Source organism: Sminthopsis crassicaudata, chromosome 1 (genome assembly GCF_048593235.1).
Source record: "Sminthopsis crassicaudata isolate SCR6 chromosome 1, ASM4859323v1, whole genome shotgun sequence".
In the NCBI taxonomy this organism is placed as follows: Eukaryota; Metazoa; Chordata; class Mammalia; order Dasyuromorphia; family Dasyuridae; genus Sminthopsis; species Sminthopsis crassicaudata.
This window is the reverse complement of record NC_133617.1, coordinates 316,762,131-317,050,488: the sequence shown is the minus strand read 5'-3', so window position 1 is coordinate 317,050,488 and position 288,358 is coordinate 316,762,131. Positions and strand designations below refer to the sequence as shown.

Sequence of the window (288,358 nt, the reverse complement as noted above, 5' to 3'; positions counted from 1 at the left end):
GTAGGGTCATCCGCCAAGCATATGCTAATAGAGAATTGTCCAATTGGTAATTAGCCTCAAGTGCTAGGTTATCTTGAGTTAAGTGCATCTGCTCAGAATTTCAGACCTTTACATTTCCCACTTTCTTTTGTTTTAGAGCACAGGTGGTCAAGCCATCCCTGACTTCTTAGGGAGGTGAGAACCTCAAAAAGAGGTGATCACATCCTCCCTGACTTCTCAGGAATGGAGGTGAAAGCACTAAAAAGGAGATAATCACGCCCTCCCTGACTTCTAAGGAAGGGAGATGAAAAGCACCAAAGGGTCAGTGTTGGAGAAATTATCCATGTAAAATAAAAATCTTGAATAAAAAAAATAAATGAAAATATCAAATAAGTCCAAGGAAAAACAACTGACCTGAAAAATAGATCTAGGAGACATAATCTAAGGATTACTGAACTCCCTGAAAGACAAGATGAATAAAAGAACCTAGGCATTATCTCACAGGAAATCATAAGGAAAACTGCACTGATGTCTTAGAATCAGAAGGAGAATGATCATTGTGTGAATCTTCCTCTCTTTAGATTTGGCTAATAGAGAGAATAACAGACATATTTGGTTTCATAAAGAAACTAATCTCACCTTATAGGATACTGGGAGGGGAAAGGAGAAAAAAAGGAGAAAGCTAATAGAAAGGAAAAATAAGAAGTTAAAAGGGAAAGATGTAAGAAAGAAAGAGGTGCTCTAAAAGGGGAGGACTGTTTGAGGGAGGTGGTGGTCAGAAACAATATTGTTAATGAGTGAAAAGGAAAGGAAAAAGAGAAGCATAAAGTGGGGTAAATAAGATGGCAGGAAATACAGAATTAGTTATTTTAACTGTAAATATAAACGTGATGAAATCTCCCATAAAACAGAATCAGAGAGCAATTTGGATTAAATGATGAACCAACAATATTTTTTTTTACAAAAAACCTATTTAAAGCAGAGTGATATATACAAAAATAAGTTAAAAGGCTGGAGCAGAACTTATTATACTTCAGTTGAAACAAAAAAACAAAAAAACAAACAAAAAAAGCTGTGATAATGATCCTAATCTCAGATCAAGTAAAATCAAAGATAGAACTAATTAAAAGATATAAGGAAGGAAACTATATCATGTTAAAGAATACAATAGATAATGATGCAATATCAATAATAGACACAGATGCGCTAAGTGGTGTAGTATCCAAATTCATAATGGAGAAGTTAAGAGAAATGCAAGAAGAAAAAGACAGCAAAATTATGATAATTAGGGATCTCAATCTTGCTCACTTAGAACTACATAGTTCTAATCACAAAATAAACAAGGAGGAAATTAAGGAGGTAAACATAATGTTAGAAAAGTTAGGTATGGTAGATCTTTGGAGAAAATTGAATAGAGACAGAAAGGAATTTACTTTTTTCTCACCAGTTCATGGAGCCTATCAAAAACTGATCATGTATCACAGCATAAAATGCTCAAAATCAAATACAGAAAGTCAGAAACAGTAAATACATTTTTTAGATAATTATACAATAAAAACTAAATGCAATAAAAGGGCAAGGGAAAATAGAGTAAAATTAATTGGAACTCAAATAATCTAATCCTAAAAAATAAATGTGTAAAACAAATATATAAAACAAAACACAATCAATAACTTCATCCAAGAGAATGACAATAATGAGACAACACACCAAAATTTGTGGGATGCAGGCAAAGAAGTTATTAGGGGAAATTTTATACCTCTAGAATTCAGGGGTTCTCAAACTACAGCCCATGGGCCAGATGTAGCCTGCTGAGGACATTTATGCGGCTCGCTGGGTTATGGCAAATGGGCTGAGAGGAGGAGACAGAGTGTGAGTTTTTGATTTTACTATAGTCCAGCCCTCCAACAGTCTGAGGGACAGTGAAATGGCCCCCTATTTAAAAAGTTTGAGGACCACTGCATCTAGATGCTTACATGCATGAGACAGAGAAAGGGAAGCTCAACAAATTGAGCTTTCAAATAAAAAAGCTAGAAAAAGAACAAATTGGAAACTCTCAATTAAATACCAAATTTGAAATTATGAAAATAAAAGGGTAGATTAATAAAACTGAAAGAAAAATATGGAATTAATAAATCAAACTGACTTGATTTTATGAAAAAAAAACAACAACAAAATAGACAAAGCTTTAATTTAATTAGAAAAAAGGAAAGAAGAAAACCAAATTGTTACTCTCTGTCCCGTCCCACGAGACTCAGTCATTCGTGGGGAATCGAGGAGGATCCAGCCTGGGGGAGAATGGGCGAGAAAGAAGAGGGAGACCAAGCAGATCTTGTCAAGGTCTCATTTATTGATGGAAACAGCTCAAGTTATATAGGGTAGAGCTAGGTGCAATACATGAGGACAAAGTTGGGAGGGGAAAAGGGGGAAGGGGAGAGTAAAGGTATGTGCTACCTGCGAGAAAGGGTATGGGGGGGACTGCAGGAAGGAGCAGACATTCCAGGAGGAGGAGGGGAAGAGCATCCTGTGGTTACAATTCTTATCTGAGTCTCTAGGGTCATTAAGCCCTGAGACATCTCTGTGGTTAATACAATACAATGGCTATGTGTTTACAAGTGTGGGGGTCGTTCGCTTCTCTAGCCACCTGGTCGCCATCTAATGCTAGATGCAAAGTTTATGGTCTGGTAATATTCCATGACTATAGTTCCCGTCACCGACATATCCCCCTTTTCTTATATAAAATAAAGGAACCTATACATTAGGTCAGTGGATGGCCTGTCTTAGGCTATATGGGTTACATTATTCAAATCTATGCAGTTTCCATACAGTTTCCATATACATGAGGTAAAGCAAAGTAATTAGGTAAGACAAAAGGTAACACATGAAACTGACACATAACAGCCCATATCTTAACTTGACAATACACAATAGTTCCAGTATACCAAAAAGAAGTACATATAGCATTTTCAGGTCATTCTTTTTTCCATGCTTCTGTTACATTAAACATATAATCCCACATTGCAACAATCTCTGAGCATTTTCTTTTTGTATCAAGGTATACATATTTTGTAAAGAGCATTTAGTCCACTAAAATAATTTACTAATATTTCCAGTAAAATCCAAACTAGTAATAATGCTATCATTAAAAAACTTGTAAGAATTGGCCTTGATATTTTAATGTATTTTGGTGGGGTAGGATCGTGGGCAACTATTGAGCATTTACAGTCAAAGCTTGAGAAACATCTTGCCCAGCACTGCGCAGTCTGCTGGCCAAGGTCTCAAGGTCTATTGAATTAACTATACCCAAACCAGATCCAGCATCACCAAATAGGGTATCATACCAGGTTCTTTTCTTTCTAACACAATTCATCAGAGGAGGAAAAGTTACATTATTGGTACAAGTTTTAGGAACTCTTATGATTGATGGAGGATGTTTTGTAGGAGGGGGAGGTGTCAGTAATAGATATTTTATCTAATAATGAGGCTTCAATACCACTATCAAGATTTTACATGCACAGTTCATCAGTTGCTTTTCAATGTTGGTCTCAGCTTGTTCTCTGCATTCAGTTGGGAATTCCACACCCTCGGAGTCCACCAGTCCTTTAATTCTGGTATGCTGAGTCCACTCTCTTTCCTGTGTAGCACTGCTGTATCTGATGTCAAGCAGATCTGGAACAGTCCTTTCCAGCTTGGGGTCAGTTTGTCCTCCTTCCATGTCCTAACCAGGACGCCATCTCCAATCTAGAACTCATGCACTGTTGAAATCCTAAGGGAGGAGTCTGAGCAATAAGCCTGTTTAGTTGTAAAGTTTTCAGATGTTACAGTAAAGACATAATATATTTCCTTAAAAACAAATCCTTGGTTTCAAATATTGGATACAAGGAAGAATTTTGAATCCCTTTTGGATAAGGGTGACCATACAATAATTCATAAAGTGACAATACCATATCTCTTCAGGGGTTTTGTTTTAATTCTTAATAAGGCAAGGGGAAGGCACTTGGTCCAGGGCAATTGTGTCTCAGCCAATTCAGTCAGTTGCTGTTTAATTTCCTTATCCATCCTTTCCACTTTAAATGATGAGGGAGGATGCTGTAGCTTGGGCCACAGATTGGAGGATCTTAGCTGTGAAACAGGTGCTTTGGCCTAAATCTGCCTGCTCCACCATCCCATACCCTGGAATGATATGCTCAAGAAGTACTTTTACAACTACTTAGGCTGTTGCCCAGGCAAGGGGAATGGCCTCCACCCATAAGGTCAGATGGTCCACTACGACCAACAAGTATTTGAGACGCCCCGCTGATGGCAGCTTGGTAAAGTCCACCTGTATGCTTTGGAAAGGCCTGATACCAGGAGACCTTCTTCCTTTTAGACTTGTCATTGGGCCGCCTTATTGATCCTCTGACAAACAGGACACCCGCTGACCAGTTGCCTTCTATTGTGTATAAGCCAGTGCCACAGACCTAGTCAGCACCACATCACACAGGTCTCCGACATTCCAATGACTGCCCTGATGTAAATGTTGGGGTACATGTCTCATACCTGCTGTGGTCAGTACCTCTCTGCCATTAGGGAGGAGCCAGTGCCCTCTTTATCCCCCTGAGCGCCAAAGCATTAGATTTCCTGCTTCTCTTCTGGGGTAAGGGAAAGTGGAGGCATTAGAGGCAGAAATGCCAGAATTAGCACCATTATCTACTCAGTACTTACAGATTCCTCTTCTCCAGGCCGCATTGCCTCCTCATCTGCAAAGCAGTTTCTCCTTATCTCAAATGAATCTCCTCTTTGGTGCCCCTGCACATGAATCACTACAACGTTCTTAGGTAACATAAGATTAGTCAAAATTTCAGTGACCAATGCACTGTGTGCCAATCCCTTACCTTTACTGTTTCCATTGTTTCCCTCAAGTAATTTACAGGATCTAATTTCTTTTTACTTTCATTTATACAATGACCTAAATATTTTATCTTACATTTCACAAATTGCAATTTGTCTTAAGAAATTCTCAGTCCCTGTGCTCCTAAATAATTTAACAAATTTATAGTGACTTGGACAGGGCCACTTTTTTTTTTTTTTTTCCCCGCCCTGCCACAAGAAAATCATTTACATATTGTAAGACTTTTAACAATAAGAAAATTATCACAGAATGTTCACACAATTCTTATGTACCCAAGTAGATATTTCATAAGTTGAACATTATACCAATTATTTTGCTTTTAAAATACCCAATACACAGAAAAATTCCAAACTACATATTGCCATAACACAAAATTTTCAAAAGGACAAAGGCAAAAACTATTATACTTGGAGTCCCTTTAAATAGATGGCATCAATACAATTAATTAAAACTTCTATTTTCACATAAAAGAATCTGAAATGTTCTCAAAAACATCAATTAAACATTTTTTTATAAATAGCCCATTCAGACTATATATCACATTTTTGATCATATTCTTTAAACACAAAAACCATTATGTATTTTAGAAACAAATGTTCACTCAATTAACATCATGTAAGAGTGGCTTGACCCTTTATCAGTTTTTTTTTTTTTTTTTTTTTTTTTTTTTTTGTTGGAGGCTCTCATTCCATGGGATGGGTCTGCTGTGCTGACAATCAAAGCTGATCTAGGTCCCAGAAGCAAATCAATATCTGAAATTTGACCCAAAATCTAGAACAAAACATAAATCTAACAAATAAAGGTTAGAACAGTCTATGATAGAAAGACTGGTCCAGAGGACTGCTGCAAAAACAGGCCAAAACAGATTGGCCAGCAGCTTCCTATGTGAAAAAAATGATTAAAAACTTCAAAACAAAACATTTGTGTTTTCTAACAGTAGCAGACAGATGACCAGACTAAATGCTTATTTGCCCTAGCATTCAGGATACAATGATTGCATATAAAAAGGTGGAGCTTTACAACTCCCAAAAAGCATTAACTAATTAACTTTAAGCTCAAGAAAATTTTTATCTCCAATAATAAATTCCATTAATCATATTTCTGATAAATTCTAAACAAATATTTATCATAACCTTATATTGATAACAGTAAGGAATTTGTCTCAATAATTTCACAATTTAAACAATTATCATATTCAAATAGATGTTTCATAAATGAGCATTTTGCTTTTAAAATACTCAATACATAGTAAAATATCCCAAATTGCATATTGTCCTTAACAGAAACACTTTCAAAAGACAAGGAAGAAAAAAAAAAACTATTATTTTTGAGGTTCTTTAAATAATCTCATAATGACCCAATATAATCTTTAAACTTTAAATGTTTTAAACTTATACAAAATGTCCAAATACTACATATAAGAATTCAAGAAGCTCTCAAAATAGCAATTAAACTTTTTAGTATGGATCACATTTATGACCATATTGCACAAACATTAAACCCATTTTGTATCAAGAAACAAATATTCAATCAATTAACCTAAACTTGATCCAGTCTCTTTAAATCGCTCTTTTGATGCTACAGCAGCAACTTGAGGAAAAAAAAAAAAAAAACGGCAGGAAACACCTAGGGGGGGAGGGGAGGAAAGTATTCCATGTGCTCACCCTTCCCCTATTCAAAAACACTTTTTTCCTTTCATCCTTCCATTAAAAACTTTTCTCTTTCCTTCTTGCAACATAACTTGCTCATCCTTCTTCCTTCAAAACCTGTAAAATTCACACTGTATAGCCTATAACCCGAATCAAACCCAAACAAATTTTTCCTTTCTGAGGGTTGGCCTAACTGCAATTAGCAAATCTCTCTTTTTTAGCAGTAAATGCATCAATATTCAAACAAATTCCAAGATCTTATACTCAGAATAAACAATCTAATATGCAAAGACAATAGCCAAATTTTATTTCCCATAATCAAATGGTTTTTTTCTGCTGCTAGAGTTTCGATCAGATAAGGGTTTATGGCCTTTACTCTAGCAGGCTCTAAAGACTGCTTTAAAGGAAAAAAACTTTCCTGTCAGTTCAAAATTGCCTAGTTCCACTCACTTACATTAGTACAACAGGTTAAAATTTAAAATCACAAGTAACTAACCAATTTCTTAATCCTAGTTCTTAAAACTCCTATTTCCTCCCATATCCCACAGAGAATGTGAGAGGGTGTGATGATTATTTGGAGGTTTTAATCAGAGAGAATTGAGCTCCTAGTTTTCCTTTATCAGATTAATTCCTAGAGGTTCCATTGCTAGAATAGCAAAAGCAGGGGGATGGGGGTGGGGGGTAGAATCTTTACCTTTGAAGATAAAGACCAATTCCTCCCTCCTCTTCCTTCCCATTCACAAATACCTTTCCGAAACTTTCTTATTCCTTAATGTAAACCTGCATTACTCTTTCTTTTGTCCTTCAAAACCTTTAAGATTCAAACTCCACAAAACTCACACATTTCTAACAGGGATGGATTAGCAAATAAAAAATCAGTCCCAAAGTTTGAGAGAGAAAAGAAATGCTTTTAATAGACGGAGGTTTGGAAGGATTTTTATCAGTGGAAGGAATAGAGGTTAAAGAGGCCTGCTTGGGATAAAAGGCGGAGGCAAAACTCTGGGACTGTTAAGAGCTGCAGTTTATCCGGCTCTCTGGGGGCCGCTTCTACGATGTTACGAATCAAGCCCCAGTAAGAAAAAACTGTCCCGGGAACTACCTCAGGGCCCTCCTTGTAAGGCAGAGAAGGGGAAGCGGCCACTGGGCTTGAAGCCGGGAGGAGGATGGTCCTTGTAAGCGAATTTTGCAGGGAAGAAAGTTCAGTGGAAAGCTAAAAAAAAAGAACCTAACTAAATCTTTTTTCTTTACTGTAACCCCTCTTTCTCTGAGGGATGCTTTAAGGTCCTTTGTAAAAAACCTGCTCTTTAGATAACTTATACCAAATTTTTTTTTTTTTTTTTTTTTTTGCTCTAACTCTTCTTTCTCTGAGGGATGCTTTAAGGTCTGTTATAAAAACCTGCTCTTATGGCCCATTCTTATGAGATGGACGAAACTACTAAGGACGGAAAACTTTCATGAGAGGTGAAAGCGGTCCTGGCAACTTCTCAGGGGTCCCAACGACTTCTTCGGGTGGGGGTCCGTCTGGCAAGGGTCCATACCTTGAAATCCACATTGGGCGCCACTTGTCCCGTCCCGCGAGACTCAGTCATTCCTGGGGAATCGAGGAGGATCCAGCCTGGGGGAGAATGGGCGAGAAAGAAGAGGGAGACCAAGCAGATCTTGTCAAGGTCTCATTTATTGATAGAAACAGCTCAAGTTATATAGGGTAGAGCTAGGTGCAATACATGAGGACAAAGTTGGGAGGGGAAAAGGGGGCAGGAGAGAGTAAAGGTATGTGCTACCTGCGAGAAAGGGTATGGGGGGGACTGCAGGAAGGAGCAGACATTCCAGGAGGAGGAGGGGAAGAGCATCCTGTGGTTACAATTCTTATCTGAGTCTCTAGGGTAGTTAAGCCCTGAGACATCTCTGTGGTTAATACAATACCATGGCTATGTGTTTACAAGTGTGGGGGTCGTTCGCTTCTCTAGCCACCTGGTCGCCATCTAATGCTAGATGCAAAGTTTATGGTCTGGTAATATTCCATGACTATAGCTCCCGTCACCGACAACTCTCAAAAATGAAAAAAAAAAAAAAAGAAAACTTTCCTCCAATGAAGAGGAAATTAGAGCAATAATTAGGAATATTTGCTTAAGCATATTTAAATAAATTTAATAATCTAAGTGAATTGGAGAAATATCTACAAATGTATAGGTTTCCCAGGTTAACAGAAGAAGAGATAAATTATTTAAATAATCCCATTTTAGAAAGAAAATGTTTGTGTTAGCCCTTTTTGTGTGCTTCTAGACACTACCGAAAAGGACTGACACAAACATTTTTGTACATACAGGTCCTTTTCCCTTCTTTAAGATCTTTTTGGAATATAAACCCATTAGTAACACTGCTGGACCAAAAAGTATACAGTTTGATAACTTTTTGAGCATAGTTACAAATTACTCTCCAAAATAGTTGGATGTGTTCACAATTCCACCAACAATGTATCAGTGTCCTAGTTTTCCCACATGCCCTCCAACATTCAGCATTATCTTTTCTTGTCATCCTAGCCAATCTGAGAGGTGTGCAGTGGTGTCTCAGAGTTTTCTTAATTTGGATTTGGTGCACCTTTTTATATTACGAGAAATAGTTTTATTTTCTTCATCCAAGTGGAGAATGGCTTGATTTCTTATAAATTCGAGGCAGTTCTCTACATATTTTTGAAATGATCCCTTTGAATGCAAAAAAAAAAAAAAAGTTTTCCCAATTTATTGCTTTCCTTTTAAGTTTAAATATAATTAAAATTATTTATTTTGTGTTCAATAATGATCTCTAGTTCTTCTTTGGTCACAAATTCCTTTCTCCTCCACAGATATGAGAGGTAAACTATCCTATGTTCTTCTAATTTATTTATAATCTCATTCTTTATGCCTAAATCATGAAACCATTTTAACTTATCTTGGAATACAGTGGGTGTTAAGTGTCAGATAATGCCTGGTTTCTACCATACTAGTTTCCAATTTTCCCAGCAGTTTTTGTCAAATAGTGAATTCTTATCCCACAAACTGGGGAATTTGGGTTGTTCAAATACTAGATTGCTATAGTGATTGACTATTTTGTCCTGTGAACCTAATCTATTTCACTGATCACTGATAGTCTATTGCTTAGCCAATATCAAATGGTTTTGATGACTGGTGCTTTATGATATAGTTTGAGATCTGTTACAGCTTCAGTCACCTTCATTTGCTTTTTTTTTTTTTTTTCCCCTTCATTAGTTCCTTGAATTTCTTGACTATTTGTTCTTTGAGATGAATTTTGCTGTTATTTTGTCTAGGCCAGTAAAATAGTTTCTTGGGAATTTGATTGGTATAGTACTAAATAAATGATTAGTTTAGGTAGTATTGTCATCTTTATTATATTTGCTCAATGTATCCAAGACCATTTGCTATTTTTCCAATTGTTTAGATCTGACTTTATTTGTGTGGAAAGTGTTTTGTTGTTTTGCTCATATAGTTCCTGACTTTCCCTTAGCAGATAAATTCCCAAATATTTTTAAAAGGTGACAGTTATTTTAAATGAAATTTATCTTTCCTTTTTCTAATGAAATTAACTATTTATCTATTTTCTAGGGTTTTGCATAAAAACAACTCTGAGTTTTATTTATTAATTCAATAGTTTTTGTTGTTTCAATTTTATTAATTTCTCATTTTATTTTTAGAATTTCAAGTTTCTTACTTGATTGGGGGGTTTTATTTGCTCTTTTTTTACTTTTTTTTTTTTAATTGCAAGCCAAATTGATTGATCTTCTTTTTCTTTATATTATGCAAGTAAGCATCTAGAGATATAAAATTTTCCCTCATTACTACTTTGGCTGCATCCTATAAATTTTGGTATGTTGTCTTGTTATTATCATTCTCTTGGATGGAATTACTAATTGTGTGTATGATTTGCAGTTTCGCCCATTCATTCTTTAGGATGAGATTGTTTAGTTTCCAATTACTTTTTAGTCTATTTTCCCTGGCTTTTTATTGAATGTAATTTTTTGTCCATCATGATCTGAAAAAAATGCATTTACTATTTCTGCCTTTCTGCATTTGATTTTAAGGTCTTTACATTCTAATATATGGTCATTTTTTGTATAGGTTCCATGAACTGCCAAGAAAAAAGTGATCTCCTTTCTGTCTCCATTCAATTTTCTCTAAAGTTATCTCATACCTAACTTTTCTAGTTTCTATTTGCTTCTTTAATTTTGTTCTTATTTATTTTGTGGTTTCATTTATCTAATTCTGAGAGAGCTTGTTTGACATCTCCCACTATTATAGTTTTGCTGTCTATTTCTTTTTGCATCTCTCTAACTTCTCCTTCAGGAATTTCTATGCTATCCCACTGTATATACATGTGGTACATATATATTTATTATTGATATTGCTGCATTATTTATGTACCCTTTAGCAAGATATAGTTTCCTTCCTTATCTCTTTTAATTAGATCATTTTTTGCTTTTGTTTGATCTGAGATCAGAATGGCTAACTCAGCTCTTTTCACTTCACCTGAAGCATAATATATTCTGCTCTAGCCTTTTACCTTTACTCTGTATTTACCACTGTGCTTTAAATGTGTTTCTTGTGGACAATATATTGTGGGTTTCTTGCTTTTAATCCAGTCTGCTATCTGTTTCAGCTTTATGGGAAAGTTCACTCCATTCACATTTATGGTTAAAATTACTAATTCTCTATTTCCTGAAATGTCATTATCCCCAGATTATACATTTCCTTTTTTTCCCCTCCTTTCTCTCCTCCCCAGTATTTAACTTATGAGCATCAATCAGCACTTCCTCTTTAGAATCTCTCCCAATTTATACTTTTCCCTTAATATTTCTGTTTTCCTTTCTATTTAGCCTACCCCTTCCCTTTTTGCTTTTCCCCTCTCTCTTTTTAATAAGGTGAGATAAGTTTCTCTGTAAATCTAATATGTCTAATATTTTCTTTTTGAGCCAAATCTGATGAGAGTAAGATTAACGCAATGTTCATCCCACTCTCTTCTTTCCCTCAAATGTAATAGTTTTTCTTTGCCTCTTCATGAGATGCAATTTCCCTCATCTTCCCTTCACTTTTTCCTTTTTCTGGTACAATCCCTTTTCTACCCCTAGTTTCTTTTTTATAAAATAACATTAAAATCAAAGTATACTTGCACTCTCTATGTATACTCATAACAGAAATACATTTCTCGAGAGTTCTTTTCACATTTTTATGCTTCTTTTGAGTCCTACATTTGCAAGTCAAATTTTTTTTAGCTCTGGTCTTTTCATCAGAAATACATGGAATTCACTTGTTTCATTGAATGCCCATCTTCTTCTTTAAAAGAAAATGCTCAGTTTAGTGAGGTAGTTTATTCTTGGCTGCATTCCAAGTTCCTTTACCTTTTAGAATATCAGATTCGAGGCCCTTTGATTCTTTAGTGTGGAGCTTGCTAGATCCTTGGTGTTACTAATTGTGGCTCCTTGGTATTTGAATTTTTTTTTATTTTTATTTATTTTTATTTTTTTTTCTGGCTGCTTGTAATATTTTTTCCTTGTTGTGATAGTTCTGAAATTTAGCTAAAATATTCCTTATGAGTTTTTATTTTAGGATCTCTTTCAGGGGATGTTTGGTGAATTCTTTCAATGGCTATTTTGCATTCTGATTCTGACATCAACACAGTTTTCTTTGATGATTTCCTGAAAAATAGTGTATAGTCTCTCTCTCTCTCTCTCTCTCTCTCTCTCTCTCTCTCTCTCTCTCTCTCTCTCTCTCTCTCTCTCTTTTGTCATGGTATTCAGGGAGACCAATAACCCTTAGACTGTCCTCCCAGATCTATTTTCCAGGTTAGGTGTGTTCCCAAGTGGATATTTTATATTTTTTCTATTTTTTAATTTTTTTTGGTTTTGCTTGACTGATTCTTGATGTCTCATTGAGTTATTTATTTTCATTTGTTCTATTCTGATTTTTAGTGAATCATTTTCATTTCCTTTTTTTTTTTAACTTCTTTTTGTAGTTATCCAATTGAATTCTTAAATGAGTTGTTTTGTTCTATTGAATTCTTTTCCATTTCACTAATTGTTTTTTAAGGAGCTATTTTTCCACTTCAAAAATTCTGTTTTCCTGGGAGGTTCTTACCATTTCCAATTCACAAATTCCATTTTCATGGGTATTCTTTATTTTTTCCATTTCACAGATTCTGTTTTTCATGGAATTGTTCTTTTTCCCCAGTTTATAAAATCTACCTTTTAATAAGTCATATGCCTTTCTATAACATCTTGCAGAGTTTTCCTTATGTTTCCCCATTTTCTTCTAGCTCTCTTTTAAGATTCTTTTTAATTTCTTCTAGGAGAGACTTTGGCCATTTATAAATGCAGGAATACTTGTATTCTAAATCTGATTTAGTTCTCTATAAATTTTAGGGATAATGCTTTAGCATAAAGAGTGGCAGTTAAATTTGTTGCCAGATTTCTGCTTCTCTTCTATTTTTGGTTTCTTGGCCTTATTTGTGCAAACACTTTTGTAAAAAATTAATAATCAGAATAATTTGGTTTGTATTTTATAATGTTCTCTATCTTCTATTTGGTCATAAGTTCGTTCCTTCTCCATAGACTTGACAGTTAAACTATTCCTTGCTCTCCTAATTTGCTCATAATATTATACTCTTTAAGTCTAAATGATGTACCTGTTTTGGCTTTATAATAACATACAGTATTAGATATTAGTCAGTGCCTAGTTTTTACCATACTACCTTCTCCTTTTCTCAGTTTTTGTGAGAAAGTTGTGAGTTCTTATCCCAGAAGTTGGAGTTGTTTGATTTATCAAACTGTAGATTCCTGTTGTCATTGACTATGGTCTCTTGTGTACCTAATCTGTTACCATAAACCACCTCTCTAATTCTTAACCAGTTCCAACTAATTTTGATGATTATAACATAGTTTTCTATTTGGCATAGCTTTACTCTTTCTTTGCATTTTTTCATTGCTTCTCTTGATATTCTTGATCTTTTCTTCTTCCAGATGAATTTTATTGTTATTTTTTTCTAGCACTATGCAATTACATTAAGATTTAAGAACCCAAGTTTTGCGATTTGAAAATTATCTTGTTCCTTCTTTTCCTCTACTGTAATGGGCCTTTTATGCCTCTTTCTATTATCTAATTTATCCCATGCCCCTCCCTCCTTCTCCCAGTACAAGCATTTTCCCTTTACTTAATTTTATTTTTTATATCATATTATCAAAGTCAACTTATGCCCACAAATTCTGTCTATACACACACATACACAAACACACAAACACACATACAGACACAAACACACACACATATATACAACCTTCATTACTACTTTAACAAAGATACAGTTCTCAAGAGTTTGAATTATCATCTTCCCCATATAGGGATGTAAACAGTTTAATATTATTGAATGACATTTTCCTGTCTTTCTGTTTATCTTTTTAGGCTTCTCTTGAATCTTATACTTGAAGATGGAATTTTCTGTTTACTTTTGATCTTTTCAACAGAAATGATTAAAAGTCCCCTATGTACATGAATTTCTCTTGAAACATTACACTCTATTTTGCTGGGTGGTTGATTTTTAGTTGGAGTCCAAGCAATTTTGCTTTGTGGAATATCATATCCCAATCATTCCAGTCCTTTAATGTAGAAGCTGCTAAGTCCTGGGTAATCTTCACTCTGGCTCCTCAATATTTTGATTGTTTATTTCTGACTACTTTTAATATTTCTCCTTGACCTGATACTTTTGGAATTTGGTTGTAAATATTCCTTGAAATTTTCATTTGGGGATTTTTTTCAAGAACTGATCATTGGATTTTTTTCAAGGACTATTTTACCCTCTAATTTTAGGATATTGGGAATTGTCATTGATGATTTTTTGAAACATGGTATCCAAGCTATTTATTTGGTCATGGCTTTTAGGTAGTTCAAAATTATTAAATTATTTCATCTAGAACTCTTTTTCAAGTAAGGTTGTTTCCCCCCAATGAGATATTTTATATGTTCATCTATTTTTTTCTTTCTTCTGATTTTGTTTGATTTATTCTTGATGTTTCATGAATTAATAATTCTAGCTTCCATTTTCCCAATTATAATTTTTAAGTTATTATATTCTTCATTTTTTCTTTTCTTTAGGAATTTTTTTTTCCTGTAGAGAAGGAAATTATTTGTGTCAAAAAATAGAAGTAGGATAACTTATGAGAAGTAAAATGAATAATTTTGATTATATTAATTTAAAAAGGTTTGGTACAAACAAATATAAAGCAGATATAAAGGAAGCAATAAACTAAAAAAAATTACATCAAAGAGTTCTGATAAAGGCCTCATTTCTAAAATATATAGAGAATTGACTCAAATTTATAAGAATTCACGCCATTCTCAATTTAACAAGTGGTCAAAGTATATGAACTGACAATTTTCAGATGAACAACTTTGAGGTACCAGTAATAAACCTCTCAGACTGGCTAAAATGATAGGAAAAAATAATGATGAATGTTGGAAGGGATGTGGAAAAACTAAGACACAATACATTGTTGGTGGAGTTGTGAACTGATTCACTATTCTGAAGAACAATATGGAACTGCATACAGAGCTATCAAATTGTGCATACTTTTTGATCCATCAGTGTTTCTATTAGGTTTGTACTCCAAAGAAATCATAATGGAGGAAAAGGGACCCAAATGTACAAAAAATGTTTATAGCATCATTTTTTGTAATGGCAAGAAACTGGAAACTGAGTGGATGGCTATCAATTGGAGAATGGCTGAATAAGTTATGATATATGAATGTTATGGAATATTATTTGTCTCTGACATGATCAACAATATGATTTCAGAGAGCCATAGAGAGACTTACATGAACTGATGCTAAGTGAAGAGAGTAGAACCAGGAAAACATTGTACACAACAATAGCAAGATTATATGATGATCAATTCTGATGGATGTGGTTCTTTTCAAGTGCAAGATACTTCAGGCCACTTCTAATGGTCTTGTAATAAAGATAATCACCTGCATCCAGAAAAAAGGACTATAAAAACAAAATAAGGATTACAACATTTTTACTTTTTTATTGTTACTTGAATTTTGTTTTCTTTCTCAGTTTTTTTTTTTTTTTTTTTGAGATGAGGGTTTTTTTTTTTTTTGTTTGTTTGTTTTGTTTTATGTTTGTTTGTTTGTTTTGTGCAGCATTTCCACCAATTGTGGAAATATGTATAAAATAATTGCATACATTTGACATGTATTGGATTACTTGTTGTCTTGGGAAATGGATGAAAGGAAGGGAGGGAAATAATTTGGAACCCAAGTTTTCCAAAGGTGAAATTTGAAAATTATCTATGCATATGTTTTGAAAATTTTTAAAAAATAATGAAAAGGGAAGTGTTTTCTTTCATTAGTTTTTTGTCCTTTATTTTCTACTTGGAAAAGTTTTGACTTTGTCTTTGATACGTTTCAATTTTTTTTTTTATTTTAATTTTTTATTATTTTTATTTTCTCCAGTTACATTTAAAATAATCTTTTTACATTTGCTTTAAAAATACTTTTGAGTTACAGAATCTTTCTTTTATCTTCACCCCAACTCCCCATTAAAAAACCACATTTGAACTTATGCAAAAACATTTCCACAAAAGTCATATGAAAGAAAACATAGATCTCCCACCCACCTCCCCAAAAATACTATCAAGAAAAATAAATTCTTAAAAAAAAGATTAATAATTCAGTCTTTAATCAGACATAATCAGTTACTTATTTGAGTGTAGATAGGATTTTTTTTTTTTTTAATTCTAGATGCTTGCAATATTTTCTTTTTTACTTCCAAGTTCTGAAATTTGGCTATAATGTTCTTGGGAGTTTTCATTTTATGAGCTCTTTCAGGAGGTTATTGGTGGCTTCTTTTTTACCCTTTGGTTATAGAATATCTGCTGGACGATTTTCCTTGACAATTTCTTGAAAGATGATACCAAGCTTTTTTTTTTTTTTTTTTTTTTTTTTTTCTGATCATGACGTTCAAGTAAATCAATAATTTTAAAATTATGTCTCCTGGATATATTTTCCAGGTTGCTGTATCAGTTAGATATTTCATTTTTATATTTATTTTTTCATTTTGGGGATTTTTCTTTTTTGTATTTTGATTTCTTGTAAATTCCTTAGCTTCCATTTGCCCAATTCTAATTTTTAAGGAATTATTTTTATCAGTGACCTTTTGTAACTCCTTTCTCTACTGGCCAATTTTGTTTTTTTAAGGCATTCTTCTCATTAGTTTTTGAATTTCCTTTTGCATTGGTCTTAATTCTTTTCCTATTTTTTCCATTTTCTGTCTTACTTGATTTTCAAAATCCTTTTTTGAACTCTATTGTGGCCTTAGCCTAACTCTTATTTTTCTTGGAGGCCTTTGGGTTATTCTCATTCTCTCCACCCAGTCTTGTTTTGTTTTTTGTTTAACATCCTTTATAAGCTCTTTTAAGTCGGCTTTTTGGTGTTGAATATAATTCATACTCCCTTTTGAGGTTTCCCACATAGTCGTTTTCTGATTTTATAAGGTTTTTTTTTTTTTTTTTTTTTTTGGGGGGGGGGGGGGGAGAAGGATTTTGTGGCTTTTATACTTGACTTTGCTCCTGGAGCACAAGGAGCACTATTCCATGTTTGTTTTGCTGAAAAATACCAGTAGGGTCATTAGCTTTGAATGCTGAAGCCATATCTATTGTTGCCTCATTTCTGAATCTGGTCATTTGTCTTCTGCACTTGTACTGATGGCTCCATCACTGGCCTACTGTATCACTGGCTGATGACTGAAGGCCAAGAAATCTTACTTGTAGATCTATGCTGTGGCTAAGAGCCTACTGCTATCTTGTTCAGAAACCATCTCTGTTAGGCTATACTCCTCTTTCAGCCTAGTGTGATTGACGCAGTTATTCCATGCCACTTTAAACTGGTAAATTGTTTCATTCCAACTTTTTGTAGCTTGGGTTGCTCCAGAATCTGTTCAGAGGCTTGATTTACTGGTTTTTGTTTTTGTTTTTCTATGAGGAAAATTTGGTAGAGCTAAACCAAATTCCCTGTTTCTCTTTGCCATTTTGGCTCTGCCCACCCCAGTTACTATTTTAATGTAATCCAGGCTATGCTGCTCTAGCCTTAGGAAACAAGGCAACTTTGCTCAAGAATCTACAGTGGCCCTCTTTTTTTTTATCAGTTATAATATATAATCTTTACTTGACATTTAAAGATTTTCACTATCTGAATCTGGTCTATATTCCTCAATTTACTCTCTCTCTCTTTAATGAACATAATTTTCTCATCAAATTGATCCACAAGAACAAACCACAAAGTACAAAATTCTATATCTTATCTCCTTGCCACATGCCAGGAATTTACTATCTCCTCACCTCTAAAAGCTTTCAGTCTCTTTATGGCATAAGATAGATGTCTTTTCCAAGAGGTAGCTTTTCCTGCTGTATCTCATTATTGTCCTCCTCAAAATATATCTTAATTATCTAGTAAAATATTATAATATCTCTTGGAACAAAGGAAATTAACATTTATTAGGATCTTATTTCCTGAAAGAAACTGAGCTAAGTTTTTTACAAACATTATCTTACCCCATAATCACAGCTTTGGGATTTAGGTGTTATGATGGTGCTCATTTCACAGTTGAGGAAACTGAGACAGATAGAGATTAAGTGAATTGCCTAGAATTCCACTGATCATTTCTGAGTTTGGATTTTTACTTAGATCTTCTTGACTCCATGTTAAATGCTCTAGAAAAAATCTATCTAATGTTCTATGTGCCATTCAGTTGTCTGTAGGGCAACTTCTTCTTTTGATAATCCCATCACTTAGCACAGTGTTGTAAACATAATAGATGATTAATAAGTGTTTATCTCATTTTAGAGATTATTATTATTATTATGCCCAGATTAACTCCTTGGAGGTCCTCAGGATCAGTCAGAGTAGGAACAATCAAAGCTTTTGGTCTTTAGGGGAAGAAGTGAAGGAGGCAGGCAAGCTGCCACATGGCTCACCAAAGATGTATCCTGGATACTGGATTCTGGATCTTTAGCCTCTCTCCTCCTCATCTTGCAGCCAAGTTAGCCTGCCTTCTCTCCTTCAGCCCTCCAATCATAGCCTAGGATTACCTTTCCACCAAGCATTCAGTGAACCCCAATCATGAGGAGAGGTATCATCTAAATATATGCTTATAGAGCCATTATTTCACATTGAATAGCCAATTAGCCATAAATGCTCTCTTGTCTGATTCAAGAACACCCTTTTCAGAATTTCAGCCTTCTACAAATTATTATTATTATTATTATTATTATAGTTTTTCAATTCTGGGTATTAATTTCAATTTCTTATCTTTTAAACCCAAATTCAATGTCTTTTCCATTATACAAAAGAGCTAAACCAGCTAACATAGTTCAGGCTCATCATTTACTAAACATTTTTTTATTTCAGTACCTTCTGTTTTGTACATTTTATTGCAATTTCAAGAATTTTGTAAAGCTGATTTCTAAATAGATGTTGTGCATCATAGGTATTTAATTGTTTTGGAAATAAATTTAAATTACTGAATTAATCTGAATTCACTGTTCTGTTACAAGGGCTTACTATGGCTTGAAAATTTCACCCACCAATTCAGCTTTTCCTACTATTTCATTAATACAAGCAAAAATACTTATCTTTTTGTGCTTGACACTCCTCTCCATGGCTAATGAATAGAATGCAGCAAGTTAAAAGGGAATTAAACACACACACACACACAAAACAAACAAACAAACAAAAAAAACAAAACAAAACAAAAAAAAAACCAAACATGATAGGTAAGGATATGAAGAACGAAAGCTGATAAAAGTTACATCTTTTTCAGAAGAATGAAACATGACAGGATTTTTTTTTTCTCTTTTAGAGGAACTACTTTGATACCATTTTAAAGTTTTATATATATATATATAATATATATATGTGTGTGTGTGTGTGTGTGTGTGTGTGTGTGTGTGTGTGTGTGTTTAGATGGTTACAATTTTAAATAGATTTATTACCCATTGCAAGAAATATGCATAGAGATGATAATGCTGTACTATTCATTAACCAAAAAGAAAAAGGGTATGGGGGAATCTTTAGAAATAGAGGTCAAAGAGTTTCTGAGAACTAAAAACTAACCAGGGTAGCTCCAAACTGTTTCAGTAATGTTCACTGTAGAAGATAAGTATTATGAGGAAATACGCTTTTGTGATTTGATTTAATATATAAGTGGGAAATCTTTTAATGATCTCCATACAATAGCATTCTTGAAGCACTTTAACATAATGCCAGACATATAGAATATATAATACAATGCTTATTTATTTATCTGTTCTTTCCTTTCCCCACTATTCAAATTTTTTTTCTGTAAAAAACGAGGTGAGGTTTTTAAGTTCCTTTTTTTTTTCCTTAAGAAGCTTGAAGAAACATGTACATTGCAAATAAAATTAATTCAAAATTTTAAAAAAGAAAACTGCTACACAAATAAGAGCACACAATACAACTATACTTTGGCATTTAAGTAGTAGTACAAATAAAATATAACTAAATTTAATTGAAAATGAATTTGACTAAAATTTTAATTGTAGTTATTGATAAAAATGTTATAGCTGTAATTTCTTTTTGATAAAGTTGTCAATATAATTCTTAATAAACAATTGAAAAATTTTAGGAAGAATACATTGTGGCTGAGCTTGCAGGGTAGAGAATAAAGATCCTATTTTAGACAAAGAACAATTTAATATATATTTTTTAAATTTAATTCCATCATGCCTATCCTTTTGCCCCCATTGCTTTACTCCAAACAACCAATTTAAATGAATTTAGATGATTACTCTTTTATCTATTTATGTGTAGACAACCTGTCTGACCCAGGGATTATGTATAAAGAGAAAATCAGTTTCTAACATAATCAGGTCATTTAATGGCTAATTTAATTCCATATTCATTCACTCTAAAATCTCTATGGTTACTACAATTTGCTATTGGTAGCTTACAGAAGTTGGCTTATGAATTAAAGAGCTTTCATTTAATAAACTATGAAACTTTAGAGAAAAATGTCTCCATGAGTAGGACATTATCCAACACTCATTTAGAGTTTGATAAAGTAAATCTAGTTCTTATTAAAAATATGTATTAGAAATAGATTCAGTCAGCTAAATTTCAAGTAATCTTAAAAAAAAGACAAAATCTGAGAAGGTAGGAAGGAACTTCAAGGAGGCTCAGAATGTGTTCCCAGCAGCCATATCCTTGCATTTTGTATTCCTTAATTCAATCTCCAAATGGTTTCCTATCTTCAAATTGCCAGGTATGGCAATGAATTCTGACATAAAAGTGATGGGCCTATATTACTCTGCTTTTAAAACATTCTAGTTTGAAGTAGTGTGACTAGAGGGGAAAAAATGAAGAAGCTAATCTAGCTCATCCAGGTGCTCAAATAAAGGCCTCAATGTCTACCATTTGCAATTCATCTCTTTGGACTAAATTCTGTTTTCTCAAGACAGGGAATAAGGATAGTTTATGAGTATTTTTATGCAGTTAAAAAGTTTGGGGCAAAATGAAGAAAACTGAGAAACATGTTTTCTTTTAACAGAGAAGGATAAAATAAACTGTAAATAGATATTATAAACTTAAATGATTTTATACAACTGATTTTGCATATGCTTTAGAAGTAAATTTTGTTAATTACATTTGAAAGAATGAAGAACATATAGCCATTTTTTGGACTTAACACAAATTGCTCTTTTTAAAAATCATTATATGTGAAGGTCTGGTGCATTTTTCTTTGGAAATTTTATATTTCACATAATTACAGACTCTAGTTGGAAATTGGAAGATGAGCTATCTATGACTCTTACTAGACTAAATCGCAATAAAAAAGAAGCAAAGCTGACCAATCAAGAAGCATATCATGGCTGAAAATTATATCCTTGGACCAAATAGATATGCTGTGAACCAATTTAGAAATTTTCATTCTCTTAGGACACAGAAAAAGGTAAAATTGGATCTTATATTTAGATAGAAGAAATGAGGACAATTAGTAAATATATTTTAGGATATGTAAAAGGGAAAATTTATTGCAAGTGAGGATTGTTTAATGTGAGATGGCTTGTGAGGAAATCTCCTTTTAAAGACTTTCAATACTTTGATCTGTTTCTCTCTAAGACAAGTTCTCTGAAGGTAGAGAGACAGTAACTTCTTTAACTTCATGTTTATTAATTAAAGATCTGAGATTTCTGTTAGTTTTGTGCCTAATTGAGGTTAAATGTCTTTCCTTGGTCAAAAAACATGCTATTAAGTTACAGGAAATATTTAAATTCTTTTTCTTCTCTACAAGTACAAAATCTATATATTTGCTATACTGTCCCTTAACTTTGCACATAATAGGACCTTGATAAACATTTGAGAATGTGATATGTTAAATTTATATTCCAATTATGACCTCCTTTTATTACTTTCAAAGTTCATTTGAGTCATTTTATTTTCCTTCACATCTCAATTTAGACATAGCACAGGGAATGACTTTTATTTATAAGTTATTTCAGCTTTTCAGAAGGTATACATAAGCTTTCTCCAACTCAAGCTCTCTTCTTTCCCTCACTATGTGACATTCTTTCCTTAGTAATCATCCATGTGCCCCATTCCATTCATCTCTGTGTCTGTCTTTCTCTATCTCCCTCCCCCTTCCTCCTCTTCTTCCTTCCCTCTTTGTCTCTCTGTGTGTGTTTCTCTCTGTCTTTCTTTTTCTCTCACTCTCATTCACTCACATTCACACAAACACATACATACACACACACTCTTTCATGAATAAATCCAATTAGATGGTCAATTCATTTTGATCATTTCTAGCATTCTATGACATGCACAATCCATGCCCATATATGAAAATGTCCATAATTTAAAGTGAGATAACATTTGAGTAAATAATATTAGGCATTGCAGGTTTATCACTAAACCCTGGCATCACTACCACTTCTGGCATTAGAGATAAGAACTGAAATAGAAACATAGGAACAAATTCCCACCTTCTCAATACTGAATCTATCAATCATCTTGTATATCTCATCAAGAGCAGAAATTACAGGACCTCAGAAGGCCTACATATTGATTATACAAAAATGAAAGAACTTTGACAATTTAGCTGTATTAACTCTGAGGGACTTGTTTCCAGACGCCATTCATGACTCCATTTTCTTCTACTTATTGTGCTCTAAAAATCACTATCCTCAAGGCTTTGATGATATTTGTTTGGTGACTGATATCTGGTAATATTCCTTGTCTTGAAAACTTTGATTTTTTACTTGATCTCCCTTTACATTTTTCTTAGGTATTTAATGTTATACTTTTTATTTTACTTTGTATGAATTAAAAGAGAGAGGGATATAGAGCCAAGATGGCAGAGAAAAAGCAGTGACTTGCCTAAACACTCCTCTAAACCACTCCAAAAAACTTGTAAACAATGCAGCAATGTAAGTGTCTGTAGCATGGGTAATGAGGTGAAATGATTTAATAATCAAAGACTACTTAAATCAGTAGGAAAAGTCTATGAAACCTGGGTAAGATTGGAGCACAGTCCAATGCAGGCTGTACCAGCACAGCCTTAGCACTTGTAAACCAGGATCAGGACTTGGGAGCCATTCAGTCAGCAGCAGTAGAAGATGTTTCCAGACCTTACAGAGGACAGACTGAAAGGAAGATGAGAAACTGGTCAGAAAGAAAATATAAGGACATCTTTGCTGATGTTAGGGTGGGCTGTTCCTTTGCCCATATTGTGGCTTGCAGTGCTGGAAATCCCAGGGAGGATAGGAGCAATATCAGGCCAAAGCTTATGGTTCCAGTGGAGCAAAACATACAGTGTAGTGGAGACTCTTCACAGTTCCAAGGCAGAAAAATACTCATGGTCAATCACAGATCATAGCATAGGCCCATATGAATAGTAAAAACACCTGTCTCTTGAAGATAGTACCTTGAAAGATCTGAAAAGTTAAAGAGATATCAGAAAACAAATGCACAAAACTCCTAAAGTTTACAATGGTGAGTTTAACTTTAACAAAGAGTTAAAAATCAAGAAATATCTTAAGGAAGTGGGCAAACAACAGAAAAAATATCCTGACCATGAATAGTTAATATGGGGACAAGAAAAACTTAAAAAAAAAAGAAAAAATAACAATGAAGCTCTTACAAGCTAACAAGAAAAAAGCCTTCAAGAAAAATGTGAATTGGCTGTAGCCCATGGAAGTGCTTAAAGAAATTTTTAAAATAAAGGAAGAGAGGAAAAGTTGGGAGAAAATGAGAATGATGCAAAACCATTTAAAATTAGTTAACAACTTAGTAAAGAAGGACACACAAAAAACAGGAAAATAACACCTAAAAAAAGAAGAGAAGCTATATGGTGCAATGGATAAGGGACATGAGTTCAAATCTCATCTCAGACACGTAACACTTTCTAGCTAGGTGACTCTGGGCAAGTCACTTAACCCCAATTACCTTAGAAAAAAAGAAAGAAAGAAAGAAAGAAAGAAAGAAAGAAAGAAAGAAAGAAAGAAAGAAAGAAAGAAAGAAAGAAAGAAAGAAAGAAAGAAAGAAAACCAAAACAAAACACCAAATGTGGCAAGAAGGTAAAAGAGGCTCAAAGAGACATTGAGAATAAAAAATGCCTTAAAAACCAGAGTTGGTCTTTTGGGAAATGAAGCACAAAAATATATTAAGAAAGAAAAATTATTATATTTAGAATTGGGGGCAGTTAGTAATACAGTAGATAGAGCACTGGCCCTGGAATCTGAATTTGAATCTAGTTTAAGGCATTTGACCTTTACTAGCTGTGTGACTCTGAGTAAGTCTTTTAATGCCAATTACCTTGTCAAAAAATTTTTAAAAAATGAATTGAGAAATGGAAGAAAAAAATTAAAAATAGGAAAAAAAGACAATGTACAGTATCTCATGGAATAGCAACTGATCTAGAAAAATAGATCCAGGAGACATGATTTTACCATTATTAGACTACCTAGAAGACTTTAGACATAATCTTTCAAGAAATTATCAAAGAAAACTGTCCTGACATTCTAGAACCAAAGTATAAACCAAAAACTGAAGGAACTCATGAATCACCTCCTGAAATAAATTACAAAATAAAAACTTCCTGGATTATTTTAACTGAATTTCAAAATTTCTAAGTCACAGAGAAAATATTGCAAGTAGCAAGAAAGTATAATTGAAGTGTAGTGGAAACACAGTCTAGAAAACACAAGATATAGGAGCTTCTGCATTAAATGAAAAAAGTTTGAATGGCATAAAATATAATATGACATCAGAGGGCAAAGGATATAGAACTACCACCCAAATTACCTTCCAGCAAGACTTAATATAATCCTTCAGGGAAAATCATAAATATTAAAAAAAATAGAGAATCTTCAAGCATTTTATTTGTTTCAGAGTAAATTTATTTATTTTTAATACACATTGTTTTATGAATCATATTGCGAGATAAAAATCAGAGCAAAAGGGAAAAATATGGGAGGAATAAAAAAAAAGAAAAGAAGTTAACATAGCATGTAATAATTTACATTTTGTTCTTGTTAGTTCATTTTCTGGAGGCAGATGGCATTTTGTGTGCACAGTCTATTAGGATTACATTCTTAGTGTAATGGTGCACAAAGTATTCCTGATTATCTTTAGTTTTTTGAGCATCAATTCATGTAACTATTTTGAGGCCTTTCTAAAAGAAATCAGCTTGTTTATCATTTTTATAGAACAATAATACTCCATTATCTTCATATGGCACAACATGTTTAACCATTTCCCAGTACTGGACATCTATTCATTTTCCCATTCCTTCCTACCTCCAAAAGAACTGATACAAATATTTTTTGTTAAAATGCGTCCACGCTTGCATTGCTGGTATAAATTCCACTTAGACATAGTATATCATCCTGCTGACAATTTGCTGTAATCTCTTTGCTAATATGTTATTTAAAATATTTTGCATCAATATTCCTTAGGGAGATTGGTCCGTAATTTTCTTTCTCTAATTTAGTTCTTTGTGGTTTAGGTATCAGTAACATATTTGTGTCATAGAAGAAATTTGGCAGTGCTTCTTGATCTATTTTCCCAAATAACTCACATAGTATTGGAAATAATGATTCTTTAAAGGTTTGGTAGAATTCATTTTTGTGAATCCATTTGGCCCTGCAGAATTTTCTTAGAAAGTTCATTAATGTTCAATTTCTTTCTTTCTTTCTTTCTTTCTTTCTTTCTTTCTTTCTTTCTTTCTTTCTTTCTTTCTTTCTTTCTTTCTTTCTTTCTTTCTTTCTTTCTTTCTTTCTTTCTTTCTTTCTTTCTTTGTTTCTTTCTTTCTTTCTTTCTTTCTTTCTTTCTTTTTTTCTAAAATGGGAATATTTAAGTAATTTATTTAGTCTTCTGTAAATCTGGGCAATTTATATTTTTGCAAATATTCATCCATTTCAGTTAGATTGTCAAACTTTCTGCCATACAGTTGGGCAAAATATCTTCTAATTATTGCCTTAATATATCATTGGTTATAAGTGCACCTGTAGAGGGCTGAAGCTCTGAAAAGATGTGCTTGAATCAGACACAGAACACTTAAGGCTAATTACCTATTCAATGTGAGCTAATGGCTCTATATACATATATTTAGATGATATGGTAATGTGATGGTTCTCCTCATGAGTGGGGCTTGCTGAATGTTTGGTGAGGAGATAATCCTAGGCTATAATTGAAGGTTTGAAGGAGAGAGGTCACTCTTACTTGGTGGCAGGACAAGGAGGAATGAGGCTGGAGACTCTGGATTCCAGAATCCAGGATATATTTTTGGCAAGCTTGCCTGCTTCCTTCACTTATCTCCTAAAAACCAAGAATTTTTAATGATTCTGACTCTGACTGATCCTGAGGCCCTCCAGGGAGCTAGCCTGGGCATTATATTTGTCACCCAACATGGATTAAGGACCTTTAGGAAACTCAATTGTAATTTCAGTGAAGACGTCCATATGAGCAGGAAGGAGGGTGAGTATTAAAATAGACAAACAGGAAACTTTTTTTAAGAGCTGAAAGGGGGCAGATAATAGGAAAAGATTCTCCCTACCCTCACCTTCACCTCCACCCCCACCCCAAGAGAGCTTTATAGAAAGCATACTTAAATTAATAAAGAGGCAAGGTTTGCTTGTAACTTGGGAGCGATTAGTAAATTCTTGGAAACATTAGAATGCATGTCCCCTTGGTTCATCAAGGAAGAAGAAATAGAGGCAGATAATTGGAAACGAGTAGGAGAGCAACTAAGTAAATATTACAATTATAATGGTCCTGATTCAATTTCTAAGGAAACATTCTATATATACAACAGAATACAATTTGCTTTAATGATTCCCACAAGTCATAAAAAAAAGTTTTAAGGAGAACAGACAGACAAGGAAGTGTGAAAAGAAAGAGAAAGAGAAGGAATTTACTGAAAAATATCCCCAAGGCATGGGGAGTTGAGTGAATTTAAAGGATGTGGTGATTCTTACTCTCACAGCTCACCTTCACCTCAGCCTACTCCCCAGCAGGCTCTTGACTCTCCCCCATCAACTTAACCTTCCTTTTCCTTGTTGTGATAGTTCAAACATTTAGCTACAATATTCCTTTTAATTTTAGGATCTTTTTTAGGGGATTTTTGGTGAATTCTTTCAATGGCTATTTTACATTCTGATTCTGACATCAACACAGTTTTCTTTGATGATTTATTGAAAAATAGTGTGTAGGCTCTTTTTTTCATCATAGTATTCAGGGAGACCAATAACCCCTAGACTGTCCTCCCAGATCTATTTTCCAGGTTAGGTGTGTTCCCAAGTGGATATTTTACATTTTTTCTATTTTTCATTTTTTTGGTTTTGCTTGACTGATTCTTGATGTCTCATTGAGTCCTTCATTTTCATTTGTTCTATTCTGATTTTTAGTGAATTATTATACTTTTTTTTTACTTCTTTTTGTATTTATCCAATTGAGTTCTTAAATAAGTTGTTTTGTTCTATTGAATTCTTTTCCATTTCACTAATTGTTTTTTAAGGAGCTATTTTTCCACTTTAAAAATTCTGTTTTCCTGGGAGGTTCTTACCATTTCCAATTCACAAATTCCATTTTCATGGGTATTCTTTATTTTTTCCATTTCACAGATTCTGTTTTTCAGGGAGTTGTTCTTTTTCCCCCAGTTTATAAAATCTACCTTTTAATGAGTTATATGCCTTTCTAATAACCTCTTGCAGAGTTTTCCTTATGTTTCCCCATTTTCTTCTAGCTCTCTTTTGAGATTCTTTTTAATTTCTTCTAGGAGAGACTTTGACCATTTATAAATGCAGAAATTATATGACCATATGAAAAATTCAACAATCTTTTTCAAATACTTTTAGGAGAAGATATACATTTTTTGTTCAGCCTTCCAGCCTTTATAATCTTTGTCCCACCTACCACGCCTTGTCAATCTTATTTCAGATTTTCTCTTTCATTGAATTCTTGTTCTGATAAAAGTAACTTTAAAACTTTTCCATTGATTGACATTAAATCTCCTGCTTTCATGAACTTTTATATCATTGTCGTTTTTTATTTTTGGAATACGTTTTCTCTTCACTTCTGCCTCATAAAGTCTCAAGATGTATGTAAAGCCCACTTTAGCTTCTAATTTCTACATCTTTTCTGGAAACTTCTGGGAGTAAATCCAAGACAGCAGAATATAGCCCTGAAGTTGCTCAAAGTCTTCCTGTTTCCCTCAAAAACAACATGAAACCAAGACTCTGAAATAGAGTCTGAAAGAATGGGAATGCTCTCAAGCTCAAGATAGGTTGGAAGAACTTCAAGAAAGTTGAGTCTAAAATAAATTGGAAGAATATGAATGAATATTTACAAAAATATAAATTGCTCAGATTAACAGAATGAATTACTTAAATGGTCCTATTTTAGGGAAAAAAATTGAAAAAGCCATTAATGAACTGTCTAAGACAAGATGAATTTACAAGTGAATTCTACAAAACAATTAAAGAACAATTAATTCCAGTGGAAAATTAGGTAAAGATTGAGTTCTGCCAAATTCTTTCTATGGCACAAATATGAGACTGAAAACTAAACCAGGAAGAACCAAAACAGAAAAAGAAAATTACAGACCAATCTCTACAATGAAGATTGATATAAACATTTTAAATAAAATATTAGCAACAAGATTACATCAACTTATCAGTAAGATAGCACACTATGATCAAGTGAGATTTATACCAGGAAGGCATCATTGGTTAACTATCAGGAAAACTGCCATTATCAACCTCACCAATAACAAAACCAACAGAAATCATATTATAATTTCAATAGATGCAGCAAAAGCATTTGACATTGACTAGAGAACATAGAGATAAAGGGTGTTTTCCATCTTTCTAAAGCCACGAGCAAGCATTATTTGTAATGGAGAGAATCCTAATGAGTTCCCATTAATATCAGGGGTGTAACAAGTATGCCAATCAACCACTATTGTTCAGCATTGTATAGGAAATGTTGACTTTAGCAATAAGTAAAGAAATGGAGATTATGGGAATCAGAAAAGGCAATTAAGAATGATATGATAATATATATTTGGAAATCATAGAAAATCATCCTGGACCCAAATTTAACACCGCATACTAAGATAAGATCAAAATGGTTCCAAGATTTAGGCATAAAGAATGAGATCATAAATAAATTAGAGGAACATAGGATAGTTTACCTCTCAGACTTGTGGGGGAGGAAGGAATTTGTGTCCAAAGGAGAACTAGAGATCATTATTGACCACAAAATAGAAAATTTTGATTACATCAAATTAAACGGTTTTTGCACAAACAAAACTAATGCAAACAAGATTAGAAGGGAAGTAACAAATTGGGAAAATATTTTTACAGTTAAAGGTTCTGATAAAGACCTTATCTCCAAAATATACAGAGAATTGGCTTTAATTTATAAGAAATCAATGTATTCTCCAATTGATAAATGGTCAAAGGATATGAACAGACAATTTTCAGATGATGAAATTGAAACTATTTCCACTCATATGAAAGAGTGTTCCAAATCACTATTGATCAAAGAAATGCAAATTAAGACAACTCTGAGATATCATTACACACCTGTCAGATTGGCTAAGATGACAAAAGCAAATAATGATGAATGTTGGAGGGGCTGTGGGAAAACTGGGACACTAATACATTGTAGGTGGAGTTGTGAAACAATCCATACATTCTGGAGAGCAATCTGGAATTATGCCCAAAAAGTTATCAAAATGTGCATAACCTTTGACCTAACAGTGCTACTACTGGGCTTATATCCCAAGGAAATACTAAAGAAGGGAAAGGGACCTGTATGTGCCAAAATGTTTGTGGCAGCCCTGTTTATAGTGGCTAGAAACTGGAAAATGAATGGATGTCCATCAATTGGAGAATGGTTGGGTAAATTTTGGTATATGAATTTTATGGAATATTATTGTTCTGTAAGAAATGACCAACAGGAGGAATACAGAGAGGCTTGGAGAGACTTATATCAACTGATGCTGAATGAAACTAGCAGAACTAGGAGATCATTATACACTTCAACAATGATAGTGTATGAGGATGTATTCTGATGGAAGTGGATATCTTCAACATAGAGAAGAGCTAATCCAATTCCAATTGATCAATGAAGGACAGAATCAGCTACATCCAGAAAAGGAACACTGGGAAATGAGTGTAAATTGTGAGTATTTTTTTTTGTTTTTCTTCCCAGATTATTTTTACCTTCCGAATACAATTCTTCCTTTGCAACAAAAACAACAAAATTCGATTCTGCACATATATATTGTACCTAGGGTATACTATAAGATATTTAATATGTATGGGAATGCCTGACATCTAGGGGAGGGGGTTGGAGGGAAGGTGGGGAAAAATTCAGAACGGAAGGGAGTACAAGGGATAATGTTTTAAAAAGAAATTACCTATGCATATGTACTGTCAAAAAATGTTATAATTATAAAATTAATAAAAAATAAATAAATTTTAAAAAAAGAAAAGAAAATCATCCAAAATCATACTGGAAACAATTAACAGATTTAGCAAAGTTGCAAAATATAAAATAAACCCACAGAAATCACCAGCATTTCTATATATTACTGACAAAGCAGCAAAAGATAGAAAGGAAAAAATCCATTGAAAATAAACATAGACTAAATAAAATATTGGGTATCTAACTGCTAAGATAAACTCTGGAACTATATAAATACAATAACAAAACCCTTCTCAAGCAAATAAAGAAAGATGTAAACAATTGGAAAAATATCAATTATTTATGGATAGTCTGAGCTAATGTAATAAAATGGAAATTTTGCCAAAATTGATCCACTTTTTCAGTGCCATACTAATCAAAATGCTAAAAATTATAGAAGTTGAAAAAGTAATAATGAAACTTATCTGAAGGAATAAAAGGTCAAAAATATCAAGAGATTTAATGGAAAAAAATTACAAATGATGGTGACTTAACAGTACAAGACAAAACTTTATTATAAATCTTGATGAGCTCAGTGTAATGGGGAGATAACATGTCAACAATTATGAGTTTCCTCGCCTTTAAAATAAGCTTTGAAAGTAAATGCAAAATATCCCAATATCTTTCATAATAAAAATCCCAAAGAAGTCATGAAGAGTCAGACCATAATGAAATGACTGAACAAGAAATAATTCATGGCAAAGAGTAATAAACTTAAGAATTTGTGTTTGCTAAGTCTAACTAGCATATTCTCTAAGAGTCACTCAGAATCCATGACACCAGCTGGGAGTTCTTCAAGTGATCAGCATTCTCTGTCCCCGCATACAATAAATTAGAGTAACTAACAAGCACAAACTAGATTTAAAACCACTGAAGAATAACTTTGGACTACCTCATACTCACTGTATGATGTGTGTGATATTTAAATACAAAATAGGGACAGCTAGGTGGCGAAGTGGATAGAGCACCAGCCCTGATTTCAGGAGGACCAGAGTTCAATCTGGTCTCAGACACTTTACAATTCATACCTGTGTGACCCTGGGAAAGTCACTTAACCCCAGCCTCAGGGAAAAAATACATAAATAAATAAACACAAAATAAATGGCATCTAATACTTACACTTTTTATTCTTGTCAATGTCTTTCCATAAATCACCCACAAACTTTCCATTCAAAAGGTACAGAACTTTTCTTTAGATCTCCTGATATTTTATGCATACTAGATAGCATGTGATCTGACAATGGATTATCCTTGACTTTTCCAAAACTTTTGCATAATTATTGGTTATTGATATATGGCAGATTTGATAGATAGAGAGATATATATAGAGAAGGGTAGATAGATATGAGTATAGAAGTATAGCTAGTAGACGGATACATCTATTTATATAGCTATATAGTCTGCAATATAACATATATGTATACATAAACACATGTATAGATATACTTCAGACAGATATATATAGCCTATACATGCCCTACTATTCCAATTTTCTTGTATTTTAGTCATCTTTATGATTTAGATATTATGGCTTTCTTCCTAATTGTATCACATGAAATTCCATCTCCTACCTCAGTGACTTTTCACTAACTCCCATCCTTGCATTTTATTACCTATTCATCTTTGCCTTAGTTTCCCTGGTATTCTGAAATATTGAAGTCAAGTCTCAACATCTGAGGGAAGCCTTTCCTTGAAGGCACCTATGTTTTTGCTTTTAATGCATCATTATTAATTTTCACATGAGTTCTTACTAAAATTTTATTCAAAATGTACTGCTGCAGTATTTAGAATAACTTCAGTTTTTAAAGAGGGCATTATACATTTTTGAAATAATATTGGTTTATAGTTTTCTGCCAAATCATGCAACTTTAAATCTCTAGTATTAATTAATACATATATGTCTTTATTTCTTTTTGTCATTTTAGGGGCTGAATAAGGATGAAAGAAAACATAAAGAGAAATAGTCTCTTGCTTGAAAATACATTTCCATTTTTGATATTATTATAGTTAGAAAGAACTAAAACTAAAAGTAAAGGGGTTTAAGGATCAGAACAACTAGAAACTTGGCCAAAGCACAATATTTGACCTACTTATTTTTCAGACCCAACCAATTTTAGATTACTGCAAGTCAATTTTTTTTCATTAAAAAAAAAAAAAAAAACTTTACTTTTAAATTTTAATTAGTTTTTTTTAAGTAAAGAATTAGTGCAAGTATAAAGTAGTATTCCTTGGGTAGCTGTCACCCTAATATAAAAAATATAAATATAAAATAAATTTTAAAAAACATCCTAAAGTAACCATCCTACAGTAACAGTCATATTTTATGCTTAAGATATTTATATTTTAGTAATGTCACAAAAGCCTTTTAATATCATTAATATCAAATTTATTGTTGTACTACAGATTATTTATTACATACCATTTCCCCATGCAAAACTTTAATGCCTCATTGAGGCTTGCAAGTAAACTTGGGATTTCTAAGCCTACTATTTGCAGAAGAGCAAAATCTACCAAAAGTGAAAAGTTTTCAGTGTGTGTGTGTTTAGTAATATAGACTGTTTTCCTCACAAAGAAGCTCACTATCAACTGAATTTCAAGGTAATTAATTATTAGTCCTCATAAGCTCTTGAAGGTCAAAATAAAAAGAGAATGAAATATATATATATATATATATATATACATATTTGAGTAGGAGACATCTACATTACCAATTTCATAGATCCTTTAATTTATTTGTCATTATTATAAGGAAATAATCATGATTTTTCAAATAAATATCATACTACATTATTTTGAAAATATAGGATTATAGGATACTTTTCTTATAAAAATACATAAAGCTCAAAAAAATTGTTGTATCAAAACCCATGTTCTTTGGTTGGAAGGTATAGTTCATACAAATGTGGACTGCTAATGGTACCATCTTCTACTACAACAATGATACTAATAACACAACTCACCTTTAACTCCCCTCCTTTGCCAATCTGATATAGTTTTGATGGAGGAAGAACATAACATTTTAACTCCTGCTTCTGACTATGTAATACAATTGGATTCCATATGTGAAAGAATGTATTCAATTTTTAAAAACCTGGTTGCTTACAAACTAAGCCAAAAGCAATTCTTCCTAATTGATCTCAACTACTCTACAATGTGGAGGATTCAAAATGTTAGTTCCAATCTACATTTAAAATAGGAAGTTAAAATGAAAATTTAATATTAGATATTTCTATTCTCTAATTCAGTCATAAGTCCTACTTGTGTTTAATAGAACTAAATATAATTAACCCTGAAATACAATTTCAGGTTAAAGTGAAAAAGATAATAAAAACGTAGTATTAGATATAGTAAATCAAACCTAATGAAGCAACATTAGCACTTTTATGTTGTAGGTTCTAATTAGAAAGTCTGTTAATGAAATTGGGGCATTTACTTAATTGCTGTGAACAATTATTTTCAAATTAAGTCTAGCATTTAATAGCATAATTAAGCTTAGAGTTGTGGATTTTGCTTTGAATATGTTAAATATCTTGCATGCTGTATTATGCAGGGAAGCCTAAACTCTAAGAATCTGTTGATTAACAAATTGAGATTGAATACACTGTTTCCTGATTTTAAATGTCTGTGCCAAATAAAACCCACATGCTGCAAGTGGAGAGGAAGTAGTTTAACATATTTTCAAAATTAGCCTTAAATTTTGATGATGATGGTGTTAGTAGTAGTGCTGATGGTGGTGTGGGTGGGTGGGTGACTGTGTGCACATGTGTGTTATGTGTGTGTTACCTAAGAAATAAACAGCAGAACTGGTTGATTATACTAATTGCAATTAAGCCTTATTAATAAGTTTAAATGCAGGTACTATATGCATTTCAACTGTTTCTCTGAAGTTCTTCCTAAATTTCTAAAGGTCTAAAGGCATTTCTAAATGCTGCCACTCTGTGATTTTTATACTAAAGAACTGATACAATTTTTCACATAATTTAAGCAAACAAAGAAGAGACTATCAACTCATTTACTGCTACTTGTGTCAGTATATTTGTTAATCAGGTTGAAGTCATATAGAAAATGATAAATACAATTTAAAGGTTGAAAGAATATAAAAGGAAATGAATCATTTTTTTATTAATAGCATAACTATTCTTTTTGAAACAAAATTCTGTATTTAATTTTTAGTCTCATATAGGTTTAGTTTTTCTTATCTCATTGTCTTATCTTTTATTAAAGAATAGATGCTTGATCTCAAAACTTAGAGGATAATAATTTTACCATTTCTGAGCTAGCTACCTAAGGGACATATTAAATATACATGGTAAGATTATACTTATGCCAAAGGAAAAGTATTGCTAACAAAGAAAAAGAGGATAATGATTTATTATTGCAGCTATTACCCAGGATTTTCCATTTATAATCTGATGATAATAACAAAGTAAATGTTCATGTGAATAAAGGACACAAAAATGTTTTATCTTTCCATGTCACTTTAGTTATTCTCTAAAAAGCATTATTAAAATCTTTTGACCTATCTTGAAAATTTGTCAGTCTTTATCTAACTGCCAGTGTTTGAGGCAAATACACACATACACATATTATACATACATATATATATATACATATATATATATACACATACATACATATATAGTTTTGATAAAGGATTTCCAAATATAGGTAAGAAGATTTAGGCAAAGGAATGCTAATTAATTCTTTCAGCACAACACAACAGTAATTATTGTGTTCTTGAGTCATTTCTGACTCTTTATGACCCCCCCATTTGGGATTTTCTTGGCAAAGATATTAAAATGGCTTAATATTTTCTTCTCCAACTCATTTTATACATAAGAAACTGAAGCAAATAAGGGTAAATTACTTGCCTAGGGTCACATAGTTAGCAAATATATGAGGCCAGATTTGAATTCAGGATCATATGACTCCAGGGCCACATATAGAAAAGAACACACTGTACCATCTATCTCCCTGGTTAATTACTGTACTCATTGTTATACAATAATCCTCTGACCTTGGGCATTTGTGAACTTCACAAAGTAATCATTTTAACATTAATGTTTCTGTCCTCACATTTTATTTGTTGAGGAGGCACAGCACATAAAGTGATCAATCTGGAGTTCAGATGACCCGAGTTCAAATCTGAATTTAGACACAATCTAGTTGTGTGATTCTGCAAAAAAAAAAAAAAAAAAAAAAAATTGAATCTCTATTTGTTTCCATTTCCTTGTTTCAAAATGACAGGACTTTCTCCCAGGGCTATTATGACAAAGGGATAATCTCTGGTAATACACTGCACATTATAAAGCAACTTATAAATTATTATCATCATTGTATTGTTGTTTCTATTTTGCAATACTTATGTCCCAAGTGTTTGTCAAATTGTTGATACCAGTTGTATGAGTCCACAACCTAGGAAAAAGGGAGAGACAAAGAATGAGGAAAAGTGTATAGTAGAGATATATGTTTCTTGACAATGGATGGAATTTATATATCCTAAATCACTGAAATCCATATTGTAGCTTAAAATATAAGTGAAAGTACCTCAGAAATGCTTCAAATATATCAAGAAGCTAATTTCATCTTGATAACATAACATTCTCATTACATTTTTTTCTCAGGGCTGGTAAGGTCATTTGTCCAATTATATATATAGTTGCCATATTGTGTTTATGTTTTTATATATACACACAAATACACACACTATATATGTTACATGGTTCTCTGTCTTCCATCTCAATTTTTAACTTTATTTCAAGTAAAAACCAAATTCATAAAAGAATATTATATATAACCCCCTTTTTCTGTAAAGAAATGAAAAAATTGCAAGTGTGGAATAGCGTATTCACTGTCAGAAATTGGTACTATAAACAGAGTGACTACTTTTATACAACTATATTTCTTTGTATCCAAGAAGACTTTATGAGGAGTTGGGGAAGTAAATTTAGAAAGGTGTCAATGATATTTTTATTTTTATTTTATTTTTTTATAGTGTCTAAAACCAGATTTGAAATTTGGTCTTCTTTTTTATTATTATTATTATTATAATAATTATTATTATAATAATTATTATTATTTTATAATATTATCCCTTGTATTCATTTTTCCAAATTATCCCCCTTTCCCTCTATTCCCTCCCCCCGATGACAGGCAATCCCAAACATTTTACATGTGTCACAATATAGTCTAGATACAATACATGTGTGTGAAAATCATTTTCTTGTTGCACAATAAACATTAGATTCCGAAGGTACATGTAACCTGGGCAGACAGATATTAGTGCTAACAATTTACATTCACTTCCCAGTGTTCCTTCTCTGGGTGTAGTTATTTTTCTCCATCATTGATCAACTGAAAGTGAGTTGGATCTTCTTAATGTTGAAGATATCCACTTCCATCAGAATACATCTTCATACAGCATTGACGTGTACAGCAATCTTCTGGTTCTGTTCATTTCACTCAGCATCAGTTGATGTAAGTCTCTCCAAGCCTCTCTGTATTCCTCCTGCTGGTCATTTCTTACAGAGCAATAATATTCCATAACCTTCATATACCATAATTTACCCAACCATTCGCCAATTGATGGTCATCCATTCAACTTCCAGTTTCTAGCTACAACAAAAAGAGCTGCCACAAACAGTTTGGCACACACAGGTCCCTTTCCACTCTTTAGTATTTCCTTGGGATATAATCCCAATAACAGCAATGCTGGGTCAAAGGATATGCACAGTTTGATGACTTTTGGGGCATAGTTCCAAATTGCTCTCCAGAATGGCTGGATTCTTTCACAACTCCACCAACAATGTATCAGTGTCCCAGCTTTCCCACATCCCCTCCAACATTCATCATTATTTGTTCCTGTCATCTTAGCCAATATGACAGATGTGTAGTGGTATCTCAGAGTTGTCTTAATTTGCATTTCTCTGATCAGTAGTGATTTGGAACACTCTTTCATATGAGTGGAAATAGTTTCAATTTCATCATCTGAGAATTGTGTGTTCATATCCTTTGACCATTTATCAATTGGAGAATGGTTTGGTTTCTTATAAATTAGGGTCAGTTCTCTATATATTTTGGAAATGAAACCTTTGTCAGAACCTTTACTTTTAAAATATTTTCCCAATTTGTTAATTCCCTTCTAATCTTGTTTGCATTAGTATTGTTTGTACAGAAACTTTTTAGTTTGATGTAATCAAAATCTTCTGTTTTGTGATCAATAATGATCTCTAGTTCTCCTCTGGTCATAAATTCCTTCCTCCTCCACAGGTCTGAGAGGTAGCTATCCTCTGTTCCTCTAATCTATTTATTATCTCATTCTTTATGCCTAAATCATGGACCCATGTTGATCTTATCTTGGTATATGGTGTTAAGTGTGGATCCATATCTAATTTCTGCCATATTAATTTCCAGTTTTCCCAACAGTTTTTTCCAAATAATGAATTTTTGTCCCTAATGTTGGTATCTTTGGGTTTGTCAAAGATTAGATTGCTATAGATGTACCCTTTTTTGTTCTTTGTATCTAATCTGTTCCACTGATCTACTGGTCTATTTCTTAGCCAATACCAAATGGTTTTGGTGACTGCTGCTATATAATATAGCTTTAGATCAGGTACAGTAGACCACCTTCCTCTGACTTTTTTTCATTAGTTCCCTTGCAATTCTCGACCTTTTATTCTTCCATATGAATTTTGTTGTTATTTTTTCTAGGTCATTAAAATAGTTTCTTGGGAGTCTGATTGGTATAGCACTAAATAAATAGATTAGTTTGGGGAGTATTGTCATCTTTATTATATTCGCTCGGCCTATCCAAGAGCACTGAATGGATTTCCAATTATTTAAAACTGACTTTATTTTTGTGCGAAGTGTTTTGTAATTTTTTCTCATATAATTCCTGACTATTCTTTGGTAGATTGGATTCCCAAATACTTTATACTCTCAACATTTGTTTGGAATGGAATTTCTCTTTGTATCTCTTGCTGTTGCATTTTGTTGGTGATATATAAAAATGCTGAGGATTTATATGGATTTATTTTGTATCCTGCCACTTTGCTAAAATTCTGAATTATTTCTAATAGCTTTTTAGCAGAGTCTTTGGGGTTCTCTAAGTATACCATCATGTCATCTGCAAAGAATGATAGTTTGATTTCCTCTCAATGATATTTTTAAATAAAAAGATTAATCATTGAATCTTTTAACGTGACAATTATATGTAGATATATGCTCCAAAAACACTTTGCATAAGTGCTCCCTCATAACAAAGAGAACTAAATGAAACCAAACAATATGAGGGTTTAACAGGACAGAGCATGCAACAATCTGTAGGTATAATCTCCAAGATCCACAACAAAAGGATAAATATTTTCCATCTTTTTACTAGTAATAAGTATGATCATTATAATAAAAAAAAAATCATTGTTCTACTTTGTTTTAGTGTTCTATTCATTTACAATTTTCTACTTATTTTGTATTATTTCATTCTTTTAGTCTTTTGGCTTTACTTATTTTATTCTGCACTGAAGTATGTGAGCATTCTTATATTTCTCTGAATTCCTTTTACTCATAATAACTTGTGGAACAATTCTAGCGAATTAAATTACATGCCACAATTTGATCATATATCCCCTGACCACTATGTATCCACTCTAAATATTTTGATACATAAAGAGATAGGCTTTCTGCCTTATCCTTGTGTATGTGTATAGATAACCAGCTAGCTAACTAGCTAGATAGTTGGATGTATTATCCAATAGCGGCCTATGTCTGTCATATATTGTTAAGTCTGGCCTAGGTCTCTGAAGGGCTCAGAATCAGTCGAAGTCAGGATAAGCAAAAGTCCTTGCCCCACGTTGGGCACCAAAATGTGATGTTCTATTTCTCTCTAAATTGTAATTGTTCTCTTGGAGGAGGTTTCTTTGGGGTGCTTCTGGGGAGGCAGCCTTAGTTTCAGTTTCAGTTCAATAATCCCAAAATGCAGCCAGGACTTAAAGTCCAGATCTTATATTGTGTCCTTCAAAGTCTTGAATCTTTTCCTGTCAAAATGTCTCCAACCAGTTCAGTTTCTAGCTTCCTCTGAATCCAAAGCCTACATCCAGCACAAAGGTAGAAGTAGGAATGAATCAGACTCTGCTTCCAAGAGTGCGGGATTGAAGATTTCCTAGAATTCAATCCTAGATGTGAATCTCCCAGAAATCCATGAGCAAGCTTTTCCTTTAGACTTGTGAATCTGCTGTACTTGCGAATCCACTGAATCCTCTCTTTGAATCTCCTCAAGCTTTCCCAAAGTTCTCCTGGGAAGTCTTCTTCTTGACCCAATCCAGACTGATTGCCCCACTCAATGTTGGCTCCTTATATCCTCCCAGAGAATGGGCTTGTGAGTACTCCATAGGCTTGTGGGAATGCCTTACAGAACCAATGAGCAATCTTCTTTAAAGTTGTGAATTAAGCACATTACCTTGTCTCAAGTTCTGGCCCATAACATCTGCAAGAATCCTAAAAATATATGTTCTAAATATATGTATCAAAAATATTATTTTGGTGATTTTTGTCTCATACTACTAAATTATTGCCTAGAACCACTGGACCTATTTTGCAGTTTCACTGAAAGTGTGTGAGTGAGCTTCTTCATTGTGTTCCCCTAATCTCTCCAATGATATTTTTTTTCTTTTGTTATCTTTCTCAATCTATTCAGTGATAGATGAAAACTTACACTTGTTGAAATGAAGAAGAGAGAAGAAAACAGAACAAAATACAAAGTAAGAGGGAAAAGGAAAGAAATAAAAACAGGAAGATGACTCCCGACTCCCAAAGAAATACTTTATTTCTATAATTAGACCAAGAAGAAATTATAATGGCAATATTCTTGAATCATTTCACACTTCAAAAGGGATACACAATATGTTCAGTTCAGCTGATTGTGATGCATATTCATTTTTCTAAGTGAAATTAATATTTAAAGGAAAGTATATTTGATTAAATGCAGGGATAAAAGCAAAGTGAGTTTTACAGAGAGATAAGTCATTTACTGAAGTAGTTCAGTTTAGAACTAATATTTGGCTGGACACTTCAAATCACAATCCACCTGCCTAAACATTAGGATGAATTATGTCTAGATTTAGTTGTCCACTTAGACTTTATATTGACTAAACTTTAATTTCAACATTAATTACATGAAGTAAGCTAATAGCAGAACTTTTCAAAAATGGTTGTAAATTTGTTATGCAAAGGCAAAGTTTCCCAAAATGAATACATTTGAATTTTTAAATAAAATTTTCCTCCAATAAAGTGTTTGAAGAATCTGCATATATTTGTAACTATATAGAAAACAATAAGAATATATTAACTTTAATGTTCTTATTTCAAAGCAATGACATAAAATTCAAATAAATATATGTACATATTTTGAAAAAATGGATTCACATGCATGAACATTTATATTCATATATGTGAAAGTTTATATTTATATACATAAAAGAAGTCCACTTGGGAATGAGCCCTAATCATTTTGTTGGAATATTCATACAAATTATTATTATCAAGCAATAATTACAAGAAATTGATAAGATATCCCCTTACTCCTTTAGCACCTACTTACTAGGCACATACTGTGTTACACACTGTGTTAGATGACTCTATGATGAGACAAAGATTCATGGGACTGCTTATATCTTAGCAGGAAAAATGTTATATACCAAAAGATTCATAACAAAAGGTAAAATATGGTGTATGATAAGTGAGAAAGTCCTATGAGTGTTCAAAGAAGAATGAGACAAGTTCTGATTGAAGGATAATAGATTCAAAAGAAGGAGAAATAGAAATTTGAATAACTTATTTTTGTAACATTATGTTCATATGCATGTATATTTATCTTTATACATACATATATATATATATATATATATATATATATATATATATATACATACATACATACATACATACATACATACATACATACACACACATACACCTTGATAACAAATATGTATTTTTTGAGGACAATATCTGAGGGAAAATTTTCCTATAGATAGTGAAGTAAAAGAAATGACTATATTTATATATTATGTTGTATTTATGCTCATAAACCTAACTTGCCGGCTATTTACTAATTTATGCAATAAATATTCTAACTTAGATAAGAAAATGAATTTAAGATATATGTGTTGTACTTCATTATCAGTGCAAAGAAGGATATAAGAAATATTTTGCCTATATTGTCACCATTTTAACATATAGTAAATAAAGTAAAATAAAAGTATATTCTTGCAATATAAATAAAGCAATTATTATAGTTATGTGTCTGTGCTTGAAATGTTTTAACAAAAAATAAAGGAATGAATTTCACAATCAACATATTTTGTTCAAATAAAATATTTGCATTTATAATGAAAACATCTGAAATGACAGTTTTTTGAAGTCACTACTCTTTTCTCTATAAATAAAATCTCTATATGTGTGTGTGCGCTAGCATGACTGTAAATATATATATATATATATATATATATATATATATATATATATATATACATACATAGGAAACAAGGTACTGACTGAGTTTATAGCTGCTCTACTTAACACACTGCATAAGCATCTGCTACTCACATAGCCTGGCCAGTTTTAATGAGAAGATAACTCAGGAAAGATAGGATGGCTTAGGAATCAACTTTCTCTAACTGGTAACAAAAATTTTAATTTTTGAAAGTTTCTTCAATCATTTTAGAGAAAGTGAATTTGACCATTCCTGGTTATACTAAGAAGGAATAAATGGCATTTTTCTTCATGATAAAAATTTCATTGTGATAGCATGTATAGACAAAGTTTTAAAAATATACACTAGAGGGGGATGGAGCCAAGATGGCAGAGAAGATACATACGAATTTGTAAGCTCCCTTCTTCCCTCAATATCAACTATTAAAGTCAGCCTCAAAAATAGCGCTGGTATGATAAAAACCACAAGGATTAGAAGCACAACTTACCAGCTGAAGAGAATCTGGAATTTCAACAGAAAAGGTGGGTTCAGAGGGGAGGAAAAAAAGATCAGCACAGACAGGGTTGGAATAGGAGCTACCACACAGTGCCAAATGGGCTGAGGATAATTCTGGGATCAGAGAAGCCACTGAGATAGAAGAATTTGGCACAGGCTAATAGCTCTACTGCTTATAAAACAGCAGATCAGAAGAGAAATCAAAGCCAATTTAAAATATGAAGCCATATCCTAGAACCACCCCAATCCAGAAGTGACCTAACACCAATCTCACCACAGCTCTGCAGCCACCTTCTGCTGTCCAGGGCTTCTCCTTAGGACAGTTAAGAACCTGAACAGCGAGGAACACAACCCAGGGCAGCTTCTAATCCACAATGTGCGGGATTCAGCCTGAGGGAGTGGAATTCTAGCAGTAGCGAAACTTCAGCAGCAGCAGAACTCCCACAGAAAGGGAACCTTTGCAGCAGGGACTGTGCTTTTTGGGAAGACAATTCCAGTTTGAGCACAGGGGCTTTTCCTGTGAACTGGCTGGTGTCTATGATGCTTTCACTGTTCAGCCACAAACCTCAGGTCAGTTGCTAGGTCACACAGCATGGATTCCTCACTGGACGCTCCTCCAGACACAGCCATGCTAACCACCTCTAAGTCATTTTGGGGGAAGGGGAGGAGAACTCTCTTTCAGAGCTCTCTCTTAGCCCAGTCACAGGATAGCTGCATCATATCCCCGGTCTGGGAGGAAATGATAAATTTCCTACCCAAGGGCAGACATCCACCAAATTTTAACAATGACTAAGAAGCTGAAGAGAACTATTGACACCTTCAATAAAGAGAAAGAGCAGGTATCCAACCCCAAGGAGGTTAACAGCAAAGAGTCTCCAGATAACACCCTAAAGAGGAATAATACCTGCCCCCTCAATCACATAACTCTCTCCTATAAGAGACTATTAAAAAGTTAAGAGAGTTTGAAGAAAAATGGGGAAAGGAAAGAGAAGTGATGATAGAGAATAACAACGTCCTGAAATGTGAGTTGGAAAAATAAAGAATTCACGGCAGGTGCAGAGAAACAAAAATTGTGAATTGGAAAAGGTTCAAAAAATCAGAAGAAAGTAGGATTTCTGAATTGGAAAAGATAAAAAATTCCCAAGAAAGTAGCATTTGTGAGTTGGAAAAAGAAAATAACTCACTAAAAAAAAAAAAAAAAAAAAAAAAAAAAAATTAGTGAAGTAGAAAAAATTCAACAGAGCAAAATAATTCATTTAAAAACTCAATTGGACATATACAAAAAGAACTAAAAAAGAAAAGAACTTATTAAAAATCAGGACTGAACAAATAGAAATGAATGATTCATTGAGAAACCAAGAATCAGTCAAAACAAACAAAAAAAAAAAAATGAAAAGCTGGAGAATAACATCAAATATTTACTTGGAAAATCTATAGACCTGGAAAATAGATCTAGGAGACATAATCTGAGGATCATTGGACTTCCTGAAAATTATGATGAAAAAAAGAGCCTAGATTCTATTCCACAGGAAATCATCAAAGAGAACTGTACAGAGATAATAGAAACAGAAGACAAAATAGGCGTTGAAAGAATTTATCGAACACCTTCTGAAAAAGACCCTAAAAAAAGAACTCCATGGGGAAGGTGTTCAGGAGGGTCAAGTGATTAAAAAACAAAAAACAAAAAACAAAAAACAAAACAAACAAAAAAAAAAAAAAAAAACATAATCCGGGGATAATATGATGGCAGGAAATACAGAAGTCGGAATTTTAACTGTAAATGTGAATGGGATGAACTTTCCCATAAAACGGAGGCGGATAGGCGAATGAATCAAAAGTCAGAGAACCCTACAATATGTTGTTTACAGGAAACATACTTAAAGCAGGTTGATACATATAGAGTAAAGATAAAAGGTTAAAGCAGAAACTATTGTGCTTCAGGTGAAGCCAAAAAATCAGGGGTACCCATCCTTATCTTAGATCAAGCAAAAGCAGAAACAGATCTAATTAAAAGAGATAAGGAAGGAAATTATATCCTGCTAAAAGGTAGCATAGACAATTAAGTCATATCAATACTAAACATATATGCACCAAGTGGTATAGCATCTAAATTTCTAAAGGAGAAGTTAAGAGAGTTGCAAAACTTTAATAGTGGGGGATCACAACCTTGTACTTACAGAATTAGATAAATCAAACCACAAAACAAAGAAGAAAGGAATTAAAGAGGTAATTAGAACATTAGAAAAACTATATATGATAGATCTTTGGAGAAAACTGAATGGTGATAGAAAAGAGTATACTTTCTTCTCAGTAGTTCATGGAACTTATACAGAAATTGACAATATATTGGGACATAAGTAACTCAAAATTAAATGCAGGAAGGCAGAAATAGTAAACGCCTTCTTCTCAGATCACAATGCAATAAAAAATATATTCAATAAGAAGTTAGGGAAACTAAATAATCTCATCTTAAAGAATGACTGGGTGAAACAGCAAATTATAGAAACAATTAAAAATTTCAGCCAAGATAATGACAATGATGAGACATCATACCAAAATTTGTGGGATAAAGCTAAAGCGGTAATAAGGGAAAATTTTATATCTTTACAGGCTTACTTGAATAAAATAGAGAAAGAGAAGATTAATGAATTGGGCCTGCAATTTAAAAAGCTAGAAAAAGACCAAATTAAAAACCCCCAACCAAAAACTAAACTTGAAATTCTAAAAATAAAAGGAGAAATCAATAATATTGAAAGTAAAAAAACTATTGAATTAATAAATAAAACCAAGAGTTGGTTTTATGAAAAAGCCAATAAAATAGATAAACCTTTGCTAAATCTGATCAGAAAAAGGAAAGAGGAAAATCAAATTGTTAGTCTTACAAATGAAAAGGGGGATCTTTCCACCAATGAAGAGGAAATTAGAGAAATAATAAGGAGTTACTTTGCCCAACTTTATGCCAATAAATTTGATCACTTAAGTGAAATGGATGACTTCCTCCAAAAATATAGGCTTCCTAGATTAACAGAAGAGGAGGAAAACTGCTTGAATAGTCCCATTTCAGAGAAAGAAATAGAAAAACTATTAATGAACTCCTCAGGAAAAAATCCCCAGGACCAGATGGATTTACATGTGAATTCTACCAAACATATAAAGAACAATTGGCCCCAATGTTATATAAACTATTTGAAAAAAAATAGGGGATGAAGGAGTCCTACCAAACTCCTTTTATGACAGAGACAGATACCTAAACCAGGTAGATCAAAAACTGAGAAAGAAAATTTAAGAAAAATTTCCTTAATGAATATTGATGCTAAAATCTTAAATAAGATACTAGCAAAAACACTTCAGAAAATCATCTCCAGGATAATACACTATGATCAAGTAGGATTTATTCCAGGAATGTAGGGCCCCCGTACACATGAGATATCTGTAACTATAGAGGAGGATCATGAATCAGAAGCAGAAGACTCAGACAATGAGGAGTTGAGCCAGGACACTGAAAATGACCCTAAGACTACTTATAAGACGGCTAAATTCAAAAACATTAAAGATCTTCACTCTGCCGTTAAAAATTATGGCCCTAATGCCCCGTTCACTATTTCGGCCGTAGAGGCTATCGGCCAAGGAGGCTATTTACTTCCTGGAGAATGGATCAGAGTGGCTCAGGCCGCTCTCTCTAGAGCACAATTCCTTACATGGAAAACTGACTTTTTCGATAGATGTGCCGCCCTTGAAAAGGAAAATGTTAGATCCAACAAAGGCACAAAAAATTGGACTTTTGACAAATTGACAGGACAGGGTGCGTATATTTCAGAAGACAAACAAAAGACACTCCCTTGGGGATTCTTGGCCCAAACCTCTGCGGCTGCTATCGGCGCATGGAGGGCGCTGCCAACGGCAGGTTCCTCCTTAGCCCCCCTGAGCAAAGTTGTACAAGGCAATCGAGAGGATTATTCAGAATTTATTAGTAGACTTTTAGAAACTGCAGAAAGAACTATAGGGGCAGAAGTAGCAGAAAACCACCTTGTTAGGAGACTTGCTTATGAAAATGCTAATGGCCCTTGCCGCGATGCCCTATGCGGACATTGGAGAGTCAAAACCCTTGATGAAATGATTAAATTATGTAGGGTTATTGACCCCGCTACTGATAAAGTAACCAGGGCTACAAAAGAAGCGGCCGATGCAACTAGAGAGGCAGCTGACAAAATGTCACAATCAGTCCATCTAGCTATAGGCGCCGCTTTCCAGCAAGCTAAGGGCCCTAAGACATGCTTCAAATGTGGTAAGGAGGGACACTTTGCTAGACAATGTCCCCTTAATAATAATACACCTAACATGCCCACTCAACGCCCACCACCAGCTTCCCTCTGTCCTAGATGTAGGAAAGGCTATCACTGGAGCAATACTTGCCGCTCCACTCATGATGTGGATGGAAAAGTCATAGGCCCCCTACAGGGAAACGGCCGACGGGGTCTGCCCCGGACCCCTCAAGGATCTGTTCAGACAGCCAAGGGGACCCTGCCCACACACAACTCTTCAGAGCCACAGCAGGCAGCGCGGGAGTGGACCTGTGTGCCACCGCCCATACAATATTAAAACCTGAAGATGGCCCTCAAATCCTTTCCACAGGCATTTACGCCCCCCCCCCCCCAAATCCTTTTTTCTTATCATTGGCCGGGCCTCTTCCACCCTTCAGGGGCTGATGATACACCCTACACTGGTTGACAATGATTATTTAGGGGAGATTAAAATCCTAGCCTCAGCCACACAAAATCCTATAGAAATCCAGCCTTATCAAAGCTTAGCCCAAGCCCTACCACTCCCCTTAGATACCACCTACCCCGCAGTTAAAACGCAAAGGGGGAAATCCACACCCGGGTCCTCGGACCTCTATTGGGTCCAGGCCCTATCCCAAGAAAGACCCACTTTAACGCTTAAGCTACAAGGCAAACCCTTTTCAGGCTTAATTGATTCAGGAGCCGATGCCACAGTCATTTCCGCCACCTACTGGCCCACTACCTGGCCCACACAGCCTTCACTCAGGCATCTACAAGGCATAGGACAAACTTGTAACACCATGGAATCCTCCCAGCTGTTACACTGGGAAGACACAGAGGGAAACAAAGGAACAGTCCGTCCTTTTGTAGTTCCAAATCTCCCTGTTAACTTGTGGGGGAGAGATATTCTCTCGCAAATGGGAGTCATTATGTGCAGCCCCAATTCCATTATCGCGGAACAAATGCTAAGCCAGGGATTCCTCCCCAGTCAAGGGCTAGGAAAAAATAATCAAGGTATCACTCAGCCTCTACAGATACAACCACACCCTGATCGCACTGGCCTAGGTTTTCAAAACCATTTTTCATAAGGGCCACTGGTCCCCCCAGCCTACAGGCGGACAAATTCACGTGGAAAACAGACACCCCCGTCTGGATTGACCAGTGGCCCCTTCCAAAAGAAAAACTAGAGGCTGCCATAACTTTAATCCAACAACAATTAACTGCAGGTCACATAGAGCCCTCTAACTCACCATGGAACACTCCAATTTTTGTCATCAAAAAGAAATCAGGTTCATGGAGACTACTCCATGATCTGAGAGCAGTGAATAAAACCATGGTCCCTATGGGAGCCCTACAACCAGGCTTACCCACCCCTATAGCAATCCCTGCAGGTTTTCATAAGATTGTTATAGATCTCAAAGACTGCTTTTTTTCTATTCCTTTGCACCCTGAGGACTCCAAAAGGTTTGCTTTCACTATCCCTATCATTAATTGCATAGGCCCCTCCCCTCGCTTCCAATGGAAGTTCCTCCCACAAGGCATGACTAATAGCCCCACACTCTGTCAGAAATATGTTGCCCAAACAGTAGACCCCTTTAGACTACGCTACCCTCATCTTTACGTTATCCATTACATGGATGATATACTCATTGCCGGACCTTCTGAGCACGAATTGACTAAAATAACACGTCAACTGATAATTGCCTTAAAAAACAGAGGGTTGTTTATTTCTCCAGATAAGGTTCAGTTCACCTCCCCTCAATTTTTCCTTGGGTTTGAACTACATTTCAACCACGTAGTAACCCAGAAAACCCAGATACGTACCACCCACCTTCACACCTTAAATTATTTCCAGAAATTATTGGGAGACGTTAATTGGCTACGCCCCTACTTAAAACTAACTATAGGAGACCTTAAACCTCTCTTTGATATCTTAAAAGGAGATTCAGACCCGACCTCATCACGTACTATGACAGTAGAGGGCGAAACTGCTCTACAAAAAGTTAACCAGGCAATTTCCACTCAAAAAATGGGATATTATGACCCAAAGAGAAAATTATGGCTCCTTATCTTTTCCACAACCTTTTCTCCCACTGGACTATTATGGCAAGACATGCCCCTATACTGGATTCACAGCCCAGCAACACCTAATAAGGTACTCTCTACCTACCCCCTCCTCATAGCAGAGCTCCTACAAGAAGGAAGGACCCTGTCTGTCAAACTCTTTGGAAAAGACCCTGATCATATTGTTTGTCCATATACTAGTACAGAACTATCTCAGCTCCAACAAAAAAAATGATGCCTGGACTATAGCTACTATCTCCTATCAAGGAACTATCGATAATCAATACCCCTCAGATAAGCTTATAAAATTCCTTGTAGAAACCCCTGTTACCTTTCCACGTGTTACTAAAAAAGCTCCTATAAAACAGGCTCACCTGATATTTACTGATGGATCCTCCTCAGGCAAGGCTGTGGTTACAGTTGATGCAGCCCTTACTTCTTTCCATACCCCTTATGCTTCAGCTCAACTTGTAGAATTAGCGGCCATTTTCTGGGTATTTAAAAACGTCTCTGGCCCGATGAACATTTATACTGACAGTGCCTATATTGCCAATTCCATCCCATTGCTTGAGACCGTCCCTTATATTAGACCCTCTACTAATGCCTCTCCCATGTTTTCCCAGATACAAAAGCTTATCCTAGAAAGAGATCATCCCTTCTTTATCTGTCATATCAGAGCATACTCTGCCTCCAGGCAAGCCTTCCTAGCCACATTACTAAACACCTCCCCTGTGGATGCCGCCACTAAAGCACATGAATTACACCACCTTAATGCTCATACCTTGAGCCAACAATATAGGATTACTAGAGAACAAGCCAGACAAATAGTTAAACAATGCCCGGGATGTCTAGTGCTCTTACCCGAGCCACACTTAGGAGTCAACCCCCGCGGTCTTGTCCCTGGGGAAATCTGGCAGATGGATGTTACCCACTTTACACCATTTGGCAAACTTAAATACATTCACGTATCCATTGATACCTTTAGTGGTTTCCTCTTTGCCACCTTACAAACTGGAGAAGCTACCAAACATGTTATCAGCCATATCATGGCCTCTCTGGTCACTGCACCTAAGCCCAAAATTCTTAAAACAGATAATGGCCCCGGATACACCAGCTCTTCTTTTAGACAGTTTTGTGCACATATGGGTATCACGGGTATCCCATATAATCCTCAAGGTCAAGGTATAGTTGAAAGGGCGCACCAGACACTGAAAAGAATGATCTCAAAATTACAATCTGGTCCTGAGATCCTCTACCCAAGAACTGGCAATCATAAGATATTGCTAAATCATGCACTCTTTGTGCTCAATTACTTAAACCTAGATAAGGATGGAAAATCTGCTGCAGATCGCCTCTGGCACCCTTCCACAAAAAAACACTTATGCTCAAGTAAAATGGAAGGACCCTCTCACCAACCAATGGCATGGTCCGGACCCTGTCCTCATTTGAGGAAAAGGACATGCATGTGTCTATGACACCCAAGCCCAAAATGCCAGATGGCTTCCAGACAGACTAATTAAACAAATTAACACCCACCCAGGGATTAACCCTGCTAACATCCACCCAGGGAATAACCCTGAGGAGAAAAAATGATTTCTGTTCTTTTGCAGGCAGAAAATGTTGCTTCCTGTCATTGCTCTTTTGAGTTTGCTGCACCAGGCCCACTCAGCCTACCAAATCCACAACTACACATGGATCATCACGAACTCCTGGGGAGATACAGCATGGAGCACCTCGCAGCTACACAGCTCCATCCCCTGGCCCGACCTGACCCCCGACCTATGCTTCCTGGCTAGAGGAGCATCCGGCTGGGACTCCCAAGATTACCATGGTAACACACCACCCAACCAACGCTTCAATGGGGGATGGGGATGCATGTCCCCATGGCATCGCTCTGTCACCACACAGATGCCACTTTATGTATGCCCCGGGAGCAAACATAGGGACAGATCACTGACACATAAATGCGGAGGCCCTGAGAGTTTCTTCTGTGCATCATGGGGATGTGAGACCACAGGCGACACTTATTGGAAACCATCATCTAGTTGGGACTATGTTACTGTCGAAGCAGATTATGACCACAAAAACATAGATAGGTTCGAAGATGGCACCCCTAAGACAGACCCTAGGTGTGATACCTGGTGTCATCCATTGCAGATCAAATTTACTGAACCAGGGAAACAGTCTCCATTGTGGGAACATGGACTCACGTGGGGTCTGTGCCTCTATAAGGACAATTATGACAATGGACTGCTCTTTACTATTAAGCTTTTGAAAACTGCACCCACACCCAAGACCCAAGTTGGAATTGGACCTAATGTACAGTTACTGCCTAATCATAAGCCTCTTCCACTGCAAAAAGAAACCCCAACACCCCCCTTGTTAGCCCCTACCCCCCACTCTCACCCCGCACCTATGTGGTACCCTACTATCCCCTCTGGTCCTTCCTCCCCTTCGTCTACTATATTAGCTCTTAATAATGCGACGGTCCACGTTATTCACCATCTCAATATTTCCTTTTTAGAAGAATGTTGGGTTTGCTACTCCTCCACCCCCCCCATTCTATGAAGGGATAGCACAAATAGGCACACCTATATCTACCGACGACCCCTCACAACTTAGATGGGCTCCTGACAATGTTCAGGGAATGACACTTACCAAAATAACCGGTATTGGTACTTGCATCCTCGGTCCCTCTATGTTCCCACCCGATACACTAGCCCCCCTATGCAACCATTCCTTTGTCCCTAACCCCACCTCTATATATACCTCTGCCCCCAAAGGCTCCTATTTTGCATGCTCTTCTGGCTTAACTACATTCATTGTCAATACTGACTTTGTATCTGATCATGATTATTGTGTCCTCGTTGCCCTTTTCCCACATGTCACTATACACTCCCCTGATGAATTTCTTACCTTTTTAGATAAACAGACCTCTTCCCACCTTAGACAAAAAAGAGAGCCACTCACAGCCCTAACCCTTACTGCCATCTTGGGCCTTGGTGCCATAGGGACAGGAACAGGCATAGCTTCCCTAGTCCAGTCCACCAACCAATTCCACCAATTAAGCGCAGTCATTGACAAAGATATTTTAGAACTACAGACAGGCTTGCAACACCTTAGGGACTCTGTAGCCTCCCTGGCTGAAGTAGTGTTACAGAATAGAAGAGGTTTGGATCTTCTCTTTTTACAGCAGGGAGGTTTATGTGCCGCCCTTAAAGAAGAATGTTGTTTTTTCACAGACAAATTAGGACTGGTTGACAACAGCTTGCAGAAAGTAAGGGATAGTCTAGAAAAAAGGAAAAGGGAGAGGGAACAGCAGGAATCCTGGTATAAAAATTGGTTTTCTACATCACCATGGCTATCGACTCTCCTCCCCAGCTTGCTTGGCCCCCTTATAGGACTTTTACTCCTGATATCCTTCGGCCCTTGGGCTTTCAATAGACTGACCACCTTTGTCAAAAACCAAATAGACACGGCTGTTTCTAAAAAGGCACACATATTCTATCAGCATTTGCCTGATAGTGGATCAACTGAGGAATTGTCCTCAGAACAAAATTATGTACACCCTTTAAAATTTGATGAATATTTACTTAAAGAGCCTTGGTACAGAAGGTTCGGATCTGTGTTCTGCCCACGTAAATAGGCATTGGCCTTTACTCTCACAAAAATCTTTTTTCCACCTTTGATGAGAGAAGGCAAAATGATATTCATAAGAATTAGTCCCTCAAATTCTAACCTCTAATTGGCTGATAAGCCTTTATAAAAGGCAAGGCTTTCTCATACTCTTGCTAGAGGAGAGAAATACGGAGATGGAGATGCAAAACTCATAATGCACTGGCTGTTCCCTGAAAGGCAGAAAGGTACTGACCTCAGCAACAGACGAGCAGCGGAAGATCATCAGGACTGTATGCTTGATACCCATCTCAAATTGGCCTGCAATACATATGGTCATTAGGAATTCTGCCTACCATAGAATAGACAGGACCACCTATGACTCAACGGCCTAACAAAGACAGACAAATTCAACAAAAATTGGTGTTCCCCATAGCTGTTGGTCACAGTGGACCATCTGACCCTAGGGATAGAAGCCTCTGCTAACTCTCCGCTCTGTTCAGTGCTCTCCTCCCTATGCATAGAATTGAGAAAAACCATAACAACAGGATTATAATAATTAAAATTTCAAATTGGCTAGACGCGATTCTTCTGAGTCAAAATGCCTTCCCTCCTATTTTCTAAATAAAGAAGGGGGACATGCTGGAGCTTCTGCCCAACACCCCAAATACCAAGAACTGATAAGCAATACGCTCAGTGAAGCATGAGAACATCCTGCCTTGAAGGTCATAAAGCCCAGGTGTTAACAATAAAGCATTCTTTCTTAGCCTAAGAACATCCTGCCATAAAATATCACAAGGTCACACATATCAACCACCAGATGTTCCTTAACCACCAAACGTTCCCCTAGTCACGTAGTCACAGAACTGTTTTTTTCAAAATTGCTTAACCTATACTCTGGAAACATATATAAGCCTTGTACTTTCCTCCAATAAATGAGCTATTCTGCTTTGCACAGAGTTGTCTCCGCCTCTTGCTTTCTTCACCCATTCCCAGGTTGTAGCCTTACCAGCTTTGCTTACAGGTTGACACGCGGCTTCAGACTCCCTTAGTTCGAGACCCACAGGTCGGGTCATTCTCCAATTGATAAATGGTCAAAGGATATGAACAGACAATTTTCAGATGATGAAATTGAAAATATATCCACTCATATGAAAATGTGTTCCAAATCACTACTGAGCAGAGAAATGCAAATTAAGACAATTCTGAGATACCACTACACACCTGTTAGATTGGCCAAGATGACAAAAACAAATAATGATGAATTTTGGAGGGGGTGTGGGAAAAATGGGAGACTGATGCATTGTTGGTGAAGTTGTGAAAGAATCCAACCATTCTGGAAAGCAATTTGGAACTATGCCCAAAAAGTTATCAAACTGTGCATATCCTTTGATCCAGCAGTGCTACTACTGGGCTTATATCCCAAAGAAATACTAAAGATGAGAAATGGAATTGTATGTGCCAAAATGTTTGTGGCAGTTCTTTTTGTAGTGTCTAGAAACTGGAAAATGAATGGATGTCCATCAATTGGAGAATGGTTGGGTATATTATGGTACATGAATGTTATAGAATATTATTGTTCTGTAAGAAATCACCAGCAGGATGAAAATAGAGAGGTTTGGAGAGACTTACATGAACTTATGCTGAGTGAAATGAGCAGAACCAGGAGATCACAATACACTTCAACAACAATATTGTATGAAGATATATTCTGATTGAAGTGGGTATCTTCAACATAAAGAAGATACAAATCACTGCCAGTTGATCAATGATGGATAGAAACAGCTACACCCAAAGAACGAACACTGGGAATTAAATGTGAACTGTTTGCACTACTGTGTTTCTCCCTGTTTACTTATACTTTTGGAATCCAATTCTTACCATGCAACAAGAAAATTGAATTTACACACATATATTGTATCTAGATTATACTGTACACATTTAATATGTATGGGATTGCCTGTCATCTAGGGAAGGAAGTAGAGGAAGGGAGGGGAAATTTTGCAAAAATGATTACAAGGTATACTGGTGTAAAAAAAAAAAAAATTACTCACATATATGTACTGTCCAAAAAGTTATAATTACAAAATTAATAAAAAATAAACACTAGTAAATAATCTAGTTGAATTGCAGCTTAATATGCAAGAAGGAAAGGATAAAAAAATATTTGCTAAAACCACAGATCAGTCCTTGACCGTATAAAATTCAAATTTTAAACAAATTATCTCTCTGAAAGCACAAATGCTAGAAAAAATATCAGAGAACTTGTAGCCTGATTTCCTCATTTTATAAATTGAGAATCTGAGGGCAAAGAAGCCTAAGTAATGTGCCTAATATAATAAAAGAAATGTGAGTACATGTGGCATTTGAATAGATTCCTTGACTAAAGACAGTGCATTTTCTATGGTATTATGCTGCCTCTCCTATAGTAGGAGATAAAGGTGAAAAGGCTGAGCCTTATTATCTATACAGGCCTTGAATGATAGGAAATTAGTTTAAATGTAATTGCTTGAAATTCTTTTTAAATTTATGAACAGAGAAGGAAATATCCCTATGCATTGTGATTCAGAAAATGTTTAAGAAGAATGCTTTTAAGTAGTATCAAACCATATTGCAAATAGAACATTACAGTATCAATGAGTAGAAGAATAAATGAGAAAAAATTGAAAGTATTTATATAAGACTGTACAAAGTACAGAATACAACAATAGAAAACACATATGCTAGAATCAAATTCAGTGCATATACAAAGTCCAAGTTTTTCTTAAGCTAAAGAAGTTAAAATTGTAGATAGGCCCAGGAGACCATTGGGTGCTAATATTAGGAGGTAAGATATATCCACAGATTTGAAGACTTTAACAGTAGGAAATTTATAAAAATCTAGTGAGTATACGTAATACAGTAGGGAGGTTATCAGATTCTATTTAAGTTTATTAAAGGAATTGGTTGGGGGGGGGCGATTAGGAAAAATTCAAGTAGATTTGTGATTGCTGGCTTATTAGATTTGTAAAGAGATAGAGCTGATATAATCAAAGATGGCATCCAGAGATAACTAGTAAATAGAGTAAATGATGATTTCACTGACAAAAATAGTGAAATGATGAGGAAAAACAATTTTTAGGAGAATAAATTAAGTCAATTTTTGATCACATTAAAAAAAATGTACAAATCTAAGAGTGTTAAATAAAAGGGGAGTGACTACTGGGGTCACACTTGCATTTATGATGAAAACATCTTAAATGACAGTTTATTGAAGTCCCTACTATTTTCTCTTTAAATAAAAAACTCTGTGTGTTCACATAGAGAGTTCAAAGAAGATGGAAATGGAGGCTCCATTGATATATTGGGGGAAAAAAAACAAAACAAAAAACAAAAAATATCATTAGTGACTTTGGAAACCAGTTTTTTCAGATAGACTAAAAAATATAAAAGCAACTAAAAATTTGAATAGCAGCAACAGCAACAACAATGTTAGAACAAAAACAAAGCAAAACAAGCAACATTCAGTAAGTTGAAGAGTCAATAAGTGCAAACAGATTTCTTAGAAAATTTAGCAGTAAAGGGGAAAGACAAAGTCACCTATTGTTTGTTGGTTAAAAAGATCACACTTATGCTTATAACAATTACCTGATTATTGGGTTTAGTATTGTGTTCTAGGACTACTTTATGCTATGGATACAAAGACAAAACCAGAATCATCTTTATAAAACCAAAATGCTCCCTACAATCAAAGATAATACTATAAGTACTGTATACTGTAAATACAAATAAAGAAAGTATCATAAAGGGATTTATTATCAGTAGATTTGCAAGATGCTGATTATTTATAGTTACCAGAACTGTTTAGCTGATTAATCCATATCTATATATAGTGATCAATTCTGAGTGTCCCATTATTAGAAAAGTGTTAAAAAGTTATATCTCTTTTTTATTAATTTTATAATTATAACATTTTTGACAGTACATACGCATAGGTAATTTTTTACAACACTATCCCTTGTATTCCCTTCTGTTTTGAATTTTTCCCCTCCTTCTCTCCATCCCTTCCCCTATATGGCAGGCATTCCCATACATATTAAATATGGCATAGTTTATCCTAGGTAGAATATATATGTGCAGAACTGAATTTTGTTGTTGTTGTTGTTGCAAAGGAAGAATTGGATTTGGAAGGTAAAAATAACCTGAAGAGAAAAACAAAAAATGCTAACAGTTTACACTCATTTCCCAATGTTCCTTCTCTGAGTGTAGCTGTTTCTGTCCACCATTGCTCAACTGGAATTGGATTAGCTCTTCTCCATGTTGAAGATATCCACTTCCATCAGAATACATCCTCATCATCCTCATATAGTATTGTTGTTGAAGTATATAATGATCTCCTACTTCTGCTCATTTCACTCAGCATCAGTTGATGTCTCTCCAAGCCTCTCTGTATTCCTCCTGTTGGTCTTTCTTACAGAACAATAATATTCCACAACATTCATATACCATAATTTACCCAACCATTCTCCAATTGATGGGCATCCATTCATTTTCCATTTTCTAGCCACTACAAAAAGGGCTGCCACAAACATTTTGGCATGTACAGGTCCCTTTCCCTTCTTTAGTATTTCCTTGGGATATAAGATCAGTAGTAGCACTGCTGGATCAAAGGGTATGCACAGTTTGATATAAAAAGTTATATCTCATCAACAGGAAAGGGGCCAGGATCATTAAGGGAAACTTAGAAACGTAAAACAATGGTATCAAAATCAAACAGAAACAGTAGTCAATAATGCTAAAACAAGGATCATTGGAAACAGGAGGCTCTCTATGTTTCATTAAATTTATTTTCCCCATTGCATTTGTTTTTCTTTATTAAAGCTTTTTATTTTCAAATGTCTTTACTATATTTTATCATATTTAACATATATTGGAATACTTGTCATCTAGGGAAGGGGGTACGGAAAAAGGAGAAATAAATTGGAACATAAGTTTTTGCAATGGTCAATGTTGAAAAAATTTCCATTCATATGCTTTTAAAACAAAAAAGCTTTAATTAAATAAAAGAAGGAAATCTTTTTTTCTAAATGGTTCAGTGCTTAGAATTTACATCATTTGATCTTTTAAGACCTGGAAAGCTCAGCAATTTTAAAATTTGGAATTCCTTGTGACATAACTTCAAATAATAGAGGAGTTCATTATCAATATATTTTCCCCTCTTCTTAAGCTACTCCATGTTAGGTTCTTACTAAGTGCTAATGAGATAATGAGATATTAGGTTCTTACTAAGTCTTAAGTCAGTACTTGACTATTCTCTAGTTCTGGCCTTCACCAGCTAAGTGCTCAAAAGTGAATTGTGTGTTAACTCCTATTTCCAAATTGCATCTGACTTGGATTTTACATAATTCAAGAAACTCTGCAAGCCATAACACATTTTCTCCGGATTCTAGGCATGTCCTTGATATGGATTTCCAATAATTCGGGATAAGGACTTCATAAGACAAACCATCTAGTAACATTTTAACATAAGCTGATGTAGCCCCATAAAGGGTACAACCTTGTTTCAAATCTTTAATTTTATTCAAATCTAAAGGTGCATATCTTCTCCTTTTTTGACCTAAGGAGTCAGTCTCTTCAGTCACAGGATATGCATGTATAAAATCACTTATATCCTGTCTTTCTCTCTTAGCTTTAACCAATACTTTTACTAATCTTGTCATAGGATTAGGCTGCTTCACAGGCAATTCTGTTTGTGTTTCTGCCTCTTCCCCTCCTCCTTCTTGCTCCACCCCTGAAGGGTTAATTGAGGGAGGAGATGGGAAATGATCCAGTTGCTCAGAATTGTACTTAACTTCATTGTTACCTGATTCATCCTTTTCATCTAGTTTAGTTGACACTTCCCCATTTTGCTCCTTCTTCTCTTCCTTTAGAATAACATTTTTTAAAGCCATTTAGATTAAATTATAGGTATGAAGTATATCTTTGGAAATGGAATTTGGTCTGGAACCAAAGGGCAAAATGTCACAAGGGCAATTGTAGTGTTCACCTAATTGCTTTCCTACTAAATCCCATTCATCTAGATCCAATTCTTTTTCCAGAGAAAAAAAAGGACATATGACCTTCACAGTTTTTAAAAGTTCAGTAAACTCCTCCAAAATTATAATCAATCCTTGGCTTTTCATAACCCTGATGATGCTCTCTAAACATTTTCCTTGAACAGAAGGTGTTTGCCCCATTTCACTATAAGAGATTGCTGCTTTAGCCTTTAACAAGTTAAGTTCCTTATTTGTCTATTAGAACGCTCACTTAATCTTTTTTTTTTTTTAAGAAATTTTTTTCACAGTATATATGCATAAGTAATTTTTTTTTATAATATTATCTCTTGTATTCATTTTTCCAAATTATCCCCCCCTCTCTTCATTCCCTCCCGCCAATGACAGGCAATCCCATACATTTTACATGTGCTACAATAAAACCTAGATACAATATATGTGTGTAAATACCATTTTCTTGTTGCACATTAAGTATTAGATTCCGAAGGTATAAGTAACCTGGGTAGATAGTCAGTAGTGCTAACAATTTACATTCACTTCCCAGTGTTCCTTCTCTGGGTGTAGTTATTTCTGTCAACTGGAAGTGAGCTGGATCTTCTTTATGTTGAAGATATCGACTTCCATCAGAATATATCTTCATACAGCATTGAAGTATACAGCGATCTTCTGGTTCTATTCATTTCACTCAGCATCAGTTGATGTAAGTCTCTCCAAGCCTCTCTGTATTCCTCCTGCTGGTCATTTCTTACAGAGCAATAGTATTCCATAACCTTCATATACCATAATTTACCCAACCATTCTCCAATTGATGTGCATCCATTCAACTTCCAGTTTTTAGCTACAGCAAAAAGAGCTGCCGCAAACATTTTGGCACATACAGGTCCCTTTCCCTTCTTTAGTATTTCTTTGGGATATAAGCCCAGTAGTAGTATGGCTGGGTCAAAGGATATGCACAGTTTGATGACTTTTTGGGCATAGTTCCAAATTGCTCTCCAGAATGGCTGGATTCTTTCACAACTCCACCAACAATGTATCAGTGTCCCAGTTTTCCCACATCCCCTCCAATGTTCATCATTATTTGTTCCTGTTATCTTAGCCAATATGACAGGTGTATAGTGGTATCTCAGAGTTGTCTTAATTTGAATTTTGCTGCTCAGCAGTGATTTGGAACACTCTTTCATATAACTGGATATAGTTTCAATTTCATCATCTGAGAATTGTCTGTTCATATCCTTTGACCATTTATCAATTGGAGAATGGTTTGATTTCTTATAAGTTAGGGTCAGTTCTCTATATATTTTGGAAATGAGACCTTTGTCAGAACCTTTACTTTTAAAAATATTTTCCCAATTTGTTAATTCCCTTCTAATCTTGTTTGCATTAGTATTGTTTGTACAGAAACTTTTTAGTTTGATGTAATCAAAATCTTCTGTTTTGTGATAAATAATGATCTCTAATTCTCCTCTGGTCAAAAATTCCTTCCTCCTCCACAGGTCTGAGAGATAGACAATCCTCTGTTCCTCTAATCTATTTATTATCTCTCTTTTTATGCCTAAATCATGGACCCATGTTGATCTTATCTTGGTATATGGTGTTGTGTGGATCCATATCTGATTTCTGCCATATTAATTTCCAGTTTTCCCAACAGTTTTTCCAAATAATAAATTTTTATCCCTAATGTTGGTATCTTTGGGTTTGTCAAAGATTAGATTTCTATAGATGTACCCTTTTTTGTCCTTTGTATCTAATCTGTTCCACTGATCTACCGGTCTATTTCTTAGCCAATACCAATGGTTTTGGTGACTTCTGCTATATAATATAGCTTTAGATCAGGTACACTTAGACCACCTTCTTCTGACTTTTTTTTCATTAGTTCCCTTGCAATTCTCGACCTTTTATTCTTCCATATGAATTTTGTTGTTATTTTTTCTAGGTCATTAAAATAGTTTCTTGGGAGTCTGATTGGTATAGCACTAAATAAATAGATTAGTTTGGGGAGTATTGTCATCTTTATTATATTCGCTCGGCCTATCCAAGAGCACTGAATGTCTTTCCAATTATTTAAATCTAACTTTATTTTTGTGGCAAGTGTTTTGTAATTTTTCTCATATAATTCCTGACTATTCTTTGGTAGATGGATTCCCAAATACTTTATACTCTCAACATTTGTTTGGAATGGAATTTCTCTTTGTATCTCTTGCTGTTGCATTTTGTTAGTGATATATAAAAATGCTGAGGATTTAGTTGGATTTATTTTGTATCCTGCCACTTTGCTGAAATTTTGAATTATTTCTAATAGCTTTTTAGCAGAGTCTTTGGGGTTCTCTAAGTATATCATCATGTCATCTGCAAAGAGTGATAGTTTCATTTCCTCATTTCCTACTCTAATTCCTTGAATCTCTTTCTCGGCTCTTATTGCCGAGGCTAGCGTTTCTAGTACTATATTGAATTGTAATGGTGATAGTGGGCAATCTTGTTTCACTCCTGATCTTACTGGGAAAGGTTCCAGTTTATTTCTATTGCATATTATGCTTACTAATAGTCATAAATATATGCTCCTGATTATTCTAAGGAATAGTCCATTTATTCCTATACTCTCAAGAGTTTTTAGTAGGAATGGATGTTGGATTTTGTCAAATGCTTTTTCTGCATCTATTGAGATGATCATATGGTTATTATTAATTTGATTATTAATATGTTCAATTATACTAATAGTTTTCCTAATATTAAACCAGCCCTGCATTCCCGGTATAAATCCTACTTGATCATAGTGTATTATCCTGGGGATGATTTTCTGAAGTCTTTTTGCTAATATCTTATTTTTAAGATTTTAGCATCAATATTCATTAAGGAAATTGGTCTATACTTTTCTTTCTTTGTTTTCGATAGACCTGGTTTAGGTATCAGTACCATGTCTGTGTTATAAAATGTGTTTCGTAGGACTCCTTCATGCCCTATTTTTTCAAATAGTTTATATAGCATTGGGGCTAATTGTTCTTTAAATGTTTGTTAGAATTTATATGTAAATCCATCTGGTCCTGGGGATTTTTTTCCTGGGGAGTTGATTAATAGCTTGTTCTATTTCTTTTTCTGAAATGGGACTATTTAAGAAATTTATCTAGTCCTCTGTTAATCTAGGAAGCCTATATTTTTGGAGGAAGTCATCCATTTCACTTAAGTTATCAAATTTATTGGCATAAAGTTGGGCAAAGTAACTCCTTATTATTTCTCTAATTTCCTCTTCATTGGTGGAAAGATCCCCCTTCTCATTTGTAAGACTAACAATTTGATTTTTCTCTTTCTTTTTTCTGATCAGATTTACCAAATGTTTATCTATTTTATTGGCTTTTTCATAAAACCAACTCTTGGTTTTATTTATTAATTCAATAGTTTTTTTACTTTCAATGTTATTGATTTCTCCTTTTAATTTTTGTATTTCCAGTTTAATTTTTGTTTGGGGGTTTTTAATTTGGTCTTTTTCTAGCTTTTTCAGTTGTAGGTCCAATTTGTTAATCTTCTCTTTCTCTATTTTGTTCAAATAAGCCTCTAAAGATATAAAATTCCCCTTATTACGGCTTTAGCTGTATCCCACAGATTTTGGTATGATATCTCATCATTGTCATTATCTTGGGTGAAATTATTAATTGTTTCTATAATTTGCTCTTTCACCCAGTCATTCTTTAAGATGAGATTATTCAGTTTCCAATTACTTTTTGGTCTATTTACCCCTAACTTCTTACTGAATGTAGCTTTTATTGCATTGTGATCTGAGAAGAAGGCATTTATTATTTCTACCTTCCTACATTTAATTTTGAGATCTTTATGTCCTAATATATGGTCAATTTTTGTATAGGATCCATGAACTGCTGAGAAGAAAGTATATTCCTTTCTATTGCCATTCAGCTTTCTCCAAAGGTCTATCATACCTAGTTTTTCTAATGTTCTATTTACTTTTTAAATTTCTTTCTTATTTGTTTTGTGTTTTGATGTGTCTAAATCTGAGAGTAAAAGGTTGAGATCTCCCACTATTATAGTTTTACTGTCTATTTCTTCTTGCAGTTCTCTTAACTTTTCCTTTAGAAACTTAGATGCTATACCACTTGGTGCATATATGTTTAGTATTGATATGGCTTCATTATTTATGCTACCTTTCAGCAGGATATAGTTTCCTTCCTTATCTCTTTTAACTAGATCAACTTCGGCTTTTGCTTGATCTGAGATAAGGATAGCTCCCCTTGCTTTTTTGGCTTTACCTGAAGCATAATAGATTCTGCTCCACCTTTTACCTTTACTCTGTATGTATCTCCCTGCTTTAAGTGTGTTTCCTGTAAACAACATATTGTAGGGTTCTGATTATTGATCCAGTCTGCTATCTGTCTCTGTTTGATGGGAGTATTCATCCCATTCACATTTACAGTTAAAATGACTAATTCAGTATTTCCTGCCATCATATTATCCCCAGATTTTGCTTTTTCCCTTGACCCCCCTGAACCCCTTCCCCGATATTTAATTTATAGACCCCATTTGTGAAGTGCAGCCCTCCTTTTTTTTTTAGTATCCCTCCTCCTTACCTTGAAGTCCCTTCCATTATTCTCCTTTTCCTTTTCCCTTTTCTTCTCCCCCCTTTTAATGAGGTGAGAGAGAATTCTCTGAAAAACAAATATGTCAATTATTTACTCTTTGAGCCTCTTCTGATGAGAGTAAGATTCACACAATGTTTCTACCCCTCTCTAAATTCCCTCAGATATGGTGTATTTTCTATGCCTCTTCCTGGGATGTAGTTTCCCTCTTTTTATCACTCCCTCCCCTTTTTCTGATACTACCCCCTTCCCTTTACTACACCCCCTTTTTTTCTTTTACATCAGTAAAATCAAATTATCCATGTGTACCTTCTATATACCCACAACAGAGATACAGTGCACAAGGGTTCTGTGCATCTTTTTCTGTTTCTCTTCAATCTTGTGGATGCAGATCAAATGTTTTGTTTAAGTCTGGTTTTTTTCTTAGAAACATATGGAATTCCTCTATTTCCTTGAATGACCATCTTCTTCCATGGAAAAAGATGCTAAACTTAGCTGGGTAGTTTATTCTTGGTTGCAATCCTTGATCTTTTGCCTTTCAGAATATCAGGTTCCAGTCCCTTCAATCTTTTAATATGGAGGCAGGCAGATCTTGTGTGACCCTTATTGTCGCACCTTGGTTTTTAAATTGTTTTTTTCTAGCTGCTTGCAGGATTTTCTCCTTTGTGTGGTAATTCTGAAGCTTAGCCACAATATTGCGTGGTGTTCTTTTTTTAGGGTCTATTTCAGAAGGAGTTCGATGAATTCTTTTGACATCTACTTTCCCTTCTGTTTCTATTATCTCTGGACAGTTCTCTTTGATAATTTCTTGTAAAATAGAATCTAAGCTCTTTTTTTGGTCATAGTTTTAGGTAAGTCCAATGATCCTCAGATTATCTCTCCTAGATCTATTTTCCAGGTCTATTGATTTTCCCAGTAAGTATTTGACGTTATTCTCCAGCTTTTCATTTTGTTTTGTTTTGTTTGACTGATTCTTGGGTTCTCAATGAATCATTCATTTCTATTTGTTCCATCCTGAATTTTAAGGAGCTATTTTCTTCATTCACAGTTTTTATTTCTTTTTGTAAATGCCCAATTTCGTTTTTAAATAAATTATTTTGCTCTATTGAATTTTTTTCCATTTCCCTAATTTTTTTTTAGAGAATTATTTTCTTTTTCCAATTCAGAAATCCTATTTTCTTGAGAGTTTTTTGTCTTTTCCAATTCAGAAATCCTAATTTCCTGTGATTTTTTAACCTTTTCTAATTCACAAATTTTGTTTCCCTGAATCTCCTGTGAATTCTTTATTTTTTCCAACTCCAATTTCATAGCTTCCCTTTCCTTTCCCCATTTTTCTTCAAACTGTCTTCATTTTTTAATAGTCTCTTCTATGAGAGAGTTATGTGATGGGGGGGCAGGTATCGTTCCCCTTTAGGTTGTTATCGGATGACTCTCTGCTGTTAATTTCCTCGGGGTTGGATACCCGCTCTTTCTCTGTGTAGAAGGAATCAATGGTTCTTTTTTGCTTTTTATTCATACTTAAAAAATCTTTTGGAGTCTGTCCCTGGGTTAGGAAATTATTTATTTATTCCTTTACCAGCTTCCTCCCAGACTGGATGGATGCAGCAGCTCCTGCGTCTGAGCAAAGAGAGAGCTCTGGGAGAGAGTTCCCCACCCCCTGCCTGGAAGTGCCTCAGAGGTTATTAGCACTGCTGTGCTTTGAGGGCGCTGTGTCCTAGTGACTTTCCTGAGGTTTAAGACTGAACAGTAAAGGCGACTCAAAGCCCAGCCTATGCGTCCCGGTGGGGCATGGATGTCAGCAGCAGGTGACATGAAAAGCCCCTATGCTCAAACTGGAAGTGTCTGTCCTGAAACCTCGGTCCCTATTTCAAATGTTCCACTTCTCTGAGACTTCTGGGGCTGAGTTCCACAGCCTCCAGCCAAGTAAGGCACTATGTGTTACCTTGGGCTGTGTCCACCCGCTTTTCAATCTCTTAACTATCCCCAGGTGAAGGCCCGGACAGCCTAAGTCAGCCATACCCACAGTGCCGAGATCTGCTGAGTCACCCTCAGTATTGGGGAAGATCCCGTCTCTGGCTTTAAATTTTAAAGTGACTTTATTTCTCTTCTGAACTGCTGTTTTATAAGCAGAGAAGAGCTAACAGCCTGTGCCAGATTCTTCTATCTCAGTGGCTTCTCTGATCCCAGAGCCCTCCCCAGCACAATCGGCGCAGCATGCCAGCACCCAACCATCTGTGCTGGCCTTTCTTCTTCCTCCCCTGGGAACTGACCTTTCCTGTTGAAACTTCAGATTCTCTTCAGCTGGTAAGTCATGCTTCCAGTCCTTGTGGTTTCTATCAGTCCAGTGCTATTTTTGAGGCTGAATTTATCTAATTGGTAGTGAGGGAAGAAGGGGGCTCACAGAGTCGCATGTATCTTCTCTGCCATCTTGGCTCCACCACCCTCACTTAATCTTTAACAAAGTTTCCTTGTTACTCAGTTCTGGATCAGAGAGACTGAGATCTGGATCAGAGGCTTTTCCACTGGAATCAGGATCATGTCTGTCCCTGTTAAGGCACCATTACTGAGGGAATCCTGGTTAGTTTCTTTTCCTCTGCTGACTAATATGCTTAAATTCAGTAGGTCGCCATGTCTGATCTGAGATATTAGTCAGCGGAGGAAAAGAAACTAAGAAGGATTATTTGCTATTGTAATGTGCTCTCCTGGCAGTTACAATTACTAGTCTGTCCTAGACCCACCAGAGTACCTTTGATTACTGTCCTTTGCAGTGTGAACTCTACCCGGCTCGCCTCTTCTGAGGCCTTCAGAGGTCTCTGGCCACAATCTCTTGAATCTATAGCTTAATAACCAGTAGAGCACTCAAGAGCAGCCACATGTAATCTTAAAAGCCTTTATTGTACCTACTCACATAATGCCCTAACTGATGCCCTGACTTGTTGGTTCCCTAGTGAACACCTGGTCAGAAGACCGATGTGTTCACTACCAAAATCCTTACCTCTTTTGGCTATCTATCTTGGCTTGGCCACCCAGGCTAGGAAGCCAGGGTGAAGAACGCCAGGTTAAAGAGCATGACTGCTGCCTGCAGTGGGCTTATAAAGGGCCTGTGAGGTCACACACACAGCCAATCAGCGAGAGAGTCACCCATTACGAAGCTATCTCAAAATGGACAGGATCCCACTTACAAGGCAGTCCTAATATCCACAGAAATTACTTCTGGGCCTCAATCTCCCGAGGCACTGTGGTGCTGCCCATTTAAAGAGCTCTTACAATTCCCTTTCTCTTGTTTTGCGGGAACTGCACATCTCACCAAGCTAAACTTTTAGCACCAGCTATAGTTCACTTGATCCATGAGATGACAGAGTGTTATGCCCAAGGAGGTACAAAGCAGCAGATCAGTAAACAGAAGTATGACAATAAGAACCAGGCTCAACAGTGGCCCAAGTGTTCAACCCATTCATCAAAGTCATATCCGAGATAATATGCCGAAGAGGTTGGATGCCAATGAGGTAGGATGTCAACACTGAGGTGGGAATTCAACAAGGTAAAACATCACAATTCTAGTTAACAAATATCAGTGAGGTAGGTTGTCACAATTCTAGTTACATTTATCACAATTCTAGACCAATTCTAGTTTCTCACAATTCTCTATTGCACTTTTCACAATCCTAGAGCAATTCTAGTTTCACAGGTGCACATAAGCAAAGTCATGTCCAGTAACATTGTCTCAATAACAAAGGCAGGTGGATGCGTTGGTTTTTCACCCACTAATTTAAAAGCATAGTCCTTCAATAGAAAGCATAGGGCGAAGCCTCTTCCCAGGCCACCATATAGCAAGTAGCTACGGGAGAAGCAAGCAGGCCCATTGTCCATTTATAGTCTTTATATTGCATATCACCCAAGATAGTTCATTTCAGCTGCAACACTGGAACTGTGTCTGATGTTTCTGGTGTCACGGTCAGGAGGGACATTGCTGTCATCAGCGTCTGAAGGGCTGCGGACATCTGGCTGGTCCCTCTGGGCTGTTGTCTGGTCCTTCTCTTGGATCCCCAGGTTACAAATGTCTCTGGTGGGGATGAACTCTGCTGCTGGATCTGCACCTAGGAAGGAATGTACCTGGCACCCAACTTGGGCCTTTCCAAATGCCATCCAGGCCTTTCCACATCACAGTGGATGACAAAGTTGTTGTCAAAAAGATGAACAAAAGTCAGTCTGTCACTTAGCTGCACTTTCTGTGTGTGCCTGAAGTGCATTGCTAAGGTAAAATGCAAATAATTTAAAAATGTAAAACCAAAACAATTTTTAAAATGTAAAATCAAAATAACTTAGTAATGTAAAATCAAAAGTTTTTAAAAATGTAAAATCAAAATTTAAAAATTGCAAGCAATCACATATATGTATTGCCACATCTTGTACATATCCCAAAATTCCCTTCTCTTGTTTAGAAGAGAAGATCTTGGGGATATAGTCTGTGCAGTAATGACTTTACTAATAGGATAAGAAATGCCAATGGAATGGGCAAAGTCAAATTCAATGCAAAAACACCTAAAGGCAAAATATTTGTAAACCAATCCATAAACTGTCTTAAATGCATGTGAAATTTCTACAATGGAAAAATGGTTGATCACATGTCTAGCTGCTTCTCCAGACTGGAATGAAGCCATAATGTCCATTGGTCTTAAAACATTAAATTTCAAACCATAAGGGTTTTGTCCTATAGGGAGTATAGGAAAGTGAAAGAAAGATAAGCTATGTAGCCTTCTGCCATGCTCTAGCTTCCTCTTTAGTTATCACAATTTGCAAATATAAGATTCTAGCAGCCTGATTATAAATGATTTGAAGTTCCACTCTGAAAATGGACATGTAGGGTATATTTATCTGAGTGCTTTCTCACTTGCTCTCAAAGTTCTTAAAAGAGCTGATACCTTTTCAGTGGTCTGCCACTCATACAGTTAATGAAAAAAGAACACTTGGCTATATCCCTGAATTCTTTTGCCTAAAAATCAAAGTTTGAGTTTCTGATGCCGAATTGTACTTCAGGAGTGTGAATCAATAAATCTGATATTGCTTTTCCTCCTGGGTCAAAGATCACACACTGTCTATTTATTCTAGTGATTAAAACAGCAATTTTCCAAACCATTCTAAGCATAAACACTGTTTTATAATTACTCGTAGGGGGTTGGGAAATCAAGCCCACCTGTGGAAGTGAAAAATCCACGAGGTAAGAAAAGAGGAGTTCCAACTCTCCAAAGACGATCCTAGCAGTTTTACAAGTATAAAACTCCACTCTCTCTAACTGCAAGGTCTTATCCCTGTAAGGTTTCTTAGAAATTAACTGAACTGTATTTTTAAAATTTTTCTGATTATAGTCAATACCCCACAATTCCTTTTTGCCTTGGGCCATAAAGCCTACTCCTGTCCTTTGAAATGAACACACAGGAGTTTTGAATGGATTAATGGGCAGTGCTGATGATATTATCGCCCTTCTTTTTCCTCCTCCCCCTTCTCTCTTGGCCCAAGAAGGTGAGGCTGAGGGAAGAGGAATTGGAAAGTTCCCCAAAGGCTGATTTAAAATGAAACCTGAGCTTTGCACATAAAAAGAACTAAACTTCTTCTCAATGAAAGAGTAATCGATAAATTCCTTAAAACAACAATACACAAGGTAAACCAACAAAACGCTAAAAAGAATTTCTGCAACTGAAGTCCATGTGGTTCGTTTATTTCCTTCCTTAGTTTCAGCCACTGGTTTGAACTCTTCCTGTTCTATCTGTAGTAACCTAGCTTTTTCTTCTTTCTCTATCTCAATCTGTAGTTTAACCTGGAATTCCAGCAACTCTTGCTGTGGCATTTTATACTCTATACTGTCATACATACGCATTAGCTCTAATTTGCTCCCTCTCTGAGCTATATTTACTGGGTATGGGGATAGCCTTCTGGGAGCTTGATTACAAGTTTCCTGCTGTTCTTCAGTGGTGATCTCTGTTAAAAGATCTTCCATCTGGCTCTTTAAACTCTTTATATAAGCATTATGTTCAGCTGTGTCCTTGAGCCTGATCCCAGAGTTACCTGGGTCCGTATCGCTTCTCTGTCTTCCCTCTTAAGTGGTGTTTCAACCGGATCTTTCAGAATCTTAATTCTGAATATTAAATATTTTCAAAACCTGATAATTCCTGATGCCCCACGTTGGGCACCATTTGTAATGTGCTCTCCTGGCAGAGAGTCACCCATTACGAAGCTATCTCGAAATGGACAGGATCCCACCTACAAGGCAGTCCTAATATCCACAGAAATTACTTCTGGGCCTCAATCTCCCGAGGCACTGTGGTGCTGCCCATTTAAAGAGCTCTTACATGCTATTATGCTAGCTCTTACTTATTACCCAGAAGACATAAATATAATTACTGATTCAGCCTATTCAGTAGGTGTAGTACAAAGAATTGCCACAGCCCAAATAAAATTTGCAGCCTATAATATTTATCAGCTCTTTAAGGAACTTCAAGAGCAAGTGAGAAAACATCCAGGCAAGATTTATATCTTGCACATCCACTCACATAGTGGACTTCCAGATCCCATTTTTGATGGAAATTCAAAGGCAGATAGCCTTCTAACCATGTTAGCCTGTAGTCCTTTATTTCAGGAAGCACAAGAATCTCATTCTAAATATCATCAGGGTGCTCGAGCTTTACATTTATAATCTGGAATCACAAGAGAGGAAGCTAGGAGCATAGTAAAATGCTGTACAGCTTGTCTTCCTTTCCACGCTCCTACATTCCCTCCAGGGAAGAATCCTCATGGTTTGAGACCCAATGAAATCTGGCAAATGGATGTGACCCACTATAAATCTTTTGGTCGTCTGTCTTTCATTCATGTGGTAGTAGATACCTTTTCAGGATTCACTTTTGCAATGCCAACAGCAAAAGAGATAGCCCGAGTGGTCACTGAATTCCTTATACAAGCATTTGCAATTATGGGTGTGCCACAAGAAATAAAAACAGATAATGGACCTGCATATAGTTCTAAACATTTTGCACACTTCTGTGTGCAGTATAAGATATTACACACTACTGGAATTCCTTTTAATCCACAAGGTCAGGTGCTGGAACTCTATCTTTCCAGAAATCAGCAAGGGTCAGGATCACTAAACGTCTTTATTCTAGATCTTTACCTTCGCCTCCAACTCCCGGTCACGAGTGCAAGTGAGCGTGAGTTCCACCACCCAAGTTTTTCTTGCTCCTCCCACACAAGTCACTTCCCTCTCTTTGTCTCACCAATCAAGTCAGCACAGAACAGCTGGGGAGGGTCAACCTTAAACAAGTTAATAGGGAACCGTCCAATTGGCAATTAGTCTCACGTGCTTCATCATCCAAGTGCATTGCTCAGTTCTAGCCCTTTACAGTCAGGCAATAGTAGAGAGAAGAAACAGAGACATTAAGACACTCCTCCAAAAACAAAAGAAAGGGGGAGCCACAGGTAATCCTAGAGAACTTCTAAATTTAGTTCTCTATACCATTAATTTTCTAATTTTTGACAAAGATGCACTGGCTCTGGCAGACAGGTTTTATAACCCACCAAAAGGGCAGTGTCCAGTGCGAGCAGCTCCACTGTCCTTAGATAATCACCAGGTGATGTGGAGAGACTCAGAAAGTGGTGAATGGAAGGGACTAGATAGATTAACTGCTTGGGGGAGAGGATTTGCTTGTATTTCTTCAGATGGAGAAGGAATAAGATGGGTGCCAATGAGTCGTATTCGCCTTGTCCATCAGAGAAAGACAAAAAAAAAGAGAAAGACCTCAAAACAAAGGAGAAAATCTAAGAAACATCTGACACTGAAAGAGCATGGCTAATAAGAAGACTGTTAAAGAACTTTAAAAACCAGCAGGAATCATTGGATTTTCTAACACAAGATGAGACTAATGGACAATGGACTTATGGACATTTATAAATTCTCAATTTATGATTATTTGATCATGTTATTTGTTACATACTTCTAGCATGTGTTATGTTACTATGTTACTATGATACTATGTGTTTATATAATCTATGTAATTATGTGTAATGCCTCCCATATTGATGGATTTATGTTTTAAGGTCATGACCACCCTATGTTCTAAATCAAAAGAAAGGGGGAGATGTTAGGTTCTTACTAAGTGCTAATGAGATAATCAGATATTAGGTTCTTACTAAGTGCTAAGTCGATACTTGACAATTCTCTAGTTCAGGCCTTTACTGGGTGTTTTACTTGTGAATTCCTAGGGAGGAGCTTGCATGCTTAGGAGGAGCAAGTTCATTGGTTGAAGTAATTTTTCCCAAAAGCCCTTGCATTATCCCATGCCCATTCTCTGGGAGGATAAAAGAGGGCAGCTCTGGAAGAAAGAGAGAGTTTTTGTCTGGACAAGACTTGAGGCTGCTCTCTGCAGGAAGGGAAGTCGATTCTCTACAGGAAGAAGAATCTGTCTGAGAGATTTGAGTTGACATAGTAGATCTCCTCCCAGAGAGCAATCGGCAGCTTTTGAAGACAACAGCACGTTACATATTGGCGTCCACAATGTGGGGCAATAACTTTTGCTTATCCTGACATGGACTCATTCTGAGCCTTTCAGAAGAGCTAGACCGGACCATCACAACTCGACAACATATCTCTTATTAAAAATACATTTTATAGGAAATTCATCAGTGACAATTGATCGTTAATCTTGGTCATAGAATAGCTATTCTCAGGAATATTGCTTTTTCTGAACACTGAGAAAAAGAAACAGAATTTCAGGGGATGACAATAATCTGGAATTCTAGAATCTTCAGCTATCTATAGTTTAATATTGTTTACTATGTGCTTTGCCTGTCAATCACTGTTTTTTACTGTGTTTGGTGAAAGAAAAATCCTCTTACTTCCTTGTTCCTTATTACATTCCAGTCTAGAAAACCAAAGGAGAGAAAACTGAGCTAAAAAGAGACCTGAGTTTTTTCACAAGTGAATTTTACATGGGGAATTTTGATTCCCTAAAAAAAGATTATAGAGTAGGTGTAACCTCCTTCCAAGGCTATTGATTGCCAGTCTTGCCTAATCCCAGGCCTTTGGAAATCTCCTATCACTGCTTCACAGAAGAGTGGTTCTTTGTTCAACAGTGCGCCTGAACACAGTGGCTTGTGAGCTCAAGTCTTTATTCCATGTGATCACATCATACACTACTTGAACTATTCTTGGACTGCTCTACTTCCTGGTCCCCACTACTTATATTGGGTCTATGAGGTCACATACAGAGCCAATAAGAGAAGGAGACATTACCTGTTGATGATGCATTCTCAATGCGACTAGAGTTCCCACTCATGAGGAGGTCCCTGCTAGCTTCAGAGATCACATCTGAGTGGCTCGGGCATCAAAGCCTTTTTACTTCCTCATTGCACTATGCAAGGTTCCTCTCCAGACACTTATAATAGGTATAGAAAAACACTCAGAGGCTTTTTAGCTGAGTTCTGATAATTTTACAAATGGATCTAATGATACCTAATGTAGTTGAAATGGCTTTTCAAGTCATATAAGTGTTCTTTAATAGAGATAAGACTTGAACTGTGGATCTGCTAAATCTTGAATTAGCCCATTTAGTCCCTATCCCTGATTCTCAGTTACTACTAATCTTTTTGGAGTTAACCTTTGTCACAAGAAAACCTATAATGTTCTGTTCTCTAAATTGTAATCATTCTCTGGGTGCAGGTTTCTTGGGGAGTTTCTAGGAGCAGACTTAGTTTCAGTTCAGTTCAATAATCCCAAATGCAGCTAGGAGTTAAAGTCCAAATCCTTTATTGTCTCTTCCAAATTCTTATCTCCTTGACTTGGGGCTCTGCTAGTTTTCTGGAGGCCTTCCTCGCTCCTTGGTTCCCAAGAGCTCTTTCTGCTAGTCCTTTGTCTCTGCCAGCTTCAGCCTCTCATCTTCCCAATGTCTCCATCCAGCACAAAGGTGGAAGTGGGAATGAATCTTGACTCTGAATCTCCTGAAGTCCTCCTGAAGTCCTCTCCCGAAGTTCTCTCTGGCCCTGAGAACTTCTCACTTATATGCTGCACATGAATCATTTCATTGTGATAGAAACCATTATTTGTTGTAGAATTAACTCAATGCTAAATTACATTTAACCATTGTCTCCTCAATTCCACTCAGTACCTTGTTTCAACTTCTGGCCAATAACATCTCTTTGTAGGATCAGATCAATCATACTGAAGTTAGATAATTATTGTCTCTATTCATTCCAGTGACTTAGCACCTTGTAAGAATCATAACAGAAACCAGTCAGAGTGGATTATTCTATCCTTGTTCATCCCCCTCCTTTTTCTTCCTCAATTATAATGTGTCTTCTTTGCCTCTTCATGAGATGTAATTTCCCTTGTTTTATCTCCATTTCCCTCTTTTTCCAGTACAATCCCCTTTCCACCTCTAGTTTCTTTATTATCACAGTAAAATCAAATTTTACTTATGCTCTCTAAGCATATCCATAACAGAGATACAATTCTCAAGACTCCTTTCCTTTTTTATCTTTTTATGCTTTTCTTGAGTTCTGTATTGGTGGTCAAATTTTTGGTTTAGCTCTGTTCTTTTTATCAGAAATAATTGAAATTCATTTATATCAATAAATGTCCATCTTTTTCCCTGAAAGATAATGCTCAATTTAGATGGATAGTTTATCTTTGGCTGCATTCCAAGTTCATTGGCCTTTTAGAATATCAGATTCCAGGCTCTGCAATCTTTTAAAGTGGAAACTGTTAGGTCCCAAGTAATCCTGACTGTGGCTCCTCGATATTTGAATTGCTTCCTTCTGGCTGCTTGCAATACATTCTTCTTGATTTAATAATTCTGAAGTTTAGCTGTGATGATCCTTGTATTTTTCATTTTGGGGAATCTTTTAGGAGGTGATGGGTGAATTTTTTTTCAATGGCTATTTTACCTTCTGGCGCTAAGACATCCGGATAGTTTTCCTTGATGATTTCCTGAAAGATGATGTTTAGGCCTTTTTTGTTTTTTTTTTTTTTTTCATTATGGTATTCAGGAAGTCCGATACTCCTTAGATTGTCTCTCCTAAATTTATTTTCAGGGTCAGATTTATTTCTAATGAGATATTTTAGATTTTCTTCTATTTTTTCATTTTTTTTTTGTTTGTGTTTGATTGATTCTTGAAGTTTCATTGATTCATTCACTCCCATTGATTCAATTCTAATTTTTGTGAATTATTTTCTTTAGTTACCTTTTTATCTCCTTTTGCACTTGGCCAATTGAACTTTTATATGAAGTGCTTTGTTCATTGCATTTTTTTTCCTCTTTTAAAATTTCTGGTTTTTTTTTTTTTTTTTTTTTGTGGGGGGGGGGTTAAGGAGTTGTTTTCTTTTTCCATTTTGTCAACTCTATTTTGTAAAGAATTATATGCTTTCCCATTTCACTAAATCCATTTTGTAAAGAATTTTCTTCAGATAATTTCAAACCTTCTTACAAAATTCTCATTTCCTTTTCCTATTTTCCTTCCAACTCACTTTTAAAATCCTTTTTAAATTCTTCCAAGAGAGATTTGTAAGATGTGGACTAATTTATATACCTCTTTGTGGCTTCATCTGGAGATAATCTGCTTTTAGTGTCCTCAAGGTTTGAAATCTATTTTGCTCTCTCTCCATAAAAAATTATCAATGGTCAAACTTCTCTGCTATTTTGCTCATTTTTTTTAAAGATTGAGGTCTTCTTTTAGGGAGAAGGGGAGATTATCTGAGCTTCCTTTTCAGGCAACAATGGCTGTACTGGGTCAGTGATGGCTAACTTTCAGTGCTTAGGTGTGTTTGACCAGGTCCCATGATATTCTGGGTTTAGGGGCATACTATTTGTTTTTGTAATAATTATAATTTTTTGATAGTACATATGCATGGGTAATTTTTTTACAACATTATCCCTTGTACTCACTTCTTTTCCGAATTTTCCCCTCCTTTCCTCTACCCCCTCCCCTAGATGACAGGCTCCCATACATGTTAAATGTGTTACAGTATACCCTAGATACAATTTTCTTGTTGCACAGTAAGAATTGGATTCAGAAGGTAAAAGTAACCTGGGTGGAAAGACATTAATCCAAACAATTTACATTCAGTCTTCAGTGTTCCTTCTCTGGGTGTAGCTGATTCTGTCCATCATTGATTAACTGGAACTGAATTAGATCTTCTCTATGTTGAAGATAAATTGTGGATTATTTCTAATAGTGTTTTTTTTTTTTTTTAGTTGATTCTCTAGGGTTCTCTAAATATATGATCATATTATCTGCAAAGAGTGATAATTTGGTTTCCTCATTTCTTATTCTAATTCCCTTAATTTCTTTTTCTTCTCTTAGTGCCAAAGTTAACATTTATAATATAATATTGAATAGAAATGGTGATATTGGGCAATGTTACTGGGAATGGTTCTAGTTTATCCCCATGACATATGATGGTTGCTGATAATTTTAAATAAATGCTACTGAGCAATTTAAGAACAACTCCATATATTCCTATACTCTGTAATATTTACTATAGAAATGGGTGTTGGATTTTTTTTTCCAAAACTTTCTGCCGCCATTCAGATAATCATATGATTTTTTTTAAAAGTATTGTTATATTGATATAATCAATTATACTAATAGTTTTCTGAACATTGAACCAGCCTTGCATTCCTGACATAAATCCTACTTGGTCATAGTGTATTATCCTGAGGATAACTTGTTATAATATTTTTGTTAATATTTTATTTAAGATTTTGTCATCAATATGTATGAGGGTAATTGGTCCATTATCTTTCTTTTTCTATTTTGACCCTATCTGATTTAGATTATACCATATCTATGTCATAAAAAGAATTTGGTAGGACTTTTTCTTTCCCTATTTAGAAAAATAGTTTGCCTAGTACTGGTATTAATTATTCTATTATTCTTTAAATGTTTGGTAGAATTCACATGTAAATCCATTTGGCTCTGGAGATGTTTCCTTAGGAAACTGATTAATAGCTTGTTCAATTATTTTATTTTATTTTATTTTTTCTAAAATGAGACTATTAAATAATTTATTTTCTCCTCTGTTTATCTCTATATTTTTGTAAGTTTTCATCCATTTCACTTAAATTATCAGATTTATTGGCATATAGTTGAATTAAATGACTCCTAATTATTGCCCAAATTTCCTCTTCATTGGTGGAAAGTTCACCTTTTTTTTTTTTTTTTTTTTTTTTTTTTTGGTTACTAGCAATTTGGTTTTCTTTTCTTTTTCTAGTCAAATTAACTAAAGGTTTATCTATTTTGTCACTTTTTTTCATAAAACCAACTCTTAGATTTCTATATTTACTTAATAGTTATTTTTCAAATTTTTTAATCTCCCCTTTTATTCACAGAATTTCAAATTTGGTATTTAATTGGGAGTTTTTAATTTGCATTTTTCTATTTTTTTTTTTTTAGTTCATTCTCAATTCACTGGTCCTCTCTTTTTCTATTTTATGCATATAAACATCTAGAAGAGATTAGAATCAAACGAGAATTTAGTTTTCTGCATACCAGTTTCACACTCTTTTTACCATATCATTTTGGTTTCAGAATGGAAACTCTACATGCAGGTAAAGTTGTTCATTAGCAAAACAAAACTGAAAGCTTTCTTTAAATCTTGTGACCTAAACAGCAAGTTTTACAATAGTATATTGATTAACACAATAATAGAATATAGCATCACGAACATGTTTTGGGTTGCTGATAAAGCAGGTCAATATGAAATCATGCTTCCAACAAATCTATTACATGCATTTTTGTGCAATGTCACATACTTCATGTTCAAACTCAAACTATTTCATCTCTTAACATTAAATGGAAAAGCAAAATCACTAAGATCCTGAAATGCATTCAATCAAATTATTTTAAATTTTAAATGATATAGGGCTTTGGTGGGCTAAACCAAGAGTAACAAAGTCTAAGAGCAAGACATCTCTTATCAGGTGCTAAATAGTTTACTGCAAGTAAGTAATAGATCAAGATAGAGGGCAATATAATATATTATATATTCAAATAATATAACACCACATGAACCATTGGCAAATCCTACTTAGTGAATCCAAACCAGTGTGAAGCAATTGATTAGCATGAAACACTGGCTTTTTGTTTCTGCAAAGGTATCAGCTCTTAAATTATATAGCTTTAATCAAAATCTAAGGGCCAAGCTTAAATCTCTTTTTAGAAAGAAAAATGCTATAGGTTATATATGTCATCTGATGTAAATAAACACAAACTATAAGTACCATGTTCAAATTTATAAGAGAAATCAAGTCAATTCTAAAGAGAAACAGGCATTTGGATGTATAGAAACATTAAAATCAACCTCTAAGGTATGGGAAAAGGGATATAGTTCTTATTTATCTTTTTTTTTTTTTTTTTTTAATAAGGAAAGTATACATTGAACACAGAGCAAAAGTGAAGGATAAGGGATATGCTGTCTAGATATTGCCCTGATATTCATGAAATTTTTTAAGATAGAGGAAAAAATCTTCAGGATGCTGGAAAAATTTGTTTATTTACCTAAATGTATTTGTGTAAATATTTGGACAATAGTTTCAAAAGATGAGGTGGTTCTTCAAAAGGTTGCAATCTATAATTAAGTCTCACATGGTCTAGGATGCCTATTCATATGCATGTTGAGAAATATAGAATGGACACATTCTATTGGTGCAAAAAATTCAACTTATAGAGTTTTGTATTATTTCATAACCTACAATAATATTACTATATGTGAAGCACATTTATTTTATGTCTTTGTTCTTATTAGCTTGGGAAATAGGTATAGAATATTTTTTTCTATTTTTAGAGAGAATATTTATTTTTAAAGTTACAAAAGTGATAAAATTACCCCTGAGTCCTTTCAGTCTACAGGATAATCAAAATTCATATTTTGTTATTTCAAGCTTCATCTTCCAGTCAATTTTATTCCTGTGTGGAAAATTTTAAAATATCTGTTTTTCTCTACAGTATTTATCTAAAACTATACATAACCCCCTCTTTGAAATAACCTATGTAAAACAGGACAGTGGAATATTGAAAAATTCAGCATTTAAGAGTGAGAAAACATGCATAAGACTTAGTTCTAGCACTTGCTTAGCTGCTAACTGGCCTTGTGATTCTGAGCAAATAATGTATTATGACATAAAATTACTTTCTAAATTCCCTTTCAGCTGTAAAATATGACTATATAATTTCTTTACCAATAAAAAAGAAAGTTTTTTCTTCTACTTAAACTCCTTTGAATTTTATTATCAACAAAGAACTAAAAGAACTTAGACAGCACAAAGAAAAGATACATTAAAAGAAGGTATCTTTTTGTATAATATGAAAACAAGAAAAATGGCTTCTGTATCTTATTCTATTGACCATATCATACTTTCTCCCTTTTCTTGACTTCTTTACTAATGCATTTTCTTCAAGTTCTTTCAACCTCTTGCTTCATCTGTTCTAGGAATTCTAATAAAAAATATCATCCATGTTGTGTTTTGATCTTAGGCTTTGTAGGAGTTGTGGTGTACTTTTCTTTTTCTAGGTTGATAACTTCATCATCCCTATCAACATAATATTGTGTGTATGTGTGAATGTAATTATTTTTTGTTGTTTATTTTTTCCAATCACTCCTGATTTTAGACTTGATGTTAGTTAAGCTTTGAAGCATTTCTCAAGTTAAGATGTTATCTTTTCCTCTTGCTGTTTTCTTGGGATATTAAATGTTAGGATCTTTCAAGTTGAGGTTTTCAAGGACAGTTCAATCTGAGGACATGAGAATATTCAATGCTCAACAAATAGGCTAAATCAAGGCAAAGTCTGATTGCTGCCACTCTTGTTGGAGCTCTTCACCTTCCTGAATGGGATATGTTGCTGCTAGACTTTGTCACTCTCAGGGAACTGGGAAGCTATGCTAGGTTCAGAGTGACAACTTTTGGTCTGGGACTGTTGCTCTATCTGTCTAAAGACTTCAGTTTGGGCTAAAAGTCAGAACAGAACTTTTGGGATCTAAGCAACACTCTGAACTTGCTCCTTTCTTGATATAAGGCTCCATGGGCAAATTGTAGGTGCTCTCTTTAGTAAAGCCTGAATTTATGAGCCAGAATTAGGTAATGGGCAACAAAGCTCCTAATTGTTACCTGTTCCAAAACCATGAATGAAGTTGTGGTTCCCTCAGATAATTTTGCTCAACTGCACAACTTCTCCCTGTACTTTTTTTGCAATATATGCCCTTGGCCAGAGCCCATCTTTAAATGTCCAAAAACCATCATTTTTTTTTCCCCTAGGCTCATCTGAACTGCAGAATGATGCATTGTTACCTTTTCTTGGATTACTTCTTAGAAATTGTGTCTTGTGAGGTTTCTGGATATGTTTGGAATGTTTGTTGTTGGTTTTGCTTTTTTATGGGGAGGAGAAAAGATTACTTCTTCCTGCACCTATTATACCATACTGCATTTACCCCCCTGTACTACAACTTTTAAGTTTCTTTTATATGAAACCATCTTTTATTTTCTACTTTTGTATGTCTGTTGCTATCATTAGACTGATCCACTCCACAGCACATTGACATACCTCACATATCTCTGTCTTAAAGATTTATTCATAACAATCTCTCCTTTTGCTTTACCATTCTTCTTCTCTGTGCAACTAAATTCTATAAACTCATTAAGCCCTATCACCTATGATATCTCTCACTGTAATATTTATTTGTTCTGAAAACCTGTAAAATTTTATGTGTAGCATAGATTTTATACATCCCATAAGCAAAACAAGAAATCTAGGGAACTGATTTCTCTCTTGATTATTTAAGTTTGACTTTGAGATAAATGATTATTACCCTACTTTTAAAAAAATAAATTCTTCTCCTGATCTTTGTTGTAGTGCATATATATATATATATATATATATATAATATATCTTTTATTCTCTATCCCTGTTAACTCTTCCATCTTAATTCTTCTCCTAAACCTACTTAGAAATTACTTAATCTTCCTCCACCCATAGATGATCCCTCTCTTATCTTCTCCCTCCATCCTTTCCTTCTTTTATCCCTTTCCCATTAATGTACACACCTTGTCTCATTACTATTTCTCTACAAACAGTTCTATACTATATCTTATCCTTTATCCCTTTCCCATTAATCTATACAATTTTTTCCCCTTCCATAAATCCATATTCCATCTTATGTTATTATGACTGGTCTTATTTCTTTATATTCTGGAGGGTGCTATAACCTTCATGGTATAGTCAATAAAGCACTTAGCTGGATGATACAAATCTGATCTCAAACACTTTTTAGCTTAAACAAATTAGCTTAAGCCTGTTTGCCTCAGTTTCCTCAGATGTAAAATGAATTGGAAAAGAAAATGCCAAGCCACTCATAATATTTGCCACAATAAAACAAAAGGAAAAACAAACAAACAAATAAACAAATGGGGATCACAAATAGTTTGAAATAATTGAAAACAACTGAATGATTTTTAACATTTTATATCACCCCTATTGTTCTTATTATACACACTTTAATATATGTTCATCTTTCCTTTTCTAAAAATAATAAGAAAAATAAGAATCTGTCTTTGCCTGTTGTTTTTCATTTAGAAAAAAAAAATCATGGTTTTAATTTAAATATGAATATATACCTCTTATAAAATCAATATCATTACATTAAAATCATTAATCAATGGAACTTGAAGGAACATTCTTTTTTAAATTCTTTTTTTAACCTTATAACTTATCATTTTCAAAATGCATGCAAAAATAGTTTTCATCTTTCACCTTTGAAAGAAGATTGAATTCCAAATTTCCCCCCTCCCTTTCCTCATCCCCTCCTCTATGTAGCAAGTAATCCAATATATATACAACTCCTCTATGCATATTTCCACATTTATCATGCTGTACAAGAAAAAAAAATATCAAAAAGGAGAAAAATGAGAAAGAAAACAAAAAGCAAGAAAATAACAACAAAAAGGTGAAAAAAAACAAAAACAAAAACAAAACAAAACAAAACAAAAAACTATGCTGTGATCCACATTCAGTCTCAACAATCCATTTTCTGGTTGCAGATAGCTATCTTCATCACACATCTATTGTAATTAGCCTGAATCACCTCATTGTTGAAAAGAGCAACATCCATCAAAATTGATCATCAAATAATCTTCTGGTTGCTCAGAACAATGTTCTCTTGGTCCTACTTACTTTGCTTACATCATTTCACATAAGTCTCTACCAGCTTTTCTGAAATCATGATGCTGATCGTTTCTTATAGTATGATAATATTCCATAACATTCATATACCACAACATTTTAAGTCATTCCCCAACTGATGCCAGTTTCCAGTTCTTTGTCACTTTTGCCTCCCTATTAATTCATTTTAATTTTTTGCTAGGTGGTTCATGTGGCTTACAAAAAGAGTGATAGAATGATTAATTCTATATTAAATAAGAAATACAAATATGGAAGTATTATTGAATTGGGAAATGATAAATGGGAATAACATTTACCAAATACATTATGTGACCTTTTCTAAATAACCATGTATATAAGAATCTTACTGAATGAGTGTAAAGAATGAACGGGATAGATGTAATTGCAAAATCAGTGCAACAAATAGAAATGAAGACACTTAATGAGGAAGCCTGGTATTATATATCCAATGATGCTAGTGCTGAGGCGGATGCCTTCATGTCATCACTTTATATTTTAGGGTGTTTTTTTTTTTGGTCATATTTCACTAATTCTTAAAGCTTTTATCAGAATGCAGTCAAGAAATATCTAACTTGTTGAATAACAATATTTCACAATCACAGTCATTCTTAGCCAGAAATAAGGTTCCTCTGAATATGATGCCCTCTTGGATCATGTTCATGAAATAAACATATGTGAGGGGGGAAAGACTGCCTGGCTTCAAAAACAGGAGCCCTCATTAAATGATATGTTTCTATAGTTGCATTCCATTTTCTGTCTCTAGCCTTTCACTGAGAGTGACAAAACTATGAAAGCTCTGAGATTATTTTTGTCCTGATTCTTTATGCTACAGTTGTCAAAATCCCCATCTTTTTCACTGTTGACAAGATAGACAATGCACTTCAAAAAACTGTTTTATCCCAAGAATCAAATCCTTTGACCTCATTATACTGTCTTAGAAAGGTTAAAAAACTTTTACTTTAAAAGTAAGTTAGTAGCAGTCATGTTAAAAGAAAACAAAAAGCAAACAGCAACAAAAATAACAAATAGATGTTGAGTTTCCCCACAAGAAAGGTAGTTAAGTGAGTCACAATGATGATTTCTTGTATCATAAGAAAAAAAATGACTTTAGATTCCCACATCATTTTTTTCTTTCTCCTCATCATCATCCTCTTCCTCCTTCTCCTCCTTCTTAATCATTTTCTTCTTTTAAATTTCTCTTCAGTTATCTAAAGAGTAATTAAAGGATAATATTTAGCTCACAAATTTGCCCAAAAGAAAAATACTTGTTTTCTATTTTAACATTGCAACATTTATGACCTAAACATTTATGTCTAAGGGAACCAAAACCTCTTGCTCATACTGATCAAGGTTGTAATTCTTGGGGCTTATCCCCTCCAAAAAAAAAGTATTTTTTTCATTTTGGCCTTTGCTCTCAATCCAGTTTTTGTCAAGGGACATTTCTAACAAAGTTCAGGTGTAGTTTGTACCTAGATTTCTGGTGTATAGATAACAGAAGCTTTAAATTACTTAGAGGAACACAATATGCAATATAGATATCTGGTATATGCCAATGTCACTTAAAATTATACTTCAGAAAATCCATATTATGCAAAACTCCTACAGGAACCCATGAATGACCCCAGAAATAGAAAATACTCAACCCATTATACTTTTTTTCAAAAATTAAATAAAATTCAAAAGATGCTAAAGGAGTAGTCCCCTTTATTTAAACACTATCTGAATAACTTAGGAATAGTGGGGCTAGCAAGATTTAGATGCCTAGAACCCTCTCCCACCCAGCCACCTCCACCCAAACCCACACCCAGATCCATATCCGTATTCCTCCACATATGCTCACATGCATAAAACAAAACACATGAAACCACTGGTTTAGAAATCCCTTTATTTATGAAACATTTCATTAAGATCATTTTCTCTCTCTAACTGCTATAGTGCCAAGATGGTTAAAGTCATTGAATTCCTACACTCACATATGAATTTGTGGTTATCCAAAGAAATCAATGTCCACTCTCAGAATCTCTTATTTCAGGCTGTAGAGATATATTTAATACTGTGCTATGCTTCTGCAAGAATTCCTTTTGGAATTGGGGTTGAATTATTGCAATATCTTGGTCATGGAAAGTTCCATCACCACGACAAAATATTTACAAAACCCTTACAAAACCTATGATTTCTGACCTGTCCTCATAAAAAAGGAAACAGGCACAAAGTATCCAAGAAGCAAAACAAACACATGTATGTAAGTACACATACACATACACCTATATCAGAATAGATATCTAAAGAAAGATATAATATGCTTTGTATGAAAATCAATAGTATTGTTTCACTAATTCCCTTGATATTCTTGACTCTTTATTCTTCCAGATTAATTTTGTTGTTATTTTTTCTAGTTTTAGAAAATGATGTTTTGGCAGCTTCATTGGCATGACACTAAGCAAGTAGTATGCCTAAGCATAATTGTCATTTTTATTATATTCACTATGCCTAGCAATGAACAATTTATATTTTTCCAATTATTTACATGGACTTTATTTGTGTGACAAGTGTTTTGGTATTGTGTTCATATACTTCTTGGATTTGTCTTGGCAGGTAGACCTCCAAGTATTTTATTTTGTCTACAATAATTTTAATTTCTCTTTCCATCATTTACTGAGGGATGTCTTTAGTAATATATGGAAATGCTGAAGATTTTTGTGACTTTATTTCTATATCCTGCAAGACTGCTAATGCTATGAATTGTTTCCATTAGTTTTGGGGAAAGTTATCTATGATTTTCCTGTCATTTTAGCCAATCTGATACATGAGTAGTTTCTAATTTGCACTTCTATGATCAATAGTGATTTGGAGTATCTTTTCATATGTGTAGAAATAGTTTGAATTTCTTCATCTGATAATTGTCTGTTGATATCCTTTGACCATTTGTCAATAGGAGAATGGTTTGATTTCTCATAAATTTGAATCAATTCTCTATATATTTTGGATATGAGACCTTTATCAGAACCTTTAACTGGAAAAATGTTTTCCCACTTCATTGCTTCCCTTCTAATCTAATTCCCTTACAATAACTTTTTAATTTAATATAATCAAAATGATCTATTTTGTGATCAGTAATGAACGTTAATACTTCTTTGGTCACAAATTTCTTCCTCTTCCACAGGTCTGAGAGGTAAACCAGCCTATGTTTTTCTAATTTATTTATTTTTTTATGTCTAGATCATGAACCTATTTTGGCATTATCTTAGTATATGGTGTTAAGTGTGGTTTAGTGTCTAGTTTCTGCAATACTAGTTTCAAATTTTCCTAGCTGTTTTTGTCCAATAGTGAATTATTATCTCAAAAGCTGGGGTCTAGATTGCTATAGTTTTGAATATTTTGTTCTGTGAACTTAAACTATTCCACTGATCAACTAATCTATTTCTTAGAAAGTACAAAATGGTTTTGATGACCACTGCTTTATAATATAGTGTTTGATCTGGTACAGCTAGGCCACCTTCATTTGATTTTTTTCATTAGTTCCCTTGAAATTCTTGATCTTTTACTCTTCCAGATGAACTTTGTTGTTATTTTTCTAGGTCAATAAAATAGTTTTTTGGAAGTTTGATTGGTATAGTACTAAATAAACAATTGATTTAGGTAGTATTGTCATCTTTATTACATTTCCTCGATCTATCCAAAATACTTAATAGATTTCAGTTGTTTAGATCTGACAATATTTGTGTGGAAAGTGTTTTGGAGTTCTGCTCATATATTTCCTGCTTTTCCCATGGCAGAGACATTCTCAAATATTTAATCTGTTGACAATTATTTTAAATGGAATTTCTTTTTGTATCTCTACCTGTTGGATTTTGTTAGTGATGTATAAAAATGCTATTATTTATGTGGATTAAATTTGTATCCTGCTACTTTGCTAAAATTGTGAATTATTTCTGATAACTTTTTAGTTGATTCTCTGGGGTTCTCTAAGTATACCATCATATCATCCTCAAAGATGATAATTTGGTTTCCTCATTACCTACTCTAATTCCTTTAATCTCTTTCTCATCTCTTATTTCCAAAGCTAGCATTTCTAATACAATATTGAATTGTATTTTATTGTATCACTTGTTTCACTCCTGATCTTATTGGAAATGGCTCCAGTTTATACCCATTACATATGATGCTTGCTGATGGTTTAAGATGGATGCTACTGAATATTTTAAGGAAGGGTTCATGTATTCCTATACTTTCTAGAATTTTTAATAGGAATGGATTTTGGATTTAACAAATGGTTTTTCTGCATCTAGTGAGATGATCATACGTTTTTTGTTAATTAGTTATTGCTATAATCAATTATGCCAATAGTTTAGTTAATATTGAACTAGCCCTGCATTCCTAGTATAAATCCTACTTGGTCATGATATATTATCCTGGGAATAATTTCCTGTAATCTTTTTGCTAATATTTTATTTAAGATTTTTGTATAAATATTCATTTGGGAAATTGGTCTATAATTTTCTTTCTCTGTTTTTGTCCTTTCTGGTTTAGGTATCAGTACCATATCTGTCATAAAAGGAATTTGGTGGGAGTTCTTAATTCCCTATTTTTTCAAATAGTTAATATGGTTTTGGAGTTAATTTGTTCTAAAAATAGTTGGTAGAATTCACATGTAAATCCATCAGGTCCTGGGGATGTATTCTTAGGCATTTGATTAATTGCTGGTTCTATTTCATTTTCTAAAATGGGACTATTTAAGAAGTTTACTTCTTCATCTGTTAATCTGGGCAACCTACATTTTTTAAGGTATTCCTACATTTCATTTAGGTTATCGAATTTATTGGCATAAAGTTGGGCAAAACAACTCCTAATTTTTGTTTTAATTTCTTCTTCATTGGTGGACAATTATCCCTTTTCATTTTTGAGACTAACAATTTGATTTTTTTCTTTCCTTTTTCTAATCAAATTTACCAAAGGTTTATCTATTTTGTTGGTTTTTTCATAGAACCAAACCTTTGTTTTATTTATGAATTCAATAGGTTTTTTACTTTTAATTTTATTAACCTCTCTTTTTATTTTTAGAATTTCAATTTTACTATTGATTGTTTTTGTTTGTTTGTTTGTTTTTTGTTTTTTGCTCTTTTTCTAGCTTTTTTAGTTGCAAATCCAATTCATTGATCTTCTCTTTTTCTACATTATGCAAGGAAGCCTCTAAAAACACAAAATTTCTCCTAATTACTGCTTTGGCTGCACCCCATAAATTTTTGTATATTGTATCATTTTCATCCTCTCAGATGAAATTATTGTGTCTATGATTTGTGGTTTCACCCATTTATTCTATAGGATGAGATTACTTATTTTCCAGTTACATTTTGGTTTATTTAACACTAGCTTTTTGTTAAATGTTGTTTTTATTGCATTGTGATCTGAAAAGAATGCATTTACTATTTCTGCCTTTCTGCATTTAATTTTGAGGTCTTGATGTCCTAATATAGAGTCAGTGTATGGGTTCCATGAACTGCCAAGAATAAAGTGATCTCGTTTTTCTCTCCATTCAGTTTTCTCCAAAGATCTATCATTCCTAACATTATAGTATCTATTTCCCTCTTTAAATTATTTCTTATTTATTTTGTGGTTTGATTTATCTAGTTCTGAGAGTGTAAGGTTGAGATCTCCTCCTATTATGCTTTTGCTGTCTATTTCTTCTTGCAGCTCTCTTAACTTTTCCTTTAGAAATTTAGATGCACTACCACTTGGCACATATATGTTTTGTAATGATATTGCTTCATTATCTATTTAGCAAGATATATTTTCTTTCCTTATCATTTTTAATTATATCAATTTTTGCTTTTGTTTGATCTGAGGTCAGGATGGCTACCCTTGCTTTGTGTCCTTTCACCTACAGCATAACAGATTCTGCTCCAGACTTTTATCATTACTCTGTATGTATTACCCTGCTTTCAATGTGTACCTTGTATACAACATATTTTAGGATTCTGGCTTTTAATCCAGTCTTCTTTCTGCCTCTACTTTATGGGAGAGTTCACCCATTCAAATTTGTTGTTAAACCACTAATTCTGTATTTCTGGCCATCTTATTATCTCCAGATTATACTCTTCTCTTTCCATTTCTGCTCACCCTCCTCCCCAGTATTTAACTTATTGGCATCACTTTCCACAAGCAGTTCTTCCCCTTTAAAATTCCTCCCTCTTTACAGTCCCTCACCCTTTCTTATACCTTTCCCCTCATATTTATACATTTCCTTCTATTTAGCCAACCTCTTCCATTTTTGCTTTTTCCCTCCCAATTTTCAATAAGGTGAGAAGTTTCTCAGTAAACCAAATAAGTCTAATATTTTCTCTTTGTACAAAATCTTATGAGAGTAAGATTCATACAATATTCATTCCCCCTTCTTTCCCTCAGATACAATAGGTTTTCTTCTTCTCTTTGTGAGATATAATTTCCTTCTTTTTAATCTCTGTTTTCCCTTTTTCTGATACAATCCATTTCCACCTCTAATTCCTTTATCATACTGCAACAGTAAAATCAAATTAAATATGCATGTTCTCTGTATAGCCATAACAGAAATACAGTTCTTAAGAGTATTTTTTTTTTGTTTTACCTTTTTAGGCTTCTCTTGAGTCTTTAAAGTGGGAGTCATTTTTTTTTTTGTTTATTTTTTGTTTGTTTGTTTGTTTATTTATTTATTTTTTTTTGTTTAGCTCTGATTTTTTTCATCAGAAATAAATGGAATTCTCCTGTTTCACTAAATGCCTATCTACTTCCCTGGAATAAAATGCTCAGTTTAGTGGGGCAGTTTATTCTTGGCTTCATTCCAAAATCTTTTGACTTTTGGAATATGAGATTCCAGGCCCTTTAATCCTTTAATGTGAAGCTGCTAGATACTGAATAATCTTTATTGTGGCTACTCAGTATTTGATGTTTTTTTTTTTTTTTCTAGCTGCTTGTAATATTTTTTCCTTGGTTCGATAACTGTGAAATTTAGCCACAATATTCCTTGGAATTTTAATTTTGAGGTCTCTTTAAGAAGATGTTCGATAAATTCTGTCAATGGCTATTTTACCCTCTGATTCTATGACATCTGGACAATTATTTTGATGATTTGAAAAATAGTGTCTAGGCTCTTTTTTTCATCATGATTTTCAGGGATTCCAATAGTCCTTATATTATCACCTAGATCTATTTTCCAGGTCTGTTGTTTTCACAAGTATGTATTTTATTTTATTTTCTATATTTTCAGTTTTTTGCTTTTGCTTGACTAATTATTGCCTCATGGAGTTATTCATTTCCATTTGTTCAGTTCTGATTTTAACTGAATTATTTTCATTTACTTTTTTCCCCTTCTCTTTGCATTTGTCCAATTGTCCAATTGAGTTTTTAAATGAATTGTTTTGTTCTATGAATTTTTTCCATTTCACAATTTTTTAAGGAATTATTTTCTTTTTCCAATTCACAAATTCTGTTTTCCTGGAACTTCTTTACCTTATCCATTTCACATATTTTGTTTTTCAGGGAGTTGTTTTATTTGTCCAACTTATCTTTTAATGAATTATATGCCTTTTTTACACCTTCTTGTTAAATTTTCCTTTCCATTCCCCATTTTTCCATTAGCTCTCTTTTAAGATCCTTTTAATTTCTTCTAGGAGAGCTTTGTGTGGTGGGTAGGAGGTTATATCATCCTTTGGGTTCATCTGGAGACAATCTGCTTTTAGTCTCTTTAGTATTTGAAATCTGTTCTTTTTTCACTATAGAAGCTATCTATAGTTAGAGTTCACTTTGCCTTTTTACTCATTTTTTTTTTTTTTTAAGTTGGGATCTCCTTTTAGGTCAAAGAAGTTGCACACTTCCTCTACAGACACCAGGAAGCAGAAGTTGCTGCTCTTGGGATTAAGCTAAGTCACTGTTGGTGCTGGGTGGGTGTGGCCAGATCCTATGAAACTCTTTGGAGTATACTAGTTACCTTTTGTGTTTGTAACTTCTCTGCTTATGTATTGGATTGCCACTAGGGCAGAGTAGCCAACACTATGGTAGAGGATATGTATGGTGTTCAGATCCTCTACACTTACTATTTTAAGGAAATCTCCCTTCATTCCTATTCTCTTTAGTGTTTTTATAGGAATGATTGCTGTATTTTGTCAAAAACTTTTTCTGCATCTATTGAGATTGTGATATGGTTTTTATTAGTTTTGTTATTGATATGGTTGATTATGGTAATAGTTTTTCTTGATATTGAACCAGTCCTGCATTCCTTTTACAAATCCAATTTAGGCATACTGTAATATCCTGTTGATAAATTATTTTAATCTCATTGTTAGTATTTTATTTAACATATTTGCATCACTGTTCATTATGGAAATTGGCTTTAATCTTCTTTCTCTGTTTTGGCTCTCCTTGATTTAGGAAATAGTGTCATATTTGTGTCATAGAAATTTTCAATTATTCTTTTCTTACCTATTTCTTCCAAACAGTTTACACAATATTGGAACAATTTTTTTTAAATGTGTGTAGAATACACTTGTGAATCCATCTGGTCTTGCAGATTTTTTTCTTAGGGAGTTCATGACTTTAATTTCTTTTTCTACAGGAGTCATTTAAGTATTTTATTTCCCCTTCCTTTAACCTGAGCAATTTATATTTTTGTAAATATTTTCATTCATTTCAATTAGATTGTCAGACTTCCTACTGTATATTTGGGCAAAATAACTACTAATTATAGCTTCAATTTCTTTTTCATTGATGGTTAAGTTCACCCTTTTCATTTTTGATGATAGTAATTTATTTTTCCCTCTTCCTTTTTTCTTATCAAAATAACAAAAAGTGTTTTTCCTATTTTCTTGAGTTTTTCATAGTTTTATTTATTAGCTCAATAGTTTTCTTGGTTTCTATTTTCTTAATCTTTCCTTTTTGCTTCAGAATTTCAAATTTGTTATTTAACTGGGAGTTTTTATTTTTTTTTATTTTTTAAACTTTTTTTTAAAATATGCCATATTCATTGTTTTCTTCTTTTTGTCTTTTATTCAATTAGCTATTTAGAGTTATAAAATTTCCCCTAAGAACTGTTTTTGTTGGATCCCATAGGTTTTGGTCTTTTGTCTCATCATTGCAATTCTCTTGGATGAAATTATGGATTGTTTCTGTGATATGTGGTTTTACCCACTTATTCTTTAGAATTAGATTATTTAATTTATAATTGGTAATTATTGAATATAATTTTATTGTATTGTGGTCTGATAAGGAAGCATGCATTTACTATTTATGCCTTTTTGCATTTAACTGTGTGATTTTTATGTCCTAGTTTATATAGGTTCCATGTCCTACCTTCTATCCCTGTTCAATTTTTTCCAGAGGTCTATTATATCTATGTTTTCTAGGATCTTCTTAATCTCTCTAGTTTCTTTCTTGTCAGTATTGTGGTAAGATTTGTCTGATTTTGAGAGGGAAAGGTTGAGGTACCCCATTATAATAATTTTGCTGTCTGTTTCTTCCTATAGAAGGCTTAAAAATCTTCTCCAGGAATTTGCCTTATCTATCACTTGATGCATATGGATTTAGAATTCTTATTACTTCATTATTTATTGAACCCTTTGTCAAATTATACATTCCCTCCTTATCTCTTTTAATAAGATCTATTTTTACTTTTGTATTACCTGAAAATTGATCATATGCTTTGAAAATTGTTCATATGCTATTCTTATACATTTGAGACAGTTTTCTAAATATGTTAGAAATGAGGTCTTTATTTCCAAAATACATAGAGAACTGACTCTAATTTATAAGAAATCAAGACAATCACCAATTGATAAATGGTCAAAGGATATGAACAGACAATTTTCAGATGATGAAATTGAAACGATTTCTATTCATATGAAAGGGTGTTCCAAATCACTATTGATCAGAGAAATGCAAATTAAGACAACTCTGAGATACCACTACACACTTGTCAGATTGGGTAAGATGATAGGAAAAGATAGTGATGAATGTTGGAGGGAATGCTGGAAAAGTAGAACACTGATGCATTGTTGGTGGAGCTGTGAACGGATCCAGACATTCTGGAGAGCAATCTGGAATTATGCTCAAAAAGTTATAAAATTGTCCATACCCCTTGATCCAGCAGTGTTACTACTGGGCTTACTATTGGGCAAAGAGATAATAAAGAAGAGAAAAGGGTCTATATGTGCCAAAATGTTTGTGGCAGCCCTTTTTGTAGTGGCTAGATACTAGAAAATGAATGGCTATCCATCAATTGGAGAAGTCTTGACCTTTTGTTTTACCATATGAATTTTATTGTTATTTTTTCTGGGTCATTAAGATAGTTTTTTGGGAGTCTGATTGGTATAGCATTAAATAAATAGATTAGTTTAGGTAGTATTGTCATCTTTATTATATCTGCTCCAAGAGCATTTAATGTTTTTCCAATTGTTAAATCTAACTTTATTTGTGTGGAAAGTGTTTTTTAGTTTTGCTCATATAGTTTATGATTTTCCCTTGGCAGATAGATTCCTAAATATTTTGTACTATTGGTAGTTACTTTAAATGGAATTTTTCTTTGTAGCTTTAACTGTTGGATTTTGATAGTGATATATAAGAATGCTGATGATTTCTGTGGGTTTATTTTGTATCCTGCAACTTTGCTAAAGGTATGGATTATTTCTAATAGCTTTTTAGTAGAATCTCTGGGGTTTTCTAAGAATACCATCATACCATCTGCAAAGAGTGATAGTTTGGTTTCCTTATTACCTATTATAATTCCTTTAATTTCTTTTTCAACTCTTATTGCCAAAGCTAGCATTTCTAATACAATATTGAATAGTAATGGTGATAGTGGGCAAACTTGTTTCACTCCTGATATTACTGGGAATGGTTTCAGTTTATCAACATTACATAAGATGCTTGCTGATGGTTTTAAATAGGTGCTGCTGACTATTTTAAGGAAAAGTCCATTTATTCCTATATTCTCTATTGTTTTAATAGGAATGTGTGTTGGATCTTATAAAATGATTTTTCTGCATCTATTGAGATAATCAATTTTTTTTGTTAATTTGGTTATTGATATAGTCAATTACATAATAGTTTTCCTAATACTGAACTGGCCCTGCATTCTTGGTATAAATTTTACTTGGTGATGGTGTATTATCCTGGAGATGATTTTCTGTAATCGTTTTGATTTTATTTGAGCTTTTTGCATCGATGGTCATTAGGGATATTGGTCTATAATTTTCTTTCTATGTTTTCATCTTACCTGGTTTAGATGTCATTTACAATGTCTGTGTCATAAAAACAATTTGGTAGGGCTCCTTCAATAATCCCTAATTTTACAAATAGTTTATATAGCATTGGAGTTAATTGTTCTTTAAACATTTGGTATATTCACATGTAAATCCATCTAGTACTGGATATTTTTTTCTTAGGGAGTTGATTAATAGCTTGTTCGATTTCTTTTCTAAAATGGAACTGTTTAACCAAGTTACTTCTTCCTCTGTTAATCTGGGTAAGCTATATTTTTGAAGGTATTCACCCATTTCATTTAAGTTATTGAATTTATTGGCATAAAGTTGGGCAAAGTAACTCCTAATTATTGCTCTAATTTCCTCTTCATTTGTGGCAACTTCTTCCTTTTCATTTTTAAGACTAAAAATTTGATGTTACTCTTTCCTTTTTGTAATCAAATTTACCAAGGATTTATCTATTATGTTGGTTTTTTTCGTAAAACCAACTTTGAGTTTTATTTATTAATTCATTAGTTTTTACTAACAATTTTATTTTTTCCTTTTATTTTTAGAATATCAAGTTTAGTGTTTGATTAGGGGTTTATAATTTGCTCTTTTTCTAGCTTTTTTGTTGCAAGCCTAATTTATTGATTTTCTCTTTCTGTATTTTATGCAAGTAGGCCTCTAGAGATATACAACTTTTCCTTATTACCGTTTGGGCTGCATAGCACACATTTTGATATGACATTTCATTATTCTCATTTTCTTGGGTGAAGTTATTGTGTCTTATAATTTACTGTTTTACCCATTCATTCTTTATGATGAGATTATTTAGTTTCCAATTGATTTTGGTCTATTTTCTTCTGGATTTTTATTGATTGTAATTTTTATTGCATTGTGATCTGAAAAGGATGCATTTACTAATTCTGCCTTTCTGCATTTGAATTTGAGGTCTTTATGTGCTAATGTATGGTCACTTTTTGTATAGATTCCATGAACTGCCTGAGAAGAAAGTGTTCTCCTTTCTCTTTTCTGTCTCCATGCAGTTTTCTACAAAGACTAACTAATATAACTAACTTTGCCAGTATTCTATTTATCTCTTTAACTTTTCTTATTTATTTTGTGGTTTATTTATCTAGTTCTGAGAGTGCAAGATTGAGATCTCCCACTATTATAGTTTTGCTATCTATTTCTTCTTGCAGCTCTCTTAACTTCTCCTTTAAGACTTTAGATTCACTTGGTATGTACATGTTTATATTTATATTGCTTATTATGTGTGCTACCCTATAGCAAGATATTGTGCCCTTCCTTATCTCTTTTAATTAGATAAATTTTTGCTTTTGCTTGATCTGAGATCTGGATGAGTATTCCTGCTTTTCTGACTTCACCTGAAGCATAGTAGGTTCTGTTCCAACTTTTTACCTTTACTCTGTATGTATCACCTTCTTCAAGTGTATTTCCTCTAAACAGCATTTTGCAGTATTCTGACTTTTAATCTAGTCTGTTATCCACTTCCACTTTATGGGAGAGATTACCCCAATCCCATTTATGGTTAAAATTACTAATTCTGTATTTTCTGCTGTCTTGTTAACCCCAGATTATTCTTTTCTTTTTACTTTTCCACTTACCCCCCTCTCCATTATTAAACTGGTGAGCACCATTAGCCTCATGCAGCTCTTTTTCTTTATGATCCCTCTCCTTTCTCCTTAGATTCCTTCCCCTTTTCTTAACCCTTTTCCTTACAATTTCTGTATTTCCTTCTATTTAGCTTACACTTCCCCTTTTCACTTTTCCCCTTCCACTTTTCAATGATGTGGCAGAAGTTTCTCTGTAAATTGTATATGTCTAATATTTTCTTTTTGAGTCATTTCTGATGAGAGTAAGATTCACATTGTGTCACCTCCCTCCCTTCTTTTCCTCAGATATAGTAGGTTTCCTTTGTCTCTTAGTGAGTAGTACCTAGACTTTTCTCTTTCTCTGATACAATTTTCCAAATCTAGATTTTTTTTTATTATAAGAGTAAAGTTAAATTATACATGCACTAATCTAGATTCTTTTTTTATATTATAAGAATAAAACTAAATTTTACATGTACATTCCTAACAGAAATATAGTTATATAGTTCCCAAGATTTCTTTTTACCTTTTTATGTTCTCTTGGGTCCTATATCGGAAGTCAAACTTTTTGTTTAGTTACATTTTTTTTTTTTTTTTTTTGGTCACAAATAGATAGAATTCACCTATTTTGTTGAATGTTCATCTTCTTAGAAGAAAATCCTCAGTTTGGCTGGGTAAGTTATTCTTGGCTGCATACCAAATTCCTTAGCCTTTTGCAATATCAGATTCCAGGTCCTTTGGTCCTTTAATGTGGATCCTGCTAAATCCTGAGTAATCCTTATTTTGGCTCCACTGTATTTAATTTTTTTTCCTACCTGCTTGTAGTAATTTTTCCTTGGTCTGATAGTTCTAGAATTTAGCCACAATATTTTTTGTAGTTTTAATTTTGGGATCTCTTTCAGTAGGTGATCGATGAATTCTTTCAATGTCTATTTTACCTTCTGTTTCTATAACATGTGGGTAGTTCTCTTTAATGATTTCCTAAAAAATAGCGTCTAAGTTCCTTTTTTACATCATGATTTTTAGGAAGTTCAATAATCCTTAGATTATCTCTTCTAGATCTTTTTCCCAGGTCTGTTGTTTTTCCAAGTAGATATTTAACATTTTTTTTCTACTTTTTTGGTTTTGCTTGACTGATTCTTGGTATCTCCTCCAGTCATTCATTTCTATTTATTCAGTTCTAATTTTTAATGAATTATTTTCTTCATTTACTTTTTTTAAAATTTCTTTTTGTAATTGTCCAATTGAGTTTTTAAATGAGTTGTTTTGTTCTATGGTATTATTTTCCATTTTGCCAATTTTATTTTTTAAAGAGCTTTTTTTTTTTTTTTTTTTTTTTTTTTTTCCAATTCAGTAATTCTGTTTTTCAGGGAGTTGATTTTTTTTTTATCCATTCTATCTTTTAATGAGTAACATGACTTATCCAAACCTTCTTGCAAAGCTTCCTTTTTCTTACCCCATTTTTCTTCTAGCTCTCTTGTAAGAGCCTTTTTAATTTATTCTATGAGAGCCTTGTATGATTAGGACCAGGTAATACTATAAATATATTACTATAAATAGTAATATGGGGCTTCATCTGGAGAAAATCTGCTTTTATTCTTCTCAGCATTTGAAGTCTGCTCTTTGTCAGTATAGAAGTTATTCATAGTTAGAGTCTGCTTTGCCTTTTTACTCATTTTGAAAACAAACAAACAAACAAACAAACAAATAAAAAAACTGCAGTCTCCTTTTGGGGCAAAGTAGTTTTACTAAGCTTCCTCAATAGACAATAAGAAGTAGTAGTGAAACTGTAGTGGGACACCAATGGCTGTGCTGAGATCAGCATCTGCACTGGAATTAGTGTCTACCCTGCTGAGATCATGCTGAGTCACTCCCAGTGCTGGGTGGGTGTAGCCAGGTCCAGAGAGACTTTAGTATTTGGGGATTATAATCTTTATCCTTTGTGTTTATATCTTCTCTACTCATCTAATGTCTTGCTGACAGAGCAGATTAGCTGACACTGTAGTGAAGTTCTACTCACAAATTTTCCACCAGTTGAGACCACATCCCTCCCCTTATCTGGGCAGCTCAGTATGAGCTGTTTCTCATGCTCTCACTGGCTACTTGCCTGATGCTGTGCCTAGCCTAACCTTCCCAGCCTGCAAGCAAAAACAGACCTTTTCTGGTGAATTTTGTGATTATCTTCTGTTGGTAATGTGTTGTATTCCCAATATTTGTGGGTTTTGACAGTCACATACCAATTCTGAGGCTGTTTCATAAAAAGTAGTCTGAGAGTAAAGGAGAGATTAGATAGATGCTTGTGTCCTCTCTGCCATCTTAGCTCTACCCCATACTTCTTTATCATGTAGGAGATTACTTGCTGTCTAGGAGAAGGTGTCAGGGGAATGGAGGGAGAAAAAAAATTGAAACATAAAGTCTTGTAAGGGCAATTGTTGAAATTTATCTTTGCATATATTTTGCAAATAAAAAGTTATTATTTTAAAAAATAAAAGAAGATAAATGCAAAAATCGTGATGGAGAAGGTGCAATGAACACTAGTTAAATGTGTATATGTTTTTTTATTTGTATTTTGCAGAACTAAAACATAATGCATATTAAATGCAATTTGTTGTTTTCCTCAGAACCAATGACATCCTTAAGGTGATATCTTGACTTGCATGGGAGTTGGATTTAAATGATGCAGAGTTGTGCTAAGCTATAAGCATCACTCTCTCCTCCAGTCATCAGAGTCCAAAGACAAGTAACTAAAACTAGTTAAGATGAAAATTGAAAAAAAAAAAAAAAAAAGAAAAAACAAATGATCATGATAAACAAAGAAAAATTGCTGTGATATTTTATGGGCTGAAATTCATTTATTGCAATGCAAATATTATCCCAAAATTACAATTGTTTTCAATTGTACTTAGTGTAATGTTACTGTTAAATAATATTTTAAAAAAAGAAAATCAATCTCTAGTGGACCACAAGAAAAAAATCATATATATATATTCACACACACACACACACACACACACACACACACATATATATATCCTAGGATTTTTTTAAAACATACTTTTAAAATTTTCTCAGATCCATGGTTTTGCAGTAAAATCTCATAAACAAGGCATTGTTAAATATTTTTAAAAATGCTATTTACTACTTTTAATCAGCATTATATATGATTTTCTAACAGACATGTAAATTTAAAACATGTTGCTCTGTTAGAGAATGAATTAGAATTGAATGAGTATATATATATATATATATATATATATATATATATACTTGCTCTTAGGCATTGGATTATTAATGATGATATAGAATATAGAAAGTAAACTTTAGTGGGTATATTTTGTAATAAATGAAAACTTTCAAATAATTAAATATATATATATGCACACACACACATATATAAATACATATATATATATATATATATATATATATATATATATATATATATATATATATATATATATATATATATATATATATATATATATATATATATGTATTTATATAAAATCACTTAATTTCCTTGGACTTCCTGAGATTAAAAATAAAGCTAAATTTAGAAATGTATGTGCAACATATAAACGTGAGAAAAGCACTAAGATAAGCAAAACCTCAGTATGATGTTTCTTTGGTTTATTTAACTCACAAATTTATGGAACTCATTAAATCTTCTCCTGGTGGAATTCTTGATTCAAATGAACTTGCACCAGCATTGGGAGCACTGATTTGAAGAGCATACAAACTTACCAATATATTAGACATAAAAAGCTTTGGATGGGTTAATTAAGGATCATGCTAAGCAGCTACTTGAATTAGGAAATGATAAAGAATATGAGAGATTAGCTTATATGACCCATCAATCAAAGTTTCCATGAACAGATTGTTGTTACAAACAAGGCTCCTGAAGAAATTACACTGGAAGTGCCAACTCCTAAAGAAGATTTGTAGAATAGCACATATAAAGAGCACACAGGGACTTATTGATGTTTATTTGTATGGAGTAGAACACAATAACATAAGTAACAAAAAATTTGAAGAAATGTGCACTGCTTTATTTGAAAGGTTTATAATTCATTCTGATCAAGAAGGGAATCTACAAAAAATCAAATCAAGTGAAAAACAAAAACAAACACATCTGAATGATTTTTTTTTAAATCAAGTTACCTTCATTTCCTATGTAATGAGAATCATTTTAAAATTTTGTACTTTAACAAAAATTAGGTGTTGAGGATTTCTGTGCCTGATTTGCTTTTAGCATTGAGGTCAATATTAGTTCTCTTGTGTAGAGTTATATCAGCTTTTTATGAAAAATGGTTCTTTTCATAAGCAATTATGAAAATGTTAATTTGTAATTTAAATAAGTGAAACAGGGACTTTCCATATAGAGAAATAAATCATGAAAACAATTTTTAGAATGCAAATTTGTTACTACTAAAACATTTGGATTAATCTGAAATTAAAGAACACAGTTATTAACTTCTTTATCTACAATATAGAATATGTACCAAATTAAATTATGTGTCCCATCACATGAACACTGTTTGCATTGTGTATAGTCAGCTATGTAAATAGTAAAGATATATACAATAAAATTAAATGTGTAAATTCATATATATATATATATATATATATATATATATATATATATATATACACACATATATATATATACATATAGTTGTATAATGTTATAACATGAAAAATATGAAGCTTACATAAAATTTAGTCGTGTGTAACAAAAAAAAATGTGAATATAAAGAGTTTAAAAAGACAGTTTTAAGTCTTACACTTTCATTTAAAAAATAAACTTCAAAAGCACAAAATGGAGGAGTTACTGAAAGATACCATTTTAAGAAAGATTTAAAGATTTTAGTAGAATGAAAACTTAATATCAGTAAAAGTTGTGAAATAATGTCCCCAAAGTTAATGTAGTTCTAGGGTGAATGAGAGTTATAGAACATAATATAAGAGAAGTTATATTTACATTGTTTTATGTTGATTTCAGATAATTTATGAAGTTATGTGTACATACATTTATACATACATCTCTATAGTTATATCTATATATTTAGATCTATCTACATATACACATATATACATATGCACACCCATAAAAATTTCCTAAATATGGATGCAACATTTTAGGATTTGGAAAAGAAGGGTGAATCAGAGTGATGAAGGTACTGGGGGTAATGAAAATTATTATAATCATGAATATTTAGATAAGAGATAAGAAAGAAGCAATATAACATTCTCTTTTAATAGATAATATTTTATTAATGGTTCTGAGACAGTACATTCCAAGCATGAAGAATCACCTGTTTAAATATACAAAAGTGGAAGAAATCATCTGGAGAGCCCCTAATGGATCATTTTTGTTGGTAGAGTCAATTAAAAAAAATGTTTGAAATTAAACTGAAAATGTAAATAAGCATACAATTAGAGAAGGTTTCTATCAATCTATCTATCTATCTATCTATCTATCTATCTATCATCTATCTATATATCTATTATCTTTTTCTTTATCTATTTTTCAACCTGAATTAAATATAGCAAACAATATAGCAAAATAGCAAACAACTATGATCTTTAGCAAAGTTGCATTTCAAAGTACTTAAGAAAGAGCGGGAAAGGCCCAAGAAGGGAATTGTTTGTAGCATTCTTACATAATATCAGTTGAAGGGGTGATACAATTCTTAGAATGACCCTACTTATATGGTTTATAGGTAAGTTGTTTTGTATAACAACTTAAAAATCATAGAAAAAGCATAAAATCTCTGGAAGGAATTGAGACTCAATTATTTAAAAAATGGTCAAAGGCTAGGGGAAGACTTCAGCATCTGGTCAACTAGCTTACCTTATTTGTGTGTGTGTGTGTGTGTGTGTGTGTGTGTGTGTGTGTGTGTGTGTATTTGTGAAATTGTTATCTTGAAGTCTAAGGATAGCTCTATCCAGTATATCGTTAGAACTCTATTCTACTTATATAATTTCTTATCTAACTTCAAATGATTATAAAAGAGTCTCATAAATATACTAAAAATATCTGGCATAGAAATAGAGAATAAAACTCTTGAAAATCCCCCTGAAAATGATTCAGCATCCAAATGAATCAATATTTTTATGTTTTTTTTCCTTTCTTCTTCTTCCCTCCTTGCTTCCTTCCTCCTTTTTTCCTTTTCTTTCCTCCTTTCTTTCTTTCTTTCTTTCTTTCTTTCTTTCTTTCTTTCTTTCTTTCTTTCTTTCTTTCTTTCTTTCTTTCTTTCTTTCTTTCTTTCTTTCTTTCTTTCTTTCTTTCTTTCTTTCTTTCTTTCTTCCTTCCTTCCTTCCTTCCTTCCTTCCTTCCTTTCTTTCTTTCCTGATTTAACTATCTTGAATATAAGTTAAATGTTACTTTTTAAACTAATTTTTTAAAAAGCTGAAACTAATTTTTATCTGATTCTAGTGAGATTAAGAGCTATTTAAAAATTCCTGTTTCTACCTTGCCACCATTTGTTGTTCATTTCTTTCTCAGAATTATTCTTGAATGTTTAAATATAAGTATTGTGATAAATCATAGCCACAAAATATGATTAATACCCCCACATTCTGTTTTTAAACTTTAATTACATAATAATGGGTTTATTATTACAATGCAATAACTTTCCATATAACCTTATTATTTGCTAGGGTAATCCAATAAAGTGTACTAATTACTGTTACAGCCTAGCCAGCTTTTATCTTTATAAAAAAAAAAAACAAAAAACAAAAAAAACAAAAAAAAAAAAAGAAAGAAAGAAAGAAAAGAAAAGAATCTTTCTGTTATATTATTCAGTAGTCAATAGAGTTAAAATCACAAAATACATGTTGCAATTCTATTGTTTTTCCTACATGTTTGGTATGTTGATTTTCAAAGCATCCCAAATTTCAGGTGTTATCTTTTATCACACATCTGTGATTATAACTATTTATCTATCTGTCTGTCTATCTATATACATATAAACACATATTTACATAGGCAGACAGATCTATCTATCCATACATATATATGTATACACATCTACAGATACCCACACATATATACATATATGCATATATACATACATATATATATATATATATGTACATATCTATGTATGTATGTATTTTATTCAACACTAAAATTTCCAAAATGGAAAGTTATTGCATTGTAATAACTTTCCATATAACCTTATTATTTGCTATGGTAATCCAGTAAAGTGCACCAATTACTATTAAAGCCTAGCCAGCTTTTACCTCTATAAAAATAAAAAAAAAAAAGAAAAGGAAAGAAAAGAATCTTTCTTTTATATTATTCAGTAGTCAATAGAGTTAAAACACAAAGCCATGTTGCAATTCTATTGTTTTTCCTACATGTTTGGTAAGTTAATTTTCAAAGCACCCCAAATTCTATGTAAGTTATCTTTTATCACATGTCTGTCATTATATCTATCTATCTATCTATCTATCTATCTATCTATCTATCTATCCATCTTTCTGTCTGTCTATTTATATACATATAAACACATATATACATAGGCAGACAGATCTATCTATACATATATGTGTGTGTATGTATACACATCTACAGATACCCACACATATATGCATATATGCGTATGTACATATACACACATACATAAGACATACACATATCTATGTATGTATGTATTTTATCCAACACTAAAATTTCCAAAATATTTCCAAACTTTCTGCTAAAGTTGAAAATCATTTAATTTAAAAGATTTTAGATTGAATAAAGGCATTTTAGGCTTAAGAAAGCCCAACACTGGCATGTTTCTATCATTGCCCTTGAAATGTAGTTATATGCCTAACTAAAGGCTACCTACACAGATGGATAACAGGGGGAGACTGAGTGAAAGGCAAATTATCTACATTAAAGCTACCCACAGTGGATACAATTTTCACCTGTAGCATTAACAGAACACAGAAAACTACTAAGAAGAAAAATTGTTTTGTGTTTTTTTTTTTTTTCCATGACATAAAGGGAGGGAAATAAAAAGCCCAGGATACAAAAGATTGTTTCCACAAAGATTACACAGAGGGAAATGCAGCAGGAAGAAAACAGTTCCTTGCTGTTTCTTTGGTTCCCTCAAGCAAAAATTTCAATTTGTTTTTATGCTAATTGAGAAGAGGTATAGACCATCAACCAGTGATGTTCTTATTTTGATTATTTTCTAACTTCAAAAAGGAAAAGATTGAAAAACAATGGTATTTTCTTCTCTACAAAATACAGTTTTGCTCCAGTTTCCAAAATGCCTGATGAAACCAGACTTTTCTATCAAAAAATTGTCATTTTAACACTACCATTGCATAAACGAATATGTAATAGATCATGTATATATTATGTACAATATGTAAATGCAAACATATTTACACATATTCTAATAACTTCATTTTCTATGATGAAAGGGAAGACTCTAATATATTATAAAATTAAAAATGATATCAAGTTAAGGCATATGACATATAATGCACATAATTTACCATCACAATTAGTGGCATATTAAAGAAGGACATTGGCATAATACCCTAAATCATTGTGATTTCTTCCCTACATTGTTTTCTCATGCCTATCACCATTTAGTTATGGGGAAATCATTCAATTTGTTATATCTTTAAGAGATAATAGAAAAGGGGTTGAAAATTAGCAATGTTTTATATTTTAGTCACCTTGTATATATCTGATCAAATTTTAGTTGATTATATTTATATCAATATGTTTATTTGTGCTTATATTCCTCAGTGAAGGAATTAAAATATTGCTTTTATTCAAGTAACTCAATTAATTTGAGTGCCCAGAGTCCAAATAAACTACAAAAAGAGATTGTTATAGAAGAAAATTAGTATTTGGCTATTTTGAGAAGCCTAAAATCGTATTTAAGTGAGGGTAGAGCTATTTACACAGAAAGCAGTTATTTGAGGTCTGGATTTGGTTATATGTTGCCAGGTTCTTTAAGACGACCTTTCTTTCTAATTTAATTTTTGTTTTGGATTTCTGTACATTTCATCTTAATTGGCATTGGCTGAAATTATGTTTTATTTATCTAGAAGATCCCCATTATATGCATTTCAACACACAATTATCACAATAATCATAAAGGGAAATTCCCCCCCTCTATGAAGTTTATATTATCAAGATCTTTAAGAGTATTCAACTTGATCTCCATTTTGTGCCTAATTTTATTTTTGAATAAATTCTTGTATTGTGTTGTTGTTTTAATAATAATATAACTTATATATCTTTCTGATATTGAAAAAGTACTTTATAACTTATTTGATTCTTTCAACAGCCTGGTGCTAAATGTAATATCTTCATCTTAAGGATGAGAAAATCAAGGCTAAGCAATATGGTAAAGGTAACACAACCAATAAGTGTTGTAGGTAGCTTAAGTGTTTGAAGCAGTTTGAACTCAGCTCTTCCTGATTTCAGGGAAAACATTCTGTCCAGCTGATGATCTAACTACTGGCAATAGACATGCATAAAATTTTGATTTGTAAACTTTACTTAATATAAAAGAGGCATCATAATATCATTTAAATTTTTGCTGCGATTTATTTGACCAAGCCTGGAGAATGTATATATGTAGGTCACTGCAATAAAATACTACTGCATTTTTTATTCCTGCGCTGGAGTGACTAGGTTCCTGGGCTTCTTTATGACTGAGTTCCTGGGTTCATGGTGTGACCTGACTGAGTTGGTCATATTGTAGTATTAAAATAACATGGCCTATTTGTGCCTCAGAAAGGGTAGAATCTTCTGAACTCATATATGTCTTTTGCTCAGCCCCAGGCATACATACTAAACCTTTATTTCAATATAATGATATCATTTTTTTTCTCTCATCAAAACCCAAGAACAGCAATCAACCAACGAGTTCTAAAATCATTTTGAGACATGTGAATATTTTACTTAGGAATATCTGTATCTGTGATGAGCACAAAGAAAATAAATTAATAAAGCAATATAACAATAATATATGTATATAGGAACATATATAAATATATATGTGTATGCACATATTTAAATGTGGATATAGGTTTATACATGTATACATGCATGCATATAAAGGTGTACATGTAGAGAGAGTTTGTATATACATGTGTGTATATACCTATACACTTGTCTATGCATGTGTTGTGTACAGTCATGCGTGTCTATATACACATATTCATATACACATTTCTCTTCAAAATTGGTAGCTATATATTGCTATTTTAAGATAGTGATGATGCTTGGTTTCTTAAAATACTCTCTGGTCCAGTATCTAATTAGCATAATTATTTGAAACAATATTAAATTAGTTGTCACAAGTAGCTACTTAATTTAATTTAAATAAGGATGAGTATAATGGGGTCAGGAAGAAGCAGGAACACCTCAAAATGTATATAATATAAACCATTAATCTAGGAAATAATGTCAATATTACAGTATAAGAAAGCTGAGAGATAAATAAAGATGTGCTTCTGGAAATGAGAAATATTAGTGAAGGCCGTCATTCTTAAACCACCCCCTTATGCAAAATGGAAAGATTAATAATTAATTTGCTCCCAAAGCAAATAAAGAAGGACAATCTAATATACATACATACATACATATATATGAGGCTATTTCATGTTTTCATTATTCTGTTCATTTTGTTGCTAAATGATGAATGGTGTTGCACTGCAACCACTCAGACTTGTTTGAGATGGGACCAGAGAAAATATCACAAGGAATCTATGACAACCAAAAGAATATCAACAACTGACCTATATGAACTAAAAAAAAAAACAAAAAAAAACCTAAACTTAAGCACAAGCAATAAATAACATAAGAATTTCCATAATACAAAGCAGAATATTAAAAAAAGATGATTTGCATAGGAGACAACAAAATTTTAATCTATGAAAGCAAAATAGAGCATTGGCCAATATTTCTAGTTCATACAGATATGTACAGAATACTTAGTTAATGCAATCCTCATAGTGATTTTAAAATATAAACAGAAATTCTGGAATGGGTTGTGGACTGTTAATCAAATATCAAGCATTCATCACCTTCTATCTAGACTACTGCAGGAGTTGACTTCCCTGCCACAATTCATGTTAAACCATCTTCTACTCAATTGTCAAATACATTTTACCAAAACTCAAATTTGACCATGTTATCTCCCTCTTCAATCAAAATTAGTCATTTCCAGTTGCTGTCAGGAACAAATATAAAAATCTTCTATTTGGTTTTTGAAGACCTTTGTACTTTTATGCCCTTCAACTTTCCTAGTTGTTTTATATCTTATGCCTCCAAATTCTGAGGTTCAGTGTCAATGCCCCCTCTGCTTTTCTTCACAAGAAATGGTTGCTAACTAAGAGAATTGTCACTAGTTATCCTTCATACTTGGAATTCTTTCTTCTCTTATTTTCTACCACTTGATTTCCCCAGTGGTTCAAATTAACATCATTAGAAAGAGCTGTTCCCAAATCTTTTTTTTTTTTTTTTAATTAATTTTATAATTATACATTTTTTTTTGTTTTTTGACAGTATATATGCATGAGTAATTTTTTATGACATTATCCCTTGTATTCATTTTTCCAGATTTTCCCCTCCCTCCCTCTACTCCCTCCCCTAGATGACAGGCAATCTCATACATTTTACATGTGTTACAGTATAACCTAGATATAATATATATGTGTAAATCCAATTTTCTTGTTGCACATTAAGTATTGGATTCCGAAGGTGTAAGTAACCTGGGTAGATAGACAGTAGTGTTAATATTTTACATTCAATTCCCAGTGTTCCTTCTCTAGGTGTAGTTGTTTCTGTCCATCATTGATCAGCTGGAAGTGACTTGGATCTTCTTTATGTTGAAGATACCACTTCCATCAGAATACATCTTCATAAAGTATTGTTGCTGAAGTGTATAGTGATCTTCTGGTTCTGCTCATTTCACTCAGCATCAGTTCATGCAAGTCTCTCCAAGCCTTTCTGAATTCATCCTGCTGGTCATTTCTTACAGAACAATAATATTCCATAGCCTTCAGATATCATAATTTACCCAACCATTCTCCAATTGATGGATATCCATTCATCTTCCAGTTTCTAGCCACTATGAAAAGAGCTAATACAAACATTTTGGCACACATATTTCCCTGTACCCTCTTTAGTATTTCTCTGTGATAAAAGCCCAGTAGTAGCACTGCTTGATCAAAGGGTATGCACAGTTTGATAAATTTTTGGGCAAAGTTCCAGATTGCTCTCCAAAATGGCCAGATTCTTTCACAACTCCACCCACAATGTATTAGTGTCCCAGTTTTCCCACATCCCCTCCAACATTCATCATTATTTGTTCCTGTCATCTTAGCCAATCTACAGGTGTGTAGTGATATCTCAAGAGTTGTCTTAATTTGCATTTCTCTGATCAATATTGATTTGGAACACTCTTTCATATGTGTGGATATAGTTTCAATTTCATTATCTAGAATAGTCTGTTCATATCCTTTGACCATTTATCAATTGGAGAATGGTTAGATTTCTTATAAATTAGGATCAATTTTCTATATATTTTGGAAATAAGACCTTAATCAAAACCTTTAACTGTAAAAATATTTTCCCAATTTGTTATTTCCCTTCTAATCTTGTTTGAATTAGTATTGTTTTTACAGAAACTTTTTAGTTTGATGTAATCAAAATCTTCTATTTTGTGATCAATAATAATCTCTAGTTCTTCTCTTGTCATGAATTCCTTCCTCCTCCACAGGTCTGAGAGGTAGACTATCCTCTATTCATCTAATCTATTTATGATCTCATTCTTTATGCCTAAATCATGGACCCATTTTGATCTTATCTTGGTATATGGTGTTAAGTGTGGGCCCATATCTAATTTCTAGCATACTGATTTCCAGTTATCCCGACAGTTTTTTTCAAATGATGCATTTTTATCCCTAATGTTGATAACTTTGGGTTTATCAAACACTAGATTGCTATAGTTGTACCCTTTTTTATCCTTTGTACCTAATCTGTTCCACTGGTCGACCAGACTATTTTTTAGCCAATAGCAAATGGTTTTGGTGACTGCTGCTATATAATATAGTTTTAGATCAGGTATACCTAGACCACCTTCATTTGACTTTTATTTTTCATTAATTTCCTTGAAATTCTCGACCTTTCATTTTTCCATATGAACTTTGTTGTTATTTTTCTGGGTCACTAAAATAGTTTCTTGAGAGTTTGATTGGTATAGCACTAAGTAAATATATTACTTTGGGGAGTGTTGTCATCTTTATTATATTTCCTCGGCCTATCCAAAAGCACTGGATGTCTTTCCAATTATTTAAATCTGACTTTATTTTTGTGGCAAGTGTTTCATAATTTTGCTCATATAATTCCTGACTTTTCTTTGGTAGATGGATTCCCAAATATTTTATACTCTCAACATTTGTTGGGAATGGAATTTCTCTTTTTATCTCTTGCTGTTGCATTTTGTTGGTGATGTATAAACATATGGAGTATTTATGTGGATTTATTTTGTACCCAGCAACTTTGCTAAAGTTGTGAATTATTTCTAATATCTTTAAAGTAGAATCTCTGGGGGGTTTTAAGTATACCATCCTATCATCTGCAAAGAGTGATAGTTTGATTTCCTCATTACCTACTGTTATTCCTTTAATATCTTTCTCGACTCTTATTGCCAAGGCTAACATTTCTAATACAATATTGAATAGTAATGGTGATAGTGGGCAACCTTGTTTCACTCCTGATCTTACTGGGAAAGGTTGCAGTTTATCTCCATTACATATTATGCTTACTGATGGTCGTAATATATATGCTCCTGATTATTCTAAGAAATAGTCCATTTATTCCTATACTCTCAAGCGTTTTTAGTAGGAATGGATGTTGGATTTTATCAAATGCTTTTTCTGCATCTATTGAGATGATCATATGTTTTTTATTAATTTGATTATAATATGGTAATTATACTAATAATTTTCCTAATATAAAACCAGCCCTGCATTCCTGGTATAAATCCTATTTGATCATAGTGTATTATCCTGGGGATGATTTTCTGAAGTCTTTTTGCTAATATCTTATTTAAGATATTAGCATCAATATTTATTAAGGAAATTGGCCTATACTTTTCTTTCTCAGTTTTCAATCGACCTGGTTTAGGTATCAGTACCATGTCTGTGTCATAAAAGGAGTTTAGCAGGACTCCTTCATCCCCTATTTTTTCAAATAGATTATATAGCATTGGGGCTAGTTGTTCTTTAAATGTTTGGTAGAATTCACATGTAAATCCATCTGGTCGTGGGGATTTTTTCCTGGGGAGTTGATTAATAGCTTGTTCTATTTTTTTTTTTTTTTTTTTTCTGAAATGGGACTATTTAAGCAATTTATCTCCTCTGGTAATCTAGGAAGCCTATATTTTTGGAGGAAGTCATCCATTTCCCTTAAGTTATCAGATTTATTGGCATAAAGTTGGGCAAAGTAACTCCTTATTATTTCTCTAATTTCCCCTTCATTGGTGGAAAGATCCCCCTTTTCTTTTGTAAGACTAACAATTTGATTTTCCTCTTTCCTTTTTCTTATCAGATTTACCAGAGGTTTATCTATTTTATTGGGTTTTTCATAAAACCAACTCTTGGTTTTATTTATTAATTCAATAGTTTTTTTTTTTGTTTGTTTGTTTTTAACTTTCAATATTATTGATTTCTCATTTTAATTTTAGGATTTCAAGTTTGATTTTTGGTTGGGGGTTTTTAATTTGATCTTTTTCTAGCTTTTTAAGTTGCAGGCCCAATTCATTAATTTCCTCTTTCTTTATTTTGTTCAAATAAGCCTCTAAAGATATAAAATTTCCCCTTATTACCGCTTTAGCTTCATCCCACAGATTTTGGTATGATGCCTCATCATTGTCATTATCTTGGGTGAAATTATTAATTATTTCTATAATTTGCTGTTTCACCCAGTCATTCTTTAAGATGAGATTATTCAGTTTCCAATTATTTTTTGTTCTAGTTACCCCTAACTTTTTATTGAATGTAGTTTTTATTGCATTGTGATCTGAGAAAGCATTTATTATTTCTGCCTTCCTGCATTTAATTTTGGGATCTTTATGTCTTAATATATGGTCTATTTTTGTATAGGTTTCATGAACTGCTGAGAGGAAAGTATATTCCTTTCTATTGCCATTCAGTTTTCTCCAAAGGTCTATCATACCTAGTTTTTCTAATGTTTTATTTACTTTTTTGATTTCTTTCTTATTTGTTTTATGGTTTGATTTGTCTAAATCTGAGAGTGCAAGGTTGAGATCTCCCACTATTATAGTTTTACTATTTCTTCTTGCAACTCTCTTAACTTTTCCTTTATAAAGTTATATGCTATACCACTTGGTACATACATGTTTACTATTGATAAGGTTTTATTGTTTATGCTACCTTTTAGCAGGATATAATTTCCTTCCTTATCTCTTTTAATTAGATCAATTTCTGCTTTTGCTTGATCTGAGATAAGGATGGCTACCCCTGATTTTTTGGCTTTACTTGAAGAATAATAGATTCTGCTCCAACCTTTTACCTTTACTCTGTATGTATCTCCCTGCTTTAAGTGTGGTTCCTGTAAACAACATATTGTAGGGTACTGACTTTTGATCCAGTCTGCTATCCATCTCCATTTGATGGGAGAGTTCATCCCATTCACATTTACAGTTAAAATTACTAATTCTATATTTCCTGCCATCATATTATCACCAGATTATGCTTTTTCCCTTGACCCCCCTGAACCCCTTCCCAAATATTTAATTTATAGACCCCACTTGTACATGTAGCCCTCCCTTTTTAGTAACCCTCCCCCCTCCTTCCAAGTCCCTTCCCTTATTCCCCTTTTCCTTTTCCCTTTTCATCTACCCCCTTTTAATGAGGTGAGAGAGAATTCTCTGAAAAACATAAACTCTTTGAGCCTATTCTGATGAGAGTAAGATTCTCACAATGTTTCTCCCCGTCTCTAAATTCCCTCAGATGTGGTAGATTTTCTATTCCTCTTCCTGGGATGTAGTTTCCCTCTTTTTATCACTCCTTCCCCTTTTTCTGATACTACCCCTTTCCCTTTACTACTCCCCCTTTTTTTATGTCAGTAAAATCAAATTATCCATGCGGGCTTTCTATATATCCACAACAGAGATACAGTTCTTAAGAGTTCTCTTTACCTTTTTCTGTTTCTTTTCAGTCTTGTGGATGTAGATCAAATTTTTTGTGTAAGTCTGGTTTTTTTTTTAGAAACAAATGGAATTCCTTTGTTTCATTAAAGGACCATCTTCTTCCATGGAAGAAAATGTTAACTTTAGCTGGGTAGTTTATTCTTAGTTGCAATCCTTGATCTTTTGCCTTTTGGAATATCAGGTTCCAGGTCCTTTGAGCTTTTAATGTGGAGGCAGCCAGAACTTGAGTGACCCTTATTGTGGCCCCTTGATATTTGAATTTCTTTTTTCTAGCTGCTTGTAATATTTTTTCCTTTGTTTGGTAGTTCTGCAGCTAACCCACAATGTTCTGTGGAGTTCTTTTTTTTAGGGTATTTTTCAGAAGGTGTTTGATGAATTCTTTCCATGTCTATTTTCCCTTCTGTTTCTATTATCTCTGGACAGTTCTCATTGATGTTTTCCTGTAAAATAGAATCTAGGCTCTTTTTTTGATCATAGTTTTCAGGAAGTCTAAGGATCCTCAGATTATCTCTCCTAGATCTATTTTCCACATCTACAGATTTTCCCAGTAAGTATTTGAAGTTATTCTCCCACTTTATTTTTTTTTTTTGTTTTGTTTTGTTTTGTTTTGTTTTGTTTTGTTTTGTTTTGTTTGATTGATTCTTGGGTTCTCAATGAATCATTCAGTTCTATTTGTTCCAATCTGATTTTTGATGAGTTATTTTCTTCATTCACATTTTTAGTTCCTTTTGTATATGTTCAATTGAGTTTTTAAATGAATTATTTTGCTCTATTGAATTTTTTTCCATTTCCCTAATTTTTTTTAGAAAGTTATTTTCTTTTTCCAATTCAGAAATCCTGCTTTCCTGTGGTTTTTTAACCTTTTCTAATTCACAAATTTTGTTTCCCTGCATTTCCTGTGAATTCTTTATTTTTTCCAACTCAAATTTCAGGACATTGTTATTCTCTATCAAAGCTTCTCTTTCCTTTTCCCATTTTTCTTCAAACTCTCTTAACTTTTTAATAGTCTCTTCTAGGAGAGAGTTATGTGATGGTAGGCAGGTATAGTTCCCCTTTAGAATATTATCTGCTGACTCTCTGCTGTTAACTTCCTTGGAGTTGGATACCTGCTCTTTCTCTGTGTAGAAGGTGTCAATAGTTCTCTTCAGCTTTTTACTCATTCTTAAAAATCTTTTGGGGTTTGCCCTTGGGTTAAGAAGTTTATTTATTTACTTATTTAGCAGCTTCCTCCCAGACTGGATGGATGCAGCAGCTCCTGTGCATGAGCTAGGAGAGAGCTCTGGGAGGGAGTTCCCCTCCCCCCCTTCCTGGAAATGCCTCAAATGTGATAGGTCTGCACTGTGAGGGTTGCCCAGTGAAGGACCTGCTGTGTGTCCTAGCGACTTCCCTGAGGTTTAAGATGAACAGTAAATGTGACACAAAGCCTGACCAATGCATCCTGTGGGGCGTGGATATCAGTAGCTGATATGAAAAGTTCCTGCACTCAAACTGGAAGTTTCTGCCCAGAAACCACGGTCCCTACTTTAAAGGTTCCAGTTCTCTGGGAGTTCCACTTCTCTGGGAATTCTGAGGCTGCTAGAGTTCCCCAGCCTCAGGCCAATCCTGGCCCTATATGGATTAGATGTTGCCTCGGGCTGTGTCCCCACTGTTCAAGCTCTTAACTTCCCCAAGGTAAAGCCCTGGACAGCAGAAGGAGGCTTCACAGCTGTACTGAGATCTGTTAGGTCACTTCCAGATTCGCTTGGTTCTAGGTTCTGGCTTTATGTTTTAAAGTGGCTTGATTTCTCTTCTGAACTGCTGTTTTATAAGTAGAGAAGAGCTAATAGCCTGTGTCAGATTCCTCTATCTCAGTGGCTTCTCTGATCCCACAGTTCTCCCCAGCCTGATTGGCACAGTGTGCCAGCACCCAACCTTCTGTGCTGGCCTTTTTTCTTCCTCCCCTTGGAACTGACCTTTTCTGTAGAGACTCCAGATTCTCTTCAGCTGGTATGTTGTGCTTCTAATCCTTGTGGTTTCTATCAGTCCAGTGTTATTTTTGAGGCTGATTTAACTAATTGGTAATGAGGGGAAAAGGGAGCTTACAAATTCGCGTGTATCTTCTCTGCCATCTTGGCTCAGCCCCCTGTTCCCAAATCTTTTACATTACCCTTTAACCAATGTACATGGAATGTAGTAGTCTTTCTTATGGAAAGATAAATATACAAAATTTTCTTTTTCTTCCAAGTATACAATGAATTCAATGTTATTTTCAGGAGTCTTTTGCTTATCTATTTCCCACTGACTTTTTTTTTTTCTTTTCTGTGCATTTCTTTACATATAGAGAGCTTCTTTTCATAGTTTAATCCTTTTTAAATACTGTTAATACAATGGACTAGCCCTCTTCCTCACAATGAAAAAATTCAATGTTCAATGAAAAAAATAATCATTATCACATAAGCTTAAACAAATTAAATTAATGCACCCAATTTCCCTATGTATATTTTTAAGTTTTATCTTCTAGCAATTTTCAACACTGCTAAAAAGGCTATAAAACTGCGGACACCTTTTGATCCAGTAATATCTCTACTGGGTCTGTATCCCAAAGAGATAATAAAAAAGGGAAAAAAGTACATGTGTAAAAATGTTTGTAGCAGTCTGTTTTATAATGGAAAGGAATAGGAAAACTAGTGGATACCTATTAGTTGGAGAATGGCTGAACAAGTTATGGTATAAAAATGTAATGAAATATTATTTTTGTATGATATAAATCAGTGGGCTGATTTCTAAAAGAGCTGAAGAAACTGATGCTAAGTGAAGCAAGTAGAAATGAGAGAACATTGTGCAGAATGATAAGAATATGTGATAATCAATTGTGATGGACTTGGCTCTTTGCAATGATGATCTGAGATAATTAATTCCAATAGAGTTGTGATGGAGAGACTAATCTGCATTCACATAGCTAACTATGGGAACTGAATCTGGATCACAACATCATCTTTTAAACTTTGTTCTTATTTGCTCGTTGTTTTTTCTTAATCATTTTCCCTTTTTGATTTAATTTTTCTTGTGCAGTATGATAAATGTGAGGATAAGTTTATACCTATGGGTAAACTTATGCACTTTTAACCTATATTGAATAATTGCTTTCTGTATAAGGGAGGGGAAATAAGGGACAGAGGGAGAAAAAATTGGAACACAAGGTTTTGCAAAGTTGAATGGCAACAACTATCTTTGCATATATTTTCAGAAATAAAAAGTTAATATTATGAAAATAAAGTTTCATCTTAAATTATAAATCACTATCAGAAGAAGCAAGGTTATCATATTTGCAATTTAGGATCATTGTGGTCATCACATTTATAAGAAACTTTATTTTCTTAATTGTTTTTCTTTTTTTGTTATTGAAGTTTTTTAATCTTCAAAACATATGATGGACAAATTTTCAACACTGAATTTTGAAAACTTTGTTTTGTTGTGTTGTGTTGTGTTGCAATTTCCCCACTTCCCCTTCCCTAGATGGCAATTAATCCAATATTTGTTACACATGGCAAAATATATGTAAAATCCAATATAGGCACATTTATACAATTATTTTGTTGAAGAAGAAAAATCAAATCAAAAAAGAAAAACTGAAAAAAAAATTAAATTCAACCAAACCACAATAAAAAGAATGAAAATGCTATGTTGTGATCAATCCTAAGTTCCCACATGCCTCTCTCTGTGTGGCCCTCATCATCAAAGATCATTGAAACTAGCCTGAATCATCTCATTGTTGAAAATAGGCATGTTCATCAGAATTAATCAAAGTATAATCTTGTGGTTGCTGTGTACAATGATATCCCAGTTCTTCTCATTTCACTCAGCTTCAGTTCATGCAAGTAACTCCAGGCCTCTCTGAAATCATCCTGACAATCATTTCTTATACAACAATAATATTCCATAATATTCATAAACAATAACATTATTTAGCCATTCTCCAACTAATGGGCCTCCACTAAGTTTTCAGTTTCCTGACACTACAAAAAGGGCTGCCACAAACATTTTTGCTCATGTGGGTCCCGTTCTCTCCTTTAATATGTCTTTGGGATATAAGCCCAGTAGTAAAATTTATGGAATAAGGGTATGCCAAATTTGATAACCCTTTGGGTATAGTTTCAGTTTGTTCTCCAGAATTATTGGATCCATTCACAATTCCAAAAACAATATATTACTCTCCCAGTTTTCCCAAATCCCCTTCAATATTTATCATTAACTTTTCCTGTTATCTTAGCCAGTCTGAGAGGTATGGAATGGTAACAAAGAGTTGTCTTAATTTGCATTTCTTTGATCAAGAGTGATTTAAGAACACCATTTCATATAACTAAGAATGGTTTCATTTTCTTCAATTAAAAATTGTCTGTTTATATGCTTTGACCATTTATCAGTTGGAGAATGGCTTGATTTCTTATACATTTGAGTCAATTTTTTTATATAAATGAGGCCTTTATCACAAACCTTGAATGGAAAAATGTTTTCCCAGTTTGCTTCCTTTTTAATTTTGTCTACATGAATTTTGTTTGTAGAAAACCTTTTTAAACTTAACATTATCAAAATTATTTATTTTGTATTCAATAATGATCTCCAGTTCTACTCTGGCCACAAATTTCTTCCTTCTCCAGAGATCTGAGAGATAAACTATCCTATGCTCTTCTAATTTGCTTATAATATCACTCTTTATGTCTAAATCATGAAATTATTTGGAACTTAATTAAGTATATGGTTTTAGGTGTGGGTTGATGCCCAGTTTCTGCTATACTAGTTTGAATTTTTTCCAGTAGCTTTTGTCAAACAATGAGTTCTTATTCCAAAATCTGGAGTCTTTGGGTTTTCAAGAACTAGATTACTATAGTCATTGATTATTTTGTCTTGTGAACCTAATCTATTCCACTGATCTACTATTCTATTTCTTAGCAAGTATAAAATGGTTTGATGACTACTGTTTTATAGTATAGTCTTAGATCTAGTACCACTAGGCCACATTCATTTGCAATTTTTTCTTTAATTCCATCAAAATTCTTGACCTTTTGTTCTTCCAGATGAACTTTGTTATTATTTTTTTCTAGATCTGTAAAATAATTTCTTGGGAGTTTTATTGGTATGGCAGTAAATAAATAAATTTAGGTAGTATTGTCATTTTATTTTATTTGCTTGGCCTACCTATGAACACATGATATTATATTTCCAATTGATTAGATGTAACTTTATTTGTGTGGAAAGTTGTAGTTGTGTTCATATAGTTCCTGATTTTCCCTTGGCAGATAGACTCCCCAATATTTTATTTTATTAACAGTTATTTTCAATGGAATTTCACTTTGTATCTCTGGACTTTATTGGTAATATATAAAAATGATGATGATTTATGTGGATTCATTTTGTGTCCTGAAATTTTTCTAAAGTTGTGAATTGTTTCTAGTAGTTTTTTTTTTTTTTTTTTTTTTTCTTTTTGGTTTGGTGGTTGTTGTTGTTGTTGTTGTTGTTGTTGTTGTTGTTGTTTTAGTTTAATCTCTAGGATTCTCTAAGTATACCATCATATCATCTGTAAAAAATGATAATTGGTTTTCTCATAACCTGCTCTAATTCCCTTAATCTCTTTATCTTCTCATTGTCAAAGCTAACATTTTTACTACAATCTTCAATAGTAATGTTGATAGTGGGCACCCTTATTTCACTCTTGATCTTATTGGGAATGGTTCTAGTTTGTTCCCAGTACATATAATGCTTGCTGGTGGTTTTAAATAGTTGCTACTGATAATTTTAAGGAAAACTCCATTTTTTCCTATACTCTGTAGTTTTTTGTTTTTTTGTTTTTGTTTTTAATCGAAATGTCTGTTGGCTTTTAGCAAATGCTTTTTCTGCATCTATTGTGATAATGAAATGACTTTTGTTAGTTTGGATATTGGTATAGTCAACTATGCTAACAGTTTTCCTAATGTTGAACCAGCCCTGCATTTCTGGTATAAATCCTATTTGGTCATAGTGTGTTATACTGGGGATGACATTCTGCAAATCTCATTGTTAATATATTATTTAAGATTTTTGCATCAATATTCACTAGAGAAATTATTCTATAATTTTCTTTCTCTGTTTTAACTCTACCTCATTGATGTATCAGCACCATATCTGTGTCACAACAAAGAATTTGGTAGCACTCTTTTCCCTATTTTAAAAATAGTTTATATAGTATCAGAATTAATTGTGCTTTTAATCTTAGATGGAATTCACATGTAAATCAATCTGGCCTTGCAGGTTTTTTCTTAGGGAGTTGATTAACAGCTTGTACTATTTCTTTTTCTAAAATTACTATACAAGTAATTTATTTCCTCTCTGTTAATCAGGGCAATTTATATCTGTGTAAGTATTCCTCTATTTCACTTGGGTTATCAAATTTATCGGCATGAAGTTGGACAAAATAACTCCTAATTATTGCTCTAATTTCCTTTTCATTGGTGAAAAATTCTCCCTTTTCATTTTTGAGACTAACACTTTGATTTTCCTCTTTCCTTTTTACTAGTCAAATTAACCAAAAGTTTATCTATTTTTTTTTTGTGAAACCAACTCTTAGTTTTATTTATTAATTTAAAAAGAATTAATATGATTAATATAATTAATTAATTAGCTTTTTTTAACTTTAAGTTTTTTAGGTCAGTTGATTTTTGCAATGATGCATTTCACATTTTTTTCTATTTAAAAAAAAAAAAAAATGACTGATTCTTGAAGTCCTGTTAAGTGATTCAATTCCATTAGTTCAGTTCTAATTTTTAACAAATTATTTCCTTCAGTTACTTTTTTAGTTCCTTTTGTATTTGGACAATTGAATTTTCAACTGAGTTGTTTTCTTCTATGGAATTGTCCCCAAATTCTCAAATTTTGTTTTTCAAGGAATTGTTTTCTTTTTCCTTTCACAAATTCTCTTTTTCAAGGAGATTTTTTTCTCTTTTCCTTTTGTCAAAACTATTTTGTAAGGAGTTATATGCTTTTTCCATTTCACTAAATCAATTTTGTAAGGACTTTTCTTCAGATAATTTGTTTTTCCTTTTCCAAACCCTCTTGTCATGTTTTCATTTTCCTTCTGCATTTTTCTTCTAATTCTCTTTTAAGATCCTTTTGACTCCTTCCAAGAGAGCTTTGTAATATAGGGACCACTTCATATTACTCTTTGGGACTTCATCTGGAGGCAATCTGCTTTTAATATCCTCAGGAATTGAAATCTGTTCTTCTCTTTCTTCATAACAACTATCTATAGTCAGAGTTTTTTTCTTTTCTTTTTTTTTTTTTTTTTTTTTTTTGCTTTTTAACTCATTTTTTAAAAGGTTAAGGTATGGTTTTGGTGCAAAGGGTAGACTACTAAGCTTCCTCCATAGGTAACATTGGCTGTGTTTGTTTAGTGTTGACTACTGTCCAGTGCTGGGTGGCATAGCCAGTTCTGGCAATATTCTGAAGTTTAGGTGCTCACTATTTGCCTTTTGTATTTGTATTGGATGTTTCATAGCTAATCTGCTGATTTTCTGGCTTGCAACCAGGACAGAGTTGCCAATCCTATTGTACATTCTTCCTGATAGATTCCTGGCACATGAAATGCCACATTGCCCTGGGTCTCTGAATTGCCTCCACTTGGATGCCTGGGCTTGACCTGACTTCCTCCATGCCTGATTAAAATAGACCCTTTATGAAGATCTTCCCAATTTGAGAAATTTGTTACACTTCAAATATCTGTGGGTTCTATCACTTCAAAACCAGTTCAGAGACTAGATTTGATGTTAATTTGGGAAACATGGAAAGAGGTCACAAAAAGACATGTTTCCTCTTCACTATCTTGACTTCATTTCCTCAATTGTTTTTCTTTATAATGTGTTATTCTTTATAATATGTTATATTATATATATATGTATGTATATATATATATATATATATATAAATACAAAATGCATATATTATATAAATATTATAATATATATTATAATTCTTTATGTGTTATTATATAAACTATTTTCAGAATTTTATTTGCTTTACATTAATAAACTCATACCAGTCTTTTCAAAGTTTGCCTTAAACTGTCCTTTTTTCATTTCTTGTGACATAATATTATTTACCTATATTCATACACCATATTTTATTCAGCTAATCCCAATTTATGAATATTTGCTTAGTTTTTCATTCTTTTAAAATAAATGCCATGAATACTATTGAACATATGGTGTTCTCTTTAAATTCTCTTTGTGTTAGAATCTTAATCATGATATTATTGTAGCAAAGTTCATTAAATTTTGGTATATATTTTAAAATATATTTCAAAATATCCCAAATTTTCAAAAGAATTGCACTAACACAGAGCCTGAACTTTAACAATATTTTACTATTTCTCTCTTCTAATAGACCCCCAAAATGTATTTTTTGTCATATTTTTCAATGTTCTGACTGTGATGTCAAATCTCAACTGTTTCATTTCCATTTTACTAATTATTAGTGATTTGGTAAGTTTTTAAATGTGGCTATTGGCAATTTAGAAAAAAAAATTTTGATAACTTTCTATTCATATCCTTGGACAAGCTATCTATTGGGTAATGATTGACATTTCTATATAATTTAATCTGTTTACTTTACTTTATAAATTAGATATTGAATCATTTTTCAAATAAATTGTCTTCAATTTTCTACCATTTAACTATTTTCTCAATGATTTTAACGTGTGTGTGTATGCAAAATAGTTTTAATTATACCGAATCAACTATGCATCTAATATAATCTAGTCATAATGGACAATTCTTTATATATGTTACTTTACCCACTTTTCTAAGGCTGTAATTTTAAATATTTTTTATGAATAATCATTAGGAGCATTAGCTTATAATTATTGGGTTTTTTGTCCCATTACTCATACAGGCAATATTTCCATTATGGAAGAAATTTTATAGGATCAATTTTTTTTTCTTCAAATATATTTTATTAATTTATATTAAAATAAAACTCTTTTTTCTATCCATATTAAATATCAAAATATAAATTCAAAAAGGGCAATATTCTACACATTTTGACAAGTAATGCAAATCTCTTCCTTTATATGTTCTTTTCATATTAATTGCTGCCTTTGAAAAAAACCTTAATGAGCCGTGACACATTTTCTAAAACTTAGCCATTCTGCCACTCTAACATATCTCACATCTTTCTTCTTTAGTCTAACCTAATTCAGACTCTCATGACCTACAACATGAAATAATCTTTTAATAAGACTGTTCATTTTGTTGTTCCAACCTTTAATGCATTCTCCAAATTACTGATAAATTAATATTTCTTAAATGCAAATCTAGCTTGATCTTACAGTTATAGGATCAATTTTATGGGCTGACCTGAGTATAAGTTCTAAAGTCACTTCTCAAATCAGTTTTGATTGTTTTGATAGAATGTGTTTGGGGTTTTTTTTTTGTTTGTTTTGTTTTGTTTTGTTTTTTTCACTTTTCTCACCTGTCTTCACTTTTCATTGAAACATTGGTTTATTAACCATAAGATAACTTGAATCATTTTGAATATTCTCATCATGGAAACTAAAGAAAGAAAATTAAGACATGCATGAAATGATAGTCCTTGGCATCTTTGAGTACATTATAACACATTTTATGAACTGTTTTGTTTGCTGTTCTAAGACTAATTTTTGAACCATCCATTCTTTAGCTGCAACTTGTTTCAATGTTAAAACTTTACTTATAATAAATAAAGTCTATATCAACATGTTTCTGTTTCTCTAGAAGTTTAATAATCTAATTTTCATTGTAGAAAGCCTAATAATGTTATATTATGGATAATATGAAAATGAATGTTTTCTTAGAAACCACTATCCTATTATCCATTCAATTATTGTTTTACTGAGAAAGCAGAGAAGAAAACATATGCCTAAGAGTTCCTCTCTTTCTCCACATATATGTGTGCATGTACACATATGTATATCTATTCATATCCATATGAATATAGAAATGGATACACACATTATCTATCCATTCATATATAGATATGTGTGCATATGTATTCTGGATCCTACAATTTATTATCAAAGGGGCTGATTTTCATTCTGTTTTTGTTTTCCCAAGATAAAAGAAATAAATCAAGAGCAGTTGGAACCTTGTCTCCTTTAGTGACCAACTTCAAGGATGATATTTTTAAAAAATAATATTTTGATTTCTCTGATTATCACAACTACTAAACTCTTGGGAATGTATCCTTCTCCATTTTCCCCTTCTCATCCTGTACCTGTTTAACAACTGCTTTACTCTTAAATCTTACTTATTTTTGGTTTGCATTTTTACTATGGGTTTTATCTTCAGATACTGATAATCTGATTTTCATTTCATTCTGAGTTGGCTATTAAGGAGTCGGTTACATAATTAGAAAAGATCAAATTGCTTTATTTGACTATACCTATTTATTATTAATTCTTTTGGTTTATATTTTATTTTCTTAAGTAAAGAAAGGGAAGATAAGAGGGAGAGAAAATTAAAGCTTGCCAATTGCAAAAAAATGCTACTTATAAAGAGAACATAGACCTATAGTTATAGAGTTAAGTATGAGCAGCTTTTGAGGTCCTCTCTTTCTCTTTTCATCTTTCTGTCCCTACTGTTTCTTGTTGTCAATCTCTCTGTCTCTATGATGCTGTTTCTTACTCTCTTTCTTTCTGTCTCTGTCTTTCTTTCTGCCTGCGATTCTCTCTTCCTCCAGAAAGAAGGCCTTCATTGATTTTCTTTCTTTTTATCACAGAAGTTTTATTTTTTAACAGCTATTTTACTGATGATGAATCTCTCCATGTTCCTTCAGCTAATTACATACCTAAATAAAAGTATTGTATTTTTAGAGCCAACCTTAAAGCTTTTTGTAGCATAGTGAAGGTATCAGGGCTTGGAAACTGCTGGCTTAGCCTTTGAGAATTCCAGAATCACTTGAACACTGAAATGAGACATTAGGATAGCACTTTTGTGAATATCTACAAATTACATGTGTATAATTTTATGAGTTAAATAATTCTGACCTAACTGTATGTATGTATGAATGAATCTTTAGAATTTGCTTCTAGCACTGTCAGAATTAGAAATCAATAAGCTTAGAAAATTCCACACCACCCCTGTTCAATAAAGATTCTTATTGGATTCAGCTTGTTTCAAAAGTAGTAGCAGTGACTCCCCTTTACTTCAACAGTGAAACCTAGAATTATTCACATTTTGCATGTTAGAAAGAAAACTGACTTTGGGGTCAAGAACCTGCATTCGAATTTTTATTCCCTCTATGAACTTAAGCAAGATATTTAACTTCTCTAGGATTCAATTTACTCATTTGAAAGATTTTTAAGTTTCAAAAATTCCTATCAGAACTAGATTCTTGACCTTCAGGTGTAAAGTATAGTCTAGCTCCCTGAAGACTTTCAGAGTCAGCCAGAGTCAGGATAAATCAAAGTCATTGGTCTTTAGGGGGAGAAGTGAAGGAGGCAGGCAAGTTGCCATGAGGCTTGCCAAAGATCTATCCTAGATTGTGGAGTCTAGAGTCACCAACCTCACTCCTCATCCTGCCACCAAGTGACTCTGGGCTCCCTCCCACTGCCCTCCAATCCTTGCCTACAATTATCTTAACATCAAGCATTCCCTAAGCACCAATGGTGAGGGGAGCCATTAACCAAATATATGCTAATAGAGTCATTATCTCATATCAAAAAGTTAATTAGCCTTAAGTGCTAGGTTGTCTGATTCTAGCATACCTTTTTGGAGTTTCACACCTCTACATTCAGGCAATTATTACAGTACGCATCTAACTTTATTGCCTAGGATAGCTGGTTCCAGAAAATAAAAATTTGTAAGAATTGAAAAAGAAGACAATAGGGAATGATTTTGCATTCTTAAAGAGTTGGGGTTGTATTTAAAAGCAGGTAAAATGGTAAAAGCTTCTACTCTCATCTCACAAATTTATTTTCTGAATTTAATAAAATGCTGGCATAAAACATGAGTTCAATTGAAAATGAAGTGGAAATTCATTGGATTTAGGATTGGAATTGTAATTGAATTGGAATTGGAAATGAAAACATTACATAAACATTAGGAGATGGATTAAATGTTTATAGACTAGCTGACACTTAGAATTCTAACTCTTATCACCCTTCATGATATCCTCTGAAGAGTTCCACTGAAATCAGTGAGAGAGCAATTATGAAAGGAGGTTCTAATAGGATGAAGAGAAAAGTTTAAGAAACAGACATCTTCCTGTGAAAGCACATGAAAACTCATTTACAGAGGACAATGAATCTTTTATTTTTTTTCTAAATCTGGCATTTTAGTGGAATTGTTTTTGAAGAAAATGCAGAGCAGGATGCATTTTAAGGTAGAAAAAAATAAATCTTTTTAAAAATATAATGTCCCCATTAAAAACAATTATTCTATTTTAATCCAATTGATTATAAAAGTTGAATTGAAAGTAACCTGAGAGGCCATATAATCCAATTCATGTCTAAACAATAATCCTTTCTATAACATACCCAATGAGTTAGATCACCTTACTTTTACCTGATGACTATTAGAATCTACTACAGCCTGAGGCAGCCCATGTCCATTTTTTAGATAGCTTTATTTGCAATTTTTTTCCTTCTGTGCAGTGTGTTCACCATCCACAAGGGCCAGTTTTCTTTTTTGGGTGGAACAAAACAAAACAAATCTATGTTATCTTCTTTGAAAATGGAAATTCTTTCTCCTCTAGTTTATTTTTGTTTGTTTCTTTGCCTAGCTTATACTCTCCTATTTTTCTATTTGCTTCTGATATGGAAAATCAGAAGTCAGTCACCTTAACCTTAATCCTATCTCACCCTAGAAGCCAACCCCACCTCTGTTAAGTACCACTAATTAACCTTTCCATAGAGTTCAGCTGACCCTAACCAAGTTTTCTATAGAGCTGAACTAAAGCTAAGTACCCCTACTTAACTTTCAAAAGAACTGAATTAATGTTAAGTAGCACCACTTAAGCTTTCTATAGATTTGAACTACCACCAGTCAAACTTTCTATAACTTTACTGAAATCTATTCAAGCCTAAAACTTCTCTATTGTTTCAAAAGCCCCCAAGACCTAACTCTGATCATATAACTAAGTACTCAGGCTATACCAACTTGCAGAACTCTAATATCACCTAAGAGTTTTTGCCATTGAGAGACAGATCTCTCAGTGATTTAAAATACACTTTTACTTTTTATTTTAGAAAACTGAGTAAATTATTTTACTTCACCCATACCTTGTCTCACTCATGATAAGCCTGGATATCCCCAACACTTCTATGTCTTATCTCTCTTATGTTCTTTAGTCATAAGTATATATCTGCATATGAAAGTTATGTTAGCTAAAGAGAAAGACAAATAAGATAATTGGTAAGAAAAACCAAAATAGTGGTGATGAGGGTTGGGGTCCCTTTAAGATTCCTTTCTAATTGCCCAACCCATGACTGACCTTGATTCAAATATCCTGGTCAAAGGTCCTTTGAATATCCGGGCCCAGACCCCACCATCAGCAGCTCAGCTTCCCCCCAACCCTCACCTGATCTGGGCTAACTGAAAAGCCAGCCAGAACTGGGTACCGCCCATCATCTTCTAGGATAAAAGAAACGAGCTGGAATGCCCTCTTTGCAGGAGCCCTCCCAGCCAGCACTAAGTGCTAAAGAGATAATGAGATATTAGGTTTTTACTAAGTGCTAAGTCGGTACTTAACAATTTTCTAGTTTGGGCCTTTCCTGGGAGTTTGACTTGTGAATTCCTGGGGAAGAGGTTGCATGCTTAGGAGGAGCAAGTTCATTGGTTGAAGTACTTCTTCCCAGAAGCCCTTGCATTATCCCACGCCCATTCTCTGGGAGGATAAAGAGGGCAGCTCTGGAAGAAATAGTCAGTCTCTGCTCTAGACCAGACAAGGCAGCTCTCTGGAGACAACAGCATGTTACAGTATCCTTCCAGCCATATAAGGGTCCCTGCCTGCCCAGCGGCCACCATCAGCCCTGGAGTCTTTCTAACTGAACTTTACTTCCAAATTCCTTCAATAAACCTTTTATTTATCAATCTAGGTTTTTGGGCCTGTAAATTCATTTTACAGGGGACACTGCCCCTCATGGGATTATCTATGTGCTGAAAAATGGGGTTCCCCCTTTCTTTTCCCTCATTAGTGGGAACTTGAAATAAACTTTATAATAAGAAGAATTCAGAGTAGAAAAGGTTCTAGTATTCATATAGTACAACTTTACACTAAATAATCATTTTTTCACAATATCTCTAATAAGAAGTCTACCAATCGTTTCTTGAAGAGCACTAGAGAGGAGAAAGCTAATATCATAGAGTGTTAAAAAATACCCCATTAAAAAACAACAACATAAAATTAAATATATCTTTCAGAAAGTATTTGGAAAGGGAATTTGGGCCTGTAAATTCATTTTACAGGGGACACTGCCCCTCATGGGATTATCTATGTGCTGAAAAATGGGGTTCCCCCTTTCTTTTCCCTCATTAGTGGGAACTTGAAATAAACTTTATAATAAGAAGAATTCAGAGTAGAAAAGGTTCTAGTATTCATATAGTACAACTTTACACTAAATAATCATTTTTTCACAATATCTCTAATAAGAAGTCTACCAATTGTTTCTTGAAGAGCACTAGAGAGGAGAAAGCTAATATCATAGAGTGTTAAAAAATACCCCATTAAAAAACAACAACATAAAATTAAATATATCTTTCAGAAAGTATTTGGAAAGGGAATTTGGGCCTGTAAATTCATTTTACAGGGGACACTGCCCCTCATGGGATTATCTATGTGCTGAAAAATGGGGTTCCCCCTTTCTTTTCCCTCATTAGTGGGAACTTGAAATAAACTTTATAATAAGAAGAATTCAGAGTAGAAAAGGTTCTAGTATTCATATAGTACAACTTTACACTAAATAATCATTTTTTCACAATATCTCTAATAAGAAGTCTACCAATCGTTTCTTGAAGAGCACTAGAGAGGAGAAAGCTAATATCATAGAGTGTTAAAAAATACCCCATTAAAAAAACAACAACATAAAATTAAATATATCTTTCAGAAAGTATTTGGAAAGAGAAAGAATAATGTATTAGTCACTATTACTAATCAAGTATTCAAGGAGAAAGGTAAATACATTGCTCAAAAAAAGCTTCTCCAATTTAAATCTAATCATCTTTAAAATAGTTTCTGTATTTTAATGGTATGTTATTTATTTATTAATAAGCTATTAGCTCAATGTTTTCCATATACACTCTTTATGAGAATTTTTTTTTGTTAAAATGTTATTTCTATTGACTGAAATATTATATATTAATTTCAGTACAAAAAAGTATAAATTACTGCCTCTAGGAAAACATAATCCAATGTTATTATGTAAACTTTATTATAATACTATACATATGATCTAATGAAGGTGTCTGAACACCATTGTAGTGTGTTCTCTGAAGATAATGATGCCAAACTCTATGCAGTTTAATAAAGATTGAAAACATTAGTAGACTAAGAAAGAAATAAGAGCAGAAAACCTCATTCTGTTTTGGGATAAAACTTTGGTTCCTTTACTATTGGTTTGTACTTTAAGAAGTGTAACTACTTGATTGTAGCAGCCCTTTTTGTAATGGCAAAGAATTGGAAATGGAGTGGATGCCTCTCAGTTGGAGAATGGCTGAATAAATTATGGTATATGAATGTAATGGAATATTATTGTTGAATAAGAAACAATGAGCAGGCTGACTTTAGAAAGGCCTACAAAGATTTATATAAACTGATATTAAGTGAAATAAGCATAACCAAGACAAGATTGTAAATAGCTGTATTTGAATGCACAAATTGTAGCTTGTATTTGTAAAACAAGTTTATGTGATGATTAACTGCTATAGTCTTGTCTCTTTTCAAGAGTGAAGTAATTCAAAGCAATTCCAATAGATTTATGATGCAAACTCTTATCCACATTCAGAGAGAGAGAGAGAAAGAGAGCTACAAAAACTGAATGTTCATCAAAGCATAGTATCTTAACTTTTTTTGTGTCGTGTTGTGATTGTTTGCTTGTTTTTTCTTTCTTTCTTTCCTTCTTTCTTTCTTTCCTCCTTTCTTTCTTTTCTTTCTTTCCTTCTTTCTTTCTTTCCTCCTTTCTTTCTTTCCTCCTTTCTTTCTTTCCTCCTTTCTTTCTTTCTTTCCTCCTTTCTTTCTTTCCTCCTTTCTTTCTTTCTTTCCTCCTTTCTTTCTTTCTTTCTTTCTTTCTTTCTTTCTTTCTTTCTTTCTTTCTTTCTTTCTTTCTTTCTTTCTTTCTTTCTTTCTTTCTTTCTTTCTTTCTTTCTTTCTTTCTTTCTTTCTTTCTTTCTTTCTTTCTTTCTTTCTTTTCTTCCTTTCTTTCTTTCCTTCTTTCCTTCCTTCCTTCCTTCCTTCCTTCCTTCCTTCCTTCCTTCCTTCCTTCCTTCCTTCCTTCCTTCCTTCCTTCCTTCCTTCCTTCCTTCCTTCCTTCCTTCCTTCTTTCTTGTGTTTTTCCATCCATTTTGATTTGATTTTCTCCTATTTCAGCATGATAGATATGGAAACATGTTTAGAAGAAGTACACACATTTAACTTAGATTGCTTCCTGTCTTTGGGGAAGGGAGAGGAGAAAGAGAAAAATCTGGAACACAATATTTTGCATAGTTGAACATTGAAAACAATCCTTGCATGTATCTTGTGAAAAACTATTTGAAAAATGTAATTGAGAAAAAATTGCATGTGACTGTTAATCATGAATGTGCTGGTAAGAGTTTAGCAACTGACTCACTAGGAGAAAAAAATTCAGGGGAAAAGGTTGTCTTTTTTATTGTCTAGCCTTAAGAAAATAATAAAGAAAATATTAATAATGTAAATTAAACTCAATCTGCCAAAACATGATTTATACAATTTTTCTATTTCTAAGTTTACATTTAAATTTTACATTTAAAACTGAAGAACTGACTCTGTAACAGGAAGATTTGGTTTCAGAAAGCACAGGGCTGAATTAGATAGTTTAAACTCTGGAGTCAGGATCTATGAGTTACCATTCTTTAATCATTTTATTTTTGATTTGTACTATTTTTTTTTTCCTGAGGCAATTGGGGTTAAGTGACTTGCCCAGGTTCACACAGATAGGAGGTGTTAAGTATCTGAGGCCAGATTTGAACTCAGATCGTCCTGGCTTCAAGGCTGGTGCTCTATCCACTGTGCCACCTAGCTGCCCCGATTTGCACTATTTTTAAGTGTGCACGAAAGAAGTATTACTAAAATAAATATTAAAAAGCCCGTGGTTTCTAGATAAAATTAAGAGTAGTAATAAAATTTCAAAATATAACTGTTTAGCAGTTTTCATCACAAAAGTAAAATGTATACCTACTTTAATTTTTGAAATAGTATTTTCAATTTTTAAAGTTTACAGGAAGCATGAAATGTTTAGCTTGACAAAAACAAGTTAGCAAATTTGGAAAGCAGATTCTCTTATTGTATCTTAGAAATAAAAGAAAAGTTTTCACCAAAATTCAGGTTTGGACTCTGATTTAAATTTGCAGTTCCAAAATCAAAGTGCTAAGAATTTAGGAGGAAGTAGAAGTAGTGAGAGGCAGACAAGCATACAAATAGAAGTAGAAAATATTTAATAAGATTAACAAATACATGGCTATCTTGCAGCACTGCATTAGGAAAAAAAACAAAAACCAACAACAAAAAAACATATATTTCTATTGTTTCTATGACCATATCACTACTTTATAAACATTTAATGAGGTGCTATCTTGCTGGAATCTCTCTACCCTATTCCTCAGCTCCCTAGGAAGTTTGGAAGTTTAACTCTACTTTTGGCATTTCAACTTCTATCATACTTCTTGAGATTTTATGGGTATTGAGAATGATGTGAGGGCATTTTGGGAGCATTATTATTCACCTCTTCCTTCCAAATGTCTGAAATGTAATAATGTATCAAAATCTTATAGTGATGTTAGCAATCAAGTAGTAAATTATTTGCAGGATACAGGATAAGAATGGGCATAGAGAGAATGGATGACGGGGGTGGTAGGAAATAGTAGGTAGAGGTAGATTTTGGAGGAGTTGGCTTTGATTCTCCTTCTAAAGATTCAATCTCAGATAAGCCTTGTACACTTTTCCAAGTATCTTTTAGTGTCTGGAATCTTACTGCACTGGAATGTCCTAACAAGAAGTAGTTTTGCATAAAACACTTCAGAACATATATGTGTATACATATATGTGTGTGTATATATATATGTGTGTGTGTGTGTATATATATATATATATATATATATATATATATATATATATATATATATATATATACATTTGTACACACATATATATTTTTTTCCCAAAAAATTGCTTTTTTTATATTGACATTTTTTTATTTCTTTCTCCAACACTTTCCTTATGCAATTATTTTTGTATATACCATCTCTTATACAGGAAAAAGTAAATAAAGAATTAAAGAAAAAAGAAAAACACCAGTAAATTAAACACAATGAAAAAATATGACAATGTATGTAATTTTCTCTATCTGTGGATAGAGAAGTTAACACTGTAAATGGAAGGAATCTTCTGAATTTCAAAATATATTATTTTCAGTTCTCAATTTACTTGGAAATATTTTATAGTAACAGTAGATGGTTAACAAAGAAACAAATCAAATACAAAGTAAACTTAATATATTTCCCTAAAGGAAGTAACTGAATTATGCTTTTTTTAAGGAACATATGCTGACAATATAGACACAGGCACACTTTTATCCAGAAAAGAAAGAAAGAAAGAAAGAAAGAAAGAAAGAAAGAAAGAAAGAAAGAAAGAAAGAAAGAAAGAAAGAAAGAAAGAAAGAAAGAAAGAAAAGCAAAAGAAAATAAACAAATGATAAATATTTTTGACAATATTGCAAATAAGGGGGGAAAGTTTATTTTGCTACTACATGTCCCTATAAGGAATATTGCTAAATTAATACTTGTGCTACTAACCAGCTTAAAAGTATAATTCCCTTTCTCTTGGTTATCTTTGGACATCTGGCCTAGTCATTTGTAGTTTATCATTTCAACTGTTACATAGAAAAAAAAGTTAAAAAAAAAAAAAACTTATGGAAGAAAATGTTTTTCTTCTAGCTATTAAACATCTACTTTTGTTTACTTCTAATTAACTAGAAGTTTTGTAAGTGAATAAACTAGTTTCCTTATCCACAGATAATTTTATCATAAAGCAAAGTAACAACAGATATTTTAAGCAAATATAATAGAACTGTCACTACACTTTCCCCCATTACAGTCACACCTGCTTAGAGATTAAATTGTATTATTTTATGCCACATTAAAACAGCATTTTTGCAGGAATGCATTATGTTTCTGAAAGGTAGCTGTGAATGTCTTTGTGCACTCAGCAACATTTTGTATTCTTCTGTGAACATTCGTGTTAGTGTCAATTAATCTATAATTTGGTTTCAGAGTCAGAGAAAGGAGAGGGAATGTCAGTCGGGACACCAGGTATATGTATATGCATTTTCTAAAGGAGAGTAGTGAAGGTTTTTTAAAACATCCTGAGCAACTTCCAAAGGCAGGCAGATGGAACTTCAATTTAATGCTCGAGCTGAAAACTATCTCCTACAACGCTAATATCAAACCAATATGAATATCAATATGAATTCTGAATGAGAGTCCATACTTGGATGATGAAACAAATCTGTCATTTTCCCATTCCACACTTAAAGAGAAGCTCCCTACTGTTATAGAACATAATCTTACTTTCTATCCCTCCTAAGAGTGGCATGTGACCATTATTTTTAATATTTTTCTGATCTGGAGCTCTGACTAATAATGAGATCATGAGTAATTTGCAAAATGTTTCCATACATGAATATCCAAATGGTCCAACAAAATAACTGAATATTTTAAAATCACAAGTTTTGACATATTGATTGACCTTTTAACTTAAAAAAAAATCATACCAAAATCTGCAAAAGATATAAAACTCTCCATCCTCATCCAGTTCATCACCTCATACCTGAGCTATTGCATTCTTCATCTAGTTGGTCTCTTTGGCCCAGGGCTCTCTTCACTCCAATCCATCTTCTGCTCAACTGTCAAATTAATATTCCAAAAAAGTAAATCTGACTATGTTGACCCCTTCTTCAATAAATTACTTGGGAATGTAACAAATGGTTTTTACCCCTTAAAATATTGATTCAGAAACACTTTTTGAAAGATAGTCATTTCTACAAATACTGTAATAAAATATAGTTATCAGAGTCAAACATACTTAATTCTTAAACTAAGCAAGCTCTCTATCATCATGATGATCAAATATAAAAATCTCCTGTTCTGACATTCAAAATCCTGCACCTTGCCCCTCTTCAGTTCCAGTCTTTTCCACCATATATTCTGAAATTCAGGGACCTACTTTCTGTTCCTCACACAAAACACTTTATTTTTAGACTCTAGGCATTGTCTCATGTCTGGAATATTATCTTTCCTCATTCCTACCTCCTGACTTCTTTGGCTACCTTTAAGACCCAGCTAAAAATGTATTCTTTAAGAAAAAAGTTTTCCTGGCTTCCCTCAATTCTCAGATCTTCCCTATGCTGAGCATTCCATTTTTAATTGTACATATCTTGTTTATCATTTTCATTTGCAATTTGAATCTCCCATGATCTCCAATACCTTAACAGGATTTTGCATTTCTTTGTATCCCCAGTAGGTAGCATAATGCTTGGCACTTATTAGATGCTTATTGGAGCACCTCTTCTGTTGAATTGGTTGATGGTGGTTGTTTTAGCTAATCTGTTCTAGATGACAGAATTTACTATTGTTTCTCTTGGAATTTAGTGAATATTTTTAATCTGGTGCTCTTTTTGTTTTTGGAATTCATGTGGGAGAGTTGGATTTTTCTGTCATCTTTACTGTTGTCATTTTAAATGGAAATCTAGATATTCCATCTTGCAGAATAGAATTAGGAGAAAGTTGTAAGGCAGTATAAAACTCTAGTCAACATAAGGAAAAATTCCTAATAATTAAAGCTCTTAAAAAAAAACATAAAAAAGATATTGAACTACATACTTCAAGTAATCACTTTGAAAACAGAGAATGTTGTTGAAAACAGAAAAAAGATAATTAGTAGAACAGATCAAATGAAGAAATGAGAAACAGAAGAAAAAATATATAGTTAAGGATTTCAGAAGCAAATGAACAAAAAAAAATACAGTAGAGAGGATTCCTTTCTTTTCAAAGATTAATCAGAAAACTGGAAAGCAGCTTAGTAGAACTTGTATTTAGCTCAAAGATTTATAATACTATATTATTCTATAATTAACACAGAATTAATTTACAAACAATACAATAACACAAATTAAACGAGAATGAGATAAGTATTCTTCAATTAGCAATAACAAATACAATAGATCAAAAAGATAAGTGTTTTGCCTATATATTTTAAAACTTTAGAATAAATAAAATAACAAAATAATTGGAAGGGAAAAGATAAGAGGGAGAAATATTGCAAATAATTGAGATTGAAATGAGCATATCTACACATATACAGAATCAGCATATATCTCTAACAACAAAAGTCATTTCACAATAGATATATAGTCAAAGAATATGAGATTAAAAGTTCAAAGCACAAAGAATTATGTGAAACCAAACTCCAAATTACTAATGTGAAGCAAAATGCAATATAATACAATTGAACATTCTTCTCATACAGCATATACTTGTAATTTACAATTACAGATATATATATATGTACAATATGTATAAGTATATACAAGTCTGGGGTGTTCCAAAAGTCAATATCCTTTGTTTTAAAGTCTTAGTGCACTTTTTTGTTACCTTGGAACTTTATTAAGGTTTTTGAAACTCTTTATCGCCAAAGATGGGAAGAGATGAAGGAAAAAAGTAACAGAATGCTGTGAAGAAGATAGGTACATTGTGAAGTAATTGTGAAGTAATTCTAGATTTCAATTTGTATTTTTGCAATAAAAGTGAATAAATTGACCATGTCCTTTGACTTGACAATCACATCATTAGTTTTATACCTCAAAGAGGTCAAAGTTAGAAATAAAAGTCCAAAATGAAATAAAATATTAAATTCTGTACTCTTGTGGTAGCAAAGAATTGGAGAGTAAATAGGTACACATTACATTTTTTTAAAAAAAGGTGCTATATGAATATGATATCTCATTATATAAGAAGAAATAAGGAAAATTAGAAAATCCAAGAAATTTGGAGAGCTATACAAATTGAGACAAACAATAAGATACAGAACCAAGAAAACTATACACATATATGCATTTACACACACACGTATATCTATGTATATGACCTTAACAATATAAATAAAAAGTTTACTAGAAGGAAGTAAAATTCTGAATAATTGATAGATCACTGAAGTTCTCTGTTAAGAGATAGTCAATCAAATCATATGTACCACTCATGGAAGAGAGACAGACATTTACTAGTGTACACTATTGTATATAGTTTCAGATAGTTTCAGATTTTTTTGGGGGGGTGGGGTTGCTTATTTTTATTTTTTTAAATTAATGTAGGGGCCAAATGACTTTGGTATAAATACAAAAGCAATTTGTCGATAATTTTTACATAAAGAATAGACAATGTATTTGAGAGATTTTGTTTTAAAGCAGAAAGACTTTGCAGATACATATGCAAACTAAATAGGTTAATAATTACTAATTCTATTTATATGATTGTAACTATATAACTTTATTTGAAGATGTAACTACTGATGATATTATCCAATGGTGGATTAAGCTTAAAAGGATCAATATTTTCTATATAGTAATCCATCTTATTATTTTATTTCAGCATTGATGACTACTTAGTGTGGCTACCCCTTCATCTCTTGGGCTACAGAAGAAATAATGAATTAGAAAGATTGCTTGCAGGAATATGATTGTGTCTATATCATAAATGACTTTTTTTTAAATTGAATGTTAGAATCACCAAGGGACCTTTATGCCATGATCCTTAAGCTCAAAGTTATTTTCATAATACTAAAATATTTGATTTCTAACAGTAATATAAAAGTCTACATGCTATAAAAACAAAAGAGTAGGAGGAAAATTCTTAATCACTTTTATGAATTTAAAGCATGAGTGGGGAAAATCCAACCCATGGGTAGTATAAAGCCCATGAAATCATTTGATCTGGCTCTGCCAATGCAACCAAGGCAGCACTTGAAATTCAATAAACTTAGGAGCTTTTTCATAGCAACATAAATGTATATTAATTGAATCCAATAATAATGTAAATTTGGAGAGATAAGCAAGTAACATCAATTACAGGGTAGACAGGACACATATAAGTACACAATGGGACAGATATGCTTCTTGTCAAATGCTCATGGTCCAACTGCACATATTGCAGTGACTCAGAAGATAGTCTATGCCAAACAGGCTGGGAGTGTACATGCTTAAAAAGTATTAACACCACAGTGAAACTGCAGTGATACAGTGATGAGACAAGATGTGATGAAATGATTCCTCATGAAGTTGATGACCTTACTCCTGATGACTGAAGATAATCTTGTTGGACTTCTTTATCATCACAGATAATAACTTTGGTCCAACCTATATCCACATAAACATTATCAGCAATCCTCACAAAAACTGAATCTCAGATGAAGATTAAGGAAACTATAGTACACAGAAAGACTTTGAGTCGATGATACAAATGTAGGCTATATTCTATATCCAAGATACAGGTTTAAAACATTGATCAAAATAAAATAATCAAATCTGTGGCAATATATACATATAGTAGATATAGTATGACATCCTACAAATTGTACCTACAAAGAAAATGAAATTTGATGCAGTTATTTCCAAGAAAAAAAGACAAATGTCTTTCTCTGGTTGTGCTGAAGTCAAAAGCTAAACCTTGTGAGTAGTTTGTAATGATGAGCTAGCAATAATGAAAAAAAGTAAATCCTGGAGCATAATTCTATCTCAAAACATGTTAAACTTAATGGATTGGGAGGCCCCATACATCTGGATAAAATCAATCCTCTTCTTTATATATTTTAAAGATTGGGCCTTTATAAGAGTCCTTAGATGTAAATATTTTTCCCAGTTTTTTGGCTTTCCTTCTAATTTTGTCTGCATTTGTTTTACTTGTACACAATGTTTCTAATTTAATATAATCAACATTATCCATTTTGCATTTTGTAATGTACTCTAGTTCTTCTTTGGCTATCGATTATTTCCTTTTCCACTGATCTGAAAAGTAGACTATCTTTGTTCTACTAATTTGTTTCTCTGGTATTTATATCACTCGCTGTCTAAATCATGAACCCATTTTGACCTCATCTTGGTATAGGGTGTTAGGTGTTGGTAAATGCTTGGTTTCTGCCAAATTATTTTCCAGTATTCCCAGCATTTTTTTTTATCAAATAGTGAATTGTTATCCTAGAAGCCAGGGTCTTATGTGTCCCTCAGGCACTAGATAACGATAGTTGAAACAGACCATTTCTTAAGTTCTTCCAAAATATTTCATGCTGGAAATTTGTTATACTCCAAATATTTGTATAATCTGTCACTCTAAAATTAGCTCAGGTTTGACATAGTGCTGATCTAAGGGAAATCAGAAAGAGCTGAGATAAAGACCTGCCATCTTAGCTCCACCCCCATCAATCAATTCTTTAACTATAAGCAAATCATTTAGCATCTACATCCAGAATGCTCTCTAATTATGTAAATTATAGAGTTAATTATCCATATAAGTAAGGGGAATTTCACATTAATAATTCCATATATTTTAAAAATCATATTAAACATATATCAACATTTTTCCTTTTTTTAAATGATAAATGTCATTTTTTAGGAAGTCAATATAAAATTAAATCATGTATTAAGAAAAACAATAATAAGATAATTAATTGGTACTAAACATATTAAATGTTTACATCCTGAAATTATTATGAAAGATTTAGATAAACCAGTGCACCAAAGAGAGTGTTCAAAGGAGTAGATCTCTTGCCAATCTATTATCTGACATTTCCTGAGTTCTATGACAAATAGCTGTTCATGTTTAACTATACATGAACTAAAAATTGAAGTGAAATTTATTCTTTCTTAGGTTATAACTTGGCTATTGGGGAGTAAGGAAAACAAGAGGAAGAAAAAAAATAAAGGAGAAATGAAAGGGAAGAATAGAATGAAGAAAAATGGAGTTTTATCCAAGATAGTTTACCTATGAGCAAAATAAAGCCTAGTCTAATTACTAATGACATGCAATGACTAAACATTCTTATAAGCATTGTCAAATTTTATTAAGTATCATTTGAATATGTGATCTGTAATGTAATTAACATTCAAAAATATATAATTACAAAGTTCTTAGAATCTTATAGTTAGAAACCTAATAAAAGATAATTTCTTTTTATTTTGTTGTGTGTGTGCTACAGAAATTCATCACAAATATTTATTTATTCACAACTCTACAAACAATGCTTTTGTGTCCCAATTTTTCAAGATATATTCAAAGATTTATAAATTTCCTGTTATGACATATTAGTCAATTTTGGTAGGCATGATGTGATACCTCAACATTTTTTTTTTAAATTTTCATTTCTCTAATCAGAAATTTTTAATAAGTTTTTATGTTACTACTGATAGTTTCTTTCTTTTCTTCTGGCAACTGCCTGATTATTGTTTTTGATTATTTATCAGTTAAGGAATAACTCTAATTTTAATAATTTTATTTCCCATATATATTTGAGAAATTATATTTTTATCACAGAAACTTGTTACAAAAATGTTTTCTTAAATTTCTCCTTTCTTTTCATTTTTCAGTAAAGGTTTTGTTTGAGTAAAATATTTTCATCTAATCTGAATTATTTCTTTTACTTCCCATGCAACTCTCTAGCTTGTTTTTTGGTCATAAATATTTTTCTTATTCATAAATCCAACAAATAAATGTGCACATGTTTTCCTAATATGCTTGTGATACCACCTTTTATGTCTACATCATGTATATCTATTGACTTTATTTTGATATCATGTATAATTGTCGGTGTGGGCCTTGTGTCCGTCAATCTGTTTTTCAGACCTTCCCAGAAATTGTTGGCAAATGATGAGTTCTTGCCTACAAAGCTTGGATTTGGGGTTTATCAAAAAGTTCAATATAGTAGTCATTTACTACTGTGTATTGTGTACTTAATTACACTGATTCACCACTTTATTCACCACAAAATTGATTGTTTGATGATTACCACTTTATTATAGTTTGAAATCTGTTATTGTCTTTATTTTTTTCCCATTGATTATCTTGACCATTTGTTATCCTGGATGATTCTTTAGTGGTAACTTTGGCATTCCATTGCATAAGTAAATTGATTTTTTATTATATTGGCTTTGTCAACAAGCAATTATTGTATTAATTATTTGTTTCCTATTCTTGGTAACTCTTCTATTTTAACATTTTATTTTTTAACTTGCCTTGCTATTACTCAAGCACGCCCTCTTACCCCCTGAAGCCATCTTATCTCTCATCTTCTCTCTCATCCTTTTGTTCCAATTTTCCTATTTCCATTAATCTGCACACCTTAACCCACTCTTCTTAATCTGTATTACTTCTACTTTAATTATATTCCATAACTTGCTTTGCTATTAACCTCCTGCCACCCATGGACCTGCCTTTTACCATCCCCAACTTTTTCCATTCCCATCTATATAAACATCCTTCTATACTCCACCTTATCATATACCACCATTTTTCTGCCTCTTCATCTTTTTCCCATTAATCTATATACTTCTTATATATTTGCCTTGGAACTCTTTCTGGATCCTGTCCCCCTTTAGCTTGGAGCTTCGGGTGTGCTATTTCTCTTATTTGCCTGAGACTGTGACCCAGTATTGTGACCCAAATTGAATATAAATGATGCAACAGTCCTGTAGGCACTGATAAGAGAGCAGCCCAAGTTATTTCCTTCTGAACACTTTAGATGAAAGAGGAATTTTTACAACAAACAAACAAACAAAACAAAAACATCAATGAAAGGAACAAAACCAAAACAAAATAAAAAACAATTTAAATAGCTGGAGCAACAACTAGAATCATATAGGACTTATCAGTAGCTACAAAAAGAGAGAGATAAGATAAGATGGGTGTGTGCAGATTTATGGCAGTATGACAAGGTGTGTTGATTAATAGTGAAGGAACTATGAGAAAGGGAAAGGGTAGCATAGGATAAGATGGGCTAAGGTAGGATTTATTTATAATAATGAGATGAGATATGAAGATCTAAATGAATAGATAAAAAGGGAAAGAAAAATAGGGGGAATAAGAAAAGGGGGGATCATGGGTCACAGGACATTAATAGTAAAGCAAGTTATGGAGTAGAATTAAAGTAGAAGAGTCAGCAAGGATAGGAAATAAGAAATATGAACAAACACTACAAAAAAGAAATAGGAGTAGAATTTATTGGAAAAAACAAAGTAGGGTTAGTAATCATGGATCTCAAAGTCAAAATTAAAGATTCAACCAAAAAAAACTGCAATGTTTGTTAGCCATATCAATATTGTTTTAGATGCATGTTTATATGTGTATATATGCATGTGTTTATATGTGTATATATATGTGTATGTATAGATATGTGTATGTATATATATGTGTATATATGCATGTGTATGGATATATGTATGTCAAGAGTGTACAGATATGTGAATATATAATATATACATATATTATAAATATATCCATGCTTAATTGTAGCTAGCTTGAGGGAGGCAGGGGAGATAAAAGAGAGAGGAGATGAATAAAGTAAAAAGTATGCAGCAATGAACAAATAAAAACCTGCAAGAAAGCAAAGAAAACATGGACAGTCATTAATATAATCTCCATATTATTCTATGTGCTTTCAGGAAATGGAAATTTATTGATACAGATTTTGTATCCTTTCTGATGTTTGGCTGGGCACATAAAAATGATTTTGTTTTTTTCTTTCTTTCACTATTTAATTTAATTAAAAAAAAAAAAAAAGAAAGAAATGAAAAAAAAAATCCTTTAAATAAAGTTCCCTAAAAATTTGGGGCAGGGGGAAGAAGAAATGTTTAAGAAGCTCCTATTTCATTGAAATTTCATTTTCCCCCTTAAAAAAACTGTGTTCAATTTTGGTGAATAGTTGATTTTTGGTTGTAGATTGACATTTTGCCTTCTTGAATATGATGTTCCAGTATCTCTTAACATGTAAAATATAGGCTGCTAAATCCAGGGTAATCATGATTATAGTGCCTTGATATTTGAATTACTCTTGACTGCTTGCAACATTTTATGCCTGATCTGATAATTCTGGAATATAGCTATAATATTCCTTAGAGTTTTCAGTTTGGATTCTCTTTGAGAAATTTGTTGGTGGATTATTTTTTTTTATTTAATTAATTTTTATAATTATAACATTTTTTTGGATAGTACATATGCATAGGTAATTTTTTTTTTTTACAACATTATCCCTTGTACTCTCTTCTGCTCCAAATTTTTCCCCTCCTTCCCTCCAGTCCCTCCCCTAGATAGCAGGCATTCCCATACATATTAAATATCTTATAGTATATCCTAGGTACAATATATATGTGCAGAACCGAATTTTTTGTTGTTGTTATTGCAAAGGAAGAATTGTATTTGGAAGGTAAAAATAATCTGGGAATAAAAACAACAACAACAATAAAAAAAATGCTCACAGTTTACACTCATTTCCCAGTATTCCTTTTCTGGATGTAGCTGATTCTGTCCATCATTGATCAATTGGAATTGGATTAGCTCTTCTCTATGTTGAAGATATTCACTTCCATCAGAATACATCCTCATACAGTATCATTGTTGAAGTGTATAATGATCTCTTAGTTCTGCTCATTTCACTCAGCATCAGTTGATACAAGTCTCTCCAAGCCTCTCTCTTCCATTCATTTTCCAGTTTCTAGCCACTACAAAAAGGGCTGCCACAAACATTTTGGCACATACAGGTCCCTTTCCCTTCTTTAGTATTTCCTTGGGATATAAGTCCAGGAGTAGCACTGCTGGGTCAAAAGATATGCACATTTTGATAACTTTTTGGGCATAATTATATATTGCTCTCCAGAATGGTTGGATTCTTTCACAACTCCACCAAAAATGTATTAGTGTCCCAGTTTTCCCACATCCCCTCCAATATTCATCATTATTTGTTCCTGTCATCTTAGCCAATCTGACAGGTGTGTAATGATATCTCAGAGTTGTCTTAATTTGCATTTCTCTGATCAATAGTGATTTGGAATACTCTTTCATATGAGTGGAAATAGTTTCAATTTCATTATCTGAAAATTGTCTGTTCATATCCTTTGACCATTTATCAATTGGAGAATGGCTTGATTTCTTATAAATTAAAGTCAATTCTCTGTATATTTTGGAGATGAGGCTTTTATCAGAACCTTTAACTGTAAAAATGTTTCCCAATTTGTTACTTCCCTTCTAATCATGTTTGAATTAGTTTTGTTTGTACAGAAACTTTTTAATTTGGTGTAATAAAAATATTCTATTTTGTGATCAATTATGGTCTCTAGTTCTCCTTTGGACACAAATTCCTTCCTCCTCCACAAAACTGAGAGGTAAACTATCCTATGTTCCTCTAATTTATTTATGATTTCGTTCTTTATGCCTAAATCTTGGACCAATTTTGATCTTATCTTGGTATGTGGTGTTAAATGTGGGTCCATGCCTAGTTTGTTCCATATTAATTACCAGTTTTCCCAGCAGTTTTTGTCAAATAATGAATTCTTATCCCAAAAGTTGGGATCTTTGGGTTTGTCAAACACTTGCTATTTTTATTTACTATCTTGCCCTGTGAACCTAATCTATTCCATTGATCAAATAGTCTATTTCTTAGACAATTCTAAATGGTTTTGGTGACTGTTGCTTTATAATATAGTTCTAGATCAGGTACAGCTAGACCACCTTCATTTATTTTTATTTTTTTTTCATTACTTCCCTTGAAATTCTCGACCTTTTGTTGTTCCATATGAATTCTGTTGTTATTTTTTCTAGGTCATTAAAATAGTTAATTGGGAGTCTGATTGGTATAGCACTAAATAAATAGATTAGTTTAGGGAGTATTGTCCTCTTAATTATATCCACTTGGCCTATCCAAGAGCACTCAAAGTCTTTCCAATTATTTAAATCTGACTTTATCTTTGTGGTATGTGTTTTTGTAATTTTGCTCATATAATTCCTGACTTTCCTTTGGTAGATATATTCCCAAATATTTTATATATCGACAGCTATTTTGAATGGAATTTCTCTTTGATTCTCTTGTTGTTGGATTGTGTTGGTAATGTATAAAAATGCTGAGGATTTATGTGGATTTATTTTGTATCCTGCAACTAAAGTTCTGAATTATTTCTAATAGCTTTTTAGCAGAGTTTTTGGTGTTCTGTAAGTATAAATAACATCATGTCATCTATAAAGAGTGATAGTTTGATTTCCTCATTACCTACTCTAATTCCTTGAATCTCTTTCTAGGCTCTTATTGCCGATATTAGCATTTCTAGTACTGTATTGAATAGTAATGGTGATAGTGGGCAACCTTGTTTCACTCCTGATCTTACTGGGAAAGGTTCCAGTTTATCGCCATTATATATGATGTTTACTGACAGTTTTAAATAGATGCTTGTTATTATTTTAAGGAATATCCATTTATTCCTATACTCTCAAGCATTTTTAGTAGGAATGGATGTTGGATTTTTTCAAATGCTTTTTCTGCATCTATTGAGATGATCATATGGTTTTTATTAATTTGATTATCAATATGATCAATTATACTAAAGTTTTCCTAATATTAAACCAGCCCTGCATTCCTGGTATAAACCTACTTGATCATAGTGTATTATCCTGGGGATGATTTTCTGAAGTCTTTTTGCTAATATCTTATTTAAGATTTTAGCATAAATATTCATTAAGGAGATTGGTCTATAGTTTTCTTTCTCTACCTGGTTTTCAACCTACCTGGTTTAAGTATAAGTACCATATCTGTGTCATAAAAGGAATTTGGTAGGACACCTTCAATCCCTATTTTTTCAAATAGTTTATATAGCATTGGAGTTAGTTGTTCTTTAAATGTTTGGTAGAATTCACATGTAAATCCATCTGGTCCTGGGGATTTTTTCTTAGGGAATTGGTTAATAGCTTGTTCTATTTCTTTTTCTGAGATGGCACTATTTAGACAACTTACTTCTTCCTCTGTTAATCTGGGCAAGCTATATTTTTGAAGGTATTCTTCCATTTCATTTAAGTTATCAAATTTATTGGCATAAAGTTGAGCAAAGTAGTTCCTAACTAGTCTTCTAATTTCCTCTTCATTAGTGGTGAGTTTTCCCTTTTCATTTTCAAGACTAACAATTTGCTTTTTCTCTTTTCTTTTTTCTTTTAATCAGATTTACTAAGGGTTTGTCTATTTTGTTGGTTTTTTCATAGAACCAACTCTTAGTTTTATTAATTAATTCAATGTTTTTTTTTTTACTTTCAATTTTATTAATCTCACCTTTTAATTTTTAGAATTTCAAGTTTTGTGTTTGTCTGGAGGTTTTTAATTTGTTCCTTTTCTAGCAATTTTAATTGTAAACCCAATTTGTTGACCCTGTCTCTATTTTATGCAAGTAGGCCTCTAGAGATATAAAACTTCCCCTTGTTACTGCTTTGAGTGTATCCCACACATTTTTGTATGATGTCTTATTATTGTTATTTTCTTGGGTGAAATTATTAATTATGTCTATGATTTTCTGTTTTACCCAATTATTCTTTAGTATAAGATTGTTTAGTTTCCAAATATTTTTTGGTCTATTTTCCCTTGGCTTTTTATTGAATATAATTTTCATTTCACTGTGGTCTGAAAAGGATGCATTTACTATTTCTGCCTTACTGCATTTGATTTTCAGGATTTTATGCCCTAGTATATGATCAGTTTTTGTATAGGTTCCACGAACTGCTGAGAAGAAAGTATATTCCTTTTTGTCTCCATTTAGCTTTTGCTAAAGGTCTATCATATGAAACTTTTCTAGTATTTTATTTACCTCTTTGACTTCTTTCTTATTTATTTTGTGGTTTAATTTATCTAATTCTGAGCGTGTAAGGTTGAGATCTCCCATTATGATAGTTTTGCTGTCTATTTCTTCTTGCAGATCTCTTAATTTCTCTTTTAAGAATTTAGATGCTGATGCTGAGTGAAATGAACAGGATCAGGAGATCATTATATACTTCAACAACAATATTGTATGATGATCAATTCTGATGGACATGGCCCTCTCCAACAATGAGATGAACCAAATCAGTTCCAAAAGAGCAGTAATGAACTGAACCAGCTACACCCAGCGAAAGAACTCTAGGAGATGACTATGAACCACTACATAGAATTTCCAATCCTGCTAATTTTGTCTGCCTGTATTTTGGATTTCCTTCATAGGCTTAATGTACCCTATTTCAAAGTCCAGTTCTTTTTGTTCAGCAAAACAACTGTTTGGTCATGTATACATATATTGTATTTAATTTATACTTTAACATATTTAACATATTTTGGTCAAGCGGAGAACTAGAGATCATTATTGATCACAAAATAGTAGATTTTGATTACATCAAACTAAAAAGTTTCTGTACAAACAATCCTAATGCAAACAAGCTTGATAAATGGTCAAAGGATATGAAAAGACAATTCTCAGATGATGAAATTGAAATTATATCCACTCATATGAAAGAGTGTTCCAAATCACTACTGATCAGAGAAATGCAAATTAAGACAACTCTGAGATACCACTACACACCTGTCAGATTGGCTAAGATGACAGGAACAAATAATGATAATACAGCCATTCTGGAGAGCAATTTGGAACTATGCCCAAAAAGTTATCAAACTGTGCATCCCCTTTGATCCAGCATTGCTGGATTATTATATTGGCTTATATCCCAAAGAAATACTAAGAGCGGAAAGGAACCTGTATGTGCCAAAATGTTTGTGGCAGCTCTTTTTTTAGTGGCTAGAAACAGGAAGATGAATGGATGTACATCAATTGGAGAATGGTTGGGAAAATTATGGTATATGAAGGTTATGGAATATTTTTGTTCTGTAAGAAAGGACCAACAGGAGGAATACAGAGAGGCTTGGAGAGACTTAAATCAACTGATGCTGAGTGAAATGAATAGAACCAGAAGATTGCTGTACACTTCAATGCTGTATGAAGAGGTATTCTGATGGAAGTGGATATCTTCAACATAAAGAAGATCCAACTCACTTCCAGTTGATCAATGATGGACAGAAATAACTACACCCAGAGGAGGAACACTGGGAAGTGAATGTAAATTTTTAGCACTACTGTCAATCTACCCAGGTTACTTATACCTTCAGAATCTAATACTTAATGTGCAACAAGAAAATGGTATTTACACACATATATTGTATTTAGGTTATATTGTAACACATGTAAAATGTATGGGATTGCCTGTCATCTAGGGGATGGAGTAAAGGGAGGGAGGGGATAATTTGGAAAAATGAATACAAGTGATAATATTATTTAAAAAAAATCAATAATGCATATATACTGTGAAAAAAATTATAAATAAAAAAAATTAAAGAAAAAAAAAAAAAGAATTCAGATGCTGCACCACTTGGTGCGTATATGTTTAATATTGATACTGCTTCATCATTGATGCTACCCTTTAGCAGGCTATAATGCCATTCCTTATCTCTTTTAATTAGATCGATTTTTGTTTTTGCTTGATCTGAGATGAGGATGGCTACCCCAGCTTTTCGGGTTTTACCTGAAGCATAGTAGATTCTGCTCCACCCTTTTACTTTTAGTTTGAATGTATCACCCTGTTTTAGGTGTGTTTTCTATAAACAACATATAGTAGGATTATGACATTTAATCCAGTCTGCTAACTGCTTCCTCTTTATGAGGGAGTTTACCCCATTCACATTTATGGTTAGAATGACTAATTCTATATTGCTTGCCATCCTGTTAACCCCTGCTTATGCTTACCCCCCGACCCAGTATTAAACTTGTGAACACCAGTTGTTTTCCACAACCCTCCGTTTTTAGTATCCCTCCTCCACCATAAAGTTCCTCCCCTTATTTTACCCCTTTTCCTCACAATTGCTGTATTCCCTTCCCCTTAGCTTACTCCTTCCCTCTCACTTTTCAATCAAATGGAAGAAGTTTCACCATAAATTGAATATGTCCTTTGATATAAACTATGTTCATCTACCTCCTTTCTTTCTCTCAGATATTATAGGTTACCTTTGCCTCTTCATGAAATGTGGTACCATCACTTTACCCTTTTTTTTATGATATAATTTCCATTCCACCTCTAGTTTCTAGGACAAATTATACATGTGTTCTTTACATATCTTTGTGGCAGAAATATAGGTTTCAAGATTTCTTTTTACCTTTTTAGAAATCTCTTGAGTTCTGTATTTGAAGATCAAACATTTTGTGTAGGTCTGGTTTTTTAATCAAGAATAGATTGAATTCGAGGCAGAGCCAAGATGGCAGAGGAGATACATGAGATTTTGTGAGCTCCCTTCTTCCCTCATTACCAATTAGTTAAATCAGCCTCAAAAATAACGCTGGACTGATAGAAACCACAAGGACTGGAAGCACGACTTACCAGCTAAAGAGAAACTGGAGTTTCAACAGAAAAGTTCGGTTCCCAGGGGAGAAAAAAAGAAAGAGGCCAGCACAGAAGGTTGAATGGTGGAACACTGCGCCAATCACACTGGGGAGGGCTCTGGGATCAGAGAAGCCATTGAGATAGAAGAATCTGGCACAGGCTGTTAGCACTTCTCTGCTTATAAAACAGCAGTTCAGAAAAGAAATCAAGCCACTTTAAAAAATAAAGCCAGATACTAGAAAAACCCCGTTCTGGAAGTGACTCAGCAGATCTCGGCACTGTAAGTGTGGCCAAATTAGGCGGTCCAGGCTTTCAACTGGGGGTAGTTAAGAGATTGAAAAGGGGGTGGACACGGCCCAAGGCAACACATAGTGCCTTGCTTGGCTGGAGACTGTGGAACTCAGCCCCAGAAGTCCCAGAGAAGTGGAACCTTTGAAATAGGAACCGAGGTTTCAGGGCAGACACTTCCAGTTTGAGTGCAGCGGCTTTTCATATCAGCTGCTGATATCCACGCCCCACTGGGACGCATTGGCTGGGCTTTATGTCACCTTTATTGTTCAGTCTTAAACCTCAGGAAAGTTGCTAGGACACACAGTGCCCTCAAAGCACAGCCCTGCTGATCACCTCTGAGGCACTTCCAGGGAGGGGCTGGGGAACTCTCTCCCAGAGCTCTCTGTCAGCTCAGGTGCAGGAGCCACTGCATCCATCTGGTCTGGGAGGAAGCTGGTAAAGAAATAAACAACTAATTTCCTACCCCAGAGACAGACCCCAAAAGATATTTTAAATATGAGTGAAAAGCAAAAAAGAACCATTGATTCCTTCTACACAGAGAAAGAGCGGGTATCCAACCCCGAGGAAATTAACAGCAGAGAGTCAGGAGGTAAAAGCCTAAAGGGGAACGATTCCTGCCCCCCCATCACATAACTCTCTCCTAGAAGAGACCATTAAAAAATCAAGAGAGTTTGAAGAAAAATGGGGACAGGAAAGAGAAGCTATGAAATTGGAGTTGGAATAAATAAAGAATTCACAGGAGATTCAGGGAAACAAAATTTTTGAATTAGAAATGGTTAAAAAATCACAGGAAAGTAGGATTTCTGAATTGGAAAAGATAAAAAAGTCTCAAGAAAATAGGATTTCTGAATTGGAAGAAGAAAATAACTCTATTAAAAAAAATTAGGGAAATGGAAAAAAATTCAATAGAGCAAAATAATTCATTTAAAATGAAATTGGGAATATACAAAAAGAACTAAAAACTGTGAATGAAGAAAATAACTCCTTAAAATTCAGGATGGAACAAATAGAAATGAATGATTCATTGAGAACCCAAGAATCAGTCAAACAAAACAAAAAAAAATGAAACCTGGAGAATAACGTCAAATATTTACTGGGAAAATCTATAGACCTGGAAAATAGATCTAGGAGAGATAATCTGCAGATCATTTGACTTCCTGAAAACTATGACCCAAAAAAGAGCCTAGATTCTATTTTACAGGAAATCATCAAAGAGAACTTTCCAGAGATAATAGAAACAGAAGAGAAAATAGACATAGAAAGAAATCATCAAACTCCTTCTGAAATAGACTTTAAAAAAAGAACACCACAGAATATTGTGGCTAAGCTACAGAATTACCACACAAAGGAGAAAATCTTTCAAGCAGCTAGAAAAAAAAAAAAAAAAAAAAAAAAACAATTTAAATACCAAGGTGCCACAATAAGGGTCACAAAAGATATGGCTGCCTCCACATTAAAAGATCGAAGGGAGTGGAACCTGATATTCCGAAAGGCAAAAGATCAAGGATTGCAACCAAGAATAAACTACCCAGCTAAGTTTAGCATTTTTTTCCATGGAAGAAGATGGTCCTTCAATGAAATAGAGGAATTCCATATATTTCTAAGAAAAAAAACCAGACTTAAACAGAAAATTTGATCTACATCCACAAGACTGAAGAGAAACAGAAAAAGGTACACAGAACCCTTGAGAACTGTATCTCTGTTGTGGATATATAGAAAGTATGCACAGATAATTTGATTTTACTGATATAAAAAAAGGGGGGAGTGTATTAAAGGGAAGGGGGTAGTATCAGAAAAAGGGGAAGGAGTGATAAAAAGAGGGAAACTACATCCCAGGAAGAGTCATATAAAATATACCATATCTGAGGGAATTTGGAGAGGGGGAGAAACATTGTGTGAATCTTACTCTCTTCAGAAGAGGCTCAAAGAGCAAATAATTGACATATTTGTTTTTCAGAGAATTCTCTCTCACCTCATTAAAAGGGGGGAGAGGAAAAGGGAAAAGGAAAAGGAGAATAAGGGAAGGGACTTGGAGGGAGGGGGAGGGATACCAAAAAAAAAAGGGAGGGCTGCATGTCACAAGTGGGGCTATAAATTGAATATCGGGGAAGGGGTTCAGGGGGGTCAAGGGAAAAAGCATCATCTGGGGATAATATGATGGCAGGAAATTCAGAATTAGTCATTTTAAGTGTAAATGTGAATGAGATGAACGTTCCCGTCAAACGGAGACGGATAGCAGACTGGATCAAAAATTGGAACCCTAAAATATGTTGTTTAAAGGAAACATACTTAAAGCAGGGAGATACATACAGAGTAAAGGTAAAAGGTTGGAGCAGAATGTATTATGCTTCAGGTAAAGCCAAAAAAGCAGGGGTAGCTATCCTTATCTCAGATCAAGCAAAAGGAGAAGTTGATCTAGTTAAAAGAGATAAGGAAGGAAATTAATCCTGCTGAAAACTAGCATAAATAATGAAGCCATATCTATACTAAACATATATACACCGAGTGGTATAGCATCTAACTTTCTAAAGGAAAAGTTAAGAGAATTGCAAGAAGAAATAGAGAGTAAAACTATAATAGTGGGAGATCTCAACCTTTTACTCTCAGATTTAGACACATCAAAACACAAAACAAATAAGAAAGAAATTTAAAAAGTAAATAGAACATTAGAAAAACTAGGTATGATAGACCTTTGGAGAAAAGTGAATGGCAATAGAAAGGAATATACTTTCTTCTCAGCAGTTCATGGATCCTATACAAAAGTTGACCAAATATTAGGACATAAAGATCTCAAAATTAAATGTAGAAACGCAGAAATAATAAATACCTTCTTCTCAGATCACAATGCAATAAAAGCTACATTAAGAAAGAAGTTAGGGGTAAATAGACCAAAAAGTAATTGGAAACTGAATAATCTCATCTTAAAGAATCACTGGGTGAAACAGCAAATTATAGAAACAATTAGTAATTTCACCCAAGATAATGACAATGATGAGACATCATACCAAAATATGTAGGATACACCTAAAGCGGTAATAAGGGGAATTTTTATATCTTTAGAGGCTTATTTGAAGAAAATAGAGAAAGAGAAGATTAACAAATTGGGCCTGCAACTTGAAAAGCTAGAAAAAAGACCAAATTAAAAACCCCCAACCAAAAATCAAACTTGAAATACAAAAATTAAAAGGAGAAATCAATAATATTGAAAGTAAATAAAACTATTGAATTAATAAATAAAACCAAGAGTTGGTTTGATGAAAAAGCCAAATAAAAAATAAACCTTTGGTAAATCTGATCAGAAAAAAGAAAGAGGAAAATCAAATTGTTAGTCTTACAAATGAAAAGGGGGATCTTTCCACCAATGAAGAGGAAATTAGAGAAATAATATGGAGTTACTTTGCCCAACTTTATGCCAATAAATTTGCTCACTTAAGTGAAATGGATGACTTTCTCCAAAAATATAGGCTCCCTAGATTAACAGAGGAGGAGATCAATTGCTTAAATAGTCGCATTTCAGAAAAAGAAATAGAACAAGCTATTAATCAACTCCCCAGGAAAAAATCCCCAGGACCAGAGGGATTTACATGTGAATTCTACCAAACATTTAAAGAACAATTAGCCCCAATGCTATGTAATCTATTTGAAAAAATAGGGGATGAAGGAGTCCTACCAAACTCCTTTTATGACACAGACATGGTACTGATACCTAAACCGGGTCGATCTAAAACTGAGAAAGAAAATTATAGACCAATTTCTTTAATGAATATTGTTGCTAATATCTTAAATAAGATATTAGCAAAAAGACTTCAGAAAATCATCCCCAGGATAATACACTATGATCAAGTAGGATTTATACCAGGAATGCAGGGCTGGTTTAATATTCGGAAAACTATTAGTATAATTGACCATATTAATAATCAAATTAATAAAAACCATATGATCATCTCAATAGATGCAGAAAAAGCATTTGAAAAAATCCAACATCCATTCCTACTAAAAACTCTTGAGAGTATAGGAATAAATGGACTATTCCTTAGAATAATCAGGAGCATATATTTACAACCATCAGTAAGCATAATATGCAATAGAGATAAACTGGAACCTTTCCCAGTAAGATCAGGATTGAAAAAAGGTTGCCCATTATCACCATTACTATTCAATATAGTACTAGAAACTCTAGCCTGGGCAATAAGAGCCGAGAAAGAGATTCAAGCAATTAGAGTAGGTAATGAGGAAATCAAACTATCATTCTTTGCAGAGGACATGATGGTATACTTAGAAAACCCCAAAGACTCTGCTAAAAAGCTATTAGAAATAATTCAAAATTTCAGCAAAGTAGCAAGATGCAAAATAAATCCACATAAATCCTCAGCATTTTTATATATCCTCAACAAAATGCAACAGCAAGAGATACAAAGAGAAATTCCATTCCAAACAAATATTGAGAGTATAAAGTATTTGGGAATCCATCTACCAAGAATAGTCAGGAATTATTTGAGAAAAATTACAAAACACTTGCCACAAAAATAAAGTCAGATTTAAATAATTGGAAAGACATTCAGTGCTCTTGGATAGGCCGAGCGAATATAATAAAGATGACAATACTCCCCAAACTAATCTATTTATTTAGTGCTATACCAATCAGACTCCCAAGAAACTATTTTAATGACCTAGAAAAAATAACAACAAAATTCATATGGAAGAATAAAAGGTCGAGAATTGCAAGGGAACTAATGAAAAAAAAAGTGAGAGGAAGGTGGTCTAAGTGTACCTGATCTAAAGCTATATTATATAGCAGCAGTCACCAAAACCATTTGGTATTGGATAAGAAATAGACAAGTTGATCAGTGGAACAGATTAGATACTAAGGACAAAAAAGGGTACATCTATAGCAATCTAATCTTTGACAAACCCAAAGATACCAACATTAGGGATAGAAATTCATTATTTGGAAAAAAACTGTTGGGAAAACTGGAAATTAGTATGGCAGAAATTAGATATGGATCCACACTTAACACCATATACCAAGATAAGATCAAAATGGATCCATGATTTAGGCATAAAGAGGGAGATAATAAATAGATTAGAGGAACAGAGGATAATCTACCTCTCAGACTTGTGGAGGAGGAAGGAATTTATGACCAGAGGAGAACTAGAGATCATTATTGATCACAAAATAGAAGATTTTGATTACATCAAACTAAAAAGTTTCTGTACAAATAATACTAATTCAAACAAGATTAGAAGGGAAGTAACAAATTGGGAAAATAGTTTTAAAAGCAAAGGTTCTGACAAAGGTCTTATTTCCAAAATATATAGAGAACTGACCCTAATTTATAAGAAATCAAACCATTTTCCAATTGACAAATGGTCAAAGGATATGATTAGACAATTCTCAGATGATGAAATGGAAACTATATCCACTCATATGAAAGAGTGTTCCAAATCACTACTGATCAGAGAAATCCAAATTAAGACACCTCTGAGATACCCACTACACACCTGTCAGATTGGCTAAGATGACAAGAACAAATAATGATCAATGTTGGAGGGGATGTGGGAAAGCTGGGACACTGATACATTGTTGGTGGAGTTGTGAAATAATCAGCCATTCTGGAGAGCAATTTAGAACTATGCCCAAAATTTTATCAAACTATGCATACCCTTTGACCCAGGATTGCTCTTATTGGGCTTATATCCCAAGGAAATACTAAAGAAGGGAAAGGGACGTGTATGTGACAAAATGTTTGTGGCAGCTCTTTTTGTAGTAGCTAGAACCTGGAAGATGAATGGATGTCCATCAATTGGAGGATGGTTGGGTAAATTATGTTATATGAAGGTTATGGAATGTTATTGCTCTGTAAGAAATGACCAATAGGAGGAATACAGAGAGGCTTGGAGAGACTTACATCAACTGATGCTGAGTGAAATGAATAGAACCAGAAGATTGCTGTACACTTCAATGCTGTATGAAGAGGTATTCTGATGGAAGTGGAAATCTTCAACATAAAGAAGATCCAACTCACTTCCATTTGATCAATGATGGACAGAAATAACTACACCCAGAGAAGGAACACTGGGAAGTGAATGTAAATTGTTAGCACTACTGTCAATCTACCCAGGTTACTTATACCTTTGCAATCTAATACTTAATGTGCAACAAGAAAATGGTATTTACACACATATATTGTATCTGGGTTATATTGTAACATATGTAAAATGAATGGGATTGCCTGTCATCGGGGGGATGGAGTGGAAGGAGGAGAGGGATAGTATGGAAAATTGAATACAAGGCATAATATAAAAAAAAATTACTCATGCATATATACTGTTGAAAAAAATTCTAAAAAAAAAATAAAAAAGAATGTCAAAGGTAGCAGAGGTAAAGAAGGCTATGGACTGAGAAAAGGCCATTGGATTTGTCAATCAAGAGATCAGTGCAATTGAATTGAATTTAACTGAACTGAACACAAGGATAGTCCTCAGAAATTCCCTGATCGTTTAAAAAAGGACATCCCAAATTGGTCGGATTCATTTTTTTAAAATTATTTTCTTTTCCTTTTACTAACAAAGGCACTTGCAGAAATGTCCATGAAACCAAAGATCCTACAAATCTATTTTAGGACTGTTGATGAGGTCTTTGCTGCCTTTCTGAGGCACACTTTAGAAAAAAATAGGCAGAGAAGACTCAGGGAACCACTACATACTAATACATTTAGTCACATCTTTTATCAGATACATAAGTAACAAAGCCCGATACATAGAAATGACTAACAGTGTGGTCCATAGTTGTGTAATTGAAATGTCATGTCTGGTTATATCATTTGATCATGAACCCTGTTGGAGGATTATAAAATTAATTTCTCACATAGCCACAAACTTTGAGTAGTTTTCCCAACTGGTGTCAAACTGTGGACCAAAGAGAAGTCATAATTGCCTTGATGAAGTCATCACCAGGCCCATATGCTCTAAACCATAAGATACTGAGACATTTGGCCAATGGGAAATTGCATCTCTATCCAATGAAAGAATGAAGACAAAGAACAAAAGGAAACAAAAACAAAAAAAAAGCACTGAAATGGCAGTCACTGTTTAAGAAAAGGAGGAGTATAAATGCTAGAGTTGCATTTTTAATTGGTCCATAAATTCTTCCTACTAATTGGTTATATGTTTGATTTGTTATAATTAGAAATAGTCAAATTAGAACCTGGATGAAAAAAAATTCTTCCTCTTATCCCAGGATTCTATCTTGATCTCATAGAATTCTATATTTTTCTTTATATAATTTTTGCTCTCACTTTATAAAGTCATCATTTTTCACATGTTGCAACTGTTTACATATTATATTCCTCTCTACCCCCATTAGTAAGCTCCTTGAGGTCTGGAATTATTTTTTCATTTATCTTTGTATTTCCACTTCCTTGCATGCAGTAGTACTTGATAAAGAATCAAATTGGCAATGCCATCCAATTCAACAGTAATGATTAAATGCCCACTAAATAAAGGCATGGCGTGAGGTTTTGGAAAAATGTAAAAGTAAAATAATCATGCTCCTTGTCTTCATGTCACTTACAATTTGGGGGAATACCTAACACATACAACAAATATGTCGTAGGGAGTTAAAAGTGAAGCCATCAACTTGATAAGGTGACAGGAAGACGAACTTTCTTTCAAAACATGATTGCATCTTCCTATGGAAAATGTGGATATTCTCATTTACATTGGAGAATCAGGGGATATTTTCTAGACCAAATCCATGCACCAATACCACATTGAGAATGACTGATGATTTGATTGGCTCAGGTGGCCATGGATCAGCACTATTAAGGACCCATAAAAGGGATTTTCCATTGCAAAGCAGGGCACTTTATTAAAGAAATTCTGAGAGAACTGGATATAGATTAGAAACTTACAGCCATGAAAATGAACCTTTGGAGTTGCAGAGACACGGGATAGAGGAAGCTGTACATTATATTGCATCTCTCACCCTCTAAAAAACCCATTAATGTCATCAATAAGCAATGACAAAGCCTTCTGACAGAGAGACCGAAGTGTCATATTTAACTTTCTTCAAAGATGAGGGTACATTCTCTTGATAATGTTGAGTTCATGAAAAGTGCCAGGATCAGCTTCCAGAGAGAGGATTTCCTAAACAATCTGAACTACCTGGACAACTTGGGGATCTACCATTCCAGATATGCAGGGAAGAATTTTTGATCAGCATCATCTTAGAAAGGGATGGCTTCACAAACAATGGACCAATGAAGTAAAATCAGTCAAAGACTTAGCCAGATATGGAGCAACAAAAATTTGAATGTTGTCCTCCACTACTTCTGTGAGATATTTGGATGGTACAGGTGCAACAAGAAGGTGTTTTCCTGATAACTTCATTTATTTTGTTCTAGAAGAGTATAAGTATCATTTGAAGAGGCAAGAAAGCTGAATGGAGACTTAAGATGAAGATGGGACTCAGTAGAATCTGAGAGAGTTATCTTTAATGTAACTCCAACTGTATTTTCATTTTGAGGGAAACCCCAGCTTTTAAGGGGAGATCATGGGGGTGAAGAATAAATTCATCCTAAGGTAAAGCATTTCCTCTCTAGAAGGTATAAGTTCATTTCCCTTCCAAGGAGAATTCATACCACAGTCTATGAGTCTAGAAGAGTCTATATGTCTCTCAAGTGAAAGTGGGACTTACCAGGGAAAGAATGAAACTAGAATTATATTTTGTGGGCTACTTGGAAGCCTTTATGTTTTCTGGATTTTCTGGGAGGTTAAATAAAGACTGCATTGTAAAAAAAAAAAAAAAAAAAAAAAAAAGAATAGATGGAATTCATTTATTTCATTCAATGTCCACCTTCTTCCCTGGAAAACAATGCTCTTTTGCTGGGTAAGTTATTCTTGGCTGCATACCAAGTTCCTTAGCCTTTCGGAATATCATGTTCCAGGCCCTTCATTCTTTTAATGTGGAAGCTGCTAGATCCCGGGTTATCCTTATTGTGGCTCCTCCATATCTAAATTGATTTTTTTCTCGCAGCTTGCAGTATTTTTTCCTTTATCTGATGGTTCTTGAACTTGGCCACTATATTTCTTGGCGTTTTGATTTTAGGGTCCCTTTCAAGAGGTGATTGATGAGTTTTTTCAATATTTATTTTTATCCTTTTTTTCCAAAACGTCTGGGCAGTTCTCTTTGATAATTTCCTGGAAAATAGTGTCCAGGCTCTTTTTTTCCTCACATTTTTCAGGGAGTCCAATTATTCTCAAATTGTCTCTCCTGGATCTGTTTTCAGGTCTGTTGTCTTTCTAATAAGGTACTTGACATTCTTTTCAATTGTTTAGTTTTTTTGGTTTTGCTTGACTACTTCTTGGTTTCTCCTTGACTAATTTCTACTTGTTCGAGTCTAATTTTCAATGATGCATTTTCTTCACTCACTTTTTAAATATCTTTTTGTAATTGTCCAATTGTGTTTTTAAGTGAGTTTTTTTCTTCTATGGAATTTTTTTTTCTTTTCATCCATTTTATTTTTTAGAGAGCTGTTTTCTTTTTCCAGCTCACTAATCCTGTTTTCCTCGGAGTTGTTTACCTTTTAGTTCACTAATTTTATTTCTCAATGATTTGTTTTCTTTATCTACTCTGTCTTTAAATGCGTAGAATGACTTCTCCAGGTTATCTTGCCGAGCTTCCCTTTCCTTTTCCCATTTCTCTTCTAGCTCTCTTGTGAGAGCCTTTTTGATTTCCTCTGTGAGAGTCTTATGTATTGAGGAGCAGCTCATATTCCCCTTTGGGGATTCCTCTGGGGAGAGTCTGTTTTTAGTCTCCTCAGTATTTTAAGTCTGCTCTCTCTCCTTACAGAAGCTGTGTGTAGAGCCCTTTTGAATTTTTTTTTTCATTTTGTCAGAGCGGGAATCAAAGAAAACAAATTGACAAGAGAAAAAATTGGTCTGTTTTTTGGGGGGTATGGGGCTGGATGGTATTACTGGGCTTCCTCTACAGACTGGGGGGGAGGGAAGCAGGGAGCCACTAACAGGACAGAGATGGCTGTGCTGTATCTGTGCTCTGAGGCTCTGAGAACACACTGAGTCACTCTAGGTGGGGGTGGGGGTGGCTGGCTTCTGAGAGATGCTGGCTTTCCGGGGTTTTATTCTTTACCTCCGGTATTTACACCCTCTCCCCTGCTCCTGGCTTGCTGCCAAGATGGAGTATCCACATTGGGGTAAAAGTCTTTTCACAGAAAAGGAATAGATTGTGTCCCTCCCCGCTGTGGGCCAGGTTCTGTGAGCTGCGTGTCTCACTCTGGCTTGCCTGCCCTCAGTCTGCCCCAGTCTGTTCCTCCCCTCCCCAGAGCAAACACAGACCTTCTCTGGCGAATTTTAAGGATGTCTTCTGTTGGTAATTATTTGTGGGTTTCTTTTCTGGTCAAGCATTAACTGTGAGGCTTGTCATGAAGTAAGTCTTGAGAGAAAATGCAGAGCTCAAGCAGCTGTCTGCCTCCACGCCACCATTTTGGCCAGAAGTCTGGTAATTCCGGTGGATTCTTTAAAAGACTATTTTACCCTTTGGTTCTAAGGTATTAGGGAAGTTTTTCTTGATTTTTTGAAAGATGTTGTCAGGTTTTTTTTTTTTTTTGTTGTTGTTGTTTGTTTGTTTTTAATAATGGCTTTCAGGTAGTTCAATAATTTTAAAATTATTTCTCCTGAATCTATTTTTCGATTGGTTATTTTCCAATGAGCTATTTTATATTTTCTTCCATTTTTTCATCACTTTTATTTTATTTGACTGCTTCTTGATGTGTCATAGTCATTAGCTCCTATTTGCCCAATTATAATTTAAAAGAGACAAATCTCTTCAGTTAGTTTTTGTACCTTCTTTTTCATTTGACTAATATTACTGTTAAAGGATTTTTTTTCTTCAATCAATTTTTGTCCTTTCCTTCCCACACTATTGATTTTCTTTTGTCTACCTATTATTTCTTTTCCAATTTTTCTCCTATCTCTCTTATTTGACTTATAACATGCTTTTTGGGTTCTTTTAAGAAGACTTTTTGGACTTGAGACCAATTCATATTTCTCTTTTGTTCTCTTCTGAGGTGTAGTGTTCTTCTCAGTAATCACCAGGAGAATAGCCAGAGATAAAATTCAAATTCTTTATTGTCTCCTTGCCTGGGGCTGGCCAGCTTTCTGGAGACCTTTTCAGACTGGCCTTTGTCTCAGTGGGGGAAGTGCAGGGGGCAGCCACCATGGTGGTGTGAGATGAAGGGAATGAATCTGGCTTTGACCCTGGCTGAGTTTCTTCCAGCTTGTATGCTCTACACTGATTATAAACCAATCATTATACTGCTAAGAAACCATTATTTGTTGTAAGACTAAATCAATCATAACGAACTTAGAGAACTATTAATTACCATACTAAACTTGATAACCATTATCTTATCAATTCCACTGAGTTAGCACCTTGGAAGAATCCTTGTTTTAAGTACAGAGTTCTGGCCCATAACACTGAAGTGTTTTAACTTTTCATGTGTTCATTTGGTTTCTATGGTCAAGATTTATTTTTGTTTCTTGCAGATTTCCCCCTATTTCACATCTTTTAAAGCTGACCCTCTGCTCCTTTTCTGAGCTTCTTCTGTAACTTTACTGCCTTTGATCAATTTGGAGTTAAGTATTTGGTCACTTCCATTCACTGTTTTAGGACAGTCTGATTTAGTTGTATGTGTTGTGACCTGGTTAACAGGGTTGCCAATATGCCTTCTGTTCTGGGGCTGGAAGTTCCAGAACTCCTTTTGCTATGCTTCTGTCCTTTTGTGCCAGGATAGAGGTGTTTCAATTGCTGGTCTGTGTTGTAGGTCAGAACTTCTTGGTGGCTTGCCTGGCTACCATCTTCGATTGATTTTACAACCTTTACAGTGAAGGACTGACCTTCCCTAAAGTTCATCCAAGCTATCCTATGCTGGAAAATTGTTTTACTCCTCTGTAGTTTCTTTAACTACAGAATATGTTCTGAGTTTAGATTTAAATTTGTTTCTGAGGGACACAAGCGGGAACCTTTTCTCTACCATATTTGCTTTAATGGCAAAATGGATTTTTGAGGAGAGTCAGTGTAAAAAAAGAGATCAAGAGTGAAGATAAAAAGGCAAAAATAGAATGAACTATGCATATAGTTTTATTTTTTTTTTCTTTAACATTTTATTTTCCCCAGTTATAAAGAAGAACTGTAAAATGTGCAAAATTGGAGAAGCTATCCCAAATGTTCATTTGGACTATTTGTATCTGACCTGTGGCAGAGCATTCCAGACTCATAGTGGTCTCATTAGCCATAGTCAGACACACTTTACCTTGATCCCAATATAGTGATATCACTTTCGTCCTCTTCAGAATGGAAGGTCAGCACCCAGCTGAAATGGATAGAATTTTTCATCATAATTCCTTCAGAATTATCTTGGGTTTTTCTATTACTGAGCAATAATTAAGTCATCCAATCATTGCATAGTATTTCTGTTACTATAATGAAATATTTTGGTCCCAGTTCACTTCACTTTGCATCAGTTCATATCCATATAACATAATTTGTTCATCCATGCCTTGATAGATAGGAAATCTATTGAATACCAATTCTTTTCCACCAATAAAATACCTAATTATGTATCTATCCATCTATCTATCTATCTATCTATCTATCTATCTATCTATCTATCTATCTATTTTTAGATAGCTAGTTCTAGATGCACACATATTAATCACATTTTCACTTTGTAAAATATTTTAGAGAAACAAACTTAGAAGTGATGTTGCTGAATCTAAGGACATGTATAGTTTTATATGGTATAACTATGACCAAAGTTGCAAACTGTTCTAAACAGTGCTTTAACAACAATATATTAGTATTCCAATTTCCCCATACCCCCTCCAATATTTTTCATTTTTTTCCTATTATATTAGCCAATAGGTGAGACATGGCACTATAGAGTTGTTTTATCTAGAATTTTCTGATCAATAGTGATTTTGAGCAAATTTATGATTATAGATGCTTTTGACTATTTTTTTCTGAAAGCCATCTATTCATATACATTGACCATTTGGCATTTTGGGAATGACTGTTATTTTTACAAATTTGGCTCAATTGTCCATATATTTAAGAAATGAGTTCTTTATCAGAGATCATTTTTGTAAATTATTATCAGAATTTGATACATTTGTATCATTTCCCTGCATTTTATTTTTTCTCTATTTATGCATTTATTTCTTCCTTTACCCTGCTGAACCTCAAAAGGTTTTTTTTTTGTTTTCTGAACTCCCTCCCTCAAACTCCTGATCTGCAATTCCTCCCCTAACACTTTTATTATTCTTTTCCCCTTTCCAGTTTCTATAGTTTAATATGTATCCCATGTTTCTGTTCACTGCAAAACGTTTTTCATATCCTTTTATGTGAAAAAATTTGCTTTATACCACCTCTTCTTTCCCCCTTTTTCCAGTGCATTCCTCTTTCTCACTATTTAATTTAACTTATTTTTTTTAAGATATCATCCCATATTATTCTAATCAAGCCCTCTTTTTATGTACTCCATTTTACTCGCCCTAGAAATGAGAAATTTACCTCAAGAATTAAATGTATTATCTTCATGTGTAGCAGATTCACTTTGATGCTTGATGTCATGACACTGGGACTGTATGCTGGGCGTCCACTTTGGCCTCAAAAACCTTTTCATTGTTCTAAGTTGTCTTTAGCTGGAAAATATTCTATTTTATCTTTTTGCATGTTTTGGTACTCTAAAATTTGTTTAGAGTCTTTATTTAAAGAAATTTGGAGTAGTTTGGGGGAGAATATGTAGAAGTTCCTGCCTTTACTCTGGCATTTTGGCTCTGCCTTCCATTTTTTAGTATTTAAAAAGTATTTTATTAGTATCTTGTTTTTTCCAAGTGTATGTATACCTGGTTTTCAACATTTATTTTTGCAACATTTAACAATTTGTCTAGAGGCATTATTTAAAGTGGTTTAGCAAGGAATTTAGGAGAGCTCTTCCATCCTGACTATTACACAGCATTTTCTTTCTTTCTTTCTTCTTTCTTTCTTTCTTTCTTTCTTTCTTTCTTTCTTTCTTTCTTTCTTTCTTTCTTTCTTTCTTTCTTTCTTTCTTTCTTTCTTTCTTTCTTTCTTTCTTTCTTTCTTTCTCTCTTTCTCTTTCTCTCTTTCTCTTTCTTTCTTTCTTTCTTTGTTTCTTTCTTTCTTTGTTTCTTTGTTTCTTTCTTTCTTTCTTTCTTTCCTTCCTTCTTCCTTCCTTTCTTCCTTTCTTACTTTTTTTCCTCCTTTCTTCTTTCATTCTTTCCTTAACCCTTCCTTTCTTTCTTTTTTCTTTCTTTCTTTTTTCTTTCTTTCTTTTTTCTTTCTTTCTTTCTTTCTTTCTTTCTTTCTTTCTTTCTTTCTTTCTTTCTTTCTTTCTTTCTTTCTTTCTTTCTTTCTTTCTTTCTTTCTTTCTTTCTTTCTTTCTTTCTTTCTTTCCTTCCTTCTTCCTTCCTTCCTTCCTTTCTTACTTTTTTTCCTCCTTTCTTCTTTCATTCTTTCCTTAACCCTTCCTTTCTTTCTTTTTTCTTTCTTTCTTTTTTCTTTCTTTCTTTCTTTCTTTCTTTCTTTCTTTCTTTCTTTCTTTCTTTCTTTCTTTCTTTCTTTCTTTCTTTCTTTCTTTCTTTCTTTCTTTCTTTCTTTCTTTCTTTCTTTCTTTCTTTCTTTCTTTCTTTCCTTCTTTCCTTCCTTCCTACCTTCCTTCCTTCCTTCCTTCCTTCCTTCCTTCCTTCCTTCCTTCCTTCCTTCCTTCCTTCCTTCCTTCCTTCTTTCCTTCCTTCCTTCCTTCCTTCCTTTCCTTCCTTTCCTTCCTTTCCTTCCTTTCCTCCTTCCTTCCTTCCTTCACTCCCTTCCTTCTTTTACTTCCTTCTCTTTCTTCTTTCCTTCCTACACCTCCACCACTTCTTTCATTCTGTCTTTTTTTTCCTCTCTTTTTCTCTCCTTTCTTTTTTTTTCTTTTAAATTTTTAAAATTTAAATTTCTCCTTTTTAAAATTTTTGGTCTGTGTTTCCTTCTATAACATTGATAATATGAAAATATTTATTCATGATCACATGTTTAATATTTCTCTCTATAATTTTTCTTATGAAAAAGGAGGGGCAAGAGGAAAAGATAATTTGGAACTTAAAATTTTAAAAACTAAATTATTTTATATATAACTGAGAAAACTTAGAATAAAAGCAAAAAAGAAACTTTCTTCATGTAAACTCCCTCAAATATTTAGATCAGTGACATTTTTGTAACTTAATATCCTAGATATAAATACTCAGTGTTCTAAAATAATTTTTTCTAAGAAGGTGTATATAATTCATACCTACTTCTACAAATATAGCAAATGATCACCTGTTATAGACATAAGCACAACACCCCTTGGAATAACAGGATTTCTATCACCTTACTCACTTCCCACAGCCTTGCTTCCCACCCACACATTACAGGGGGAATAATCAGCATGGAGATAACCTGTGTCCAACTTGTTTCTGAAAAATTATAGCTATTAAAGACCTTTGAGTACTTGTCATTGCAGCATCACTTAACATTCATAAAAATCATGTTAAAGAAGGTACATTACCATATGCTTATAAAGTCTGAGCTGAGCTCTCTGGAGGGCCTCAGGATCAGTCAGGATCAAAGTCCTTGGTCTTTAGGAGGAGAAGTGAAGAAGGCAGGCAAGCTGTCACAGTGCTATGTCAGAGAGACTCTGACTCTCTCCCTCAGCCCTCCAATTCTTCCCTACAATTATGTCACCACAACACATTCAGCAGGTACTAATAGTGAGGAGAGCTATCACATCACCTTATAATCTAAGTATATGTTTATAGAACCATTATCTCACACTGAGTAGGTACTTAGTCTAAGTCTTAGATTCAAGTACACTTTTTCAGAGTTCTAGCCCTCTACAATCCTTCCTGCTTAAGGACCTTAAGAACCTTTATCAGACATTTATCTGACAATATCCTATAGATGTTGTCTCCTGTTATCAGAAAGTGAATTCCTTGTGAATTAGAACTGTTTTAATAATAAATAACACCCATATTTTGCACATATTTTGTACAATATTATAATATACTTAATGCTTTTTTTTGTCATTATTATATCCAGTAGGATACAAAGAATTTACTTGTCTATGATAAAACAACTAGTTTAAAAAGGCCAAGGTCTTCCATTGCATGCAGGGATATCTTCAATTATTCTGATCTATATCTGGCCAGTGGACCCATATGGCTCTGGAGATGAGGTGAGGGAGATGACCTTGTGCAACCCTTACTCACGTAAATCTGATTCATTTGCATGCCATAGTCCTCTTTGAGAATGAAGGACAAACAACAACGTGTCACAGATAGGACCTGAACACAAGTCATCTTTATTCCAAGGTCAGTTTTCTGTATTGTGGAACAACTTCTTTTGCCTGGATCAAACATTTAGTTGTAATCTAAATGTTAGTAAGTCAGTTCTTCTTTCTGATTTTCCATGTTTCTGACTTTATTAATACATTATGATGATGCAGTGGGTATGAGATACTTTCTGTTTATCTCTCTGCCAGGGTAGATAGCAACATAGTAAACACAGTGAACCTGGAGCTAGAAAGAACTGAATTCAAATTGATCTTCAAATACTTAGTAACCAAGTGATCCTGGGGGAATTATTTATGATTATAGTTTGTTTTTTAGGTTATAAAATGGGGATAATAATATCTGATTCTCAGAGTTATTTTCAGCATAATGTGAAATATATTTGTGAAGTGATTTACAAAGCTTAAAATGATATAAAAAGCTAATTATTATTATTAGCAGTAAGTGTTATAGTATGAGTAAGGCATTGAAAAAAAGACTGAAATGCAAAAACTATTAGAACTCTATTTCTTAGTAAATGTATAAAAATGTTGCATTAGTTTGGATTAAGAGAGTCTTCATTTAAACCTCAAATTACTCCTTGTGCAGGCAATTCAATATTTTTCTATTATTTTAAAGGGCAGAAATGATTCAATCAATAAATACTAGTATCTGAATTACCTATTTCAAAATTAAAAGTTCTGAATTCAATGATTTTTGATTTGGTGTTTTTTTTTTTTTTTTTTTTTTTTTTTTTTTTTTTTTTTTTAACAAATAGACACATCTTAATAGATTTAACCTTGAGAAACAGGATGGGGATACATAGTCTCAATCTCTTTAAGAGAAATAGTTTTTGGTACTATGTCAAAATGCAGAATTATAGACATAATACCCATTGATATAGAGCCAATACAGCAACTGCCAATAGTTTTCTTCAAGTACAACTATTTTTGGTCACACCATCACAGGGTTATAATAAATTGAGTAACTGGCTAAAGTAATCTGTACTGAATTGGGCCAACCTAATCATTCAGTTAGGCCTCAGAAATGCAGGTGAACTCAGATGTCTCATTGCTTTGTAAGCCATGCATGGCAGTGGTTTTATTAGTAACAGATGGAACATTAAACTACATGAGCCAAAGGTTAAGGAAACCATACAAAATTTCTCCAGATTTCAGGAAAAAAATAAAGAAGGAAAAATAATGCAAGTTGAGATAATAGGTTTTTTCCAAGAAATACAGGTGATACTTAAATATTTAAATAGATATAAATACTTATACGAAATGATATTTATACAATATAACATTTATTATACACATATTACACAATATAATTTTTATTATGCTATAATATTTATTATATAAAAGAAAATGTACAAAATTTTAGAATAGAATTTTGAGTTTATGACAAGCAAACTATGGTGAACTAGGATATGTGGACTTAGGTATTAGGACTTAGACAGGCTGTCATGTATACTGAAGCATCAACTTCCTTTAGCCCATTCTATGAATACATTTGTTTCAAATTTTCACTATCAAGATGTTGTCCAATGTGTAGCATTGTTTGTGGTAAAATTGCACATAGCTCTTTAAATACTAAAATTCAAATAAAACCATAAGGTGGCCAATAATCTAACATAGTTTAATAATCTAGATTAAATCAATTATTAAGAAAAAAAGTATAACACTTCAAACTTGCCCCCCCCCCCTTTAACCTATGAAGTTATTGGTACAGTGAACTCTAGATGAGGAAATGTCTTTTACTAATAAAGACTACAAACTACTTTAGTATATTAATGTCTTAGAAAGTTGTTTGAGGCACTGACTAAACAATTTTCCCAAAGTCACATAATTACTATTTCTAAGAGGCAGGGCTTGAATCCAAGTTTTCCAGAATCAGAAGCAGTTTCTCAATTGGCTGCAAAATGCTGACTGATATACAATACAATAACATTATTTTAATTCCAATTGCTTGCAAGTTCCTAAGTTAGAACAGCTGATTATTTTTCAGAAATTGTCATAAATTGACTACTATGCTAGATAAATTGTATATATGTGTGTGTGTTGGATTTAGATTCAGACAACCTTGATATGTATTTCTTTGATTTATTTTGACCCCTTATTACTTTATTGTATGTAACTTTTGGCAAGTCACAATTTTCCTCTGCCTCTTTCTTCATCTGTTAAATATAGGAATCAGAATATATAACTACTAATGGTACCTATAAGCTTTAACTCTGTTGATGCTAGTGTAATTCTTTCCTTCTTAGACTCTGTAGAGTTTTTCCATTGAACTTTGTTGTAAATTTTTGTTTTGTTGGCACACAGTTATATACTAGGCAGTTTTTCCACATCTTTTGTAGTAGGATGAGACCTTGCAGTTAATTTATGATGGGTCTTCATGAGTTTTGCTATAAGATATTTAAATTATCTTAGCTTGTTCTTCATGGATGGATTACTTGTCTTTGATAATTCTTGAGATATATAGTGAAATACACAAAAATAATCAACATAAATTATTAATTAAGGATTATATGACAATCTTCCTGACAAGTCTTCCATCAGGGATGCTGATCACAAACCAGGCATGCTTTTTTCCTACATCAATTTTGAATCTATGCTTCTGTGGTTGGAATAAAATCCTAATCCCTTCTTTCATATAATCACACCAATGCTGGTGGTGGTGGTAGTGGTGTCCTTTTTTTTTTTTTTTCTTTTTAATTTCATAGTATTTTATTTTTTCCCTGTTACACGAAAGAAAGTTTTCTACATTTGTTTTCTTGAGATTTTGAGTTCCAAAACCTTTTTCTCCCTCCTACTCTTTTTACCCTCTCCCAAAGATAGCAAGAAATATGATAAAGGTTACACATGTATAATTACCTTAAACATATTTTCACATTAGTTCTATTGTAAAAGAAAAGAAGAAAAGGGAAAAACCGTGAGAAAGAAAATAATCAAAAAAGTGAAAATGCATTGCTTCAATTCATATTCAGTCTCCATAGTTCTTTCTTTCAATGAGGATGGCATTTTCCAACAGAAGATTATTAGAGGGGCAATTAGATGACATTGTAGGCAGGAGAAGCTAAATTCAAAGCCAGTCTCAGACAATTTAATACTTCCTATCTGTGTGACTCTGAGCAAGTCACTTAACCCCAATTTCCAAAGGAAGGAAAAAAAAAAAAAAACTTCCCACATCTAATGGAATTGTCTTGGATCATCATATTGCTGAGAAGTGCCAAGTCTATCATAGTTGATCATTATATGATCTTTTTTTTTCTTTTATATTAAAATTTTATTTTGTATATAGTCATAAAATATATTTTTATAATACTTTTATTGGACTCTATGATACATTTGTATGTATCCTTTCTTTATATACATCTTCCAAAAGTAGTTTTTAAGAGCACAAATTGAATGATATTCTCTTTGTAAATTCATCATTTTACACAATTCCCATTTTCACTTTATCAGAATGTTTCTTTTTATTTTTTCAAAATTACATAATTCAGAACTCTGTATTTTCTTTTTTTTTTATTTAGAATTTTTTTTCACAGTATATATGCATGAGTAATTTTTTTTATAATATTATCCCTTGTATTCATTTTTCCAAATTATCTCCCTCCTCCACTCCCTCCCCCCCGATGAGAGGCAATCCCATACATTTTACATATGTTACAATATAACCTAGATACAATATATCTGTGTAAATACCCTTTTCTTGTTGCACATTAAGTATTAGATTCCGAAGTTATAAGTAACCTGGGTAGATAGATAGTAGTGCTAACAATTTACATTCACTTCCCAGTGTTCCTTCTCTGGGTGTAGTTATTTCTGTCCATCAGTGATCAACTGAAAGTGAGTTGGATCTTCTTTATGTTGAAGATATCCACTTCCATCAGAATACCTCTTCATACAACATTGACGTGTACAACAATCTTCTGGTTCTATTCATTTCACTCAGCATCAGTTGATGTAAGTCTCTCCAAGCCTCTCTGTATTCCTCCTGTTGGTCATTTCTTACAGAGCAATAATATTCCATAACCTTCATATAACATAATTTACCCGACCATCCTCCAATTCATGGACATCCATTCATCTTCCAGTTTCTAGCTAAAACAAAAAGAGCTGCCACAAACATTTTGGCACATACAGGTCCCTTTCCCTTCTTTAGTATTTCTTTGGGATATAAGACCAATAGCAGCAATGCTGGGTGAAAGGGTATGCAGTTTGATAACTTTTTGGGCATAGTTCCAAATTGCTCTGCAGAATGTCTGGATTCTTTCACAATTCCACCAACAATGTATCAGTGTCCCAGCTTTCCCACATCCCCTCCAACATTGATCATTATTTGTTCCTGTAATCTTATCCAGTGTGACAGGTGTGTAGTGGTATCTCAGAGGTGTCTTAATTTGGATTTCTCTGATCAGTAGTGATTTGGAACACTCTTTCATATGAGTGGATATAGTTTCCATTTCATCATCTGAGAATTGTCTGTTCATATCCTTTGACTATTTATCAATTGGAGAATGGTTTGATTTCTTATAAATTAGGGTCAATTCTCTATATATTTTGGAAGTGAGACCTTTGTCAGAACCTTTAAGTATAAAAATATTTTCCCAATTTGTTACTTCCCTTCTAATCTTGTTTGCATTAGTATTGTTTATACAGAAACTTTTTAGTTTGATTTAATCCAAATCTTCTATTTTGTGATAATAATGATCTATAGTTCTCCTCTGGTCATAAATTCCTTCCTCCTCCACAGGTCTGAGAGGTAGACTATCCTCTGTTCTTCTAATCTATTTATGATCTCATTCTTTATGCCTAAGTCATGGACCCATTTTGATCTTATCTTAGTATATGGTGTTAAATGTGGATCCATATCTAATTTCTGCCATACTAATTTCCAGTTTTCCCAACAGTTTTTTTCCAAATAATGAATTTTTGTCAGATGTACCCTTTTTTGTCCTTTGTATCTAATTTGTTCCACTGATCTACCGGTCTATTTCTTAACCAGTACCAAATGGTTTTGGTGACTGCTGCTATATAATATAGCTTTAGATCAGGTACACTTAGAAAACCTTCCTCTGACATTTTTTCATTAGTTCCCTTGCAATTCTAGACCTTTTATTCTTCCACATGAATTTTGTTGTTATTTTTTCTAGGTCATTAAAATAGTTTATTGGGAGTCTGATTGGTATAGCACTAAATAAATAGATTAGTTTGGGGAGTATTGTCATCTTTATTATATTTGCTCGGCCTATCCAAGAGCACTGAATGGATTTCCAATTATTTAAAACTGACTTTATTTTTGTGCGAAGTGTTTTGTAATTTTTCTCATATAATTCCTGACTATTCTTTGGTAGATGGATTCCCAAATATTTTATACTTTCAACATTTGTTTGGAACGGAATTTCTCTTTGTATCTCTTGCTGTTGCATTTTGTTGGTGATACACAAAAATGCTGAGGATTTATGTGGATTTATTTTGTATCCTGCCACTTTGCTAAAATTCTGAATTATTTTTGATAGCTTTGTAACAGAGTCTTTGGGGTTCTCTAAGTATACCATCATGTCCTCTGCAAAGAGTGATAGTTTGATTTCCTCATTTCCTATGATAATTCCTTGAATCTTTTTCTTGGCTCTTATTACCGAGGCTAGAGTTTCTAGTACTATATTGAATAGTAATGGTGATAGTGGACAACCTTGTTTCACTCCTGATCTTACTGGGAAAGGTTCCAGTTTATCTCTATTACATATTATGCTTACTGATGGTCTTAATACATGCTCCTGATTATTCTAAGGAATAGTCCATTTATTCCTATACTCTCAAGTGTTTTTAGTAGTAATGGATGTTGGATTTTTTCAAATGTTTTTCTGCATCTATTGAGATGATCATATGGTTTTTATTAATTTGATTATTAATATGGTCAATTATACTAATAGTTTTCCTAATATTAAACCAGCCCTGCATTCCTGGTATAAATCCTACTTGATCATAGTGTATTATCCTGGGGATGATTTTCTGAAGTCTTTTTGCTAATATCTTATTTAAGATTTTAGCAACAATATTCATTAAAGAAATTGGTCTATAATTTTCTTTCTCAGTTTTAGATCGACCCGGTTTAGGTATCAGTACCATGTCTGTGTCATAAAAGGAGTTTGGTAGGACTCGTTCATCCCCTATTTTTTCAAATAGATTATATAGCACTGGGGCTAATTGTTCTTTAAATGTTTGTTAGAATTCACATGTAAATCCCTCTGGTCCTGGGGATTTTTTCCTGGGGAGTTGATTAATAGCTTGTTCTATTTTTTTTTTTTTTTTTTTTTTTTCTGAAATGGACTATTTAAGCAATTGATCTCCTCCTCTGTTAATCTAGGAAGCCTATATTTTTGGAGGAAGTCATCCATTTCACTTAAGTGATCAAATTTATTGGCATAAAGTTGGGCAAAGTAACTCCATATTATTTCTCTAATTTCCTCTTCATTGGTGGAAAGATCCCCCTTCTCATTTGTAAGACTAACAAATTTGATTTTCCTCTTTCCTTTTTCTGATCAGATTTACCAAATGTTTATCTATTTTTTGGCTTTTTCATAAAACCAACTCTTGGTTTTATTTATTAATTCAATAGTTTTTTTTACTTTCAATATTATTGATTTCTCCTTTTAATTTTTGTATTTCAAGTTTAATTTTTGGTTGGGGGTTTTTAATTGGGTCTTTTTCTAGCTTTTCAAGTCGCAGGCCCAATTTGTTAATCTTCTCTTTCTCTATTTTCTTCAAATAAGCCTCTAAAGATATAAAAATTCCCCTTATTAGCGCTTTAGCTGTATCCCACATATTTTGGTATGATGTCTCATCATTGTCATTATCTTGGGTGAAATTACTAATTGTTTCTATAATTTGCTGTTTCACCCAGTCATTCTTTAAGATGAGACTATTCAGTTTCCAATGACTTTTTGGTCTATTTACCCCTAACTCCTTACTGAATGTAGCTTTTATTGCATTGTGATCTGAGAAGAAGGCATTTATTATTTCTGCCTTCCTACATTTAATTTTGAGATCTTTATGTCCTATATATGGTCAATTTCTGTATAGGTTCCATGAACTGTTGAGACGAAAGTATATTCCTTTCTATCACCATTCAGTTTCTCCAAAGGTCTATCATACCTAGTTTTTTAATGATCTATTTACTTTTTAAATTTCTTTCTTATTTGTTTTGTGTTTTGATGTGTCTAAATCTGAGAGTAAAAGGTTGAGATCTCCCACTATTATAGTTTTACTCTCTATTTCTTCTTGCACTTCTCTTAACTTTTCCTTTAGAAAGTTAGATGCTATACCACTTTGTGCATATATGTTTAGTATTGATATGGCTTCATTGTTTATGTTACCTTTCAGCAGGATATAGTTTCCTTCCTTATCTCTTTTAACTAGATCAACTTCTGCTTTTGCTTGATCTGAGATAAGGATAGCTACCCCTGCTTTTTTGGCTTTACCTGAAGCATAATACATTCTGCTCCAACCTTTTACCTTTACTCTGTATGTATCTCCCTGCTTTAAGTGTGTTTCCTGTAAACAACATATTGTAGGGTTCTGATTTTTGATCCAGTCTGCTATCTGCCTCCGTTTGACGGGAGCATTCATCCCATTCACATTTACAGTTAAAATGACTAATTCAGTATTTCCTGCCATCATATTATCCCCAGATTATGCTTTTTCCCTTGACCCCCCTGAACCTCTTCCCCGATATTTAATTTATAGACACCTCTTGTCATGCGCAGCCCTCCCTTTTTTTTAGTATCCCTCCCCCTCCCTCCAAGTCCCTTCCCTTATTCTCCTTTTCCTTTTCCCTTTTCCTCTCCCCCCTTTTAATTAGTTGAGAGAGAATTCTCTGAAAAACAAATATGTCAATTATTTACTCTTTGAGCCTCTTCTGATGAGAGTAAGATTCACACAATGTTTCTCCCCCTCTCCAAATTCCCTCAGATATGGTGTTTTTTCTATGCCTCTTCCTGGGATGTAGTTTCCCTCTTTTCATCACTCCTTCCCCTTTTTCTGATACTACCCCTTTCCCTTTACTACACCCCCCCCCCTTTTTTATATCAGTAAAATCAAATTATCTGTGCATACTTTCTATATACCCACAATAGAGATACAGTTTTCAAGGGATCTGTGTAGCTTTTTCTGTTTCTCTTCAGTCTTGTGGATGTAGATAAAATTTTTTGTTTAAGTCTAGTTTTTTTCTTAGAAACATATGGAATTCCTCTATTTCATTGAAGGACCATCTTCTTCCATGGGAAAACAAAGGCTAAACTTAGCTGGGTAATTTATTCTTGGTTGCAATCCTTGATCTTTTGCCTTTAGGAATATCAAGTTCCAGGCCCTTCTGTCTTTTAATGTGGAGGCAGCCATATCTTTTGTGACCCTTGTTGTGGCACCTTGGTATTTAAATTGTTTTTTTCTAGCTGCTTGAAAGATTTTCTCCTTTGTGTGGTAATTCTGCAGCTTAGCCACAATATTCCGTGGTGTTCTTTTTTTTTTTTTTGGATATATTTCAGGAGTTCGATGAATTCTTTCGATGTATTTTTTCCCTTCTCTTTCTATTATTTCTGGACAGTTCTCTTTGATGATTTCCTGTAAAATAGTATGTAGGCTCTTTTTTTCGTCATAGTTTTCAGGAAATCCAATGAACTGCAGATTATCTCTCCTAGATCTATTTTCCAGGTCTATAGATTTTCCCAGTAAGTATTTGATGTTAATCTCCAGGTTTTCATTTTTTTTTTTTTTCTTTTGTTTTGGTTTGTTTGACTGATTCTTGGGTTCTCAATGAATCATTCATTTCTATTTGTTCCATCTTGAATTTTAAGGAGTTATTTTCTTCATTCACATTTTTTAGTTCTTTTTGTAAATGCCCAATTTCGTTTTTAAAATGAATTATTTTGCTCTATTGAATTTTTTTCCATTTCCCTAATTTTTTTTTAGAGAATTATTTTCTTTATCCAATTCAGAAATCTTATTTTCTTGAGACTTTTTTTATCTTTTCCAATTCAGAAATCCTACTTTCCTGTGATTTTTTAACCATTTCTAATTCACAAATTTTGTTTCCATGAATCTCCTTTGAATTCTTTATTTTTTCCAACTCCAATTTCATAGCTTCTCTTTTCTTTCCCCATTTTTCTTTAAACTCTCTTAATTTTTTAATAGTCTCTTCTAGGAGAGAGTTATGTGATGGGGGGCAGGAATCGTTCCCCTTTAGGCTGTTATCTGCTGACTCTCTGCTGTTAACTTCCTCGGGGTTGGATACCCTCTCTTTCTCTGTGTAGAAGGAATAAATCATTTTTCTTGTTTTTTTACTCATATTTAAAAAATCTTTTGGGGTCTGTCTCTGGGGTAGGAAATTTACCAGCTTTCTCCCAGACTGGATGGATGCAGTGGCTCCTGCACCTGAGCTAACAGAGAGCTCTGGGAGAGAGTTCCCTACTCCCTCCCTGGAAGTGCCTCAGAGGTGATTAGCAGGGCTGTGCTTTGAGGGCACTGTGTGTCCTAGCAACTTTCCCGAGGTTTAAGACTGAACAGTAAAGGCAACACAAAACACAGCCTATGCATCCCGGTGGGGCGTGGATGTCAGCAGCTGATGTGAAAAGCCCCTGCACTCAAAATGGAAGTGTCTGCCCTGAAACCGCGGTCCCTATTTCAAAGGTTGCACTTCTCTGGGACTTCCGGGGCTGAGTTCCACAGCTTCCAGCAGAGCAAGGCACTGTGTGTTACCTTGGGCTGTGTCTGCCCGCTTTTCAATCTCTTAACTACCCCCAGGTGAAAGCCTGGACAGCCTAAGTCGGCCACACCCACAGTGCAGAGATCTGTTGAGTCACTTCCAGATTGGGGTAGTTCTAGTATCTGGCTTTAAATTTTAAAATGGCTTTATTTCTCTTCTGAATTGCTGTTTTATAAGGAGAGAAGAGCTAACAGCCTTTGCCAGATTCTTCTATCTCAGTGGCTTCTCTGATCCCAGAGCCCTCCCCAGCGTGATCGGTGCAGTGTGCCACCACCCAACCGTCTGTGCTGGCCTTTCTTCTTCCTCCCCTGGGAACTGACCTTTTCTGTTGAAACTCCAGTTTCTCTTCAGCTGGTAAGTCGTGCTTCCAGTCCTTGTGGTTTCTATCAGTCCAGCATTATTTTTGAGACTGATTTAACTAATTGGTAATGACGGAAGAAGGGAGCTCACAGAATCGCGTGTATCTTCTCTGCCATCTTGACTCCGCCCCGATCATCATATGATCTTGCTGTTAACTGTGTACAATGTTTTCCTAGTTCTGCTCCCTTTAATTAGTATATAATTTTTTCCAGGTTTTCCTGAAATTTGCCTGTTCATTATTTCTTAAAGAACAATAGTATTTCATTGCATTCACATACATAACTTATTTAGTCATTCCCTACTTGATGGGCATTTCTTCAATATCCAATTCTTTAGATACAAAATGAGATGCTTTGAATATTATTGTACATGTGAATCCTTTTCCTTCTTTTATGTTCTCTTAAGGATACAGACATAATAGAGGCACTGCTGGATCAAAAGGTATGTACAGTTTCATAACTCTTTAGGCATAGTTCCAAATTGCTTCCAAAATGGCTTAATTAGTTCACAACTCCACCAAAAATGAATGTGTCTTAGTTTTCCCACATTCCTTTCAACATTAATCATTACCTTTTACTATCATCTTAGTCAATCTGATAGATGTGAGGTGGTATTTCTGAGTTGTTTTAATTTTCATTTGTCAATTCCATATGGTTTGGAGCATTTTCATATTACTAGAGATAGATTTAATTTTTTCAACTCAAATTTCCTTGTTCATACATAACCTTTTATCAGTTTTCAATTTTGAATGACTAGCATTTTTATTAATTTGTCTCAGTTTTCTACATATCTTAGAAATGAGGCTTTTAAAAAACACTGGTGGTAAAAATTGTTCCCCAGTTTTCTGCTTCTCTTATAATCTTGGCTGCATGGAATTCACTTCTGAAAATATTTGTCAATTTAATGTAATCAAAATTATTACTTTATTATTGATACAGTCTATTGTTCTAACAGTTTTCTTTATATTGAACTAACTATCCATTCCTGGTATAAATGATGTTTGGTCATAGTATATTATCTTAATGATAAATTGCTGAAATCTCTTTGCTAATATTTTATTTAAAATTTTTGCATCAATATTCATTAGGGAAATTTGTCTATAATTCTCTTTTTCTGCTTTGGCTCTTCTTGATTGTAGTATCAACATTATATTTGTGTCATAATAGGAATTCTTCAGGAAATAATAAAGAAGAGAACAATGGACCACATGTGCAAAAATCTTTATAGCATTTTTTTTTTTGCTAACAAATAATTGGAATATGAATAGATGCCAATCAATTGGGGAATGGCTGAAGAAGTTGTGGTTTATGAAGATAATGGAATATTATTGTTTCATTAAAAATGATGACCATGCTGATTGTATAAAAGTATGGATAGATTTACATGAACTGATGCTGAGCAAAAGAAGCAGAACCAGGAATACATTGTACACAATAACAGTGAGAATATGTGATTATCAACTATGAAAGACTTTTTTATTTTAAAAATATATGCATAGTTTTCAACATTCACTTTATATTAATCTTGTGTTCCAAATTTTCTTTTCTCCCTTATTTTCCCCCATTCCTTCACTCATATGGAAAGTAACCCAATATATTTTAAACATGTGCAATTTATATATATATATATATATATATATATATATGTATATATATATATATCAGATCAAAAATGAAAAAATAAGACAGAATATTAGGAGTCAACCACAAAAATGAAAAACTATGTTTTGATTCACACTCAGTTCCTGTAGTTCTCTTTATGCATGATGATGGCTTTCTTTATCACAAGATTTTACCTCTTGCCTCTACCTCTCTTCCCATAGTTTTTCAATTATAATATTGAAATTAAATAAATCTATTACTTTTTTTGTCTTTCAAGCAACATATTGCATTTTTTTATATATACAGATTTTTAAAAATTGCTATTTGGCGACTTTTAGACATTTTAGACATTACCAGAGGAATATTGGTCTTACAAGTTAAAAAAAAAAAAAAAAGAAAGAAAGAAAAAAAAAAAGTATTCTTTGTTTTGGTTTTTGCTGAAGCAATTGGGGTTAAGTGATTTGCCCAGGGTCACAAAGCTAGGAAGTATTAAGTGTTTTGTACCATATTTGAACTCAGATCCTCCTGATTTCAGGGCTGGTGCTCAATCTATTGCACCACCTAGCTGCTTCTTTCCCCCTTTTTAAGGACAAAAAGCTTATGTTTATTAAAATAATTTGCATTGACCATTACTTATTATACTTCAACAGAGGTTAGGAAGGATGAATGAAAAAAATCATGAATCCTATATTTTAGTACATTCCTCCTATATAGCTTTGAAACATAAACTAGCTAAGGAATCCATGATAATATTTGGAAAGTGTAAAAGAGTATCAAAGTGGAAAATTTTAAAACCAGATAACACAAGGATCAGAGAAAAAGAACCGGTCTACTGATAATACAATACCAATGTGTTTCTCTAAGATCACTGAAGAACAATGGAAAATGTGTCAATACTTCCCTATGGGAAGTTGAACCAAGAACTATGAACTGAAAATAGCAACTCCAGAACACAAAAAAACTCTGAGCCCTTAAAAAGTTGATACTAGAGGTGAGCAGCTGAATACATAATGTTAATAATTGCCCTTGAGGAAAAGTCAATGACAAGTCAATTTGCCTAGATTCCTGAATTCCTCTAGCTACTCCGGACTTTTTAAAATTTGTGAGCATGAAAGCCAATGAGGAAAATTAAATTTATAAGTGAGGAAGCTTTAAGGAAGTTTTCTAAACCCAAGATTTGGAATATTTACTTTTAATTGTGTTAAGTCTAGACTAGCAGAAAAGCCTAAGCAAATGTATTGTACCTAGAAGAAAGTTTGTGGTATACCTTTAGACTGGCTTGTCTGACCCACTTGAGGAAAAGCTAAAAGCATGGAGCCCATGTTGTAAGTTTGTGTGTTTATACAAATGCATGGTTTTATAGATGCACATGGATATATATATATACATGGCTATATTTCATCTACCTGAATACTCTGTACATAAAGTATGTATACATATACATGCATTTATGTTTGCACATACACATGTAACTTTAAATGATTTTATCATGCATGATCAATTATGAAGTTGATCACATTAAATTGTATTCACATGATTTACATAAATTAATTTGCATAGGTTATCTTAGAGGGCAAAGTGTCTTACTGGCAAAGTATATGGCTAATTATCTTTATAACTTTTTACTTTATAAAATCCATGCTCCCACACATCAATAGCAAAGATAACTGCTACTCATAGAAGACCCCAGTTAAGAGACAGAGGTAATATTTATCTGAGAATTGTAAAGAAAAATTTGGTCACTCCCTGTTGTTGGATTGAGTACACAACTACCAAGGGAATGTGATGTTTCTTGCTTGTCAGCCTTCATTAATAAAAAGCACCTGATAACTGAGAAGAGTTGTAATTTAATATGTAATTAACTAAAGTACACTCCAGTACCTGATACTCTCATTTAATTCTAGCCTATGTATATTCACAATCCAAATCATTTATCCAAAATATATCTATTGGTTTCTCGTTTAGAGCACGGTATGATAGGTCATAAATAAAGTCAGTTGTCCATCATGTACTTTAACAAATATCTCATAAGAATTAATAAAAGAAGGAGAAGGAAGAGAAGGAGGAGCAACACTAATTTATTAGACTGTAACAAAAAAAAGATAGCCACATAACAAAGAGAGAGGTTGCATCAGAGAAGTTAGAAGAACTATAGGGCAAATAAATTGATTCCTGGCCACTGCTCTTATCAGAGATGCTCGAGTGATACCTAGAGTATGAAGTACTTTCTTATTGGGCAGACAGCCTGGGATACTCCAGTGATGAAGCTCTAATGGGTTTACAAATAATAGGTTCCTAACATTAGATGGACCTAAAATTAAAATCCTCTGAAAATGATCCAAAGGCACCAAACATTTTATAAAGATACATACAAAAAAGACATGGAAGTTAACAAGAGAAATTCACAAAATAAAGGTCAGGAAACATAAGCTTTAACTATTCCAAGAGTAAAAAAGGTAGGTCATGCCCATGGCAGATGGTACCAAACAAAAACAATATAAAGAAATTTTATAAATCCAAGAATGCCAAGACATAAACCTAAGAAAAGATGTAAAGCTATATAAGAACTACAAGTAAAGAGAAAGAAAAAAAAGTGATTTGACTACAAAGATTATGAGTATCTCAAAGAAATTAAATAAAAGAGACAAAAAATAATGTGTCATTGGTCAAAGTCTGACTAAGCTCTTTGGAAAACTCAGGATCAGAAAAACAAGGAGATGTACTCCATTTAACAGTCATCTTATAATATCTATTCAGCCATAATAGGAAAAATGTTCCTTAAGGATATAAATGATCAGGTATATGAAAGCTTCATGAAACTCTATTGGTGCAGCCTATGACTGGAAGACTGAGACTTGAGAACAATGTCAATACATTTTAAAGGAAAACAAAGAAAAACGAATCTATTGGGATGGAGATTTAGTGTATTATTCTTACAATATATCAAATATCTTTCAAACTTATGCAATATCTAGGATGACCTTTGTCAGAACCATTAACTTTTAAAATATTTTCCCAATTTGTTACTTCCCTTCTAATCTTGTTTGCATTAGGATTGTTTGTACAGAAACATTTTAGTTTGATGTAATCAAAATCTTCTATTTTGTGATCAATAGTGATCTCTAGTTCTCCTCTGGTCATAAATTCCTTCCTCCTCCACAGGTCTGAGAAGTAGACTATCCTCTGTTCCTCTAATCTATTTATAATCTCATTCTTTATGCCTAAATCATGGACCCATTTTGATCTTATCTTGGTATATGGTGTTAAGTGTGGATCCATATCTAATTTCTGCCATACTAATTTCTAGTTTTCCCAACAGTTTTTTCCAAATAATGAATTTTTGTCTCTAATGTTGGTATCTTTGGGTTTGTCAAAGACTAGATTGCTATAGTCGTACCGTTTTTTGTCCTTTGTACCTAATCTGTTCCTCTGATCATATGGTCTATTTCTTAGCCAATACCAAATGGTTTTGGTGACTGCTGCTATATAATATAGCTTTAGATCAGGTACAGCTAGACCTCCTTCATCTGACTTTTTTTTTTTTTTTTTTTTTTTTTTCATTAGTTCCCTTGCAATTCTCGACTTTTATTCTTCCACATGAATTTTGTTGTTATTTTTTCTAGGTCATTAAAATAGTTTATTGGGAGTCTGGTATATCACTAAATAACATAATAATAATAATTATATAATAAATAATAATAAAATGGATTTGTTTGGGGAGTATTGTGATCTTTATTATATTCGCTCGGCCTATGCAAGAACACTGAATGTCTTTCCAATTATTTAAATCTGACTTTTATTTTTGTGGCAAGTGTTATGTAATTTTGCTCATATAATTCCTGACTTTTCTTTGGTAGATGGATTCCCAAATATTTTATACTCTCAACGTTTGTTTGGAATTGAATTTCTCTTTGTATCTCTTGCTGTTGCATTTTGTTGGTGATATATAAAAATGCTGAGCATTTATGTGGATTTATTTTGTATCCTGCCACTTTGCTAAAATTCTGAATTATTTCTAATAGATTTTTAGCAGAGTCTTTGGGGTTCTTTAAGTATACCATCATGTCCTCTGCAAAGAGTGATAGTTTGATTTCCTCCTTTAATTCCTTGAATCTCTTTCTTGGCTCTTATTGCAGAGACTAGTATTTCTAGTACTATATTGAATAGTTATGATTATAGTGGGCAACCTTGTTTCACTCCTGATCTTACTTGGAAAGGTTCCAGTTTATTTCTATTGCATATTATGCTTACTGATGGTTGTAAATATATGCTCCTGATTATTCTAAGGAATAGTCCATTTATTCCTATACTCTCAAGCGTTTTTAGTATGAATGGATGTTGGATTTTTTCAAATGCTTTTTCTGCATCTATTGAGATGACCATATGGTTTTTATTAATTTGATTATTAATATGGTCAATTATACTAATAGTTTTCCTAATATTAAACCAGCCCTGCATTCCTGGTATAAATCCTACTTGATCATAGTGTATTATCCTGGGGATGATTTTCTGAAGTCTTTTTGCTAATATCTTATTTAAGATTTTAGCAACAATATTCATTAAAGAAATTGGTCTAAAATTTTATTTCTCAGTTTTCAATCTACCTGGTTTAGGTATCAGTACCATGTCTGTGTCATAAAAGGAGTTTGGTAGGACTCCTTCATCCCCTATTTTTTCAAATAGATTACATAGCATTGGGGCTAATTGTTGTTTAAATATTTGGTAGAATTCACATAAAAATCCCTCTGGTCCTGGGGATTTTTTCCTGGGGAGTTGATTAATAGCTTGTTCTATTTCTTTTTCTGAAATGGACTATTTAAGCAATTTATCTCCTCCTCTGTTAATCTAGGGAGCCTATATTTTTGGAGGAAGTCATCCATTTCACTTAAGTGATCAAATTTATTGGCATAAAGTTGGGCAAAGTAACTCCATATTATTTCTCTAATTTCCTCTTCATTGGTGGAAAGATCCCCCTTCTCATTTGTAAGACTAACAATTTGATTTTCCTCTTTCCTTTTTCTGATCAGATTTACCAAAGGTTTATCTATTTTATTGGCTTTTTCATAAAACCAACTCTTGGTTTTATTTATTAATTCAATAGTTTGTTTTTTTTTTTTTTTTTTACTTTCAATATTATTGATTTCTCCTTTTAATTTTTGTATTTCAAGTTTGATTTTTGGTTGGGGGTTTTTAATTGGGTCTTTTTCTAGCTTTTAAGTTGCAAGCCCAATTCATTAATCTTCTCTTTCTCTATTTTGTTCAAATGAGCCTCTAAAGATATAAATTTTCCCCTTATTAGCACTTTAGCTGTATCCCACAGATTTTGGTATGATGTCTTATCAATGTCATTATCTTGGGTGAAATTATTAATTGTTTCTTTAATTTGCTGTTTCACCCAGTCATTCTTTAAGATGAGATTATTCAATTTCCAATGACTTTTTGGTCTATTTACTCCCAATTTCTTCTTGAATGTAGCTTTTATAGCATTGTGATCTGAGAAGAAGGCATTCATTATTTCTGCGTTCCTACATTTAATTTTGAGATCTTTATGTCCTAATATATGGTCAATTTTTGTATAGTGTATCATACATGAACTGCTGAGAAGAAAGTATATTCCTTTCTATCACCATTCAGTTTTTTCCAAAGGTCTATCATACCTAGTTTTTATAATGATCTATTTACTTTTTTGATTTCTTTCTTATTTGTTTTGTGGTTTGATTTGTCTAAATCTGAGAGTAAAAGGTTGAGATTTCATACTATTATAGTTTTACTGTCTATTTCTTCTTGCAATTCTCTTAACTTTTCCTTTAGAAAGTTAGATGCTATACCACTTTGTGCATATATGTTTAGTATTGATATGGCTTCATTGTTTATGTTACCTTTTAGCAGGATATAATTTCCTTCCCTATCTCTTTTAACTAGATCAACTTCTGCTTTTCCTTGATCTGAGATAAGGATAGCTCCCCCTGCTTTTTTGGCTTTACCTGAAGCATAATAGATTCTGCTCCAACCTTTTACATTTACTCTGTATGCATTTCCCTGCTTTAAGTGTGTTTCCTGTAAACAACATATTGTAGGGTTCTGATTTTTGATCCAGTCTGCTATCCTTCTCCTTTTGATGTGAGAGTTCATCCCATTCACATTTACAGTTAAAATGACTAATTCTGTATTTTCTGTCATTATATTATCCCCAGATTATGCTTTTTCCCTTGACCCCCCTGAATCCCTTCCCTAATATTTAATTTATAGACCCCACTTGTGACGCGCTGTCCTCCCTTTTTTAGTATCCCTCCACCCTCCTTCCAAGTCCCTTCCCTTATTCTCCTTTTCCTTTTCCCTTTTTCTCTCCTCCCTTTTAATGAGGTGAGAGAGAATTCTCTGAAAAACAAATATGTCAATTATTTGCTCTTTGAGCCTCTTCTAATGAGAGTAAGATTTACACAATGTTTCTCACCCTCTCTAAATTCCCTCAGATATGGTATATTTTCTATGCCTCTTCATGGGATGTAGTTTCCCTCTTTTTTTCACTCCTTCCCCTTTTTCTTATACTACCCCCTTCCCTTTACAACTCCCCCCCTTTTTTAATATATCAGTGAAATGAAATTATCCATGCAGATTTTCTATATATGCACAATAGCGATATAGTTCTCAGGAATTTTGTTTACCTTTTTCTGTTTCTCTTCAGTCTTGTGGATGTAGATCAAATTTTTTGTTTAAGTTTGGTTTTTTTCTTAGAAACAAATGGAATTCCTCTGTTTCATTAAATGACCATCTTCTTCCATGGAAGAAAATGCTAAACTTAGCTGGGTAGTTTATTCTTGCTTGCAATCCTTGATCTTTTGCCTTTCGGAATATCAGCTTCCAGGCCCTTCTATCTTTTAATGTGGAGGCAGTCAGATCTTGAGTGACCCTTATTGTGGCCCTTTGATTTTTATATTGATTTTTTCTAGCTGCTTGCAATATTTTCTCCTTTGTGTGGTAATTATGCAGCTTAGCCACTATATTCCATGGTGTTCTTTTCTTAGGGTCTTTTTCAGAAAGTGTTTGATGAATTCTTTCCACGCCTATTTTCCCTTCTGTTTCTATTATCTCTGGACAGTTCTCTTTAGTGATTTCCTGTAAAATAGAATCTAGGCTCTTTTTTTGGTCATAGTTTTCAGGAAGTCCAACGATCCTCAGATTTTCTCTCCTAGATCTATTTTCCTGGTCTATAGATTTTCCCAATAAGTATTTAACATTATTCTTCAGCTTTTCATTTTTTTTTTTTTTTTTTTTTTTGTTTGTTTGATTGATTCTTGGGTTCTCAATGAATCATTCATTTCTATTTGTTCCTACCAGATTTTTAATGAGTTATTTTCTTCATTCACATTTTTTAGTTCTTTTTGTATATGCCCAATTTCGTTTTTAAATAAATTATTTTGCTCAATTGATTTTTTTTCCATTTCCCTATTTTTTTTTTAGAGAATTATTTTCTTTTTCCAATTCCGAAATCCTGCTTTCTTGAGACTTTTTTATCTTTTCCAATTCAGAAATCCTACTTTCCTGTGATTTTTTAACCTTTTCTCGTTCACAAATTTTGTTTCCCTGCATATCCTGTGAATTCTTTATTTTTTCCAACTCAAATTTCATAACGTTGTTGTTCTCTATCATAGCTTCTCTTTCTTTTCCCCATTTTTCTTCAAACACTCTTAATTTTTTGATATTCTCTTCTTGGAGAGAGTTATGTGATGGGGGGCAGGTATCATTCCCCTTTAGGCTGTTATCTGCTGACTCTCTGCTATTAACTTTCTTGGGGTTGGATACCCACTCATTCTCTGTGTAGAAGGAATCAATATTTTTTCTTTAGCTTTTTACTCATATTTCAAAAATCTTTTGGGGTCTGTCCTTGGGATAAGAAGTTTATTTATTTATTTCTTTACCAGCTTCCTCCCAGACTGGATAGATGTAGGGGCTCCTGTACCTGAGCTAAGAGAGAGCTCTGTGAGAGAATTCCCCTCCCCCTCCCTGGAAGTGCCTCAGATGTGATTAGTATGGCTGAGCTGTGAGGGTTGCCCTGGGAAGGACCCCACTGTGTGTCCTAGAGACTTCCCTTTGGTTTAAGACTGAACAGTAAAGCTAACACAAAGCCCAGCCAATGCATCCCATGGGGCGTGGATGTCAGCAGCTGATGTGAAAAGCCCCTGCACTCAAATTGGAAGTGTCTGCCCAGAAACTGCGATTCCTATTTCAAAGGTTTTGCTTCTCTGCAACTTCTGTGGCTGAGTTCCACAGCCTGCAGCCAAGCCAAACACTATGTGAGTTAGATGTTGCCTTGAGCTGTGTCCCCACTTTTCAAGCTCTTAATTACCCCAAGGTGAATCCCTGGACAGCAGAAGTTGGCTGTACAGTATTGTCAAGATCTGTTAGGTTAGGTCACTTCCAGATTGGGGTGGTTCTAGTATCTGGCTTAATATTTTAAAGTGGCTTGATTTCTCTTCTGCTGTTTTATAAGCAGAGAAGAGCTAACAGCCTGTGCCAGATTCTGTTATCTCAGTGGCTTCTCTCATCCCAGAGTTCTCCCCAGCTCAATAGGCGCAGTGTGCTAGCACCTAACCCTGTCTGTGCTGGCCTTTTTTCTTCCTCCCCTGGGAACTAACCTTTTATGTTGAAACTCCTGATTCTCTTCAGCTGGTAAGTCGTGCTTCCAGTCCTTGTGGTTTCTATCTGTCCAGCATTATTTTTGAGGCTGATTTAATTAATTGGTATTGAGGGAAGAAGGAAGCTCACAAAATCGCGTGTATCTTCTCCACCATCTTGGTTCCGCCCTGATTCTTGGTTTCTCAATAAATCATTCATTTCTATTTGTTCTGTCCTGATTTTTAATGAGTTATTTTTTTCATTCACATTTTTTAGTTTTTTGTATATTTCCAATTGAGTTTTTAAATGAATTATTTTCCTCTATTGAATTTTTTTTTTTCCATTTCACTAATTTTTTTTTTTTTTTTTTTTTTTAGCAAGTTATTTTCTTTTTCCAATTCAGAAATCTTACTTTCTTGGGACTTTTTTATGTTTTCCAATTCAGAAATCCTACTTTCTTGAGAATTTTTTATCTTTTCCAATTCAGAAATCCTACTTTCCTGTGATTTTTTAACCTTTTCTAATTCACAAATTTTGTTTCTCTGCACCTCCTGTGAATTCTTCATTTTTTCCAACTCAAATTTCAGGACGTTGCTATTCTCTATCATAGCTTCTCTTTCCTTTCCCCATTTTTTTTTCAAACTCTCTTAACTTTTTAATAGTCTGTTCTAGGAGAGAGTTAGGTGATGGGGGATAGGTATCATTCTTCTTTAGGGTATTATCTGGAGACTGTCTGGTGTTAGCTTCCTTGGGTTTGGATACCCGCTCTTTCTCTGTGTAGAAGGTGTCAATCCTTCTCTTCAGCTTTTTACTCATTGTTAAAAATCTTTTGGGGTTTGCCCTTGGGGTAAGAAGTTTATTTATTTATTTACTAGCTTCTTCCCAGACAGAAGACAGAATCCAACAACCCTGAGCCTGAGCTTAGAGAGAGCTCTGGGAGAGAGTTCCCCTCCCCCCTCCCCGGAAATGCCTCAGAGGTGGTTAGCATGGCTGTGCTGTGAGGAGTGCCCAGTGAAGGACTCTGCTGTGTGGCCTAGTGACTGCCCTGAGGTGTAAGGCTGAACAGTGAAGTCACTAACCCCAGCCAATGCCTCCTGTGGGGCCATGGATATCAGCAGCTGACATGAAAAGCCCCTGAGCTCAAACCAGTAGTGTCTGACAGGAAACCGAGGTCCCTACTACAAAGGTTCCGCTTCTCTGGGAAATCTGCTGCTGCTACAATTTCACTGCCTTATGCTGAGCCCAGCACTATGTGGATTAGAGGCTGCCTCCAGCTGTGTCCCTGGTGTTCAGGCTCTCAACTATCCCAAGGAGAAGCCCCAGGCAGCAGAAGGCAGTTGCACAGCCTTGCTAAGATCTGTTAAATCACTTCCAGATTGGGATGGATCAAGGATCTGGCTTTATATTTTAAAGTGCTTGATTTCTCTTCTGAACTGCTGTTTCATAATCAGACAAGAGTTAACAGCCTGTGTCCGATTCCTCTATCTCAGTGGCTTCTCTGATCCCAGAGTTCTCCCCAGCCTGATTGGCACAGTGTGCTAGCACCCAGTCCAACCTTGTCTGTGCTGGCCTTATTTATTTATTTATTTTTTTCTTCTCCTTTTTGAACTGACCTTTTATGTTGAAATTCCAGATTCTCTTTAGCTGGTAAGTTGTGCTTCTAATCGTTGTATTTTTTATCAGTCCAGCATTATTTTTGAGGCTGATTTAACTAATGGGTAATGAGGGAAGAAGGGAGCTTACAAATTTGCGTGTATCTTCTCCACCATCTTGGCTCTGCCTCCTCTCCAGTCCTTTTGAAAAGAAATGTGAAACAATTCCTCCAAAATGAGTAAAGTTGACTCAGTGACACCCCAGAAAGGCTTATTCTTCTCCCAGAATATATTCTCACCTCTTAATTTTATTCATATACATCTCATTATTTTTACTATATTTAAGTCCCACCTTGCCTTCTCCTTCTCCCTCTTCTTCTCCCTCTCCTTCTCCTTCTCGTTGTCCCTTTTTTCTTTCCCCTTCCCTTCCTACTCCCCTTCCCCTCTTTCTCCACACACACACACACACACACACACACACACACACACACACACACATTCTTTCTAACTTTTTAAAATAATTATAATATTATTAGGGGTTCCAAGTACTATCATCCAATGTAGGAATTATCCTTTATTGAATATGATTTTTTGTTTACCATTTTATGCTTTTCCTGAACCTTGTATTTGAAATTCAAACAGATCTGATTTTTTCATCAGAATTTTTTGAAAGAACACTAGAATTTCATTGGATATTCCTTTTTCCTGAAGAATTATATTTAGTTTTGCTGTGCAGGCAATTCTTGGTTGCCCTTGCTTTCTAGAATATTATATCCAGAGCCCTTTCATCCCTTAATGTAGAAGCTGCTAAATTTTGGTTAGACTGAATTTGACACCCTGATATTTAAATTATTTTTGTTGCTTTCAATATTTTCTTCTTGACCTCAGAATCCTGGATTTTGACTATAATATTTCTGTATTTCTGCTAGCTTTCATTTTGGTATCTCAGGATGTGATCAGTGGATTCATTTACTTTTTCTCTTACACTTCTAGCCTAGAAAAGTAGATAGAGAGAATCAGTTTCAAACATCAACAACAATAAGTAGTGATCCAAGTTTCTTTCAGCTCTAGTATTCTGACTCTATAATAGAAAGACAGTTAAAAATGAAAACATAGATCAAAAGAAATAAGGACATAGAGAAACTTTTAATGGAATAGAAGAGTTTAGAAAACTTCTACTTTGGCCTTGAACTCAAGGAAGTAAAAGACAGATATGTTTGTTCATAGTTAGGTTGTGTTGCTTCTCAAAATACTATTCTCAAACTCACCCCAAACTGAAAATCTGTATAAATCTACTCAGCAAACTAGCTTGTTTTACTGTCTTTTGTTGGGATAGAATAAAGATTACCACTTTACCATTAAAAAGTAAAATAAAATATAAAATTGAACCCATCTTGTTTTTAGCCTTTGAGCTTACATTGAATTTCTAAGTCATAACCAATAAGAAAGTTATTTTCCAATAATGCCATCAAATCAAATAATATTAAGTGATTTCTTTTCATCATATAAAACAAATCTAGTAGCCTGTCCTTCTTTTTGAGATTATACTCCAAAATAAAAAAATATATATATATATAATAAAAAAAAAACACACATTACTATCTGCGTATCTGTTTTTTTTTTTTCTTTTTTTTTTTTTAAACCTAAGCAAAATATAACAAATATTGAAAATTTTTAATATGTGGCTCTGAGAAAAACATTTTTTTCTACTGAATTCTGATTTCTCAACATGTATATCTCAACATGGCTACTGGGAGAATTTGACACTGATATGTACAATAGAGTTGAAATAGGAAATGTGGATGCTCTGTCAACATTTGTTCACGGTTTCCTAATATGACTTTAAATAAGTAATAAGTCACTTAGTCTTTCTATTTATTTATTCTTTTTATTTATCTATAAAATGAAGTAGTTGGACTAGACTATCTCTAAGATCCCTATAATTTATAACATTTCATGATTCCCTATTTCTTGAATCCCAGTAATTTCTATTGTCCTCTGAGATCAGTACAATGTTATATGGAGAATACCATTCTGCAGGATTAAATGCTAAATTTTAAGTCTGAATCTCACTCAACAGACAATTTCAGTGAATCTAGTTAGAGCAAGTTCTATCAGTAGTAAATAGGCATTTTTCACAAAACCTTATGGTAACAATTCTCCTTCTTATTTAGTATTGTGTGAAATCCATTTGATGAACACATACAATGGAATTAATCTATAGAATGCACAAAGTAATTTCCCTTTCATAACTATAACTGCTCAGATAATATTTCATAGGTAAGATTTTTTTTAAGTTCTGAGAAAGTACAAAAATCTCCTGTCACAGACATCTCTGTGTAAAACATCTCCTTACTCCTGTATAAAAATAGAAACTAAAAAATGTATGAGTAGATTCAAATTACATTATTTTCTTGCTGTTAATTTTATGAATACTTTGGAAATTTCATTTTACTCCTCTTCAATCTTTATATCCAATATATGATTCATGTACTTTTGGCTTTCATTACAAAATATGAAATTGTTAATCTGTTCAAAGTCTTTCAATGAAGTACAAATATCTTCTCTAATGATTGAGGAAAATGACATAGGGGGATAAAAGGTGAGTGAGCAGTAATGCATAGATTTTATCATATTCACAAAAGATTCTTTTGCAAATATAGGTTTTGCTTCTAACTGTTTATAAACAGGAATTTATTTAATGTAAACTGCTAGGTATTCTTTCACTATGATTTTATTTGAATGAACACATTCAAGTGAATTTCTCTGTGGAAGAATGTTATTTGTATTTTCAGTCAGGTTTTTGGCTAAGAAATAATGCTCCACTATTTTTAGCCAAAAGCTTTCAACATAGTGCTATTATAAGATCATTATTTTATTTCTGCTTTGAAAATGTTTAGTTGATTAAACAGTAATTTAAACAGCATTTCCATCCCAAATCAACTTTAGAGTTTAAAGCAAGATCATTATCCTCTTTTGTTTTCTTCATAGAGTTAGCCCTAGAGCACTATGTAGCCAGTGCAAAATTGGCTCTTAGGAGGACCTCTATAAAGGACCATCAAGAGGTCCTAAATATCTTTTACACTTGACATAGCTTCTACAACAGCCAAACCTTAGGCACATTTTAGTTTGGGAAGCATTGTATCACCAAAAAAGTGTTATGAAGAAAACAATAAAACATTTAAATAACAATAGGTATCATTTTGCTTTTGCAAAACACTTTACATACTTTTATCTCATTTGACCAGAAGTCTTTCAATCAAATAAATAGTAATTCATTAATCTAATAGCAACCAATACCATAAATTAGCATTTCAATAAGAAGAATATAGCTTTACAAAAGAGGAAACAGGTTATATACATTTTTGAATAAAGAAGAGACTAGTAAAGGGAAGGAAGGGAAAGGAAAATGTTTAGAAAGTTAAAGTTGCCATTTGGAAAAATCCAGATTATATACATTTAATGAAGGACTTAAAGATACAAAAGAAACTTGAACTTCACACACAGTATTGCTGATAGCCATCTACAGATATTTGCATAAGTAATTAACAATGGTCATCATGGTCCTCTATTTCTTTTGTATTTGTTCTGTTTATTCATTCCTGTCTGTGATGAGTGGATGATATAGATGGTATGGGTGAAGTTTCAAAAGGTCTGAAAAGTAGTCTCTCATGGTGCCAGTAAAAGGAGACTAAGCCTTCAATCATATTAATTTATTTAAATTATTATTATTAAATTTTTTTATTACCTGAAAGAGGAGATTCTTTGCCTAAATTCTAGCCCTAATCACTGAGTGGATATAGCCTCAGTTAAATTAACACCTATTGAAGACATTAACTTAAAAAGGCCATCTAGGGCTATCTCCAGTGATCTTGATGTATCTCTGACCACTGGACCGAGGTGGCTCTGGAGGGAAAAGTAAGGAAGTTAACCTTGCATAGCCTCTCTCTCTTAATTATAATTAACTTGTATGTCATGGCATCACCTCCCTGATGTCATGGTGTCTGATAAAGAAATTATGAGCTTTGGATCAGCTCCTGCATTGTCACTACTCAGCTTCTTCAGATAGTTTAATGATTAATCATCATCATCATCATCATCATCATCATCATCATCATCATCATCATCTTTAGTGCTTCCTACAATTACAACAAATTAGTAATACTTAAAAAAAATAATTGAACTAGCAAAGGGAAAAAGAAAAGTAATTATATTGAAAGAAAACCATCACCAATTTAGAGAAGCAGCAATATCATAGTCAAATAGCTGGGAATCCTGAGTCACAGCTTTCAGGGTCCCTGTTGGGAAGGTCCCAGGCTGAACCTCTCCATAGATGAGATTCCAAAGAGACACTGTCTTAAAGGACTTATATATTATTTTAGATAAATATGCCATTGCCAACCAAGAAGGCTCTGGGCTGAATTTTCCCAGGTACCTGCATTGGGCAGGTATCCAGCCTTCTTATAAGTTGTTTATTTTCACTGAACTGGCTAGGTTACTGAAGATAAATCACTCAAGATGTTTTCACCTTAAAGAACTGGCCAGGTGCTTCAAGGTTATATACTGGTCTAGTCTAAAGTCTTTCACATCTCCAGGCTTAGTTTCATCTTTAGGGTAAATACTTGCAGAGCCTGAACTGAGTCACAGTGGAACTTCTATACTATGTATTTACCAATTACATAGATCTCTTCAAGAATGAAGGGCAAACAAGAATGTCTGTGAAACAAGTCTAGGCTCTACAGTTTGTAGATAGTTGGGCTCAATGAAGAAGAAATCCCTAAGTGACCTTCCTGACACAATATAACAGTGGATCAAAGGCAAATGAAAGAGCAACTTTTATCAGTTGTACCACATTCAGAGGTGTTTTTTGTGGAGTCAAATGCCTTGGAATAGCTGCTTTAACTTTGAACCCACTCTCTAAAGAAATTGAGGTATTATAAAAAACAGTGTGTCCTTAAGTGTTGGGACAAAATATGTGTACTGTACTACATACAAGTACAGTTCTGGCTGTCTTTTTTTTTTTTTTTTTTTTTTCCTTTTTCTGAGGCTGGGGTTAAGTGACTTGCCCAGGGTCACACAGCTAGGAAGTGTTAAGTGTCTGAGACCAGATTTAAACTCAGGTCCTCCTGAATTCAGGGCTGGTGCTCTATCCACTGTGTCACCTAGCTGCCCCCACTTGCTGTCTTCTTAAAGTAAATATTCCTTGTTAAAACAAATTGGTTAAATTAACTGTACCAGTTAATGATATAAGGGTGAAATTAAATATAACTTGCAAATAGTATTGAGGAGAATACACCAGAATCACAGCTTTAGTTTGTTGCATAAGGAAAATTGTATTACTCAAAGTATTCCTAAGAAACCTGAGGCAGGGTGGGATATAACTAACCAGTTTTGCTCTACGGCAGCAGAATTGGTAACCCGATTGCTGATTCCAGTAACTGAGAAAGTTAAATAAGCAATTCCAGTAGCTATAAGGATTATAGATAATTGCTTTCATCCTATTTTTTTTTCTTTTTAAGTACACAAACTTCATCTACTGTTTGACATCATAAAAAAGGTAAATTTTAGTTTCATTGTGATCTAGAACTATTTTTAAATTAAAACATATCAGTTAGTGAAAATCTCCATTTTCTGGTGAATTTCTCTAAGTATCTTTTACTGCATATGTTCCCTCATTTGAATGAAACCCATATTCATTGATTTGTTAGATTTTCATAGCGCTTATCCTCTGAAGTATTCAAAATCTTTTTTTTAAATTAATTAATTAATTAATTATTTTATTTATAATTTTTTCACAGTATATATGCATGAGTAATTTTTTTTATACTATTATTCCTTGTATTCATTTTTCCGAATTATCCCCTCCCTCCCTCTACTCCCTCCCCTTGATGACAGGCAATCCCATACATTTTACATATGCTACAATATAACCTAGATATAATATATGTGTGTAAATACCATTTTCTTGTTGCACATTAAGTATTAGATTCCGAAGGTATAAGTAACCTGGGTAGATAGACAGTAGTGCTAACAATTTACATTCACTTCCCAGTGTTCCTTGTCTGGGTGTAGTTGTTTCTGTCCATCATTGATCAACTGGAAGTGAGTTGGATCTTCTTTATGTTGAAGATATCCATGAAGTATTCAAAATCTTAGCTGGCTTTTAATTGAACTGCTTGAAAAATTTAAACAAAAATAAACCATATGAGATAACAACATACACAAATATATTCTTTGAAGAATTTATATACATGTATTTTTGAGAACAATTTCAGTAGTTTGGTGAATTCAAGAAAGATAAAATTATTAGCATATTCTCAATGTAATGACATAGACAATATGGACAGAGGATGTTGATGAAGAGGAAGGCTAAAGAAAATGTAAATGAAAAAATTAATTTTGTTACTGCCCTTAAAGAGTTTATCCTATTAATGAATCTATTGAGATAAGGACATACTATTTTTATCACCATCATTATCATCATCAGCACAAATAACATTAATGTAGTCTTTTAAAATCTTTTATCTCTCAAATTCAGTTAATTATATCCACAAATCAATTCTACTTCAATCTGCCTTCTCTTGAGTTCTACTGATATGACCCTAATACAAATTCTATTTTTTACTTTTCTGTATTATGAGAATAACTGTCTAACATACCTTTCTTCACCAGTCACTCCCTCCAATCTGTTCTTCATAACAGTATTGCCAGTATAAACTTTCTTAAGCCTCAGTTTGGTCGTGTTTCTCTTTTTCTTAAAAAAAAAAAAAATTGGGCTTTCACTATCATTTGCTAAATAAAATTCACCCTCCATTGAACAATATTCAAATCCAATTACAATTTAAAATGAACTTATTGTACTGCTTTTTCACAAATTATTACACTTATATGATTAATCAAATTTGTCTACAATTCATCCACTTGATATATCATTTACATTCACTATACTCCTTTATCAGGTCAAGACCTGTTTTTTTTTTACTTTTCCACATTATTTTTTGTGCCTGTAATTCCCTTATTTTCCTTGTTCATCTTTTTAAATTCTCATCTGTCTTTAAAGCATAATTCAAATGCCAGGTTTCTAGGATCTTTTTTTTTTTTTTTTAAATTCTTTCCCTGACTAAAAACCTTCTTTTTCAGAGGTCATATCATTATCTTTTTTGCATTTCTGATGCAATATTGCATTTTATTATTTTGTAGATTTGTGTTTTAGTTTCCTATATCTAGAATACAAATTACATGATGGTAGGGATCACGTCTTAACTAAATTTTGTATTTTCTTAAAACCTGAACATAAGATTATTTTTCATGGTTGTTATGATTTTGTTTAGTTGTTTCAGGCATATCCAACTCTTTGTGGCCCCATTTAAGGTTTTTTAGAAAGATACTGGAATAATTTGTCATATCCTTGCCCTGCTCATTTTTCAGAGAAAAAATCTGAACAAAACCAGATTAAGTCACTTGTCAACAGTCACATAGCTAGTAATTATCTGGAACTAGATTGGAACTCAGGTTTTCATGACTTTAGGCCAAATGTTCTGTACATAATACCACCCAGGAATGTGTTTATGGCAAACTTTTGATAAATTTTTTGTCCAATGAATAAATGGAGACTAGAATAGACCAAAACTAAAATAAGTGGAATTTAAAACTGAATGTCCAAGCATAAAGATTGTGAATCACTAATTGAATAGAATACACATATTTAGGCAGAGTTTTTGAAGATTTGAAATAAAAATAACAATTCTAATAGTACAAGTTAATCAAAATAATTTTAAAGATAGTTGTATTTTATATTCATAAGAGGTGAGAGATAAGAAAGGGGGAACCCTGCTGGTCAGTGCAAAGATAGTAAGATAGTCCCATGAGGCACAGTGTCCCCTATAAATGAATTTACAGGCCCGAAAACCTAGATTGATAAAAAAGATTTATTATAGGGATTTTAGAAGTAAAGTTTAGTTAGTAAAGTTGAGTGTATAGATAGAAGAGCACTGGATTAGGTCTGGTGGGCAGAAACCTTTGGCATAAGGATACCATACTTAGGACTTTTGCAAAAGCATGGCATCTAGCGTTGCCCTTTTATAATGGGGGGTCTTGGTGATGTTGAAGGTGGGTGAAGTCCCAGGCTCCTGGTGGGCTTTCGGTTAGTTCAGATCTGGTGGGGGCTAGGAAAACCCAAGCCAGCTATTCAAAAGGGTGCTTTTTTTGACCAGGATTTGTGAATCAAAGGTCAGCCATGGGAGTTGGGAAATCAGAAAGGAAATCTTAAAGGGACCTCAACCCCCATCATAAGGATATAGTATAATATTTCTAAAGGTTTCTCCTATGTTTTTATGAACAAATTTAGAGAATATAGGAAATCCTATATGCAGTGATTAAAGTGGTTAAGAAAAGTTTTTCAATATATAGAAACATGATATTTTGAACCTGCATCAATCTTTTTTTGTCAAATAATTTCATTTTATATGACAAACTAATGCCTTCTTATTTTTTTTCACTATTGAGATACTCTTTGAATAGCATCTTTGAAAATTAGTACCAATACCAATGCCAATTATAGTACTTGTGGAAGAAATGTGGTGCAGTGGAAAGAATGTTGGACTTGAAGCAGTCATATGAAACCTGAATTGAAGAACTAAGTGTAGCATTTATTAGATATATGACTCTGAGCCATTTATTCAATTTGACTGACACTTAATTTATTCATCTGTGAAATGGAAACAATAATAATTATAATATCTTCCCAAGAAAGTTGTTTCATGGATAAAATGAAAAAAATGTAAATGAAGTACTTTGTAAATCATAAAATAAGTGGGTATCTGAGAGCCAGCTCAAATTGATTCATGATTGCAGATTGTTTAATTTTCAATATGAGCATTTATACTTTGAACATTGTCAGATTTATGCATCAGGGATTAACTTACTGTTTTGTTTATTGTTCAGATTTAAGAAACTGATAGAAAAATGTTAATAATGAGAATTAAATATAAAAGGATGTCATGTATAAATTTTTCCCCTAGCAGGCTGGTTGCTAAATATTTACCAACACTGACCTGTAATGAAAGTGTTGTTTAACTGTCAGTTATTATTATAGACAAATTTATCACTAAATTATGCTACTGGTATAAATAGCCTCAAAATGTTACACGGAAAGAATTACATTTTTAAAAATCAATGTAGCTGTTACCTGTCCAGCTCCCAGAAATGGGTGATCGTGTGATATCAATTCCTTTTCAAGTCAAAAGTCCTTTATGTAGTAAATGTAGTAATGTAGTAAAAAGCCAGTATTGTTATGATATCAGTTATCAGGAGGCAAGAAATAGGCCTCTGAAATGACTGAAGTAATTACAATAGAATGATTCTATGCAAAATTGCACCTCAAATTGTGCAACTCAACAGAAACTCAAACTCATTAAGTCAAAGAAAACATTATTATTACTGTGCATCACATTTCCTCTACTATATATATAAACAGGGAAGCTAGGTAGTGCAGTGGATAGAACACCAACTCTGAAGTCAGGAGGACCCAAGTTCAAATTTTGCCTCAGACACAACACTTCCTGACTATGTCATCTGGGCAAGTCACTTAACCCCAATTACCTTAGCAAAAATGAACAAACAAACAAGCAAAACTATATATGTACTGTCTCTACCACCTTAAAGTTACTATTAAGTCATTTCAGTCATGTCCTTATTTTGGAGTTTTCTTATCAAAGATCCTGGAACAATTTGCCATTTCCTTTTCTAGTTCATTTTGTAGATGAATAACTGAGGCAAACAGAGTTAAATGATTTACTAAGGGTCATATAGCTGGTTAAGCAGTACATATATATATATATATATATATATATATATATATATATATACATACATACATACATACATACATACATATAAAAGCTAAGTTAAGTAAGCAGATTTGTATTTAGGAATATAAATTCCTGACTTCAGACCCATTGTTCTATTCATTGTGCCAGGTAATTGCCCTTAACATAATCCCATTATTATACACCTTGGAGAATTGGTTCTGAACTTCTAGATTAATTTCTTAGCCATTGGTCCCATGAGTCTTTTCATCCCTTTAACCAAAATCATTATACTTTTTTTTTTTTTTTTTTTTTTTTTTTGATATATCAAGGTCATTCTAGAAAGGATTGCAAATCCATCATCATTTTATTTTGGTAGTTGTAGTAGCAGAGGGAGCATTTGGCCACAGGATTCTAGATTTAGATTTAAAAGAATCTTCATAATTCAGCCTCCTCATTTTTCAAATAATAAAATCAAGGCCCAGGGAGAATAGTTCAAGGTCATGTATGTAAAAATTCCCCTTTCAGAGTTCAGGTAATATTTGGTTTATCAAATTATTTTGGTGCTTATGTGCTATTGTGTTTTGTTTTCTATGTTTGGGTCTTACCTTTCCTTCTCTGGACTTTAAGCTATATATGTTTCGCATCTGGTAAATATGAAACTCTATTTAAGACAATTTGGGGAGTTAAATATTTCCAAAACAATTAATTTAGAGTTCTAGTTGATAACATTATTCCATAATCATAATAAATTAAAGAGGTGGTTTAAGAAGAATAATTACTTTAAGTATCAGCATCTCCTGAAAAACCACTGTCCTAAAACCATTCAATCACCCACCTTTTTTTTTTAACCCATTTCCTCTTGTATTTTATTTTACATCAGTTTAAAAGGAATTCACTAGATACTACCATTTACTAAAGTAATCAAATACTTCTTCCTTCTCTCAGTCTACTTATTATCCTGATCAATTTAGGAAAGTTATCTCAGACTTTCTTTTATAAAATATTTATGAAAAACATAAAGGTTATATTGTGTACAGGTATCAATAAACATTTGTTAAATATCTGCTATGTACCAGGCAATGTTCTAAGCACTTTATGAATACTTCTTTGAGTCTCAAAATGGCCATAGGAGGAAGGTTTTATTATCTTCCTTTTTTAATTGAGAAAACTTAAGCAGGCAGATTAAATGACTTGTTCAGCTTCACATAGATAGTATGTTACAGATGTCATATTTGAATTGTTCTTTCTGACCCAAGACCCTCTATTAACTCTATTAACAGTACTGCTTCTTTGGAAAAAATAAACATGCAATAATTCAGTTTGTGATATGGCTTTTATAGACGCTTGTTTAAAAACTGCTAAGGTTTTCTTTATTTGATATGTGTCTGGAGAGGAATTCAAAATGAAGAAATATGCATTTCTTATTATTTCTGAAAGAGAGAGTATGCTTTCACAAGATGTTCGTTCTATAAATATCTTTCCATGTATTGTTTCATTTGATCCTTACAATGTCCCTTTGAAGTTGGTAATATATATGTAATATGGTAATATACCCTGCTCTCCAAATCCCTCATCCCATACTCTTAGGATAGAGGCAGGAATTTTGATCAAGAAGTTCACATTGCCAGTCATATCTCTCTCTCTCTCCTTCCCTGTCTCTGTCTGTCTGTTTCTCTGCCTCTGTCTCTCTCTCTTTTAGAACCAGGGCTAGAAATTTTATTAGCTATGTATGGCTATATTAGACAGTTTATATTCAGAATCACTGTCCCAGTTTTTCACTGGTCTTTGAAAAATTGATAGAAGTCTCCAAAATATTAATCAGATAAAATAAACTTATTAACCTAGTACAAACAGACATGAGAGAAGTAGTTTGAATGGTAGCTAAGCATCCTGGGAAATGTGGTTAGTATCTCAACAGAATCATAATAGTTTTACACAGCAGGGTTTGCCAAGGCAAGAATTTTTGAATGAGAGTCAAGGGAACATGTAACCCTTATATTAATGAATTGTTCCCAAGTCATAAAACCAAACTGCTGGTGGAGAATTCTTTCGAATTTTACTTGTTCTCTTCCATTCAAAAGAATAGAGATTTAAATCTGAAATTTACTGTTTCACTTTAAGCTTCTCTTTATTGTTTCAAGGGGGAAAGGGGAAAGAAAGCATTTTTAACCAAATTTCTATAACTGAAAAATGACATTGATCTTTAACTATGGTCAAAAAGTGTGTTAGGACATGATTTGATTGTTTAGCTTCACAGGGTATAACTGGTTAGAAATTATCCTTTATAGTGTGGTGCTGCCTAAGGGTCTATATATTTCAAAATATATTAATTTGGATAATTTTATAAGCTTCCCAAAAGAGCAGAGTACCTTAACTGGTACCTTAACTTTGAACATTAAAAAGGATGATAAAATTTCCTGTTCTGTGTCAAGGAGTCCCTCATTAGCAATAATGAAGAAAGTTGGCAAATATGGAATCTTTAAGCATAATCCTTGGCAAAAGAAAACTCTTCTTTATTAGCCAGCCAGCCATTCAAACTAATTCTTCATTATGATACTTCCTTAGTAATGGGTATTACTATACCCATTTCTAAGAGATAAACTGAAATAAAAAAAGTTAAATAATTTGCCTAAAGTCTCTCCCCATTCTATGGCTACCATTTTGTTGCTGTATTTGTAAGTATGTAGGTGAGGTAGTGTATAAAGTTCTGGACCTGTAAACAAAAAGATTTAAGTTCAAACCCAAGTTCAGACATTTAATAGCTGACAGTACCTAATATCTATTTACCTTAGTTTTATCTTCTGTAAAAAAATGATATAATAAGAGCACTTATTTCCCAGGGTTGTTGAGAAGGTAAAATTATGTAGCATTTGTAAATTATTCAATGTTTGGAAGAGCTATATGAATATTAGCTATTTTTATTGCATGTTATTTCATTTATATATTTTTTTGTATCCTGCTGCCACCTTGTGACCCTCTGGATATGATCTCTTGTGAATAATATGATAGTAGGTAACATAATTAAAGTGATAAATCCTAGATTTTTCTTTGACTTTTAGTTATCAGATTCACTCAAAATATCTTTAAAAAATCCTCAATCTGAAAATGGAATGTATAAATCTTCATAAACATTAGAGATATGTCTTTGTTTGCAAATAGGTATCATGATATACTTTGTTTTTCTAATAAATTTATGTATTTAATAGAAATTATTTTATAAATCATATTGGAAGAGAAAAATCAGAGCAAAAGGGAAAAAACATGGGATAGGTTTAAAAAAAAAACAACAGAAAAAAAGAAGTCAACATAGCAAGTGTTGATTTACCTTCGGTATTCTTAGATATTTTTTTTCTGGATGTAAATAGATAGCACTTTGTGTCCAAAACCTATCAGGACTGCTGCATATTACTGAACTGCTGAGAAGAACCAAGCCTTTCAAAATCAACCATTATATATTCTTGTTATTTTGTACACTGTATTCCTGGTTCTGCTTGTTTCACTCAGCATCAGTTCATGTAAATATTTCCTGGCTTTTCTACAATCACTTTCTTCTTCTTCTTCTTTTTTTTTTTTTTTTTTTCAGAGAAAGTTGGGTCTAAGTGACTTGCTCAGGGTCGCACAGCCAGGAAGTGTTAAGCATCTGAGGCCAAATTTGAACTCAGATCTTCCTGACTTCTTGGATTGTGTTCTATCCAACTAGCTGCCCCTTGTTCATCATTTTTTAAAGAACAATAAAATCCCATTACCTTTACAACTTGTTCAGCCATTCCCCAATTCATGAGTATCCACTCCATTTCCAATTCTATATTAACATAAAAAAAGGTGCTAGAGACATTTTTGCCCATGTGGGTTCCATTCCCTCCTTTATTATTTCCTTGGGATATAGACCACGGTATAGACAGTTTTGTAGCACTTTGAGCATACTTCCAGACTGCTCTCCAGATTGGTAGGATTGTTTCATAACTCCACCAACAATGAATTAGTATACCACTTTTCCTACATCCCCTCTAATATTTATTATTATTTTTCCCCGTCATCTTAGCCAATCTGAGAAATGTGAGGTGATAGCTCAGAACTGTTTTAATTGACATTTCTGTAATCAATGGTGCTTTAGAGCATTTTTTTTCATATAATTATAGGTGGCTTTAATTTCATCATCTGAAAATTGTCTTTTCATATCATTTGACCCTTTCTCAATTGGGAATGACTTATATTCTTATAAATTTGATTTGAGTTCTCCATATTTTTTAGAAATGAGACCTTTAACAAAAACACTGTGTATACAGAATTTTTTCTGCAGCTCTGTTTTTTTCCTTTTAAGCTCTTTTTCTTTTGGTTTTGTTTGTGGAAAACCTTTTTTTTTTTTTTTTTTTTTTTTTTTTTTTTTTTTTTTTAATTTAATGTAATCAAAGTTTTCCATCTTGCATTTCATAATGTTCGCTAGTTTTACTTTGGTCACAAATTCCTCCTTTCTCCAAATATCTAATAGGTAAATTATCCCTTGCTTTCTAAATTTATTTATGGTATCATTCTTTGTGCTCAAATCATATACCCATTTTGACATTTATTTTGGTATGGGTTGTGAGATGTAGAGTCTATACAAAGTTTCTGACATATAATTTTCCTTTTTTCTCAGTAATTTTTGTCAAATAGTGAGTTATTACTCCAGAAGCTGAAGTTTGGGGATATGTCTTGATTATTCTGTTGTGTGTATCTAATTCAACCCACTGATCCATCAGTCTATTTATCCAAATAGCTTGGATGATTGGTACTTTATAATATAGTTTTAAGTTTGGTAGCAAGCCACCATTCTTTGTAATTTTTCATTAATTTCCTTGATATTCTTGACTTTTTGTTCTTCCAGATGAATATTGTTATTATTTTTTCTAGCTCTATAAAATAAGTTTTTAGAAGTTTGATTGATATAGCACTGAAAAATAGATCAATTTAGGCAAAATTGCCATTTTTATTATATTAGTTGAGCTTATTCATAAATAATTGATATTTTTCCAAATGATTAGATCTGACATTATTTGTATGAGAAGTATTTTGTAGTTATGTTACTATAGTTCTTTGGTTTGTCTTGGCAGATAAACCCATAAGTGTTTTGTGTATAGTAATTTTAAATGGAAATTTTCTATTGCTTGCTAATGGGCTTTGTCAATAATATATAGAAATGCTAATGATTTATTTGGGTTTATTTTACATCCTTCAACTTTGCTAAATTTGTCAATTGTTTCCAGTTGTTTTTTGGATGATTTTCTAGAATTCTCTAAATATATCATCATATCATATGCACAGAATGATAGTTTTATTTCCTCATTGCCTATTCTAATTCCTTTCATGTTTTTCTTTTGTTATTGCTAAAATCAAAATCTCTAGTGCAATGCTGTATACAGTGGTGATAATGGGCATCCTTTTTCACCTTGATCTTATTAGAAATACATCCAGCTTCTCTCCATAACAAATAATGCTTGCTGTTGGTTTTAGAAAAATATTGCTTATTATTTTAAGGAAACCTCAAGGAAAGCTCCCTTTATACCCGTGTTCTCTAGTGTTTTTAATAGGAATGGGTACTGTATTTTGACAAATATTCTATGCATCTATTGAGATTATCATATAATTTATGTTAGTTTTGTTATCAATATTTCAATTATGGTAATAGTTTTCCTGATACTGAACCATCTCTGTATTCCTGGTATGAATCTCACTTTGTCATTGTGTATTACTTTGCTGTTATCTTTTTACTAATATTTTATTTAAAATTTTTGAATCAATATTCATTAAGGCGTTAAGTCGATAATTTTCTTTCTTTTGGCCCTTTCTGGTTTAGATATCAGTGCAATATTTGTGTCAGAGAAGGAATTTGAAAATATTCCTTTTTTGCTAATTTTTTCCAAATAGTTTAGTAGTGTAATTATTGAATCCTTGTAGTCCTAGAGATTTTTTCTTATAGGATTCATTAAAGACTTAATGTATTTTTTTCTGAAATTGAATTATTAAGTATATTGTTTCCTCTTCTGTTAAACCTGTAACTTTTTGTAACTATTCATCAATTTAAGTTGTCAAGCTTGCTTTTTACATTTGGGCAAAATAGCTGCTTTAATTTCTTTGTATTATTGATAAGTTCACCCTTTTTATTTTGGAGGCTGATTTTTTTTTTCTTTTCTTTTTATGATCAAATTAGCCAAATATTTATCTATTTTTTCATAAAACAAACATTTTAAGTTTTATTTATTGTTCAATAGTTTCTTCATTTCAGTTTTATTAATCTCTTCTTTGAGTTTCACAATTTCTAATTTGGTATTTAATTGGGGTTTTTAAAATTTCTTCTTTTTCTAAAGTTTTTTTTAGTTGCATATCCAATTCATTGATCTCCTTTTTCTCTATTTTATTCATGTAGCTATTGATACATACCCCTAAGAATTGCTTTGGCTATATCCCAAAATCTTTGGTATATTGATTCACTATTGTCATTCTCTTGAATGAAATTATGAATTGTTTCTGGGATTTGTTGTTTGACCCAGTTATTACCAGTTATTTATTTCCCTCCATCCTATTTTCTTCTCTATATATACTTCTGTTGTCTCTTCCCACCCTATCCTTATTTGTGTGTTTTCTTTTTCAACCAACACACCCATTACCTTATCTCCTATCACCCCTCCCCTCTTCTGTCACTAATGCTTTTTTTAACCCCCACCATCTACTACCTTATTTTCTATCAACCCTCCCCCCCTTCCTTTGCCTTTTTCTGTAGTGTTTCTGCCCTCCTTTCTATTCTGTTCCTCACTATTTGTCCTCTTTGTTCTCATAATTCTTTACTGGGTTAGATAAATTTCTATAACCAACTGAATAATTGCATTATTCCCTCTTGGAGCCAAAGCCAGTGAAATCAAGCTTCAGAGAATGCTCATAACCCTCCCTTCTTTCTCTGGATTTTAATATGACTTTTGTACCTCTTCATGTGGACTAATGTTTTTCATTATATTTCCCCTTTCCTCTTTTTCTAGTACAAAATTTTCAATCCCTTAATGTTTTTTTCTTTGATATCATCATATCAGAATCCATTTACAACCACATCCTCAATCCATGTGATGCCTCCCTCTGTCAGCCCCAGAGATAGATACAGTTCTCAAGAGTTACAAATACCATTTTCCTATCTAGAAATGTAAGCAATTTAAACTTTGGATAATGTGTGTGTGTGTGTGTGTGTGTGTGTGTGTGTGTGTGTGTGTGTGTGTGTGTGTATTTTCCTGTTTACCTTTCTGTGCTTCTCTTGACTTCTGTGTTTGTAGATTAATTTTTTGTTTATTTCTGTTTTTATTTAATAGAAATAACTGAATGTTTCTTACTTCATTGAAACTCCATAGATTTCTCTGAAAGATGATGCTGAGTCTTGTTGGATAGTTAATTCTTGTTGATAACTCCAGGTTCTTTGTATTCCATAATAGGGTCCTTTTTTGGAGAAGCTGCCAGATCCTGGGTAATCCTGACTTTTGTTCTTTGGAATCTGTATTGATTTTGTCTGGCAGTTTCCAATGTTTTTTCCTTGACACACCAGTTTTGGAGTTTTACAACAATGTTCCCTGGGTTTTGCTTGTGAGATCTCTTTCTGAAAGGTGATCAATGGATTCTTTCAATGAATTATTCCCCCTCTGTCTTTAGAATATTTAGAATTAAGACTATTTCTTAATTATCTCTTGAAGAAAGCTAACCAATCTCTTATTTTGACCATGCCTTCCAACAATTTTTAAATTGTGTCTTCTGAATTGTTTGTCAAGCTGTTGACTCTGTCATGCATACCTCTTGTTTCCGTTCTCATTTTTCTGCTACCTTTTAAAGACATATTTTTTTTTTTTTTTGGTTTTTGTTTTTGTTTCCTTTTTTATTATTTTTTTATTTTGTTTTAGGCTGGGCTTTCTTATCTTGTATAGGCTAGAATTACAGTGACCATTTGTGGGCCTTCTTAATATTCATTAACATAGACTTTAACCTACTCCATTTTCCAGTTGGAATTGGTTTAAGAAGCCTTGTGGCTCTCTGCTCCATGGTTTTTAATATTTGTGTTGGACTCAATGTGAAATTTTCACATACATTCATCTTCATGAGGCTTAAAACTACTGAAGTCAAGTAAACAAGAGACATTGGCCTTCTCATATATAAGTGTATACCACAATAACCTGTCCACATGGCAGATATTAAATAAATATATTTTTTTTAATATAGTAAAGCTTTCAGAAGCTTATACCTGTAGGGAAATTTCAAGAAAGGTTAAGATCCTGCAAACCACAAGTGATGATATAATTCATTCTAAACATAGATGATACTTTGTGCCAAAATATGTAGATGTAGGTTAGTGATCAGAATGTTAGGAAGGAAGGTAGATCATTGAGTCTGGGGAGTATCTAGTAGACAAGTTTGACAAAATCCTGGTATGAAAAGGCATAATATAAAATTAGACTGCAAAAATAAATTGGAGAAACATCATAGAAGGTTTCAAAAGCCTTGCTGGATATTTACTTCTTGCTAGATACAGTGGGAAATACTAAAAGTTTTTATACAGAGTGTGATTAGTGACTTTGGCTGATTAGTGACATTGGATGATAATGATTTTGATAACTGTGCAGCAGATATATTGGAATGGGACGTATCTAGAAGCACAGTCAAAAGAAGAGACTATTTTAATTTCTAGGCTAGAGGCAATGAAGTTCACAACTATCTTGGTAGTCAGGAGTATATGAAAAGAATGAGTCAAACGATACAGACATTTAAAAAAAAAGAATCAACAAGATTTGACAACCGACTAAGTAGTGACTGTGTGAACTATGAAGGAGAGAAAAGAGTAAAGCTTTGATAGCAATAAAAACAATAGTGGTATCCTCAAAAAAAATAGAAGGCCTGGAAGAAGATTCAGTTTGGGGAATAAATAATGTTTCATTTGTGAAAAGTTGAACTTTGGATTCCTATTGAATACTCAAATCAAGATGTAGAAGGGTAGTCAGAATAAAATATAGGAAGAGACACAAGGATCTGGGATTAAATCACATGGAAATTATAATTTAAAATAAAGCATGAGATAAAACCACCAAGGAAAAAAGATAAAGAGGATACAATATACAGCCTTGAAAGAGGACCATATTCAGTGCTTTGACATATAATAAATTATAATTGAATGTTTCACAATTGATCCTTCCTACCATCAATATTTCTTAACTAGTACATATATAAGTTATCAATTGTCAAATATGAAAGTATTCATTTAATTGTGAATTTTGCTGTAATTTCACCAAGATGGGAGCTTTGGTGAGCTGTTATGTATTACATTTACAAAGAACAAAGTGAAGTGGTGATAGGTATTCCAAAAGTTAACTAATCTAACTGATTAAACAATTATATTACAAGCCTCTAAGTTTGCTATGGATTCATGGATATCTGTTTCAATAAAATAAAATATTTAAATGTACCATACCTGATATATATATATATATATATATATATATATATATATATATATATATATATATATATATATATATATATATTATATAGTATAGACAAAGCCCTAGTGTTAAAGATTACCTTCAAAGACCTCAGGTTTTTCACAGGGGGAAAATAATATAAAATAAACATATATACATACACAAACATACAATATGCCTTATGTAATTAGCCATGCATTAGTCAGATTTTTTCATGCTGGTTTTTTATTTCTATTTGCAGGTTAAAATGGGTCTTTTGAAAACTGACACAGTACTGTATACTAAGCAGGCAATTAGAAAAGTTGGTTGAACTGAATAATATAGACAATGTAGGAATAGAATGAAGCAAAATCTGTCCTAATTATCATTATCTTCTCTTGATAAACTTATAAAATTTTATCTAATACCCTATCGCAGATATTATGAGAATTTTGAAAGTAATTTCCAAGTATTTAACATCTGATTTATATGTTCCAATGACAAATAGCAATTTTAAAGAGCTCAGTGACCAGATCAAGGAGAATGTGCATAAAGAAGCACTGCCAAAGGAACACTAAAAATCATTATGAATTCAATGAAGCTAAATAACTACTGTAATTAAATGGAAAAAAATGATGAGGAATGTTATGATGATATCATACATCTAATAGAAAATCACATAACTACTTCATCACAGGACTTTAATGTAGTAGGAGTAAATAAAAACATGCTGACTACTGGAAGGGCGGAGTGCAAAGAATATTTACTAGAAAGAGGTAAAAGCTGAGAGGTGTTCTAAGCAATTCTATCACCAGCTATCCACATGAAACATGATTGGCTGTGTATTGAAGACTGAGATGAGTCAAACTGTTTTCCTGAAATGTACTTGCCTTACAATTTTCAGGATTATTCTTTCCAAATAATTTGGGATACTACAATGTTTTACTGATGTTAATAATGAATAACACAGATACAGACAAGAAACAATTCCTTCCAAAAATGAGAAACTGATAAAAATCATTTTTAACTAACTTATTACAGAGAGTTTATGGAGTAGTTTTATATATTATTCCTTGAGTAAGTGTTTTGAGCTATAGTCCTATTATACATTGCTATATTCTAAGGAGGAAATATTCTACCTACTAATAAATAAATGTGGTCATCTCTTCCCTTATCTTATTTTAAGGAACAATAAGATAAAATAGATTTATTTTTAATAAGAAAGATGGGTAGTTCATTTAGATATGGAATCTTGTTATTTATAACTTCAAAAATGTTTTATGGTTATCTCTTTTGGACTGATTTATAAATTTGAGAGAATTAAAGATAAATAAATTATTTCTGGTAGTTTCTTCCAATTCCATGATCTTTTTATTGTAGGGAAAAAACACAACAATCTTTGAGATAATCTGTTTCTATCAAAACCTGTTCAATTAAACTTAAAAAAAAAAAAAACAACTTAGATTTTGCAAATTCAAATCTGAATACTTATCAACATTTTTACCTTTTTGTAGTAATTCTTACAATGTGCTAGGTACTCTGGAAAATACTTTAAAATTATTATCTCATTTGTTGCCCACAACAATACCATTTTATTATCCCCATTTTACAGATGAGGAAACTGAAGGAAATAGAAATTAGTGATTTGCCCAGAAGTGCACAGCTAGTAAGAGTCTGAGGATGAATTTGAAATCCTTTCATCCCTGACTCTAGCCCAATACTCTAACTCCTGAGCCATGTAGTAGAAGTGATTTATTATGATTTTTCAGTTGATCAATTAGATGACACTATGTACATTATATATAATATTAATCATGGTGCTATAGACCTGTTGCTGAATGAGTGTATCCAATAGGCTTACAAATTTACAGAGTAGAATTTTAGTGCACTAATTTAGCTTTTATTTTAATTGGTAAATTGATTTGTCTACTACCAGAATATACAATGACAGGAATGAACTTGTGAACAAAGTACCTGACTTAAACCTGGCATTAAAACAACTTTAATTTCCTGCCTAGCTATTATCTAATATTTGTGGCTTCTATTTCACCTTTGGGAATTGTCTAGGAAAATATTTTACTTTTATAATTAAAGCATTATTACTAAAGGGTCAGCTCTTTGGAATTTTCAATACACAATATAGTCTATTCCTGATTTAAAATATTGAACTATGTCCGAAGGATCATGGGATGTTTCCTAGGCAAACATGTTTGCAATTGCTCTCCTTGGAAGACAAGTAAGGAAATAATCAGACTGCAGGTTTGGTAAAGGCCTATTGAAGAAGGAAGGTGGTGACTGAAAGAATACCTTGTGTGGGTCTAACTTCTGTGCATGATGTTCTTGAGAAGTAGTTCCATTCTCCAACTGATAAATGGTCAAAGCATATAAACAAACAATTTTCAGAAAAAGAAATTAAAAACATTTATGGTCACATAAAAATGCTCAAAATCACTACTGATTAGAGAAATTCAAATTAAGACAACTCTGAAGTACTACGCAAACCTATCTGATTGACTAAGATAAGAGAAAAAGATAATGATAAATATTGGAGAGAATGTGGGAAAACTGATGGAGTTATGAAGTAATCCAACCATTCTGGAGAGCAATATGGAACTATGCCCAAAGGGCTATAACACTGTGTATACTCTTTGATCCAGCAACGTTTCTACTGTATCCTAAAGAGATCATAAAGGATGGAAAGGGATCCACATGTGCAAAAGTGTTTGTGGCAATAATTTTTGTAGTGGCAAGAAACTAGAAACTGAGTGCTTTCCCATCAATTGGAAAAAGGCTGCTCAAGTTATGATATATGGAATATTATTGTTCTATAAGAAATGATCAGCAGGATGATTTCAGAAAAGCCTGAAGAGACTGACATGAACTGATGTTAAGTGAAGTGAGTATAACCAAAACATCATTGTATACAACAACAAGATTATGTGATGATCAATTTTGAGGGATGTAGTTCTTTTCAATAATGAGGTGATTCAGGCCAATTCCAATAAACTTGTGATGAAGAGAGCCATTTGCATCCCAAAAGAGAACTATAGAAACGGAATGTGGATCACAGAATAGCATTTTCACCTTTTTGTTGTTGTTTGCCTGTTTTTTCATTTTTCTCATTTTTTTCTTTTTTGATCTGATTTTCCTTGTAAAGCATAATAATTGTATACACACACACATACACACACACACACACACACACACATATATATATATTATATTATATATATAAGAATTACAGGTGTTTAACATATATTGAGTTACTTGTCTAGGAGAAAGGGTGTGAAGAAGTAAGGGAAAAAATATAACAAGATTTTTTCAAAGGTGTATATTAAAAATAATCTTTGCATGTATTTTGAAAATAAAAAAAAAACTATTATTTAAAATATATTATTTGGGTATTGGCTAAGAAATAGACCAGTCGATCAGTGGAACAGATTAGATACAAAGGACAAAAAAGAGTACATCTATAGCAATCTAGTCTTTGACAAACCCAAAGATACCAACATTAGGGATAAAAATTCATTATTTGGAAAAAACTTGGGAAAACTAGAAATAAGTATGGCAGAAATTAGATATGGATCCACACAACACCATATACCAAGATAAGATCAAAATGGGTCCATGACTTAGGCATAAAGAATGAGATAATAAATAGATTACAGGTCTACCTTTCAGACCTGTGGAGGAGGAAGGAATTTATGACAGGAGGATAACTAGAGATCACTATTGATCACAAAATAGAAGATTTGGATTACACCAAACTAAAACGTTTCTGTACAAACAAAACTAATGCAAACCAGATTAGAAGGGAAGTAACAAATTGGGAAAATATTTTTATACTTAAAGGTTCTGATAAAGGTCTCATTTCCAAAATATATAGAGAATTGATCCTAATTTATAAGAAATCAAACCATTCTCCAATTGATAAATGGTCAAAGGATATGAACAGACAATTCTCAGATGATAAAATTGAAATTATATCCACTCATAAGAAAGAGTGTTCCAAATCACTACTGATCAGAGAAATGCAAATTAAGACCACTCTGAGATACCACTACACACCTGTCAGATTGGCTAAGATGACAGGAACAAATAATGATGAATGTTGGAGGGGATGTGGGAAAACTGGGACACTAATACATTGTTGGTGTAGTTGTGAAAAAATCCAGCCATTCTGGAGAGCAATTTGGAACTATGCCCAAAAAGTTATCAAACTGTGCATACCCTTTGACCCAGCATTGCTGCTATTGGGCTTATATCCCAAAGAAATACTGAGGAGAGGAAACGGACCTGTATGTGCCAAAATATTTGTGGCAGCTCTTTTCATAGTGACTAGAAACTGGAAGATGAATGGATGTCCATCAATTGGAGAATGGTTGGGTAAATTATGGTATATGAAGGTTATGGAATATTATTGCTCTGTAAGAAATGACCAGCAGGAGGAATACAGAGAGGTTTGGAGAGACTTACATCAACTGATGCTGAGTGAAATGAATAGAACCAGAAGATTGCTGTACACTTCAGTGCTGTATGAAGAGGTATTCTGATGGAAGTGGATATCTTCAACATAAAGAAGATCCAACTCACTTCCAGTTGATCAATGATGGACAGAAACAACTACACCCAGAGAAGGAACACTAGGAAGTGAATGTAAATTGTTAGCACTACTGTCTATCTACTCAGGTTACTTATACCTTCGGAATCTAATACTTAATGTGCAACAAGAAAATGGTATTTACACACATATATTGTATCTAGGTTATATTGTAACATATGTAAAATGTATGGGATTGCCTATCATTAAGGGGAGGGAGTAAAAGGAGGGAAGGGATGATTTGGAAAAATGAATACAAGGGATAATGTTTTAAAAAGTTACTCATGCATATATACTGTCAAAAATTATAAATAAATAAAATTAAAAAAATAAAATATATTATGATCCAATTTCAAAAAAAATAGTTGCAATGATTGTAATAATTGGTGTAAGCTATAGTTTAGTTTATAGACCTTGAAGCAATTATCCATTCAAGAAATAAAAAAGGATTCACAACTGACCATAATTACTGCAAGAACTGTAATAGCTCTCTATTCCATGTGTCTACAAGACAGTAAAGGACCCAGGTGTTCTTTCTATTAATTGGTAAAGCAGGAATTCTTAATGTTGACTCCTGACTTCTTGTAAGCCTGGGTATTAAGAACTGTCCAATAGATATTAAACATGGTAGAACTATGTGTTAAATCTCTCATATGCATATATGGTTATATAATTATCTTGCTGAACAAGAAAAATCATATCAAACCAGAAAAGAAAAAGATGAAGAAAATAAAATGCAAGCAAACAACAACAAAAGAGTGAGAAGTCTGTGCTGTGAACCACACTCAATTCCCACAGTCATCTCTCGAGTTGTAAATGGTTCTTTTGATCACAAGACCATTAGAAGTGGTCTGAATCATCTGATTGTTGAAGAGAGAAATATATGTTAGAATTGATCATCATATAATCTTTCTGTTGCAGTGCACAGTGAACTCCTGGCTCTGCTCATTTCACTTAGAATCAATTCATGAAGGTCACTCTAGGAGTCTCTGAAATCATCCTGGTTGTTGTTTCTTACAGCTCAATCATATCCCCATAGCATTTATAAACCATAATTTATTCAGCCATTCTCTAATTGATGGACATCCATAAAGCTTCCAGTTTCTTGCCACTACAAAAAGGGCTGCTATGTACATTTTTTACACATATGGGTCCCTTTCCCTCCTTTAAGATCTCTTTGGGATATAAGCCCAGCAGACACAGTGTTGGGTCAAAGGGTATGCACAGTTTGATAGTTCTTTGGCATAATTCCAAATTGCTCTGCAGAATGGTTGGATCCATTCACAGTTCCACCAGTAATCTATCATTGTCCCAGTTTTCCCACATCCCCTCCCATTATTCATCATTATCTTTTCCTATCATCTTAGCCAATCTGACATATTATGTAGTGGCATCTCAGAATTATCTTAATTTTCATTTTTCTGATTAATAATGATTTAGAGCACCTTTTCATATGACTGGAGATGGTTGCAATTTCTTCAGCTGAAAAATGTTTGTCCATATACTTCAACCATTTATCAATAGGAGGATGGCTTGAATGCTTATAAATTTGGGTCAATTCTCTATATATTTTAGAGTTGAGGCCTTTATCAGAACTCTTTAAAGTAAAAATGTTTTAACAATTTATTGTTTTCCTTCTAATCTTGTCTGCATTAGTTTTGTTTGTACAAAAACTCTTTAGTGTAATATACTCAAAATGATCAATTGAACTGTGTTCAATAGTGATCTCCAGTACTTCTTTCATTTAAAAATTTTTCCTCTTCCACAGATCATAGGGAAAAACTATTCTATGTTCTTTTATTTGTTTATAATATCATTCTTTATGTCTAGAGCATAAACCCATTTCAATCTTATTTTGGTATATGGTTTTAGATATGAGTCAGTGCCTAGGTTTTGCCATACTGGTTTCCAATTTTCCCAGCACTTTTTATCATATAGTGAATTGTCCCAAAAGCTGAGGTCTTTGGGTTTGTCAAACAATACATTTTTATAGTAATTGACTATTTTTTCATGTAAATCTAACCTATTTCTTTGATATCAGATTCCAGGACCTTTGAGACTTTAAGATGGAAGCTGCTAGGATCTGAGTAATCCTTATTGTGGCTCCTTAGTACTTGAATTGTTTCTTTCTGGCTGCTTTAATATTTTTCCTTAGTCTAATAGTTCTGACATTTAGCCACAATATTTCTTGGAGTTTTAATTTTGGGGTCTCTATCAGGAGATGTTTGGTGAATTCTTTCAACTGCTATTTTACCTTTTGATAATAAAACATTGGGGCAATTCTCTTTAATGATTTCCTGTAAGATAATGTCTAGGTTCTTTTTTTTCTTCATGGTTTTCATGATGTCCAATTATCCTTTGATTGTCTATCTTTGATCTAATTTCCAGGTCACTTGTTTTCCCAAGTAAATATTTTACATTTTCTTCTATTTTTTTTTCTGTTTTTCTTTTTTCTTGATACTGATTCTTGATGTGTCTTTGAGTCATTTATTTCCACATTTTTTTATTTCTGATTTTAATGAATTATTTTCTTCATTTACCTTTTTTAGGTATTTTTGTATTTGGCTAATTTAATTTTTAGATGAGTTGTTTTGTTACATTTTTTTTTCCATTTCAAAAATTCTGTTTTTCCCTCTTTTTTTATTTTAGCTTTTTATTTACAAGACATATGCATGGGTACTTTTTCAGCACTGACCCTTGCAAAACCTTCTATTCCAACTTTACCCCTCATTCCTCCTACTCCTAGATCTAGTTCCCTTAGATTAGACCAATACATGTTAAATATGTTAAAATATATGTTAAATACAATATATGTATACATATTTATACAGTTATCTTGCTGCACAAGAAAAATCAGATTTAGAAATAAAATAAAATTAACTAAGAAGGAAAACAAAAATGGAAGTGGACAATAACAGAAGGATTGGAAATGCTATGTTGTGGTCTTCACTCATTTCCCAAAGCTCTTTCACTGGGTGTAGCTGGTCTTCTTCATTACTGAGCAACTGGAACTTATTTGGTTCATCTCATTTTGGAAGAGATCCCTGTACATCAAAATTAATCATCTATACTATTGTTGTTGAAGTGTATAATGTTCTCCTGGTTCTTCTCATTTCACTCAACATCAGTTCATGTTAAGTCACTCCAGGCCTTTCTGAAATCATCCTGCTGGTCATTTCTTACATAATGATAATATTACATAACATTCAAATACCATAATTTATTCAGCCATTCTCCAATTGATGGGAATCCATTCAATTTCCAGTTTCTAGTCACTATGAAAAAGGCTGTTACAAACATTTTTGCACATATGGGTCCCTTTCCCTTCTTTAAAATCTCTTTAGGGGTATAAACCCAGTAGTAACATGGCTGGATCAAAGAGTATGCACAGTTTGATAACTTTTGAACAAAGTACTAATTGCTGTGCAGAATGGTTGGATGCAGTCACAATTCCTCCAACAATGTTTCAATGTACAAGTTTACTGACATCTCCTCCAACATTCATCATTATCTTTTCCTGTCAACCTTGTCAATCTGAGAGGTGTGTAGTGGTATCACAGAGTTGTCTTAATTTGCATTTCTCTGATCAATAATGATTTGGAGCATCTTTTCCTATGGCTAGAAACAGTTTCAATTTTTTCATCTGAAAATTGTCTGTTCATATCCTTTGACCATTTGTCAATTAAAGAATGGCTTTATTTCTTATAAATTAGAGTAAATTCTTTATATAGTTTGGAAATGAGGCCTTTATCAGAACCTTTGACTGTAAAAATTTTTCCCCAGATTATTGCTTCCTTTCTAATTTTGTCTGCATTAGTTTTGTTTGTACAACAAACTTTTTAACTTGATATAATCAAAATTATCTATTTTGAAAACAATAATGATTTCTAGTTCTTCTTTGGTAAAAAATTGATGATTTATATGGATTTATTTTGTGTCCTGAAACTTTGCTAAAGTTGTGCATTACTTTTTATAGCTTTTTAGTAGAATCTCTGGAGTTCTCTAAATATACCATCATGTCATCTGCAAAGAGTGATAATTTGCTTTCCTCATTACCTACTCTAATTCCTTTAATCTTTTGTCTCAACTCTTATTTCCAAAGTTAGAATTTCTAATACAATATTGAATAGTAATGGTGATAGTGGCAACCTTGTTTCACTCCTGATCTTATTGGGAATAGTTCCATTTTATCCCCATTACATATGATGCTTACAGTTTTAAATAGATGCTACTATTTTAAGGAAAATTCCATTTATTCCTATTCTTTCAAGTGTTTTTATTAGGAATGGATATTGGATTGTGTCAAATGCTTTTTCTACATCTATTGAGATGATCTATGGTTTTTCTTAATTTGCTTATTTATATAGTCAATTATGCTAATATTTTTCCTAATATTGAACCAGCCCTGGATTCCTAGTATAAATCCTACTTGGTCACAGTGTATAATCCTAGGGATGATTTTTTGTAATCTTTTGCTTATATTTTATTTAAGACTTTAGCATCAATATTCATTAGAGAGATTGTTCTATAATTCTATAATTTTCTTTCTGTTTTCAATTTACTTGGTTTAGGTATCATTTCCATGTCTGTGTCATAAAAGGAATTTGATAGGAGTCCTTCATTCCCTATTTTCTCAAATAGTTTATGTAACATTGGAGTTAATTTTTCTTTAAATGTTTGATAGAATTCACATGTAAATTTTTCTGGTCCTGGGGATTTTTTCTTAGGGAGTTGATTAATAGCTTGTTCTGTTTCTTTTTTCTAAAATGGGATTATTTAAGCAATTTACTTCCTCCTCTGTTAATCTAGGAAGCTTATAGTTTTGAATGTAGTCATCCATTTTACTTAGGTTATCAAATTTATTGTCATAAAGTTGGGCAAAGTAATTCCTAATTATTGCTCTAATTTCCTCTTCCTGGTGCACAGTTCTCTCTTTTCATTTTTAAGACTAACAATTTGATTTTCATCTTTCCTTTTTCTAATCAGATTTACAAAATTTTGATCTTTTTTTTCATAAAACCAACTCTTAGTTTTATTTACTAATTCAATAGTTTTTTTTTTTTACTTTCAATTTTATCAATTTCTCTTTTTAATTTTAGAATTTCAAATTTAGTATTTTATTTTATTGGGGGGTTTTAATTTGGTCTTTTCTAGCTTTTTAAGTTGCAAGCCCAGTTTATTGATCTTTTCTTTCTCTGTTTTATTCAAACAAGTCTCTAAAGATATAAAATTTCCCCTTATTACCACTTTGGCTGCATCCCACAAATTTTGGTATGTTTTCTCATTGTTGTCATTCTTTTGGGTGAAATTATTAATTGTGTCTATTATTTGCTCTTTCACCCATTCATTATTTAGGAAGAGATCATTTAGTTTCCAATTATTTTTTATATATTTTCCCATGGCTTTTTGTTGAATGCAGTTTTTATTGCCTTGTGATCTAAAAAGAATGCATTTACTAATCCTGACATCATCTTCAATTAATTTCACTATGCTTTCCATCAAACTTTGGTCCCTTAGGATAGAGCTGAGATAGTTTAAGTTTTGCAAGTAAAATCAGCTAGGTATTTTTCAGATAGATCTGGATCACAATCATGATTGTTTAACTCCATTCTGTTATAAGTTCTGTGTAACTTCTGAAATAGCACAAGCTAAAGAACTTGCATCAACATAATCACTAAAACAACTTCAAACTTAACAAAAAAGTAGGTATAAGTGGTAAAAATGCAGTAGCTACTACTATGCTAATTCTGACATCTGGGAGACTCTGAACTAATTCCAAAAAAATCTGTCAATTGTGTTTCATACAAATGATTTTGAGCCAACTCTCTATTATATAAGATCAGGTGTCAGGATACATGTACAATATATAATAGAATCCTAGAGAAGAATATAAATGAAACAAGAAATTGGCTTCTAAGATATAAAAAGCAATATGGTATAAAATCCTGTTTTAAATTAAAAAGGATAAACTAGTCTCATTCTTTCCCTGTAACTTCTATTCAATCCATATGGCTAGTTTTCACACACAAAATGAACAGGTTTATTTTTGTCAACTATATTGCACATTTTATGGAAAATGCTATCATTTGTGATAAGTAACACTGAATATCTATGAATTCTGTAGTAAAAAAAAAAAAGTATAGCACAATGCCATATTGGATGACTGAAAAGCAAAAAATATGATTTCTCCAAAATAATGTGAATAAACTATTGCCAATGTTTATCAATATCTCTATTTTGGCAATCCCAAAAAGTATTTTTCCTATTTCAAAATAGGCATATGTTGTGAATCACTCAAATAGAAATTATTTCATTTCATGTAAGAAATGAGACAGTTTTTGTCTAAGTCAGAACACTAACAAGGTGAGGCACTAGACATTTCCTTCTTTCCCCATTAATTTCCAGAAAGCAGCATTGGTACCAACAGCCAATCTAAACCCAAGAGGAATTATACATCAGAGGTAAAGGAAGTATATCTTTTTAAAGGATAAGAAAGAAAGGAGACCAACAGGGTAAAAGCCTTATAAAGCATCAATGAAAAAGATTAATCCAAACACTCTCATTTAGCATTTGATCCCCTAGAAATCTCCATGCCCATGAAGGATGCATAAATCCATGGTATTGTAATCTAGGTCTTACTTGGAGAATTTCAGTGCTTTTTCTTCCTTTCTGTTGTTGCTCCCATACTTCCTGCATAGTCATATAACAACAAATATCAAATATAGATTGTACCCATGAGATGGAATGGGAGCAAGAGAAGCAGGATCAGGTTTGGACTCTTGGTTAAAGAAAACTAATATGGCAGATTCACTACTGAGAATAACTACTCTATTCTTTATGAAAAGCAGCAGACATCATTCATCTCAGAAAACTAAAGTACGAGTTGATTGTTCCATCACAGGAATCATCAATTATGATTTTTGTTTATGATTTTGTTGATTATCTCAACTGAAGAAAGCCATGAGCAAAATCTTATTAATGAAGATAAAAGAAGTCACAGAGAAGCAGGGGGCGTAAATTAGCCTCTTAATTAAGAAGTGACAAGAAAAGAGAATTGTTATGAAAACACAATGAAGCTGATGTAGGGCTCAAGATCAAAACTAATCTATTTAACAAGCCTGCATGCCTCCTCACAAATGAAAATAACAGTATCATTTCACTGCAATTGCCACTTTCAGGAAAACAGCATGTTATCATCATCATCAATAAATATATTCCCAGGGGCACAGCCAAGATGGCTGAGAGACAAACATTTCTTTCTCACCTTTTCCTACAGTCCTTGGACTAATTAGCAAATCCAGCAACTTAATTAGTTCTGGCCTGGAAGAATCCACAAATATTGGGGATGAAACAAATTACCAGCAGAAGATAATTTGGAAGATCACCAAAAAAGGTCTGTTTCAATCAGGCACAGAAAAAGGTGCACAGAAGCTAGCTTGGACAGCACAAACGAGAGAAGTACAGACTTTGCAAGTTGGTAAAGATTCCACATGGCAGAAAATCTACAGAAAGGACTCTACAGTAATGTTTGCTACTGTGCCCTGGTTACAAGCCAGTAGATCAGCAGAGAAATTATAAATCATCCAATACAAACAAAAGGTTAATAGTGAACATGGAAACACTAGAATCTCACAGGACATGGCCATGCCCACCCCACATCAGCATTGAGTCAGTACTAAATGAGCACAGCCATCCCAGATTATAGAGAAAGCTTGAAAAACCTCCCCTGCCCTGAAAAGCAAATCTTAACTTTAAAAAAAATGAGTTCAAAAAGCAAAAAGAGCTTTTACCAAAGATACTTGTTATGGTGAAGGAGAACAGATTTCAAACCCTGAGGAGACTAAAAACAGAAGTCCAAAAAACATGATATAACCTGGTCCCCATCACATAAGGCACTGCTAGAAGAAATGAAAAAAGATCTTAAAACAGAGTTAGAAAACAAATGGGAAAAGAAAATGAAAATTTTGCAAGAGAGCTTGGAAAATGAATATAACTTATTAAAAGATAGATTTTATAAAATGGAAAAAAAAGCACTTCCCAGAAAAACAGAATTTGCAAAACACAAAAAGAAAATAACTCCTTAAAAACAGAATTTGTGAAAAGGGAAAAAAAATCCATAGACCAAAACAAATCATTTAAAAATTCAAATGGGCAAATATGAAAAGAAGTTTTTAAAAAAAGGTAAATGAAAAAAATAATTCACTATAATTCAGCAACTGAACAAATGGAAATTGATTACTTAACAAGACAACAAAAAACCGTTAAAACAAAACTAATAATAATAATAATAATAATAATAATAATAATAATAATAATAATAAATAGAAAACAACTGATCTGGAAAATAAATTTAGGAGAGAATAGGCTCCCTGAAAACCATGATGAAAAAAAAGAGACTAGACACTATTTTTCATCAAAGACAACTGCTTGGATGTCATTGAATCACAAGGTAAAATAGCCATTAAAAGAATTCATTGAACACCTTCTGAAAAAGACCCCCCAAATTAAAACTCCAAGGAATATCCTTGCTAAATTTCAGAACTATCAGACCAAGGAAAAAAAGATTACAAGCAGCCAGAAAGAAACAATTCAAATACCAAGGAGCCACAATAATGATTAACCAAGATTTAGCAGCTTCCATCTAAAAGTATCTAAAGGCCTGGGAATCTTATAATACAAAAGGGAAAGAAACTTGGAATGCAGCCAAGAATCAACTACCCTGTTCAATTGAGAATTTTCTTTCAGGAAAGACTATGAACATTCAATAAAACAGGTGAATACCATTTGTTTATTTCTGATGAAAAGGCCAGAGCTTAAAAAAAATCTGCAATAGAGAACTGAAGAGAAAAGAGAAGTATAAATAGGTAAAAAGCAAAGAACTATTGAGAACTATATTTCTCTTATGTCTATGCATAGAGAGTGCATGTATAATCTGGGTTTACTGTTATAATATAATAGAGGTGAAAAGGGGATTTTACCAGAAAAATTAGGCAACATTAGAAAAATTACATTTCAGAAAGAGGCAAAAAAAAAAAAAAAAAAAAAGAAAAGAAAAGAAAAGAAAAGAAAAGAAAACCAAAAACCAAAAACCAAAAAAAAAAACACCCTATTATATAATTGAGGGAAAGAAGAGAGTGTTAAGAAAATTGTGTAAATTTCACTCTCATCAGATTTAGCTCAAAAAAAGAATATTAGTCATGTTTCATTTCACAGAGAAAGTTCTCTCACCTTATAGAAAAGTGGGAGGGGAAGCAGTAGGAAGGCAGCCAGGACAAGGAGTACAAATGCAAGCACAGACAGCTAAGAGTCTTGGGCAGAGAATTTACAGAAGGAAACATACCAAAAAAGATTTGTTCAATCAGAAATGGGAGAGAGACAGCGTAGCACATTCAACTGACCACAAACACCAGCATAGACAGAGCAGAACCCTGGGGCAGAGTAGTCTCACTGTGGTTGTGGGACCTCCATGGGGCAGAGAGTTTGCGGGAGGAAGCATTCCAGAGAAGGTGTGTTTCAAATGGAAGCAGGTGAGACAGTGAGGCCGGAGCAGTGGGCCACAAATTCCAGCATAAACAGCTCAGAGTCCAGAGCAGTGCAATCTCAGAGGGGCTGAGCAGATTCTGACCAAAACCACCTGGGCAGACAGCACAGAGTCCTGGGACATTGCTGAGGACTCCACTTGGGAGACCCAGCTCAGCTGCTGTAGCTTGGAAAACTTCTCCCACCCTAAAGGCTGAGCTTAACTTTTATTTATTTATTTATTTTTTATTATAACTTTTTATTGACAGAACATATGAATGGGTAATTTTTTCATCTACCCTTGCAATCACTTCTGTTGCAACTTTTCCCTTCCTTCCCTCCACCCCTCCCATAGATGGCAGGCAAGCAATCTCATACATGTTTAACACGTTAAAGTATATCTTAAATAGAATATATGTGTACATATTTATACAATTGTCTTGTTGGATTAAAAAAAATTGGCTTTAGAAAGGTAAAAATAAACTAGGAAGAAAAAAAAATACAAGCAGTCCACATTCACTTTCCAGTGTTCTTTCACTTGGTATAATTGGTTCTGTTCCTTACTGCTCAATTGGAACTGAATTGGATCTTCACATTGCAAAAAATAGCCACTTCCATCAGAATTGCTTCTCATATAGTTGTTGTTGAAATGTATAATGATCTTCTGCTTCTGCTCATCTCATGTAAGTCTCTCCAGGTCTCTCTGAAGTCATTCTGCTGGTCATTTCTTACATAACAATAATATTCCATAACATTCATATACCACAATTTACCCAACCATTCTTCAATTGATGGGCATCCATTCAATTTCCAGATTCTAGCCACTATGAAAAGGGCTGCAACAAACATTATTGCACATATGGATCCCTTTCCTTTCTTTAAGATCTCTTTGGGATATAAATCCAGTAGTAATACTACTGGATCAAAGGGTATGCACAGTTTGATAAATTTTTGAGCATAACTCCAAATTGCTCTCCAGAATAGTTGGATCCATTCACAACTCCACCAACAATGCATCAGGGTCCCAGTTTTCCCTCATCCCATTCAACATTAGTCATTTTTTTTCCTGTCATCTTAGCTAATCTGACAGGTGTGTAGTGGTATCCTCAGAGTTGTCTTAATTTTCATTGCTCTGATTAATAGAGATTTGGAACACCCTTTCATATAAATAGAAATAGTTTCAATTTCATTATCTGAAAATTGTATGTTCATATTTCTTGACCATTTATCAAGTGGAGAATGGCTTGATTTCTTATAAATTAGAGTAAATTCTATATATACTTTGGAAATGAAGCCTTTATCAGAACCTTTAATTGTAAAAATGTTTTCCCTATTTATTGCTTCCCTTCTAATCTTGTCTGTATTAATTTTGTTTGTACAAAAGTTTTTAACTTGATATGATCAAAATTTTATATTTTGTGATCAATAATGATCTCTAGTTCTTCTTTGATCACAAATTCCTTCCTCCTCCACAAGTCTGAGAGGTAAACTATGCTATTTTCTCTTAATTTATTTATAATATAATCTTTATGCCTAAATCATGAACCCATTTTCATTTTATCTTGGTGTATGGTGATAAGTGTGGATCCATGCATAGTTTCTACCATACTAATTTACAATTTTCCCATCAGTTTTTGTCATATAGGGAATTCTTATCCCAAAATTTGGGATTTTTGTGTTTGTCAAACACTAGGCTGCTACAGTCACTATTTCATCCTGTGAACTTAACTAATTCCACTGTTCAACTAGTCCATTTCTTAGCCAATACCAAATGGTTTTGGGGACTGCTCTTTATAATAATTTCAGATCAGGTATAGCTGGGCCACCTTTTTTTGATTTTTTTTCCATTAGTTCCTTTGAAATTCTTGACCTTTTGTTCTACCATATGAATTTTGTTGTTATTTTTTCTAGGTCATATAATAAATTAGTTTCTTGGGAATCTGATTGGTATATTAGTTTAGGGACTATTGCCATCTTCATTATATTCACTCGACTTATCTAAGAGCACTTAATATTTTTTCCAATTGTTTAGATCTGACTTTATTTTGTATGGAAAGGGTTTTGTAGTTCCTGACTTTCCTTTGGCAGATAAATTGCCAAATATTTTATACTATCTACAGTTATTTTAAATGGAATGTCTCTGTGTATCTCTTGCTGGTGCATTTTGTTGGTGATGTATAAAAATGCTGAGGATTTATGTGGATTTATTTTATATCCTGCAACTTTGCTAAAGTTGTAGATTATTTCTAATAGCTTTTTAGTAGAATCTCTGGGGTTCTCTAATTATACCATCATATTATCAGCAAAGAGTGATAATTTGGTTTCCTCATTACCTACTCTAATTCCTTTAATCTCTTTCTCAACTCTTATTGCTGAAGCTAGAATTTCTAATACAATATTGAATAGTAATGGTGGCAGTGGGCAACATTGTTTCACTCCTGATCTTATTGGGAATGGTTCCAGTTTATCACCATTACATATGATGGTTACTGATGGTTTTAAATAGATGCTACTGATTATTTTAAGAAAAAGTCCATTTATTTCTATGCTTTCAATTGTTTTTAATAGGAATATATGTTTGATTTTATCAAATGCTTTTTCTGCATCTATTGAGATGATCATATGCTTTTTTGTTAATTAGGTTATTGACATAATCAATTAAGATAATAGTTTTCCTAATATTGAACCAGCCCTGTATTCCTAGTATAAATCTTATTTGGGCATGATGTTTTATCCTGGGAATAATTTCCTGTAATCTTTTTGCTAATATTTTATTTAAGATGTTTATATCAATATCCATTAGGGAGATTGGTGTATAATTTTATTTCTTGTTTTCAACCTACCTGGTTTAAGTATAAGTACCATATCTGTGTCATAAAAGGAATTTGGTAGAACTCCTTCAATTCCTATTCTTTCAAATAATTTATATAGCATTAGAGTTAATTTTTCTTTAAATGTTTGGTAGAATTCACATTTAAATCCTTCTGGTCCTGGGGATTTTTTCTTATAGAGTTGATTAATACATTGTTCTATTTCTTTTTCTCTAATGGGATTATTTAACCAATTTACTTCTTCCTTTAGTAATCTGGACAATGTATATGTTTTGTAGGCATTCATCCATTTCACTTAGGTTATCAAATTTATTGGCATAAAGTTGGGCAATGTAACTACTAATTATTTCTCTAAAAGCTCTCCCTTTTCTTTTTGAAGACTAACAATTTGATTTTACTTTTACTTTTTCTAATCAAATTAAGCAAAAATTTATCTATTTTGTTGGTTTTTTCATAAAAAAACAACTCTCAGTTTTATTTATTAATTTAATAATTTTTTGTTTTCCTTTTCAATTTTATTAATCTCTCCTATTTTTAGAATTTCAAGTTTAGTATTTGGGTGTTTTTAATTTATTCTTTTTCTAGCCTTTTTTGTTGCAATCACCGTTTATTGATTTTCTTTTTTTTTTAATCCAAGTAAGCATCTGAGATATAAAATTTTCCCTATTCCCATTTTGGCTGCATCCCACAAATTTTGTTAATTCTCTTGGATGAAATTATAGATAGTGTCTAGGATTTGCTGTTTTGTTCATTCATTCTTTAGGATGACATTATTTAGTTTCCATTTACGTTTTTATCTATTGCATTGTATGTAGTTTTTATTGCATTGTGATCTGAAAAAAAGGTATTTACTATTTAGCCCTTTCTGCAATTTGTTTTGAAGTCTTTATGTCCTAATGTATGGTCAATTTTTGTATAAGCTCCATGAACTCCCAATAAGAAAGTGTACTTCTTTTATCTCCATTCAGTTTCCTCCAAGGATTTATCATACTTAACTTTTCTAGTATTCTATTTACCTATTTAACTTCTTTCTTATTTATTTTGTGGTTTGACTTATCTATTTTCGAGAGTGAGATTGTGATACTTATTGTGGCTCCTTAGTATTTGAATTATTATTTTTTTTTCCTGGCTGCTTATAACAATATTTCCTTGTTCTGATTGTTCCAAAACTTAGCCACAATATTTCTTGGTTTTTAATTTTTGAGGTCTATTTCAGGAGGCGTTTGATGAATTCTTTCAATGGATAGTTTACCTTCTGTTTGCATGACATCTGGGCAGTTCTCTATGATGATTTCCTGAAAAGTAGTGTCTACACTTAATTTTTTTCATTATGCTTTCAGAGAATTCAATAATCCTTAGATTATTTCCCCTAGATCTATTTTCCAGAGCTGTTGTTTTCTCAAGTAGGTAATTTAACTTTTTTTTTTTTCCTATTTTTTCATGTTTTTTTTTTTTTTGTTTGTTTTGCTTGACTGATTTATGATATCTCATCAAGTCATTAATTTCCATTTGTTCCTTTCTTATTTTTAATTAATTATTTTCTCAATTGACTTTTTAAAAACATTTCTTTTGGTATGTGTCTAATTGAATGTTTAAATGAATTGTTTTGTTTAATGGAATTTTTTTCCATTTCACAAAATGTTTGTTTAAAGAGTTATTTTCTTTTTCTAGTTTACAATTTCTGTTTTCCTGGGAGTTCTTTACCTTTTTCAATTCACATATGCTGTTTTTCAGGGAGGAGTTATGTTTTTTTGTTTGTTTGTTTGTTTTTTCCAATCTATCTTTTAATGAGTTATATGCCTTTTCCAAACCCTCTTGCAAAATTTTCCTTTCCTTTCCCCATTTTTCTTCTAGCTTTCTTTTATGATACTTTTTAATTTCTTCTAGAAGAGTCTTGTGTGTTTTGGACCAGCTTATATCACTTTTGGGGGCTTCATCTAGAAACAATCTGCTTTTAGTCTCCTCAGGTTTGAGATCTGTTCTCTTTCACTAAAGAAGCTGTCTATATTTTGAAATAATTTTTCCTTTTTATTCATTTTTTTAAAAGCTTGGATCTGCTTTTAGATCACAGAAGTTCTAAGTTCTAAGCTGGTATCCATACTCTGCCTCCCTAACTCAGCTTAGTCTCCTCCCATAACTATGCTCAATCAAAAAACACCTTTTCTGGCAATCATCAAAATTATCTTCTGCTAGTAATTTGCTGCATTCCTAATATTTGTGGGTTCTACCAGTCAAGTACTATTTTAGAGACTGAAATTTTTAATTAGTGTGAGAGTAGTAGGAGAGCTTAGAAGGATGTGTGTCCTCTCTGCCATCTTGGCTCCACCCTTGTCCACTGCTTTGAAAAATAAAAAAGCTTTAATTAATAACAGGCAAATAAATAAAGATGATTGGAAGTTTCATATAATTTATATGTGTGCTATCTTAGAAATCCTAGTCATAGCTGTGAAAGAAAAAATAATAATAAAAGAAAAAAAGTGAAAGAAAATTCATGAAAAAAAGTTAAAGAGAAATATATATATATATATATATATATATATATATATATATATACTATATATATATATAGTCACAAGAAAAGGTATTCTTGAAATAAATCTATAAATCAGATGAAAGTAAGGGTCTATGAGAGCACAGCTTACTTGTTCAGAAACAATTACAAAATAAGTTCAAATTATAGCAAACAATTAAGGTCTTAACCCTGAGTTTTCTCCTGATCAAAATTAGTGAGTGGTGGAGGAGTAAAAATACCTCAAAGGAAAAAAAAAAAAAAATATATATATATATATATATATATATATATATATATATATGTAAACACTGACTATTTTGTTTTGTACTTACATTTTGTATAATCACAATATGTTATATTGATATGAATATATTGTAATCATTTTGTACCATACACTGGTTTCTATAAGTTGTTAAATAAATACAAGATCATCCTCAATATCTTTCTCTGCTGGAACTCTGTCTTCACAGAAATTAGCTGGAGTCAGGATCACCAAAAATCTTTATTCTTGGTCTTTTGGGGTCACCATCAGGGGATTAAATTTAGCAATCTCCACACCACCTTCCTCTCTCCCCACCACCAGGAGAATGCCTCAATTTCCTCCTCCTACTCCACCCACACATGTCACTTTCCTTTCAAGTCAGCACAGAATAGTTTGGGAGGGTCAGCCTTCAAACATGTTAATAGAGAATTGTCCAATTGGAATTTAGTCTCATGTGCTCCATTATGCAAGTGCATTTGCTCAGTTCTAGCCCTTTACATTTCTCCCTGGTATGATCACTGACTGTTTTAGGTTCTTTACAGTATCTGTTAGAGATTTCATCAGCTTTCTCTTCCTCTCCTTGCCCACCCCTGCCCATCTCCACTAAAGATTTACCTACCAATTTTTATGCAGAGGACTCCAAATCTATATCTTTTTTGTTTTGCTTAGGCCCCTGTAAACTCCTTTTTTTCCTCCAATATCAGTTGGATATATCAAATGTATTACAAACTTAACAAGTCTAAAGAACTTATCTTTATTCTACCATTCCTAAAATTTTGTTTTCTGCAAAAATTATTGCAATTGATCACTCTTCCAGTTATTCAACCTTGTAACTTTTAAATAATCTTTAGTCCCATCTTCTTTCTCACTCCTCACATATAATTGAATGTTATATCTTGTGTTTGTATTATCACAGATCGTTCACTTCCAGTTTATTTTTCCTTTCACATAAATACTATTTAAATTCAGATCTTCTTACCTTAGTGCTTCTTACCTTAAATATTGTAATGCACTTATAATTGGTTTGCTATGTTTCAGACTTTCCCAGTCCAATTCATTCTTCATATGAATAACACATTCATAGTGTAAATATGCCACTTATTACATTGCTCAAGAGACTCTAGTAGCTATCTTTAACTCTTAGAGTCAAGTCTTGCAGTATTTTAGCCCAGAACTGCTTAAATTAGAAAGTTTCTTTGGTTGAATATGAGGAAACCTCAAGTTTAAGGTTCTTCATAATCTGCTCCAATTTACCTTTCTCTATTTACTGAGCATGATTTTTCATTCATATATTTTGTATTTAGACAATCTTACCTATTTATTTGCTCTTCATACTAGTATTGTGTCCCTCTTTCTCATGCCTTTTCACAAGCACAGACTTTGATATATGGAAGTTATGTCTTCTTTGTGGTACTTGTAGTTTCCAACAAAATGCAACTCAAATTCAGACTTACATGGGAAATGCACTTGCTAGTGCCTACTTCTGTGAATTACTACATACACACACACACACACACACATATACATATATATATATATATATATATATATATATATATATGTATATATATATATATATATATATATATATGTATATATATATATATATATATATATATATATATATATATATATGTATATATATATATATATCCACAGATGTAAGCTTTTTGAGTTCAGGGACTATGCATTTTTCTTTATATTCTAAGTTCAGAAATCATTCCAAAACCTAGAGCAGACTAGCACCTAACTAAATATGTAATAAATGTTTGTTGAATTGAATGGAAAAGGATAGCAGTGAGAGGGAAAGGAAAATGAAGGAATGAAAGCCTTCTCTTCTAGTCAATCTACATATCATTTACCAATCATTAGTACTTTTGTGAGCCATGATGATTTGACAACTGGCTGTTTCTAATGCAAATATTTCCAAAGCTTAAAGGTTCAAAGAAAATAAAAGGAAGCAAGTTGAAAAGCTGAAAAGCACTTCTTATCTTAAAAAGACAATATTAATTTTAAGTAGTCTTTACCATGCAAAATAATGACAATTCTAAGTTAAACAAACAAACAACCATGAAATAATAAAAAAACAGGTTTATGTTTCTTTTGTTTTCCTACTCACAAAGCTAGGAACAGAATATGTACTAGATTATATTTAATGTCTTACCAAAATTGATAAAACAAACTCATTGCAAAGAAAAAGACACAAAAACAAAAAAAGAAACTATGAAAATATAGTTTTGTAAAGAAGTAAAAATGCAAGATGTTTGTCTATAATTTTAATAAGTTGCTTTCTCAAATACCACATAAAATGAAACATCAAACAGATGCTAGCAAAATTGTTTCAAGGCAAAATTTCATGGAAATAAAAAATACAGAGTTATATTTTAGCACACTTTTATAAACCCATGGAGGCCATCTTTCAACATGTTGATTAGGGCAAAGAATATCATCCTTTCCTAAATTTAGGTGCCTCATCACAATTATGTGAAAATGAGAAAACGAATTCTAAAGAAGTAATAGTACAAGAAGAAAGTTTAATGAGGAACAAAACAAGGATCATTCTGGTAAATGCTTAACAATTCTTGTGAGGGAAGATATTTCAAGGTGAAACATTTTAAGACATATTTTAAGTTGTTGAATCTTCATTATTTAATATTCTCCTTTTTAAATGTCTGGATAGTCAATAATAATAATAATAATAATAATAATAATAATAATAATAATAATTCAAATACTGATTTGTGAAGTTTTAAAAGTTTAATATTCACACTGAAAATTGAAAAGCATCATTAGAAAATATGTATTATGTGACTTTCACACATCTTTCGGCAAGGTTGACAGGTTTTCAGTTCAAATAACATTTATCTTCGCTTGAAGGAAAAATATTTGAAAAAGCACAACACTGAATTGATAATATTGGGGTAGTGAGTTCTTCACAACTAGAAATCATCAGTGAAATACCATTTTGTAAGTATGCTATCTAGAAAAATCATATTTTTGACTAGTAAATGGACTAGATGGCTCTGAGAACCATTTAACTTCTTTAATCTATATTTCTTTTCTTCTGAGGACAGATGATAGAGTGAAGAGGGAAGAGGAAAAGATCATCTTTCATTCAGTTCTTATTAGGAATTATACTTTTTGTGGAACAGAGACAAATTAAGCTACTCAATAAGGTAAGCATTTTATAGTAGGTACAATAAGATAAGTCATGTATAGCTTAATGTGATTAAAAATAAAGGCTTTGTAATAATAAGATTCAAATTACCTACAAATTATATTATTTCCTGCATAGATGTCTGATATATTTTTTCCTGGATTTTACAGACTAAATTCAATGTCAGCAACTTACCATGAAGCACTCAAAAATTCTAAGACTCAAAAGCAAAGTCCTTAAAAGCTTCATTTTTAGTATTTTCCCTACTTTCCTGTTTTCCTTACTTCTTACAATTCTTAATTATTATCCAATTAAATTTCTTGTGTCTGTTGTTCACTGACCTTTAGAACATTTTCCTTTCTTTCTCAATTCATTGTGACCCTTCTCTCTTCCTCTACTCATGATGTTATAATAGGAGACTTCAGGATATATATTGCAATCTTTCAAACTCTCCAAACTTTCAGTTCCTCAATTTACTCAGTTGTTAAGGCCACCTCCTCCATTCTACCTCTTTCTCCATTCTATGCAGAAACAATCTTAACCTTCTTTCTGCACACCAACAAATACATTTCTTCCATGTTCTTAAGCTCTGAAAATCTTTCATTCTGAAATTTCCTTTTATTATGATTATATAATATGTTTTTATTGTAGCTTTTCTATTGTCTTGGAACTATTAAAATTCATCCTTACCATGAATTTGAATCCCTTCATCCTTGGTTCTTACCCAAGCTATTTCTTCTGTCTCTTTTGATCCATTGATGAAATCACTAAACTCCACAATATTCTCTTCTCTTCAATTCCTTACCTCCTTATATTTTAATTGCTGGACTTGCCAAGACTAATCATTCTAATACTTTCACTGAGATGGTTCACTGGGTAGAACATGAGTTCAAATATTGCCTCAGCAGTTCTCTTTGTAGTGGCCAGAAACTGGAAACTGAGTGGATTCCCCTCAGTTGGAGAATGGCTGAATAAATTGCGGTATATGAATATTATGGAATATTATTGTTTCATAGGAAATGACCAGCAGGATGATTTCAGAAAGGCCTGGAGAGAGAGACTTACATGAACTAATGTTGAGTGAAATGAGCAGGACCAGGAGATCATTATATACTTCAACAACAACACTGTATGATCAATTCTGATGGACATGACCCTCTTATGAGGTGAGATGAAACAAATCAGCTCCAGTAGAACAGTAATAAATTATTAATTGGCAAATATAATGTCCCTTTATTAGTTCTTATCTTTTTTTATTCTACTACCTTTAAAAATTTTATCCCTCCCCCTTCCTATCTCTGTAGGTTGGGTGTGTGTGTGTGTGTGTGTGTATGTGTGTGTGTGTGTGTGTGTGTGTGTGTGTGTGAGATATGGACTATTCTGGGGCCTCTTGTCTTTTGTATACTGGCTGGTCTTTTCATCTCCTAAGGATTCATCTATCATTATGCATACCACTGTCAAGTTTAATTATCAAGCCCTAACCTCTCTTCTGAATCTGGTCACATATCTGCAATTGCCTTTGAATATGTACAATTCTATTTCCCATGAATACTTTAAATAAGTGGGCCATATAACTCATTATCTTTTCAAAAAACAAACAAACAAACAAACAAACAAAAAAGCTTCAGTCTTTTTAACTTCTTCATTACTGTTAAGGTTACTACCTTAACATTATCCACCAACTTAGCTGTCATCCTCAAGTCCTCATTCTTTAATCAGTTCAGTAATGCATCAATTCTCTCTATATATTTACCTTCACAAAATCATACATATGTCTATTTATTCTCATCCTAACTTGATCAGGTTTATATTACCATATGCATTGATTATTGCAATAGACTGCTGGTTGATGACTATATTACTCCTATTCCCATGAAATAAACTCCAGTGGTTTTTGGTCATCTATTTTCAGAATCTGATAAAAAATTCTTCATTTAGTTTACAACATTCTCTATTATCTGATTGTTTCCTATTTTATACCTTAAATCTGACATGGACTCCATCCAATGATAATAGCCTCTTTCCTTTTTCTTTCTTACACATAACATTTTATTATTTCATTCCTTATTATTTTTTCATCTTAGCTTACATTTTCAGTTAAATGTCTACTTTCTGTAAGAAGCTTTTCCTAATCATTTAAAATGCTAGTACCTTCCTTATATAAATTTTTCAATCTAATGTATTAAAAACATACACACACATGTGCTTATGCACATCCCCCCACCATAGAATGTAACTTTCTTGAGAGTTAAATCTTCAATCTCTTTTGTCTTTCTTTCTATCTCCAGGGTTTAGTACAGTTACAGATTCATGATAAATTCTAGTTGAGTAACTATCTAAATCAATTAAAAATCATTTCTTGTAAAAAAGAAATCTTCCTAAGCTGAGTATAGCTTAGATATCATTTTTCTACTCTAAAATAAACTAAAAAAAAAAAAACCCTAAAACAGCTCTGAATTGCATAATAATCAAAACACTGAAGAGGGAATAGAGTGTTTTCTTTCTCCCTAGTTGTATAAATAGCCAACCAGAATGCTACTAGAAATGACAAAGAGGTTCAACAGAATCCCCAGTTCTGAGATGCATGGCAAAAAGACGAAAACAAAAAACAAAAAAACGAAAAAACAAAAACAAAAACAAAAACAAAACTAACAGGTCAACTTCCAATGCAACCAATCTTCATGCAGCTATAATCTGGAGAGATGAGTAAATATAAGAAGATAATATTTCTTCATTTTTTTTTAATTAATAGGTTTTATTTTTCAAAAAATATATAAATAAAAATTTTTAATATTCACATTAGCAAGACTTTTCCTTCTATATTTCCCCCCTCCTTCCCCACCACCCCCTTAGACAGCAAGTAATATAATATATGTTAAATATGGGTAATTCTTCTTTTTTTCCCTTTTTTTTCTTAAAGAGTTTTATTTTCAAAACATATTCATTGATAATTTTCAATATTCATCCTTGCAAAGCCTTGTATTTTAAATCGTATCTCTCCCTTCCCACTATCTCCTTCCCTACCAAAGAATCCAATATATTTAGGACATTTACAATTTTGTTGTTCAAAAGAGCAGAGGTAAATTTATTTGAACAATTAGAATGAGATATAATAAGGGGAAATTCTGAAATTATAACATGGATTAAAGAAATATCTCCCTTCAGAACTGTAAGACTTACATATAGTTTTGAGGAATTTTACTGTTAATAGTATTACATATGGAGATGGAATGGTTTTGTTCTAAGGATTTTGAGGAGAAGTAAAAGGAAAAAGGAAAGTTGAAAGCTATCCAGTTCTGTATCCACCCACACCCATACTCACATCCACACCCACACCTCCACACACATGTCTTTATGTGTATATGTGTTTGTGAGTGTGTTTCATGCTTTCTACTAATAAAGGTGCATGAAAAAAATTTACAAATTGAGGAAAGGATTGGAGAAGCTGGGACTTTTATAAACTAAAGAGAATTGTAAACACCCAGAACCAGTATCCATTTGCCATTACTTATTTCCCCATCAAAACATAGACCTAAGAAAAAATAAGAAATGTCAATAGGAGCTAAAATAAGGAAGAGGTCTAGATCATAGAAAGAGTAGTCTTAACGAAAATAAACTTAGTCATTAAGGTGCAATGAAAAAGAAAAAGAAACAAAAATCTCTCAAACAAAGTAATTCTCAAAGTAATTCTTGGGAATGGCCAAAAATTGTATTTGTGAAAGCATTTAAATATTATTTGGCAATGATGAATAATAAAAGAGATCATTTCTTAGAATTTAGGAAAAGGAAGAACTTATAGAATATAAGTAATAATATTTAGCAGTAATAATATTTAGAATTTTTAAAAAATAATCTTGAAAGAGTTAATAGCTCTTAACAAAGCAATGGCCATCTTTCTCTTTAAAGGGGTTATAATGAAACATACTACTATCACATAATAAAAGAGTGAGAATGCATTAAAGGATTTTAGCATAGCATTTTTTGTGAATCTGTTTTGCTTTAAGATGGTTATTTATTTTAGATATTTTTGTTTTAACAAGGAGGGAAGTTTAAAGATGATAAAGTTGGATCAATAGCTATGGTGTTGCCAAAGAGGGAAAATAAATTGAAAAAAGAGGATCATTGAAATACTTTACAGACTTAGTGGAGAAAAAAAAGGCAGATCAGAAAAAAATAAGTAAAAGTTTTGAAAGTAAGTGTTGAAATTATTGTATACTTTAAAGAAATAATAAAATGAATGAAAACTATATTCAGAGTGTCATTTGTGTTCTACTCTCTCTGTATGTAGAAATGTTCATATTTTTGTGTTGTTAAATTTGGAATACAAAAGATAAATTCAAAAATATATATCTAAAATTAATACAAAATAGTTTGAAGAGCACTTAATAGCACGGGGAAACATCACTATTTTTCCATAGAAAAACAATTTCTTTTCCATGGGTTAAAGAAATAAATTTACATTTGTGTAATATGTGAAGTAAATGAAGAATAATATTACAAGTATTTGTGATAGTTATAATCTGCTTGAGGGCAGAGGTATTTTTTGTCTTTTTCTTATTAGTATCTAGTATAAGGCCATGCACATAATTAACAATCAATAAATGATAATATGAGTAACATATTAACATATTGGATATAGATTTTGAATGTTTTATAATGGAAAAAGACATTTAAAATATACCTTATTCAATCTTCTCATTTTGTATGAGACAGAATCTCTAATTATACAAAGTACATGAGAGGAAGCAATGTTTACTAATTGTAACATATATATGTATATTTATATCTAGATATAGATACATATGTTTTAAAGTTCACACAGAATTTCTTGAAATATATTATATCATTTGATTCTTTAAATAATTTTAATTTTAAACATAAAAAAGGAGAATGAAGAGATTAAGTGATCTGTGCATGATTAAATAGCTAATAAATCTATGAGGCAGATTTTGAATTCAAGTCAAGTTGTGAATGACTTTACATGCCCTACAAAAGAATTTAAATTATATTAAGGATGCTTTTTACAAATACTGGATGTTTGTAAACAGATTCATCATGAAAATTAAATCAAAGACTCAGTAGCACAATCTAATTACTAACAGTATTATGATTTTTTCTTAAAATACCTAAATATAAATCTATAATATATATATTAAAAATATCATATCATTAAAATTCTCTCTAGTAAAAACTTTATTATATTCTGTCCTCATTAGATGTTAGAATAATTAGAAAGATATTACAATTTAGTCTGTCTTTATTATTTGCTGTCTCTTCTTACTGACATTTTCTGACATATATATATATATATATATATATATATATATATATATATATATGAGACATTGTAATTTTTTGCAAAATGACCAAAGATCTAGCTTGATGGTGATAGTATTTCATATGAGTCCCACCATGTATAGACTCAGTGTGCTTTCATAAATGTGAACAAAACACACCTAAGAAAGAAGGATCTTCTCATTTCTTTGGGCTGACAGTGCTGACATTCATTTCACATATGAACATTCTGATGACTTACTGTACTTCAGTGTTTGTTGTTTTTTTTCCCATAAGTGGATCAGACTTGTCAACATTTTATCATATTTTCCTGCTGAATTAAGCTAAAATCAAGTGTTTATTAAATATCAAGATTAGTTGCCTCTGTAATGTATTACACATACAAAAGTATGACTGACTAGGAATAGCCTTACATTTGGAAATGAAATGAAACTTTTAAATGTTAATCACTCATTGAATTAGTTGAACCATTTAATCACTGACAACTTTAAGGTGATAATCCATTGGAAATTGAAACACTAGACTTTCCTGGTACTTACAAGCCATGACAACCTTAGTAAATCACCAAGAGATATTATAAATGCCAAATTATGGCCAGTAAGAGAACAGTATTATTTTTTCCAGTTTTGGGGACTCAAATTGCTTTGATTATAATTGTGTTGACAAAAATGCAATACTTGCACTCAACTCCACTTAGCATAGAGAATCTTAGATTTTAGGTAAGCCATTGAGCAAAAGTCAAATTTTAATCTGCTCCATAAGAAACTTCATATTTAATGTAATTTACTGAAATGCAAATTTTTATGTAAAAATAAACAATTATTCAAATGTTTTTATTGCTAAACTAAAATATTTTGAAAGCTGACATTGAGCAGAGAAGTGATAAGCATTTATAAATCACCTATAAAACATGCTAGGCATGTTGCAAAGCATTTTATCAATAGTAACTAATTTCATTTTCCTAACAGCCCTGCAATACAAGTGTTATTATTATATTTCTTTTGCAATGGAAGAAACTGAGGCAAACAACTTTTTTTTTTTATTTGTTGGTCAGTTTCACACATCTACCAAGTGTCTGAGTCCAGATTTGAATAAGTTAAATATTTTTCTGACCCCCAAGCAAGTGTCATTCACTATGACAACCAATCTGGGACATTCTCAATTCTTTCAAAATATATATGATTCCAAAAATTTATGTTGAAAAATATTTGAGGATGAGGATACCTAATCAAATGACAAATGTGACCTGTGCTGCTTTTTTTGAATCCCCTGAAACCCTTGCATTTTTGACATACAGCAAATCTTTCTCAAATAATATAGATACATTGTCCAGTGAATAATTGATGCTTTCATTATGAAAAGAAAAAAATTACAATTAAAATATTTGGTTTTATATACCAGTACTTCTATCCTGTCTCTTTTGAGAGGTTTAAAAAAATCTTAAAAGCAAACTCTACCTTAGTGAATTTATTAATATGTGCCATTCAGAACTTAATGTAATTTACCTGTGCAACTAGACATGATAACTTCTGAGGTTCTGTGGGTTTAAACTGTAGCATAGGAACTTTTGAGTCTCCATTAAATCATATAGGTTTTTATATAGACACAAGATATATTAGTAGTTGTTAATCCAATCACCCGAAATACTTTGATAAAATAAATTGTTCAAACATTTTAGCATTTTTTAGCTTCTTTTGTAACTCATATGATGCAAATAGGAAGTCATTTTGGTATTATTTTTGTGAGTCCACAGGGCTTAAGTGACTTGCCCAGGATCACACAACTAGTAAGTGTTAAGTGTCTGAGACCAAATTTGAACTCAGGTTTTCCTGACTTCAGGGCTGGTGCTCTATCCACTGCACCAACTAGCTGTCCCAGGAAGTCATGCCTCCTGCTTCTAGTATTCTCTCCCTCCTGATATTACTTTGTTTCTATTTGTACATATATATTACCTCACTGTCATGTAAAGACCTTATCAGCAGAAAATATTTTGCATTTTTTTGTCTCCTCATCTAGATTATTGCTTAATGAACCTTGTGGGCCTAATAAATCTTTGTCGAATTTGAATTGGCACCTGAAGATTATTTCTGCTGAAGCAGAAAGGTGAGAAGATACTCTTATTGCACCACTACATTTATCGTATCTTGCCTCAGGGAATTTTAGGTCTTCTTTACAGAAAATAGATGTACTTATGTACACTCTTTCAGTCAATAAAAATTTAATAACTACCTATTATGTGCTATCACTATGTTAAGCATTTGACATATCAATAAAGGTTTCCAATTTATCTTTGGTTTCCAAATTATCTTTGCATTTTATGAATAAACTTGTGAAGAAAATATAGCTCTCCTACTTATCACCATAGTTCTTGATATCTTCCTACATTTATTAAAACTAATAACTCACAATAGTGACAATTTGAAATCTTGAACATGATTTACCCTGTTAAAAACAAGACAAAATAAATAATAATGATATAATTACTTGTATAGAACAAACACATTAGTAATAACTATGTCTCAATAGATACATAAACACCACCTATACTTTCTCAATCTACTGTAGGAGGCAATGGAAGCATATGAGGAAGGAAAAACCATCATCTGGGAAAACCCACTACCTGCTATCATTGGCATATTCAGCAACATCAACAGCAATATATACATAAATAAAAACTCTTTTTTATGCTGATTGTTCCTCCTTATTTGCCTATCAAATTAATTTAACAACTACACTCTTTCATCTTCCAATAACTCTTAAAGGCGTATTAGGAAAGTATTACAACTTAATGAGGATTATAGTTGGCTTTACATCAGAAATCATTAAAACTCATCAGACTGGCTTTCTCTTAGCAGTTACAGACTTTATCAGTCAGCTTATTCATTTACCATAATACTGTGCTATGGAATAAAATTGTACCAATCAGAATTTTCAGGGGAAAAAAAAAAAAAAAAAAAAACAAAAACAAAAACCAGCTTCAGTTGAAACTCTAGATAGACAAATGAACCTAGCCAGCTTTTCACGCAAAAGAATTCTATACCATTCCATTCAATTTAAGGGATTCTATTACCAACCATTAGCAGCTATATAAATTCATATCCCTCTGTTCTCTCCCATCTTAAACAGAAAGTGGCCAAAGTAAAATAGGAATTAATGAGAAATTAAACATTTCTTGTTTAGATAATATTGAAAGGCAACCATTACACTTCAATTCTTTAGTCACCCACTCAGGAATCATTAGGCAATGCCTTTATATTCTCTCCAAATAATAACAAGCTATTTTTCAATGCCCTCTTCAAGCCCAACTACCCCATGAAATTTTCCTTTTTCATCCTTACAAGTCTCAACCTCTGCCTCCTCTGTCTTTTAAAAGTTCTTTTATTTTTTCTAGTTATACATCTATATTAACTTATTAAATAAACATTTCTTTATGAATCTTTTGGGAGAGAAACATCAAGACAAAAGTAAAAAGCCATGAGAGAAAAAAAAGCAAAGAAAAAAGAAGTGAACAGAGCATGTATTGATTCACATTCAATTTCTACAATTCTTTGTTCTAGATGTAGATGGTGTTTTCTATCCAAAATTTATTAGGATTGCCTCCAATCACTGACCACTGAGAAGAACCAAATATTTCATAGGTGATCATTACACAATTTTGCTCTTACAGCATACAATGTTTTCCTCATTCTCCTTGTTAAATTCCACACCAGTTCATATAAATGTTTTCAGGCCTTTATAAAATAATCTTATCATTTTTATAAAACAATAATACTCCATTGCCTTCATATATCACAACTTATTCAGCCATTCCACAATTGATGAGCATCTACTAACTTTTCAATTCCTTGCTACCACAAAAAGAGGTGCTACAAATGTTTTTTTGCACATGTGATTCCTTTCCCTTACTTTATGATTTTCTTGGGATACAGTCCCATTAGGGGTACTGCTTTGTCAAAGGATATGCATAGTTTTATATAGTCCTTTTGCCATAGTTCCAAATTGCCCTGCATAATTGTTGGCTCATTTCACATTTCAAAATCAAAAACTCACTCATGAAATTCTTGTTATGAAATTGACAATCCTCATTCAATCTTACACATAACTAAATCATAATGTAATCTCTGTGTGTCTCTGTCTTAGTCTTTTCCTGTTTCTCTTTGTCTCTTTGTCACTGTTTATGTCTGTCCCTTGTTTTCTCTTTTTAAGTCTTAAAAGAATTAAGTTCAAGTAGGCTACAAAACAAGGTATATCTTCCCATTCTGTGATTTGAAAGTTTCTTCATACTTAAATTTCTTTTTAAACTGTTTATATTAAAATGTAGCTTCACTCTTTCTTTTACAAATGAAGTATCAATGTTATATTTACAAAAATGTTCATTTTTTCTAATTATAATAATTATTACAATATAATTTGTTTTAAATCCCACTTATCAAACATATTAGAAATAATACAATTAATTAGGTATCCAATTCAACTTGTACAAACAGTAACAAAAAAGAACTGTCTATAACATAACTAAACATAGTGGATAATGTTGGGCTTCCAGTCAAGAGCATCTGAATTTAAATAGTGCCTGGTAATTACAAGCTGAGCAACACTAGGTAAAGTTCTTAGCCTCTCTTTTCCATCTGTAAATTAGAAATACTTAATTTACATGGTAGGTAAGAATTTCAAATCAGATACATGTTACAAGTGCTTTGCAAATTATAAAGAACTGTGTAATTTAATTGTTAATTACCATTATTATAAGCAGTCAACCAATTTTTTCTTTGTTAACCATACCAACATAGCACATTTCATTTTTGGATATTTCCAATTATTAAGATTTAACTTTTCCCTCTTCCAAAAATCAAACTTACATTTTGTTTTCATAACTTAAATCTGCTGCTTCTAGTTCTGATTCCTGTGCCAAACACAACCTGGAGAGTCACTTTTACACATGGGAACATTTGAAATACCTGAACACAGGTATCAAGCCCCATGTATCCTCTGAATCCTCTCTGAATCTTCTCTTTTCAGTTTAAACACTCCCATTTCCTTTGATTATTTTTCTCATGGTCTGAATTCAGGGCCTTTAGTCACCATCCTGATGACTTAAGGTCAGAGAGAATGCTAGATTTAGAGCTTGAAGGTTTCAGAGAGGAAGTTAAATTGAATGTTGTAGTGGTCAAGTGGTTTGACTAATGTTTTGCAAACAGCAGTGTCATAAGTAGGTTTTGAGGCCAGGTCTTCCAATTTAATAAAAGTATCAGAGAAAAAAATGAAGTTAATTTAGAATGATCTATTCTAAATGAAACCCTATTGGGCCTTTCTGTTCATTTTCTTTTTCTAGATGTGCACTAATCACCTCTTTATTCATTCTAGAATGCTTCTTAGAAATAAAAAAATCAAGGTTACTGAACTAGAATTTGCAGATTATGGTCCTTTACCTTTTTTATTAAATTGGGATTTTTTTATGCTCAGAGTCTTAATTATAAGCTCATTTCATCCTACAAATTTATTTTTGGCCTTGCTGTAGATTTATACCTCCTATGGCAATTGAAACAAACTCAATGGTGTTTAAATATCAAAAATAAGTAAAACATGAGACTCTCTTCTTCTTTTCATAAATCCTTTTAAATACTTTCTATATCCTATTTAGAATTGCAAATCTTTAAAGTTGATGCTGTTTTCTAAGTTCATTTTGTTGTTTGGCAGGAAATGCTTTAGAGACTAAAAAATTACATTATTTTTTATGTATGATACTGTGCAGAATTCAAGATGTTATATTGTGATGAGTTGTGCTATGTAAACATTTAGCTTGTAATGTATACAACTTATAAAATTGATTTTTAAAAAGAAATCTGGATGGGATTCATTACATAATGCTTCTATCCTAAATTTGAATTAAGCAGAACATCAGTTTTTAATGTTAGTTGTGATAATATAACAGATTCATTGCCACATTTAATGTTTTATTTGGAATAGGAATATTCAGTTCTAAATGGTTTCCAAATGATTCCCTTTGACATGTTATCTTTTTCTTATTATTGTTATTATCATTCACCCTTTGGATTATATTTGTATTCAGGACAGTTACTGAGATTCTCCCAAGAAATGTTTTTATTTTTCCTTCACTTTATTTCGAAGAAACAAATATACCAAATTCCCAACAGACTATAGTTCTTCTTAAGGATTTTCAGCATATACATATATATATATATATACATACATACATACATACATACATATATATATGTATATATGATATAAATCATATCATTTGTCTCTGCCATTTGCCATTCTCAGTTGAAATAGTCTAAAGTGGATATTTTCAAAGGAATTACTTTATATAAAATGCTTTACAAACTTTAAAGCTCCCATAAATTTTAGCTCTTATTATTCTCATAAATTAATTGAAAGAGAAAAAGGAAGGAAAATTCTACCAATGGCTCCACTAATTTCATAAGTTTTCCTTAAATGTTTTCATCACTTCTTTTCTTTTCTTCTTCTTTTAAAAGAAGAGGTTGGAAATTGTTAAAGTAGAGTAAGTCAAAGATATAGAGGAATCTACATTTCAAACTGGAGAAAAGTTAAGTAACCCTGATGAGCCTCATTTACATTTCCCTTGGTTCATCAGAAAAGCTAGCTGGGTTGTAAAAAGAGCACTATGACATCCATCAGGTAGTTGCTAGTAGGGAGTCTTATTGCTGCTGCTTCTTATAAATACATCCTAGAATGTTGAAGATATTTCTGCACTATTTGCAATTATTGAAGGAGAGATAAAAAGGTCCAAAAGATAATTTTCACAAATGACTGATATGTGTGATGCCTGTAAGAAGAGATGGCAAAGAAATTTAGTGGTTAGATATTTCAACCCCCTAGTCACCACACACACACACACACACACACACACACACACACACACACACACACACACTGCTAACAGAAATATCCAAAGGAATGGGAGAGTGGTTTGGAATGAGAAGGGTATAGGTACAATGTACACTGTGGATTAAAGTATGAAGGGCACCATGTTGAGAATGTGATTCATTTCTAATTATTTCCTAGATTGTAAAGCCCTCTCAACTTCCTTTTATACTGAGCAATTTGTTTTCATCAGATTCAGGCACTGTACCAAGTGACTTCTAAGGAGACAAAAATTGCACCAACTTAATATTTGGCTTTTTTCACTCAAGTTTATGAATCACTACAAGATCACACACACGTACACACACACACACACACACACACACACACACACACACACACACACACTTCTTACCCCATCCCTTCTGTTTTTCTATTATCTGATTGACTTATTTTGTTATTTTGGCAAAGAACACTATAATTTGTTGCCATAAATGATTTAAAGCTTTTAAATTTCTGAGGTGCTGGGAGGACTGGGGACCAAGAGGAGGTAATGGGTATATTCTAATGGAAACTCATAGTTATAGGGGAATGTGAGTCTCTGGTACTAGAGCATGGTAGGTGATAGGGAGGGAATGCTCAGTAAGGGAGAGTTGTCAGTTCACTGAACTGTTCCACATCTGACTTCTTAGAGTAATAGACCATAGATAGCATTAGAATTGCTTTATCACTTGTGTAAATCACATCCTGCTTTAGAAAGGTTGGAAAGATTTTGAAGTTTGAAGAAAATATCTAGTTCTCCATTTTTTTTGGTCATATGACCTGAATGTCAATTTAATTATGCCTTGAGGAAAACCTAGCTAGTTCTTAGGCTAAGTTAACTTATATGACAAAGAATCTTTTTATATTACTCTTATATTGAGAGGTAAAGCAATAGTTTTGAACTATTTTAAATTTGAATTTAATTTTAAATTTAAATATTTAAATTTTAAATAGTTTAATACAAAAAGTTTCTTTTTAAACAAATATTTTCTACTCCTTTAACCAAGATAAGTTATTTTTATTGAAATAATTCATTCTCTCCTATGAAAATTCATATATTTTTCCATATTGTAAATTATTAGGGGTCAGCTAGATGGCACAGTGGATAGAGTACCACCAACCCTGAAGTAGTCAGGAGTACTTGAGTTCAAATCTGGCTTCGGACACTTAATACCTCTTAGCTGTGAGACCCTGGGCAAATTGCTTAACCCCAATTGTCTCAGCAAATAGATAGATAGATAGATAGATAGATAGATAGATAGATAGATAGATATAGATATATGTGTGTGTGTGTGTGTGTGTGTGTAAGAAAAGTTCTGATTCTTGGCACTCTACTCTGCTTCTCTTTGTATAATATAAGGGAATTATTAAGATAAAAATTACCCACATTTTCTATGTAAGTAAAAATATACAATGCAGCTATCTGGATTATATGAATCTAAGTTTATACACAGAATTATATCTTGTGCTTTTGATCAATTTTCTTTATGTATATCCTGTACAACAAAGATGGCTAAATAAGTAACCTTTCATATAATTTTGCATTGCTAGCACTTTTGAAGTGCTTTGCCAGTTGAAAACCTTGAAAACAACAAAGATAGTATATTTTGTATCATAGAATGATGTTCTAATGAAGTGGTGCATGTTGGTCATTTCTCAATGGGAAAATTGGGTAATTGAGAGCATGCCCTAAACTGCCAAATCTCAAGAATTAAGTTATTGAACTCTTACAAAGCCTCTCCAAGTACCCCCCCCCCCTCTCTCTCTCTCTCTCTCTCTCTCTCTCTCTCTCTCTCTCTCTCTCTCTCTGTCTTTCTCTCTGTGTCTTTCTCCTCTCTTTCTCCTCTTTCTCTTCTCTTTCTCCTCTCTCTCTCTCTCTCTCTCTCTCTCTCTCTCTCTCTCTCTCTCTCTCTCTCTCTCTCTCTCGGTGACTAGTTCTTAAAAGTTCAACAGTGTAGAAAACTCCAAATTCTCTGATTATCATTTCAAGTGCTAATTATTAGAGACAGGCAGAGTTTAAATGTCTTGCCCATTTTCTGTCAAGTTAAGTATCAGATCATCAGGATTGAAGTTTACCTTTTTTTTCTGCTTTCAAATTCATTCCTTTATTCTTTATCCCACATTGCCAGTCTGTTATATTCCTAATAAAGGAACATTATGAAATCTCTAAAATTCACCATTCCATTATTTGCTTCTATTGAAAAGTAGACTTTTTGGTCAATAATATTTGATTTAATGAATGTTATAATTGGTAAATCAAAGCTCATTAAAATTCTATATCCTCAGACATACCCCTACTCTTTTGCAAGTAAGGACACTTCCATGAAGTTACACATCTATTGTATTCCTTAATCTTTATCATCTAATTTTAATACTATATAGCTACCCTATTTTCCTCTAAATTATCCTAAACTCCCACCACTGAGTATATTCTCCACTTTCACTTTCACTTTATATTTAAATGTATTAGGACACTGAGATATTGCGAATCAGGGTTAAAGACAACCAAAATACATCTTTTAGAGACCTTAATGCATTAAAAACAGTAATCCATCTAGGGAGCACAAAGAAAGAAAACATCTCAAATGGAGAAAATAAATACTCTGTAATAAGTAAGTCAACAAAAATTATGGAAAGAAAAGTAATAACTGTTAAGGGGCGGAAGGAGAGCCAAGATTGGGGAAAGCAAGACACACCTTTCTGTGACCTCCTCTGACTTTCTCTCAAACCAACACAACATTAAGCCTATAAACTGGTTTTGAAGTCACAGAAGCCAGAAATATTTGGAGTACAGCATATTCTAGAAGAAGACATCTTGGAAGAAATTTAGAACAGGTTGGTTTCAAATGGGAAGGGGGACAGTCTGCAGAGCCCACACTGCAGCACAGGAAGCAGGGAGTCCGAGGATTGAAGCTTCCATGAACCTATAAATCTTCTAAATGAATTGGTCTTACAACTAAAAAAGCTAGAAAAAGAAGAAATTAAAAACCTTCAATTAATTCCAAATTTGAAATTCTGAAAATAAAAGGAAAGATTAATAAAATTGAAAATAAGAAAACCTATTGATTTAATAAATAAAACTGAGTTGGTTTTTTGAAGGAAAAAAATACATAAATCTTTAGTTAATTTGATTAGAAAAAGGAAACAAGAATATTAAATTGTTAGTCTGAAAAATGAAAAAGGACAACTTTACACCAATGATGAGTAAATTAGAGCAATAATTAGGAGTTATTTTGCCCAACTATATGCCAATAAATTTGATAATATAAGTGAAATGGAGGAATATTTTAAAAATATAGATTCCCCAGGTTAGCAGAAGAGGAAAAATACTTCTATATTCCCATTTTAGAAGAAGTAGAACAAGCTTTTAATCAACTGCTAAGAAAAATTATCCAGTGCCAGATGCAGTTACATGTTAATTCTTTTTTTTTTTTTATTATTATTATATATATATATATATATATTTTATAATATTATCCTTTGTATTCATTTTTCCAAATTACCCCCCCTCCCTCTATTCCCTCCCCCCGACGACAGGCAATACCATACATTTTACATGTGTTACAATATAGTCTAGGTACAATACATGTGTGTGAATATCATTTTCTTGTTGCACAATAAACATTAGAATCCGAAGGTACATGCAACCTGGGCAGACAGATATTAGTGCTAACTATTTACATTCACTTCCCAGTGTTTCTTCTCTGGGTGTAGCTACCTCTGTCCATCATTGATCAACTGGAAGTGAGTTGGATCTTCTTTATGTTGAAGATTTCCACTTCCATCAGCATACATCCTCATACAGTATTGTTGAAGTGTACAGTGATCTTCTGGTTCTGCTCATTTCACTCAGCATCAGTTCATGTAAGTCTCTCCAAGCCTCTCTGTATTCCTCCTGCTGGTCATTTCTTACCGAGCAATAATATTCCATAACCTTCATATACCACAATTTACCCAACCATTCTCCAATTGATGGACATCCATTCATCTTCCAGTTTCTAGCTACAACAAAAAGAGCTGCCACAAACATTTTGGCACATATATGTCTCTTTCCGCTCTTTAGTATTTCTTTGGGATATAATCCCAGTAGTAGCGCTGCTGGGTCAAAGGGTATGCACAGTTTGATAACTTTTTGGGCATAATTCCAGATTGCTCTCCAGAATGGCTGGATTCTTTCACAACTCCACCAGCAATGTATTAGTGTCCCAATTTCCCCACATCCCCTCCAACATTTGTCATTATTTGTTCCTGTCATCTTAGCCAATCTGACAGGTCTGTAGTGGTATCTCAGAGTGGTCTTAATTTGCATTTCTCTGATCAGTAGTGATTTGGAAAGTTACATGTTAATTCTAACAAACATTTAAAGAGTAAATAATTCCAATAATATAAAAATATTTTTAAAAATAGGAAAAGAAAGAGTCCTACCAAATTTCTTTTATGACACAGATATGGTACTGATACTTAACCAGGTAGTGTGAAAACAGAGAAAGAAAATTATTTCCTCAATGAAGTTATTGAAAGTTATCCCCAGGATAATATACCATGACCAAGTAGGATTTATACCAGGAAGGTTGGGCTGGTTCAATATTAGGAAAACTATTAGCAAAATTGACTATATCAATAACCAAACTAACAAAAATCAAATGCTTATCTCAATAGATACAAAAAAAGTATTTGATAAAATTCAACACTCATTCCTATTTAAAAAACTAGAGAGTAAAGGAATAAATGGACTTTTCCTTAAAATAGTCAGTAGCATCTATTTATAAACATCAACAAGCATCATATGTAATGGGGACAAACTAGAAACATTCCCAATAAGATCAGGAGTCAAACATGGTTGCCCATTATCCTTGTGACTATTTTTAGCAATAAGGGAAGAGATTAAAGGAATTAGAGTAGGTAATGAAAAAAATAAAACAAAACAAAACAAAAAAAAATTATCCCTCTTTCTGATGATATGATGCTATACTTAGAGAACCTAGAGAATCAACTTAAACATTACTAGAAATAATTAAAAACTTTAGCAAAGTTTCAGGATACTAAATAAATCCAAATAAATCATCAGCATTTTTATATATTGCCAACAAAGTCCAAATGATACAAAAAGAAATTACATTTAAATTAATTGTTGGTGGTTTGGAATTTTGGGAATTTATTTGCCAAGGGAAAGTCAGGAACTACATAAACCCAAATATAAAACACCTTCCATAAAAATACAGTTAAATCTAATCAGTTGGGAAAATATCAAGTTCTCATGCATAAACTGAGGGAATATAATAAAAATGACAATTCCACCTAAAATAATCTACTTATTTAGTGCCATACTAATAAAACTCCCAAGATATTATTTTACCAACCTGGAAAAAATAACAAAGTCTATCTGGAAGCACAAAATATCAAGAATTTCAAGGGAATTAATGAAAAAAAGCCAATAAAGGTCCTGTAGCTGTGCAATACTTAAAACTATATTATAAAGCAGTGGTCATCAAAATCATTTCATATTAGCTAAGAAATATAATAGTTTATTAGTGGAATAAGTTAGGATTACAGGAAAAAATAGTCAATAACTGTAGCATTGACCCACATCTAACACCACATACTAAGATAACATCAAAATTGGTTTATGATTTAGACATAAAGAGTGATACTATAAGCAAATAAGGGGAACATAGGATAGTTTACTTCTCAAATCTGTGGACAAGGAAGGAATTTGTATCCAAAGAAGAAGTGGAACTCATAATTGAACACTAAATAGGTATTTTTGATTATATTAAGTTAAAAAGTTTTTTTACAAACAAAACTAATGCAGACACCATAGGAAGGAAAACAAATAAATTGGGAAACATTTTTACAACTAAGGGTTATGATAAAAACCTAATTTCTAAAATACATAGATAATTGACTCAAATTTAAAATAATTCAAGCCATTCTCCATTCGAAAAATGGCCAAAGGTTATGAACAGACAATTTTCAGATGAAGAAATTGAAACTATTTTTAATCAAATGAAAAGATACTTTAACTATTACTCAGACAAATGCAAATTCAGACAACTCCGAGATCTCACTACATACCTCTCAGATTGGCTCAACATGAAAGAAAAAGATATTGACTAAATTTGGAGGGGATATTGGACAACTGTGATACTAATAAGTTGTTGGTGGAACTGTGAATGTATCCAGTCTTTCTGGAGAGCAATTTGGAACTATGCTCAAAAAGTTTTCAAACTGTGCATACCATTTCCCAAAGAGATCTTAAAGGAAGGAAAGGGACCCCATGTGCAAAAATATTTGTGGCAGCCCTTTTTGTAGTGACAGGAAACTGGAAACTGAGTGGATGCCCATCATTTGGAGAATGGCTGAATAAGTTATATTATGTGAATGATTATTATTGTTCTATAAGAAATGATCAGGTGGATGATTGTAGAGAGTTCTGGAGCGACTTACATGAACTGATGGAAAGTGAAATCAGCAGAACCAAGAGATCATTGTACATGGCAACATCTATATTATAATATGATCAATTCTGATGAATGTGATTCTTTCCAAAAATAAAATGATTGATGCCAGCTTCAGTGATCTTGTTATGAAGAGAGCCATTTACACCCAGAGAGAAGACTGTGGAAACTAAATGTGGATCACATCAAAACATTCTCACTCTATTTGATGTTTTCTTGCATTTTGTTTTCTTACTCAACTTTCTTTTCTTTTTGATCTGATTTTTCTTGTGCAGCAAGAGAATTGTATAAATGTTTACTCATATTGGATTTTATATATATTTTAACATATATAACATATATATTGGATTGCTTGCCATCTAAAGGAGGAGGTAGAGGGAAGAAGTAGAAAACTGGAAACACAATGCTATGTAAGATTCAGTGTTGAAAAATTATCCGTACATATGTTTTGAAAACAAAAATCCTTTTAAAAAGAAAGCAATTAAAGCTATTTATAATCATATGAAAAATAATTGTTAAGAAAAATGATAATGATGGCAAAATTAAATTAAAAAAATTTGGGACATAGTGCTTAGGGGGAAAATCCTCTGCCCCCAACCTTGCATTAACCTAGGAAAAGAGAAAATTAAGAAATTGCTATAAAGCCAAATCAAACATAAACACAAAATAGAAGCTAGTAAAATGTGAGGAGAATTAGAGAAACTGGAAATGAACAGAAATCCCATTAAATGTATTTTTAATTTTTTTTTCATCTTTTCCCCATCCTTTATCAAAGTAGTTACTGTTTTATCTATTTTTCTTCTGAAATATCTATCAAAATATCCCTTTGGTTCTGTTTCTATCAATGTATTTGAAATCTTCGTTATTCTCTTTCTATCTTATTATAATATTGTTCTAAGCAACCCAGCATTTTAATTTTTATTTCTTGCTGTATTTACCTTTATCAACCCTGTCATATTGATTTTCTTTATGTATGGAGGTAACTTTGACTCTTCATGCTAAAAAATCTTTCATTATTTCCCTGTTTCTTTTCAAATAGAGCCACAATTTCTCAGACTGTTAATGAAAGCACTCTATAACCTGTATAAAACTCTACATGTTTTACACAATAATGAAGCACCTCTCTCTATTTAATTTTATCTCATAATGTTCCTCCCTAATTTGACATACTTTTAGTAAATGCTTTTGGTATAGTAAGCATCGTTCTAAGTACTAGGGATTTAAATAAAATTTAAAAAAAATCTCCATGGATCATTCTGCATTAGCATTTTTTGTCCATATATTATTACCCTATTCCTTGAATGTTTTTCTGACTATATTTCTGAAATATTATATATCCTCTTGTTGTAGTTGTTTAATTTAGTTGTGTTTAATACCTCATAATCTCATTTGGAGTTTTCTTGGCAAAAATACTGTAGTGATTTTCCGTTGCCTTCTTTATCTCACACTTCTTTTTACTTCCTCAAATTAAAATCCTCAGAAGAAAGCCATTCTATCTCCATGCCATGTTTCTTTATTAAAATAATTAAAACTGATCCAAATGGAATAGACTGCCTCTGTACATAGAGAATTTCTTGTTAATGAAGTTCTTCAAGAAAAACATCAAGTGCCATTTGTTGGGGAAGCACTTTAAAACAAATGTACTTATGCTTTCAGTAGAGATTGAATTCAGTAGAGACTTACATATCTTTTGAATCTATGATTGCTTTATTTTTTAAAATGTATATATGCTACTGTCCCCCTTTCTAATTTATAAAGTCCAGAGTAGAGTATATGTACTATCTAGGTTCATAACATGTACTCACTGCAGTCATTTGTATACAGTAGGTACTAAATAAACAATTATTATATGAATCAATGAAATAACCTGAATGACTACACCAATTACATTTCACAACCTTTCATTGAATTTGAAGAATATGGGTAATTGATACTATGTATAAAAAACAGTCACAGTATCTTTATATGTTGCTATACACTTCTCTATGGAGCATTTTATTTATTACAACAGTTTTTGTTACTTTACTTTTTCCTTATATGTAAATGAATGATTTGAATTAAATTATTGAGGTCCCTGGCAACCAGATTATTCTATGATTCTATGATAAATTCCACACCCTATTAGATACCCAAGTTTACAAAAATTGAAATCCTATTTTTTTCTCTACTTGCTATGTCAGTTTCTTCATGCTTCCCTCTCAAAAAATTCATGCTATAATTATTAAAACTTTCTTCAGGAAAAAAATTTAATAGCATTTCTTCTGTTTACATACAATTCTTCTACAACAAGTTCTATAACAGAATGTATGTTTGTAAAAATCACTGAACTATGCAAAATTGTATAATAAAACCACAGAAATTATGAAGAAAATTTTTATTAGGAGCACAATATTTAAAAGTTTTTTTCAGGAACAAGTAAAAAAATAGAGGAAATAATTACATTAGCATAGTTTTTATACTTATTAAATAGGAAAAATGATTAAGTACTGCAATAAAAAGTCTGTAAGCCTTGGAATAGTTTTAGTCTTATAATTTGGTTATCAAGGTCAAATAAGATGGGACAAACTAGAGGTGAAGGACTGTATACAGGTGAACCAGCCTTCCTCTATTCATAGCTACTACTACACAAGAAGATATACAATATATTTTGGCGCTTTATCTTCAAAAAGACCCAAGATTGATAGTAACTACTCAGACTTGGTCTCATGTGTAGCCACAGGAGTGGAAAACTAGAGGGGACCCCTATCATCTTGTTTATATACCATTTTTCTGCCACATGAGGGTCATAAGTAGTTTCACCCTATGACCTAGAAGGGAAACTGATGGTCGGGATAGCCTGATGGTCGGGATAGCCTCTTCTGTGAGTTTTTTTTTTTTTTTTTAATTGAAACATAAACTTTATTTTCTTTATATTCTTGCTTCTTTTTTTGCAACATGGTTAAACATAAAAATATTTTTGCATAACTTCATATAATTGATTTTATTTTATGAGCTTTCTTAGGGAATGAAAGAGGAATGAAAATTGAAAGAGAATTTGAAATTCAATATTTTTAAATGTTCAAATTTTTTAAAAATTAATTATATATATATATTTATTTATTTATTATTAATTTTTATAATTATAACATTTTCTTTGGCAGTACATATGCATACATAATTTTTTTTTTTACTACATTATCCCTTGTACTCCCTTCTATTCCGAGTTTTTCCCCTCCTTCCTTCCACCCCCTCCCCTGGATGGCGGGCATTCCCATACATATTAAATATCTTATAGTATATCCTAGGTACAATATATATGTGCAGAACCAAATTTTGTTGTTGTTGTTGCAAAGGAAGGAGTGTATTCACAAGGTAAAAATAATCTGGGAAGAGAAACAAAACAAAACAAAACAAAACAAAACAAAAACAATGCTAACAATTTACACTCATTTCCCTGTGTTCCTTTTCTGGATGTAGCTGATTCTGTCCATCAATGATCAATTGGAATTGGATTAGCTCTTCTTTGTGTTGAAGATATCCACTTCCATCAGAATACATCCTCATACAGTATCATTGTTGAATTGTATAATGATCCCCTAGTTCTGCTCATTTCACTCAGCATCAGTTGATGTAAGTCTCTCCAAGCCTCTCTGTATTCCTCCTGTGTGTTCATTTCTTACAGAACAATAATATTCCATAACCCATTCCAATATCCCAACCATTCTCCAATTGATGGACATCCATTCATTTTCTAGCTTCTAGCCACTATGAAAAGGGCTACCACAAACATTTTGGCACATACAGGTCCCTTTCTCTTCTTTAGTATTTTCTTGGTATATAAGTAGTATGGCTGGGTCAAAGGGTATGCACATTTTGATAACTTTTTGGGCATAATTCCAGATTGCTCTCCAGAATGGTTGGATTCTTTCACAACTCCACCAACAATGCATCAGTGTCCCAGTTTTCCCACAGCCCCTCCAACATTCACCATTATTTGTTCCTGTCATCTTAGCCAATCTGCTAGGTGTGTAATGATATCTCAGAATTGTCTTAATTTGCAGTTCTCTGATCAATAGTGATTTGGAACACTCTTTCATATGAGCGGAAATAGTTTTAATTTCATCATCTGAAAATTGTCTGTTCATATCCTTTGACCATTTATCAATTGGAGAATGGCTTGATTTCTTATAAATTAAAGACAATTCTCTGTATATTTTGGAGATGAGGCCTTTATCAGAACCTTTAACTGTAAAAATGTTTTCCCAATTTGTTACTTCCCTTCTAATCTTGTTTGCATTAGTTTTGTTTGTGCAGAAACTTTTTAATTTGGTGTAATCAAAATGTTCTATTTTGTGATCAATAATGGTCTCTAGTTCTCCCTTGGACACAAACTCCTTCCTCCTCCACAAGTCTGACAGGTAAACCATCCCATGTTCCTCCAATTTATTTATGATTTCGTTCTTTATGCCTAAATCTTGGACCCATTTTGACCTTGTCTTAGTATGTGGTGTTAAATGTGGGTCCATGCCTAGTTTCTGCCATACTAATTTCCAGTTTTCCCAGCAGTTTTTGTCAAATATATAATGAATTCTTATCCCAAAAGTTAGGATCTTTGGGTTTGTCAAACCCTAGATTGCTATTTTTATTTACTATCTTGCCCTGTGAACCTAACCTATGCCACTGATCAACTAGTCTATTTCTTAGCCAATACCAAATGGTTTTGGTGACTGTTGTTTTATAATATAGTTCTAGATCAGGTACAGCTAGACCACCTTCATTTTTTTTTTTTTTCATTACTTCCCTTGAAATTCTCGACCTTTTGTTGTTCCATATGAATTATGTTATTTTGTTATTTCATGGGGTTTACTCTTTACCTTTTATGTTTGTGTTGGATGTTTTATAACTTCTCTCCTGATCTATTGGCTTGAAACCAGGGCAACACTGTTGTAGATTCTCCAACTCATGGAGTCCAACCCCTCCAGCAGGAGTATGCACTTCTCAGGGTCTGTACAGCATGCTCTGGAGTCCGTGCTCAACCTGCCTGTACCTCCCTCTGTACCTTACCTTTTCTGGCAATTTTGAAATAATCTTCTGCTGGTAATTTTTTACACTCCCAATATTTGTGGATTTTGCCAGTCCAGAAGTAATCCAAAGGCTGGATTTGTTCATTAGTCTGAGGGTCATGGGAGGAGATCAGAAAGAAGCATGTGTCCTCTCTGCTATCCCATAATTCACTTCTTAAGATAAAATACAAGTGTCTCAGTCTAAAATTTAAGTTCTCTAAGACACCTTTCTAGCTTCATTTCACTTGATTCCCTTTCTGAAGTCTATGTTCTATATCAATGAACAATTTGCTATTTCTTCAAATTTAATACTTTACTTCTAACCCTTTTTCAAATTACATATAGTCTCTCCTAAATGCTAATTATCTAATTCCTTTTTTTACAAGAGTCAGTTCAGATTCACTTTCTTTTGTGAAATGTTTTTAGTTTCTCGATTATCTGTAAACTCAGCATATGGATCTTCAATTTTCACTATGGTAGGGACTACTCCCCCTACTGATGGAGAACAATAACTACTTTGCAATTGATAGTCTTATTTGTCTGGAACATTCATAAGTTATTATCCTAGGATTGCACAATCAGTATTTGTTAAGGCTAGACTTAAAATGAGTCTTGAACCAACTGGCCTCTACCCAAAAGGAATATGAGCTTTATAAAATATAGTCTTGAGAGGACCAATATGATATATCCATTGAAAAAATATTGAACCTTCTAGTTTAAAGCTTTTTTTTTTTTTTTTTTTTTTTTTTTTTTTAGGGATATTCTTTTCAATATCTCTGCCTTCGCTATTGTCTATTGTCTATATACACTTCACTGACTTACTCTCTTCCCACATCCATTCAGTCACTCAATACAATGCATCTTTACCTATTGAAATCATCCATTCTTTGAAGGCCAAAATCAGATGTCATCTTAATAAAATTGTTCTTGATTTCAGACATCTCCCTCCCAATAAAAGAATAGTTCTCTATCTCTCCAAATGTTGTGTAATACTTTGCTTTAATTTTTCTCTTTGTTACTATTGTAGAGTAGTACTTGGCCTCTCAAGGGTAAGATTAAATGAATAGCAATTGTTATATTATTTCTATTATATTGTAAGTTCAATGAGATCAGAGATCATCATCACTTTTTTTTTGCATTCCTAGCACCCAAAATACAGCCTCATACTCTATTGGTGTTTAATAAATGTGTGGTAAATTTAATTCAAAAACTATGATTCATATTTGCATTCAAAGTTCTCAGAAAAAATAGTTGGTACATAGTATATATTTTTGAAAAAGGAAGAATTATTGTAAAAATAAAAGAATATTGTCTTTTAAGGATAACTTCCAAACATAATATTAATTAAGGATATTTTCAACTTAATGTTTAATTTTAAGGAGATTTTGTTATGACTATTTTAATTTCCATAGACACATTATATGACATATTTGAGAACATTTTCATCTGAAATTCTCATTCTCATTTTCAGACTAGAGAACTGTTTTTATTATAGTGAGCCATGTTATTTGTTTTTTCTGCTTTTTGAGTTACATAACCAAAATCTTTACCTGTGTGATATTTCCTTTTAATATTTCAAATTATCTTATAAATCCTATTTCTGATAAGTTGACATTCCTTATAGAGTACAATGTTGTTGACTTTTGAAACTATTTAACTAAAACTTAGTGATTTCCCACAAATTGCATAGTGGAGAAAAGCAATAGGAGCTGATACTAGAAATTGGAGGGATAACTTTAAAATAAACCTTGCATCGTTATGGATGTGTAGCAGTGAACCCATTAGGACAATACTGAGAAGACCAGTAGGGCAGAGGTGGAGATAGTAGGAAAGAATTTTGAATCTCATCTACTCCATTAGATGTGTAAGCTTTAATTTTTTTTATCCTCATAAATCAGGAGATTTGATCATCTTTAAATCATAGCATGAAAAACTTTTCTCCTAGTGATTTCCTTCACCTCACTTTCCTCAAATTAAATCTATATTATGGCAGAAGTCCAAGATTCTGTTGCTTAAGTACTTGCTTTATGGAATGTTTTATAGTTTAGAGTATTCATCTCTTTGGGTTACAAAATACCTTTTGTGCACAATATCCAGTTGCAATTATCTATTTGAACATCTTTTGAGAAGGGATGCTGACATCAATGGAGACAGCAGTTTTCTAGCTGAATGTATTCAAGTGGAAAAAAGAAAGGCAAATGGCCAAAGGTCCTGTCTATGAATGAGATTGAAATAGTCTGTCAGCTGCCTAAATTGTTCTCAGGTATTTCAGTATATCTCTAGATAAAAATTTCTTATGGTTCAGAGAGTTTGCTGAGATAGGATCGTTTTTCAAACCATAACCAAACTTTTTCAAATTGCATTAGTAAAGTTATGAAGCCAAATGGGAGGAGTGATTTGCACTAATTTATTAGTTTAAAAAATATCTTGGAGGATGGAGAACATTCCTATCTTTCCTGAAACTATAAGCATATGTGTATATTCAATAATGCATTTTAAGCATCATTAATACTGATCTAGGACAGTACTGCATTCATCTTTCTTGAGTATTGGTTTCATTGATGTAGTCTGCCTGAACAACCTTCTTTACTTCAGACTGTTCATCTATCTTGTAGAAATAGCTCAGTATGTTCATTCATCATTTCAATGATATGTGGTAAAAGCTCTACTCTTTTTTACCCCCTTCCTTTGGAACCAGGGTATTTTCATGGCCTCTGCTTTCTAAGCCCATTAATAGTAATGAAGTTATATGCTTCATTCAAGTTCTTTCCATGGATTGCTGCTCACATCTAAGGAAGCAATAAAAAACAGTAAGTAGTATATGAAAATGAAGGTGATTCCCTCCCCATCCCCTCTCCTCTTCAAAACAAAACAAAATAACAATAATTGAAGATAGCTATTCTTTCAGATAAAGAAAACAAAAGAAGGGTGGAGGGATAGAGATGGTGATAAAAATCAAAGAAACTCTGGAAAGAGAAACTGGAAGGACTCCTGTTTCTATCTCAGCTTGGTATTATGCAACAACTTAGTGTTTTCTCTGTGCAGGTAGAACAATATTTACAGTTATGGAATATTCCATAGTAGAAATGTGCTCTGTTGGAACTCCCTGGGAAGACCACCTGGAAGTGCAGTGTTGAACAGTATATGCATAAACAGATTTAGCTTAGCTGGAAGCATGTGACCTAAGAGCTAAAACATACTTCTCAATCCATGCATTAGATATAATACAGTGAAATACTTGATAAAAAGAAATAATCTATAGTTTGAAATAATTGAAATTAGATATGGATAGGCCCCTACAATATTATATTGAGTTCAAAGGATAAGCAGAACTCCAAAATACAAGGGGAGTAAGGGAAGGGTACAAGAAAAGGGAAGGGACTTTAAAGGAGGGGGAGGGATACTAAAAAGGGAGAGCTGCACGTCACAAGTGAGGTCTATAAATTAAATATTGGGGGAGGGGTTCAGGGGGATCAAGGGAAAAAGCATAATCTGGGGATAATATGATGGCAGGAAATACAGAATTAGTAATTTTAAATGTAAATGTGAATGGGATGAACTCTCCCATTAAGTGGAGATGGATAGCACACTGGATCAAAAGTCAGAACCCTACAATATGTTGTTTACTGGAAACACACTTAAAGCAGGGAGATACATACAGAGTAAAGGTAAAAGGTTGGAGCAGAATATACTCTGCTTCAGGTAAAGCACAAAAAGCAGGGGTTGCCATCCTTATCTCAGATAAAGCAAAAGCAGAAGTTGATCTAATTAAAAAGAGATAAGGAAGGAAACTATATCCTGCTAAAAGGTAGCATAAACAATGAAGCCATATCAATACTAAACATATATGCACCAAGTGGTATAGCATCTAACTTTCTAAAGGAAAAGTTAAGAGAGTTGCAATAAGAAATAGACAGTAAAACTATAATTGTGGGAGATCTCAACCTTGCACTCTCAGATTTAGACAAATCAAACCACAACCACAAACAAATAAGAAGGAAATTAAAAAGATAAATAGAACATTAGAAAAACTAGGTATGATAGACCTTTGGAGAAAACTGAATAGTGATATAAAGGAATAAAGGAAGTTCATGGAACCTATACAAAAATTGACCATATATTAGAACATAAAGATCTCAAAATTAAATGCAGGAAGGCAGAAATAATAAATGCCTTCTTCTCAGATCACAATGCTATAAAAACTACATTCAATAACAAGATAGGTGTAAATAGACCAAAAAGTAATTGGAAACTGAATAATCTCATCTTAAAGAATGACTGGGTGAAACAGCAAATTATAGAAACAATTACTAATTTCACCCAAGATAATGACAATGATGAGACATCATACCAAAATCTGTGGAATGCAGCTAAAGCCGTAATAAGGGGAAATTTTATATCTTTAGAGGCTTATTTGAACAAAATAGAGAAAGAGAAGATTAATGTATTAGGCCTGCAACTTAAAAAGCTAGAAAAAGACCAAATTAAAAACCCCCAACCAAAAATCAAACTTGAAATACTAAAATTAAAACAAGAAATCAATAATATTGAAAGGAAAAAAAAAACTATTGAATTACATAGATTAGAGGAACAGAGGTCTACCTCTCAGACCTGTGGAGGAGGAAGGAATTTTTGACCAGAGGAGAACTAGATATCATTATCGATCACAAAATAGAAGATTTTTATTACATCAAACTAAAAAGTTTCTGTACAAATAATACTAATGCAACCAAAATTAAAAGGGAAGTAACAAATTGGGAAATATTTTACAGTTAAAGGTTCTGATAAAGGTCTCATTTCCAAAATATATAGAAAACTGACTCTAATTTATAAGAAATCAAACCATTCTCCAAGTGATAAATGGTCAAATGATATATGAACAGACAATTCTCAGATGATTTAGTTGAAATTACATCCACTCATATGAAAGTTTTCCAAATCACTACTGATCAGAGAAAATGCAAATTAAGACAACTCTGAGATATCACTACAAACCTGTCAGATTGGCTAAGATGATAGGAACAAATAATGATGAATGTTGGAGGGGATGTGGGAAAACTGGGACACTAATACTTTGTTGGTGGAGCTGTGAAAGAATCCTACCATTCTGGAGAGCAATTTGGAACTATGCCCAAAAAGTTATCCAACTGTGCATACCCTTTGATCCAGCAGTGATGCTATTGGGCTTATATCCCAAAGAAATACTAAAGAGGGGAAAGGGACCTGTATGTGCTAAAATGTGGAAGTCCTTTTCTTAGTGGCTAGAAACTGGAAGATGAATGGATGTCCATCAATTGGAGAATGGTTGGGTAAATTATGGTATATGAAGGTTATGGAATATTATTGCTCTGTACGAAATGAACAGCAGGATGAATTCAGAGAGGCTTGGAGAGACTTACATCAACTGATGCTGAGTGAAACGAGCAGAACCAGGAGATCATTATACACTTCAACAACAATGCTGTATGAAGATATATTCTGATGGAAGTGGATATCTTCAACATAAAGAAGATCCAACTCACTTCCAATTGATCAATGATGGACAGAAACAACTACACTCAGAGAAGGAACACTGTGAAGTGTATGTAAATTGTTAGCACTACCGTCTATCTACCCAGGTTACTTATACCTTCGGAATCTAATACTTAATGTGCAACAAGAAAATTGTATTTACACACATATATTGTATCTAGGTTATACTGTAACACATGTAAAATGTATGGGATTGCCTGTCATCTAGGGATGGAGTAGAGGGAGGTAGGGGAATATTTGGAAAAAATTTAAAAATAAATAAATAAATAATTCAAAAAATTACTTGCAGACATTTGACAACAAAATGAAAAATAGGCTAAAAAGCACAGCATTACTTTACTCCACTGGTGATTGGGAAAGTGTGAAACCATCATTCTTTATCCAGGCATCTACAAACATGCTATCATGAAACTGTCAAACAATCATGAGAGATTGTGGGCAACCAAACTTTGTTAGCATCTCTCACATGTCCTCATAACTGGCATTATCAAAAGTCTTTATGAGGTTTACTAATGTGGTATTTAGACTTCTCTTCTAATCCAAGCATTTCTTCTGCATTGGTCAGGCAACACCTGTTACCAACTCTTTGGCCCTCTCCGAAGATATAATGGCTCTCGAGTATATGTCCATCTTCTAGGTGAAGGATTGGTTCATTAAGTAGGAATCTAGCAATGACTTTGCCAGCAATTGTTAAGAAGGAGATATTCTTCCCCAATGTGAATTGTCACATGATAGCTGGTTTCCTTTTTCTTTATATAGATAGACAACAGAGGCATTCTTAATCACCTGGAAGATAACTTCTTTTGTCATCTAACCTGGAAAATTTCATTCACTTTTTGTATGTACAGTGGAGCCCCTACCATTGGAATCTCAGATAGAATAAAATCAGCACCAGGAACTTTGCCACACAAAAGCAACCTAGATAATCCCAATACCTCTTCTTAAATTGTAAGGTCAAGTTCAGAAGGACTGAATTTCACCTAAGCTATAATATGGTTAGTGGCTTCAACATTGTTTGGTGGTAATTTATTGAAAACACAATGGAAATGTATAGCCCATCTCTCCAGGATTTTGTCCATATTACCAATCACTGTGGCTCCATGAGCTCTGAGTAGATAAGATGTATTAGGTTGTATCTCTCTAAGATTCATATGTATTTTACTGTTGATGGAGTAAAAAACAGAATGATAAACTACTGTTAAATCCAATGGAGTTCTCATGCTATGTTAAACAGCTTTTGAATTTACCCATCATTTTCATCAAACCAGTTTTGATGTTTGCAAGTATTTTGGTCCAGATAAGCAAATGTGTCTCTGCACACCAAATCTCTGACAGCTTCCCATACCTTTCTTACTCCACTGTTGCTAATAATGTGTTGATTTAACATTCCCTTCAAGTCAGCAATAAGTTGTTCATGCATGAAGAAGCAATAATTTGTTGATGTTGAGTCTCTTGACAGTTGTCTTACTTTGGGGCTGATGCTTTGTTTAAATATGATTATTTAGCTTGAAGAGGATAGTCTATGATTGGCCCAGCACTCTGTGCTTCACATTATATTTGTAACTCTCATGTCCTCTCTGTCTTGTTGCCTTATGATAACATATTATATTAAATGTCAGTGCTTGCTGAGAAGAGTGTGTTTGTGACATTTTGTTTCTAATTTAGGTAAGTGAATGAAGAGACCAAAGGCCAGGTGGCTATATTGAAGAAATGAAAAACAATAGACAAGAAAAAACAACTCCTGAGGGGAAGGGGCTTGGCAGCCACAGGCAGCTGCAGGGGGGTGGATGCAAGCACTTACAGAATTAAAAAAAATAAATAAAATTTAAAAAAGAGAAAAAAAGAAAAGAAAAGCAAAAGTAAATCAGCCGAAGGTATCTGCCTATGTTGCAGCTCCATCTAATGGAGGAAATGCAAAGTAGCAGAGGAGATTTTACATGCCGCCAAAAAAAAAAAAAAAGTGTGAAGTAGATGATTAACAAGGGAGGTTCCAACCCCTGGTGATTTCAGGATTATCAGCTTCGTTATAGAGCTGGGATATAATGTTTGAAATGGGAATCACCCTACAAATAAACTATTAGGGGTCATTGTTAAGCTAGTGGTACCAAAAATAACATTGTTGGACTCAAAACCTATTTGGGTGGAACAATGGCTCCTGACCTCAATAAAGCTAGCTGCATTAAAGGAAATAATCAAAGAACAATTAGATACAGGGCATATAGAATCTTCCATTTGCCTTTATAATTCTCCTATATTTGTAATAAAAAAGAAAAATGGTACGTGGAGAATGTTGACAGACCTAAGAGCTATTAATAACATTATTCAACTTATGGGAGCTCTACAGCCAGTTTTGATCACTCAAATTTCTCCCACTCATCTGTTAGAAATAGCTTTTGGGAATCTTTATTGCCTTTTTGTTCTCTTACACATGTTAATTTGCCTAAGGCGGCTAAATTTTATAAACAACTTTCTATAGATGTTCAACATTCTGTGATTAGTGAGATGCCTGTTAAAGTACCAAATATTTTTACTGATGCCACTAAGGATCATCGAGCAAGCTTTTATATATCCTCTATCAACACTTTAAAGGTATTATCTACTCAATATGATTCCACTCAAAATAATGAACTTTATGTCATTTTATTTGTCTTGCAACATGTAATATCTACTTTTAGTTTAATAACAGTCAACATGCATACCTTATGATAAAAAAATGCCTAATTTAATCATTAATTTCCACCAATCTACTATTGCTCAATTACTTTACCAAAAGTAACAAACATTACTTGCTTTGAAATCACCTATATACATTATGCATGTATGTTCACATACAGATAGTAAAGGTCTAATATTTGAAAGTAACAGGATGGCTGAGGCTGCACTGTACAACTGTAGTATACTCAGTGAAGTAGAGGCCACTCAAATAGCACATGACAATCTTCATTTGTCATTTAGATCTTTAAGGAGACTCTATGGTATCTCCAACCAAGAGGCAGCAGAGATAATCAAAAGATGTTTGAAGTGCATTCCCTTTGCCCCACATAAATCTGATCCAACTCACAATCCAAGAGGTAACTGACCTAATGATATTTGGCAAATGGATGTTACACATTGGAAAACCCAGTACATCCATGTAACTATCAATACTCATTCAAAATTATTATTAGCAACTCTTCAACCTGGAGAAGCCTTAAAACATGTTCTAGCAATTTGTATCACTGTTTTGCAGTAATTGGGGTCCCCCAACAAATAAAAAACAGATAATGGTCCTTCCTATACTTCTAAAGGTTTTCAGTCTTTTCTGCTCTGAATTTAACATTTCTAATGTAACAGGTATTCAATACAATTCTAATGGTCAAGCCATTGTTGAACGTGTCAATAGGTCCCTTAAAACACTCCTTGTTAAACAAGAAAAGGGAGTGTTGTGGGGAAGGTCAAAAGGGCGCCTTATTAAGAGTGCATTGGATAAAGCAGTGTTCACATATAATTATATGCAATTTGTGGATGATGATTTAACCCCCTGCAATTCGATTTTGGCACACTTATGAGAAACAACGGCCTACACACTTACAGAAAGATAAATATAAAGAGAAAGGTCACTATAAAGGGGGTAAAAAAGTTCTATGGAAGAGAGAAGATGGAACATGGGCAGGTCTGGGGACAGTTAGGATTTGGGGTTCGGGGTATGCTCTTGTCATTGCAGATGGTACTGGAGAGGAACAATGGGTACCAACCAGGAGAATCAGGGCAGTGGGAGGAATTGCAGAAAAGGAAGAGAAAAAGGTGGAGGAGACACAGAGAAAAGAGAAATAGAGCACTGAAAAGAAAGAATAATGGGAAGATGGCACAACTGCTATTTGCATTTACACTTCTTGAGCTGAGTTCAAAGATTCCAGGAACAGTTGAGGTTCCAATGCAGAACTGGACAATGCTAACAAATGCTCAAGATGTTGCTGATGATCCTGTATTACATCTTTTACATCCACATTTTGGGGTGATGGACCATGCATCTCAACTCCTGGGAGGTCCTCTGTTAGCTGCCACTAGTATTCGAGAAACTATTGTATCTAATTATTCTTTTATTGTAACTACTCCTTTGATTTGTATAACCATAGGGAAAGGGGATGAATTTTGTATAACTTTTTAACCTCAAAACTTTTCTTCAGGTATATAGTGTATAATCTTGAACATCCTAAGAGCCTTAATATATCATTATACTCTATCCCATATAGGTTGAATTGTACAGGCACATCCACTGGACAAAAACCTTGGGGTGTGCCTCATTATGATTTGTGGAAATTAGGGATGGCTTTAGGGAGTACTAATGCCTCTATTACAACTTGCAGATGTCCTACACTTGTAATGACTATCCATATATCACCTGGCTAGCAATGTTTGGACATGGTCTTAATTGTACTAAAGATCATTATTGATACCTACTAATACTTATATTATTATTGCCTTGTATCTTTAAAATTGTAATACAACTCATAAAGGGTACGGTAACTCATTTGAAAAGTACTATGATTCCCCTAAGCGGTCCCCACTAAACAAGAAAAGGGAGTTATTAGAGTCAGGGGCAGATTTCAAGGGTAGAATATAAGAGGCTTTTTCTGCCTGAGCCTGATGACAAAGCATTACAGGTATTGAGTAAACCTCATTAATGAGGAAAAGCCTCCTCACTCTTGCTGCTCATGCTCAAACTCTTGCACTCTTGGTCATGTGACCTGGGGACTATAAAAAGGAGGTTGCAAAAGGTGGGAGGGGGGAACTCCGGGGGAACTCCAGAAGGGAAGGAAGAACTATGGAGGGAAGGCTAGAGGGAACATTAGGAAACACTATGTAGAGGTAGAATAAAGACCTGTTGCTGCAAACTTGAGTGCCTTGGGTGTTCTGTGGGGGAACCTCTAAAGAGGTAGCTCTCTGATTGAGATAATCAAAGCCGAAGTAGTCCAAAGACCTGGGGAAGGTAAGAAACCAGTTGACCCCCACTGAGGTAAGCAGCTTGGAGTTAATGCCTATCACTCCAACATCCCAAGGTATGTAAATTACTAACACAAAAATATAGTGAAACAAATAGGAAAATAGTGAATGATGGCTTGTATCTTGTCTTGTATATGAATAAGATTTAAATGCTGGTGAGTTGCACAAAGTGTTCAGCCTTACTATTTCTTCCAGAGTCATAAAATACAAAAATAAAGATGACAGATTATAGCTTGGAATGTCATGGATGACCTTATCATCTTTGACATTTGGCTAAGCTCTAAATTCTCTATCTCCTACTTTCATGATCCATTGGAATACATGGCTCTCATCCAAATTTTCCACTGAGAAAATCTTCACAGGCTTGGAGAATATTCTCTTAATTTATCAATGAAATTGAGGCCTGTCAGTTACTTTTAATCTGATTTAGGCCATTTGCTCAAAAAGTTTAACTGGGAGTGCTTCTTTGCTTGATACAATTTCTTGGAGTCATTAATGAGAGTTTGTTGAAAGGTGGACACAAAGGTGGACACCCAAAGTGGTTAAGCACCTCTGAAAAGAGTACTGCAAGCTCTTATAACAATATGGTAGTCCCTCTAGAATATCTCATATACCACATACTGTAACACATAGTAAATCTTCATAATGCTTGTTGTTCAAATGTGAATTTATCAAAATTCTTTTGATTTTTATCTGAAAATACCAAAATATCAATTTCTAACATATGCTATTATGTCTTTTAGATGACTGCTACATTTTCAAAATAAATAAAAAAACAAAAACCTTGTCTGATTTTTATATAAGAAGTTATGTTTGAATTGCTTTCAGAAAATACAAAACTTTTGTCAAAGCTTTTGCTAAAAACAAAGACAAATCTTTTTAATACATATATTCTACAATAGTTTTTGGATGATTGTAGTCTATGACTATAGTCTTTGAGGAATTAAAAATGATTTTTAGCACAGTTTAATCGAGAAGAGCAGGGTAAGCAAGAGCAGACTGTAGCACAGAGCATATAAGAGATTTTAAAATGCAACAGGAGTAAGATGTTATCAGGACTATCTCCAAAGGGCTATAAAACCATGCATACCCTTTGACCCCATAGTGCCATTACTGAATCTGATTCCCAAGGAAATCATAAAGGATGGAAAAGGACCCACGTGTGCAAAAATGTTTGTAGCAACTCTTTTGGTGGTAGCAAAGAATTGGAAAATGTAGAGATGCCCATCAATTGGGAAATGGCTGAACAAGTTGTGGTATATGAACATAATGGAATATACTTATTCTATAAAAATGATGAACAAGTTGATTTTAGAAAGACTTGGAATTATTTATACAAACTGATGCTGAGTGAGAGAAACAGAACCAGTAACACTTTTTATCTAATAACAGCAAGTATGTGCTATGATCAACAATGAAAGAGTTGATTCTTCTCAGTGATTTAGTGATCCAAAATAGCCCTAGTAGACTTTGGATGGAAAATGCCATCTGCATCCAGAAGAAAGATCTAAGGAGACTGAATGTTAATGCTATGTTTGCTTCATTTTTCTGTTTGTTTTTATTGTTGTTGTTGTTGTTGTTGTTTTTCCTCTCTCATGGTTTTCCCCCTTTGCTCTATGAAAAAATTATGAAAATGATTCATAAAGAAATGTGTATTAGAATAAATAAATTTAATTAAAAATATATTATCAGGGAAATGCATAATCAAAAAGAAAGATGGCTGATCAGAGAATGAGGTAATACAGATGGATAAATTAAGGGTTTCATTAGTATCCTCACAATGTCATGAGAAAATGAGGAAGATAGATGCCTCAATTCCAGTCCCTAAGACAATTGTTGAATACTCCAAAAAATTTCTAGGAGACCTTGAATAAGAGTTACACAAGTTAGATATTATGTAATTTGTAGCATGAATCTTCATAGACTTTATCCAAATCATTTAGGTGAGAAATCCTTTAAGAATTAAAGACTTAGGTAATAACACATTTTAAATGATTTAAACTTTTCTTTAGTTTTGAATTTTTGAGCATTTATTAATCTAAATGCATTTTAATTTTTAAAATTTTACCATATTTAAGTAAAAAAATACATTTGAATTAACAAATTTATATGACTTTTACTTCTTTTCATTGACTCATTTCAGTCATGTCTTTCTTCATGACCCTGTATTTGGGGTTTCTTATAAGATACTGGTGTATTTTGCCATTTCCTTCTCCAGTTCATTTTACAGATGAGAAAACAGAGTCAAACAGATACAAAGTGTCATACAGTTAGAGTCTCTGAAGCTGGTTTCCAAACCAGTCTTGCTACATTTTTTAAACTAGCTGATGTATACAATTATTCTCTAGAATTGTCATATTAGTTCCCATGTTGTTCTTGATCTTCACATGGCTACTAAGATAGTTTCTCATAAATTATATTAATTGATTATCAGTACCAGTTTGAACTGTTGGTATATCTACATAAATATTTACTTCTAATCTTTGTTCATATGGATGTATATGTGTATATCTATATATGTATATTATATATATATATATATATATATGAATATAAATGTATCTACTACATCTGCATCATCATAATCATCATCTACTCTGCTTCTCTTTTTTTTCTCCTCCATTTCCCTTATCCTTACTTCATTTATTTTCCCTTCATTTCTCTCTTCTCTTTTTCTTCTCTCCATCAGTAATTAGTTACAAATATAAACAATTAGTTAAAGATTATAAGACCCTAGATGTTGGTAATGAATGGCCAAAATAATTTGTCATTTGTGTTAATACTTGGCTAAGTGTTAGTCACATAGAATAACCATTCTCCCTTTCTTTACCTAGCCTTACATATTTTATTTTCATACCCTAAAAGTGTCTTGGCTTGTCAGAACTTGAGATTTATCAGTATTGATTAAAGTGAGAATAAAACAGTGGATATTTTAGCATTGTCATGTAAACTTTTAAACTTCATAAATCCATAAAGAAAAATGGGAGGCTTTCCCAAAAATAACTGGTTCATGTTATTTTTGGTAGTTGGTTAATTACTGTTCAGTTGGCTTATCATTTAGTGCAAATTACTTCAGCTTTTGAGATTCTAGTAAAGCATCAGTTTAATATTTAAGAAAGTACTAACATCCCAGAGAAGCTGTTTGTTGCTCTTTTTTGGAAATTATAGGCATGTACTTGAAGCCTATATTTTAATCAGGGATTATCTTGCAGACACAGGGATATTTATTCTTTAGTCTAATATAGAATAAATATTGCTTTGAAAAAGTAGAAGCATAGTGAAGATTGAAATGATGATGCATGGCAATAGTAGCAGACTGTCTCTGAATATTTGTGAATTTTAGATATATTATCAGTATGACACATCTAATAATAATAATAATAATAATAATAATAATAACAATAATAATTATGATACCAATAGACTGGTAAAAATGTTTAAAGAGATGTAAGATTTTTTTAGAAACTACTTTCAGGAATGATTTAATAATCAGTTTATGACTGTCTAGGAAGATATTCCCTTATTATTATTATTATTATTTTTTTTTTTATTATTATTATATATATATTTTATAATATTATCCCTTGTATTCATTTTTCCAAATTGCCCCCCCTCCCTCTATTCCCTCCCCCCGACGACAGGCAATACCATACATTTTACATGTGTTACAATATAGTCTAGGTACAATACATGTGTGTGAATATCATTTTCTTGTTGCACAATAAACATTAGAATCCGAAGGTACATGCAACCTGGGCAGACAGATATTAGTGCTAACAATTTACATTCGCTTCCCAGTGTTCCTTCTCTGGGTATAGTTATTTCTGTCCATCATTGATCAACTGGAAGTGAGTTGGATCTTCTTTATGTTGAAGATTTCCACTTCCATCAGAATACATCCTCATACAGTATTGTTGTTGAAGTATACAGTGATCTTCTGGTTCTGCTCATTTTCACTCAGCATCAGTTGACCTAAGTCTCTCCAGGCCTCTCTGTATTCCTCCTGCTGGTCATTTCTTACAGAGCAATAATATTCCATAACCTTCATATACCACAATTTACCCAACCATTCTCCAACTGATGGACATCCATTCATCTTCCAGTTTCTAGCTACAACAAAAAGAGCTGCCACAAACATTTTGGCACATATATGTCTCTTTCTGCTCTTTAGTATTTCTTTGGGATATAATCCCAGTAGTAGCGCTGTTGGGTCAAAGGGTATGCACAGTTTGATAACTTTTTGGGCATAATTCCAGATTGCTCTCCAGAATGGCTGGATTCTTTCACAACTCCACCAGCAATGTATCAGTGTCCCAATTTCCCCACATCCCCTCCAACATTTGTCATTATTTGTTCCTGTCATCTTAGCCAATCTGACAGGTGTGTAGTGGTATCTCAGAGTGGTCTTAATTTGCATTTCTCTGATCAGTAGTGATTTGGAACACTCTTTCATGTGAAGTGGATATAGTTTCAATTTCTTCCTCTGAGAATTGTCTGTTCATATCCTTTGACCATTTATCAATTGGAGAATGGTTCGGTTTCTTATAAATTATGGTCAGTTCTCTATATATTTTGGAAATGAGACCTTTGTCAGAACCTTTGTTTTTAAAAATATTTTCCCAATTTGTTACTTCCCTTCTAATCTTGTTTGCATTAGTATTATTTGTACAGAAACTTTTTAGTTTGATGTAATCAAAATCTTCTATTTTGTGATCAATAATGATCTCTAGTTCTCCTCTGGTCATAAATTCCTTCCTCCTCCACAAGTCTGAGAGGTAGATTATCCTCTGTTCCTCTAATCTATTTATTATCTCCCTCTTTATGCCTAAATCATGGACCCATTTTGATCTTATCTTGGTATATGGTGTTAAGTGTGGATCCATATCTAATTTCTGCCATACTAATTTCCAGTTTTCCCAACAGTTTTTTCCGAATAATGAATTTTTATCCCTAATGTTGGAATCTTTGGGTTTGTCAAAGATTAGATTGCTATAGATGTACCCTTTTTTGTCCTTTGTATCTAATCTGTTCCACTGATCTACCGGTCTATTTCTTAGCCAATACCAAATGGTTTTGGTGACTGCTGCTATATAATATAGCTTTAGATCAGGTACACTTAGACCACCTTCCTCTGAGTTTTTTTTCATTAGTTCCCTTGCAATTCTTGACCTTTTATTCTTCCATATGAATTTTGTTGTTATTTTTTCTAGGTCATTAAAATAGTTTCTTGGGAGTCTGATTGGTATAGCACTAAATAAATAGATTAGTTTGGGGAGTATTGTCATCTTTATTATATTCGCTCGGCCTATCCAAGAGCACTGAATGTCTTTCCAATTATTTAAATCTGATTTTATTTTTGTGGCAAGTGTTTTGTAATTTTTCTCATATAATTCCTGACTTTTCTTTGGTAGATGGATTCCCAAATATTTTATACTCTCAACATTTGTTTGGAATGGAATTTCTCTTTGTATCTCTTGCTGTTGCATTTTGTTAGTGATATATAAAAATGCCGAGGATTTATGTGGATTTATTTTGTATCCTGCCACTTTGCTGAAATTTTGAATTATTTCTAGTAGCTTTTTAGCAGAGTCTTTGGGGTTCTCTAAGTATACCATCATGTCATCTGCAAAAAGTGATAGTTTAATTTCCTCATTTCCTACTCTAATTCCTTGAATCTCTTTCTCGGCTCTTATTGCCGAGGCTAGCGTTTCTAGTACTATATTGAATAGTAATGGTGATAGTGGGCAACCTTGTTTCACTCCTGATCTTACTGGGAAAGGTTGCAGTTTATTTCTATTGCATATTATGCTTACTGACGGTCTTAAATATATACTCCTGATTATTCTAAGGAATAATCCATTTATTCCTATACTCTCAAGAGTTTTTAGTAGGAATGGATGTTGGATTTTGTCAAATGCTTTTTCTGCATCTATTGAGATGATCATATGGTTCTTATTAATTTGATTATTAATATGGTCAATTATATTAATAGTTTTCCTAATATTAAACCAGCCCTGCATTCCTGGAATAAATCCTACTTGATCATAGTGTATTATCTTGGAGATAATTTTCTGAAGTCTTTTTGCTAATATCTTATTTAAGATTTTAGCATCAATATTCATTAAGGAGATTGGTCTATAATTTTCTTTCTCAGTTTTCGATCTACCAGGTTTAGGTATCAGTACCATGTCTGTGTCATAAAAGGAATTTGGTAGGACTCCTTCATCCCCTATTTTTTCAAATAATTTATATAACATTGGGGCTAATTGTTCTTTAAATGTTTGGTAGAATTCACATGTGAATCCATCTGGCCCTGGGGATTTTTTCCTGGGGAGTTGATTAATAGCTTGTTCTATTTCTTTTTCTGAAATGGGACTATTTAAGCAATTTATCTCCTCCTCTGTTAATCTAGGGAGCCTATATTTTTGGAGGAAGTCATCCATTTCACTTAAGTTATCAAATTTATTGGCATAAAGTTGGGCAAAGTAACTCCTTATTATTTCTCTAATTTCCTCTTCATTGGTGGAAAGATCCCCCTTTTCATTTGTAAGACTATCAATTTGATTTTCGTCTTTCTTTTTTTTGATCAAATTTACCAAAGGTTTATCTATTTTATTGGCTTTTTCATAAAACCAACTCTTGGTTTTATTTATTATTTTATTATTATTTTTAACCAGGGTCCAAATTACATCTTCTGGGATCTATTCTTGATTTCTGGTAGTTGGCAATTTGCAGCAACTCCAGCTTTCCCACTGATGCAATTTCACTTATCTAACAAACTTCTAGATTTAAAAAATCCCAGTGAGGCTTATTTTCTCTCTCTCCAGAAACTCAGTGAGACAACAACTTCAGAATATATATATATATATTGCTATGTATTTTTATAATGGAGGACTGAAAATCAGTACTTATCGATACATTTATCACACAAGAGGGACTTGGTAGAGGGCATTTTCTACTCACTCCTAGATATAGCTAGAACTATGTAAAAAGGATCAGATTAGTGGTAGGATTGGATGATATTTCTGAAATATTATTTGTAGCCAAGAATCTACTATCTCTCCAAGCAGCTTAATTTGTTTTGAATAGCTTGACTTAACAGAATTTTCACACCAAACCCTTCTCACCCTCACCCAAACATCATTATAGCAAAACAAAATTCTGCACTCAGGGTAGAAAAAGAACAAGCTAAGTCTTCTTTCCCATGACAGGTTTTAAAATATATCAGTATTATTATATCTTACCATTTTTTTCCTAATATTTTCTGTAGGCTAAGCATATCACTTCTTTCGAACTATTTTTCACATCTTGGACATGAGGCTATTCCCTTTTCTAGATGGTCTCTATTAGTGGTCTCTAAAGTACCAATGCCCTTCTTAAACTGCCCATATTAATGTGGACGAACACATGATATGATGAAAATACAAAGGGAGTATCAAATCTTTATTCCTCTTCACCTCTTCACCTCTTTTTTTTTTGCCTTTAAAAAAAAATATTATAGCTTTTTTATTTACAAGTAATATGCATGGGTGATTTTACAACATTAACTCTCTCCCCCAGATGGCAGGCTGACCAATACATGTTAAATATGTTAAAGTGTAAGTTAAATACAATATATGTATACATGTCCATACAATTATTTTGCTGTATAAAAAGAGTCAGACTTTGAAATAGTGTAACATTAGCCTGTGAAGGAAATAAAAAATGAAGGCAAATAAAAATAGAGGGATTGGGAATTCTATGTAGTGGTTCATAGTTATCTCCCAGAGTTCTTTTGCTGGGTATAGCTCATTCAATTCGTTACTGCTCTATTGGAGCTGATTTTGTTCATCTCATTGTTGAAGAAGGCCAGGTCCATCAGAATTGATCATCACATAGTATTGTTGAAGTGTATAATGATCTCCTGGTCCCGCTCATTTCACATAGCATCAGTTCATGTAAGTCTCTCTAGGACTTTCTGAAATCATCCTGTTGGTTATTTCTTACAGAACAATATTATTCCATAATATTCTTATACCACAATTTATTCTCTCTTCACCTCACTTTAAAGTGCTTCAAATTCTCATTTATTCTGTTGACTCATCCTGAATTTATAATCACTAAATGTTAAGATCTGGTTCACACAAATCACAATTTAATAATGTCTTCCTAATTTTGTAGTTGTGAAATGCAAGGTATTATGTTAATTTATATTGAAGAATAATCTCTTGTTAAATCTATTCTATTATTATTATATAGTATATAAGTACACACCCACACACACACACACACACATATATAAAATTGTATCTTATTCTGTTGTCCAATGCATTACCTATATCTCCTAGACTTGTAACTTTCCTAAGTAACTTTCATATATGCAAAGCCACAATTAAAAACAAAGACACAAAATCCAGTAATAAGCAAAAATCTCTTAGGCATTTTAGTCGAAACCTTTTGTCAAGTCAAAAGCAAACTGCTATCATCATCATTGGTCTTCATTCCCAGTGCTATGACATTTTACCTCTAGTTTTATATTCTTTCTTTCATTTGGGTGCCAGTTATACCTCTATATTAGAATTTTTTACATAGGTGAAAAAGGCCATTTTTCATCTCATTATTTACCTAGCCTTAATTACTGAATGATAATTGCCTCAGTTTTTAAAAAGAATTTAACTTAAAAAGTTCAAGCTCTCCTACTGAATCCAGAGCTGTCTTTAATCATTCTATTCTAGACCTAGATTGCTGTGGAGCAGAAAGTGAGTGTTTTTTTTTTTTTTTTTTTTTTTTTTTTTTTTTTTTTTTTTTTTTTTTTTTTTATAGCATCTAACCTCATTTAAAAGCAACTCAATTGCATGTCATGACATCATGCTTTTCATGTCATGATTTTATTTGAGAATAAAGGACAAACAATGGTAACAACAACTGTGCCTGGAACTCACACATTCTTCTTATAAATGAAGAACACTATGGAAATATGACAATCTCCTGGAGAAGGAGGCCTCTCAAAGGACAAATTCTTCTCATTTAAAATTCAACACAAAGTGACAATTTCCCATTGTAGATTCACAACTTTGCCCTTAAGGTACTGGTCTTCATTACACTGCCTTTATTCTGTAGCAAGATATTCCTCCCTCATATGTTCAATTCTCTAAATTTTTTTCTAAGCCAATAACTTTAGAAAATGTTTAAGATTCACTAAAGCTTAAATGGATTATATCTAATACACCTGGTTTATCCATTTGAGACTTGTAAAAAAGAAAATTGATGTAGTCTCTCAAGGTTTGTTCTTGCTAAAAGACCCCCTACTTCCAGTCACCATTTTAAAATAAATTCAACAAAATTCTATTTAATAATATAATCTATATAGCTTTTAAATGAAAAGTAAGTTCATTGACCTCTAGCTTTCCAATTCTATTCTCTATTCTCTTCTTGAAAATCCTGTAGTACCTCTCCTGTTCGCCACAGTTTTTCAACATCACAGTTAGAAGCTCAGTAATCAGAAACCTTTTTTTCTTTCACTAAGATAAAGTTCACATAGGCCAGATGACTAACAAACTTGAAATGAAGTTTTGACTCTCCTATTATGACCTTATTTGTTTTGCTTATCAATTCCTGTTTGACATTATTGTTTTGTTTCCAAGCCAAAAATCATAGTTGTCGGCAAAGAAAGGAAACAAAAAATAATGATTAGCTGTTCTGCCTGTTTGTTATAAGTTATCATTAGGTCATTTGTACCAGAGCAGTAATACCAATTCTTTGAAACTTAAGCATTTCATTTTTCAGAATTTCTTGAACATTCTTAGGCTGAATCAATCTGAAGATTTTTTTTTTTTTTTTTGCAAATTATATTCTATCATATACCATTTCTCTCAATCATTTGAAATTTAATCTATGAAAATATTGTATATATGTTAGTTAGACCATTCTGAAGTTTTCTTTACCTATCATAATCTCTTCCTCTCCCTAATATTCCTACAATTTCTTCCTTCAAATAAGTTACTATTAATGACAATCAGATCCAGAATATAAAATTTTCTTTTTTAGTTCTTCTAACTTTTGTTGGAAGAAATTATAATTAAGACAAATTTGTGGTATATTACCTCTTTTGCTTTTGGCAGAAATAAATAACTGCAGCAGATTTATATAAAATTAAAATTTCTAATTATTTCATGAATCATTTTCATTAGCATGCTTAGGAGCAAGATTTTGTTCTTCTACACACATTTATAATGTATTTCATCTCTCTGTGAAGGTAGTCTTTGGTCTAAGATGATGGTAAAATCTTTCCATTTCTGTCCTATATAATCTTCATTCAAATGTTCCTCACCAGTGCATTTTTATCTTACTTCTTGGTATGATTGTAATAATGACAGTAGCATTCATATAGTTCTAAATTATCACCAGTCATTGTGGTCGGAGCTCTACAAATATTATCTTACTTGTTTCTCACAACAACATTGAGAGGTAGGGACTATTTTCATCCTGGTTTTACAGTTGAAGAAACTGGACAAACAAAAAGATATTAAGTGACTTGTTCAAATTGAAAAAGTGGTAAATAGATGACTGGTGCTGGATTTGAACTTATGAATCTCCACCAATGTGTTTGCTTTTACTTGATAATTTAAAAGTCTTTTTTATGGAGGATTTTGGGAAAATGACAGAGTAGGCCAGTAAATTTCAAGCTCTCCAGATTGTTCCCACAAACAGAACAAATTTGCATCTGAGGATTGACTGGTAAAATAAAAAGAGGACCTAGAACAAAATAAGAGCCTCCTGGGAAAAGCCAATAAGACCCAAAGAAAGACCCTGGCTGGACTCCAATGTGAAGTGCAAACCTTCTTGGTGTACTACACCAAGTGGGGACTTGTGAGGATAGCTGTGTTTGGCTAGAACCTTAGCAGGAACCACAGAAACGTTCACTTCCCGGACAATGTGAAAAGTTGAGGGTCTGAGTTTGGAAATATTGAGTGAATTTTGTCTAATCAGGAATACCAGGCCCAGCTGTGCTTCAGAGAGGTTTCCCTGGGTGAGAAGGAACCAACACCAGATGAATGCAGGAACAGTGGGGAAAGGTTGCAATTGACTGTGGACACTTGAAGAAGAGGGAAGATTTTAGTTTGGAGTTCAAGGTCAGAGGGAGACCTGAAGTGAAGCTAGAAGCACTATGCCCCTGCACCACAATTAGAGGTACTTACACCAAAATTTTTTATTAAAAAATAAGTAAATAAAATAAATCAGCAAAGAAGAAAGAAGTAAGCCACAAAAGCTCACTATTGAATTAGTGAAATATCAAGGTCCATTTTCAGAGGAGGACACTGAAGTTAATTTAAAAAGCTTCTTCTACTCCAAAGAATAACATTAAATTAACCCCTGCCTAAAGAGAATTTATAGAAGAACTCAAAATAGACTTTAAAAATCAAATGAGAGAAATGGAGGGAAAAAAACTAAAAAAAATCATCAAAGAAAAACAAGAGCTTTGTAAAAAAGTTAACTGACTACAAAATGAAATATACAGTCTTAAAGGAAAAAAAAATCTCTTTTTAAAATTAGAATTGGGAAGAGGAAGCTAGGAAAATTGTAAGAGAGTAAGAAATAACAAAACAAACAGGTCAACAAGATAAATAAAAAATAATTGGATTCCCTGAAAGGTGTAACCAAGAAAAGAACCTTGACACAATAATGCAAGCAGCAATCCAAAAAAAATTCCTGGGGTGATATGAGCGAAAATTAAGAACAGAAAAAAAAATACACTGATCACCTCCTGAAAGAAACCCTTTTATGAAAAACACATAGGGGTATTATTTCCAATTTTTGAAACCTCCAAATCTAAGAGAAAAAATTATAAGAAACCATAAAACAACAATTCAAAGATGCTGGAGTTATAATTAAAATTGTACCTGATTTATCAGCAGCCATAATAAAAGACCACAGATCATGGAATCACATCAACCAATAATCAAAAGAATTAGACCTAATGCCAGAATTTCAGTATACAGAAAATTATTTTGATATTGAATGATGGAGCAACAGCTCTGAAGTCAGGAGGAACTGAGTACAAAAATCTGACCTCAGACACTTAACAAGCTAGTTGCTGTGTAACTGTGGGCAAGTCACTTAACTCCAATTGCATCAGCAAAAACAAAATGAATGAGAAACAAATGGATATTCAATATTCAATGAACTTCCAGATTTTTAGGACTTAAGTCTTAACCAAACTTAAACTTAATGGAAAATTTCACATATAAGACTCAATATCAAACATTAAATTCAAGGAACTCACTATGGACACATTTTCTATATATTTACAAGGAAAAGTTTACCATATGTTTAAAATTGACTTCAGTAAATGGATAATAATAAAAAAAAAGATTGGAGAGGAGTTGAGTATGATCTGACTCTAAAAAGCAAAACTGTCTAGGAAAAGGTAAAAAGTGGTAATTATGTTATATAAATGAGTTAAAGAGGAATAATAGATACAAAGGTAATGGAGAGGAGAGGAGGGCTCATAGTTCTGAAAATGAACTAATAGTTCTGAAAATCAGGAATGCGTTAAATAGGCAACATTACAAATATGACATGAAGCATAACACCTACCAGAATCTATAAAGAAGTAAGGGAAGAGAGATAGGGAGAAGGAAGAAAAAAGGTGGGGTATAGAAGGATGGATCAATTTATAGCAATGGGACTAGATGTGTAAATGATTAGGCAAGGAACAAAGCCTATAATGGGGTACAGAAAGGTGTGTTGAATAATGACAATTGGCTAATGTGAATTTACTGGTAATAAAGATGGGGGAAAGAATGGGGAAAACAAAAGGGAGAAATCTATGGACAGGGAAAGATTATGTAATAGCAAAGCAAGTAAAGGAGTAAAATTAGAGTAGGTGGCTTGGTTAGGAAATAAGAGATATACAGAAACACTATAAGGGTTAGGAGTTGAATTTATTAGGTAAAAAACAAAAAATAATCATTATCTTAAACAGTGTCAAACTTAAAGATTTAATCAAGAGAGAAATTTAAATTATATCTCAGCTATACTAATGTTTAAATGCGTGTTTACACATGGGTAAATGCATGTGTGTATATGTGTGTTTGAGCATATGTTGATCTATGTTTGTATGTATATAGATATATGTATATATGTGTGGATCTGTGGGTAGATGTGAATGTGTATATATACATACACATATATGTGTGTAGAAATGTAAGTATATATACATAAATATACCTGTGTGTAACTGTAGCATACTTTAGGCAGATAGGAGTGATGAAAGGGGAGCAAGAATACAGTAGAAAGTACTCAGCAGAGAATAAAAAATGTATAGGAAAGAAAGAGAAAATGGACACTAATGGATATAATTTCTATCATTTTCATATATTCTTTTTTGACATTGAAATTTATAATTATATGTTTTGAACCTTTTCTGTTATTCCACTAGACACATGATAATGTTTTGTTTTGTTTTGTTTTGATTTTATTTTCCTTTTCTGTTACTTTTATATTCTGTTTTTTTATTTTGTGTTTTTAAAACAATAAAATTTAAAAATATGTATTAAGCTCTTACCTTGTATATATATATATATATATATATATATATATATATATATATATATATATATATGTGTGTGTGTGTGTGTGTATGTGAATGTATTTATGTGTATATATACATATGTGTGTATAGAAATGTATGTGTATGTATACATAAATATATCTATGCTTAATTGTATCCTGCTTTATGGAGGTGGAATGATGAAAGGAGAAAAAAAATAAAATAAAAAAGTACTCAGCAGAGAATAAAAGAATAATGTACAGAGAACAAAGAGATGTACATTCCTGTATGTAATTTCTTCTATTATCATATATGCCTTCTTGAAATGGAAATTATTATTATATATCTGAATCCTTTCTGATGTTTCACTAGGCACATGATAATGCTTTGTTTTGTTTTATTTTTATTTTCTGTCTTTTTTATATTCTGTTTTCCTTATTTTGTATTTTTAAAAATAATTAAAATTTTAAAAATATTTATTAAGCTTTTGTCTTGCTTATATATGTATATATGGGTGGATCTGTGAGTGGGTGTGAATGTTTATGTGTGTATATATATATGTATAGAAATATATGTATACATAAATATATCTGTGTTTAACTGTATCATGCTTTAAGTAGGCAAGAGTTATGAAAGGGGAAAAAGAATGAAGTAAAAAGGACTCTGCAGAGAATAAAAGGATAATGTACAGGAAACAAAGAGAACATGGGTACTCATAAATATAATTGTTAAGTTCTTTCTTATGTTCTGAGGATATGGATACAAATTAAAAAAAGGAATATGTTTCTGCTATCAAGAAATTTATGTTCTGATGGGACAATGAAAGAAAAGAAATACAAGATAATAAAAGCAGCAGAAGTGTGGGTATGTAGTTATCCAATTTAATGTTGAATGTTAAAAGTATCCAGGTACAGTATTGGATATTGAAATTCAGAAAGCCATAAGCATAGCTGGCAATGTAGTGAGGTCTTGTTAGACTGTAATCTTTCCCAAAATGTAGAACTCGGAAGTAGATACAACCATCAATGTTAATATATGCCTACTGGTAACTGATTGAGGCAGTCTTTTATAATTGAGATGGAATTCACAATAGAGAAAATATATTTCTATATTTACAAGAATTCATGGGTACCTAGGTGGTGCAGTAGATAACAGTGAAGAGCCTTGAGTCAGGAAGACTCTGGTCGGTTTGATCTTTCCTATTATAATTAAAAATTATGAGGGTTTTTACACTTAGGAGGTGGATATATAGGTAACATGAATGGGTTTGTTGTCTCAATTTTGAAAATTTTAGATCTTGATAATTCTGCTTTTTATTCACTTTCTTATGAACAATAACCCCTCATCTTTTAAGTTGCTTGGAGTTAGCGACAGACCAAGATGATGGTTTATTCGATTTTGATGTTTGTTGTTATTATTGCTCTTGGCTGTCTACTGAGACTTTTTATCTTGTGGCTGTGACTATTGAGAATTTTGAAAGTGTTTTACTGAGAGAATTTGAGGTGTTGCCTGAAGAGATGGTGATTGCTGTAAATTGATTATTATTATGTTTTCCTTGTGAATAGAGATCCAAGATCCAATTGCAAATGTCATCTAATATTGCAACAGATATTTTTTGAAGATACTATTCTCTCCAACTCCTGCTCGATGACTTGGATGTGCCTTCCTTTATTTTGAGTTTGCATAAACGGTGGAGTAAACAAAAATGAAATTGTGTTTGAAGAGAAGTACTCACTCTCTGAAGAAATCCTTCTTTCTAAATTTGACTATATCTATATAATAGCCACAACAAATTTCCAGGCTTTGGAATGGGCTATAAACTATTTTGTTACCTTAGAAAACCTTATTGATATACAAAGCTGCTTCTAGTTCCTCCTCCTCTCTATTCCAGACAGTGAGGTGAAAGAGCAAATAGAGGATAGATCCTGGGTCAGAAAGATCTAAGTTTAAATCTCATATAATTACTAATTATATCACTATGGAAAAATCTACCTCTCTCTGTCCCAGATACTCAATTGCAAAATGATAATTACAGTAATGCCTACCTCACAAAGTTTTTTTTCTTCTCAAGATCAGATAACTAAATTTTTAAAAACCATTCCATAATGCCTAGAATATTGCCATCACTTAAATACTTCTTTTTTTTTTCTATGTAGATTTACAAATATAGCAAAGCCTTCCAAATTGCTACTCTAATTTGGTGTCTCATTTATTAAGTCTTGGTCATATAAAAGAGATTGAATCTTCTTATGTTAAATAAAATGCCTTGTAAACTTTGATTTTTGATTAATATAAAAATATTTTTGCTTACACATTTGAGATAAACAGATTTTCCATTGTTTCTCTTCTTGAATGTTTCATCCTGTAAATTTTTCTTTGTCTTGATAATATTCAATATTCTTTCTTCATGGTAGCTCCTCTCCATAATATCAATTTTGGTGGATATACACATGGCTATAATATATTTTAGGGATGCAATTTTAGAAAAAATGTACTAAAATGTTTTGTGAATTAATCTTTATGTGAGGTCTTTTAACTTGAATGAATGTATATGCTACAGAATGCAAAATATATCACTAAATATTAAATTTAATAATTAGTTAAGCATATTCTTCCATTTGATGGTATAGTGATATTAAAAAGATGCTATGTCCAGGTAGATTGTAAAGATCAAACATTAATATTGTAAGCACTCAATTTTGGAAAATGCATCGTCTCTCTCTATTTCTGTCTGTCTTGCTGTTTCTCAGTCTTTCACACATACACACACCAAAAACAAACAAACAAAAAAACTATATCAATATTCTTTAAAAATATATTAGTATTATAAAAATTAAAATTCAAACCATGCTTTTTCACATGTGAAAACAAATTACAGTGTTGATTTTTCAAGTTATATCTTAGAGGATAAATTTCATATGCCTTTTTTGAAAGTCAAAAGGAATAAAAAACAAAGAGAAAAACCTATGTATTTTTAATATTCAATCAACATATTCATTTTATTTTTACACACCTCAATATTAAATGTGATAGTTACTGCAAAAATAAATAACAGCACATCCAATAACTACTATAATTAAAAATACTACAACATTAAAGTTAATTAGCAAATGCTTTTATGACCTAGTTAAATGTGATATTATTACTCTAATGATATATATATATATATATATATATGTATATGTATATATTTATATGTATGTATATATGTAGTTTTTCTTTAGCTTCACATGCACTTGAAAACAATTTCTACATATATAGACCTCTAAAGAGGTCTAAAAATATGATATCCCTTCCATCCCATTAACCAAAGCTTATAATGTAGGATGATCTTATTTAAATCATAAATCTGTGCTGCAGTGTTGAGACCCTGAATATCTTAGATTCAGCTGGAGTCAGATAAGCAAAAGTCTTTATTCTTGGTCTTTTGCTGTAGCTCTCAGGGGATTAGATATAGGAATCTCCACACTTCCCTCCTCTCTCTCTCTACCACCAAAGAATGACTCTCCTCTTCCTTCTCCCCCCACTGATATCACTTCTCCTTCTTTGTCCACACCCACAGATTGAGTCAGCACAGAATAGTTAAGTAGGGTCATCCTCCAAACATGTTAATAGAGAATTGGTAATCAGCCTCAAGTGCCAGTTTACCTTGCATCTGCTTATTTGTAGCCCTTTTCACTGCAGAGATAGCAACAAAATGGAGAGATAAGTAATTATTTTGTGACTTTCTGAAAATGGAATTTTAGATTACTTACTTTGAAATTGTAAAATGATTATCAGAATTTTTTTCTATTTTCTTGTGAACCTTTATTCACTTTTTTGTATATTATCATATGATTGGTTTCTTTGTAGTCTCTATATACTTTATTTTGTTCACCTAAAAGCATCACTTAAAAAAAAGACACATATGTTTCAATGGACAGCCAAAGAAGTCCCTGATGCAAAAAAAAAAAAAAGTTAAAAGTTTGCTATAAATTCTGCTTGTATTTTAATTTATATTATCTATAGGAAAAGTATTTGTTAAAAATGTAAATTTTGTACGATTCCTTGGAATAAATACTATAAATTGTATTACGTAGTCTATATTGATCAAAGACCTCATGAATTTCTGAGTTTTGTTTGACCTCATAGAGCAGTTATCAAAAACAGCAAACACCAATCATGTTGCTGATTGTTATATTCAAATGTAATTGTACATATTTAATAAAATAAAGAAAAATACATCAGAACATAGATAATATAAACTTAGATTTTTATTTTTTATTTGTTAATATTTAATTAATATTTTGCATCAGTTTTTATTAGAAATAATGGCGTGTGATTTTCTTTTTGTGCTTTGTTTTCATTTTTAATTTTGAAATTATTTGAAAAAGCAGATTAATGGAAAAGAAGAGCAGAAAAGAAATACAAAACAAAATAAAGTAAAACAAAAGAGAACATTGTCATATGCCCAGCACATCAGGGAGAATTAAAAATATATATAACACAAATTACCGGAACAAGAAAGAACATATGTGTATACATATATATATATATATATATGTGTGTGTGTGTGTGTGTGTGTTTGTGTGTATGTATACACACATATCTACATATATGTAGATACAAAATATGTATTTTTTCATATATATGTAGAAGAAATTTCATTAATTTCCATTTTTTTTGTTCCTTGTAAATTGCTCTTTGATTCTCTCCTGTGTACTTCATTTAATTTGTTCCTTTCTCCCCTTTTGTTTTCCACACTAAAAACTACAGTTATGAAAAAATATAAATATATATAAAAATATAAAAATATATATACATACATGCACAAACTCACACCCACCAAAAGTCCATATATGTAATACCTATCCCTGCTGCTTCTTTAATTAAATTTTGCTCCATAACTCACCTTATTTTACTTTACTCCCCCCACCCAAGGATCCCTAGCTTGTTTTCTTCACTCCTCCTTTGCTTCCTCATTGGCCCATCCTCCCCTTTATTTTTTTATAGATTTAGGAGGTGCTATACCATTCATGGTTTACATGTAGTGTTGCCTATTGAACCCATTCCCAATAGGAGCAGGTTTTTAAAAGTACAAGCTTTCCTCCGGTCTCTTATATCCTTTTTCCTGTTCTTCCTATATATTTCATTTGTATAACATTATTATCATTTTTACCTGAACTCTGCCAATAACTCCTTTGAACTACCTTATTGTTGATGTGAATCTTAAACATATAATATACATATATACATAAATATAAATAATTTATCCCTTTAAACAGTTTGTCCCTGTTATTCTTATATGAATCATATAAGATTCTTATTAAATTTTCTCTTGAGTTCATGATTGGTTTTTGAATGTGTTGAAGTTCAGTGAATGTCCATTTTTTCTTATTCAAAATCACAGAAATTTTTGTTCAATATATTATTTTTTGGCTGAAGGCATACTTTTTTTTTAAATTTTTGGTAGATATTATTCCAGGGTCTATGATTTCTATTGTAGCTGCTGATAAGTCTTATACAGTACTAATTTTAAATCCAGCATATTTGAATTATATTTTCTTAGCTCTTGCAAATTTTTCTCTTTGATCAGGAGGTTTCAAAATTTGGCAATAATATTCCTGTGTCTACAATGGATCTCTCTGAAGTGGTGTCTAGTGGATTTTTCTATTTCACCTTTCCCCTCATTTTCTATCAGCCCAAAACAATTTTCTTGGATTATTTCTTGCATTACTACATCAAGATTTTCTTTTTGATTAGAACTTGCTTATAGTCCAACTGCTCTTATATTTTCTCTTCTTGGGAGTGGAGGAGCCAAAATGGTGCAGAGGACACAAGTTTCTTTCTGACCTTCTCCTATGATCCTCTGAATTAGCTTTGGAATAACAGAATCCACAAATATTGGGAGTTCAACAAATTACCATCAAAAGATAATTTCAAAGTTCTCCAGAAAACATCTGCTTCAATCAGGAATGGAGGGAGGCAGGTAAAGTACAAGCAGGCTGAGATGAGTCTCCAAGTACAGAAAGCACAAATCAGGGTAGTGGGGGATCCATGTGTCAGAGAATCGACATGGAGGAATTACATCAGTGCTGGATACTCTTCCCTGGATACAATTCAGTAGAGCAGCAGAGAAGTTATAAAATATCTAACACAAACACAAAAAAGAAATAGTGAACCCCCAGAATTACATAAGACATGGCCACATCCACTCAGTGCCTGAAGTCAGAAAGTACAGCCATTATCACTTGAAAAGAAAACTTAGACAATCTCCCTTGCTCAAAAATATATATCAATTTTTTTAAAAAATGAGAAAAAAGCAAAAATAAATATGACCATAGACAGTGCTTATGATGAAAGAGAACAGATTTTAAGCCTTGAGAAGATTAAAAGCAGATCCCCTAGACAATACACCATGACCAAGTAAGATTTATGCCAGTAATCCAGGGTTGGTTCAATATGAGTTTTAACTGTTTTTAAACCACCTTGTAAGATAATAAATTATTTTGATGTAAAAGGGACTTTTGTAAAGTATCTTTCTCTTTGCTTATTAAAAACATCTAGTTTTATTTAGAAGAATTAATTTGTCTTGTCAGTATATTCAGAATATTGGCTTTCAGGATGTATTTTAAATGTATTATTATTTTTGCCTTCTGCATTTAAGCATACATAGGCACCCCACACATCTCCCTCAATAACATAAGAGAAATATCCTCATCTCAGGAATTTATCCTTAAAATTCACAAGCTAAAGTCCTACTAAACTCTTTACTATTTCTCATTTCACATATCTAATCTGTTCCAAGGCCTACTCATTTAATCTTTGCAATTTCTATCAGAACATCCCTAGATTATTGTAACAACTAAATTGTGCCTCAAATTAGGTGGCAAAATTCTTAGTGCTAACCATAGCTATTGGAATGATTAAAATGATAATGTTGAGTAATATACAAAAGATCTAGTTTTTTTCAATATAATAAAAATAATAGAGATTTTTTGATAAATCTAAAAATGTTTATCATCATTTAATTGAAAATTATATAACATGTCTATTTCACATTAACAGTGAATAAGGTAAAGTGGTAATTAAAGATATTTGGTTTCATATATATATATATATATATATATATATATATATATATATATATATATATATATATGTAATTACAACATTGACATGCAATTAATTTAAATTTACAAGTTCATAATGTAGGTGCTATTATTATGTAATAATGTAGATACAGTTAATGTCTTTAAGATGGGATTTGAAATCCTAACTTTCAAATCCAATGTATTATTATCTTACCAATATGTGCTCTAGGAAAAAGAACAAATTATTTTAAGCTTTTTTTGTCCTATATTTTCTGTTCTAAACTCCCATGTCTGCCTTCCCAATATAATCTCACACTTTATTTTACCCTTTTTCTACTAATCCAAAGCACCAGTAAACATGGGACTGCCCTGTGAAATGCATCTTTATTGCTGTGATTCTTTAAAATCAAACTTAATTACTCTATTTTTTAGATCAACACAGAACATATCATTGGCAGCTGCATTTCTACAAATTTGACAGGTCACTTGGAAACAAAATCCAGTCATGTTCTTTTCTGTTGTCATCAATATAAATTCTGCTCTTCCAGTCACTGTAACAAGACAATACCTTAAAGTTACTCAGAGAGGTTTAGAAATATTCTGTGTTTTAGAGGCATCAAAAATCTGTTGAAATAATAAATACATTTATCCTTAGAATTGTTCTGTTAAAAACAATTTTCAGACGATGAAATTGAAACTATTTCCACTCATATGAAAGAGTATTCCAAATCACTATTGGATCAGAGAAATGCAAATTAAGACAACTATGAGATACAACTACATACCTATCAGATTAGCTAAAATGACAGGAAAAAATAATGATGAATGTTGGATGGGCTGTGGGAAAACTGGTACACTGATACATTTTTGGTGGAATTGTGAAAGAATCCAACCATTCTGGAGACCAATCTGGAATTATGCCCAAAAAGTTATCAAACTGGGCTTACCCTTTGATCCAGCAGTGCTACTACTGGGCTTATATCTCAAAGAAATATTAAAGAAGGGAAAGCGACCTATATGTGCCAAAATGTTTGTGGCAGCCCTTTTTGTAGTGGCTAGAAGGTGGAAGATGAATGGATGCCCATCAATTGGAGAATGGTTGAGTAAATTATGGTATATGAATGCTATGGAATATTATTGTTCAGTAAGAAATGACTAGCAGGATGAATACAGAGAGGACTGGAGAGACTTACATGAACTGATGCTGAGTGAAATGAGCAGAACCAGAAGACCGTTGTACACTTCAACAACAATACTGTATGAAGATGTATTCTGATGGAAATGGATATCTTCAACAAAGAGAGGATCTAATTCAATTCCAATTGATGGACGGAATCAGCTACACCCAGAGAAGGAACACTGGGAGATGCGTGTAAACTGTTTGCATTTTTGTTTTTCTTCCCAGGTTATTTTTGCCTTCTGAATCTAATTCTTCCTGTGTAACAAGAAATTCGGTTCTGCACACATATATTGTATCTAAGATATACTATAAAACATTTTAACATGTATGAGACTGCCTGCCATCTAGGGGAGGGAGTGGAGAGGAGGTAAAATTCGGAATAGATGTGAGTGCAAGGGATAATATTGTAAAAAAAATTACCAGTGCCATATGTACTGTCAAAAAAAAGTTGTAATTATAAAATTAATTAAAAAAAAAAAGAATTGTTCTGTTAAGGGGCAGCTAGGTGGTACATTGGATAGATCACCAGCCTTGAAGTCAGGAGGAACTGAGTTCAAATCTGGTCTCAAATACTTAACATTTCCTAGCTGTGTCTTTGGGCAAGTCACTTAATCCCAATTGCCTCAAGGAAAACAGAACTGTTCATTTAGTAAACTGTTGCATATTTAATAATAATCTTAGCTCCTAATATCTTAGATATTGCATGAAGTTACAAGTCTTTTATCAGTTACCTTTTTGGACTGTGACTGAAACTGGATTCACATGAACAATTTATCTATTGGTTAGAAGGATAACTAAAACATGCTTAGTGCCTAAAGCTGAATCATTTAGACAATTTTCTACACATATTCTTAAACATAAAAATGTAGTGACCCACATCATAGCCTTTCCTTTGTCAAATATTCAATTATTGAAAACACTTTTTACTTCTTGACCTGAGGTAATTCCGTATAGATACAAAATAAAATTTGTGATATAGAATACAATTTTCTGAAAATGAGATAAGCCAAAATTATGAGAGTTTGTTCAATATTAATAAAACTGAAGAATCCTCCCATTTTTTCTGGTCTGATGCTGATGATATTTTAAAACAATAACTATTGTTTTAAAAATCCTAATACTATATGTAGAGTTATAACTGATCACATGATATATGCTTAATGTTTTATTTGAATAAGTAAGAAAATACCATATAAGGCTTTCAAAAATGTTTGTCATTAGATGATTTAGCCTTAACCCACCAAAGCATTTACAATTTTTATAATACAGTTGGCATATTATTCATTGGCAATTAGATTGAGGTGGAGAATGTTTCTCACCATTGTAAGAGAAGATAGAAAAAACCCTGCAGGAAAAGGTCAATTTCTTGTTTTTCTATAAAGGAAAATGTCCATGCCATTAAAAAAGCATTTTCTCAGCATGATTAACTTAGCAACATTTCCTAATGATTTCCTAGGTTCTGTGTTTCTCCAAGTAGTTCACATTAGGTAGCTATGAACCCCGGCTGAACAAATAAAGTATCTAAAGAGACTGCCAAACACAGAAGAAATTTCTGAGGGGCTGATTGCTCCCTGATGTGACTAAAGAGATAAAGGAATGAAGTTGTGTGGCTAGTCTCCAAGGAAGTGACCATAGCAGTTTGTCACAGATTCAGTAAAGTAAAGATAGCATGTGTTTTACTTTAAGCTACCCTGGTTCCAACTACAGAATTAATACCACAGTATTCAGTGTGACTAGCAAAGCAATTGCAAAGTAGACCAAAAAAAAAAAAAAAAAAAACAAACAAACAAACAAAAAAACAAACAACAACAAAAAAAAAACACACACACACAAAACTTTCTAGCTAAGTAGTTCTGCCCTTGTGTCAACAACCACAATTTAAACCACAATTAAAATGTTCTTCAATAATAAGATAGCAATAAGTAGTATTAATAGATATGAATTGGAGGGGCAGAAGATTTTTACAACTGTGTCCTAAAAGGAGAGGAGAGGAATGGGTCAGCTATATTTAAATCCAAGAAGTTCATTAATCATCTCTTTGTGCACAAGAATGCATAGTCACCCTTATATATAATTGTCAATTATGATTTTCACTACCTCCTTGAATATTGATGGTGTAAGGAGAGTTGAAAGGAATATACATATATATATATATATATATATATATATCAAACAGAAGTTTAATTAATTTCAAAATGAGGAAAATGCTTGCAAACAAAAGCCCCACCTTCTGATAAAGAGAGTTCAACATCCTGAGACAAAGGGAGGATATATATGCATAAATAAAACCACAAGTGCATTGGCCCTATGACACAATCATTCTTAGATCTTGAATTCCCATGATAAGCTCATGATTGGACAATGCAGATATTCTTGGGTCCTGTGGAAACAGCCTCCACATTAAGAACCAGAATTATTGTAGTGGGAACAGGAGTGCAGAACGTCATACAGTTCTCTTGGCAGCTACAAATAAAGAACTGTGAATATGTCAAGTAATGAGATGGATGTCTCTCAGGTCGTGAGAAATATGAGTAGCTCAAACAAATCTACATAAAGCCTTCAGTTAACACCTGGTGCTGGTCAAAGCTACACAGTTAGCCAGATCCAGAGGGCAAGAGTGTTATTATGTCAGGCTTAGACACAGACTGTTTTCTGGATCTTAGTTTTGGAAAACAGGATGTCTCATAATATCTTGACAAAAGTAATTCTATAGGAAGCAATAAACTGGGAAAACATTTTTACAGTTAAAGGGTCTGATAAAGGCCTAATTTCCAAAATATATAAAGAATTGACTCTAATTTAAAGAAATCAAGTCATTCTTCAATTTATAAATGGTCAAAGGATATGAACAGATATTTTTCAGATGATGAAATTGAAACTATTTCTACTAATATGAAAAGTGTTTAAATCATTATTGGTCAGAGAAATGGAAATTAAGACAATTCTGAAATACCACTGCATACCTCATACATTGGCTAAGAAGACAGGAAAAGATAATGACAAATGTTGGAGGGGATGTGGGAAAACTGGGATACTGATGCATTATTGGTGGAGTTGTGAACAGATCCAACCATTGAGGAGAGCAATTTGGAACTATACTCAAAGTTATCAAACTGTGCATACCCTTTGATTAAGCAATGTTAACTACTGGGCTTATATCCCAAAAAAATCTTAAAGAAGGGAAAGGGACTTATATGTGCAAGAATGTTTGTGGCAGCCCTTTTTGTAGTGGCTATAAACTGGAAATTGAATGGATGCCATCAATTGGAGAATGGCTGAGTAAATTGTGATATATGAATGTTATGGAATATTGTTCTGTAAGAAATTATCAGCAGGATGAATAGAGAGGTTTGGAGAGACTTACAGGAACTGAGGCTAAGTGAAATGAGCAAAAGCAGATCATTATACACTTCAACAACAATTCTGTATGAAGATCAATTTTGAAGGATGTGGTTTGTAACGTGCTCTCCTGGCAGTTACAATTACTAGTCTGTCCTAGACCCACCAGAGTACCTTTGACCACTGTCCTTTGCAGTGTGAACTCTACCGGCTCGCCTCCTCTGAGGCCTTCAAAGGTCTCTGGCCACAATCTCTTGAATCTATAGCTTAATAACCGGTAGCACACTCAAGAACACCCACATGTAATCTTAAAAGCCTTTATTATACCTACTCACATAATGCCCTAACTGATGCCCTGACTTGTTGGTTCCCTAGTGAACACCTGGTCAGAAGACCCACATGTTCACTACCAAAATCCTTACCTCTTTTGGCTATCCATCTTGGCTTGGCCACCCAGGCTAGGAAGCCAGGGTGAAGAGCGCCAAGTTAAAGAGAGCGACTGTTGCCTGCAGTGGGCTTACATAGGGCCTGTGAGTTCACACACACAGCCAATCAGTGAGAGAGTCACCCATTATGAAGCTATCTCAAAATGGACAGGATCCCACCTACAAGGCAGTCCAAATATCCACAGAAATTACTTCCAGGCCTCAATGATGTGCTGTGGCACAGCCCATTTAAAGGGCCCTTACAGTGGTTATCTTCAATAAAGAGAGGATCCAAATCAGTTACAACTGTACTGAACAGAACCAGTTATATTTAGCAAAAGAACGCTGGGAAATAAGTGTGGAACACAACATAACATTTACACTTTTTCTGTTATTGTCTGCTTGCATTTTTGTTTTTCTTCGAGGTTATTTTTATCTTCTTTCTAAATCTGATTTTCCTTATGCAGCAAGATAATTGTATAAATATGTATACAGATATTGTATTTAACATATACATTAACATATTTAACATGTATGGGACTACCTTACATCTACCGGAGGAGGTGGAGGGAAGGAGGGGAAAAGTTGGAACAGAAGTTTTTATAAGGGTCAATGTTGAAAAATTACCCATGCATATGTTTTGTCAATAAAAAGTTATAATAAAAAAAGTTGAAAAAAATAAATAAAAAAGTAATTTTACCTTTTCTTTGCATTATTTCAGGTTGTGATTGAAATTTAGGGAACTATATCAGTAAAAGGTAAGTAGATTTGGAAACAACTGTTGTAAGCACCCTATAACATTACTCTGCTTTCAGTGAAAAATCTACAATGATTCTCCATGGAGTATAAGAAGAAAAATAACAAAATTTTTATAGCTTCACTATCATCCATAATTTGGGTCCTAATCACCAAGGTTCATATAGACTCTGTGATATCCTCAGCTTCTCTCTTAGAGCTATCCAACCCATCAAATCCATTTTCATATTTTATTATTTTTACTTTCACATGATTCATATAAACTTCATCAGAACAACCCATTCTCCACTAAGATTGTTTATATTATTTCTCTTAATGATGATGGCAAAGACAATAATAAAAGAGAATATGATGATCTCAAAGGTAGCTGAGTACCATAATATTTCCATAATGATAAATGTTGGAAATTATCAATAGCATGAAAATCTAATGAAATAAGAATTCTCACTGGTGTTTAATTCATTTAAAAGGAGTTAGTTAAAAAGAATTACTGATTTGGTAATCAGTTTCATAGATGAGAGTTGCATAAGCAGGAATGGCAGATACAGATCCATATTCAGTAGTTACAAGAAGAGTACACATTCATCTGTGTGTTTACTTGTGCATGTGTGGGTGTATGGGAGGAGTCATCATGGTTCTTGAACTTCAATGTCCCATCTGGATTATTATGATGACTAGACATGAGATGATAAATTCCAAGTCATTTTTGCACCTTTCTGAAACTCTCCTGGGGAAGATTCCAAGGAACCAAACATGGCATTCTGTGACCATCCCTTAGCATTGGAATAAAATAGCTGCATTCCTGCTATATGAGAACATAGAAGGATTTCATGGTAAATTGTATAATAACTCATAGGAGTGTAGGGAATTTGCAAAACTTAGCATATAGGTGAGGCATTTTCTTCTTTGATTCATTTCCTCATTAGTTTCCTTGCTTTATATTATAATTGATTAATTTACATACTAGTTATTTAATTTTATGTTTTTATTTACTCAATTAATTAAATTTCTCCTTTAGGGAATAGTAGAAGTACTGTGTTTCATGAGGTGGGAACTAGAATAGTTATCATCCCCAGAATGGGCAAACTAAATCTGAGTCATAGTTCAGAGGGTTCATACCCTGAATTTAGCATATTTTTAATCTTACAGCCTCTCTCTAGAGACTATTATTGATGATGCTTCCATTTATATTTGTAGGTTAAGAGAAATTGTTCCCTATATTGTGCCAGCATCTTAGGGTCACAGATTAATGAAGTTGCTCCTTTCTGCTTGATTCGACTGTAAAAATGAAGAGACTTAACAATCCCCATGCCGTTAGCATTTTGGATATATTTTTAAAAATCTATTCAGTTTATTAATGAAACAAACATGTACTGTATATACTATATGCCAGCACTGTGCCTGGTGCTGAGGACACAAATATACTAAGTACTTTACTTTAAATTTAAATAAATTACTCTACTTTAAATTAGGTGTCATCATAATAAAATAAAATAAGGGGTTTTACACACACACACACACACACACACACACACACACACACAGACACACACACAGACACACACACAGACACATAAACATCTACCTTGAATTTCTGTAGGCATTTTCAGTTTGCCTAACGTAGAATCTGTTGTGTCCACTGTCCACTACTATATATATATATATATATATATATATATATATATATATATGTATATATATATATATATATATATATATATATATATATATATATATATATATATATGTTGATTCTCTCCTTCTATTTGATGTCTACAACTTTTAAACAGATGAAACTGAGATGTTCTTTTATGTAATTAACTTTTCTGTTGTGTTCAGATGGAGGAGCAGAAAATATGACCTGAAGTAGTCAGAGTAGAAGGATTTTCATTCCCTGGTTCTCTTTTTACCCTTGTTCAAGACCCAAGAAGCCATGTATGCCTGGAATTTCAGCCAAATTGGGTGGTGGCGGTAGCACTTAGAACTGACTGTTTTCAATAGAAATTTATTTAAGCTATGGACCCAATCCCCTTTCTCTTCCCAGAAATTGTGGAGGTATAAACTAAAAA

The 288,358-nt window shown here is 33.0% G+C and overlaps 1 pseudogene; it reads left to right on the top strand.

Moving 5' to 3' along the window:
• The first annotated feature begins 81,681 nt into the window (after nucleotides 1–81,681).
• Nucleotides 81,682–258,550, top strand: LOC141549845 (transcription factor E2F6-like; annotated as a pseudogene).
• The last annotated feature ends 29,808 nt before the right edge of the window (nucleotides 258,551–288,358 follow it).